The sequence below is a fragment of the Amphibalanus amphitrite genome, unplaced genomic scaffold, assembly GCF_019059575.1.
Source record: "Amphibalanus amphitrite isolate SeventyFive unplaced genomic scaffold, NRLGWU_Aamphi_draft 000382F_arrow, whole genome shotgun sequence".
NCBI lineage: Eukaryota > Metazoa > Arthropoda > Thecostraca > Balanomorpha > Balanidae > Amphibalanus > Amphibalanus amphitrite.
In genome coordinates this window covers 131,114-418,633 of record NW_024881876.1, presented here as the reverse complement: position 1 = coordinate 418,633, position 287,520 = coordinate 131,114, and the positions used below count along the sequence as shown (strand labels likewise).

General features: G+C 50.1%; 9 protein-coding genes and 3 long non-coding RNA genes across 20 annotated transcripts; 5 read left to right on the top strand and 7 right to left on the bottom strand.

The window, feature by feature from the left end:
* Positions 1-36,892: 36,892 nt before the first annotated feature.
* LOC122390106 (putative inorganic phosphate cotransporter) lies at positions 36,893-67,994 on the top strand. The gene is made up of 11 exons (XM_043382766.1): positions 36,893-37,291; positions 40,739-40,872; positions 42,343-42,551; positions 42,805-43,038; positions 43,565-43,652; positions 48,641-48,864; positions 52,571-52,726; positions 53,175-53,307; positions 54,829-54,942; positions 66,531-66,658; positions 67,522-67,994. The coding sequence occupies exons 1-11, from the start codon at positions 37,266-37,268 to the stop codon at positions 67,708-67,710; spliced, it is 1,635 nt and encodes a 544-aa protein (XP_043238701.1). The 5' UTR covers positions 36,893-37,265; the 3' UTR covers positions 67,711-67,994.
* Positions 67,995-68,566: 572 nt separating this feature from the next.
* Positions 68,567-80,753, bottom strand: LOC122390104 (chlorophyllase-2-like). 3 transcript variants are annotated; one of them, XM_043382765.1, is made up of 7 exons: positions 80,408-80,753; positions 78,676-78,881; positions 71,999-72,221; positions 71,078-71,223; positions 70,578-70,674; positions 69,894-70,033; positions 68,567-69,310 (listed from the first exon to the last, which is right to left on the bottom strand). In XM_043382765.1, exons 1-6 carry the CDS (start codon positions 80,622-80,624, stop codon positions 69,894-69,896), a joined length of 1,029 nt encoding a protein of 342 aa, XP_043238700.1. In that variant the 5' UTR covers positions 80,625-80,753; the 3' UTR covers positions 68,567-69,310. The 3 variants fall into 3 exon arrangements, 2 of the variants coding, with proteins under 2 accessions (XP_043238700.1, XP_043238699.1); XR_006258088.1 differs by lacking the exon at positions 68,567-69,310 and adding an exon at positions 69,428-69,719 and having other exon boundaries at positions 69,794-70,033; XM_043382764.1 differs by lacking the exon at positions 68,567-69,310 and adding an exon at positions 69,428-69,824.
* A 20,590-nt stretch (positions 80,754-101,343) lies between these two features.
* On the bottom strand, positions 101,344-122,125 carry LOC122390109 (GTP-binding protein Di-Ras2-like). The gene is made up of 5 exons (XM_043382768.1): positions 121,992-122,125; positions 111,206-111,362; positions 107,781-107,935; positions 105,421-105,547; positions 101,344-105,110 (listed from the first exon to the last, which is right to left on the bottom strand). Exons 2-5 carry the CDS (start codon positions 111,341-111,343, stop codon positions 104,931-104,933), a joined length of 600 nt encoding a protein of 199 aa, XP_043238703.1. The 5' UTR covers positions 111,344-111,362; positions 121,992-122,125; the 3' UTR covers positions 101,344-104,930.
* Positions 122,126-128,707: 6,582 nt separating this feature from the next.
* LOC122390108 lies at positions 128,708-129,745 on the top strand. The gene is made up of 3 exons (XR_006258090.1): positions 128,708-129,158; positions 129,347-129,446; positions 129,696-129,745. It is a non-coding gene; the product is annotated as an uncharacterized LOC122390108 (long non-coding RNA).
* A 17,237-nt stretch (positions 129,746-146,982) lies between these two features.
* Positions 146,983-150,743, bottom strand: LOC122390102. The gene is made up of 3 exons (XM_043382762.1): positions 150,350-150,743; positions 147,907-150,134; positions 146,983-147,288 (listed from the first exon to the last, which is right to left on the bottom strand). Exons 1-3 carry the CDS (start codon positions 150,741-150,743, stop codon positions 146,983-146,985), a joined length of 2,928 nt encoding a protein of 975 aa, XP_043238697.1.
* Positions 150,744-156,912: 6,169 nt separating this feature from the next.
* Positions 156,913-159,670, top strand: LOC122390101. Its single transcript, XM_043382761.1, has 3 exons — positions 156,913-157,307; positions 157,843-158,518; positions 158,822-159,670. Exons 1-3 carry the CDS (start codon positions 156,913-156,915, stop codon positions 158,834-158,836), a joined length of 1,086 nt encoding a protein of 361 aa, XP_043238696.1. The 3' UTR covers positions 158,837-159,670.
* A 3,109-nt stretch (positions 159,671-162,779) lies between these two features.
* LOC122390111 lies at positions 162,780-178,955 on the bottom strand. Its single transcript, XM_043382771.1, has 3 exons — positions 178,798-178,955; positions 172,516-173,979; positions 162,780-164,917 (listed from the first exon to the last, which is right to left on the bottom strand). Exons 2-3 carry the CDS (start codon positions 173,495-173,497, stop codon positions 163,797-163,799), a joined length of 2,103 nt encoding a protein of 700 aa, XP_043238706.1. The 5' UTR covers positions 173,498-173,979; positions 178,798-178,955; the 3' UTR covers positions 162,780-163,796.
* An 8,593-nt stretch (positions 178,956-187,548) lies between these two features.
* LOC122390100 lies at positions 187,549-212,043 on the top strand. 7 transcript variants are annotated; one of them, XR_006258084.1, is made up of 7 exons: positions 187,549-187,795; positions 193,948-193,994; positions 195,669-195,770; positions 202,456-202,527; positions 205,509-205,541; positions 210,315-210,490; positions 210,953-212,043. XR_006258084.1 is itself a non-coding variant. In XM_043382758.1 (7 exons), exons 2-7 carry the CDS (start codon positions 193,979-193,981, stop codon positions 210,977-210,979), a joined length of 405 nt encoding a protein of 134 aa, XP_043238693.1. In that variant the 5' UTR covers positions 187,591-187,795; positions 193,948-193,978; the 3' UTR covers positions 210,980-212,043. The 7 variants fall into 7 exon arrangements, 4 of the variants coding, with proteins under 4 accessions (XP_043238693.1, XP_043238695.1, XP_043238691.1 ...); XM_043382758.1 differs by having other exon boundaries at positions 187,591-187,795; positions 210,974-212,043; XM_043382760.1 differs by lacking the exon at positions 195,669-195,770 and having other exon boundaries at positions 187,631-187,795; positions 210,974-212,043.
* A 10,232-nt stretch (positions 212,044-222,275) lies between these two features.
* Positions 222,276-228,961, bottom strand: LOC122390099. Its single transcript, XR_006258083.1, has 5 exons — positions 228,792-228,961; positions 227,869-228,060; positions 227,075-227,283; positions 225,465-225,589; positions 222,276-223,985 (listed from the first exon to the last, which is right to left on the bottom strand). It is a non-coding gene; the product is annotated as an uncharacterized LOC122390099 (long non-coding RNA).
* Positions 228,962-231,887: 2,926 nt separating this feature from the next.
* Positions 231,888-252,841, top strand: LOC122390097 (histone-lysine N-methyltransferase PRDM9-like). The gene is made up of 11 exons (XM_043382755.1): positions 231,888-232,421; positions 246,337-246,575; positions 246,850-247,013; positions 247,288-247,364; positions 247,854-247,940; positions 248,104-248,180; positions 249,895-249,988; positions 250,319-250,425; positions 250,848-250,990; positions 251,369-251,505; positions 251,799-252,841. The coding sequence occupies exons 1-11, from the start codon at positions 232,289-232,291 to the stop codon at positions 252,494-252,496; spliced, it is 1,956 nt and encodes a 651-aa protein (XP_043238690.1). The 5' UTR covers positions 231,888-232,288; the 3' UTR covers positions 252,497-252,841.
* Positions 252,842-254,927: 2,086 nt separating this feature from the next.
* On the bottom strand, positions 254,928-261,282 carry LOC122390096. Its single transcript, XM_043382754.1, has 2 exons — positions 255,216-261,282; positions 254,928-255,030 (listed from the first exon to the last, which is right to left on the bottom strand). Exon 1 carries the CDS (start codon positions 261,046-261,048, stop codon positions 256,429-256,431), a length of 4,620 nt encoding a protein of 1,539 aa, XP_043238689.1. The 5' UTR covers positions 261,049-261,282; the 3' UTR covers positions 254,928-255,030; positions 255,216-256,428.
* A 1,482-nt stretch (positions 261,283-262,764) lies between these two features.
* LOC122390095 lies at positions 262,765-263,384 on the bottom strand. Its single transcript, XR_006258082.1, has 2 exons — positions 263,336-263,384; positions 262,765-263,164 (listed from the first exon to the last, which is right to left on the bottom strand). It is a non-coding gene; the product is annotated as an uncharacterized LOC122390095 (long non-coding RNA).
* Between the last annotated feature and the right edge of the window lie 24,136 nt (positions 263,385-287,520).

The following is a 287,520-nucleotide window of genomic DNA, read 5'->3' as shown; positions in this document are numbered from 1 at the left end:
CACGTATGGAAATTATCGGGAAGAAATCACATGCTAATTGTTAACCCTCGCCCGTATAGGGAGGTCGAAAGGACCCCCTCGGTTTTTCGCGAATAACTCGCGTAAAAAGCGGCCGATCGCGACGAAACTTTCAGTACCCTCGCGTTAATCAATTTTACACCCACCCTTGAAATTTCATGACCCTGGGCCTGGTCCCTGACCCAAATGACCTGTGACCTATTTCTCGAGACCATGTTTGGCCGGAATCGCGATCGGGGTATGTCGGCTCACATTAGCCGCGCGTTTGCAGTCTTTTTGTGGTTATAAACGTTCAAATACGTGAAATGTTGTTGGTTCCATGCAATATGGTGGATGCCAGGGTCACGTCAAAGTCATGTCAGGTCATTCACCTTTGATGGCCTTGGTTCACTTTTCCGAGTGTTACATGTTTCCAGGGTAGTTTTTGGAGCTGTTTTCGAATTCAGCATCCATTTGAACATTTGCGAAGTAGTTTTAGCTCCTTCGTAACATATTACGCACCGTCATTGGTGGCTTACACCTACTATGAATACCCGGCAGGACGCCTACGTCAACGTTGACCTGACCTGAACTGACCCAACTTGGCCTAAATGCATGAAGACATCATCTGTGATCAAAACTGACATGAAATTGGTGCTCAGCACCCCGAAAAATAAATATAGCAACCTCACATTACGAAGCTCTGACAGGTCCCCATTTTCGCGACTTTTAGGTCATTGACATGACCTGGAAGATCAACCGATGGCCTAGGACATTACCTTTTCCCGGGTGCGGGTGGGGGCTAGGGGGTGGCGTTTTTGGCCACGCTTGCCAGTTTTTTACAAGTGTAAAGAAAACCGCGCCGCGCCGTGCTGCGAAACTTAGTATTTCTTACGATACATCAATTTTCCATCGTGTGTGAAAATTTAAGGTCAGGTCACAAGGTCAAAGTATGTGACTATGCCTGTGAATGTGTTCAGTTCAACCACGCTCAACGATACGAATCAAATAACATTTCTCAATATGGGAACATCTCAAGGTTCATGTGTACCGGATAAATATTCCGAAGTCGAGGTTAAGCCGATTTCGACTCCTGGCTCGTTGTCATGACTCTGAGCGACTTTGACTCCGACTCCGACTCCGATTCCGAAACCCTGTTAGAAAAACATCATACTCTTCGAAAGGCAGACTGGCCGTGTTTCCAAAGCAGTGCATGTGTGAGGGTAAATCTGGGTTTTACAAACTTCAGTGAAATTGTCGAAAAAGGCAGCACGGTCAAAGCGTATATTGTTCATTTTGACCCGGCGCGGACCGTTTTCATTAAAGTGAACGGTCAAAGCGGCTTCTTTTCAATGGCGATGGAGAAACAAAATCTAATTGGAGTCCTTTACCTCTATACAGTGACCTCTGGTGAACAGAGGCCCAGGCTGTGGTAATCCGAGACAGTGCGGCCTCTGTACGGGGACCCGCAGTTGCTACTGTACAGCGACCCTGAGTAAATTATCTCAGCACCCTCACAGTGAACAAAGATAAGCTGTCAGAGGGCACGCACAGAAAACCTCAGCTGCTCTTGTATAGGGACCATCAGTCGATATCAATATTATCGGTTGTTACTGGACAGGACAGACGGCTAGAGTTGGGGTTCGTGTACAGTAGCAACTGCGGGTCCCCGTACCTGTTCAGTGTTCAGTGATCGGTGAGCATAGCTGCCTCCCTGTTGTAACGGTCTGTCGGGAAAGGTGAGTTTCATACACTAACATACCTTCAAAACATTTACGACTCTGTGACCACACTAAACATGCCTGTTTGTTGCTCGGCTGAACTAACAAGCGTCGAATGGGCCCATAAATGCCGCTCATGAGCCATTTACCTTCATCACATTCAGGGCGCCTCAGTGTAAGTTCGTATAGATTTGAATTCCCCGGTGCCTTTAATCAGCCGAAACAAAGCCAATTAGAGATCAGTAATGAGGTAGTTGCCAATTTCAGCCAATTTCAGATAGAGTCTGCAGTGCCATACGCAGCAGCCATCCATGATCCAGCGGAGGCGCGCTCATAATTTGCTCATAATGCTCTCAGACGCCCCATAGCACCAACCCTTTATACCAGGGACGGGCAAACTTTTGGGAGCGCGGGCCGGGTGTTGCATTTGTGAGCAACTGGGGGGCTTGAGTAATAAGCTCGCCAGAGTTTCGTTTGTCAATGACTAAAATGGATGCCATGTTGCTATGACGCGACTGACCAACGACGGGCAATGACTGGCTCATGACAGAGACAAATACCTATAGTTACACTTACAAACGAATGACTTTTGACCCATGACAACCATACTAAAAATCAAGTCTGCTTATGTAAAATGCACACACACACACACACACACTAGGAATCATAGGTCTCGCGGGCCGGATTGCAATGCTGGCTGCCTATCAAGGCCACGGGCCGGACGCCGGAGCTTGGCGGGCCGCATCCGGCCCGCGGGCCGGACTTTGCCCGCTCCTGCTTTATACTGTAAAATCTACAATGTACGATGTAAAGCGTCTCGTGTGCCCTGCTCAGTGGTACACTAGCATCAAGGCTGGACGTTACATTGGCTACGACCGCCTCCCAGACTCCGTGTCGGAGCGAACCGGCCACGGCCCAGGCCCTGTGTCGGAACGCTCAGGTACTGTGTGGGACCGCTCCACCGCCTAGACCCTGTGTCGGACCGCTCCACCGCCCAGACCCTGTGTCGGACCGCCCAGGCCCAGTGTCGGAGCGAACCGCCTCCCAGGCCCTGTGTCGGGCCGCTCCACCGTCCAGACCCTGTGTCGGACCGGACCGCCCAGGTCCTGTGTCGGACTGCTCCACCGCCTAGACCCAGTGTCGGAGCGGACCGCTCCGCCAACGGCAACTCGCTCACTTACCACACACCTTGAAAATAATTGAATTATTAACCATTGTCTCGTATAGCAAATTATGCCGAGCCATAAATTAGCGACCATAAAACCAATCCGCGGCCGCCGTCGAGCCGCACAGCTCGTCGCCTTACGGCCGGCGTAATGAGATGTTATGTTTTAATTTCCTGGCCGGCCGGGGCTCGTTGTAGCGGGAACTGTCCATTTGGAGCGGTGCAGGCGGCGGCGGGCTCGCTGGTCGCGGCCGGTCCGCCGGCGGCGCCGCGGTCCGACCAAGATGGCTACCTGACACGCCCGCTCCGAGTATAGAGCCCCTTTGCTGCTAAGGGACATTTATCGGAGAGGGGGACCCGACAGATAGGGTTCATATAACCACCCTTGCACACCGGCACCGATGTTATCAAAAGTGTCACAATTTGAAAAGTCGCACTTTGGAAAAGTAACACTTGGCTTTTCTATATGAACTGGGCCCAGAGTGACGCTCCTGGTCTCTAACAGTTCTGAATGACGTTCCTGGTCGCCAACAGGTCCGGGTGGCGCTTCTGGTCGCCAACAGGTCCGGGTGACGCTCCTGGTCTCTAACAGTTTTGAATGACGTTCCTGGTCGCCAACAGGTCCGGGTGGCGCTCCTGGTCGCCAACAGGTCCGGGTGACGCTCCTGGTCGCTAACAGGTCCGGGTGACGCTCCTGGTCGCTAACAGGTCCGGGTGACGCTCTTGGTCGCTAACAGGTCCGTGTGACGCTCCTGGTCGCTAACAGGTCCGGGTGGCGCTCCTGGTCTCTAACAGTTCTGAATGACTCTCCTGGTCGCCAACAGGTCTGGGTGACGCTCCTGGTCGCTAACAGGTCCGGGTGGCGCTCCTGGTCGCTAACAGGTCCGGGTGACGCTCCTGATCTCTAACAGTTCTGAGTGACCCTCCTGGTCGCTAACAGATCTGAGTGACGCTCCTGGTCGCCAACAGGTCCGGGTGGCGCAGTATGTCGTCTACCAAATCAATTAGCGTGCCGACCGAGAGTCGTCCGGCCCAATTAGATACACGTCCCGAGCGCAGCCGGACAATCCGATATTAGGCGACCCGCGCCGCCCACCGATTATACGGGCCGCTCAGTTGTTTTTCAATTAAATGCGATCAAGCTGCTCGTCGGAGGAGCTGGCGGCGGGACCGCCGGCGTCGGCGCAAATATTCATAAACATTGGGGCGCTCAAATTACAGGCGATATTCAATTATGCGGCTCACTCGGCGGCGACGGGGCGCATAACAATCGGCGCGGCGGCGGCGGCGGCTCGGCCACCGGCCGGCCCGCGCGGCGCCGATCGCCGCCCCATCATTAGCCCATTGTTTAGGTGATGGCCTGTTTTGTCAGCGCTGCGGGGCGGCTGCCGAGACGCTAATCACCGGCGACAAACGAATGGTGGCGCGGCGCCGCCGGCCGCGCGGCCGCAGACCGGCCGTATAATTTTACCGCCTCGGCTACCTGCGCCGCGTGTGTGGTCCCCGACAAAAAATCACCTCTGCTCGCCTCCAGTGATAACGAGACAAGTGAGAGCCGGCCGGGCCGGGCCGCCGGCCATTGTCCGCCGACAGCGACCGATGGCGACCGTTTGCGGAAACAGCGGAGCGCTGTTAGCAGCGGCACCGGTGCGCGCGCCGCGATCACCGCCATCGGCGCCGCGCCGCGGCTTCCGGCGATCGGCTATCGGCCGGACAAATGCGCGCTGTTGTCGCCGCGCCCCGCTGCCGGCGCGCAGCCGCCACGGTCAGATGTAAAAGCCGAATCGGGCCATTAGGCCTAGTGCGTCGGCCGATTAAGATAATTCGAGACCCATCGGCGGCGATGGTGAGCCGATTCGTTCGGCGTGCCGGCCGGCTCGGCGGCGCCGCTCGCCGGTCCTTTGAAGTGTGGCCGGCTCGGCACGACGCGCCCACGGCCTTTTCACCGCGCGTCAGCCGGGTGACAAAATATTTGGCCGCTCCGGCCGGCTCGTTGTGACCGCTGTGTCGCATCGCGGCGCGGCGTGGGGAGCCATCGGACGCGGCGCTTTGGTCAATTATGGCGCATTCATGGCCGCTTCCGCCGCCCTGTGCGCCACAGCCGCCGCCCTGCGCGCCACAACCGCCGCCAGTCGACGTCGACCCATTATCCGAGCGTGTTATTAATTGTGAAAGTGTTCTGTGCCGCCATTAGGCCGTCAGGGGCGTTATTGGGTGTTATGCTGGCGGCAGATGTTCGCTCCGCCCTCCCATCCCCCTCCTGTCTCTGTCCCTTCCTTCCTCCACCCGGGCGTTAGCTCGTTCCCACAGCCTCAATCTGTGCAGTCACGCTACAAATCCAACAAGTTTATATGATAGGAGAAATGAAGGGCTCCAGCAACACATTTTTTTTTGCATTTAGGATGTTCATTTTTTCCAGCAGGTGAACACTATATCTGTTACTAATATGAATAATATCGTGTCTAGAGAGAACAATTATGAAATAATGCAACAGCATATCACAGAACATTGGCTGCTTAATCGATGCATTTATCAACCTGGCATCGGGAAAACGCAAGCAGCGTCTGGCTCGGTGGCCACAGCACCGGACCGCCAGTACCAGGGCTTCGAAAACTGACAGGGGTCTGCTTTTTTGCTATTACTGGATCGCTAAGGCTCTGCTGATCCTAATGATACGCATAAACACTCTATAATGCCTGATTGTTTCTGTTCCAGCCATTTTAATGGTCACGTGCGTACATGTACAGTAGGTCTACTAAAAAAGTCCCCCGCTCCAGAGGCGGCCGGCCGGCCGAACCCCCGGATTCCAGCCCCGACTCTATTGCGCAGGCCGCGGCAGCGACACGGGTCAGGTCGCGGCACCCGGCGAGTGGGTCAGTTGGCGGCGGCCGGCCGCGGAGTGAGGACGCCGTGTGTGGGGCGCAGAGGTGCCGCAGTGCAGAGGAGGGGAAGATAATGACTCTGCACGATGCCGGAAATGATGTCTTTGCGATCTAAATGAAACGTCTGCAGTGTATATCCTCCCTTGCCCCATTCCTATTTTATCATAATCCTTCAATAATCCGTAATGGCCATTCAACGCAAGCAAGCAAACAAAACAACCCGTTTAGCGGCGACATCATCTCGGATAAAAAGCGACAGTGATGATTAGAATAGACTTAGCGCGAGGGCAAATCGAGGGGTATAACTATATGTATCACATACCGAGTATTTTATTCCCATCTAGCGAATTAAGATTGGGGATCTCGTCGAACAAGCCAGCGGCCGTTCTAGACACAGATAAATGCTTTGTTTTCGGTCGCATCATTATCTGCAATAATTCGAAGCGAGGTTTAACCCTCGCCGGCCGAGAAGAAGGGGTGGATGCCGCCACCATGTATTTTGTTTTTGCGGTAGCTCAAAGCACACTGATGATACACTGAAAACTTTTTTACCATTTCCTGAAGGGTAAACCCGCCATAGCATGGTAGCTTGACACACAGACGTTTTTTACCACCTTCCAGATGGTAAATTTTACTCTTTCATGAAGAGTAAACTCGCCAGGGAGGGGTAACATGACACACAGACGTTTTTTACCATCTTGTGAATGGTAAACTCTTTTGATTTACTCTTGTCTAGAGTGTAACATTTTTTGGGTTACACTCTTTGAAAGGGTAAATCTTAAACGGGACCCTTTTCTAGGGAGTAACGCATCATCTACTCTGTGCTTTACCCTCCTACAGAGAGTATTATCTTCTGGCCTACCCTTTGTCACATGGTAATGTTTACTCTTTCCTTTAGTGTAAACCCCCCAGAGGATGGTAACAGACTCACAGACGCTTGCTTCAGAAGCTTCACGAAGCTTCTGTTAACCGGAGCTCACCAACTAAAAAAACATGCTTCAAGAGCAACAATGTATATTTGGCTTCCGTACAAACAATACGAGGGGCACACCAGCCATGAACATTGTGACACTCTTCACTTATGCATACGAATTTATACGAAGCGTTCAGCAATGCACAAGCGGTAAATAAACACCACGATACAACTTGAATGCACTTTGAATGTGAATATAAGACATTCAGCGCCCTCATATTGGATAAGGCACAGCGCACAATATTTGAAGAGAGCGACGGCGTTGCTGGGTGGTCGCCCGTCTGCGTGAGAAAATGAGACTGGATCACTACAGTGCAAGGCTTTTTCGAAGTCACCAACAAAATGCATAAGCTTGTAGCATCACAACAAAATTAATGTACGTACTCACAACCTAGGCCACGTGGCCGTGCACGGGGTCCTGTTAACCAGGTCAAATTAGCACCACTCAACGGTATGCAATGCTCTAGCACATCGGTACTTACATTAAAATGTCCATGCAGAGGCTCTATAGGCGATGAACAACACGCAAGCCAATCACCAACGGCCACGCCGCGCGGCACCGACACTGCTCACATCCGCTCTCGGAGACCAACGGCCGAAAACTGACAGATGCGCGCGGCCTTCAAACCGCAAACGGCTGATCTCGTTTCTGATTGGCTGAGTGATTCCATTTCAAATATCATCTTCACGAGGGTAAACAAGATCCACGCATGAAACGACTATCTGTACACGAGTCACGATACCCAGAAGGAAAGAGTTTTCGTGATGTTCTGGATCGCGAGAGTAATATTGATATTTACATGGTAATAATACTCTTCGCTGGCGAATAAGTTCATATCAACCACGTACCGTTACTATGCACATAATGGTAGCAAAGAGTTACCCTTTCAATATACTCTTATCTTGCTGGTTTGATGAAAATGAACCCTCCAGGAGGTAGTAAAAAAGTTTTGAGTGTAGAAGGCTGACATTCACATGCCTTACATTTCATTCAAACCGGATCACTTGACATCAACTACGTTTTCAGGTCAGGTCACTCCTAATTATGACGTCTTAATTAGGTAAACCTCTGCACGGTTGTCGGTTATAGAATGATGCAATCCGCAATTCACTTAATGTCATATAAGCATAATGGGGAAATATGGAAACTGTTAATTTGGCGTCGGAAATGATCTGAAACTATACCTCAAGCACATGAAATCGTGACTTCATGCATTCTTGGCAAGGTCTAATGCTTCACTTTAGCATTGGTCACCTTGCGTGACGTCATTTATGACGTCACTAGGGTCATACGAGTGCTTCGTCAATAACTCCCGATCAAAATGAGCTAGCCAGTCGGGACAACCATCAATGGATTTTGCAAGACTTGCCGAATCAAATGTTATGCAACATGTCCTCCTTTCAACAGCTTCGTGACCTGCGTTGCTCTAACATGACATTGACCTGAGGTAAACATCCTAAATTGCTTCACCTAAACAAAAAAGCATATAAATCGACGCGTCTGAGAACAGAAAACACGATTGTATCGAAATGACGATAATGCGTTTAGTTTTTTACCAAAAACCGATCAAATGCCATAGGGGCCCTTGACCTGCCCTAAGAGGTCACTGATATTTTAAAATGGGGTACCAGTCGCTGCGTCACGTAACGACGCAAGCGCTCGTTTTTTTCCGCTAGGCTCTAGCAGCTAGCTCATTTATAGGAGCTAAACATGGGGTCGGGGAATCGCTCCCTTCTCACTCACTATTTGGCCGGGATAGTGTTTGCAATTATTGTTAAAATCTAGCATTTTAAGATTTCAAATGACCCATTTTTCCCGCCCAAGTCTTTCAATTCAAGGTCATAACACCAGGTCACGTCAAGTGACCTTACCTCAAGGAAAGTGCCTGTGCTCATCATATCTAAATACACCGACTAACCGATCGCTTCAGAACTTTCAGCGATTTTAATGGGCAATAGTATATGTATTTGAAACGTTTACTTTGCAAGTTTGACATGTTGACAGAAAGGCCGGGTCAATTTTGAGATCGCTAAAGTCAATGGGAGAAAATTGAATTGAACTGCGCTTTTTTTGGACAGAACGCATAATAAACACTCTGAAAACATGTGGTGCTGAGATACAATACTGAATGAGAAAATTGTTTGTTTTGTTGGGGGCCATCTTTTTCGGTCTGAAAAGGCCCTTGCAGAGCTATGACATAACTATGCTCTGGTGTAGTAATTAGGTTGTGAGAGCCAGCGACAGTGATCTGCGGAAGCGAGACTGTTCCCGTGGGACGATTGCCCTGTCGGGACGGTCCAGCCGTCTCCCAAACGGTCACCCGAAGAGGATTATGTGTCCTGGAATGGATCCGACATCAACTACTAGTTGGCTGGTGGGGTGACCTCCAGTCCAGAGAGGGAAGCATGAAGACTAGGGGCGATGCGGATTGGTTTTTCCTGAGGATAGCGAGGACGGAAGGAATCTAGCACCCTTGAACCTTCCTTATACTGAATGTATCTCAAGCTGTTAAATCTCCTAAGCGTTTTTTTCTCGACATCGTAAAGGTGTCATTAACAAAAATATGAAATCCGGGAGGATAAATTAAATATAGAAATTGTGGGCAGGGGTGGAGAAATATGCCGAATTGGGTTGCACGGGCGCAGCAAATCCGCCGCCGCCTTAGCGGTGACCTTGACCTCCACCGCACGGTGCGGCTCCAAAGCCAAGCCGGCGCAGCCGGCATGGAATTGGAAAGGCTCGTGCTACCCCAACTCGGCACAATTGTCCGCCCCTGCCAACAGAACAGTATCAGTTGCGTTCAACATACTCGTAAGCATGTTCACGCATCCAGCTTACATATGAGCCATGTAATAATTATTTTTGATAGACATGTTTAAGTTATGAAATCATCTGAAGTGTTTGTAAAGTTCCACGATACGGATCTAATATCCTGCTATGCATTTTGACCATTTCTGGTCAGGTCATCTCTTTGAACATAGGCCAAATTTTTCAAATGACCTTTAAAGATCAACTTTTGATTCATTCGAAGCGTTTTCATAAGAGGAACACGAGGCTGGTAAAATTAATTTCATGCAAGTTTTAACCCTCGCCCGTATAGGGGAGGGGGTCGAACGGACCCCCCCTCGGTTTTTCGCGAATAACTCGCGTAAAAAGCGGCCGATCGCGACGAAACTTTCAGTACCCTCGCGTTAATCAATTTTACACCTACCCTGAAATTTTCATGACCATGACCCTAATGACCTTTGACCTGTGACCTACTTTTCGAGACCATGTTTGGCCGGAATCGCGATTCGGCATATGTCGGCTCGCATTAGCCGCGCGTTTGCAGTCTTTTCGTGGTTTTAAGTGTTCAAACATGGGATATGATGTTGCTCCCATGCATTAGGGTGGGTGTCAAGGTCACCGGAAGGTCAGGTCAGGTCCTTGACCTTTGATGACCTCGGTTCACTTTTTCGAGTTTTACATGTTTCTAGGCCAGTTTTTGGAGCTGAATTTGAATTTAGCAACCATATGAACATTTACGAAGTAGTTTTAGCACCTTCGTAGCATGTTACGAAGCTGTCAGAGGCGGTTGCCACCTACTACGGATACCCTTACTGGTTGACCTGACCTGACCTGACCCGACCTGGCCTAAATGCATGAAGGCATCATCTGTGATCAAAACTAACATGATATGTGTGATCAGCACCCCGAAAAACCCCATAGCAGCCACGCTTTACGACTTTCTAACAGGTCCCGATTTTCCCAACTTTTGGGTCATTGACCTGACCTGGAAGGTCAACCGATGACCTAGGACCTTAAAATTGGGTATCATCGGCGTCCTCTCGTCACGGGCAACACGCTCGTTTTTTCCGCGAAGCTCTAGCTTGATCAGGGGCGAAACGGCAAGGGGGGGGGTCCAACGGACCCCCCCTTATACGTTCGCGGCTGGAAAAACACCAATACGGGCGAGGGTTAAGCTAAAAACTTTTTAGTGTTTGTGGAAAAGCAATTGGTTTTCTCATAATACCTACCGATGGTGGCAACTGGCAGTTGTTATTTACATGCTAAGCCGTTGACCTTAAAGGGACCCTCCCACCTTCAAAAAAGTTAATGAATTGGCATGATAGTGATGTCGCTCGGTTCAGAAAGAGAAAAAACGAATATCTACCAAATTTCATCGAAAAATATTCACCGGTTTTCAAGATATTAGACTTTTACTTTTGTTTACTTTTTGGGATCTTCGCTGTTCCTATAGAGACTTTATTCGAAAGTGCGGCATTTGTTGCGCGCAAAGCAGCATATACAACCACGTGCTACAAAACGTTTTAGTCAAACATTTAAAAATCGTTAGATATCTGCGCTGACGTCACACATTCAGAGGGGTATTCCTATGCATTAGCCCCTCTGAATCAAAATGCTGCAATTTTGAAATTCAATATTTCCGATTTAAGGCATTTTTCGATGTTGTGAGTGCCGAAACCGGTAATTGTGAGCCAGGGACCCCATTTTGGCTATCTCAACTCAAATCTAATGTTAAGGTGGGAGGGTCCCTTTAATTAAATCTGACAATATTATTCAGACATAGCGGTAAACGAGCTGATTGTTGAGTTAGGTTAGGCTCTTTCGGTCGATTTCAGAGTGGGAAGGATGATAGGAATTAGGGGGAGACAGGGGGCCTGGGCGGGAGTCCTGGACCTCATGCTCCGCTGGGGCCGAGCCCATCACGTGGGTTGGATTGCCCTGACGCATGGGCCCTGGGCGGTGTTTCACGGCCCCGCGCTGCAGCACGCTGCGCTGCGCTGCTGCATTGTTGCGGCGGTTGATATGAATTCGGCTCCACGCTAGCGTTGCGAGCTTCCGAGTCTGTTGATGTTTCCATGGAAATAGGAAAACCAATGCACCGGTGCGCGCAACGCACCCTGTCTAAGCAAAATTTTACCATCGATGACCTCTAGTGACATGACCTCTGGCTATGACCCGATCCAAAATTGGCTGAAGTATTTTTCTTCTTCTTTTTGCTACTTTTGACGCTACTTCGAATACCACTTAAATGCCCAAAGCTGAGTTAAAAGAATGATGCTCAATCCCCATTTCCCCTCCAACAGGGCGTGAGAGTCTAGGCATTCCTGTGGGGCACGGGCTAACAATGACTATCTCATAATCATTGTGGCCATGAACATCTACTGCCATTCTTTAACACCGGTTTCGCTGCGCTGAGCGGTGGCCGTCCCGTTTGTTGGATTCTACAGCTGGCTGGCGGAAAGCGTTACCGGCCGCCCGTCCACCGCCCGCGGGCCGGACCGAGCGGTCCCGCTGACCCTACCTGACCCTGAGCCCGGCGCGATATGGGACAGGCAGACGGGGGTTCGGCTCAGCGAATGCAGCGCCCACTGGTGCTGGGGACTTTTTTAATAGACCTACTGTACGTCAGTTTGAGTGGTTCAGCACTATTTGTAGATAATCAGGCATAATGCGATAGCTACAATGGCATAGGTCGTGGCGCATTTGAGACAAGATCACTCATTTGAGCCAAGACAAGATTTGAATTTGTGGACATTTACGATATATTTTGAATAATGCAAGCTCTGGAAATAGAGATGAAAAGTCGTCACTAAAATATTCTTAGATTTCGCTACGTAATGTTGAAGGGTCGCTGCACGCTAGCAGCTTGAAGTTCTTGGATGGCAGACAGATCAACTTTGGAGGGCCACCATTAGAAAATTAGGCAACTTTGGGATGAGTGGCCTAGGATTGGGGGCTGGGGCATCAGTCACCTTCTTCTATACGTTACATTGAATAATTCCAAAAATTTGAGAGATCCCCTGATAATGCCTTTACGGGAGTGTCGTATGCTTATGACCTGCTCACACGTACCCGGCCGCTGCAGTGCTGGGGGCCGCTGCAGGTCTGCAGGACGGGCTGTTCAGCAGCAGCAGGTCGGCAGTACACCGTACTCGCCCGGCAGCGGGGGCCGACGCCGCGCTTTGGTCACCGTTATATCATGTTTGTGCAGTCACCGTGGTTCATCAATCTTGTGCCAACCATTTTTGTGCATATTTTTATCACTTTTCGCTAAGTATACTAATATCTCTTTAACCCTACACGTTAAGGATAGTTAGGTAATTAGAGAGGATCGGTCACTCAGACCAGCCAAACCAAACCACTTTTCATGGTAAGAAGTGTCCCACAAAACTGACTACATTGTATGCACGGTGAAAGGTAAACTACATGTGTATACATGTATGGGTAGATTTCACAAGCTAATTCATGTTAATGTATGTATTCTTACCTGAATACAGGCATTTACATTTACAGGCATTAATGCAAAGGCATTACATTCCGGCTGCCGGAATGTGGCTAGAAAGACAAGCCATGGATTTGATCTGAAGAGTGTTCCAGTATCACAATGCCGAAACAAATCGTAAATGTGTCCCATGTTATTAATATCACGTATGAAGATCTTAACTCATGAAATTGATTTCATGATTTTTTAGCCCTTACATCCATTGTTTTTCATACTCCTTCATAATCAAACTCAATGACCTTACAATAAATCCAGCGAGCTGCTGTCGTTTAAGTCCTATTTTTCCTTTGGTTGATCGGATTGACGTTCAACAATATCACTGAGAGTCGAGTTAGCCATTCAAAGGTAGCTAAAACCATCGCTCTAAATGACTCCATTAAAATTACTGCATTTGTAAATATCAACAGTTCAGAAAAATTTGCCGCTTATACTTGCTATTAACTGTTTACATTACAACCGCAAGGAAAGCATTCAGAACCCAATCCTCAGTTTCTCAATGCGAATCTTGGTAAAAAGAGTATAATGCAGCATTAGCAGATCGGCATCGTTCGCTGTTCACAACTCATTAGTTCCCTGGAGTTCAGCTTCAATACTGCATGTATTTTTTGTCTGGTCCGGCGTCCGTTTATTGCCATTGTAATCAGCGTGCGAAACGTGACTGGAAATCGCGGTATCAGCAAGCGTTGGATGTCAACTAATGGAATGGTTTCGCGATACCTCAGCTCTCGTAATGCCTACTTCATCATCCGTAATGGGGCCACTTGCCGGGCCCAGCCCTGTAATCAGTGAATATCAGCGACACCGGGGACACACTATTAGTCATCACCCGTGCCTGGGAGCCACAAGTAGCCACCGTGGACATATTGTAAAAAGGCCCGCCGTTATCAAAGACTTGTGAGCTTTTACGAGCAGTAAAATGATTGTGAAAGTGGTTTACGTTTGTTGTTTTAAGAGCCATACAAGGCTGTAGGTACTTCACATGCAGCCAGGGATGTAAAATTTCGTAATAAGAGTAACCTGCGCGCTGTGCCACCGCCCTGTACCGTGTGCTCCCTCATAGTGTGGTACGGTGTGTGCCACAGGACCTTCCCGTCCCCGTCTGGCCGAGCCCAGGCGCCGCCCGCGCCGCCCCGGCCAGGGCCGGCACATGCTGCACGTGTCGATGATCCTCCGATATGGAGAGCGCCGACAAACCGTCGGCACGCCAACCAACAAAACGAGCCATCGCTCAGTCAGGACGGGGCCGCCGCCAGCGCCGGCACCAATTGTCTTCACTCATGCAAATGGGCTCATTTCGGGGTGTGACTCTCTCAAGAGCCCCCTCCGCCGAAATGAAGAGATATGACCGGGACGACTAGGTGCTCGGGCGGCTGCGCAGCGGCTCGGCTCGGTTTCAGTTTGTGTTTTTGCGGCCGGCCGCCCGCCGCGCCCGCCGGCCGGGCGCTCTGAATGATGTGTGCCCCGCGGCGGGTCACTGCCGCCGCCGACCAATCGGCGCCACCGAGACGGCCGGCCGGCCAATCGGCGCCGCCCGCTCAGCCGCCCGCTATGGCCGATGATGATATCCTGTCGACCATCGGCAGATGGGGCCGATATTCGGCCTCGCCGCAAATGAATGACCGCGGCCGGGCAGATTTAATACCCTTGTATCTCAATAGGTAACGTTAGCAATGCGGGTATGATGATATAACAGCGCCGATGGGCGAGATTGGGCCGCCGGCGCGGCAGCACCTACGCGCACGGTGAACCACTGCGACGATCGTCTCTGCAGGCCGGTCCCGGATGAAAGTCGGCCGCATTTAATCACGTACTGATCACCGCGCCGGTCGACGGCCGCCGTGGCCCTCTGCTGGCAGCTCCACACAACTGCCGATTAAATGAGGAACGGCTGAGACGCAGTAAATGCGCGTCTGTAGGCGTCTCAGTAATCATCCCCATTAATTACGCCGCTTGGCTGGAGCTGTCAGCAACTCTATATAGGAGAGGCTCGGCTCATCAGATCTAAATCAGGGCCCCTCGGTCTAGTAAAAGTTCGATGTGTCCTAGTAAAATAATTCTGTATTTAAAAGCACTCATCCGGAACTGCCCAAATAGGTACTCTGTCCCGAGTTGCCCTGATAATCTGTCTGGAACTGCCCTGATAATCTGTCCCGAACTGCCCTGATGTTGTGTCCCGAACTGCCCTGATATTGCGTCCGGAACTGTCCTGATTCTCTGTCCGGAAGTGCCCTGATAATCTGTCCGGAGCTGTCCTGATAATCTGTCCGGAACTGCCCTGATAATCTGTCCGGAACTGTCCTGATTCTCTGTCCGGAACTGCCCTGATATTGCGTCCGGAACTGTCCTGATTCTCTGTCCGGAACTGCCCTGATATTGCGTCCGGAACTGTCCTGATAATCTGTCTGGAACTGCCCTGATAATCTGTCCCGAACTGCCCTGATGTTGTGTCCCGAACTGCCCTGATATTGCGTCCGGAACTGTCCTGATTCTCTGTCCGGAAGTGCCCTGATAATCTGTCCGGAGCTGTCCTGATAATCTGTCCGGAACTGCCCTGATAATCTGTCCGGAACTGTCCTGATTCTCTGTCCGGAACTGCCCTGATATTGCGTCCGGAACTGTCCTGATTCTCTGTCCGGAACTGCCCTGATATTGCGTCCGGAACTGTCCTGATAATCTGTCCGGAACTGCCCTGATAATCTGTCCGGAACTGTCGCCTCCCGGTCGTCTGAGCCGGCACCATTCAGTTAGCCCTCACGTGTCTGGTGCAAACTGCGCGGTACCAACTCTGCAAGGGAGCACCGTGGTGCCGAGAGCGTTATGCAGCGCGCAGATTGCCGCGTTATTTATTGTGGCGGCCAGTCGCCGCGGCAGGAGTTGTCGGTAATTATCGCTGAGCCCCGGCGCGGGTGTGTAGGCTGCGCCGCAGTAACTGGGTGCCCTGCGGGTCAGCCTACCGGTGATCGATGTGCCTAGCACCAACTGCAGTCACCAAGCGCGCCGTCCGCGGCGGATCACGGAGGCGCGCGCACTCAGCGCAGTGCCTGACCGGGGCCCTGCCTGACACCACGCGAATGGAGCCACTGCAGCAAAATGTCGCCCATCAGAGCGAGAGCGAAGGGCTAGCGATTCTCGCCAGTTTCTTCTGTGCCGGCCAATGTAAGCCGTTTTCACGACGGGCTATCTGGCGAATGCACCTAATTTGACCGAATCTACACCAAATCCTTTTAACAACAAATATTTTCATATCATGAATTTATTTCAGTGTTTTAATCGGGAATAATGTCTGATAATGTGAAAATGAGGTCTAAAGCATATGTGCTACCTAAACTCACAGCTTTCAAGAAACACAATGAACCAAACCCGCACCAAAGCTGCACCAAATCTGCAACAACTGTGTACCAGATAGCCTTAGTGAAAACAGCTGAAGTTTGCTAAGCCAATTCGTCAAGAAGCTTATAATTTGTGAAACTAGCATTTCTTTAGGTAGGTGTGGACATGCCGCTGCAGCAGGTGAGGCAAATAGGTAAATGGACTGAGACTGCACCAGAAGGGTACCAGCGAGCTCCCAGGCTCTGAACCGAGTCCGTAAGTCTCAGACACGGGAGAGGGCGCACTCGACTGTTTTACTGTCGTCCACTGAGCGTCCTGACAGTACACATGCCAGGCGACCAGCTCCCCGACAAATCACCGGCCACCGGTGCAGATGTCTGCGCCCTTTTAGAGCTGATGGGCGGCGCGGCGAAGCTGCCGTTGCGCGACCACCACTCAGTCCGCCGGGTACTCACCCAGCCCCAGATCTAATGCAGCTCCCCGCCGCAGCAGGACAATCATGGAGCCGGGGAGGGGCGGGGGGGGGGTGAGAGGGTCTCCGCCAGTCCCTCGCCCCTCGGCCGGCCAGAGCCGTTTGTCGACGGCGGCGGCGGCGCATTCCGGGCGGTGCTGGGTCCTCTAATGGCGCAGTTTACTCCGTGGGAACCGCACTAAAATGAAGCCGTCGTCCGTCTCCGCGGCCGCAGCACATGCTGATGCCTTTATGGCACCTCTCACTCACACCGCGTGGACGTCCACTTACGGTGGTGGGGACGGTGGTGGTGACGATGGTGACGGTTGTGATGGTGGTTGTGATGGTGGTGACGGTAGTGGTGACGGTGGTGACGGTGGTGACGGTGGTGACGATGGTGACGGTAGAAGACTACTCTTTGACTCTTGTTATCTAAGTTTGCCGTATAATTCTAAGCCAAAATATTTGCCATACAAGTCAAATTTCATAACATATTTGTATTTTGACTTAATGATTAGCAAAAAGCTAGCAGTTCTACTGTATGTAGATTGAGCATACCTAATGCATCTCCTCCCTGTATTCATCTTACGCCTTTTTGTTCGAAGCAACAGTTGTATCTAAGCGCGGCACGGTGGGAACAGTCCCCTCTTCATTTATTTAATATCCGCGAGCGTCGACCAGACTCCCTTTCCTCCCCCTCAATGCGGGACGACACTGCATTTCAGAGCCAATGATGGTGATAACGCGCTAAATTGGCGTTCATTTTTGTCACCCTGAGCGCCGCACACGAGTTATTGCGCTTCGTTTCAGCACGGCGCGTCCTGCGCGCAGCCGAGTGTTTGTCACCGGCTCAGTCGATATCTGTCCGGCCGACTGGCTCTGTTCAGATGCTCCGGCCAATCCATAACGAACGTCCGTCTGTCAGCGGCTGGCGTCATGTCTGGCCGGGTTCCCGCGGTCCGGCGGCGCGCCATTTCTGGCCGAGTTCCCGCGGTCCGGCGCCGGACAGAGCCCGGCCCTCCCAGCTCGTCCCATTGTGTATTTAACACCCCACAGCTCAGCCAAGTGGCAGACGCTGTCCGCCCAATTTGTCCCGCCGCGACCGGACCCGATTTACGAGACTGCGAGACTCGGAACGACAGGGAGGGCGACTAGGGGCGACAGGGAGGGCGACTGGGGGCGACAGGGGCGACAGGGAGGGCGACCGGGGCGGCGCCCCAGCTGCCTCCCCACGCAGTCATCTCCTCCCTCCCTCGCAGTCACCTCCATCCTTTCTGAGTCACCTTCTCCCACTCTGTCATCTCCTTGCTCTCTCTCTCTCTCTCTCTCTCTCTCTCTCTCTCTCTCTCTCTCTCTCTCTCTCTCTCTCTCTCTCTCTCTCTCTCTCTCTCTCTCTCTCTTTCTCTCTCTCTCTCTCTCTCTCTCTCTCTCTCTCTCTCTCTCTCTCTCTCTCTCTCTCTCTCTCTCTCTCTCTCTCTCTCTCTCTCTCTCTCTCTCTCTCTCTCTCATCGCCGTCACGGTCGCAATATCGACACTCATCTGACAGGGAAGATTGGCTTTCAATAGCCCGGCGAGGCGGAGACATCGGTGACAAATAGCACAGAGCTTATCAAAGCTTCTAGTGAGCTAGAAATGACAGCGTTAACAGCGTAAAACGCTTCTGAAATGTTAATAAAATGTGAACTGACGAACTGAGTCTAAGACTGATAATGAATCATTATTAGTTATTACGAGCGAGCGAGGGCAGCGAGCGAAGCGAAATCTTTTCAATATCACGGAAAAATCTCAGTATGAGCGGCCCGACCCGTCCCGGCCCGTCCCGGCCCGGTCCGGCCTGTAACTCTTTTGACAGGCTCATGTCTCAGCAACCGCTGGGCCGATGGGCATGCGGGATTTTTTGTTGAGTAGTCCTATTCCTTCTACCCCGTAATTGACTACTGTTGATACATTTCGGCACGTGAAAAGTCAAGGTGTTCAAGCTGTTTTGCAAAAGTAGGTATTTTGAGATGCTCATATCTCAGCAGCCGCTTGGGCGATTGTCTTCGCGGTGATTCGTGCCACCGCGCCGCTACACACGCCGTGTTGCTCACACAATAGAAACTTGCGATACTCTCTCCGGAAGAATCTGGGACCGAGATTGCGCAGCGGCGGAGGTACACTGAAAAAAATTAAAATACCGTTGTCCGTTAACAGTGTAAGTGGTGATTCTGTATACCCACGGGCGTTTTGAAAGGTGTCGAAATGCACTCATATGGGTGTCAGGCTACACCATTTACGACGCCCTTTTGGAGTTATGATATCCCATAAGTGTGTGACATACCCTATTATGGCCCGATGGGTGCATGTATACTCTGTTAAGACACCCTATTTACACTCTCAACGGTGTAAATTAGATGACACCCGTCACAGTAGCGGCGGAACACCTTCAATTAAGGGGAGGGGGCACTGCCGACTTTTGGTCCCATTCTTTCCATGTAACGCCCATAGAGCTAATGTTAAAATGCCAAAATCACAGGGGGTACGGTGCCCCGGTGCCCTTTCCGTTCCGCCGCCTATGACCCGTCAGGAATAATGCTTGGGTGTGTGCTAAACTGCATCCAAGGGTGTCACTACACCAATGTTGTTCGACACCCATGCTACTCTCTCGGGGTGTCTCTTGACACATGACACCCCTCAGTCCTCACCCAATGGGAGTTTCTTCGGATGTTTATGCATAGAGCCTTGTAGTGATATACGGTACACTGAATATCTCCAAAATTTGGGGAATCCCTCATAACACCCTCAAGCTCTGCGCATGACACATGACACCCCTCAGTCCTCACCCAATGGGAGTTTCTTCGGATGTTTATGCATAGAGCGTTGTAGTGTGATATACGGTACACTGAATATCTCCAAAATTTGGGAAATCCCTCATAACACCCTCAAGCTCTGCGCATGTCATGGGCATTATAGGTCCGTCCAAACGTTTGCACGTTTTAAAGCGGATGTGCGACTCAATAGATAAAATGCTATGAATGTATACTAGCCTGGCAGGCGGTGGGCCTCCCGGCCACCTTCGGCGCGGTGGGGGGGGATTTTGCCCCCCCCGTATCTCCGAAACTATTGTACCGATCCGTATAACTCAAACGGAATTTGATAGTCCTGTCAAATTTGTAGAAAGAAACCAAATTTTATTGACCTCGGGGTCACCGATGACGTCACAGGTCAGGTCAAAGATAAAATGTTTCGCCGTTCACGGGTCTTCTAAGGAATGCGCCATAACACCGAGTAAAGCGCATTTTGTCGAAAATCAGCGATAGGGCGTCAGTTGCTTAGTACATATGTTGCTATTAGAGGTCACTGATACTACCAGGTCAGGTCACAGGTCAGGTCACCAAGGGTCAGCACATGAACCCAACTTTGTTAAGGTTGTGCGATGCATGATTTATGGCCAATTTTTCATTTCCAACTCAATGGTGTTGGTTATAAGACCATCAGGTACGCTTTAGGCCACTTTCTGGTGGAGGTCAGAACAAGGTCAGGTCAAAAAAGGTCAAATTTCAAAGTTGTTAGTTTTGCATAGAATGGGTATTGATTCGATGCAGCTTGTCACGGGGAGTCTAATGGTGGTCTTTGTTTTGCGCTATGAGGTCTAGAATTGCTAAAAAAATGAGTTTGAAAATTTGACGTCATCAATTTTGAAGTTTTTTTTCGCTATACCTTGGCCAAAAAAGAGGTATTGATCTCAAATTTGGTATGTGGATAGAAGGCGATAGGGACTATCACATATATCCCATTTTTTTCGAAATTCCAAAAACTTTTTGAATTATTTGGCTGTTATACACAAAAAATCTATTTTTTGATTTTTCGGGATCAAAATCCAAAAATTTCAAAAAGCCGAGATAGCAGTTTTGTAGCCCTCTTGATTCTACACCTTTTATGTTTGAAACATTTTTTTCTGTATCTCTAAAGCTGTAGGCCTGACAGCTCTTCCCGCGAAATCTTTTGTAGGGTCGAAAATGGCAGAAATGACGTCACTCTGACGTCATTAGCGGCCAACCTATCATAGCCTTTGGAAAAAATTTTAGTCACAATGTGCAATAGTTATTTACGGGAGGGTACTGAAAGTTTGGTGTCGATCGGCGCAGCGGTTCTGGAGATATATCGAAAAACTAAAGGGGGGGCAAAAAAAAATGCCCCCCTCCACCGCCTGGAAGGCTAGGCTGAGTGAGGTAACGTTCGTTGTCTCGGTGTCATCAACTATGTGAGAAGATGGCGAAACAACTCCATCGACCACCCATTAACGCACGTATGCAGCAGCTCAGCGACCAGCCACCCAGTAGACGACTCCAGCACTGCAGGCTGCGGTTAATAGCAAACCCTGAGAGCCTCGGAGACTCGGGTATCGCTTGTCGACCACGGTTAATGCATTTCTCACTCGTCTTCTGACAATTAAATAGCCATTACATAGTAACTGTACCTTTTGATAGGGCTGTCAGATAATAATGCTTCAGACACATTAGCAGTAGACTGCAAGTCACAGAAGCAGCGTCACTACTGATTTGTCCTTAGTCACTATGTAGATGTCACTTAGGTGTCCACTGATATCATCTGAGCTCAACAAAATGAGAGTTGGCTGTTGGTAAGTACTGGAATCAACATTGTGCATTAATGTTCGATGTGAGAATTACATCAGGATCTTTAACCATCAATTTCATTTATTATCAGGTATGACTTGATAGCATGCAATCGTTCTGATTGGATGAAATCTTCTCTATAAGTAAATTGGTGTTCTTCCTAAGTAGTTAGTTTCAAAACGTCTGCCACCAGGTAAGCAATTTTGACCGATATATGCATTGCGATCTGAATTGTCCTTTATTGACAGTGCTGGTATCATTTGCTGATGGACCTTTTCCTGTGGTAGCCGGATAAGCCACACTACATCTGGGGGAGGGGTGTGGGACGGACTGTATCCGGGGAGGGGGTGTGGGACGGACTCGTCTAGGGGAGGGGTGTGGGACGGACTCTGTCTAGGGGAGGGGGTGTGGTACGGACTCTGTCTAGGGGAGGGGTGTAGGACGAACTCTGTCTAGGGGAGGGGGTGTGGTACGGACTCTGTCTAGGGGAGGGGTGTGGGACGGACTCTGTCTAGGGTAGGGGTGTGGGACGGACTCTGTCTAGGGATTTGCTGACCGGACTTTATCCCCAAATGACTACGCTCCGTCAACAATCAGCCAGACCGTCAGGACGGCCGGTGTCGCGACCAGGCGTCCCAGGGCGCCCCCCCCCCCCGCCCCGCCCCGCCCGGTCGGCGGCGGTGACTCCGCCGGGCCGGCCCGCTCCCACGGCCGGCTCCGGCCCGGTAATGGTTTTACCGCCGCACGGTATGCGACCGATGTGAGATGTGTGCCGTGGCCGGCGCCAGCCACACCGCAGCGGCAGACCCGCGGAGACAGAAACGGAGCACACTCGTACACCCGCGGAGACGGAAACGGAGCACACCCGTACACCCGCGGAGACGGCAACGGAGCACACTCGTACACCCGCGGAGACGGCATCGGAGCACACTCGTACACCCGCGGAGACGGCAACGGGAGCGGCACCCACGGAAACAGATGTTGAGACAGGCAACAGACAAGTACGGAGGCAGGCATTGAGGCAGACAACAGACACCCATCATGGCGACAGAAACGGGGACCGACAACAGGCACCCATCGAGACAGAAACGGGACAGGGACAGGCAGCAGACCAGGTTCCTCCCCTGTTACCTCCCCTGCTCTGTAGGTCGTGGTTGACTCTCCTGTTGCCTGCCCTGCTCCTTGAAAGATAGGTATTTATGCACTTACCTATCTGTAAGTGTATTATGTAAGTGTAAGTGTATTTATGCATTTACCACTTGGTGTTGTCGGCCAAGTGGTAAATAGTTTACATGTGAGCTGGTGCCGTTCGGTGATCGGGGCGATTTCAAAGAAATAAAAAAATGCCCGTAAAGTAGTGCAAACTGAACCGATGGTAAATTAAAAAGCTGAATTTTACATTTTCGCTAAATTCTGATGTCAGGCCAGTTTAACCACCAGATAAAAATCGCCTGCTGCGGTCATTTTTAGGGTAAAGAGTACCCACTGTCACCAACTAGGACGCGAAAAATAATCGCTGATATGAAAAAGCATCACCCGGCCTGGTTGATATTTTGTTCATCGCATAGAGTTTATACAATATCATGCTAGTGAACGACATGCGTGATTCTTAGGCAGTGGCGCGGGAACTACTTTGAGGCTGGGGGGGGGGGGGGGGGAGGGCACACTTGATACTTCCTGGAACCTAGGGTACCCCCAAATCTAGTTTTCTCACCGGTTTTAGGCCAATTCTTTTTCACCCCTTGGCCTTTTCAACGAAACCAACAAAGAACATTTGCAAAAAAAGTGAGGTATTCCGTCTCACCTGGGTCAAGGAACTACCCATCATGGTACAAATGTTTAAATTTGTTTGGTACCTGTAAGCTGTCGAACCAGGGAAAGTGGAGGATTTTTTACTTCAATGTTTTCTACCATTCAGTTTTCCTTTGTGACCCAAACCCCTAATTTGGGGAGGGCAAGCTGCCCCGACGGCTCCTGGCCCTACGAAAAGCCATGGGGCAGCGCCCCCACGGCCCCAGAGTTGTGGGGCAGGCTGCCCCTACTGCTACCCAGTACCCACCCCCGTCCCGGTCCCACTCTATGTTCTTAGGCCCATAATTCACTGGATCCGGCTATTTTTGGTTGATAAACTGACCTCTAATCAATAAAATAATGATTTGGAAAGGATTTAAACAAACTCACTTTAGGTAGCATTAGTTTAAAGAGGCGAGGGATCAGTGTGCCGCTGATGCGAATCCTCCATAATCTCCGCTGGGATGTGGCTATTTGGGGCCGTTCCAGAGCCACTCTCTGCGCCATTCACACCGCTGACGACCGGCGCTGGACGACTCCGAGCGGCCGGGAGCCGTCCGCAGCCGGTCCGAACGGGCCGCTCTGGTGGAGCGCCGGCGGTCGGCGGCGGCTGATGTCGCTCGTAGCGGGCCGGCCGGTCACCGAGCCGCGGCATTTCCGTCTCCAAACGGCGCCGTCCCAGTGCGGAAATCAGCGGCGACAGAGGCCGCTCTATGGGCCACTCAGGGGCTAATACGGGCCCCGGAGACGATCCAGTCACCACCACGCCGGAATTATGAGCCCAACCAGAGGCAGCTGGCATTTCGAGCGTGTCTTGCCTGCGCCAGCGTCCGTCAGCGGTATATCCCCCGCTCGGAGAGGACGCTGTCTGAGCGGGGATGGGGATGTGTTGGTCCTGAGGACAGAAAATGACGGATGTCTGTTTTCATATGCATGAAGGACTAGATGCATTATGCCAGAAGTTCAGCGTTGACGAAACACTGTTCCCACAAACTGGCTGCACAATGCATATGGCCGAGGAACCTGCGAAAAGCGGTGGCGTCCATGCATTGTAGCTAAAATATTAGCTCAAAACCTTTTATGTGTAAGAAAAAATGTTTGTGAATGTTCACTTTGAGGATGTGAGGATGTGAGCAGAAATATGCAGTGATTTTTAGATGGCCATTAGCTCTCATTACGGCTGAGTGGCGTAGATCCTCGAGCTAGAGCCTTTTAAACACTGGACGGGATTTGATTTTAGCCGGAGTCGAATTGACAGCATCCACACGGATTTTGCAGCTGCCTTTCAAGGCATTAACCACTCTGCTGCTAGAGATACAGTTCAGCACACTGCTATCTTGTAACTGTCGGCACGGTTTATCATTGGTTTGCCTCATATCTGCAGGGCGGGCGGCAGCGGGTCATGGTGAACGGCAAATCCTCTAACTGGACCGCTGTGACATCCGGGATGCCAGAAGGCCGACTGTTAGCTATCCACTTTTTTTTGTCCGCCGTGTCTCTCAACGACCTCTCAGATCTAATCAAATGAAATCAAACAGTTGTTGCCCCTTAGTGACGTTATCGCGACCGGCTGCATACTTACATTCTGGGGACGGCCGGTACGGGGCGATGGGCGACATGTGGCGACACCTATCTCACTTCGTATGGTCCCATACAAAGTTTCATCATAAGGATGTCGCTGGTGTCTCGGATGCACCGTCGTGAAATCCATATGCCATAAACTTGTCAGCACTGGTGGATGCGGAGGACGGGGCTGTTTGGGATATTTGCCTTAGTTGCTGCGATGGACCCTCTCACACAGTCCGGTGGTCCCTCAGCCAGTCCGGTGGTCCCTCAGACACTCCGACGAGCCGTCCGGCGGGCCCTCAGCCAGTCCGGTGGTCCCCCAGCCAGTCCGGTGAGCTGTCCGGCGGGCCCTCAGCCAGTCCGGTGAGATGTGCCCCGCGGCTCGGACGGTGCACTCAGTCCGTGCATGTCCATTGTCTAATACACACGCTGCCCGGCGGACGGTGCAGTGCGCACGGAACTAAATAGCGCCGCCGTCGGGACGAGAGAACAAGCAAACAGCGGCGCCGCGGCGGACGTCCCGTGTGTGCTGACGTAACGAGGCGGGGGGGATAGCGGTCACTGTATCAGCAGACGCAGTCGGTGGCTCAGACCCCGGCAACTGTGTCCACCGAACGGCACGACGTTGTATAGAGATGTGGCGTGGCTCATCTCTCCTCCGTACCGCGTAACTGATCCAACTCGGGAACATATTACACAACAATGGTTCTCGGCACGTAATGGGAATGAGCGAACGCTTGGGGAGTCATTCAGTATCCTTGTTATCTACTCATCCAATGAGATGTGAGAGTAAAATGCTCCCTCTTGGTTATCTGAAGTGGGGATTGCTCTTCCATGTTTGTATTATTGATAAATTGCTCTAAAAATGATTGTATATATTTCGTTTATACAAAGGTCAAGTATGGCCAGCAGCCACCCTTCTAAGGTGAGCACTGAGCAGCTCAGCCTGCTCCGGAACCTAAACGATTAACCTTCCAGGCGGTGGGGGGGGACATTTTTTGCCCCCCCCCCCCTTTTAGGTTTTTCGATATATATCCAGAACCGCTGCGCCGATCGTCACCAAACTTTTAGTACCCTCCCGTGAATAGCTATTGCACATTGTGATCAAATTTTTTCCAAAGGCTATGACAGGTTGGCCGCTAATGACGTCTGAGTGACGTCATTTCTGCCATTTTCGACCCAAAAAAAGGTTTCGCGGAAGGAGCTGTCAGGCCTACAGCTTTAGAGATACAGAAAAATGTTTAAGACATAAAAGATGTAGAATAAAGAGGGCTACAAAAGTGAAATCTCGGATTTTTGAAATGTTTGGATTTTAATCCTCAAAAATAAAAAATGTATTTTTAATATAACAGCCGAAAAATCCAAATAGTTTTTTGAATTTCGAAAAAAGGAATATATGTGATAGTCCCTATCACCTTCTATCCACATACCAAATTTGAGATCGATACCTCTTTTTTGCCAAGTTATAGCGAAAAAAAAACTGTTCAAAATTGATGACGTCAACTTTTCAAACTCAATTTTTAACAATTTTAGACCTCGTAGCGCAAAAAAGACCCTCATTAGACTCCCCGTGACGAGCTGCATCGAATCAATACCCACTTTATGCAAAACTATCAACTTTGAAATTGGACCTTTTTTACCTGACCATAGTGTAATAAATAACAAGTGAAGACACTTCACCAATTTATAATGCAAACTCATGTAACATCTTTTCTTCAGCCGGGAGTGGGCTATGTAGCTACTCACGCTGCAGTATGACGTAATAAAACGTCATAAAACGTCACTTCCTAAATCATTGAACGCTATCCTCAGCCTACATCATCGTCTTCCATGCCCCGTCATGATGGATTTTTTTAATTGACTTAGACATGAAAGCCCACGTTTTTTATTCCACTAAATGAAGGTAAATATTCCCAGTTTCTTACAGAATGCCTTGGTACACACAAAATCAGAGGACATCGATGTGCCAAGCCCGATGAAAGTCCTACTCGCTCTAAGTGCGCTCCAACATGTTGAACATCGTATCAGCATTCACTCTATTCCGTAACGTTACTCTCGAGAACCCACTGTTTTTATTGCATGTATGGTCGCTTACTGAATGCATTGTGACAGAACCGGTATGAAAATATTCAAAAACAGAGGACATCATAACACCACCGGCTCCTAAAAAGTGTAGGGTGTTTTGACAACGTCTCTAAAACATAACCCATTTTGATCGGCCCTTTGATTGACATAGACTCGAGAACCCATGTTTTTTATTGCATTTAATGGAAGAAAATAATCGCATTTTCTTATAAAATGCGTGCAAATATTCAAAATCAGAGGGCATCGATGTGCCACAGCCCGATGAAGTCCTACTCGATCTAACTGCGCCTCAACATGCTGAACATCGTATCAGCATTCACTCTATTCCGTAACGTTACTCTCGAGAACCCATTGTTTTTATTGCATGTATGGTCGCTTACTGAATGCATTGTGACAGAACCGGTATGAAAATATTCAAAAACAGAGGACATCATAACACCACCGGCTCCTAAAAAGTGTAGGGTATTTTGACAACGTCTCTAAAACATAACCCATTTTGATCGGCCCTTTGATTGACATAGACTCGAGAACCCATGTTTTTTATTGCATTTAATGAAATAAAATAATCGCATTTTCTTATAAAATGCGTGAAAATATTAAAAATCAGAGGACATCGATGTGCCACAGCCCGATGAATGTCCTACTCGATTTAACTGCGCTCCAACATGCTGAACATCGTATCAGCGTTCACTCTATTCCGTAACGTTACTCTCGAGAACCCACTGTTTTTATTGCATGTATGGTCGCTTACTGAATGCAATGTGACAGAACCGGTATGAAAATATTCAAAAACAGAGGACATCGTAACACCACTGGCTCCTAAAAAGTGTAGGGTATTTTGTCAACGTCTCTAAAACATAACCCATTTTGATCGGTCCTTTGATTGACATAGACTCGAGAACCCATGTTTTTTATTGCATTTGATGAAAGAAAATAATCGCATTTTCTTATAAAATGCGTGCAAATATTCCAAATCAGAGGACATCGATGTGCCACAGCCCGATGAAGTCCTACTCGATCTAACTGCGCCTCAACATGCTGAACATCGTATCAGCATTCACTCTATTCCGTAACGTTACTTTCGAGAACCCACTGTTTTTATTGCATGTATGGTCGCTTACTGAATGCGATGTGACAGAACCGATATGAAAATATTCAAAAACAGAGGACATCATAACACCACCGGCTCCTAAAAAGTGTAGGGTATTTTGACAACGTCTTTAAAACATAACCCATTATGATCGGCCCTTTGATTGACATAGACTCGAGAACCCATATTTTTTATTGCATTTAATGAAAGAAAATAATCGCATTTTCTTATAAAATGCGTGAAAATATTCAAAATCAGAGGACATCGATGTGCCACAGCCCGATGAAAGTCCTACTCGACCTATCTGCGCTCCAACATGCTGAACATCGTATCAGCATTCCCTCTATTCCGTAACGTTACTCTCGAGAACCCACTGTTTTTATTGCATGTATGATCGCTAACTGAATGCAATGTGACAGAACCGGTATGAAAATATTCAAAAATAGAGGACGCCATAGCAGTACCGGCCCCTAAATGTGTAGAGTATTTAAACAAAGTCTTTAGAGCCATTATTATAGCTATTATAGCCATATTATTAGAGCCATTTTGATCGGTCTTTTCCTTCACTTTGACTTGAGAACCTATGCTTTTTATTGCGCGAAATGAATGAGAGTCATCACATGTTCATTGCTCCTATTGAATGCATTATAATATGCAAAATCAGGGGATATCGATGCGTTTCAGCCCAGTAAAATGCCCAGTTGATGAATAGCTGTTTGGCCCATTTTAACACTGCGTCGCCATTTACACAGCTTCCAAACGATATGCCTGATAAGAGAGCATGAATTCTTAGGTATTGCGAGCGGTGTAGCCATTGGGGCCTGTCCAGTGTTCATACGCTATACCCATTCTGGCATAAAGAAGACATTCTTAGCTTGTAATGATATGTAGTAAAAATAGACTTTTGGTCTTCTCATTATGTTTAAGTGATATTTCGTTTCAAGTTGCGTGTAGAGGGATTTATTTTCAGTGTTTTGTGGTAAATAAAAGTGAATTAGCTGTTAAAACCAACACTTATATAACTACAAGCTTGGATAGTAGTTTCTTGGGTTAGAAGTTTTCACTACAGGGATGAAACTTTTGCACTACACTGACGAAAACGTCATCAATCGTCATCAGATATCGTTGATTTTCTGAGAGAGCACTTCTGGCAGAAGAAAACGCATTACACAAAATAATCGAAGTGTCTTCACTTGTTATTTATTACACTATGACCTGAGCGCTATTGCATAAAACTTACGACACCGGATATTTTACGAATTGTCTTAGAATCGTACTTATTCTACGCCAATCTGTTTCACAAAGGTCTTGAAAATAGTACGGAGAGCAAGGAATTTACTCCAGCACGTGACGTAACTTTTGGGGGTTTCTGTTGCATATAAGTTAAGATTTAAGAAAAAGTAGTTCACCGAAACGCGCAGAAAATGTCGCAGATGCGCCAAATGTGTAAAAATCGTAAAATATTCTACGGAGGGGGTGGGCTTCTTAGATTTTAGCCGAAAGTCGGCTATTGCAGCTGTTTGACGCCGAATTCCAACTTTTTGAGTCCTTATACAGTTATGAATGCATATGAAGGTAACTCCTTAACACACTGATGCTTTCTTATCCTCGAACAATTTATAGAAAGACTGCAACCGCACCTCTCATTTCTCAACCAATGCGATAGCATGATATAAGCATAGTCGTACCCGACAATTGTACAACAATGGTGGTGACTGACGTTAGACCACGCTCGTAGCTCGTTTGAGGAACTGCAGACGCATTAGTCATCAAACATATCAGCCGTGTCGATGTTTATTTCTGGTTCCCACATTCCGTCGACGATTTTAGTGAACATCCAAACACACTCGCCTCAGATTCTAGCACGTATGTACCATACGTATTCAGAGAACGTCTGTGCACCAATACGGCCGCGATTCAAGTTGAGCTAGAGACCCACGTAAACTTGACATGTCACTGTAATCGTAACACGAAGAGCGCTTTTAAAAAAAAGGGAACAAATGATGCTGAGCTTGCACAGCCTCACTTTTCCCGAGTGCGATAACACCGGGATAAGACGCTGCTGATAGGACGATTTCAACGAAGGTAGTGACTCTTGGCGTAGCAGCCGCCATCTATTGGCGATTTATCAGAGCCCTCTGTCGGCTGAACCCAGCGGGATTCTTCAACCTGCATGTAGAACAGCCGAATGCCGTGGTCAGAAGACTCCTCCACGAAGTCGGATAGAAATTCCTGAAACAGAAATAAAGATGTCGGTAAGTATCAGAAAGACTAGAACGAATGGATTGAGAGGAGATCATTTTCGAAGGCAAAGTGGCTGACAGAGCATGAAATAGGAGAAAGGACTGAGGGAATCAGGAAAGAGGCGATACATATAGACAGGGGCGGAAAAAGTAAATCGAGCGAATAATGAACTTTTTATGACACCATGTATCTCCTCGCTCTCAGCCTTCTTTGAATGCAAGCATAAAGGTCTGTGACTGTGCCCTGCTATACTGGTAAAGTTGACTTTTTAAAGCCAATTTTAGCCAGTGCATTTAATTAAATTTAATTAGCCAATTTTAGCCAGTGCCATTTAATTAAATTTAATTAGCCATGTCATTTAATTAAAGCCTGTGAATTGAAATTAATCAGCAATTCACTGGCAGATTCAGAATAGTCCAGTAGGTATCTAGATGCTATGCTGATATGCCCTTAATGCTTACGTTTGAAACTGAAAAATATCACGCAAGCCCACAGACGAATAGGTAGGCATTCATCTTGTAATACCTAGCTTAAATGCATTCTGTTTTGTGCCTACTAATTCAACGCGCGAAAGCATGTTGCTTGCAAATATATAATTAAACGTAATTTTGTGGATATTTAAATGATTTTAATGATAAAGACACCTGACACCATATCAATATGATATGGCATTTCAACATACCTAATTGTAGATAATGGTGAAGAAAAAAGCGACAGAACATTGGAATGTTGCGAGTAATTGAGGGCTGAGGCTAATAAACACGATGCCAAATTCAAAATACACCAAAAGAAAATATAGATCAGGAATTGTAGTGGCATTAGCTTTAACCATTAACTATTGAAAAAGCTCACGATTGGTCTGAAAGGGCTGAGCAGTGAGCAGTGTGCTGCCAATGAACCGACAATTGTTCACTAACCATTCGCTATAATAGAAAACTTACTTGTTAGTCTGGGCCCTGGTTATCTTAATTCTTCATTTTCAGCCACCAAATGATGATCTTGTTCGATCTTGCAAGCCAAGCTGGACACTTGTCTTGAAATTCTTCTTTGGAATGTTGTTTACTTTCGTGTCCTACCTAGCAACCACCGGACGGCGAGTGTACAAATCTCAGCTTACTTAATTGGCGAAAGGTGGCAGTAGCAGCTACGGCACTGTTCTAGACGGATACAGTGCACTCAGTTCTATGCAAATTTATGTAGAATATCGACTGAAACCCATAGTGAGGGCAAATTATCTATGATCTTAGAATATCCCACACTCCCAAGATGCCACGATCGATGTTGTTTACCAAGCCGACCGCCGCTTGATGTGGGAGGGCGCATGAATATTGAAAAGTACGAAAGGTTTTCTAAAGTCGCTATCAATTCAAGGTGATTTGAACCACTTATCCAGACAACGTGATTCACACATTTCAGTACACTGGAACTTTAATCGCTTTCATTATTGTCACCATTCTTCTGCATTTCGTGCTGAGATCCGGCACTATTTTCATTCATGTATGACGTCATACCTAGATTTTCCAAATATTTACGAAGTAGGTCACGGCCTTTATGCAACAGGTTTTACGGTGTTTCGTAGAGTATGGCCGTTTCGTAAAAAAGTTAAGATCTACTCCGGTGGCGTAAATCTTATGTTTATGCAATAGCGCTCTGACCTTGACCTGACCTCCACCAGAAAGTGACCTAAACCGTGCCTGATGGTCTTATATATAACTAGCACCATTGAGTTGGAAATGAAAAATTGGCCATAAAACATGCATCGCAAAACCTTAGTAAAGTTGGGTTCATATGTTGACCTTTGGTGACCTGACCTGTGACCTGACCTGGTATTATCAGTGACCTCTAATAGCATCATATGTACTAGGCAACTGACGCCCTATCGCTGATTTTCGACAAAATGCGTTTTACTCGGTGTTATAGTGCATTAGAAGGCCTGTGAACGGTGAAACATTTTATCTTTGACCTGACCTGTGACGTCATTGGTGGTCCCGAGGTCAATGAAATTTGGATTCCCTCGCCAAATTGACAGGGCTATCGAACACCGTTTGAATTTCACGGATCCGTCCAGTATTTTCGGAGATACGGAGGGGGGAAGAAAATGCCCCCCCCCCCCGACCGCGCGGAAGGTGGCCGGGAGGCCCACCGCCGGCCTGCCGGGTTAACGATTGTACTTAAACCCTCGACTGGTCTCATGTTAACCGGTGACTCGTGAGCCCAGGTCTAGTGCCCAAGGTATAGTTTCTGTTTTTGGTAAGTAACTTCGCCAAAACAAAAAGAAAGAAAAAATGGTCGCAGAGCCGTGATTTTGGCACCATCGTGTTTGCCATGCCCAGGCGCGTCGAAAACCTTGCTTTTATTTTGGGTGAGGCTAATTAACCGGCGCCCCGTTGGGGTCTGCCGAGCAACTATGGGGTCTGCCGTCTGTTGGGGGGGGGGCAATTTGCCCCCCCCCCTAAGATCTCGAGAGCCACGCAACATAGCGACAAGCAGCAAACGGTGTTGGATAGCCCCAACAGGGATCTACCTTGTGACCAAATTTCATTGACCTAGGTCAAACTGATGACGTCACAGGCCAGGTCAAATGTCGAATTTTCACCGTTTACAGGCATTTCAAGAAATGCGTTGTAAAGTCGAGTAAAATGCATTTCATTGTAAATCATCGTTGGGAAAATATTCCTCAAACACATATTTTGCTATTTGAGGTCACTGATACCAGGTCAGGTCACAGAGGTCAGGTCACTGAGGGTCACAATATGAAAATATCATGTGATGCATGTTTTATGGTCAATTTTATATGCCAAATGCGATTAAGTGGGTCAAACAGCCTTTAATGTAAGTTAAGATAATGTTCTGGTGAAGGTCAGGTCAAGTTCAGGTCTAGGTCAGGTCAAATTAGGTCAAATTTCAAAGTTGATATTTTGCATAAAGCGGGTATCGATTCGATGCAGCTCGTCACGGGGAGTTCAATGGTGGTCTTTGTTTTGCGCTTGTTTTGCTCTAGAATTGCTGTAAATTGAGTTAAAAAATTTGACGTCATCAATGTTGAACAGTTTTCTCGCTATAACTTAGCCAAAAAGGAGGTATCGATCTAAAATTTGGTATGTATATAGAAGAGCGCAGAGGGACTATCACATATATTCCAATTTTTTCGAAATTCGAAAAAATGGGATTTTTTGCGTTTTTCTAAAAAATCAGCTTTATGAATTTTCGGGGGTCAAAATCTCAAAATTAGGACAATCCGAGATGGCAGTTTTGTAGCGCCGTTTTTTGTCTACATGACCATATAAAGAGCTGTGAAATTGCTTGGTAACTGTTGCTTTGTGTGTGTTTCAATATTTCATGTTTTTTGTTCATTTTTGATCGAACATGACCTCAGTTTGACCTCAATAACTCCTGACCTAGGGTGACCTAAGACTATTTGGACCCAAGTTGGAGGTACCCGCTCGCAATTTCGCACGTGCAAGACCAACCCTCTCGCTCGCTCCGTTGGTCGCCCCAAAAGGCGTTTTACTGGTTATAGGATTTTCTGTTGAGCAGCTTTTTTAACCGAAAATGGACGAACACGACTTCAGGTTGACCTCTGTAGCTAACGGCTTGAGAAGAGATAGAACCCAATTTTTTGGTAGCTGTAATGGAAGTGCGGTTTATTTGTCGACGCGTGAAATTGTGCACGAGAAGTGGAAAAGTAAATAATTATTTTCTGGGTCAATGTGGTGAGATGTGAGGGAGAATGACGCGGATCGACTTGGGAAGGATGTATTCTTACCAATATAACGAATACGAACGATCTTTTATTACAGGAGCTGCATGAACTTGATGTCCAGAGAGTTACTGAAAACGGTGAATCAAAGCTCGCGGCCGTTTTTGAGTTAGTTGCGAAAAACACAGGGTGGCTTTTCCCCCTCTCCAACGGGTTGCGGCTTAAATAAGTTTTTTTATTGATAAGCCGACCTTGTGATAAGGTACATTCATGCCGGGTGATTCAGTCATACCACCGATTTTCGCCACACCTAAAAAGTAATGAAAAGTAATTAGCAGGTTCGCGTTAAGCATTTATCACGATGCAACAAATTGCACGATTTTCCCCTTTTTGGCCAGGCTCGCTCGCTGTGTTCGTAATGCTCAGAGAACAGGGATGTGCGTCAGAATTGCAAGAAATACATTTAGAGGAAAACTCATGGTATTTACTACTGAGTCAAAAAGTCGTTTAGAAGTCTTTCCTAGCCAGTTATTTCCCCTCCCACTACGTGCAGCATCACGCATTTATTCCCTTCCAGCACCGATCACGGCCTTCACACAACCACCAAACCTGGTGAAGAAATCTCACACCAAAGTGGCAGTCACAGTCACACCGTAATCGCAGTTACAGTCAGGGTTGTATACGACTCAATCAATAGCAATCAATTCAATCACGACAAATTTGGGAAACCAATCAAATCAATCAAGTCAGAGCAGTTTTCGGGAATTGATTCAATCGACTCAAACGCGACAATGAAAGGAATCAATCAACTCAATCAAACGACTCAAACCAAGATATACATTAGGTTTTTTGCCCCACCAACTTGGAAAAGTGTCCATAGCAGTCTGGTGTACCTACCTACCTACCTACCTACCTACCTACAGAAGAAACAAAAATATTGTCATTTAAAATTATAAATTGCCATGCCATTCAAAGTTTCTATGTAATAAGGAAGGATACCTAGTGATGGACAGGTGGATCATGATATTGAGGTTCAATGGGTAGACTTGGAGCAGAAGTTTCATTTAATGGGTGCAAAATAACCCAGTAGTTGACTTCAACAAACGCCCCTTAACCCAAATCACCACCTTTCACCTAAAAGTTGTCAATTTAATTTTGGCCATATTCCAGCTAAGTCATCAGGCCATCTACCCCATGTAAAGCCCCCGTCTGTCTCTTATGTGAGTTATGCGGAGCTCTTCTGAATTGAACCCTGAACATAATGAACCTAGCTAGGTTACATGCCACACTGACACCATATTGATATGAAAGTGTTGAAAATGTGCTATAAATTTGACAACTTCATTAGGTATGCTTTATGAAGACAGCAGGAAAGCAGGTAGGTACCTACTTACCTGCCTAGATGTGTCACTGGCTACCAACAGTACCAACGAAGGTAGATAGGTTATATGTGAAGAATTCAAAACATTTTATTGCAATACAATTTGAAACTGTTAGGACTGGGGGATAGGGATGAGCATTAAAAATATATTTAAAAGGAAATGGAAAGGACAGGGACTCTGGAACCACAGGATAAGTTAAGGACAAAGGAAGAAGAACAAGGAAAATTAAATGCCGTTGGTGCGACTGCGAAAAAAAAAACAAAGAAAACGTTTTGCCAAGAAGTATGCTAAGCTTTTATAAATCCTTATTCTTCGTCTTTTGATTTTTTTTTGTAAGATGACGTCATTGATTATCATGTAGTATGGTAGATCATCATAAAATAAATCGGTTGTACAACACCAATTTCGTTTTAATTATTATTTCAATTGAAATAAAACCACTTAATAATATTCGGTAAAATATTTTAAGGAAAATGAAATATATTAAATATGTTATGCCTAGGCTCTCAGGAGAAAAGGATCAACAAACGTTCTGCTGCAAATTAAACAATGCAGCAAATTAGCTATTAATGTAAACGTAATTAGCGAGACGAAAACGGCGCTTTTGTTTCAGTTATTTTTGTAGGGGTTTCAGATATTTATAGAGTTCAGTGGGTTGTTTCTGAGGAGATGTGGGGATGTGAATTAGTAATTAATCACACTTTATTAGTATATAGGGCCTTGCACTTTATCATCTGGATTTAAAAAAAAAAAAATTCCTGCTGAGTGCAGAAAGGTAGGTAGGTGCATCGCCAGGTTCTATCACAGGATTGGAGCAGTTATTGCAGTTGAAAGTCAAAGTTAGCTGTTCATGTTTAGGCCCTGTTCTTTATTTGGCCATCTACTCCATATTGCAGTTGTGATGACAAGCAGTTTTCAGTGTAGTTTTGTGATCTTTGATGTCATCAATTGGTGTCATTATTTTTCGTCAACTAAAACTTATTTCATCTTTCCATTCAATCGACTCAATCATACGAGTCACTCTAATTTTCGGGAATCAAATCAGTCAACCAGTCGCTAAAGTCAAACGAGTCAGTCAACCAGTCATCTCGAAAAGTCAATCGACTCAATCCAATCAACTCAAAATACGCGCTGAATCAAATCAATCAATTCAATCGACTTGATTGGTATACAACCCTGGTTACAGTCACATTGCAGTCACAGTTACATCGCAGTTACAGTTACACCGCTGTCGCAGTCACACCGCAGTCTCAGGTACAGTCACACCACAGTTACTTTCTGCACAGTCACATAACTACACTCAGTTACAGTCACAACGCAGTCACAGTTGCAGTCACATCGCAGTCACAGTCCGCTAACAGGACTGGGCGCCTTCCACCGCTCGGATCAGGGCTGGAAGAAAAATAATCAGCGGTCCCCCACCCCACCCCCGTGCAGGTACTACGCGCTATGGACTTCCGGGCACTCACGCCGGCAAGTGTCACCCCGTACAAACAACTAACTGACTGGGTGCATCCCCACCGCGCTATAGGTGCACCTGACGCGCGCCGTTAACCACGGGGCAATGTGGGACAAGCGCCCACGAGGTAATGTGGGCCCACAGGGCAGTGTGTGGCGAGCGCCCACGGGGCGGTATAGGGCGTGGGCCCACGGGGCAGTGTGAGGCGTGAGCCTGCGGGGCAGTGCGCAGCCGGTGCGCCCGGCACGCTGGCCGCTCGCGGCTGATAGCCGCCGCTCGGGGGTCGGGGGTCGGGGGTGGGTGGGTCCCTATCAGCCGGCGGCACCGCGACGCGATCAGAGACCGACGGCGGCGGTCAGAGTGGGCGCTGCCACCGCGACTGGGAGATCCATCCGGTGTCACCGGCCCCCGGCCCGCACCCCGACCGCCGGCCGCACCGCCGGCAACAACTGAGAGCAACAGACAGACGCCCGACCCGGACCGGGTGGCCAGACAAACCCAAACAGGCCTGCAACAGCACAGCATGGTCTGGCTACTGCGCCAGAACAGGTGGGTGCTGCCCGACTGCTGACCCGCACAACTGTGTCTCGTGGCTAGACTTACAAATTCGACCCGTACCCTGGTCTCAGCCAGTCTCGCCATGCTGGTGCCTGGTAGTACACATAGTGGTGGTGGTGGTGGTGTGTCAGTGTGTGTATGTGGGGGTGGGGGATTTGGCCACGCTCGATTATACCGAAAAGTAGATAAGTTAGAAAGACGCGGGAAAAGCAATAGGTAGCTCAACGTAAGATCTTTCACTATGAGATAACTGGAGATCACTGGATCACTGGATAACCCGCGAGCTGCTGGGGGGGGAAGCGTTTAGCCCCCCCCCGCCATTTTTTTGCCGCGCTTTAGTTAAACAACGGCGCACCAATTTTGGTAACCTGTAGAGAATTATTGGATGTGACAAAAAGGTTCTAGTTGGCTTGGCACCACAATACGTAAGCGTCATCGGTACATACTACATACCTATATGATGAGCAGCGCACTTGATATCCAACGGTGACTCAAAACAGCCACATTTTTTTAGTTTGAACTGACCTGAAAGGTCAATGACTGACATGAGAAGGTAAAACAGGGTGTCATTGGATTCGTCTCTTCCCAACGAATCTTCTTGGTCTTTACCGCGAAGCTCTATCTCCAACAGGAACGAAATGGCGCGGGGGGGGGGGGGGGGTGGCAGCCCCCCATGTGCGTTCTAGGATGGGAAAATGCAGGGATGTGCGGGCGAGGGTTAACCCGGCAGGCGGGGGCGGAAGGTGGCGCGGATGGCCACCTTCCGTGCGTTGGGGGGGGGGGGGCATTTTTTGCCGCCCCCCCCCCGTATCTCCGAAACTGCTGGACAGATCCGGAAACTTCAAACGGCGTTCGATAGCCCTGTCAAATTTGTCGAAGGAAACCAAATTTCATTGACCACAGGATCACCGATGACGTCACAGGTCAGGTCAAAGATAAAATGTTTCACCGTTCACGGGTCTTCTGGGGAATGCGCTATAACACCGAGGAAAACGCATTTTGTCGAAAATCAGCTAAAGGGAATCAGTTGCCTAGTACATATGTTGCTATTAGAGGTCACTGGCAATACCAGGTCAGGTCACAGGTTAGGTCACCAAGGGGTCAGCACATGATCCCAACTTTACTAAGGTTGTGCGATGCATGTTTTATGGCCAATTTTTCATTTCCAACTCAATGGTGTTGGTTATAACACCATCAGGTACGGCTTAGGTCACTTTCTGGTAGAGGTCAGGTCAAGGTCAGGTTAAAAAAGGTCAAATTTCAAAGTTGATAGTTTTGCAAAGAATGGGTATTAATTCGATGCAGCTCGTCACGGGGAGTCTGATGATGGTCTTTGTTTTGTGCTACGTGGTCGAGAATTGCTAAAAATTGAGTTTAAAAATTTGACGTCATCAATTTTGGACAGTTTTTTCGCTATAACTTGGCCAAAAGAAGAGGTATCGATCTAAAATTTGGTATGTGGATAGAAGGTGGTAGGGACTATCACATTTATTCCGTTTTATCGAAATTCAAAAAACTTTTTGGATTTTTCGGCTACTTTATTCAAAAAATCTATTTTTTTATTTTTAGAGGTCAAAATCCAAACAGTTCGAAAATTTGAAACAACATTTTTTTTTAGCCCTGTTAATTCTACGAAAGCCCTGCCCTGTTAATCTCTCGAAAATTTGAAACAACATTTTTTTAGCCCTGTTAATTCTACGCTTTTTATGTCGAGATATTTTTTTGTATCTCTAAAGCTGTAGGCCTGACAGCTCTTCCCGTAAAACCTTTTTTGGGTCGAAAATGGCAAAATGACGTCATTCTGACGTCATTAGCGGCCAACCTATCATAGCCTTTGGAAAAATTTTGGTCACAATGTGCAATAGCTTTTCACGCGAGGGTACTGAAAGTTTGGCGACGATCGGCGCAGCGGTTCTGGAGATATATCGAAAAAAAACTAAAGCGGGTGGCAAAAAATGCCCCCCACCGCCTGGAAGGTTAACCCGCGCCCCACTGGGGTCTGCGTATAACACGCCCTACTGGGGGGGCTATTCATAGCCCCCCCTGCTAACTCCGAAACTACTGGGCCGATCGTCAAAATTCAAACGGCGTCTGATAGCCCCGGAAAAACTGTCGAGCGAAACCTAATTTCATTGACTTCGAGGTCACTGATGACGTCACAGGTCAGGTCAAAGTAAAAATTATTAGCATTTTGGCTTCTTCACGTTTTGGGCTCTGGCCGCCGTCTTACAAGTCAGAGCAGGCTCATTTTTGGTTCACACACTCTTGAACAGATGCTCTAGGTACTCTGAGGGTACCAAACTTGTACTTTGATTTCAGGTCAAGGTCAGGTCATCACAGGTCACGAAAATATTATATCATGCATCGGTCACGTGACACATGTTTTATGGTCCATTTAGGCCAAACATTTCGAATTTGATGTCGTCTGTGTTATTCGAGGTCATTTTGAGTCAAATTTCGCTTAGGGCAGGTCACTTTCAGGTCAAAAAAGGTCAAATTTTGAAGTTAAAATTTTTCAACAAAAAAGGTGTCTATTGGATGCAATTTGAGCTCAGGAACACGATGGTGCTATTTATATTGGTGTACGATGTCAAATTCGTGCTGAAAAATTGATTTGAAAAATTAATAATTGTTAATTTTTTGCAATAATGCGTATAACTTGGCCATTTTTGAAGATATTTAGCTAAAACTTGCTAGAGTTAGTCATAATAATGCGTTCTATCATATATATTCCGGTTTTTTCGAAAAGTTAAAATTTTTTTGAAAAAAATGTAAAAATATAAATTTTGAATTTTATTACATAAAATTTTCGACATTTTCAAAATTTCGAAAATCCGAGATAGCAGTTTGATAGCGCAGTCTATTCTGAGTCCTCTCATGCAAAGAAATTGGATCTAGCTTAAAAACTGAGCTCTTGGGAGCGATTGCCGTGGTTCAATGTTTTGCGTCGAAATCGGCCGAACATGACGTCACTCTGACGTCATTTCCGGCCAACCTATGGTAGGTACGAAGTTCAAATTTTGACACAAGGTGTCAAATTGATGCAGCCAAAGGTACTGAAAGTTTGGCGTCGATACGTCAAGTGGTTTGGAAGTTATTGCAGAAAAACGGGAGGGGGGGCTATAAATAGCCCCCCCCCCCCAGTGGGGCGCGGGTTAAAGCGTCTCTCCAAATGAAAACAAAACTGACGGTAATCACGCCATTGCGGTCAGCCAGCACCGACCCCGCCAGCAGCCCGCCGAGCAACCCCCTGGACCGGTAGGGCTCCTGGACGCCGGACGGCCCCAGCCCGGTCAGCCGGTGGTGAGGGTGGATGTGGTGCGTCAGTATGTTGTTCTATAGGTATGTGTTCATATGTGGTGTGTGTCTGTACTTGACGTCGAACCGACGGCTGTGATGAATATCAGTTTTGTCTGAATGTCAGTGCTGTGTTCGCAGCTCTTCTGGTGAGGGCGGGGGCGCCGACGGCGGGCGCCGGGGCGCCGACCGCGAGCCGTGTCTGCTGCACGAGAATCACGCCTACTACGGGGCAGTGACGGACGGCTGTGCCGACGAGCTACTCACCCCGTCCGGTGAGTCGGTCCGGTGAGCTGAGTGGGTCCGGTGAGTCGGTCCGGTGAGCTGAGTCCGGTGAGCTGAGTCCGGTGAGTCGGTCCGGTGAGCTGAGTCCGGTGAGTCGGTCCGGTGAGCTGAGTACGGTGAGGTGAGTACGGTGAGCTGAGTCCGGTGAGCTGAGTACGGTGAGTCGGTCCGGTAAGCTGAGTGGGTCCGGTGAGTCGGCCCGGTGAGCTGAGTCCGGTGAGCTGGTGAGTCCGTCCAGTGAGCTGAGTCCGGTGAGCTGAGTCCGGTGATCTGAGTCCGGAGAGTCGGTCCGGTGAGCTGAGTGGGTCCGGTGAGTCGGTCCGGTGAGCTGAGTCCGGTGAGTTGGTCCTGTGAGCTGAGTCCGGTGAGTTGACCCGGTGAGTGGGTCCGGTGAGTCGGTCCGGTGAGCTGAGTCCGGTGAGCTGAGTGGGTCCGTTGAGTCCGTCCGGTGAGCTGAGTCGGTCCGGTGAGCTGAGTCCGGTGATCTGAGTCCGGTGATCTGAGTCCGGAGAGTCGGTCCGGTGAGTTGACTCGGTGAGCTGAGTCCGGTGAGGTGACGCCCGCCGCTTTCCGTACTGCCACTGCAACGATAACGCGCGTGCAAACCGTCTTCGGTCTTACCTCTGAGCAGTTCCATCCCCAGCGGCCGAGTCGGTACCAATGCAAACACCATTACCAAGTGATGGTCCATGACAAACACCATTACCGATTGATGGTCCCACGTCATCCGACACCATTACCGATTGATGGTCCTATAACAGCAGCAACCATACCGCACCATTACTGAGTGATGATCCTACATCCGACACCATTACCAAGTAATGTTCCTAAATCAGACACATTTAGCGAGTGATGGTCCCACAGCAGCAACCATTATCGATAGCTGGTCCCATGGCGGGCACCATTACCGAGTGGTGAGTGTCCCGCGTCAGGCACCATTACCCAGTGATGGTCCTAAATGAGACACCATTATCGAGTGATGGTTCCACGGCAGGCAACACGGCAGGCACCACCATTTCCTCTGCAGACACCATTACCGAGATCTGGTCCTACATCCGACACTTTTACCGATGATGGTCCAATGAGCGACACCATTACCGAGATGGTCCACGACAGACACTATTACCGATTGATGGTCCTGCATCCGACATCATTACCGATGGTCCGGTATTCACCTATGGCAGCCAGTACTCCTGAGGCTGCCAAATGCTTTTTGAGTGGAGGAAATTGTTAGAGGTTAGTTCGAGCTTATCATGCATCGTACCTATATTAGAGAAACTGGGCGTCACTCAAGTCAAGCACCGTGCTTCAGCAACTCTTTACGTATCGTTTTGGCCGTCCCTCGCGCACACCCACCTCCGCTGACCTGAAGCAGTCCCGGCCTGGCCTGTGGCGGCGCAGGACGTCACTCGATGGCCCGACCTGACCGGCCCCGACCCCTGTCTGCACCGCGCCTGCAGGCTGGGGCGCGCGGCACACACTGGCTGTGCTCGGCTGTCTGGGGTTCTTCGTGGCGTTCGCGCTGCGGGTCAACATGTCGATGGCCATTGTGGCGATGGTGAACGGCACGGCGCTGAGACTGCTGTCCCCCCACAACGACAGCGCCGGCGGCGGCGGCCGGCTCTGCACCGGAAACCGCACCTACCTCATCGGAAACGACCTGCAGCAGGTCAGTCCGCTGCCCACTCTGTGCAGCATGTCCGCGAAAAGTAACGACTCACCTCAGCACCACCAACCTCAAAACTACGGGGCATGCCGAAACTTTGCTGAAATTAGCGGCTCATATTAGACACTAACTCAAAAAGTTTTCTTCTATTTAAAAATGAAAGCTTCATTCCAAGACATTTCTCAGCCGTTGCCAGAGATAAAGCGATGCCCAGTTGACTGATGTGTGGCACCGCCTCTGCTCTCCCCGCTGGCAGGACGGTCCGTTCGTCTGGAGCGAGCTGACTCAGGGCGTCATCCTGAGCTCCTACTTCGGCGGCTACCTGGTGTCGCAGGTGCCGGCCGGCCGGCTGGCCGAGCGGCTGGGCGCCGTGCGCGTGCTGGCCGTCGGCCTGGCCGCCGCCGGCCTGCTCACCCTCCTGACGCCTGTGTGCGCGCTGAGCGGCGTGCCCGCCCTGGTCACCATCCGCTTCCTGCAGGGCGCCGCCAGTGTGAGTGGACGCCGGACGCCGCCGCCCCGGCGGAGGCTCAGCGGCCGCGTCACACGACAGCGCTGGGCGTCGTGTGCGGACGGGCACATCTACCTTAGATCGAACTACACTAATTGTCCCCACATATTTTATAATATCGGCATCTGCCAGCCTAGCTGGCGAGGTGGTGAGCGGCCTACCGTTGGGTGCGGCCGGATGGGTACACCAGTGCGTGTACTTTCACTTTTCCGTCAGCCCCTCTGTTCTGTAACGTCTGGGACAATGGCCGCTGTCCAGCTCGAGCCATTGCTATCGCTGTGTACAGCCGTGCCCGTGTCTGTCTACATACTCTGGTGTCTGACGGAGTGCTGTCTGACCGAATAGTATCTCATCCACTAGTTATAGTATCTGACCGACTGTGGCTGACCGGGCGGTGTCATCAGACCGCCTGCTGTCTGACCGACTGGTGTCTGACCGACTGTGTCTGACCGGCTGGTGTCTGTCTGACCGACTGGTGTCGTCTGACCGGCTGGTGTCCCCTCCGCAGGGGGTCACCACGCCATCCATCCACTGCCTGCTGGCGCGCTGGGTGCCGCCCAACGAGAGGAGTCGTATCAGCACCTTCGTCTATGTGGGTGAGTTCCGGACATTCACTGATACATGGGTAACTCTTTGCAGCTACAAGTGAGCATCACTGCATGCGATATTTATTTTTAATAATATATTATATTGATTTCAAAATTTGTATATTTCATCAAATTTCAGGTCCATTTTCAGGTCTTTTTTTACTTCTACACAATCAACAGCAAAAAAAAGACGCTCTCACGACTCACTCACGCAGGCAGTCCGCAGTGGCCCCAAACAAAGAACTCGATGAACGCAGCCTTTGACGTAAGGTTGATCTCACTGGTTACTTATTGTATCTTACGTGATGAGAATTAAATACCTCAGAATCAGAATCAGACAGGTTATCTGCATGTTTATTCTTACAAATAGACTAGACATCACGAGGAGCCGGGGAGCGGCGGCAGACGGTACATGGAACTGCCCCGCTGCTGTGGAGAGCAGGTAAGTACTGCTGATACGGCCATATCGCTCACTAGCGGCGCGATTTACTCGACACTTGAGACGACTCTATCGGCTCCGCTCCCCGCTCCCGTGTCTGCCCCTCTCCCCTCTCCGGCGCCGTGTCCATACCGTTCGTCTCTCTCAGTCCCGCGTCCGTGCCGTTCGTCTGGCTCGGCGCCGCGTCTGTTCCGCTCGTCTCGCTCGGCGCCGCTCGTCTCGCTCGGCGCCGCGTCTGTCACGCTCGCCTCCACCAGAGGCCGGTGCGCCGCAGCCAGGCCGAGCCCAGCCTCCGGTCGAGTCGGAACATAGGTCACATTCAGCACGATCGGGCCGGCGAAGGGCGCGCTCTGCACCTGCACGTCCAGCTCGTGCGGCAGCGGCCCGGGCAGGGAGAGCGTCTCCCGGCCGCCGGCCGTCTGGTAGGTGAACCGCACGCCGCTGCCCTCGTACCAGCCGGGCCGGCGCACCCCGCCCGGCCCGTTCAGCAGGTACTGGCCCAGCGCCCTGACAAACAGCGCCACGCGGTGCGGCGAGGCGGCCGTCTCGGCGATGGTGACGGCGGTGGCGCCGACGGGCAGTCGCGCCACCAGGCTGTACTGGGTGACCGGGATCAGCGTCAGCACCCGCCGCTCGACGCGACACCTGTGGTAGCTGTCGGAACCACAGCCGCCGCAGCTCTCCGCCGGGCGGCTCTGCGGCGGCAGCAGGCGGGTGCCGGCACAGTCCAGCGCGCGGCACGTCCCCCGGACACAGATGGCGGGGCGGTCGGCGGAGCCGCACGACACCCCTTCAGGCACGGGCTCGCCGTGCTGGGTGCGGCCGTCAGTCGAGCGCACACACCAGAAATGGCAGGGCAGCGCCGCCGAGTGGGTGGCCAGCCAGGTGCCGACCGGCTGCTGGCGCCGGCAGAACGCCGCGCGGGGCTCCTCCCAGCAGCGCGGCAGGCCCGGGCACAGCCGCACCTGCTCGCCGTCTCCGGCGCAGCGGCCGGCGGCGGGCAGACACTGCCGGCGGCGCCGCTGCACGCCGGCGCCGCAGCTGCGGCTGCACGTGCCCCAGCGGCCCCAGGAGGCCCAGTCGGCCGGCGCCGCCGCCGCCGGTGGCCGGTGGACGGGTCGACAGTGGCCGTGCACGCACCAGTGGCCGGCGCCGCACGGCGTGCCGTCCAGCGGCGGCGCGCGCCGGCTCAGACACCGGCTCGAGCCGGGCGGCGCGCACCAGAGCCGGGCGCACTGGCGCTGCACCGAGCGCAGCCGGCAGGGCCCGTACTCGGGCCCGAACTCGAACTGGCACTGCTCGGCCACCGAGAGCGGCCGGTCCAGCGAGCTGCTGACGGGCCGGGCGTCGGCCGCCGCCGGCCGGTTGTACAGGCACGTCCACCAGCTCACCTTGCTGCTGTACTCGTGCCGGCTGCAGTTGGACCAGAAGAAGCGGTTGTAGGTAGCGCTGATGAGCGGCGCCATGACACTGCCCAGCGGCGGCGCCCAGTCGCACTGGTCCGACTCGCCGTCGTGCGTCAGGCCCAGCATGTGGCCCAGCTCGTGCGCCACCACGAAGGCGCTGCTCAGGCCCTGGTCGCGGTTGATGGAGGCGCTGCGGCTCGGGTCGCAGGCGCCGGAGACGGGCGCGTAGCCGGCCGGCCCGCCCAGGTGTTTGCGGGTCAGCCAGATGACGGCGTCGCGCGGGTCGGCCAGCCGCGCGGCCCACTGGTTGACGGCGCGCAGTGAGCTCAGCGGCGAGCGCGGCCGCACCAGCTCGCCGCCGCTCTCGATCAGGTAGATCCTGGTGACGACCACGCGCAGGCGCGCCTGCAGCGAGCTGTCCTCCAGCACGGCCGACATGACGTTCAGCAGCGTCAGCACGTAGTCCAGCACGCGGTGGCGCCCGTGGAAGGCGACCACCGACTGGTCGGCGGCCACCACCAGCTCCAGCCAGCGCGGCCGCGCCAGGTCGGCCGCCGTGGCCGGCAGCCGGTACGCGCCGGCCGGTGTGGCGTTACCGGCCGGGAACCACTGGTCGCCGATCAGCACCCCGTGCTCACCGTCCTCCTCCCGCTGCTCCGCCGTCCGCTCCTGCTCGAACGGCTCGACTGTGGCGCGGCTCAGCAGACCTCGTTTTCGCCGACGCGCTGACACGTGACGCGCCACGAGTCGCGCCACGTTCAGCGAGCGCAGCACGTGCGGGCCGCGTGTGTGGCGCACGTGCTCGGCGGGCTGCACGGTGACAGTGCGGCCGTCGGCGGCGATCACGGCCCAGACCCCGCGGCAGAGCGAGAGGGCCGCTGTGCTGCCGGGCCGGCCGGGCACGGCGCCGCGGTAGAGGCAGCGGCCAGCGGCGCGCCGCCCACCGCCGGCGCCGGCCGACCCCAGCCAGGTGACGGCGGCCGGCAGCGGCGACGGCGCGGCCACCACCGTCCAGCGCTGGTGGCCGCCGTGCAGCCGCACCAGCACCCGGCCAGAGGACAGGTGAGCCACCTGCGGCCGCACCAGCAGGCCGCGCGCCCCGCCGGCACACAGCAGCGCGGCCAGCAGCGCGGCCAGCAGCACGGCCGGCGCCCGGCGCGGCGCGGCCGGCGCCGGTGGAGCGGTGCGGCCGGCCATGGCGTCCGAGCGGGCCGCCACTGGTCGGGGCGCAGCGCCGCAGCCGGTCACCGACCTGGGCCGAGTAACCTCCACTGGAGCAGACCCGGGCCGAGTGATCTCCACTGGAGCAGATCTGGGAGTGACCTCCACTGGAGCAGACCTGGACCGAGTGACCTCCACTGGAGCAGATCTGGGAGTGACCTCCACTGGAGCAGACCTGGACCGAGTGACCTCCACTGGAGCAGATCTGGGAGTGACCTTCACTGGAGCAGACCTGGGCTAAGTCGCCGCCACTGGAGGAGACCTGGGCTGAGTCGCCGCCACTGCAGCCCGCCCTGCCGTCTGGGGCGCCCGAGTGCCGCGCTGCGTCTGTTGGCCGCGCTCGAGTGTCGTCTGTCGGCCGCAGTCCAGCAGGAAACGGGGCGCCGGAGACACACACAAGGGCACCGGGTCACAGGATGTGTCGCACGCAAAAACGCCCGTCCACTGCAGGGCCGCCACCGGCCGGGAGGCGGCATCAGCGCGCGCTGGGCGGCGTCTGGGCGCGCGTCGGAGTTGGGGTGCCGGGCGCCGTGTTTTACCGACTGACACGCCATGGGCGGCGGCGGTGTCTGCAGTGTGTGGTCTGCAGGACGGCGCGTGGTGTCGGCCCGGCCCGCCCGGCCCGCCCACAGCCGCCGACTCTGTTTATGTGAGCGGTGATACAAAAAGGTGAACAGCCTTGACACCGTGTAATGTAACAGTTTCAGCGCTGCGAAACTGGGACAGTTTTGTGCGGACATTGCTGCCTGGCGGTGCAGCCCAGCCGTCTGAACCGTCAGAGCAGTTTACAGGCTACACTAGGCGTGACATGTGCTACTCCTTATACATTTTTGAAATTTCTCTACATTATAAAATACTTCCTTTGATCATATCTCCGTCAGAGCACATTCATTTGATTCTAGTTGAAAGTAGATATGAATCCACACTCTCATTCTCCTTTGCGGCACACCATCGTTTTTGTGTGTGTGTGTGTGCAAACAAGATGCATTTTGGGCTTCTGTTACAATTACGTAGCCTAGTGGCGATAAAACTCCCTAATGTCATCGCTCCCGAGCCAAAGTATGGCAACTAACTGGCACTGCAAGTTACATAACCCCCATTCCACGATACAAATGTAACAGTGTCGCGAATGTCATATCGGAAGTGAATATGAGCATGCTCAGTGATGTGCCACATATGTACAAGGTGTGTTCTTAGGTAGCTGCTAAGTAGCACCAGATGCCGTGTGTCGACAGACGCCGGGTAAGCAGCCGTGTGTTGTCGTGTGTCGCCAGGTAAGCAGCCGTGTGTTGTCGTGTGTCGCCAGGTAGGCAGCTGTGTCGTGTGTCGCCAGGTAAGCAGCTGTGTCGTGTGTCGCCAGGTAAGCAGCTGTGTCGTGTGTCGCCAGGTAAGCAGCTGTATGCCGTGTGTCGCCAGGTAAGCAGGTCGCCAGGTAAGCAGCTGTGTGCCGTGTGTCGCCAGGTAAGCAGCTGTGTCGTGTGTCGCCAGGTAAGCAGCTGTGTCGTGTGTCGCCAGGTAAGCAGCTGTATGCCGTGTGTCGCCAGGTAAGCAGCTGTATGCCGTGTGTCGCCAGGTAAGCAGCTGTGTCGTGTGTCGCCAGGTAAGCAGCTGTATGCCGTGTGTCGCCAGGTAAGCAGCTGTATGCCGTGTGTCGCCAGGTAAGCAGCTGTGTCGTGTGTCGCCAGGTAAGCAGCTGTGTCGTGTGTCGCCAGGTAAGCAGCTGTATGCCGTGTGTCGCCAGGTAAGCAGCTGTATGCCGTGTGTCGCCAGGTAAGCAGGTCGCCAGGTAAGCAGCTGTATGTCGTGTGTCGCCAGGTAAGCAGCTGTGTGCCGTGTGTGTGTCGCCAGGTAAGCAGCTATGTCGTGTGTCGCCAGGTAAGCAGCTGTGTGCCGTGTGTCGCCAGGTAAGCAGCTGTGTCGTGTGTCGCCAGGTAAGCAGCTGGGCACGGCGGTGACGATCCTGAGCGCCGGTCCGCTGGCCGGCTGGCGCTGGGCCGGCGGCTGGCAGGCCATCTTCTACGTGACCGGCTCCGTGACGCTGGTGTGGAGCGTCGCCTGGACGCTGCTCGTGTACGAGACCCCAGCCGACCACCCGCGCATCTCCTTCCGCGAGCGCGTCTACATCTACTCACTCACCTACCAGGGCTCCGGCCAGGTTAGCGCATCTACATCTACTCACTGACCTACCGGGGATCCGGGAAGGTTAGCGCGTCTACATCTACTCACTGACCTACCAGGGCTCCGGCCAGGTTAGCGCGTCATCTAATCATTGACCTACCGGGGCTCCGGGCAGGTTAGCGCGTCATCTACTCATTGACCTACCGGGGCTCCGGGCAGGTTAGCGCGTCATCTACTCATTGACCTACCACTCGAGACAGGTTAGAAAGCCACTACCAGCATGGGCGGCGCCACCGGGGGGGACGGGGGGGACAGGTCCCCCGCTATCGAAAGTTAGGGGGTACAGTACCCCCCTATCGGCGAGGCCCGTTCAATAGTTGATAATAATGCATTATAGAGCTATCCGTCGCATTTAATGCATCGTTGGTTAATCAAGGCAGGTTCTGAATAAAGATTGCTGTTGGGATGCATCGCAGGGGGTCCTGGCCATCTGCAAAAGGTGTGGAGCTGTGATGCCTGTAGTTATAAGGTGATCGGCAGGGCCTCGGGGATCGTGCCCCCTTTTTGGGGCGGCAGGCAGGGTTATTACTTATTACCTCCCCACCCCACTGCCAGACCCCATTGCCGATAAAACCAAGTTCACTGAAACTCCATAGATTTCCGTTACTATATGAAAATTTTCCATTCCTAATTAGTCAAATTCAAGCATGGCAGTTCTACCACAGGGACCATTTGAAATCTATGCCATTTAACCCCAGCACTTGTGGGGAGAAGTGTTCGGATAGATCACAGGCAGGACCAAAAAAGCACACAGTAGCCCAAGACCTTATAATTGGATAATGGATATAGCATCGGCTCCCTCTCGTCAAGGGGTTCGATAGCACTCGTTTTTTTTTTTTTGCAAAACTAAGTTCGGTCGGCGGCCGAACGGCTGGGGGTCTAATCGAGCCCCCCCCCATCCCTCCCCTTCTTACGTCAGCGGCTGTGAAAATGCCATTACCAGCTGTTGAAACATGGCAGTTGCTTTTGCATGAGTGCACGAAAGGGTTTTAGGTCCGTGATACGTGAAAGGTTCTACATGAAAATTGAGATACACCAGCTTATCAAATTGTGCTCACTGTGGTGCGCTCGGTTTTACCTTGACTAGTCTTTGAATTCTGGGGTGAAACAGACCAGTCAAGAAACCTGTTCCATAAGGAGAGCCACTAATGCTAAAGAGATGTGGGATGAGGTTTCCAGAGACCTTCATTACCTCCTAAAGTGCCCCGCCATTTGCCAGTCCCTGCTGTAGTTGTTACGATTGGAGGGTGAATATGAGAACGATGCAGGTCGTGCCAGCTCGATCATGACGAACACAATGGTGCCGACATCACAGCTCTACTGCCATTTTTGACGAAGTTAATCAACAAGCACCGGAATCCTACCCTGGGGCATTTCACCTGCAGAGGTCGCCGAACCTGAGACCCTTTCACTCAATTTTTTTTCAACGGTGCATGCGCTCGTTTTTCCCGCGAAGCTCTTGGTAAGTAAAATCCATCAGAAAGTGTGATCAAATAACGGCTGGTGACCTTCCATGACCTAGCATGGCCTTTTGAGTGACCACCGATGACATGACCACTGACGGCTAGCCATTAGCTGCACCCTGCCCGTTGCATATGGATCAGGTGGTGATGTCATGATTCTGAAATTATATTGCAGTTTTGGCGCACTTGTCAGAGCAGAAGATATTCCCACTTTTCCTCCATGACTATATGATGGTGAAGCCCTGAAGCTGACCAGACGTAAGATCGAAAATTTGAAAGTACGAAACGTAAGAATAGCTGGCACTGCTACTCATACCTAAGCAATTCGCAGCTTGTAGGAAACCAGCTTTGAGTTGGCAAGACTGCAAATTTTTATTTAGAGGCAAGGATGCTTGAAAAGGTGATCGATCTTAGGTGTCCTAGGATAAGTTTGGAAACGGGATGCACCATTCGATGTGTTTTGGGCCTTGCCAAGTTTCGCGGCGTTACGTGCCTCGTTTTTTTTTGCATACACGATCAGTATCTACTTTTGGGATTTTCGGTCCCCGTCCCCCCCTATCGAAAACCCGTGGCGCCGCCCCTGACTACCAGCCCCTGATACAACGGATAGACAGAGACACCTTACATACACCGCCAGATAGAAGGTAAATGCGCATTAGGTATAGGCAGATCTGCAGCTGATGCTCAGAAAAAAAAAACTGTTTGCAAGGCAAGGCGCTTTGTCAGCTTATATGTTTCACTATGTACTCACTCGTAGTTTACGATAAATAAAATGGCAATGCTAGTTCAGTTGAACTTTTATTTCGCTGCTGATCATTTATTTCTGTGAGCAATTGTGAAGTTGTTTTGGCGTGGTTGCTGCACAGTGCGCACACGGTCGGTACCTCTTATCAACTTCCGTGCGCCGTCTGTCGCACCAGCGGAGGTATACATATGTCTGAGTGGCTGACCCTCCGCGTGGACCGTATCATTGAAGGCTTATCTGACCCAGGGCACTCTTAACCCGCGCCCAGATGGGGTCTGCCGAGCAACGTGGTCTGATGGGGGGGGGGCCATTTTGGCCCCCCCTCAGATCTCGAGAACCACGCAACATAGCGACAAGCGGTAAACGGTGTTGGATAGCCCCAACGGGGAACTACCTTGTGACCCAATTTCATTGACCTCGGTCAAACCGATGACGTCACAGGTCAGGTCAAAGGTCGAATTTTCACCGTTTACAGGCATTTCAAGAAATGCGTTGTAAAATCGTGTAAAATGCATTTCATTGAAAATAATCGATGGGGAAATGTTCTTCAAACACATATTTTGCTATTTGAGGTCACTGATACCAGGTCAGGTCACAGAGGTCAGGTCACTGGGGGGGTCACAATATGAAAGTGTCGTGTGATACATGTTTTATGGTCCATTTTACATGACAAATGCGATTATGTGGGTCAGACAGACTTTAGGGCCAGCTTAGGTCACGTTTTGGTCAAGGTCAGGTCAAGGTCAGGTCAAGGTCAGGTCAAATTAGGTCAAATTTCAAAGTTGATATTTTTGCATAAAATGGGTATCGATTCGATGCAGCTCGTCACGGGGAGTTCAATGGTGGCCTCCGTTTTGCGCTACGAGCTCTAGAATTGCTAAAAATTGAGTTCAAAAATTTGACGTCATCAATTTTTAACAGTTTTTTCGCTATAACTTGGCCAAAAAAAGAGGTATCGATCTAAAATTTGGTATGTATATCGAAGAGCGCAGGGACTATCACATATATTCCGGTTTTTTTCGAAATTCGAAAAATTTTTGGAAATTTTTTGAGTTTTTCTAAAAAAATCATTTTTTTTTTTTGATTTTTTGGGGTCAAAATCCCAAAATTTCGAAAATCCGAGATAGCAGTTTTGTAGCGCCGTCTTTTCTCTACACAACCACATAAAGAACTTTAAAATTGCTTGTTAACTGTAGAATTGGTGAGCGTTTCAAGATGTCATGTTTTTTGCTCATTTTTACTCGAACATGACCTCAGTTTGACCTCAATAACTCCTGACCTGAGGTGACCTGTGACTTGAAATTTTGTGTGAAGGTGTCAAATTGATGCCCGGTAAGGTACCCAAAATTTGGCGGCGCTGCGCGCCGCCGTTTTCTCACTATTTAAGAAAAACCACAGGGGGGGGCCAAAATGCCCCCCCCCCATCAGGGCGCGGGTTAAAGAGTCATCTGACCCTCCGCGCTGTGCCGTTCCAGCGGAGTTCGGTGCCGTTTCCGTGGAGACGCGCGCTGAGCTGTCGGCCGTTCCAGGCGCTGATCGTGACTCAGTTCTGTCAGAACTGGGGCGACTACCTGATCATGACCGAGCTGCCCACCTACATCAGCACAGCGCTGCGCTACCCGCTGAACACGGTGAGGGGTCGCCCCGCGCCGCCCCGCCCCGCCGCCCCGCGCTGCCCGCCACCTATGGCGCGGTAGCGGCGACTTCTGCGGGCTGCCCACTTGCCACCACTGTCCGGTCTGTGACACTGGGGCCTGTCCGGTCTGAGACACTGGGGCCTGTCTGATCTGAGACACTGGGGCCTGTCTGATCTGAGACAATGGGGCCTGTCCGGTCTGTGACAATGGGGCCTGTCCGGTCTGTAACAGGGAGGCCTGTGCGGTCAGACACTGGGGCCTGTCCGGTCTGTAACACTAGGACATGTCTGCTGGTCCAGTGTCCATCTTCTCGACATCTTAATAGTGTTTTGCCTTTCATAAGTTCTGTTGTTGATGTTCAGTATCATATTATCAGTTACCTGTTGCGATAACCTTTGGAGCTTAATTTATGTGTGTGACCTCTGGCCTGTGACCTGGCCAGAACGCCATGTTTTCGGCGCTGCCCCAGCTGGCCAAGGTGGTGTTTGCGCTCGGCGTATCATTCGTGGCCGACTGGCTGGCCAGGGGAAGTCGGCTCAGTCTCTCCGCTAACCGCAAGCTCTGGAACTCGATCGGTGAGTGGATGGACCGACTGCACCGAGCTCCTCGGAGAGAGAGGGTGCTCAGACACCAAAACTACAGCTCGAGTCTCACTTACGGCTCAGTCTCAATCTCAGCTTTAGTTACGTACAGCACGAACGTCAGTGCCTGTAAAACATCTAAGCATATGTATGTACTTACATATTAGAGGTGGCAAAATGTGGACCCGAGGACCCGGTCCAAAGAACCAGTCTGGACCCATATGGGTCCAGACCGGTTCCTGGAAATTTTCTGACGGGCCCAACCGGGTCCTACCATAAACTATACATCTTGCACACTACACATTATTGTAGTGTAGTTATTGTAGTATCAGACAAATGTGAAGTGAAGTAAGTGAACGTTTCTTTGCACACAGTAGCTCATGAGTATTCCCAATTGGAAATAGGCTGTTTTACATGATGTAACTGCCAACTAATGATACCTACAAGTAGTTTGCATTAGTTGACTTTTGGGGAACGGGTCCAACTGGTTCCGATTCCAACTAAGACCGGGTCCGACTGGTTCCAGAAATGTCCAACCGGGTCTGGTTCGAGTCTGGTTCCCAAAATGTTCATCTTTTGCCACCTCTATTACATATGTACTCGTACATAAGTACCTTTGGTCGGATTCCGGTGGATGAAATTCTGACTAGATAGACTGCACAGTAACTTCATTTCTTTTTTAACCCTGGGCCCTGTTTCACGGCCGATAGCAGTACACTGCTATCACACGTGTCAAGTTGGGTTTCCATGGAGACATCAACAAACTCCTATCTCCAACATTACCACAATCTGTGACGTCAGCTCGCGAAATGCGATTAGCGATAGCAGCATGGTAGCAGCGTCCAGTGAATCACCGCCCTGATACTATGTCGCCAACACTAAGTTTTTCATTTCCTTTTTCCTGACTTTTCTTTCCATCTTCCTCTTTCTTTCTTTCTTTCTTTTTTTTTCTTTCTTTCTTTATTTATTTTCTTTCTTTCTTTCTTTCTTTCTTTCTTTCTTTCTTTCTTTCTTTCATTCATTCATTCATTCATTCATTCATTCATTCATTCATTCATTCATTATTTCTTTCTTTCTTTCTTTCTTTCTCTCTCTCTCTCTCTCTCTCTCTCTTTCTCTCTCTCTCTCTCTCTCTCTCTCTCTCTCTCTCTCTCTCTCTCTCTCTCTCTCTCTCTCTCTCTCCTCTCTCTCTCTCTCTCTCTCTCTCTCTCTCTCTCTCTCTCTCTCTCTCTCTCTCTCTCTCTCTCTCTCTCTCTCTCTGTCTCTGTCTCTGTCTCTGTCTCTCTGTCTCTCTGTCTCTCTCTCTCTCTCTCTCTCTCTCTCTCTCTCTCTCTCTCTCTCTCTCTCTCTCTCTCTCTCTCTCTCTCTCTCTCTCTCTCTCTCTCTCTCTCTCCTATATTCACTGCTATGCCACTCCATGCTGAATTATCTAACCACGCGTGTGTTCTATCTGTTACTTCCCACCACGCTGTCGGCCTGGTGTTGTCGTCGACTTACAGCCCCGCCCCGCCACAGGAATGTACATACCGGCGCTGACGCTGGTCGGTGTGTCGTTCGCCGGCTGCAGCGACGTGCTCGTTCTCACACTCATGGTGACCACCGTGGGATTCAACGGAGCCGTCCTCTCAGGTCAGTGCACACTGCACGTGTCAGCAGAGGTGCAGAGGTGCATATTAGCTGATTTTAAATGATTTCAGAAGCCCAGCAATTATGTAATAAAACTGATAAAGTTAACCCGCGCCCCACTGGGGGAGGGGAGGGGCTATTCATAGCCCCCTCTAGTTTTTCTGCAATAAATTCTAAACCGCCAGACATATCGACGCAAAACCTTCAGTGCCTTCGGCTGCATCAATTTGACACCTTGAGTCAAAATATTAACTTCGTAGCTACTATAGGTCGTCCGGAAATGACGTCAGAGTAACGTCATGTTCGGCCGATTTCGACGCAAAACATTGAACTACGGCAATTGCTCTCAGGAGCTCAGTTTTTTAGCTAGATCCAATTTCGTTGCATGACAGGACTCAGAATACACTTTGCTATCAAACTGCTATCTTGGGTGCGCAAAATTTTGAAAAACTGGAAATAATTCATATTAAATTTCAAAATTTATATTTTCATCTGTTTTCGAAACTTTTCCACTTTTCGAAAAAAAAACGGAATACATGTGATAGAACACATGCCCATTATATATCCTAGCAAGTTTTAACCGGATATATTAAAAAAAAATGGCCATTCGATATGCATTATAGTAAACATTTCACAATTACTAGTTTTTCAAATCAATTTTTCAGCTTGTATTTGACATCGTCCACCAATATAAATAGCACCATCGTGTTCCTGAGCCCAAATTGCATCAGATAAACACCTTCATATTGAAAAAAATTCTAACTTTGAAATTTGGATTTTTTACCCTAAAGTGGCCTGACCTCAGCTAAATTCTACTCAAACTAACCTCGAATGGCATAAATGACACCGAGTTCGAAATCTATGACCTAAATGGACAACAAAACATGTGTCACTTGACCGATTCATGATATATATTTCCGTGACCTGTGATGACCTGACCCTGACCTGAAAATCAAAGTACAAGTTTGATACCCTCCGGGTGTCTAAAACATCTATTCACAGGCGCGTAAACCAAAAAATGAGCCCTATCTGACATGTAAGCCCAAAATGTGAACAAGCTAGGCATCGATAACTTTTTCTTTGACCTGACTTGTGACGTCATCGGTGACCTATGGTCAATAAAATTAGTTATTTTTTCGACAGTTTTTCCGGGACTATCAGACGCCATTTGAATTTTGACAATCAGCCCAGCAGTTTCGGAGCTAGGAGGGGGGCTATGAATAGCCCCCCCCCCCCCCCCCCAGTAGGGCGTGTTATACGAAGAGCCTAGTGGGGCGCGGGCTAAAATTGAATCTTTGTTATAGCCTTAAATGAAATCTCAAACGTTCTCAAACTCATCCCGCATAAAGGCTGTTTTAATCGCATGTTAAAAACTAGTAAAACGCCTTTTGGGGGAAGAACGAGCGAGCAAGAAAGTTAGCCCTGCACTTGCGGAAGGGCGAGAGGATACTTGCAACTGGCTTTTGTACTGCACTCTACTAGCCGGTCACTAGCGGTGTGCCAAATTTGAAGGCAATCGACTCAGCCGTTCCCGAGATCTGGAAGCGGCACCCTTCACGTGAGCACGTGCAAACTGGGTCCAAAATGCCTTTTGCACGGGGCTCTACCAACCGGTCCCTAACTGCTTACTAAATTCGCGAAATCAGCAGTTCACGAAATCTGGAAACGCCCTCTGCACGTGCCCACGTGCAGTAGAACCCTAACCGTAACGCATGGGAATGGATTGCTTTAAAGGTGCCCACTGCCCATCTGTATTCAAGTTTCAGCGGAGGCGCCCCAGCTATTTCAGAGTAATTGTAACGGGAACAAATTTGACACCTCGTTTTGTTGCCTTTTGCGAGAGAACTGGGGGTGGCCCACATGCATCGAGAGTGTACGATGATTGGAAGAAAGGATGCAACTACCCTACAAAAATTACCGCAAGTCAATCGCCCAAACAGTTACCAAGATATATGTATACCTCCCAAAAGCGCTAAATCTGTAGAGCTGCTTGAACACCCTTGGCTTTTCACGTGGCACGTGCCACGACGGTCACCTAAATGCATCAAGAATAGTCAGCCACGAGTTAAAAGGAATGGGGCTACCCAACAAAAAAGACCGTATGCCAATCGACCCAGTGGTTGCTGAGTTATAAGCCTCTCAAAAGCGCTACAGGCCGGGCTGGGCCGGGCCGGGCCGGGTCGGGCCGCTCATACTGACATTCTTCCGTTATATTGAAAAGACTTCGCTTCGCTCGCTCGCTCGTAATCAAGGAGTTTATGTCTCCATGGAAACTGGTGGAGCAGGCTCCACCAGTTTTATAAGAATACACACACACAGAGAGACACACGTACAGTGTGCACACATACGAAACGGCATCCAATAAGTATCTTTTAATAACCAGTAAAACGCCTTTTAGGGCGACTAACGGAGCGGCCGAGATGGTGGGCCTTGCAGGTGCGAAATTGCGAGGGAGAGCCTCCAACCATCTTGTGCACTGCACCCTACTAACCGGTAGCGATGTGCCAAATTTGAGCGCAATCGGCCGAGCCGAGGCCTCTTGCACCAAAATCCTCTTGCACCAATGCTTGGATTATTTTGCATCGTACACCCAGTCCAAGTCTCAAATGTAACAATTTGCGTGCAAAATTTAGCAAGCACATGTAGGATTATGTATTGGGCTATTGCAAACAAATTTACCACCGTTAGATTAGCTTATTCTGAAACCGGTTTTTTCGATTTTACCTAGCTAGGTAGTTTGGTGCAAGAGGCCTCCGGTCTCGAGATCTGGAAGCGGCATCCTGCACGTTCGCACGTGCAAAATGGGTCCCAACTGACTTTTGCACTAAACCCTGGACCCTACTAACCGGTCCCTAACCATATACCAAATTTTAGCGCAATCGGTTCAGCCGTTCGCGAGATCTAGAATCGACCCCTGCTCCCGCACGTGCGCACGTGCAGGAGCACCCCAACTATGACACATGGATATGCATTGCCTAGTGGGTGCCAACCTACATGCCAACTTCAGCGCAATCGGCTCAGTAGTTACCGAGATACAATAGAAAAACACAATTATAACGAATAGTGTTTGTCTATTTCAAACAACCTGCGGTTATTGCAATTGTTGCAAAACTGACACCTATTTGTTTTGCACCTGGCACGTGCATAAGAGGTCACCTTCATGCATCGGGAATAGTCCAATACTTGGTAGACGGAATGAAGCTACGACGCGGGCGGTTTTATTTTTGCGGTGTTTTTGCGGTTTATTTTGCGATTTGCGGCTGGCGTGCGTTGGTTTATTGTTTTTGTTTGCAACGTTTGCGTTGGCGTTTCGGGCGTGAGTTTTGCGCGTTTTTCGGTGTTTGTATTTTGCGGCGGGGGGGCGTTTTTCACAATTCAAAGTCCAAACCTTCGGGCCTCAACGGTCCTCGAAAAGCGCTGCCCTCGAGTAGACGGAATGAAGCTACCCTACAAAAATAACCGCTTGTAGGTAAATCGGTCAAGTGGTTGCTGAGATATAAGCCTCGCAAAAGCGTCCGCACGGCCGGCCGGCCGCTCATACTCAGACATTTCCGTTAATCTACGAAGACTTCTCTCGCTTCGCTCGCTCCGTAATCACGCGTGCAAAGAATCGATGTTTCATGCATTGCATATTCAACATAGAGGCTGACTCTAATCAATGGCTCGCGCATATGATGAACACCGACAAATTGAAACATGCTGATGCTGATATCAGCTTTTGCGTTGCTCATAAATTGTTAAAGTCAACTTCTGTGTTTTGTTAAAATTCTTGCTGTACAGCTCAATGAAACTAAATTTGAATTGAATTCTACACATTTTGCATAAAATCACATTTAATTTAATGAGATGCCTAGAACAAAAGTTTGCGTGGAAGAATACATAAGAGATAGAAATAACCGATCTTTACGAAACTCAGACTCATTCGACAGCCAAGAGGGGGACGATGACTGCCCTCCGGAAGAATGGTGCAACACATACATCGATCCCAATACCGGCGAGTCAGTCAAGGAGCAGTATACAAAAACGTTTGAGATAAATGGCGGACAGCGCTACGAGGTCGAAAAATGTGTTGTGACCAGATCGCCGCCTCCATCTGCCGCGCCGTTCAAGCCCTGTCCGCCGCGACCGCGTAAAATGTTTTATCGACCGCCGCCAAAGTGCTGCCAGCCTTGCTGCAAGCCACCGCCTCCACGATGCCAGTCACCTGTGAGAAGGGGCTGTAATTCACCACCTTATGCACCCCAAACCAAACAGCTCAGGACTGTGGAGAGCAAACTTGGACAGCTGGACTGCCGATTCCGTAATGTTGAAAAGGCCCTGCAAGATGCTATTGTCGCTTTAGGACGGATTCGATGAAACAGTGTCACAAAGATGTGAAACAAGTCTTTCTGTTTTGGGTGGTTTCTATATAATTACATCACTGACTAAATATAGCCACCACTGGCGCAACGTGCAAGCAAAGAGAGGCTAAGCAAAACACCTTGCTGAAATTACTGAAGGCCGACAGTCGATCCACTACATATCGGCTATCTGATGGAGTTTCGAGTAGTTCGTGACTTGCGTGCCCCGGCCTTGTTTTCCAGGCACTTTTGGATAAATGTCCTTGTTAATTAAGCGTGTGTATAGTGTACACGCATGCGCGCGTCCATGGTAAAAATAATCCATTTTGTGATAATATTTCGGCACAAATATATTTTGTTCAAATGAAACTTGCCAATGATTGCAAACTCTCAGCAGACATGTCCGCTGACATCGGGTATGTCCGCATGAGTGCGGTTACGGCTGCCCTGCAATACGACCTAACTGTACACATGAGAGGGCATGCAAGGCCATAGGGCATGGTGAAAACTGGTAGCGGATAGCAAGGGCATGGTTCAAACTGGTAGCGGATAGGAGGGCATGGTTCAAACAGGTTGCGGATCGGTTTTCTCGCCGGCCTCGGATTAAATTGTTTTCAGTGCAGGAACGCTCACAAAACTTTAAACATTAAAGACGACTTCGTGTCTGATGAGAAGACAAATGTAGGCTTTATTTGCCTGTCTTTCGAAAGCCTGTTAAAAGTGTTTTACGTGTGCAGAGTAAGCTTCACGGGTTCGAACATGTGCCCTGTGCATAGAGAACTTGAGTGGCAGCACAGATATTTGATTGATAAGAAGTCATAATAGAGGAATTTGATTTGCCGACCAAAATGAACGTAGGCACAAAGAAACTTTTGAATCTTCTTTTCACAACTACGACCACACCAGTTCACAAATTCGTGTTATATAAAGCGAAAAGTTTTTTTTTTTCGACAGTTAACTTTTGAAACGATTGGTTAACTGTGGGCGGGTTCCCGAGGCGAGGCTGTAATTGGCGAGGTAATAAGTGGTGATGCCATGAACCAAATCCATGCTGCACCAGTGGCTGTGCAGACGTGACGTTCCATCTTCAAGAGCTCTTGTGCAAGGCCGTATAAGTTAGGTAAGATCGTCCGGGCTCGCTAATGTTACAAATCTGCAACACTACGGTGACGTCACCGGGGCATACGCTCCCTGGCTACATCCGGACCCTGATGCGGCCGCTGGAATCGCTGCTAATCGAAAAATTACTTGTGCAATAGCGCTTTTAAATGACTTTAAAAGGGGGGGGGAAATATGATAGCAAAATAATAATGAGAATCCCTTGTCCTGACTGGGATTGTATGACCCCGCCACCTATCGGACAACGTCGTAATTAGGGTTGAGTTGGCGATCGCCAGGTGGCTTGTCAGTAAGCTGTCAGCCGGACAGGAGAGGGGCCGTCAGGCTGTAAACGCCAGATCATGCTCAGGAAAATACGACACGCTTAAGAACGGTCATTTATCTCGAAAAAGATGCGGTGCCCTGTGGTGATATGGCCCACATGACTCGGGACCCGTAAGCCGTATACGGCCTACGGGTCCCCTCCCGAGTCATCAGGGTCCTTATAAGGCCCCTGTGGTCACCGGCAGCTCCCAAGGCCCCTACGGACGCGATACATGCTTCGAAAATCGCTAGACAAAGGACTCAGGGGCGCAGCCAAGGGGGAGGGGCACACTAGGGCTTTAGCCCCTCCCAAATCTAGCAGGCGCCCTCTGGAAAGACGCCATCCAGGCGCCGAAGGCGCCCTGGATGCAGCGCCTTCCACGATCATTCTGTGCGCCGATGGCGCCTTTTCAGTGTCCAGCACTCTAGTCGCCCTCGACGGTAAGCCATTGCGACGTCATCATGCGGTACTGGCGCCCAGATTTACAATTTTATATCTCTTTGTGGGTGAAGATGCACCCACAATCCTGAAATGCCGGATATCCACTCCCAATCACCTGACCATCTAGCGCCCTCGGCTCACCTTCAGCGCCCTTCTGTCTGCTCGGCGCCCTTCTGATCTGTCGGCACCCTTCTCGTCCTTCAGCGCTCTCCTGGCCTGTCGGCACCCTCTTCACATTCGGCGCCCTCCGGGAAGACCAGTTAGCGCCCTCATGGACATTATCACACAGCATCCTCCTGATCTGTCTCGCCCTCCACACTTGTCAGCGCCCTCCTGACCTGGCAGGGCCTATCGTATTATAGCGCCCTCTTCACCGTACAGTGCCCTCCTGACCTGTCGCCATCCTCCTAACTGTATAGCGGCCTCCTAACCATACAAAGCCCTCCAGACCGGCTCCCGCTACGTTCAGCGCCCTCCCGACAAGTCGGTGTCCTTTTCACCGTAGACGGCCCTCCTGAACTGTCGGCGCCCTCCTGACCGTACATTGCCTTCCTCACCTTGTCCGCGCCCTCCTCTTTATACAGTGTCCTCCTGACCTGTCAGCGCCCTCTTCACTCGTATAGTGCCCTTCTCATCGTACAGCATCCTCCTCACCATGGGCGCCCTCCTGACCTGTCGGCGCTCTCCCCGCCATACAGCGCCCTGCTGCCTTGTCCGCGCCCTCTTCACGGACAGCGTTCTCCAGATCTGTCGCAGCTCTTATCACCGTGCAGTGCCATCCTGACCTGTCAGCGCCCTCGCCTGTCGGCGACATCTTCGCGTTCAGCGCCCTCCTGACCAGCCTGCGCCTTTTGCAACGCATAGCGCCCTCATCACCATGCATCGCCCTCCCGACCAGTCAGCGTCGCCGTTCATCGTACAGCGCCCTCCTGGCCTGTCGGCGCCCTCCTCACAACACACCGCCCTTCTGAGCGGTAAGCGTTCTCCTCACCATGCAGACAATGCAACACTTTACAATTAGGAAAGCGTTAAGTAGCCTTTGCTTAACCCTCGCCGGCACAGGCCATTTTGCGTCATTCGACGGCAGGGGGCTGGTACGACCCCCCTCGCGCCTCTGACAGCTTCGTAACATGTTACGAAGGCACCAAAACTACTTCGTAAATGTTCAAATGGTTACTAAATTCGAAATCAGCTCCAAAAACTAGCCTAGAAACATGTAGAACTCGAAAAAGTGAACCGAGGTCACCAAAGGTCAATGACCTTACCTGACCTTGGTGACCTTGACATCCACCCTAATGCATAAGAGCAACATCAAATCACATGTTTGAACATTTGAAACAACGAAAAGCTTGCAAACGCGCGGCTAATGCGAGCCGACATACGCCGAATCGCGATTCCGGCCAAACATGGTCTCGGAAAGTAGGTCACAGGTCAAAGGTCATTTGGGTCAGGGTCATGACATTTTCAGGGTAGGTGTACAATTGATCAATGCGAAGGTACTGAAAGTTTCGTCACGATCAGCCGCTTTTTACGCGAGTTATTCGCGAAAAACCTTAGGGGGATTGCATCAACTCAACTCCCTGTGCCGGCGAGGGTTAAAGGGACACTCCCACCTTAAAGGTAGTGTGCCACCTTTGAAAGATTTCCCATTTTATTTTTCCTAGGATAAGAAGCTTCTGTTTTTACCTAATATCGCAAAAAAAATCAAAAATGGGCCTGGAATAGTGCCTTTTTCGCCTAAAAGTTTTTCGGTTTTTAGATATGTATAACAACTGTAGTGGGCTGGCCTGCAAACAGGCGTCGGACAACAATCGCGAATGCGGCGCACATGTGACAATAAGCAAAGGTCATTATAGAGTTACGACCATACGACGTACGGGAATGAGTTATCAGCTGTCTAATCGTAGACAACACAATGTCGAGCCTTAAACTGTAAGCCCGTATTGGTATTGTTTCTTTTATTTGGCTGTCGAACATTATCTATGGTTTGAAATATGATTTTATGTAAAATAATTGATATGAAAAAGCCGTCTTATAAGTTATGACCCCATTTCACCACACGCAAGTGGCAGAAATGACAATGATCAGCTGACGCATTTTTCTTGGCCGAAGTCAGAGCGCGCGGCCCGACGCACCACGCGTATTTGGAAATTCCGACCTCGACGAGCATCAGAAGCCACCTAACAGGCGTGTTCGAAACCGCAGGAGATGATGATGAACGGGTTTATCGAAACTTGATTGGATGAGCATATCGGTAATAGCGATTTCAGTGTGTGCATTTATTGTTCATAGTGGTGTGAAATGTGGTTGGTGTACGATCGACAACCCGTCGGGGCGAATTTCGCACTGGGGTACTCAAAATTTGAAGAATTTAAGACGTTTCCATGAGTTTTGAAGGTATGGATAAGTTCTAAAAATCCGGTTCTCCTTATCTGGGCCATTAACTCCATACGGTCCAAGAAAGCTGGCACACTACCTTTAACATTAGTTTTGAGTTGAGATAGCCAAATTGGTGGCCATGGCCTGCAAATACCGGTTTGGGCACTCACAACATCGACAAATGCTTTAATTCGGAGATATGGAATTTCAAACTTGCAGTTTTCGGATTCTAAGGGGCTAGTGCATTGGTATGCCCCCTTAGAATTTGTGACGTCAGCGGGGACTTAACGATTTTTAAATCTTTTACTAAAACGTTTGGTAGCACGCGGTGGTATATGCTGCTTTGCGCGCAACAAATGCCGCACTTTCAAATAAAGTCGCTAGGAACAGCGGAGATCCCAAAAAAGTAAACAAAAGTAAAAGTCTAATATCTTGAAAACCGGTGAATATTTTTCGATGAAATTTGGTAGATATTCGTTTTCGCTCTTTCTGAACCGAGCGACACCACTTTCGTGCCAATTCATTAACTTTTTTGAAGGTGGGAGGGTCCCTTTAAAGTGATTTTAGGCGCAAAGTTGTAATGAAGCAATTTCCGGAAAGTAAAAGGATCACAACGTTTCCAGCGTTTCCGGAACGTTTCCGGAAAGGAACTTGTTTACAACCGTGACCCTCAAAATCGTATTCAGGGCCAAACTTGCGGGGAAGGCCAGCTGACAAGTGTACGCCCCGGTGACGTCACGGATAATGTTAAACAGTCGGGCGCCCGGCACATAGGAAAGCTCGGGATGACAGCCCCCTGCTCTTGTGAGCTACCGACAGAAACACGTCGACACCGACGTGTACATCTACATACATATGTTATACCATGTGGTGGCTGCAGCACGCTGGTGCCGCCCCACGTGCAGAAGCAACGTCAGCCGGTCTCATGTGGGGACAGCTGGGGGAACACCATAGTTGGCGCACCACCTCTCATCCATGGGCTGGCCAATTCCCCAACCTCAGCCGCTTGGGCTTTTTCCTCTGGGGTCGCTTTAAAGTGAATAGTGTCGGCCCTAATGGCAGAGCGATTACTGTCATGTAATTCGAAAATAAAATGATTCAGTTTTTGTGAATATCTCTCTACGAACCGGCACTGCTTTTGAAGCCTTCATATTTTCGCAAATATGAGTGCCGATTTGAATACTCTTGGGCCAGTCGTCCAAGAAAACTTCGAAGCCCATTGCTTCTCTGGGTGCTAATGACTTACATTAACATTTTGCCTGTCACATTACGTGCTATCAAGTGAATGCTGATTAATTCGCCGGACCTACATTTGTCCCGGCCGAGGGGGTTGATTGAACCCACCTCGCTAATGCGCCGCTAATTAAACTAAAATTAAGCGGTTAAGTGGTCGTATGCGGCAAAATATAATGCAGAGTGACTGGTAGGAACCCGCTGTGAGGGTCTCAGGTCAACCGGTGACCTCTGACGTCAGGTCAAGTGATCTAAGGCACGGGTTCGGTTTTTGGTAAACAACTTCGCCAAAAATGGCCGTAGAGCCGCGATTTTGGCATCATCGTGTTCAGTTAGCTCAGGCGCATCGAGTGATATACTTTTGTTCGGGTCAGGTCAACTTAGGGCGTTGACCTCAGGTCAAGGTCAGGTCAACACCCCCAGGTTACGAAGTTGGTCGAAAGAGGTCATGTCGCATATCATTCGATTCGGCAGGTCTTCCTGAGTCCATTGGTGGCTTTCCCGACTCGCTAGCTCAATTTGATCGGGAGTTATTGAAGAAAAATTGTTACCCTTGTGACGTCACAAATGACGTCACGCAAGGGCAACGATGCAAATATGAAGCATAGAACCTTGCAAAGAGTGCATGAAATCATGATTCTATATGCTTGAGATAGTTTCAGATCATTCTTGACGCCAAAATAGCAATTTTCATATTTCCCCATTGACTTATAAGGGTTTAACGTATTAGTTTCTTGTAGCTGAGGATTTTTTAGGATTTCATCTTGTTCTCCACTCAATTCTGCGTAAGATGCCGGGTTCCGTGTCCACATAGCTTGAACGTAACGGATGCAGCGACCGCAAACGTAAATCGAGGTCCCGAATTCCATATTCCCCAACACAGGCGGCGGCCGCTTCCTGGTCTGCGCAACATGGCGGCACCGTTGGACACCATCTGGCGGCCGATGCGCCTTCCACATTATAGAGTTCAGTGGCTACAACTTTCTAGAGTAGTTCATCAGAGGGTGTACCTACTGTAACATAACTATATCCCGATTTTTGAAAAGTCAGAAAAATTGAGAAAAAAAAAATCAAAAAATATTTTTTGGTACTGTATGTGTAAATTTTCCAAAATGTTCAGAATTTGGAAAATCCGAGCTGGCAGTTTGAAAGTCACGTGTATTATCAGTCCAGTCATGCCAAGAACTCGGATCTACCTTAACAACTGAGCCTTTGAGGTCGCTGTTTTGCATCAAAATCAGCCGACATGAAGTCACTCTGACGTCATTTTCGGCCGACTATTAGTAGCTAGAAATTTGTTAGTTGAACTCAAAGTTTCAAATTGATGCTGCTGAAGGTACTGCAAGTTTCGTGTTGATGCGACAAGCGGTTTAGAAGATAATAGATATTGCAGAAAAACGGAAGGGGGCTCTGTAAGTGTAGTCCCCCCTCTCCCAGTCATGCGCGGGCTAAGCTGCGCACCTGCTGGGGCACTGGTCAGCTTCGCATAAAATGGCAGTCGATGGTCATGCAACAGGGCATTAAAAGGTCAAAATTAACTGCGCTCCTAGTTAGAGCTCTAGCGGGCGCAGTGTTTACAATAACGAACACTGTTTTCTCTGCTTACCATTGTACACCGGTATGCCTTTTTGTTATATCCACTATGTACAGTTACACAATACAAATATAATTGCACACAAACCCTAAGATAAGAATCAATGTTTCGCACGAAGTTATCTTACCTTTTTTGTTACAGATAAAGTAATGTGACAGCCACTCGATCGATATCTTTACAGGGTACAACATCAACCACATGGACCTGGCGCCGAATTTCGCCGGCACTCTGATGGGCATCACCAACTGCGTGGCGACGCTGGCCGGAGTGCTGGCGCCCTTCCAGGCCGGCTACGTCCTCAACCAACAGGTGGGCAAGGGGCAGTCGTATACCACGCGCGTTGCTTCTGATCTAGCGAATCTGCACATCGGGCTCTGTAGGTCCAAACACTCTCGGATCGGCAGCAAAGGTGGGTCAGACCAGCGATGTCACTCTTTTGAAGTTAAGTGATATTTGATCGAAGTATGTTTTTGTACGCGCGATGCACCATTGATGTATTATAAGCTATACCAAGTTTCGGGGCGCTGTGCGCCGCGTTTCTTTTTTACACACGCAAAAAAAACTGGTGAGTATGACCAAAAGGATCCTCATACCTATATCTTTCTGAAAATTTCCTTTAACCCTGTGTTATTGTCTCTGTCCTCTTTAAATAGAAGTGTTTGGTGGTAACTCTACGTTGTTAGACGATTTGGCTTTATATTAGACGATTTGGCTTTTTTTATTTTTGGCTAAGTACTATTGTGCTGCATTTGAGCCTCACACTTGACTTCTTAACAACGGTGTGCCTGCAGTGGCGGCGGAACACCTTCAATTAAGGGGGGGGGGCGGGCACTGCCGACTTTTGGTCCCATTCTTTCCATGCAACGCCCATAGGGCTAATGTTAAAATGCCCAAATCAAAGGGGGGCACGGTGCCCCGCTGCCACCCCCGTTCCGCCGCCTATGTGTGCCTGAATGTTTCGACTGTCCTCGTAATGCACAATAGATGTGGCTTTCACTCATAGATGGCGGCACGAGGTGCGCCTGGTGGTATGCTGTGCCGCAATACGTCACGGTAACTAGCGCCGCTAGATGGCTCTGGTGCTGGGCACGGGAAGGTTCGCGCACAGCACACGTGATCCTCTGCAGCGGAGCCGTTTCCGCTGCGCTGGTGACCGTGTTTGTTTCCGTCAGCCGTCGCTGGCCAACTGGCGAACGGTGTTCCTGACGGCGGCCGGCCTGTTGGCGCTGGGGAACACGGTGTTCTGCGCGCTGGGCTCCACCAGCCGGCAGCCGTGGAACGAGCCGACACCAGAACGCTGTCTGGTGCTCGACGCTGACGCCGAGGTGAAGAGGCGGGCCCGGCAGCAGGCGGTTCTCTGACGGCGCCACTCCACTGCCTGGAGCGACGTGGCGGGACACATTTCACTAGTCAGAAGGAGGCGTTCCCGAGGTGCAATGTCACCCATAAACGCTCGGTCATTAAATCAAACTGGTATAGTATGTAGGGCGCTATTTGTTGAACTTTGTTGAAGTGTCACCGTTGTACACATATCGAGCCAGTCGTTGTTTAGCTTGCCAAAGATCATATTACTCAGACAAAAACTGGTACATACCTATATAGTTTAAAGCGACTGGTTTGTGTAGAAAATACATATGCACAAAAAGTATGTCTCTAAAACTGGATATTTTTATCTGAAGCCGCGACTGTAAGCATCTGAACAGGAAACACCTGATCAATACAGCACCGAGCAACTGAGTAGTAGGCATGATGCTGCACTGTCCTAAATGTTCGAGCCCGCTTGGACATGTGAATGTCGAACTAGGATTGAGAGAGTGTGCCAGGCTGAGCGAGGACTGGTAGGACTGAGCGGAGGAGCCACAGGGAGTGAGCGACCGCCGCACGCCGCGCCGGCCGCGGCCGGGCCGGGGAGCGCGGGCCCTCTGAGCGGCGCCCGGTGGGGTCAGCAGCCCGGCATTGCCGCCGGCTGGCGCGCCGCTGTGCAGTGTGCACCCGCCGCTGCTGCAGGGGGAGTCTGTAATGTTCGCACTCGCTCCGTCCTAGTTCAGGACTGGCCTGTCCCGTACAGACCTGCACCAGCCGGCTCCAGTGCTGTACCAGTGGCAGTGGCAGTCCCCACCTACTATCCGTCCCCATACACATCCACCCATCATATCGATCTACAATCGTTTTAATTGGTTGTGCAATGTGTGCATTCATGTTGCACAAACAACACCGCGCATCGTCATTTTTTATTAAGTTTATCCTTAAATGCCATATCACAAACTGTGACATGTGTCACAGCTCACCGCGTGACACATGTCCACACTCTCAGCACTCAGCAGCAGTGCAGTGCCGGTTTTCTCAGCCACACCCTGGCTGTCCACGCTGCCCCTCCCCTCCCCAGGGGTGGGGGCACGCGCCAGTCGGCCCAGAGCAGCTACCGGCCCTGGGATCCGGCCAGCTGGGGTCGGGCCGACACCGTGCGGGAGGCGCCACACACCCCACCCACACCGCGGCGCCAGCCACCTGACATACGGCCGCCACGTGACTGCACAGGTGACGGAAGTGACGCGCTACCGTCACTATCCGGCCGAGTTCCACCACCACCGGCGAACCAGCCGAACTGCACGGGCCAACCACCCCAACCGTGAAGACATGGTCACCAAGAGACGCCCTATGATGCAATGGGGAAACGCACTGACGACCGCTCGTTATCTTCCAGTTCCTCACACATGGTAACGCTGAAAACGAAACTGCACTCGGGCAATATGCTAGACACACTTGGCAACAAGTCATATATAACGGCGACCTTTCGGCTCGCACGGAGCCCTTCTGTTTTCATTCAGTGATAACGCGTTAAACATCGCTAGGGGCCGACACGGTCTGGCCGCCCTGTAGCCGCTGCACGGGCCGCCTAGGGCCTGGACAGCGTGGCACGGTTACACAGGCCGCCCTCGGCCTCTGCACTGGACAGTCCGCCTAGGGCCGGGCGCAGAACTGGACAGTCCGCCTAGGGCCGGGCGCGGCCGCTGGTCAGTCCGCCTAGGGCCGCCCTCGGCCTCTGCACTGGACAGTCCGCCTAGGGCCGCCCTCGGCCTCTGCACTGGACAGTCCGCCTAGGGCCGGGCGCAGAACTGGACAGTCCGCCTAGGGCCGCCCTCGGCCTCTGCACTGGTCAGTCCGCCTAGGGCCGCCCTCGGCCTCTGCACTGGACAGTCCGCCTAGGGCCGGGCGCAGAACTGGACAGTCCGCCTAGGGCCGCCCTCGGCCTCTGCACTGGACAGTCCGCCTAGGGCCGCCCTCGGCCTCTGCACTGGACAGTCCGCCTAGGGCCGGGCGCAGAACTGGACAGTCCGCCTAGGGCCGGGCGCAGAACTGGACAGTCCGCCTAGGGCCGCCCTCGGCCTCTGCACTGGACAGTCCGCCTAGGGCCGCCCTCGGCCTCTGCACTGGACAGTCCGCCTAGGGCCGGGCGCAGAACTGGACAGTCCGCCTAGGGCCGCCCTCGGCCTCTGCACTGGTCAGTCCGCCTAGGGCCGGGCGCGGCCGCTGGTCAGTCCGCCTAGGGCCGGGCGCAGCCGGCCATGAACCGGCTGCACACGTCGGCGGGCCGGTTGTTTCTGATAACGGTGGCCACGGGCATCAGCGCCGGGTCTTCGATGTACTGCAGCTGGTCGCAGTGGCCGGCCGGGTCCGTCGAGGCTGGCAATCACAGCAGACACCGCGGCAGTGCACAGGGTACACAGCCACAGAGGAGAGACACACTCAACTGGGAGGGCAGCCACGTCCACCGACTTTAGAGGAGAAATGTCACAGTCTATGTATGTATCTATTTCGAATCAACTAGTCCTCGCTCCGTCAAGGTAGGTACCAATAGATCTTTCTAGCAGCCTGTTTCTAGCAGTATCAATTGAGTCAAATGATTGCATTTGCTGCCATTGTAGCGGATTGCAGTTGTTTGCATTTATCAAACTACTCAATACATCTCTGATGTCTAGATTGTAAGCTATTGAACTTAAGATTGCTAGATGGGCTTAGTTCAATATTTTTTCCTGGCATTCTAATAAACCACCGGTGAAACCCGGTTGAAAGAGATTCTTTTAGAAAGCTACCATCCCCACTGATAATCAAGAATAGCATATCGATGAGTTTACACTGAGGCTGACCCACCAGGCTGACACAGCTCAGGCTGACTCATGCAAAACAGCAATTCCAAAAACAAGCAGACGGACAGACATAAACTCACCCATCGCGAAGGAGACGATCTGGCCGGCCTGGTAGTCGCGGTAGCCGGCGCGGTTAGCGCAGTCCTCCTCCGAACAGAAGGCGCAGAATTTGGTGTCCTGAGCCACGTCATCGGTCCGTCACCAGTCACATAGACATAAGAATGGCATCCCAGCGCTTTTACGGCATCAAAAGGAACATTGATTCGGTTCTTTATCTCATGGGATGCAGCAACAGTACTAGATTCAAGTATCTTTGTGGACCTTTAGCTGGTAGTGCATATGAAGAAGGCAGCACTGTTTAACGTCCTCTGTGCTGCTCCCCACTTAACTTTGTGTGCGGCTCCCTGCACCTAACTATCTGTGCGACTCCCCACCTAACGCTGTATGCAGCTCCCCGCCTAACTCTGTGTGGGGCTCCCCAGCTAACTCTGTGTGCGGCTCCCCACCTAACTCTGTGTGCGGCTCCCCGCCTAACTCTGTGTGCGGCTCCCCACCTAACTCTCTGTGTGCGGCTCCCCACCTTGATGAGCGCCCAGAACTCGTCGTCCAGAAAGTCGCCGTGCCCGTACTGGGTGGCGTTGATCTGCCAGCGCGGGGCGTAGAAGGCGTTGTAGAAGCGGTCGTTACTCAGGTCGGCAGGAGCGCAGGCCGGGTACAGCAGCGAGCCTGAGGATCAGAGCCCCAGGGTTCAGCCGGGCCGGGTACAGCAGCGAGCCTGAGGATCAGAGCCCCAGGGCTCAGCAGAGAGCCTGAGCATCAGAGCCCCAGGATTCAGCAGAGAGCCTGAGGATCAGAGCACTCTAAGTACTTACAACTACACAGCGAGCCGTGCCCTTTCGAATGCCGCTTCCCGTGTGCCACCGACATTGTCAGAGAACTCAAGTTTGTTTTTCACTAGAAAAATACAATTCTAACAAAAGTGTTTTACTTTCTGACCACAAACCTTCGGTAAGGAGGCACAGGAGCCGAGTTAGGAGTGGGGGGAGGTGTTTAAAACCCCGCGGCCAGGTCGCGTCCAGCACCGGCCCGGAACGGGTAGCGTATTCCGATCAGTGTATAACACGAGTATCCCGATCAAAAGCGTGGCCTCTCGGGTGACGTCATAGCAGGGGCGGATCCTGGGCGGGGATTTTGGGGGCTAAAGCCCTTCTGCTTGTATCATACAGTTCAGCATGTGACATCATTGTGACGTCACCCGAGAGATGGCGCTAGTTGGTCGGGATACTCGTGTAACACACTTGGAGAATACGCGAGCGGTAAAACCATCTTTCCCTCCGTAAAAGTCCAGCAGTGCTAAAAACAGTCTTGTCGTCCATTCATCTCTATTGCGTCCATTGCATCAGTAAACTCGACACGACCCTCCCCCCTCTCTCTCTCTCTCTCTCGCTCTCCCCCCCCCCCCCCCCCCCACCTGCAGCCGGCTCTGGGTTCGTTCGCTGACCTTTTTCGGCGTCCAGTCCGGCGGTGAGCACTAGCGCCGGCAGTGTGAAGTTGACTCGCTGACCAGGCACGATGCAGAACTCGTCCACGATGCCGAACGGATCGAAGCCGTCCACGGGGCTCATCAGGATGAGGCTTTTGACGCTGGTCTCCTGCTCGCAGAAGCCCTCCAGGTAGCTGACGGCTACGTGCGAGCCAGCCGAGTGGGCCAGCAGCGTGGTGCGCTGGGAACACACGCCGGGGCGGCAACGTCAGCAGAGCGGGCCGAGCATCGGCGGCGTCAGCCGTCAGCGGGCCCACTATCAGCAGCGTCAGCAGAGCGGGCCCACTATCGGCAGCACGGAGCTTTCCATACATATACGTGGTGCACTCCAGAAGTTTTCAGACTTTTTCAGTAGAGACAGTTGTCTGTTTCAGAGAAGCATGAAACTTGTATGACTCTCGAAATGGAACTTCCCGAGTCCAATGCACCTGCTTTAGCGCTCCTGTCACTGCCTGAAGGCCTGCTGATAGGCCTTCAAAGTGAAGGTGCCCAGGGCCTCTGTCACAGCCTCACTCATCTCCTCCACATCCTCCGAAAGACGGCCCCTGAGCTTCCCTGTCAGTCTGGGGAACATCCAGAAGCCAGGGGGCCAGATCAGGACTGTGGGAAGGGATACGGACGGTTTTGACGCACATCTGTGTCAGATAGTTCGTCTCCATGGTGGACTTGTGGGTGTGTGCGCTGCCCTGGTGCAGGAGCCCCTGGCCAGAGTTGAAGAGTTCCGACCTTTTGCGGCGAAATCTCTTTCTCAACTCCCTCACAACCTTCACGAATCATTCCTTGTTGACAATCTGGCCGTGTAGGGGACCCAGGTTATGAAGTTTTTGCCTTTTTGTTCTAAGTAAGGGATTAATTTGAGCTTCCCAGGGGACCTGCGCTGTCTGTCTTTATTGGGTCTAAAGGAGACAGTGTGCTTTCATTGGACCTTTTGTCTCTTGGTCTCATGATGGTAAAAATACATCCAGCTTTCGTCTCAAGTCACTTGAGAGCCAATTTGCTATGTTTCTCGGGCATTTTTGCCAAGCTAATCCCAAAATTTTATTGCACAGCGACCCTCCAAGTTGTCTTCACATGAACAACCTGACTGTGCTCTACACTGGTCACTGTGACAAGCCGCGTGCGAGTTGCCATGTTCAGGGTGACGCCGTTGCCGTCTTTTGCAACGTAGAAAAACAAAATTACGCAAGTACGTTTATAACAACTGTGGTAAGGACTTGTGAGAACAACAAGTATCTAGCACTGTTCATATGGATTTTACGAGGCCAGTCTCAAAACTTCTGGAGTGGACGACGTACCTACCTTCCTTCAGAAATGTCTTGGTATATCATTTGTTGATTCAAAAAGTTCCTGCCCGAGAGAGCGTTGCATGGTTGGGGTGTGAGCTCTCAAAATGACGCCCCCCTCTCCCCCCGTAAAAGAACACAAGATTCCGCTTGAAATTTACTTTTCCGAAATAGATGACGACACCTACATACATGCACAAAAAAGCAGCGAGATATGCGTAAAGTGATTCGTATTGGACAGCGATAAGTACGTCTAATTGTAAATGAAAGCAGGTGTTTGTAGCAAATCTATTTATTCGCATCTATATTACCATATTTGTCTGCTCGTACGTTGTGAAGGAAGTAACTTGCATAGCTCAATGCCATTTGCCATTGTTATTCATTTCCAACTTCATAATAGCCGCTTTCACGGCCATTTGGTGCAGATTAGGTGCAGATTTGGTGTAGATTTGGTGAAATGAGGTTCCATGTGTTTCTTAACAGTCATCAGTTTTGGTGCAGAGATACTATATAATTTATTTTTCATTATTTTTATTAAAACACTGAAATAAATTAGCCCGCGCCCCACGGGGGGGCTATTCATAGCCCCCTCCCGTTTTTCTGCAATAACTTCCAAACCGCTTGACGTATCAACGCCAAACTTTTAGTTCCTTCGGCTGCATCAATTTGAAACTTTGTGTCAAAATATGAACTTCGTAGCTGCCATAGGTCAGCTGGAAAGAACGTCAGAGTGAAGTCATGTTCGGCCGATTTCGACGCAAAACATTGAACCACGGCAATTGCTCCCAAGAGCTCAGGTTTTAGGCTAAGATCCAATTTCTTTGCATGAGAGGACTCAAAATAGACTGCACTATCAAACTGCTATCTCGAATTCTCAAAATTTGGAAATTTTCGAAAATCATATATAATATAATTCAAAATGTATATTTATATATTTTTTTCAAAAACTTTTTGACTTTCGAAAAACGGAATATGTGTGATAGAACACATACTTTTGACTTACTCTAGCAAGTTTTAGCTGAATAGCTTCAAAAATGGCCAAGTTATACGCATGATTGCAAAAAAAAATCACAGATATAAATTTTTCAAATTAATTTTTCAGTACGTATTTGACATCGTACACCAAAACAAATACCACCATCGTGCTCCTGGGCTCAAACTGCATCCAATAGACACCGTTTTTGTTGAAAAGTTTTAACTTCAAAATCTGACCTTTTTTGACCTGAAAGTGACGTCCTGACCTAAGCTAAATTCAACTAAAAATTACCCCGAATGACACAAACGACATCAAATTCGAAATCTATGGCCTAAATGGACCATAAAACATGTCTCACGTGACCGACGCATGACACAATATTTCCGGGACCTGTGATGACCTGACTCTGACCTGAAAATCGAAGTACAAGTTTGGTACCCTCAGGGTATCTAAAGCATCTGTTCACGAGTGTGTAAACCAAAAATGAGCCTCATCTGACTTGTAGGACGGCGGCCAGAGCCCAAAATGTGAACAAGCCAAAATGCTAATAATTTTTACTTTGACCTGACCTGTGACGTCATCGGTGACCTCGAAGTCAATGAAATTAGGTTTCGTTCGACAGTTTTTCCGGGGCTATCATACACCGTTTGAATTTTGATCAGCCTAGTAGTTTCGGAGTTAGGAGGGGGGGCTATGAAAAGCCCCCCCCCCCCAGTAGGGCGCGTTATACGCAGACCCCAGTGGGGCGCGGGTTAATGATATGAGGCTATTTGTTGTAAAAGAGATTAGGTGCAGATTTTGTCAAAATAGGTGCATTCGCCAGATTATCCGTCTTGAAAACGGCTAATATGTTTTATTGGCAAAAGATACAAGTATACCCTATATACAACCCTATATACCCTATATACAAGCCCCTTTTCTTTCTAGCGATAAAGTGTAGTATTGACCATATTTGTTTTAGTTATGCGGTTGAACGAGATTAATGCTCGGATTTCCTAGCCACCGGCTCCGCACCGCTATAAGGAGTCGAGGTGACTCGTCATTTCACACACTCTTATCAGTGCGTATTCACGTGACCGAAGCCTGTTCGCATTGATAGCTATCGGGAATTCCGCGTGTGTTTGGGTGGGAGGGTGCGATTAGGTGGTTTGGGTAAATGGTGGCAAGTCACCTCAGCAAACAGACTGTTTTTAGTAAGTCACACCCCGAGCTGCTAGAGCAGCTTCGTCGCCTTTACAGTGATCCGTCTTTTCAAAAATGATTCATCAAACTAAGCCCCTCACCTAAGTGGATACTTTAACCCTCGCCGGCACAGGGGGGTTGATGCAACCCCCCCTAAGGTTTTTCACGAATAACTCATGCAAAAAGCGGCCGATCGCGACGAAACTTTCAGTACCCTCGCATTAATCCATTTCACACCTACCCTGAAAATTTCATGACCCTGACCCAAATGATCTTTGACCTGTGACCTCTTTTCCGAGACCATGTTTGGCCGGAATCGCGATTCGGCGTATGTCGGCTCGCATTAGCCGCGCGTTTGCAAGCTTTTCGTGGTTTCAAACGTTCAAACATGTGATTTGATGTTGCTCCCATACATTAGGGTGGGTGTCAAGGTCACCTGAAGGTCAGGTCAGGTCATTGACCTTTGGTGTCCTCGGGTGACCTCGGTTCACTTTTTCGAGTTTTACATGTTTCTAGGCTACTTTTTGCAGCTGAATTCGAATTTAGCAACCATCTGAACATTTACGAAGTAGTTTTGGTGCCTTCGTAACATGTTACAAACCTGTACCCGTCACAACCCCTACCGGTTGACCTGACCTGACCTGGCCCGACCTGGTCTAAATGCTTAAAGACATCATCTGTGATCAAAACTAGCACAATATTCGTGATCAGCACCCCGGAAAACCACATAGCAGCCCCACTTTACGACTTTCTAACAGGTCCCGATTTTCCCGGTTTTCGGGTCATTGACCTGACCTGGAAGGTCACCCGATGACCTAGGACCTTAAAATTGGGTATCATCGGCTTCCTCTCGTGACGGGCAACACGCTCGTTTTTTCTGCGAAGCTCTAGCTTGATAAGGGGCCAAACGCAAGGGGGGTCGTACCAACCCCCCTCCCCCCTTGTGCCGTCGAAGGACGCAAAATGGCCTGTGCCGGCGAGGGTTAAACTTATCTCTCACCCCGTTGGCTATTCCGAGACCCTACCACCCGTTCGGCGGGGAGGGGGGGGGGGAGTCGGTCAAGGGCAAGGTCAGGTCAAGACCGGGTCAAAAAAGATCCAATCTAAAAATTGATATTTTGCATAAAACGGTATCTATTTCGATGCAACTCGTCACGGGGAATCCAATAGTGCTCATTGTTCTATATACTACATGATCTACATAGAACGCCTTAAAATTGAGCTTCAAAAATAATAATGCGGCCCTGGTGGCGCAGTCGGTTAACCCGGCAGTTGCTGGGGTATTTCGCCACCCACCGTTTGCTGGGGGGGGGGGGGGCGTTAAACGCCCCCAGCCGATAACTCGAGAACCAATAGGCGCAGCGAAACGCACGAGGCGGCAAACGAAAGAACGCGACGAGACGCTTCAGATGAGTACTTAAAAGTTGAATTTTGAGGTCACAGGTCAGGTCAAGGTCAGGTCAAACACCTGAAATCGGGCTTTCAGTAGCATGGACTTCAGGACTTCGCAAAGGGCGCCTCTCGTCATAAACTCTGTCAAAACGGTGCACAATCCATCATATAAGGCCTACAAGAGTGTCAGCTCCATGTAGGGGTCAGTCAGGCATAGGTCAGGGTCAAGGTCAGGTCAACCGGGCAGGCACATATTCCCGAAAATCAAAACTGATATTCGCAGCCTGTGACACATGTTTTATGGGTAATTTGGGGCGTAGAACACGATGGTGACATTCATTTTACCATATGTGTACGTGTTTGGCTAAAAAAGTTCAATTTAAGAAATGCATGTATCATGGTCGTGAAGTAGTCACGAGAAATTGCCAAGATTCACTTCAAGATTTTGGAAAATGCGGAACGATAATCAACAATCGAAGATAGCCATTTGATTGTTCATGGTATTGGCAGTCTAATGGCGTTTACGGCATGTCTGTATGTCTATTCTGTGATTTTATATGAATTTTTGAACATATGCCGTTTTTGGTCGAAAACTCAGAAATCATGACGTCACTAAAACCTCGATATCTCAAAAATTTTTCCGACCGATTTTTTTGAAACTTTGTCACAATAAGCTTCAATCAATTCCCTACAGGTACCCAAAATTTGGCGCGCCTGCGGCGCGCCGTTTTTATGCTATGGCCCGGCGAAAAAAGTGGGGGCGTTTAACGCCCCCCCCCCCCCAGCAACTCGCGGGTTAAGGCGTCGACCCGCGGTGCGGGCGGTGCCGGGTTCGGGTTCGATTCCCGGTTCCGCCCGTTCCGCGGGCGTCGTCCCCGGCTGTGTCACCAGGTGTGGGGTAGGCTCCCACTTCAGCCGTAGCCTGGGGGGTGGGGGAACAAGGGCCAGGAGGAGGAGGAGCCCTCCTGTAAATGGGACACAAGTGCCCGTTGGAGGGAGGCCTGAATAAAAAAATTACGTCATCATATTTGATTTCTTTCGCTATTACCTTGCCAAAAATGGAGCTGTCGATCTCAAATTTGGTGTGTCGTTGGTGGAACTTGAGTTCCAAAATATTCATTCAGTTTATCAAAATTTGGAGAAAAAAATGAGCATTCACAGGGTTTATATCTCAAATTGATTTCTCGACATTTCGGATTAAAATTACTTTTTTCTTATCCCAGAAAGCAGTTTGGAAGCCCTGCAAATTCTACACGTTTCGGTAAAAAAAGTGTCTCCTCAAATCTGCAGGTGTGCAAGCTCTTCCCGCAACACTTTTTTGGGGTCGAAAATGGCAGAACATGACGTCACTCTTACGTCATTTGTGGCCAAAGTATCGCCTCTGAAAAAAATGGCCACAAGGTGTAAAATTGGTGCTAAAAAGTGACCTAAAAGTGTGGTGACGATATCTGCAAACCATTTGCGAGATATAGACGTAAACAAAAAAGAATGCCGTTTCGCCCCCCCCCCCTCCCCAAAGGGGCGCGGGTGCATTGACCAGTTTCTCACCAATACTATGGAGATTGGAGAGACACCCACATTAGTCCATATTCTTAAGCTGTAAGGTAAGGAGATAGACTATACCACCAATACCAAAAATCCTAATCTACGTAGTGGACACTGCACTGTCCAAAAGTTTCCCACCGTGCCATTTTAGTGGCCGATCACCCATTGACCCGTCACCCACTGACCCCCACCCGTAACCCGTTACCCATTGACCCGTCACCCACTGACCCGTCACCCGTTACCCGTTACCCACTGACCTCGAAGTCGGGCACCGCGCCCGGGAAGCCGTTCTGGGTGATGTAGTCGGGCAGCGTGCTGTGGATCCAGGCCATGACATCTACTAGCTTGATGGCTCGCTCGGTGGGCCCGCCGGACTCGGTCAGCGACCAGGGCGTGATCACCAGGAACCCGTGAGAGGCCACCCGCTGCAGCATCACCTCCTGGATCTCGGCCGGCACCGTGTCTGCGCCGGGGGGCAGGGGCAGGACAATCAGAAGATCGAGGTTTCCATTTTTATTCCAAAGCAAGTTCAGTAAGATGTTTCCTATATACGTCGTTTCGCTATCCATTCACAAACTCGCAATGTTCTTATTTACATCACCTTTTTTAAAGTATTTTATTATAAGATCACTAGAACTGTAGGTCATCAACCCGTGCCGGAAAACAGTGCAGGAAAGATCACGTGCAATGTTTCCTGCACGGCTAGGATAATGCTAAAGGGATATCTCGGCGTATAGGAAGCTCAGTTTACTGTGTCTGCGCCGAGCAGGACAGTCAGTTACTTTGTCTTTATAGAAAGGGAGGTGAGTTATTGCAGTGATTTAGTCTTAGATGGAAAGGTAAGCTGGATATACTATACATGAACATTACACAAACGACAAATGTTTTTCAAGTCGCTCTGGTCATTTAGATTCTGATTGCTTAAAGTCGATATTATGCCATTTTCACGACGGCCATCTGGTACACATTTGGTGCACATCTGGTACAGATTAGGTGCAGATTTGGTCAAATCAGGTTCAGTGTGTCCCTTAGCAGCTATCAGCTAGGGTTGCACTAATTGCTTATGTGCCTGCTTGGTCATATTATCAGAGAGCATCATCGATTAAAACACTGAACTAACTAGATTCATAAAATGAAAATAATTGCTGTAAAAGAAATTAGGTGCAGATTTGGTCAAATCAGGTGCATTCGCCGGATAGCCCGTCGTGAAAAGAAATTAGATGCAGATTTGGTCAAATCAGGTGCATTCGCCGGATAGCCCGATTTGACCAAATTTGCACCTGATTTTTACACTGATTTACACCTGATTTGACCAAATCTGCACCTAATTTCTTTTACAGCAAATTCTTTATTTTATGAATTTATTTCAGTGTTTAATCGATGATACTGTCTGATAATATGACAAAGCAGGCATATAAGAAATTAGTGCAACCCTAGCTGATAGCTTCTAACAGACACACTGAACCTGATTTGACCAACTCTGCACCTGATCTGCACCAGATGTGCACCAAATGTGTACCAGATGGCCGTCGTGAAAACGGCTATTATGCACTTTAAGATATATTCTAAATTTCTTTTGGTAGCGCATAAAACAAGCCTGGGGCCAGCTCAGCACAGCAGACGCTACTGAGTTCAGCACAGCACACGCTGCTGAGTTCAGCACAGCATACGCTGCTGAGGTCAGACTTCAGACAGTCTGCTGTGCTGAACTCAAACAATGACCGTGACCAGACGGTGACAAACCAGCTGCTACCGTGACCAGACGGTGACAAACCAGCTGATATACCGTGACCAGACGGTGACAAACCAGCTGATGCCGTGACCAGACGGTGACAAACCAGCTGATGCCGTGACCAGACGGTGACAAACCAGCTGCTACCGTGACCAGACGGTGACAAACCAGCTGATATACCGTGACTGCAGACGGCCGCAGGTGAGCTCACCGGCCGCGCGTCGGGTGGCGCCTGGCGGTGGCCGTCATCTCCTTACCCTGGAACTCTGTGAGGAATATGATGACGGGGAAGTTGCCGGCCGCGCCGTCCGGCACGTAGACACTGACGTCGGTCGGCAGCCCGGTCTGCGAGGCGGCGCCGATGAGCAGGTGGCCGGCCGTGTACGGGCCCGCCACGTACGGGTCGAAGGCGGCCAGCGCGCCGCTGACGGCCAGTGCCGCCAGCAGCGCACACGGACGGAGGGCAGCCACCATGGTGCCGCCGAGCTGGAGAGAGGGGGCGGGGAGCTGGAGAGAGGGGGCGGGGAGCTGGAGAGAGGGAGCGGGGAGCGGGGGACGAGCGGGCGCTGCGGGCCGGACCTGTCTCCCCGTCTGAGTCGAGGTCCCGAATGGCCGAGCCGCTTCCACGGGCCGGGGGTGCCGTTCAAACTGTTTAAATGGAGGAAATCCCGAGATAGCGTCGTGCCCGTCCCACTTCGATTCCGAGCAGCTGCGCCGGGGGGAGGGGGGGGGGGGGTAGGTGACTCGCTGTAGGCGTGCCAGCACGGGGGGAGGGCAGTACCGCAGGTGACTCGCTGTAGGCGTCCCAGCAGAGGGGGGAGGGCAGTACCGCAGGTGACTCGCTGTAGGCGTCCCAGCAGAGGGGGGCAGTACCGCAGGTGATTGGCTGTGCCTGTAGACGTACTTGCATGACTGTGCCCGCTGACACTGAGTGGTTCCTACTCCTAGACCCGGTCAGGGCCGGGTCATTTACATTACAATTCCTACCGTCACAATCCGGGAAGGGGGCTTTTGAGTTTACCAAGATCAGTTGGACCTTATTTGGTCAAGTTCAGCGCAAGGTCAGGTCAAGTGAGGTCAAATATTTGGATTAGGGTTTTAGACAAGTATGTATGATGCAGTTTTTATGACAAAACGATTTGTGCTATCTTCATTCATATTCGAGGTCTAAAACTTCTAAAAAAAAAATAGCTATTTTACCCTCACTAGAATTTGAATATTTACTTCGTTTTGATTCTATTCTTAACAAAACAAATGTAGGTTCCCAAACCGTGATTCCTCTGACATATACTCCAATTTTTTTCGAAATGCTCAAACTTTGGATTTTTAACGATTTCTCCGCCCCCTCCGAAAAAGTTTTTTCAACTCTTGGTCGAAATCCAAAACATTAAAAGAAATCGAGAAGAAAATTTAAATGACGAACAAAATCACGTAAAAGCTTTTTTACGGATTGTTTCCTTAAAAACTTAAGATGCTACAGGGGTTTAAAGTTATGCCGCTTTTGAAGCGGGAAGTGCATGACGTGATTTATACGTCCGTGATGACTTGGCGTCATTAAAGCGTTATTTTATCTTTTTTTTTTAATCATTTCTTTACTGAACCAGAAATAATATTATTGGTTTAACACCTCCTCTGGTTCCTGTCCGTCTCTCACCTACAGCAGCCTATCACTCAATTTCCAAATCCCTCCTCTAGCACAACTCCTTTCCTCTATCACGTACCATAGCGCGATCGCGCGATCTCCTTTTCCTGAAGAACATATTTCGTGGGCAAAATCGGCTACACCACCCTTGAAACTCGTGTCACCGCATGCGTTTAACCCTCGCCGGACCTATTGGTTTTCTACATACACGCCGGCCGAGGGGGGGGGGGGGTTGGTACGACCCCCTCCCCCTCGCCGTTTCGCCCCTGTTGGTGCTAGAGCACCGCGGAAAAAACGGGCGTGTGCGCCGTTACGAGACGCAGCGATTGGTACCTGATTTTAAGATCTCAGGTCAACCGGTGACCTGTGAGGTCAGGTCAAGTGACCCAAGAACAAGATGCGGCTTGAAGGAAAGACCATTGCCGGCGTATTCGTGGCTCTCACAAAAACCCATGGGGGTGGGGATGGGGGGGGGGCGGTACTCACCCTCGACCGGCCAGGGTTAGACCAGGTAACTAGTTTTTGAGTTTTTGCTCACCGAGATCACACTTTTGGTTTATTTTGAATTTTTTATATGTATGTTTATTTATACCTACTTCTTAGCTTTATATTGATGTCCATATTTACCCCATCGTGCTTCATTTGCTCTTTTACTCGCATCTTTTCATAATTCATTTTATGCATAATGTATTTTATCATCCATCTCATCTTTTTTCTATTTCATGAAATAGCTGGGAACTGCGGTCTGTGATACGATATGATGTTTGCAACTTGTGTCCTATAATGTTTCGTTATTTTTATCTTTGACTTCGCCGATCAGTGGGGCATGTCGCTGTTGGTGATATTCGTTAATAATTAAGTAAACAAATAATAAAATAAACAAATAAGCATATAAACAAATACATGAATAAATAAATAAATAAATAAATAAATAAGTAAATAAATAAATAAATAAATAAATAAATAAAAGCCCCCTATCGCAATAATTAAAAGGTTATTTCTTGAAAACAAATTAGATGAGAGTCAGATGAATATCACAGTGAGTATTTCTATCCATTTTCACCCTAACTTGACTATATCTATTAGATTCAGCCGAATACCCTTTCCCCAGTATTTCTCCAGTCCCTTTCCCCAGTCTCTCTCACTCTCTCTCTCTCTCTCTCTCTCTCTCTCTCTCTCTCTCTCTCTCTCTCTCTCTCTCTCTCTCTCTCTCTCTCTCTCTCTCTCTCTCTCTCTCTCTCTCTCTCTCTCTCTCTTCCATATTTTTACCGGCACATTGAATCTGATTAGTAATCTATTTTCGTGAAAATAATTTTCATACCGTTTCACATAAATGACTTTAACCCTCGCCCGTATTGGTGTATTGCCAGCCGCGAACGTACAGGGGGGGGGGGGGGAGGTCGTTGGATCCCCTTGCCGTTTGGCCCCTGATCAAGCTAGAGCTTCGTGGATACCGAGCCGAAGCCGATGATACCCAATTTTAAGGTCCTACGTCATTGGTTGACCCTCTAGGTCAAGTCAATGACCCAAAAGTCGGGAAAATCGGGACCTGTTAGAACGTCGCAAAGTGTGCAGGCTGCTATGGGTCTTTTCGGGGTGCTGATCACGGATATCATGTTCGTTTTAGTCACAGGTGATGTCTTCATGCATTTAGGCCAGGTCGGATCAGGTCAGGTCAGGTCAACCAGTAGGTGTCCTGCCGGGTATTCGAAGTAGGTGTCAACCACCTCTGACAGCTTCCTAACATGTTCCGAAGGCACCAAAACTACTTCGTTAACGTTCAAATGGTTGCTAAATTCGAATTCAGCCCCAAAAATAGCCTAGAAACATTAGAACTCGAAGAAGTGAACCGAAATCATCGAAGGTCAGACCTTCAGGTGACCTTGACACCCACCCTTATGTATGGGAGCAGCATCATATCACATGTTGGAACGTTTGAAACCACGAAAAGACTGCAAACGCGCGGCTAATGCGAGCCGACATACGACGAATCGCGATTGCGGCCAAACATGGTCTCGAAAAGTAGGTCACAGGCCAAAGATTATTTGGGCCAGGGTCATGAAATGTTCAGGGTAGGTGAAAATGGATTATTGCGAGGGTACTGAAAGTTTCGTCGCTATCGACCGCTTTTTCACGCGAGCTATCCACAAAAAAACAAGGGTCCCGTTCGACCCCCCCCCCCCTCCATACGGATGAGGGTTAATGCATCGATATGCCCTCGTACTATTTGACTGCCGAGGTATTTAATTGCTAAGCAGCATGAATCTGTGGCGAAAGTGCTGAAAATGTTAAGCTTTCTGTGGCTCGAAGATTCCGTTGTCGGATTAAATATTTTCAAGCCCATAGGCTTGAAAATATACGGTTTTCCTCTAAAGACAAATCTATACTTGACTTAAATTATTTCCTCCACGAGCCTAAAAGTTGTCATTTTTTATGCTTGTCGTATTTGTTTAGGTGTCGCACCATTCCAGTTCACACCTCAATTCGTTTGAAATAATTTATCTATTCGAACAAGCCCCCGCACTTATGTAAACGATATCTTGTCGAAGTTACACAACTGATTGGGATTACAGACTCTGGCAGCGTTATATAACACACGAGAGAAGTGCAAACGCGGCAGCTCCGCCACCGCACGGGCCGCCTAACTCCGAACTCGAACAGTATTGGTTACGCTGCAGTGGTTTAGATAATCGTACTTCGAGGCGAAAAGGATAAATTCGCGAAACAATTAATATCAATCCAGGCCTGACATAATAAGAATGTCATCATCGTCATCATCATTATGAGGATAAACTTAGGTATCTTAGTTCGTTTTTTTTTTCAAAAGTGGTTCCGCTCCATGTATACACTAGGCATTCGTCTTACCGAGTATCGCCCAGTTTAGGCAGCGAAAAGGGCCAGCGCTTATGATAATAGCCGTTTTCACGACGGGCTATCCGGCGAATGCACCTGATTTGACCAAATCTGCACCTAATCTCTTTTACAGCCAATATCTTCATTTTATGAATTTATTTCAGTGTTTTAATCGATGATGCTCTCTGATAATATGACAAAGCAGGTATATAAGCAATTAGTGCAGCCCTAGCTGATAGCTGCTAAGAGACACACTGAACCTGATTTGACCAAATCTGCACCTAATCTGTACTACAGATTAGGTGCAGATGAATGTGCACCAAATGTGCACTGTAGATGTGCACCAAATGTGTACAGGGACCCGCAGTTGCTTCTGTACACACTAGTATTTCAGCGTATTCTTTGCCTGTGACACCGTTGGAGGCGAATTGGGAAATGATTGAATGCTTATTAAAACCACCATCTGAAGGGCTTTAAACTGATGTGCTGCTCTCCTAATTCAGTGAACTTTTTATGGCTATATCAGCAAAACATTGTTTTCAGCGCTTTTTCCTGCCCCATTCCTTCTGAAACCTGGAACCGCTTATTCCGTTTACTCCTGCCATCTGACGATGGTCGTGCTGACTACTAGTTCCGGCGCTAGTTACTGCTCCAGTTTTGCACCCGGCACAAACTCAGGCGGCACCGGGCCGTGGCTCGACCAGGGGAGGGTCGGACCGAGCCGACTGCCTGGGGCGCGGTTAGATCGGACGCCCTGCTGGGGAAGGGGACGGGAGTGAGGGGGAGGGGAGGAGGTGGTCACGTGGTCCGTCCAAGCTCGCAGACGGCCTGTCCTGCGCCCAGCCATGTTCCGTGATCCAAAATGGCACGAGAGCTGTGGAATTCCTGGAGGAGACGCTTCGAAAGCGAACTTCAGCAGCACTAATTTACCATATTCTGTGGAGATAAATGAATATTATCTTAATGCAGAAAAAATTATAATCCTGAGCTGTATAAGCTGTATCTTTTTAAAATTTGTAAATAGGATTATTTTTAGGGACTTATAGGTTTCGTATACACATGTGAATTGTGTTACATTAAGCCGTTTCGCTGTTATGGTTACTAACTGATGAGTTATCCTTTTTTCTCACAGGGAATGACAATACAATAATAATACGAATAAAACAGACGTTTCGCACAAAAAAGTGCCTCCGTCAGTGGCAAGAAATAAGTAATTAGGCATATATGTTTTCTTTCGATAAAATCGATGAAGTAGTTATTTTTGTTTTGTTTTTAGAGATATATTTTCAGCAGTTTTTTAAGCACATCATGGAAGCTTATAAACATTTGTGTATTTTATCGACAACCCGGCTGGCCAGACCGAGACGGTGCCGCATATAGTTCTCATCGATGTTAAACCTATACACTTATTTTTCTCCACTGACGAAGGCACGTTGTTGTCCGAAACGTTTGGTTTTATTCGCATTGTTTTTATATTGTCATTGTCCGTGAGAAAAACATACCCATATGGACTGGTCTCAGTTCATGTAGTAATTGTTGCATATTAATAACACAGATAAAATGAATATTAGCCCTCACCACACATATAAGTAGAGGTAGGTAGACCGCACCCCCTGTTTTTCACCAATAAATCGCGGCAAAGCGAAGGATTGCGATTTGCGACGATTCTTTGGTGCCCTGGAGTTAATCAATTTTACAACTTCCCGGAAAATTAAATAGCCCTGATCATTTTTGCATCTTGTCTGAGAATTTTATATCCCTGAACCAAATTACCTTTCACCTGTGATTATTTTTCTCAAGATCATGTCAGGCCAGAATAGCAATTGAAAGTCAGCGCACATCTGTGTGTTTCTATAGTCGTTTCGTGATTAGCAACGTGACAACATGTGAAATATACTATCTAATGTTTGTCTCGTTGATTGTTGTGGGTGCCAAGGTCACGTGAAACTCAGGTTAAGGTCATTTACTTGAAATGATCTCCTTAAATTTACACCTTTTTACTGTGGTTTTTAGGAAGTGTTGGTTTGAAATTTAGCACTCATTTTAGCATTTGAAAACTAGGCATACTTAGGTATCAGTTATAGTGCCTATGCAATATGTTGCAAGGCTGTAAGTGCTGGTTAACATTCTATGGATAGCCGGCAGAACGCCTAATGGGTGATCGTGCGTGACCCGTCCTACCCCAAATGCTTTGATACATCATCTTTGATCAAAGCAAGTGCAAATTCGGAGTCAGAAGTACTGGTGTCAATCGGAACTTGAATTTTCGGAATTCCGATTTTGTCCAATGTCCAACTCGGAATTCGGTTGGACAATGACGGCAGGCGTTGGACATCTTTGGACAATCACTTGCTACACCTCAGCATTTTTATAAAGCAATCGTGTTTAACACTGATTGGCGAATAGAAAGCTCAGCTTTTGAGATGATTAACACATTAAAGCTGGTAATAGTACTTGTTTAATTGTCGGAACGCCTCTTGGATGTAGGGCATTGTTTCTACTTGAATATTTGTATGTTGGTGACCTTAAGCCCTAGTGTAAAGACGAAGAAACCAGACTGACCTCCAGATGATGTTGAAGACGATGCTGTAGTCGACGATGATGAGAAGAAGATGACGAAGAGAAGTTGTGGTGCACAACTTCTATGTGTATGTTGGTGACCTTAAGCCCTAGTGTAAAGACGAAGAAACCAGACTGACCTCCAGATGATGTTGAAGACGATGCTGTAGTCGACGATGATGAGAAGAAGATGACGAAGAGAAGTTGTGGTGCACAACTTCTCTTCGTCATCTTCTTCTCATCATCGTCGACTACAGCATCGTCTTCAACATCATCTGGAGGTCAGTCTGGTTTCTTCGTCTTTACACTAGGGCTTAAGGTCACCAACATACAAATATTCTGGTAATAGTACATTTAAAACAAATTAAATAACAGTGTTGAGTGTAAACTATTGCGTAGGTTTCGGACATCTTTGGACAAATGGCTGGCTTGGACATTTTTGGACGGAAAATCGACGTAAGCATTGGAAATTGGACGGACATTGGACAAACATTTTCTGAAACTGACACCACTAGTCAGAAGCAAGCCAAGTCCCAGCAAACTTCACTTGTAGAAATTCTAGCAGGACCCAATTTTCCGTGCTTTTGGGTTATTAACCTGATCTGGGAGGTCAACCAGTGACCTAGGATCTCAGCATTGACCAGGACATAAAAATAATTGGCTTTCTCTCGTCAGCGATGACCAGGGCCCTCAAATCATCGGATTTCTCTCGTCACGAGCAGCTCGCTCTTTTTTATTTTTCAGCGAAGCTCTGGCTATTCATGAATGGCTGAGGGTTTCTACGCCCCTCCGCTACATATAAGACGCTGAAAAGAAATGCCTAAGTGGGTGAGGGTTAAATATCGATTGGTTTTTAAGTGCCGAAGCCCGAAACACTTAAATTTACTTCGATAGCAGTTTTTAAGACCAACGAGCTCGAATACTACTTCTTGAACAATGTAAGTACCACATAAAATGAATCGTAAGAGAAGCGGCTCAAGATTAAGGAGCTATGAGACACTTAATAAAAAACGGCATAGATTAGAAACTGCACCTAACTTGCACTGGTTTTTCAACCTTTTCGTTGCAGACTGGTAGATTAAATTTTAGGATTGATTTAAGCTGATGCTCAAATGGAGCTATTCATTCGTCATTCATGCGTCCATCCAATTCCATTCATAAAAGAAGCCAGTGACAAAATTGTTCATTTTAGATAAGTGTGAAATACAAACTCAATAAAAGTTTAATGATACGGCAAATTTGACAGCTTTTATAACGAACAGACAAACAATTTTAACAAATCAAAGTTGAGAGCCCCAAATAGGGGAGAGTGAGGTAAGATGAGCCAAGGGGCAAGTTTAGCCACCATTTGTTTCTCAGCTCCTATGGCGCTAATTGACTTGAGCTTCCATGTGCCGTTCGCTTACGATGCTGCAGTCTTTCACGTGAGACGGCAACGTTCTCACGCTCAGCACCCGGTAACATGTGGTATCGCCCCTGATAACTAAGACATGTTTTGCCTTTAAAATGAGATGGTTGTTATCTGCGGTGCATGGTTATTTTCCTTAGCGGGTGTCATTAATCGAAAATGGCCACGGGTGGGGCAAGATGAGCCATTTTCACCTGGGGGAAGATGAGCCGGATAAGCCATTGTTGTCTCCGCTGTCGAAAACCAAACTGAGCTGCGCTTGTTTCTGCTGAATAAAAATGGTAGCAAATTGTTTTTCTTTGTTGATTACACAAGTTGTAAGTGATTTGCAGATTATCTGAAGGATAAAATGATTTCTTCCGTGATAGAAAATTGACGAGCTATTGGAAGGCTTAAAACAGTCACTTTTTGATGGAGGAAAAAAACTTTGCCATAAGTATCTATGCCATGGAGTAAATAAAAGAGCCCACTCTTCGCCGCGCCCGGGAAAAGAAAAGGTTCGCTTTTTCTATCCATGCTTAACTTTCCCCACGACGTGTCTCAGCTTACCCCGCCCATGGGGTAAGATGAGCAACGTGCAAGATGATTTTTGACGTAGCCTTTTCAGTACAAAAATAAGCGGTATGAAACATTTCTGGCCACCATTACATGCGCAAATCACCAATCTGTCCGTCCAACCCGTAAACGCAGAAAAATGATCAGGTTAGCCTGTAGCTTACGAAAACAAAAAGCGGCTCAACTTACCTCATTTTCCCCTACGTAACACAATTGAGGGCATTTTTTTAGGCCATCACAGTATTTGTCAACAATTGTTGTTTGGGGGGCTGGGGAGGGTGGTTACTGGCTCATAATCTGTCCCCCCCCCAAAAAAAAAAGAAAGAAAACGAAACCGATCATCCGAGAAAAGAACTATTGAGCTCAAACCAAGATGACGAATCGATTTATAGGTATGCAGGATGACTAACGATGCCACTTTTTGACTTCTTGTGTCAAATAAATTCCATCATCTGGATAGCACGTCAACATTCTATTTGACATTTTGCAACAAACGTATACTATTTGGCGCGACTAGCCTCATAAATGTTCTGAAACTAAAACCGTTTCTTCGCAATTAACTTGAACCACGTCATCCCAGCTTATGCACGACAAAAATAAAATAATGCTTCAGGATCACTGGCCTGAATTCCAATGCTTAAAGTTTACTCAAAACCGGTGTGGCTGAGGCACTCTTCGCAACATCTCGTGACGGCCACCATTGTGTTGCATTTTTCGGTAAGCTATAAGTTAATAAGGAAAGGATTGGTGAATGGGTTGAAAACAGCCCTCATCCTCCACCCCCCCCCCCTCCTTCTTCTGGAAACATAGTAACCGAAAGATCTGGCGATGGTTTATCCACCTCCTCTGCCGCCGCGCTGCGAGGCCTCGATTCGTTCGGTATGTGGCTTCCTGAGCGGTCCTCCCCGGAGGCAAGGTGAAAGGTCATGTCCTGTATCAGAAATTTATACGTTGCTGAATATGTTTTATAGTTCTTCCAAGGCCTTGGACACCGTTTTATTATATCGGATAAGCATTGCAATTTCTTGTCAATCAATACATCTAAAGAAAACTTGATCATAATCTTATACTGCGGCAATTGTAGTTCTGCTTACGGTTGCCTCTTTATGATACGGGCCACCACCACCTCCACTGGGGCATTCCACGTCAAATCGAACAAAAATCGGCTGTTTTACACCTTACCATCAGCGATTTCATTATAAATTTGTGAGTGAGTTCCTGTGTCGCCCCGGACATTACACTGATGTTTTTTTGCACATTCTGACCACAGGTCTTCTAAATATATGGCATCAAATTTTTACAAAAATGTTGCATCTTTATATTTTTGAACGACCATAACTTTGGTTGTACTTAATTGATTTGAATGTAATAAACCTTACTGTTTAGGTGATCTATTAAGCATTTGTTAAGAATTGCACGTACTTAATATATGACCTTGAAATTTGCTTAACTCTGTTCTCAAGCACAAAAATTGAAATAGCAAAAAACACGCCACCTTCGATTTGGCTCATTTTCATATATTTTACTGCCTACCATATTCTTAACAACCTATGAAAAAATTAGAGTGGGCCATTCATAAGTTTTGAAGAAGATGGCACATATGCAAACGTATGTTAGCACGCGCAGTGGAGGGGGAAGAGCGAATTTCGCCCCACCCCTCCTGTTATTCGCCATTAATACATACTTTACGGTGCGTTCACTGGGGATTAACCGTGCGTTAATTCGAAGGTAGCCGTGCACCAATTTAAATTGGTGCACGCGCGTGCAGTGATGACTTTCTCGACTGAAGTTTTTCGGAAGGGTCATTGACTTTATTCTAAGAATTCCATAAAAGGCCCTTTTAGTGTCATGGACTAAGTTTAATTTTAATTCAAATTCGCACCGTTAAGCATGTATTAATTAGTTTAACACATGGTTTCCGTGCATAAATGGTTTTAACGCACTCGTGGATGGAATGGAGCACTTGTGCGTTAATGCACTCGTTTCACTCGTGCATTAACACACTCGTGCTCCAACCCATCCACGTCGTGCGTTAAAACCATTTACACACGGGAAACCATGTGTTAATATATAATAGCTCATAATGTTAATGCAAAATAAATTATGGCTACCTGTCCAGAATTGAATTGCGCATCTCATCGTGCAAGCAATAAGAAAATCGGTTCACAACTGTTCTAGTAATAGCGGTGTAAAGTGAACATCCTGTCGCCGCGGCGACGCGGCGACTCGGCAGCCGGCGCCGACCGCTACGTGCCGCCTGAATTGTAGACTGTGCCGGGACGGAACGGAACGGTTCCATCTTTACATCACGCTCCTTACCGCTGATTACGTTCGATTCACGTCAAATTTTGCGAGAAGACTACGAAATGTACAGGCAATCTTATGGTGAAAGAATTTTGAAAATCGGTTGGTAAACAATTGAAATATGAACGTGTAAACACAAAATTGTGATTGCTGCGTTTCCCGCGTCGGCCGATCCTGCCTCAGCCGGCGACATGTTAGGTACTCTTAGCAGACCTCTAACTGCCATATGTATTATTGGATTAACTAGCAATTCCCCATACATACTCAAAAATGTATGTTCTTTCGTATAGTGAAGATAAAAAGACGTGAAGATATCGTTGCGTGATAATGTTTTCGTTGAATTTACTTCATGATGCATTTCCACACGGCTCAAAATTCACCGAAAAATACTGTTTGCCTGAGACACTTTTACTATGGAACTTGAATGCTTGACTACGATGAATACGAGTATGCATTTCCATTCTCGCAGAGTTTGGGATACCACTAATCAGCAATCATTCATTTCAGAAAGTATACACAAGCAAGCATGTCTTGACTCTGTCTTTCAAGGTCACGCGCGGTTGCGTGATGTTGATGCATGTAAACGGCGTTTGCCGCGAAAGTTATGGATGGCCCACTCCAATTTTTTCACAGATGGTTAGGAACATTGTGACGGACATAATATGTAAAAATTACCCAAATCGAAGGTGGCGTGTTTTTTTGCTATTTAAATTTTTCTGTTTTAATTCAAGGTCAAATGCATTTCAAGGTCACTTCAATTTAATTTTATAATTAAGAATCAAAGCCTTATCAATTGCCTACAAGACCCTGTTAATATCATTTTGATACCAGAAAAGGAACCAGAGTTATAGACATTTAAAAAATTGATGTGTGGCATTTTTGACTATATTCGATGGCCTATATCTCAGCGATACGTTAACAAATTTCAAAAATATTATACGCAACTCAGTTTTGAATGATGCCCAGTCTGCCTACAAATTTTCAGAAAAATCGAAGGGGATGACGGATTTCGGTGTTTGATTTGACGTGGAATGCCCCCACTGCGCTGGAGCTCTGGCGTTCTACCCCTCCCCGCTACGGACCGGCCCTCGGGCTAGGTGTGTTAGTACTGAGCGCAAACCTGTAGTAGTCACGTGACTTTCATTCACGTAGCGGGAACGGAAACTATAGGCGATACCAAGGACGGGCTCTGGGGAGGCAACCGGCGCGGAAAAATAGCACGATTGTAGTTTTGGAAGAATATCTGTTGCGGTAAGAGGAATTATACAAAACATACGTCCTAGGAGCAAACATGTGTTATTCCTCCATACTTTGCACTACATTTCCTTTCTCCAATGGCCAGCACTTAGCAAATAATAGCGCAATTCTAAATTGGTAATATATGTGTACAGTATAGCAACTGCGGGTCCCTGTACCAGATGGACAGGTGCATTAAAATTGACTATGACGTTGTACCGGTTTTTCTGACCTGGTGACCTGACCCAAGGTCAACTGGACCTGAAATTTTCAGGTCATGTGTAAAAAGGTTGCCCGATAGGCTGTGCCCAAATTTAGCAGCGCTGCGCGCTGCCGTTTTTACGCCATTTTTTTTAAAAACCTTTAACCCGCGACCTGGTGGGGGGCTATTTTTAGCCCCCCCCTCCAGACTTTTCGATATATCTCCAGAACCGCTGCGCCGATCGTCATCAAACTTTCAGTACCCTCCCGGACATCAATTTTACACATTGTGACCAAAAAATTTTCCAAAGGCTATGATAGGTTGGCCGGAAATGACGTCAGAGTGACGTCATGTTCTGCCGTTTTCGACCCAAAAAGGGGTTTCGCGGGAAGAGCTGTCAGACCTCTAGCTTTGCAAATACAGAAAAATGATACAGACATAAAAGCTGTAGATTGGACAGGGCTACAAAACTGTTATCTCGGATTTTTGAAATTTTTGGATTTTGACCCCCAAAAATAAAAAAATAGATATTTTGGATATAATTCAGGGGTGGAGAAATATGCCGAGTTGGGGTTGCACGGGCGCAGCAAATCCGCCGCCGCCCTGGCGGTGACCTTGACCTCCGCCGTCTGGTGCGGCTCCAAAGCCAAGCCGGCGCAGCCGGCGTGGAATTGGGAAGGCTCGTGCTACCCCAACTCGGCACAATTATCCACCCCTGATATAATTATCGAAAAATCCAAAAAGATTTTTTACTTTCGCAAAAACCGGAATATATGTGATAGTCCTTACCACCTTCCATCCACACACCAAATTTGAGATTGATACCTCTTTTTTTGGCGAAGTTATAGCGAAAAAACTGTTCAAAACTGATGACGTCAAATTTTCAAACTAAATTTTTAGCAATTCTAGACCCCGTAGCGCAAAACAAAGACCACCATTAGACTCCCCGTGACGAGCTGCATCGAATCATTACCCATTTTATGCAAAACTATCAACTTTAAAATTTGACCTTTTTTGGCCTGACCTTGACCTGACCTTGACCTGAACTTCACCAGAAAGTGACCTAAGCCGTACCTGATAGTCTTATAACCCACACCATTGAGTTGGAAATGAAAAATTGGCCATAAAACATGTATCACACAACCTTAGTAAAGTTGGGCTCATGTGACCTGACCTGTGACCCTTGGTGACCTGACCTGTGACCTGACCTGGTATTGCCAGTGACCTCTAATAGCAACATATCTACCAGGCAACTGACGGCCTACCGCTGATTCTCGACAAAATGCGTTTTCCTCGGTGTTATAGCGCATTCCCTAGAAGGCCCGTGAACGGTGAAACATTTCATCTTTGACCTGACCTGTGACGTCATCGGTGACCCTGAGGTCAATGAAATTTGGTTTCCTTCGACAAATTTGACAGGCCTTTCGAACGCCGTTTGAATTTTGCGGATCCGTCCAGTAGTTTCGGAGATACGAGGGGGGCAAAAAATAGCCCCCCCCCCACCGGGTCGCGTTATAAACAGACCCCACCAGGGCGCGGGTTAAGGGACTATCCCACCTTCAAAAAGTCCCGTTTAGGATTCGGAAATGTTACTCATGATATTGTGACGAATTCTGCAAGTTTTTACGCGTTTTCATCGTATACTTTTTGAGATATTGCGACTTTTATATTTCATCGTGACGTCATTTAGAGCGGATCTGTGACGTAATGAAGGAACTTCATGTCAGTGTGGGGGAAATTTGGCAGCAAATATAGGTATTTGCTCTCAAATATGACTCGGCTCATACAATAACAAAAGTGTCTCTGATTGGCTTATTCGTAAATCAAGTGATACTTCACTTGAACAGGCGTTCAAAAGGCAAATGACGTCATCAGATTACCGTTAATGGTTAAGAGATTGGGCCTTGCGCAGGGCTCATTTTCAAATGAAGGGAACGAATTTCTTCAACACCACGAGGCCGCGGAGGTTGCAACCAAGATAGATAGTGGTTTCTGGACCTAGCCGCAAACTTGGCTATCTCCAAACCCAATGTAAAGGTGGGATAGTCCCTATGGGGTAGGGTAGGGGGTCGCATCAACGCCCCTGCCAGGGCGAGGGCTAAGATGCACGAACGTGCTCTTATTTTAATTAGATCACGCTCGGGATCTCATAATTTCTTTCAAAGCCATGTTTACTTACCTTTCACTTTTAGCCATTTTCATGATATTCGAATGTGATGCGAATTCAATGCACAGTGTGACACTGACCAATGTTCATACATACAATAGTGCAAAATATGGCATATAGCAGGCGTGCCTAGCCTTCTGTTCTCCCAAATACTATGCCCTTTTATGTTTTCATGTGCCCAAATCTTTTCCGTTTAACCTGCGCCCTGGTGGGGTCTATTTATAACACGACCTGGTGCAGGGGGGCTATTTTTTGCCCCCCTCGTATCTCAGAAACTAGTGGACAGATCTGCAAACTTCAAACGGCGTTCGAAAGCCCTGTCAAATATGTTGGGGGAAGTTCAGTGTCATTATTGACCTCGAGGTCACCGATGACGTCACAGGTCAGGTCAAAGATAAAATGTTTGCCGTTCACGGGTCTTCCAGGAATGCGCTATAACATCGAGTAAAACGCATTTTATCGAAAATCAGCGATAGGGCGTCAGCTGCCTAGTACATAATGCGGCTATTAGAGGCCACCGATAATACCAGGTCAAGTCACAGGTCAGGTCACCAAGGATCAGCACATGAACCCCATTGTACTAGGGCTGTGCGATGCATGTTTTAGGCCAATTTTCTATTTCCAACTCAATGGTGCTGGTTATAATAACATCAGGAACGGTTTAGGTCACTTCATGGTGGAGGTTTGGTCAAGGTCATGTCAAAAAGGTCAAATTTCAAAGTTGATATTTTTGCCTAAAGTGAGTATTGATTCGATGCAGCTTATCAAGGTGAGCCTAGTTGTGGTCTTTTTTGCGCTACGTGATCTAAAATTGCTAAGAATTGAGGTTGAAAAATGTGACGTCATCAATTTCGAACAGTTTTTTTTTTTTGCTATCTAGTTACTTGTCGAAAAAGAGGTATCGATCTAAAATGTGGCATGTGAGTAGAAGTCGGTATCATACATATTCCATTTTTTTTTTGAAAATGGAAAGACGTTTTTTTTTTGCTATTATAAGAAAAATGTTTTGGGGTCAAATATTGAAAATTTGAAATTTTTGAGATAGCAGTTTAAAGGTCCTGTTAATTCTATACTTCTTATGCTCTAACATTTTTCTGTATCTTCGAAGCCATAGGCCTGGCAGCTCTTGCCGCGAAACCTTTTTTTTTTGGGTCGAAAACGTCAACACATGACATCACTCTGACGTCATCTGACAACTTGTCATATCATTTGGAAAAAAAATGAAATCACAATGTGTAAAATTGATGCCCGGGACGGTACGGAAAGTTTGGTGACGATCGGCGCAGCGGTTCTGGAGATATCTATATCGAAAAGGCTGGAGGGGAAGACAAAAATAGCCCCCCCCTCCCACCAGGGCGCGTGTTAACCCTCGCCGGACCTATTGGTTTCAACATACGCGCCGGTCGAAGAGTTGGCTGGCACGACTGCCCTTCGCTGTTTCGCCCCTGATTGAGCTAGAGCGTCGCGAAAAAAACGAGCGTGTGCACCGTTACGAGACGCAGCGACTGGCGTCCGATTTTGAGGTCTCTGGTCAGCCAGCGACCTCTGAGGTCAGGTCAAGCGACCCAAGGCGCAGGCTCAGTTTTTATAATTAACTTCGCAAAAAAAAAAAACGGTCGCAAAACCGCGATTTTGTTATCATCGTGTTCGCCTTGTTCAGGCGCGTCGAATGGCAATACTTTTTGTTCGGTTGAGTCAACTTCAGGTGTTGAATACGGGTCAAGGTCATGTCAGCGCTCCCCAAGTCACGAAGCTAGTCAAAAGAGGTCATGTTGCATGTCATTCGTTTCGCCAGTAAGTAATGATATAAAGAGCAGTTTTCATTTTCCCCATTCACTTATAATGGTGAGGTCACGCGACCGACCTGACCTCACGTAGGGGAAGTTGGGGGAACGCCGAATACTTTTTTTCTGACGCCCGTAGCACGCAAGGTAGACAACATAAGCTATTCTTGTTGGCGTCATTCGAGAGGCCAGTCTTTTGACTTTCAAACATACCAGGCGCATTTGATGAATTCGCATACCGTTAAGCGCACAAACTAAAAATATCAAAGAAGTGACTTTTTCGGCGTTGCCCCGGACTGCGGGGAAAGCCGAAAATGGTAGAAATGATCTACGGGGAATGCCGACATTGATGTTTTGCCACTTTATCTCAAACTTTATCCAGAATTTATCAAAGCTGACACGCGTTTTAAGAGCTTGAGGACGCTTGGTGCACACTGGAAGTTATAATTGTGTGATATGATAAGAAAATGCCAGGTAAATAATTCCTTATAGGTAACAGGCCGTTGTGTCGGTTGAAAGTGTAATTTGTGTGACTAAAAATTCGCGTTGCTATTCTACAGCAGTAAAGTCCACGTAGCGTGCTTTAACGTGCGTAATTGCACGTTTTCGGCATTACCCCAGCCAGCCATACTTTCATTTGCAGGCCCATCACTTTTCAACGTGCCGTATAAATTTCAAATAGGCAGCACACTTATGCAAAGACATGCTGAAGATTACTTGACCGAATTGGCCAGACAAACGGTAGCATAATGAGTAAGAAATGCAGCTTCAAAGGCGCATGTAGTACAAGAACGCGTACCTTGAAAACGCTCCTGGCGCCCTAACAGCCGAAGTATTCCGAATGACGACTCGTAACAAACATGCGATAATTGTAGTCACCTAAGCTTCAGAGCATCACTGACAGGTGGCATCCATGTCTTACGGTTTTCGAAATATCTCGAATTTCGGCTTTGCCCCAACTCCGGCATTGCCCCAACTTCCCCTAACATTTAGGAAAAATCTGACATATTCAAGTTGTGAGACCTCTGGAGGATACTACATCCTTAACCCGCGCCCCAGTGGCGGTCTCAGCCAACTTCGCCCTAGTGGGGGGGGGGGGGCATATGTTACCACCCACCTCGAACTCAAAAACTAAGAGCGCTAAAAAGACGCGGTAAAAAGCGGCCGATAGCTCTTAACGCGTACGTTTGAAAATATTTCGATCATTTTTCATCTTAGAGCAATATTAGGGTCACCAGAGGTCATCAAAGGTCAAAATTTGCGAATTGTCATTATATTTTTCAGAAAACATGCCATTATCTCAGGAACTATGATAGCTAGAAAAACGCTGGGAAAAGCAATCGATAGCTTTTGAACTCTTCTTTTGATTAGGTCATCATCAAAAATAACCTCAGGTCAATGGTTTAGCCTCCAGAGGGCAGAAACTCCAAAAATAGCTGTTTTTAAGTGGTGTTTTTCGACAATAACTTTTGACTAAAAAAAGCTAGGTCATTTCTAATGCCAGAATCGTGTTCCTCTCGCCAAGACGCGTCGTATGAACTATAATTTGACCTTGAAAGGTCAACTTCAAAATTTGACCTCAGGTAAAGGTCATGACCTGACCGGAAAAGGTCATGTTGCATATCAGTCGATGCGTCTCGGCAAGACAAACACAATGAGGCCAACCGCAGCGTTCTATCTCTTTCCAATCGAGAGTTATTGGCAAAAAACTGTTTGTAGCCTCAAATGACCTCGGATGACCTTCCAAGAGGCTATCAGCAAAAAAGACCCCTTGGTCGTCACGGGTGGTCTAGATCATTGTGATTCTGAAATATTTGGACTGTTCCTATGCGTGCACACGGATCTAGAGGCATTTTCGTTTTTCTCCATTGACTTATAATGGAAAGGTCACGCCACTGACCTGACCTTAGGTCACGCACATAAAAAAATCCAGGATATACAAATTGTAGGCACCCATAACATCATGTAATCCACCAAGTTTAAAACCTCTGACAAACACTGCAGGCTGGACATGATTACAAACTGTTTTAGGCTTGGTCAGTTAACTTGACCTGGTGACCTGACCTGACATGACCTGGGGTCAAAAATTTCACACATTGTCCAAAATTGATGTACCAAAAGCTACCCCAAGCGGCGCGGCGCTACGCGCCGCGGTGTTTTATTTATACGAAAAAAAACGCGACAGGGTGGTAACATATGCCCCCCCCCCCCCACTGGGGCGAAGGTTAACGTTTTATCTCCCTGTGAAGGTTCTTCTCATGGCACTGAGGGCGTTGCGAAGTTGCAACATGCATATGAGGACCGTGCAGAAGTTCACTTATGACGTCATAGGTCAGTGACCGACCTGACCTGAAAATGTGGTTGGTGTCAAAAGATCCGGCTTGAATCATACGGCAGGTATGCGGGCATGCCAACTTTCATTTCAGCTCTCTATCGTCAGCGTGTTCGGAGCTATCGTGAAAAAAACCTATGGGGGTGACCCCCCACAGGGCTATTATTAACCCTCCTCGGCCGGTGAGGGTTAAAGGTAGTGTGCCACCTTTGAAAGATTTCCCATTTTATTTTTCCTAGGATAAGAAGCTTCTGTTTGTACCTAATATCGCAAAAAAATCAAAAATGGGCCTGGAATAGTGCCTTTTTCGCCTAAAAGTTTATCGGTTTTTAGATATGTATAACAACTGTAGTGGGCTCACCTGCAAACAGGCGTCGGCAACAATCGCGAATGCAGCGCACTTGTGACAATAAGCAAAGGTCATTATAGTGTTACGACCATACGACGTACGGGAATGAGTTATCAGCTGTCTAATCGTAGACAACACAATGTCGAGCCTTAAACGGTAAGCCCGTATTGGTATTGTTTCTTTTATTTGGCTGTCGAACATTATTTATGGTTTGAAATATGATTTTATGTAAAATAATTGATATGAAAAAGCCGTCTCATAAGTTATGACCCCATTTCACCACACGCAAGTGGCAGAAATGACAATGATCAGCTGACGCATTTTTCTTGGCCGAAGTCAGAGCGCGCAGCCCGACGCACCACCACCGCACCACAAAGTATGAGCAGAAGCCGCGCCCAAAGCCAGGGCCCCGGTAACGTGAGGAAGCCGAGTCGGGGCAGCGTGCGCTGACCCAAGCCGGGGCCGCAGCTTTGGGCGCGGTCTACCGCATCCCCGCGGGCAGCCCCGGGCTATCACATGACACCGGGAGGACGCGCGGCTCCGGCTTGGGTCAGCGCACGCTGCCCTGACTCGGCTACCTCACGTTACCGGGGCCCTGGCTTTGGGCGTGGTCTACCGCACCACCTAACAGGCGTGTTCGAAACCGCAGGAGCTGATGATGAACGGGTTTATCGAAACTTGATTGGATGAGCATATCGGTAATAGCGATTTCAGTGTGTGCATTTATTGTTCATAGTGGTGTGAAATGTGGTTGGGGTACGACCGACAACCCGACGGGGCGAATTTCGCACTGGGGTACTCAAAATTTGAAGAATTTAAGACGTTTCCATGAGTTTTGAAGGTATGGATAAGTTCTAAAAATCCGGTTCTCCTTATCTGGGCCATTAACTCCATACGGTCCAGGAAAGCTGGCACACTACCTTTAATAGCGGCTAATGCATGTTAATGATTCGTGCAAAAAGAAAAGGTGTCAGTTTTGTATCAACTTCAATAACTCGGCATAACTACTAGAGCAATTGCGCTGAATCTTGGCACGTTGGTAGTGAGCGAGTAGTGACCCACCTGACAATGCATATTCATATGTCACAGTTGGGAGGCCACTGCACGTGCTCACGTGCAGAGGCTGCTTCCTGATTCGAGAACGGCCACTGCACGCGCCGATTTCGTTAAAATTTTGCGCACTGCTAAGAACCGGCGAGTATAGTGGCTTGCAAAAGTCAGCTGGAACACGACGTGCAGGGTGGCGCTTTCATATTTCAAGAACAGCTCGGCCGATTACGCTCAAATTTGGCACACTGCTAGAAACCAGTTAGCATGGTGCCGTGCAGAAGACAGTTGAAAGTGCTCCCTCGCACTTCCGCATGTGCAGGGCTCACTCTCGCGCTCGCTCATCTATCGCTCCAAAAGGCGTCTTACTGGTTTTTCCATCTTGTTGATAAGGTAGAAAGCTGTCGATGGGCGTTTGAATATTGAAAGTCGGTTCGGTTGACCTTGAGATCTTCGTAGGATGCTGATTACCCCCCCCCCCCCGCCAGTAATCCAGGAGCATGGTACTGACAAGGAGATGACCATCGAGAACACAAGCACTGAAACTCAACATTAAGTACATCCACTAAATAGCGCCGAATGCAGGGCACAGACAAATGGAATATTTAGTAAAATGCAAATAATGAAATTTCTTAGATTATATATTTTGAATAAAAGGCATGCTTCTAACAAATACACAGTAAAAAGCAAATGATAATGACCCAAAAAATTAGTCATGCAGCGCACGCGTCAAGTCACCAATAAAACACTCAAAGTCTTGTTATTGGTTTATTGCAGAGTGATTCACCAATGCGACCCCAGATCCGTAGCGTAGGTAGTTGAACCTACGAGTACACAGCAGCTCTCTGGCTAACAGGCTACCAGCTGTGCGGCTGCCCAGGGTAACGGCGCGGCTCTCTGGGGTAACGGCGCGGCCTCCGGGGTAACGGCGCGGCCCTCCGGGGTAACGGCGCGGCTCTCCGGGGTAACGGCGCGGCTCTCCGGGGTAACGGCGCGGCTCTCCGGGGTAACAGCGCGGCTCTCCGGGGTAACGGCCTACCAAGCACGCGGCTCACGGGCAGCGGCGGTGCTGCGGTGCCACGCCACGACAAGGGGCCAGCTACTCTCAGTGATATGTGACTACGTATGGACTGCCAGCGGCCACCACCGCGCCGGCAGACGAAATGGGGCGACCGCCGCCGGTATAGCGGACGCGCATCACAGCTCAGAACCAGGAGAAGAGGAGCGGCCAGTGAGGGGAGGGGGCATCACAGGGGCGCCGGGGGCGGGGCGGGGGGGGGGGGCGGGGGCGGCCGAGACCGGCGGGCCCGGGGGCACAGCGGGCCGCAGCCCACGCACGGTGCGCGGCACGCCAGTATACAACAAACTCGTATGCACGTGTGCAAAAGTGACGACTGTCATACATAACTATATCGACGGTATGCATCAAACATCGACAGAGCATTCAACAGGAAACAGCCAGCTATTGGTTTGACACGGAATAAAGTGAATAGCACACTGTGATGGATTCGAAGCATGAACCATCGGACATGGTGGACGAACTAATTTTGAAATAGTGGCACACAACTCAACCCTCGCAGTGCCAGGGGGCTTACGCCCCCCCCCCCTTCGTTTTTTTTTACAAATAACTCAGAAGCTATCATAGACAGACGGCTGAAATCGGGTCATGTTCCTATTGATACATCATTTTTTCAGCTTGTACTTAAAGTTCAAGCTGAGGTCATCTCAGGTCAGGTCACTATGGAGTGCCCCAGCCTCAGAAAAAGCTTGAAATCTCACCGCAACCACACTTGCCAACAAATCAAATTGAAACGCTCAAAAATCATAAGCTTACTATTACATAAACTAACTCACGACGGCCATCTGGTACGCATTTGGTGCAGATAAGGTGCAGATTCCGTCAAATAAGGTTCGGTTCAGTGTGTTTCTTAAAAGCTATCAGTTTCGGCTAATCAGATGCCTATACACCTCATTTTTTCAAATCATCAGACATTTTTTCGATTTAAACACTGAAATAAATTCATGACATGAAGATAATTTTAAGACATTTGCTGCAGAGTTGGTCAAATTAGCTGCATTCGCCAGACAGCTAGCCGCTGATCACGAATCTGGCATCCATTTTTCTCTCAGCGTTCATTTAGAGTCTCCGGATGGCAAAATTATTTTACTTATTATTACTAACTTGAATCAGTGAAATAGCCTCTAGCAAGGACGCTCTCCCATGACCTAGACATTGGAACAGCCTTGTACCGAAAGATGAACTACACATTGGGACCTAATAAGCCTCAAAACATTTCAAAACATCTTGGAATTTAGTACGCAAGATGTTCGAAAAAGTGAAAAGTTTGAGGTCAATTTTGAGCATGACCTTGACCTTTCATTTAGAGCACATTTTCGGAATCAACAGATTTCCATCTTTCGTTTCACTCCCATTTTAGCTGGTGGTGTGCATCCTGCCCTTCTCTTGAACACTTACTCTGAGATTACTACACTTGTAACGGGTTTTGCCTTTGATCGTGACCTGTGACTTTGAAAATTGACCTGAGATAAAAAAAGTTAGATGATTTAGAATCGTCTTGTAGAGACCTTTCGTTTGGTACCACTTTTGTTTCCGTAGCTCCCTTAGGTACGGCGTAAGACAGGGGATGGGGCGAAAAACGCACCCCATGCCCCCCCCCCCACTTTTCAGCCATTTTTCAAAGTAAAATATTTATTTTTGATTTAAATGCAACATTAAGAGCAGGAAATGGCTCAGCAAGGTGAGATGAGCACAAAACTGCAAAACAAATTTTCATAGGGGTATTGAGGCTCCCAAAAAGTGACAATGAAGTTTCGCTGCCCCCCCCCACTTTTCGTGAGGTTCCTACGCCCACGACCCCCCCCCCCCCGTCTGCGGTGGTTGGGATTACCCCGCGCCCCTCCCGGGCCCGGCCAGGTTAAGCAGAAATCGCTGTGAATGATAAGGGAGGCATGGCGAGGCTTGAACAACAGTCATGTGCAGCTGAACTTGAGTAATTTGTGCGGCTCATGATAACTTGCGACATAATTTGAAGGAGCTGCAAAAAAACATAAGTGTTTATGCTTCTTTCATTTTACTAGGCCTTCCATTACTTGAGAGGATATGCTACTTTGAATCGTTGTTTGTAAGTGCACGATTGAGTTAGCAAAATTTTCATATAAATAAAAATATCATATCAGGCACATGGAGTCAATGACACTGTTCCTGCCAGTGCCGCACATTGCGGTACCTGATAACAATGGAATTCTACGCGACCACTGATAGAAACTCGGACAAATACGACCTAAGTAAAAGGCTTGCGAAACTACGGAGCATCTCGCAGTTTCACGGAAACAACCTCTCGGTGAGAAGTAAACTCGCTTGCGATTGTGAGAACATCTCACAGTCTCACATAAGCACTGATTCGCTGTGAGTAGGTACCAAACTCAGGTGACAGAAAGGGTCACCGCTTACTCACCTCGGTACAATTCGAGTGAACAGTGGCACACACTCCCACCTCTGCGCGGCCCTCGGCCTGCCGCACCTCCCTCCCTCGCAGTCCGCCCGGCGCAGCGATACACGCACCGGAGCGCGCTCGCTGCGCCCCGGCTGTATCGTTGATGATCGTTGCCTTCGTGTGTGTGCAATGGCAGGGTGGTGGGCCTGCCACCTGAGCCGTGCACTCGGCTTCGAGAGGCACTAGCCGGGCGCACAGGTCAGGCCGGCTCGGCTACCCTCAACTTTAGGCATACGCAGGTCAGACACCGGTCATAGCCGCCAGAACTCGCGTGCCGAGAGCGCCGGCCGCCGGGACTGGGCGAGGGCCGCCGGGACTGGGCGCCGGCCGCCGGACTGGGCGCCGGCCGCCGGACTGGGCGCCGGCCGCCGGACTGGGCGAGGGACGCCGGGACTGGGCGAGCGCCGCCGGGACTGGGCGCCGGCCGCCGGGACTGGACGCCGGCCGCCGGGACTGGGCGAGCGCCGCCGGGACTGGGCGAGGGCCGCCGGGACTGGGCGAGCGCCGCCGGTCGGGTCCGTGCGGCTGGTGGCAGGCGGGCCACGCAGATGTGCGGCCCAGAGACAGCCGTACGCCAGGCCCGGCCGCGCAGCTGTCCTCTGCTCCTCTGCTCGCCGCGCGATCCTCGCACCGCCGCTGCCGCCCTCGGAATTTGTACCGGCGACACGAGCGGCCCACCGGTCCTCCAACCGGTCCGCTCCAGCTCGCGGCACACTGCGGGGCCTCTCGGGGCACACTGCGGGGCCTCCCACGGCGCGCCCCGGCCGTCCCTCGGCCTCAGACCGCCGGTATAAAGACCACGCGCCCTCTACGACACCTGTGTTTTCCTACATCAGTTCACACTTTTCCTTGATTTTGCGTGTGCCCTTCTGCGACTTCTTCTTGCCGTCCATTTGCAGAGTCATGGTACGGGTTTTGTCCATGTTCAGCAGCTCCTGAAACAGCTCCTTGACGTTCGTGTTATTTTTGGCTGAAGTCTCCAGAAAGTTACACCGCCATTTCTTCGCCTGTAACGACAAAAAATGAAAGAATTTCATGATGTGTCGTTAAAAAGGCAAAAGCGAACGGGAAGAGTGTGAGCTCGTTTCGTATGACCTGGGAAGATACCCCCCCCCCCAACCCGAGATTCGGAACAGTGGACAACGGTACGAGTATGAGTACGACAATTAAATTTCGCAAAAAGGTTTAAATAGTTACCTGGATTTTTCATTGCGAATGCAAGGGTAGCGTCAACGGAGCTAACCAATGAACAGGACCAGAGACTGGAGACTGGACTGGATAAAGGGGCGCCCGTCCAGCGAACAGGTGCTCACGTACCTGCTCCTCGCCCTCCGTGTGGGACACCTCGCGGTTTTCGTTTTCATCGCACTTGTTTCCAACAAGCATGACCGGAATGTCCTCCTCTGAGCCGCTTTTGACCTCCCGGATGACCTCGAATATTGGCCTGCATTGTCAGACAATAGCACGTACTGTGTGAGGCACTGCACTGCCAAAACTAGGCAGCAGGCGACAGTCAAAACGCATAGAAAACACCAGACTGATTGGTAAAATTAATGAACATTAGATATAATGCTATCCATGCTTTGTTTCAACTCTGGATATGACCATCAGCAATTTAAATAAAAATAGCGTGCATAACAAACTGTCAGAATAGTGAGCCGATCGAACGAGGTATTCTTTTTTAACGGATCAATCTGCCAACAATTTAGTGTTCGTTATTTGACTCAGCCTACTGGGAAGGAGGATCATAGAGGTCATAAAAATCTCCACTTGATCATAAGGTGATATTGCACATGTCCATTGCCCAATCACCACTGTCCACTCGAACTCGATGGTGACCCCTGATGCTACCATGTCCGGTCTCGCACCTCCAAAGTCCTAACCTTCTACCACCACTGATTGCATCCTGTCCCCAACCAACCTTCCTGTAGCGAGCCCTGAGGCGAGTCAGTCTCAGCACCGCGCCCCAGTGTCCCCCAGTATCACGCCCCGCGCCCCTCAGCACCGCGCCCCAGTGTCCCCCAGTACCACGCCCCGTGTCCCTCAGCACCGTGCCCCGTGTCTCTCAGTACCGCGCCCAGTGTCCCCTCAGCACCGCGCCCCAGTGTCCCCCAGTACCACGCCCCGTGTCCCTCAGCACCGTGCCCCGTGTCTCTCAGCACCGCGCCCAGTGTCCCTCAGCGCCGCGCCTCGTGTCCCCCGGTATCACGCCCCGCGCCCCTCAGCACCGTGCCCCGTGTCTCTCAGCACCGAGCCCCAGTGTCCCTCAGTACCGAGCCCCGCGCCCCTCAGCACCGCGCCCTGTGTCCCCTCAGCACCGCGCCTCGTGTCCCTCAGTACCGAGCCCCGCGCCCCTCAGCACCGTGCCCTGTGTCCCCTCAGCACCGCGCCCCTTGTCCCTCAGCACCGCGCCTCAGTGTCCCCCAGTATCACGCCCCGCGCCCCTCAGCACCGCGCCCCAGTGTCCCCCAGTACCACGCCCCGCGCCCCTCAGCACCGTGCCCCGTGTCTCTCAGCACCGCGCCCAGTGTCCCTCAGTACCGCGCCTCGTGTCCCTCAGTACCGAGCCCCGCGCCCCTCAGTTCCGTGCCCCGTGTCTCTCAGCACCGCGCCCAGTGTCCCTCAGTACCGCGCCTCGTGTCCCTCAGTACCGAGCCCCGCGCCCCTCAGCACCGTGCCCTGTGTCCCCTCAGCACCGCGCCCCTTGTCCCTCAGCACCGCGCCTCAGTGTCCCCCAGTATCACGCCCCGCGCCCCTCAGCACCGCGCCCCAGTGTCCCCCAGTACCACGCCCCGCGCCCCTCAGCACCGTGCCCCGTGTCTCTCAGCACCGCGCCCCGTGTCTCTCAGCACCGCGCCCCGTGTCCCCCAGTATCACGCCCCAGTGTCCCCCAGTATCACGCCCCGCGCCCCTCAGCACCGCGCCCCGTGTCCCCCAGTACCGCGCCCCGTGTCTCTCAGCACCGCGCCCCGTGTCCCCCAGTACCGCGCCCCGTGTCCCCTCAGCACCGCGCCCCGTGTCCCTCAGCACCGCTCCCCGTGTCCCCTCAGCACCGCACCACTCAGCACCGTGCCCCGTGTCTCTCAGCACCGCGCCCCGCGCCCCTCAGCACCGCGCCCCGTGTCTCTCAGCACCGCGCCTCGTGTCCCTCAGTACCGAGCCCCGCGCCCCTCAGCACCGTGCCCTGTGTCCCCTCAGCACCACGCCCCTTGTCCCTCAGCACCGCGCCTCAGTGTCCCCCAGTATCACGCCCCGCGCCCCTCAGCACCGCGCCCCAGTGTCCCCCAGTACCACGCCCCGCGCCCCTCAGCACCGTGCCCCGTGTCTCTCAGCACCGCGCCCAGTGTCCCTCAGTACCGCGCCCCGTGTCTCTCAGCACCGCGCCCGTGTCCCTCAGCACCGTGCCCCGTGTCCCTCAGCACCGTTCCCCGTGTCCCTCAGCACCGCGCCCAGTGTCCCTCAGCACCGCGACCCTCAGCACCGTGCCCCGTGTCCCCTCAGCGCCGCGCCTCGTGTCCCCCGGTACCGCGCCCCGCGCCCCTCAGCACCGTGCCCTGTGTCCCTCAGCACCGCGCCCGTGTCCCTCAGCACCGTGCCCTGTGTCCCTCAGCACCGCGCCCCGTGTCCCTCAGCACCGCGCCCCGCGCCCCTCGGCACCGCGCCCGTGTCGAGCGTACCTCAGCTCCTCCAGGCTCTGCCGCGATGTGACGGAGAAGACCAGCACGAAGGCGTGTCCCTTGGAGATGGAGAGCCGCTGCATGGCCGGGAACTGGTGGCTGCCGGTCGTGTCAGTGATCTGCAGCGTGCAGATGTTCTTGTTGCAGCTGATCACCTGTGAGCACAGCACCCGGACCGTGACCGGCCGGCGTTGTACATACGGGCACCACCGCCAACGCGGCAGCAGACACCGGCACCAACACACATACACGGTCACACACCGACCGACTGACCGACCTACAGACAGACAGACAGACAGACAGACAGACAGACAGACAGACAGACAGACAGACAGACAGACAAACAGGCAGACAGACGGACAGACAGACAGACAGACAGACAGACAGACAGACAGACAGACAGACAGACAGACAGACAGACAGACAGACAGACAAACAGACAGACAGACAGACAGACAGGCAGACAGACAGACAGACAGACAGACAAACAGGCAGCTATCGCTGGGTAAGTCGCGTCCGCCGGGACTATGGGACGGCCGGCCTGGGTAAGTCGCGTCCGCCGGGACATGGGACGGCCGGTCGTCGCGGAGCGTCGGAAGTCGGTCGCAGCTCACCCCAGCCCGGCCCAGCGACCGGCGCGCGCGCACGATCCGTCCCGGTGCGGCGTCGGCCGGGCGGCCGTCCATTAGCCGGTGCTCTATTTGTGGTGCGGCTGGTTGGCCGAATCAATTACCTACACGTCGGCTCGGTGACCGCGCACGGACAAACGTCACGGCCGCAGCTGAACAGCCAACCGGACGCGCTGTGTCCGCCTACATATCTAACATGGAATGCTCAGCAATATAATATAGGCTCTGAGGTAGATGTAGGCCGTGCAGTGCCAGTTACGAATCCCTTACACCTGAGTTACATAGACTTATCCGTGTTTCGGAGTCGAAGTCTCAGACGGAAGAGTCTGGGGTCATAGCAGCCAGTCAGGGGTCGTATCGGGAGTCGAAGTCGATCAAACCACCGTCAATCCGACAACGAAAGGTTCAGTAGGTACCGAGCGAGCGAGCGGGCGAGTTTACCTGTGGTAGCGGAACAATATCACCATGCGCGACCGGGCCCGGCCCGGCCCCGTGACGCTTTTCAGATCTCAGCTACCGCCCGACCGACCAACAAGCAGTCTTCTGCATCAGATCGACCCATCCCTTAAATAATGAACTTGTCTTCTTTTCATCCATATGGATGACCAGGACGGCACGTACCAAGTGCCAAGTTAGCGTTACCCGATGCGTGTATGTTCTGTTCACAATGAAGCCACAGTGATTAGGCGGATTGCGCTGAAACCTGCCCAATAGGTGGACTACATATCATGGGCCGAGTGATGCATTCCCATGTACCACAGTTGGGGTGCCAAGTGTGCACGTGCAGAGGTCGCTTCAACATCTTAAATGTAGGCTGATTGCGTTAAAATGTGGTACACCGTTAAAAGCAGGTTAGTAACTGATGTGCCCGCACAAGTCCGTTTGAGTCTCACTTTGCACGTGCGCACGTGCAGGGTAGGTACCGCTTCCATATCTCAAGAACGACTGGGCTAATTGCGTTCAAAGTTGATGCATGTACGGCCTTCCAGGTATTAAGTGGTTGGTTGCCAATATCACAACAATCGATCTGCATTGACGAATACGTCTAATGGCTGTTGAAAACCACTGCCAAAAGGTGTGCACGAGTCCTCTTCTCATTTCTGTTGAGTCATTTTACAGGAGTGTCTCAGTTATTTAAAGTTATTACACCAAAAGCACATACAATAGGCTAACCAACCACTCTTTTGCTGGAGAGCCGTACATTTTACGCGTATGTACATAGTATTTTACTTTTATTTCACAATTTTCGCTGTCATAAAAATGCGCGGAGGAGGAGCAGGGACACAGCGGCTCCCGGGGAGACGGAGCCGGGAGCCGGGACACAGCGGCTCCCGGTGAGACGGAGCCGGGACACAGCGGCTCCCGGTCCGCGGGGGATGACAATTCAGTCTCTCCTGGTCGCGCCACCAGGCCGCGGCTGCACTACCGCTGACATTTACGAATAAAGGTCAAAGTGGTCGACCCGGAGTGGGCGTCAGCCACAGCACTGGCAGCCGGAGCAAGGCGCGAAGACGATGGAACAAGGCAACAAAAACGGCGACGTAGACGGGACGAAATATACCGGACCGGACCAAACCGCACGCCACGGGACAACCGGATCGCAGCAGGCGGGGACAGACGGGACACGTACGTACGTCTTTTGTGTGCGAATGTGTTTGTTTTTTGTTGGGCCCCTTCAGTCTACGAAGACCATTTAAGAGTCATGAAATGGAATGATAGGTGCGAAGCATTTTGGACTGATTCCACCGCAACTTGGTGCGTCGCTGTGACTGAGCCCATCTGTAGATAGGGCGGAAGTGGAGATGTCAATCGAATGCTTACTGTTAGGCATATCAATACCAAACCGACACCGAAAATGCTGGTATTTGGCATTCTAAAGCTGACGTTTTTGGCCATTTCTAGGTCGCTGGTGTATGTGATGCCTGTGTCTAGCATAAAGTTGGCATTTTTTCTCAATGTCTCAGGTTGGTTTTGTTGCACCTGACAAGTATCTTTCATGGTTTGGTCTGTATTTAGCTTGACATCTGTTTCTAAATGATCTGCAACAACATCAATAAACGGAAATGTTTCATCCTTGTGGGACAGGACGCATATGAGTATAGGGAGTCCAATGATCACCGCCTCGTGGGGGCTTTACCGTCTATCAGTCATGTCTGGTGCAGGTGGCTGTCGGTCCGGACGGTGTGGGGAGGTGACCGTCGGTCCAGACAGGGTGGTGAGAAAGACGATCCTGTCGTCAGTCCTCGCCTATCTACATATAGACAGGTATGTCCTCGCCTGTCCATAGGTGTCCTTATCTGCACATAGATGTGCCCTTACCCCTCTATAGGTATGTCCTCACCTGTCTATGGTGTCATCACCTGTCTATAGATGTGCCCTCACCTGTATATAGGTGAGTCCTCACCTGTCTATAGATGTGCCCTCACCTGTCTGTAGATGTGCCCTCACCTGTCTGTAGATGTGCCCTCACCTGTCTGTAGATGTGTCCTCACCTGTCTATATGTGTGTCCTCACCTGTCTATAGATGTGCCCTCACCTGTCTGTAGATGTGTCCTCACCTGTCTATAGATGTGCCCTCACCTGTCTGTAGATGTGTCCTCACCTGTCTATAGGTGTCCTCACCTGTCTGTAGATGTGTCCTCACCTGTCTATAGATGCGCCCTCACCTGTCTGTAGATGTGTCCTCACCTGTCTATAGATGTGCCCTCACCTGTCTGTAGATGTGTCCTCACCTGTCTATAGGTGTCCTCACCTGTCTGTAGATGTGTCCTCACCTGTCTATAGGTGTGCCCTCACCTGTCTATAGGTGTCCTCAATGGTCGGTATGTAGCTGTCGCGGAAGGTGCCTTTCACAAAGCGTAGCACCAGCGAAGACTTTCCGACGCCTCCCGCGCCGAACACCACCACCCGGTAATCGTTACTCTGTTCCGGCATCCTGCCGAGGCTCGCCACTCTGTGAACGGGGTGGTATATGTCACTCTGTGGACAGGGTGGTATATGTCACTCTGTGGACAGGGTGGTATATGTCACTCTGTGGACAGGGTGGTATATGTCACTCTGTGGACGAGGTGGTATATGTCACTCTGTGGACGCCGGACGGAGTGGAGTGTCACTCTGTGGTACAAGCGAATTTCGTAGCAGTCACAGGTCGGCTGGAAATGTCAGAGTGACGTTATGTTTGGCCGATTTTGCTACAAAACATGGGCTTAGGGCAATTGCTCGGCATTGGTCACAGGCTTCGGTGAAACATCGTTCGGAATTTAAAATTCAAATGTCGTTGTTACCTCGCGTGTCCTCGTTTCGTGCTAGTGTTAATAGTAACGGATGTCTCAAACCGTGAATTACCAACTAACTTCTCCACTTCATCCACGCTAAAACCAATCCAGAGTATGGGGATCTGGGAAAGTGGGGTAAGACGGACCAGCTGAGGTTTAACCCTCGCCCGCACATGGGGGGGGGGTTGCCACCCCCCCCCCAGGTAGTCTTTCTGCTCTGCATTAAACATTTTTAGAGCTAGAAAGCTGATTTTTCGTATAACTGCTCCTCTATTTTTTCTTGATGTCCACTGAAAATTTCAAGTTTCTGTGATGTTTGGTTTCGGAGATATGACCTTGTTTTTTAGGTCATGTCATGACCCAAATGGCCAATTCTCAACATCTTGCGTTTGCCATGGGCCTTGTGAGCTTTTGACACCTTGATTTCGGCCTTTTATGCCAGTCTTACCTCCCACCTATCATGAAACATGTTGTTCGACGATGTACAGGTGTCAAGGTCAGGGTCAAGGTCAACCTAGGTCGTCGAAGATAATTGCGTTTTAGGCAAGCTGAATTTACTCTTTGTGAAGTTTTTTGACTGCATTTTTAGTAAAAGCTTCTCGGATCATGATTTCATGTAATATGGACACAAAAACAATCGTTGCACACATCAGTATACACACAGACACACACAGACATACAAACACATATAATTGACCTTGACCTAACTTGACCTGAAATGACCTCAGCAGCAAAAATCTGGTCGGGTAGTGTGACATAGAGGTTCTAGCTGGCTTGGCACCAGAAAACAGCATCGTCATCGGTATATGATAAGCAGCGCACTTGATATCCAACGGTGACCCAAAACAGCAACATTTTTTAGTTTGACCTGACCTGGAAGGTCAATGACTGATCTGAGAAGGTAAAACTGGGTATCATTGGATTCGTCTCTTCCCAAAGAATCTTTTTGGTCTTTACCGCTAAGCTCTATCTCCAACAGGAACGAAACGGCGCGGGGGGGGTGGCAACCACCCCCCCCCCCCATGTGCGTTCTAGGATGGGAAAATGGCATGTGCGGGCGAGGGTTAAGGCCGCATATCTTGCTACACTGCTTCGTAACTAACATTGTTTATAACTGTATAGCCTTCTGAATGCTAAATCCTTTCTCTTTTAATATGTGCAAAGACTGAAGTTCGCATTAAAGAAATATATGTGGTGGCTGCTGTTAAAGGGAGTGTGCCACCTTCCAATGATTTCCCATTTTATTTTTCCTAGGATAAGAAGCTCCTGTTTTACCTAATATCGCAAAAAGAAATAAAAATGGGCCTGAAATAGTGCTATTTCGCCTAAAAGTTTATCGGTTTTTCGATATGTATAACAACTGTAGTGGGCTGACCTGCAAACAGGCGTCGGCAACAATCGCGAATGCGGCGCACATGTGACAATAAGCAAAGGTCATTATAGAGTTACGACGTACGGGAATGAGTTATCAGCTGTCTAATCGTAGACAACACAATGTCGAACTTAAACTGTAAGCCTGTATTGGTATTGTTTCTTTAATTTGGCTGTCGAGCATACATTTATGATTTGAAATATGATTTTATGTAAAATAATTGATATGAAACAGCCTTTTCTTAAGTTATGACCCCATCTCACAACACGAAAGTGTCAGAAATGACAATGATCAGCTGACGCATTTTTCTTGGCCGAAATCAGAGCGCGCGGCCCGACGCACCACCACCGCACCACAAAGTATGAGCAGAAGACACCTAACAGGCGTGTTCGAAACCGCAGGAGATGATGATGAACGGGTTTATCGAAACTTGATTGGATGAGCCTTTCGGTAATAGCGATTTTAGTGTGTGCATTTATTGTTCATAGTGGTGTGAAATGTGGTTGGGGTACGACCGACAACCCGTCGGGGCGAATTTCGCACTGGAGTACTCAAAATTTGAAGAATTTTAGACGTTTCCAGGAGTTTTGAAGGTATGGATAAGTTCTAAACATCCGGTTCTCCTTATCCGGGTCATTAACTCCATATGGTCCAGGAAAGCTGGCACACTACCTTTAAAGGAGGACATGTCAAAAGCTCCGACAAGAAAAAACGCGGGGTGAGACGAACCACCCAGCAGCGCCTGCTATTCATCCATGTTTGGTACGCTTCTAATCTCTACTCTTGTAAGTTGAAGTAACCAGAGTGGTAAAATAACCATTTGAGCCTTTTTCTACTCCGCCACCCATTAACCCGCGCTCCACTGGGGGGGGGGGGGGCTATTCATAGCCCCCTTCCGTTTTCTGCAATAACTTCCAAACCACTTGACGTATCGACGCCAAACTTTCAGTACCTTCGGCTGCATCAATTTGAAACGTTGTGTCAAAATTGGAACTTCTTAGCTACCATAGGTTGGCCGGAAATGACGTCAGAATGACGTCATATTCGGCCGATTTCGACGCAAAACATTGAACAACAGCAATCGCTCCCAAGAGCTCAGTTTTTAAGCTAGATCCAATTTCTTTGCATGAAAGGACTCAGAATTGACTGCGCTATCAAATTGCGATCTTGGATTTTCAAAATTTTGAAAATTTCGAAAATTTTATATAATAATATTCAAAATTTATATTTTTATATTTTTTTTCAAAAAGTTCCTGACTTTTCGAAAAAACGGCATATATGTGACAGAACGCATGCTTATGACTAACTCTAGCAAGTTTTAGCTAAATATCTTCAAAAATGGCCAAGTTATACGCATTATTGCAATAAAATCACAATTATTAATTTTTCAAATCAATTTTTCAGTACGTAGGGGAAGCGGGGGGAATACCGCCACTGTGGGAAACACCGCCACCCCATCTGGCGGCGAAAGTATGCAATGTGAAGTGTAAAAATCCGTTATTTCCTATTAACCGCACGAAGGTAAGCGTCTTCTGATTTGTGTTCCGGTGATTCAGTGTAATCGAAGCTTAATGTGGGCATTTAAAGAAAAATGTACATTCTCTTATAAAAATTCGATGAGCTGGGAGCACTTTTGAATGTCTTTAAGAAGAGATTCATTTTGATTTGTTTGATTACATCGAAAAATAATTGATCGGCTTTGTCCAGTAAGATAAGTTTGCTTGAACCGTGTAGTACATTCTTGCCGCTGGCGATTTTTGCTTATGATCACTTATTGGGGAACGCCGCCACCCCGTGGCGGTGTTACCCCGATTGAGGTTGCGGTGTTTCCTGTTCGTAGCGTGATAAGTGATGAAACTCCCAAAGAGACGCTTTTTTATGTTCGTAGATGTTCCTAAGTCGGGAATAAGCAGCTTCTTTGATTTTTTACTTTATACAGGGTGATCCAAAAAAATTGGAACCCCTAACTTAAAATGTCTATAAGTCCGAAAGTATTCATTTTATTGACAAATTACGAACACCATTAGAAAGAGCATTAAATCCACCATAAAATCACGTCAAATTGGTGCATGTATGTTGTACAGCATTGGCACACTATTAGCTTTTGGAATGAGCGTCAGAAAACTGAGTGAAACGAAATTGCCAAATGTTTACAATGCGCTGAAATCCGTTAGCATTCTATCTGTTGTCTTTTTGCGAATAATACCACATTCAAATTCAATTTTATTTCATTAAATTCTACACAGAAGCACATAGTAGAACAGATACACGCGTCCTAGGTTCCGCTGTTCATCACAGCATGTGCTCAACGCGAGCTCCGGGGGCCGTCGCGCAGGCCTGCAGTTGCTCGGGGACAGCTCCAACTGCGCGGGCCAGCAGTCTCTGGGACAACTGGTCCCAGCAGGCTGTCAGCCTTTCCTTTCCTTACAATAGCACGTGAATGAGCTATTTTTATTCATGAACCTCCAACAAGCGACATGGTCAGAACAGCAAACCGTTTATCACTGATTTGCGCATAATGTTCAAAACCGTTTCACTGAGTTTCGTGACACAGATTTTATAGGAATATGTCTAGGGCACTATTTATAATAATAAGTAAGTACAATCAACTTGGTTTTATAGAGAATTGAACGCTCTTTCTAATGGTGTTTGTAATTTATCAATAAATTGAAAATTTTCTGACTTACAGACATTTTAATTTAGGGGTTCCAATTTTTTTGGATCACCCTGTATTTTTCATGCATCCCGACCAAGCACTTGCCAGCTGTATAAAACTGGCAAAAAGCTGATGTACCTATACCTATTTAGGTGTCCATTACCGATTATTTGCGAAAATTACCACTTACCGACAGGAAACTCATCGCACGCGATCTCTGAACAATTAAAAGCTTTCTTAGGAATGGGTTGGGTTATCATCAACACCGGTGGCGGGGTTACCCACACAATTTGTAGGCGGCAAACATGCAAGGTATTTTTAAAAGTCGTGATACATGAAAACCTTTTAGGAGCATGCAAAATAAGTGCCTAAAACACGTGAGAAAATGTTTAAATATTGTAATCAAGACAATAACTACTAAGAGACTTCACACATATTCTCTCATTTTGGCGAAAAGCTTAGGGGGGCGGTGTTACCCCCGCTTCCCCTATTTGACGTTGTACACTAATATAAATAGCACCATCGTGTTCCTGAGCTCAAACTGCATCCAATAGACACCTTTTTTGTTGAAAAATTTAAACTTCAAAATTTGACCTTTTTTGACCTGAAAGTGACCTGACTTAAGCTAGATTCGACTTAAAATGACCTCGAATAACACAGATGACATCAAATTCGAAATCAATAGCCTAAATGGACCATAAAATATGTGTCACGTGACCGAGGCATGATATAATATTTCCGTGTCCTGTGATGACCTGACCCTGACCTGAAAATTAAAGTACAAGTTTGGTACCCTCAAGTTACCTAGAGCATCTGTTCACGAGTGTGGAAACAAAAAATGAGCCTGATCTGACCGGTGGGACTAAATGCTTACTTCGAAATCTAAGCTGCGTTGCGGCATTGGCGGTTATGTGCGGCGTGTATGCCGCATGATTAGTAAGCGGCGACCACTAAATTAAAGACTCAAACGCTCCGACCGGTTCTCAATGAATAACACTGCATACCAAAAATGCCAACCGCTCTCGTCATAAGATATTTAGCTTTAAATAACTAGGTTATCTACATCATCATTTTGAACCAAATTAATACTTTCAACTTAACTCACTCATTCCTTCCTTTGTTGGCTCCAAACAGTCTTTCGATTGTCTGGAAATCGTATGCTAAATCCCGTACCTGTATGCGACTGGTGCATATAAAGGCCGATAAAAGAATTTGAATAGGCTCTGGCATGCGATTTCCTGGCTACCCAAAAAAGTCTGTTTCAGTCTTGCTATCAAAACATGACCTCGCCCGCACAGGGGGGGGGGGGTTGATGCAACCCCCCTAAGGTTTTTCGCGAATAACTCGCTTAAAAAGCGGCTGATCGCGACGAAACTTTCAGTACCCTCGCATTGATCAATTTAACAACCACCCTGAAAATTTCATGACCCTGACCCAAATGACCTTTGACCTGTGACCTACTTTTCGAGACCATGTTTGGCCGGAACCGCGATTCAGCGTATGTCGGCTCGCATTAGCAGCGCGTTTGCAGTCTTTTCGTGGTTTCAAGCGTTCAAACATGTGATATGATGTTGCCCCCATGCATTAGGGTGGGTGTCAAGGTCACCTGAAGCCTTGAAGGTCAGGTCAGGTCATTGACCTTTGGTGACCTCGGTTCACTTTTTCGAGTTTGACATGTTTCTAGGCCAGTTTTTTCGAGCTGAATTCGAATTAAGCAACCACATGAACGTTTACAAAGTAGTTTTGGTGCCTTCGTAACATGTTACGAGGCTGTCAGAGGCGGTTGACACCTACTACAAATACCTGGCAGGACCTCTACTGGTTGACCTGACCTGACCTAACCCGACCTGGCCTAAGTGAATGAAGACATCATCTGTGATCAAAACTAGCATGATATTCGTGATCAGCACCCCGAAAAACCCCATAGCAGCCACACTACGACGTTCTAACAGGTCCCAATGTTCCCGCCTTTTGGGTCATTGACTGACCTGGAAGGTCAACCGATGACCTAGGACCTTAAAATTGGGTATCATCGGCTTTCTCTCGTCACGGGCAACACGCTCGTTTTTTCCGCGAAGCTCTAGCTTGATCAGGAGCGAAACGGCAAGGGGTTATACCTTATACGTTCGCGGCTGAGTATTAATTTGGTTCAAAACAATGATGTAGATAAGTTAGTTATTTAAATCTAAATATCCTATGACGAGAGCGATGGACATTTTTGGTATGCAGTGTTATCCATTGAAAACAGGTCAAAGCTATTGAGTTTTTAATTTAGTGGTCGCCGCTTACTAATCATGCGGCATACACGCCGCACATAACCGCCAATGCCGCAACGCAGCTTAGATTTCGAAGTAAGCATTTAGTCTCACCCGATCTGACTTGTAAGACGGCGGCCAGAGCCCAAAATGTGAACAAGCAAAAATACTAATAATTTTTACTTTGACCTGCCCTGTGACGTCATCGGTGACTTCGATGTCAATGAAATTAGGTTTCGCTCGACAGTTTTTCCGGGGATATCAGACGCCGTTTGAATTTTGACGATCGGCCCAGTAGTTTCGGAGTTAGGAGGGGGGCTATGGAGAGAGCCCCCCCCCCCCAGTAGGGCGTGTTATACGCAGACCCCAGTGGGGCGCGGGTTAAGAGGTGACCAGGAGTGCCCCCATCGTAAGCCCAGCGACTCACAGCACCTTACCTTAACACCAGACAAGAATAAAAAAGGATAAGTCGCGGCACTCCAAGCTAGGAAAAGAAGGACACATAAATCAAGCAAAAGAAGTGCAGGCAACAGGTTAATACCATCGCCGGGCAAGGGGGAGGGGCAGGTGCCACCCCCCCCCCCCCCCATAGTTTTTTTTTCGCGATAGCTCCGAACACGTTGGCGATAGAGAGCTGAAACTTGACATACCTGATCTTTGATTCAAGATGAATCTTTTGACATCAACCGCATTTTCGGGTCAGGTCAAGTCACTAACCTATGACGTCATAAGTGAACCTCTGCACGGTCTTCAGATATCGCAACTTCGCAACGCCCTCACTGCCAGAGGAGCTTTCACAGGGAAATGAAACTTGCAGAATCCAGTATTCATTACAGTCTCACAGCTTGTGTATCTTGGAATTTTGCTTAAGGTCATATGAGGTCAGGTCATTTTCGTGACCTCACCATTATAAGTCAATGGGGAAAAATGAAAACTGCTATTCTGGCGCCGGGAACGATCTCCAACTATCCCAAGTTGGCATGAATGCATGCTAGTTAAGCACTTGCATGCATGACTCACATGCAACAAGGACTCATTCCTGAAAAATAGCTTACTGAAACTTATGTCAATGTTTTAGAAAATAGCTTTTCATGTACAAGGCACAGTGGACCACCACAGGGTAAGATGGATCACAGTGGTCCGTCCTGTCCCAAATCTAAGTTCTCTCATTTTCATCAAGTATATGTTAAATAGCCCAACATTGCGAAACCTTGCCTGTCCTAAAGTGTGACTATAACATTGTTCTTCACAAATCACAGTTAAGTGCAAATAATAATTAATCGTACAAAAAGGCGCCTTAGACCTCTTATATTCGATCGGTTTGACCACAAACTCAATAGCTCAAAAGCCATGATTCCTGGCCACATGAGCCAGTAGCGGCGGAACACCCTCAATTAAGGAGGGGGGGGGGGGCACTGCCGACTTTTGGTCCCATTCTTTCCATGCATCGCCCATACGGCTAATGTTAAAATGCCAAAATCAAAGGGGGGCACGGTGCCCCGGTGCCCTTCTCGTTCCGCCGCCTATGACATGAGCTCAAGGTGGCCATTGGTACGAAGGAAAACAAAGGTAGTGCTTTCCTTCGCAGCAAATGGATAAAGCAGCATAAAGCAGATTAAGCTTCAAGCAGCAGATACCAGCAGCGGTTCAGCCGGGAAGGCAGGTGGTCCATTTTGCCCCGCTGGGCTGTCTTGCCCCACCTTCCCCTACTGCGGTGCTGGGTGCACCACCACTAACATGAAAGCGCTGATCAGTGCTGCCATCTAGCGAGGATGCGTCAAATCAATCCAGAGTACTGCGGTGCAGCCTACATGCAGGCGCCGATTAGTGCTGTCATCTAGCGAGGATGCGTCAAATCAATCCAGAGTACTGCGGTGCAGCCTACATGCAGGCGCCGATTAGTGCTGTCATCTAGCGAGGATGCGCCAAACCAATCCAGAGTACTGCGGTGCAGCCTACATGCAGGCGCGGATTAGTGCTGCCATCTAGCGAGAATGCGCCAAACCAATCCAGAGTACTGCGGTGCAGCCTACATGCAGGCGCGGATTAGTGCTGCCATCTAGCGAGAATGCGCCAAACCAATCCAGAGTACTGCGGTGCAGCCTACATGCAGGCGCCGACTTGCGCTGCCATCTAGCGAAGATGCGCTTAACGAATTCTACTGTGGTGGAACCTACCTGCAGGCCTGATAATTAATCAGCGCCTGCAAGTAGGGTTCTGGCAGCACTGGACATTGCGTTCATGCTGATTGTGGACTCAACCGCAATACCCTGCATTGGTTTAGTGTGGATGAAGTGGAGATGTTAGCTGGTATTCCACGGTTTGAGACATCCGGTAGGTACTACACCTTTTACACCACAAATCGGCGTCTGGTCATTCAATTTCGACACTTTGCATTGGATATCGACAGAGCTACCTACCTCCGATTACTCGAGAACAAATAGGCGCAACGAAATGCGCGATGCGGTAAACGAAAGAACGTGACGAGATGCTCCGAATGAGCACTTGAAAGTTGAATTTTGAGGTCACAGGTCGGGTCAAGGTCAGGTCAAACACCTGAAATTGGGCTATTAATAACATGGACTTTAAAAGGTCTTACTGGGCGTGTCTCGTCAGAAACTCTGTCAAGACTGTGCACTATCCCTTATAAGTGCTACACGAGTGTCAGATCCATAAAGGGGTCAGTCAAGCATAGGTCAGTGTCATGGTCAGGTCAATCCGGTAAGAACATATTTCCTAAAATCAAAATTGGTGTCCGCAGCATATGACACATGCTTTATAGGTACTTTTAGGCGTAGAAAACGATGGTGACATTCATTTAGTCATAGGAGTACAGGTTTGCTCCAAAAATATCGATTTAACCCGCACCGGGCCGGTGCTCGGCGCCAACCGTGCGGGCCGGGTGGTATCTAATCCCCCCTCCCCCTCCAACTCGGTTCCTGGGCCACGTACACGCAGTAGGCGGCGTTCGAAAGAACGTCAAAAATAATGACAAAAAATATTTCGGTCATTTTTTGGGTCAGGTCCAAGGTCAGCGGGAACTGATAGAGCTACAGCACCGCGGAAAAGCGCATTCGATAGCTCTTTTAATGGTCTGTCGCCAGCATATCCTCAGATTTGATCTCAGGCTAACGGTTTAACCTCCAGAGCACAAAAACTCCAAAAATGGGCGTTTTTATGACAAAGAGTTTTCTGCAATAACTTTTGGCTGAATGACGTGACGATGTTTATTTTACCAGCATCGTGTTCTTCTCGACGAGCCGAGTCGAATGAACTATATTTTGACCTTGAAAGGTCATTTTGAAAACTTGACCTCAGGTCAAGATCCCGAACTGACCGCAAAGGTCATGCTGCACATCAGCCGATCCGTATCGTCGAGCTGAACACTCTGAGGTGTTTTCATCGCTCTAGCATGTCTCTATCAAAAGTTATTGTCGAAAAACTCCTGGGGACCTCTCATGAACTGATATGACCTCAGGGGCAGAAGGAGAGGTCATGGGTTCATTTTTGGGTTCAGCTTTTCGAGTTTACCCGTAATTCGATGTTTGAGAGTGTTTGGAATGACGTTCGTCCAAAAATGGCGCGCCGGTTAGAACGACCCCTCCCCCCTCCCCTGCCAGGTCGCGTTATGAAAAATGTCCTGCCAGGAATAGGATTAAGACGAATAAAGATCGCCCTCCAGTGTCCCACTCACCACCGTGGATCCACCTCTCCAAAATGGCCAGAGATCGCCCTCCGGTGTCCCACTCACCACCATGGATCCACCTCTCCAAAATGGCCAGAGATCGCCCTCCAGAGTCCCACTCACCACCGTGGATCCACCTCTCCAAAATGGCCAGAGATCGCCCTCCGGTGTCCCACTCACCACCGTGGATCCACCTCTCCAAAATGGCCAGAGATCACAGTCGCCGGCGCACAATCATTCACTTGGCACTGGGACTGGGGGCGGCGGCGAGCACGGCGGCGCCATCCCGCCGGCGTTGCCGACCCACCTGGGCGAGCTGGGCCCCGGGCGGAGTCTCACCTCTGGGCCCGCGGTCAGCGGTCAGCGGTCAGCGATCAGCGGCCCGCGGTCAGCGGTCAGCGGTCGGGCCGCATTTCCGGTGGATGGCAGCAGCCGACACGGCTCCGTACTGCCTCACTGGCCGGCCGCTGGAGGCACGCCTTCTGGCCGCTCGTGCCGTATTCGATAGCGCGTATTGACTGGACCTCCGTGACGTCACGTTGCCAAGGTTACGCCGCGAAAATCGTTGGCTGACGCTGCGGCGCCTGCGCCGACGGAGAAGTGGCACTGGGGCAGCGGTGACCTGTGCACGGGATCCACGCTGCGGGACGGACAGACGGATGGGCATAACGTCAGGTGACGTCGTCCCAGCCAGGCAGCGTTTGTGGTGCCCGTCTGAACCGCCGAGCACATCCAGCCTGAAGTGAATGTCAATGCAATGAAGATAAAATTACCCCTCTGCCGGATGCAAAGCATTTACCAAATAGGTCAGAGCTTCGTGGCATTCATGGATTATTAGAGAGCTGTGTGAAGGCTGAGTGGCAGCACCGGGCCGGAGCACGTCCTCACACCTGCCGTGGTGAGGTGCCTCTGAGCTCAGCCGACGACCGGTCCCGCGTGACGGACACGCCACCAGTGCCGCCCCGCACCACCCGCACACCGGCAGCCGGTCCCCTGTGGGTACTGGGTGCGTTTAACCCTCGCCGGACCTATTGGTTCAACAGACGCGCCGGCCAAGGGGGCCAAGTTGGTACGACCGGCCAAGTTGGTATGACCCCCTCGCCATTTCGCACCTCATGGAGCTAGAGCGTCGCGGAAAAAATGAGCGCGTGCGCCGTTACGAGACGCAGCGACTGATACCTACCCGATTTCAAGGTCTCAGGTCAACCGGTTACCTCTGAGGTCAGGTCAAGTGGCCCAAGACACGGGTTTGGTTTTATAAACAACTTCGCCAATTACACTGAGAAAACAGTATCCCCATTTTCGGTCTCAGAGACCAGTTTTCGGGCTAATGTACCATATTCAAAACAGACAGCACATTTCGAGAATACTTTCTGAGCAACGCCACATGGGCTCATACGATCCCTTAAATCGGTATCATTGATCGCAGAAACAGAGCTCAGTCAGTACCCATTATCGGTGTCAAGCTTCAAAACTAGTCTCACTATGAAACCAGTTTTCAGCCCGATCCCCATTTTCGAGCTCACCTGAATCCAGTTTGAGGGCTCAAATTGTGTGGTGAAGCCAATATTAGGGCTCACGTCATCGCTTTTCGGGGCTTTGGTAAAAACTGGATTGCGTCAGCTGGCTGGCCAGCTGGCGACGCACGAAAGGTATTTAATTTTAGATATAAGCGCGGTAGTAGGATGGACATAAATATTTCAAATGGCTTTAAATGAAAAATTGATTGGTAAATATTTATTCTTTTATATCTAGCATTGATATGTAAGAAGCTCTGCTAGCGCCACCATACGGCGCCAGCTGGCAAAAAATCCAGTTAATACCAGAGCCCGCTTTTCGTCCGATGCAGCCCCTCCTCCCCCCTCCCCCGTGTCCAGCAGCTGCGAATAAGACGAAGCCGCGGACAAACTTTTTTTTTTTTGCTCGGCCAGCCTAGCGCCAGTCTCGAGCGGTGGGACAGCTAACCCGGCAATTTTGGCCGGGATGCAAAAGTTACGTTAAACCGGTTTATGTTAACCCGGGAGCAAATAACAACGTGGGAGCCTATCTTAGGTGTGGCAAAGCTAACGGATTAGTGATTACTTACTTGTTGCCGAGGTGCCCAAAGAAGGTACTGGAACCGAAAACACAACATTGGTTCATGTATTTATTAACATTCATACACACAGTCATACTTGTGCAAGGTGTCAGTGTTCGGTTGTGGGGTGTAATAGCCAGGGAAAAAGTTCTATGAACTGAAAAACCCGGCGCCTATTACTTCGCAACATGGTTGTGTATTCAACATGAACTGCAAGGAGTGCAGACGACATTGCCTGTGCTAACTTAACGTCTCACGGGCAGCGCCGCGCTCTGACACCTTGGTCCCAGGGTGCAGGGTCCCAGAAGCGGCGGCGTTTCTGACCGCAAATCGCCGGAGAGCCGGTCGACGCCGTTGAGGGGACTGAGCAGGCCGCTGCCAGCTCCACCTTCACGTCCGCGCGGCGCAGCTCGGTGTGCGGCGGCGGCTCATCGCGCGGGCCGCACCCGTCCGTGAAGACCGGTGCTGGAGACCGGCGATGGTGCCCGGTGATGGTGCCCGGGTGGTGAGCGGCGAGTGCTCCGGTTTGTTGACCGATTAAGGTGCACGGTGTGGTGACCGACGATGGCCGCGGTTTTATGACCGAAGATAACGTTTTTGATATTTTGTGTGTGTGCGTTTTAGTGATCTTGAAGATCAGAGGGGCGTGTGTCAGAAGTGGTATGATTATTGAAGTGCGTGAAATTATTCCACGCGGAAATAATTGTACGAGCAAATTTGTTTGGAGAATTTTGTGAATAAACGAGAGACTTTTGGGCGCTACTGGTGTTCGGTTGTTTAAATTCTATTACAAGCTATTTCGGCCTTATCTCGGTCTAGTTACGGTATTGTATAAATAAGGGAAAATTCGACAGGGAAGATAAAGAAAGCTAAAAATGGCGAAGAGGCGAGGCACGACAACGAACCAACGATCGATTCGATTTTGTCCAGTTTGGATACCGGTGCTGGAGTCCGGTGATGGTAACCGGCGATGGAGCCCGGTGATGGAGCCCGGTGGTGGAGCCCGGTGATGGAGCCCGGTGATGGAGCCCGGTGCTGGAGACCGCGGTTATGGAGCCCGGTGATGGTGACTGGTCGTGGAGCCCGGTGCTGGAGACCGGTGCTGGAGGAGCCCGGTGATGGAGCCCGGTGCTGGAGACCGGTAATGAAGACCGGTGCTGGAGACCGGCGATGGTGCCCGGTGATGGTGCCCGGGTGGTGAGCGGCGAGTGCTCCGGTTTGTTGACCGATTAAGGTGCACGGTGTGGTGACCGACGATGGCCGCGGTTTTATGACCGAAGATAACGTTTTTGATATTTTGTGTGTGTGCGTTTTAGTGATCTTGAAGATCAGAGGGGCGTGTGTCAGAAGTGGTATGATTATTGAAGTGCGTGAAATTATTCCACGCGGAAATAATTGTACGAGCAAATTTGTTTGGAGAATTTTGTGAATAAACGAGAGACTTTTGGGCGCTACTGGTGTTCGGTTGTTTAAATTCTATTACAGTCCGTCCGCTGCACGAGCCGCTTTTCGATCCGACAGCGCAACACCGGCACGCCATTGTGCTGGCTGAGCGGCGGCAGCGGCACGTAGGCAACAAAACAGTAGAAATCGATGGGCCTGGATCGGCGTTGCCAGCAACGCCGGCAGCGGCGCGGCGGGAGGCGCCAGTGCCGCCGTCGGGGACGTGTGCCCTTCGCTGCGCTCATTCGAGTTGGCCGGCCGGCCGCGCGGCGTAGTCCTTTTGACACGGTGCGAGAAGAGCCGGATGAAGGTGGACTTTTTATTGGCGTTGCTGGTGCTCACGCCGCCGGCGTCCAGTTTGGGCGGCAAGTCCGAGTACCAGGAGTCGGACAAGTCCCGCGCGAACGCCGCCAGCCGGTCGTCGTCACTGCTGGCGGCGGCCCGCCGACGGCGCTGCCTCAGAATCGGACGAGTCGGTGGTACTGAGCACCTCGCGGGACGGGTAGCTGGGAGTGGGCCGGCCGCGGCCCCTGCCAGGCCGCGCCACCTTCACCGGCGCAGCCGCCTTCAAACTGCCCTTGCTGGGCGGCGGGTTGGTCGGCGGAGGCGGCAGCGGTGCCTCGAGTCGCTGTCACTGGGCGGCCGCCGCGGAGACGGCTTCTGTTTGACCCGCAGCCGGCCTGGGCCGGCTCGGCGCCCTCGGCCGGCGGCGCGCGCCGTTTCGAGCGTTTCACCTTTTCACTGTTACTCTCGCCTGGTCCTCAGCGTCGAGCGGCTCGGCGCTGTTCGGTTTCATGTGGCCCATGCTGCTGGGAAACTCGGGTGGGGACAGCTTTCTGACTGGAGTGCCGTCGAAGATGGAGGAGACGGGGGTGCTCGCAGAGTCCTTGCCCAATGCCCATGATAGAGCCGAGGCTCCACTGGACGCCCAGCTTAATCGGGCTATCGCCGCCCTCCTTCTATTGTGGATTCTTCGGCCCCCTACAGCCACTAGGGCCATCATATACTCCCAGATGGCGGCACCTAGGCCCTAGGGGATGAGGGGGGGGGGTGTCTGGGCCACTTGTCCACCTCGTGGCGTCGCCAGCGACGCCTGCGAGTCGGAGCAAATGATTATGGGGTCTTCCTCGAAGGACGGGTGCTCCAGGAGATGTTGCTTTGCCGTCTTGAGCGCCACCATCTCAGATCGGTAAATGGAGCAAATCCTCCCCGCCGCCTCCCGCAGTACCAATGTTGTACTGTCTGGGTGCTCGGTGAGGACCCCAGCGCCGCCTTCCTATTACTCCCCCGGTCGCAGACCCGTCGACCCAGGCCCACGTCGCACGCTGGGGGAGCGCTCCCAGGCACGCCTCCGCAGCACTCCTCCTCGCTGTCGCGGACGCCCCGATCGGCAGCCGGTCCAGGTGGACCGTGACGCCGTCTGTTGGCGTCTACGGGGGCAGTCTCGTGGATAAGCGCGCCTCGGCGGGCAGCGCCACTCCAGTGGTCTCACACCGCTCCCCCGCGCTCTCTCCAGCCGGTCACTGACTTCAGTCACGGTTGGGGGGGGGGGCTTCCGCCACGACGCGGCGGGTCCTCCGACGGGAGGGAGAGCGCCTTCGCCAGTAGGCGCGATGCCAGCGCATCCCTCCTCATCTCTCCATCGGCACGACGCCCGTCTCGGCCCTCACGGCGAGTCTTGGAGCATGGAAATCGGGCAGCCAGTGATGACTCATGCCACCATCAGCATCTCCGCCTCCAGGATGCCAAGATGTGTGGCCGCAGCCGCAGGCAGCCACGCCGACCCCGCTGCCCGCATGCCTAAGTAGTCTCGAATCGCTGACACCTCTCCTGAAACAATAGTGGTGTCGTAAACTTAAACCCCTTGCTGGCGCCCGCCAGCCGCGACAACACCGCCACACCAATTTTTGTGACCCCGGAACTTCCGTCCCGAGCCTTATTTCACGGCACGATGCTACAGTGCGCTACACGTATTGTGGTATTCAGCTTCCATGGAAACATCAACTAATTTGGACGCTCAAACATGGGAGTCAGGAGTGGTTAAGGCCCAGAGCGTTCTGTCTGGTTTATAAAACCTTGGCCAGCAGATGTAAACGTGCTTTTTGTATAAGTGGCTTAATTTTGACGCAAAAGGGCACTAACCTTCGGCGCAAATAATGCAGAAATTTCAGCGCAAATTGCAAAATAGCTTGCGCCGAACTTCGGCGCATGACGGCTTCACGGGCGTCCGGCGTACCATATGGATGTTTTCCAGTTTGGGCTGCAGGTTTTAGCTCTAGGTTTTAGACTGTAGGTTTTGGGTTGGGTTGGGCTGGGCTGGGCTGGGCTGGGTTGGGCTGGGTTGGGCTGGGCTGGGCTGGTTGGGGTGGTTGGGTTGGGTTTGATTAGGTTAGGTTAGTTTAGTTTAGGATAGATATGAATACCTATTTTTTGTAAGTTGAATTACTTTTTTTTTCATTTTGTAGCATCATATGCCTTCCATCTTTGAACTGCCATATTCAAGCACCAGAATAAGTATGGACTTGAACCTTTTCCAGTCTGGATGCCTGTATGGAAGTTGTGCAAAATCATGCAGTTGAAGGTATTGTAACCACAAATAAGAGCTCATGACTCAAGTCTCAACTTGTCCATAATTGGTTATCTTGATGTATACTTGTAGACCCTTCCTCTTACTTGGCACACAGGCATGGTGTCACAGTGTTCTAAAATTGGATTTCAATTGGGTGTCCCAATAAAAAAAAAATCTGAAGACAAAATGAGATAGATTTAGTCTTTCCGCAAAACTGCATAATGCCATTTTTTACCTCAGATTTTGTCAGAACCTTCACAGGATCTGAAATGAAATGATGTAGAGTAGATGCATCAACTGTCAAGTCATGCGCATCCTGGCAGCTGGCTGTTGAATCAAACTTTTGACATATTTTTTTAGCAAAGATGAAATAAAGCCACTTGTCATATTTTTAGGATGAAAATATTTTCCCCATCATGTGTGGTTATTCACCTAAAATTCTGAAACATGGAACACTGTCATACCAGCATTCCATCATGTCAACCAGCATTCCGCAGCATGTTAGCAGAAGCAGCAGCATGTTATAAGTACATATATGAAAGATCCAAATAGGTTGTAGGTTGGTAGGTATTGGTACTAAGTTAACTTAATAGGTTAGTAGGCAAGGTTAGGATTAATTTTAGTTGAGCATCAAGATAACCATTACGAACAAGTAACAAAATCCTTACCTACCCTTGAAAGCATTGCTTTAATCACATCATCACGAAGAACCAGACAAAAATTTTGCACATTCTTACACTATTTGACATCCTGAATCCAGATATGATGCTTTCATGTGGCGCAAATACAAGAAAAACGAATAATCAAACCCGTGCGTATTCGTATCAACGGCGCCACAATTGTAGATCAGACCTTTTCTGAACAAATGCCACCACAATTTTAATTGATAAGGGATTAAAATGGCATGAGCATCAACATCTTGATTTTTTCTAAAAGATAGCGATAACTGATAACTGTAGGCGCGCCATTTCCATTTTGTCATTTTATGTTCCTTAGTCCACGTTTACCATTCTGCTGATTTCCTATTTTTCTTCCTTGGTTTCGCAGCCTTGGCACATTGCTCGCTCGGTCCCTCTGACCTGTCGAGGTCACCGGCCGACCGTAGCCTGGGGCAGGGCCCAGGAATGTAGCTGCGCCGTCGCGACCGCAGGGTCAGAAAAGTAGTAACTGGAAACTGTGATATTTGACTCGTTAATGTGTATGTTATGCCCAATAATGTGCTCAGGATTGTAAAATGTATTGTTTGATGCGAGTAGGGATCTCCTGGACATTTAAGTTGCGAATATGATAGCTGACGCGGATGAACATTTCTGAATATGGGCGGTGCCCGGCGCCCCGGCGCTGGTCGGGGGCGCGACGCGGGTCAGTTGAGCCCCGTTGAGGCTGGTGGTATGTGGTGGTGTCTGCGCCAGAGCCGGTGAGTCGCACAGGAAAAATGACTGTTAACTCGTAATATTTATGGAATATGTAACCGTAATTAGGGCGAATATTTACTGTGTATGAAACCAATATTGAATGTTATATGAATTGCCTGCAGATATTTATTACCGGTCATTTATATGTGGATAAATAAGGTGAAGGCTGACACTCGTCTCGGATTTATAGCCATTTACCAAGACCGTGAGGCTGGTCGTCTAATGTGCCTCTGGAGACGTGTGCCTCTGGTTTCGTTAGCCGATAAGCGACTCAGGGAGCACATTTGTCGGTACGTAACTAAATGTCGCGGTAGCACAATCATGTAATCAAGTGCTTTCGATATAATTATACTGTTTCGTATATGCATATTCAAGTGCATGAATGGACGCGTAGCAATGTACCTGGTTGCCTTTATCAAGTTATTTATTTATGCGTGTGTTATGTTCCCCCTCGCCTGTCCCTTTTATTTCCGTCACGTTTGTTTGCGCTCGTTTATGTTTATTTGTGCAATGCTTAACTTAGGGCCGTTGTTTTACAGCAACGATTGCGTGCGGAGGGCCACACGGTCCAATACACCGATCCGTGACGACATCCGAGTTTCGAACTGAGTCTGGTCGGCGGCTACATCTTGATTTTTTCTAAAAGATAGCGATAACTGATAACTAATAACTTACCATTCATTTTGAAATCACGGCGGTAGGTACACCAACACATGGCACTGAAAACAGCAAAAGACGGAATGGCGGAATGTCGTATGGAGCCCTAAAACGCAGCTCGAATTGAGCCCGAAAAGGAAGACGAACTGATGCCGCTTTCGGGGCTAATGTACTTTGAGCCCGAAAAGGGCGCCTAACTGATCCCGATTTTAACCCGCGCCGGGCCGGGGGGGTGTTTGAACACCCCCCCTTGCGGTTTTTCGCAGATATCTCAAAAACGGCGGCGCGGAGCGCCGCCGTTTTTGGCACACCTGTTTGTACATCTTTTCCGCACATGTTGTGAAAATTTCAGACCCAGGTCACCTTAGGTCAGGCCACCAGGTCACGCCAAGTGACCTCACCTCAGAAAAAATAAGAATGCTTGTCATAGCTACACCGACTGAACGATTGCCTTGAAACTTTCAGCGATTGATTAGAGCAACACTATCTATAAAATGTATATCTCGAAATTTTGATATCGGTGACCTAAGGTCAGGTCAATTTTGCGGCCTCTCCATTATAAGTCAATGGGAGAAAATTGAAAAGCGTCTGTTTTGCACGAACGCTATTCTAGACACTCTCAAACATCGAGATGTAGGTAAAATAGACACACTGAACCAGAAAATGGCAACTGTGACCCCTCGTTATGTCCCCGAGGTCATCTCAGGTCACGAACAGAATCTAACAGTTTTTCGATGATAACTTCTGATAGAGGAGCGCTAGAGCGCTGAAAACGCCTTAGATGTGTTCGGCTCGACGTTGCGGATCGACTGATATGCAACATGACCTTTTTCGGTCAGGTCATGACCTTGACCTGAGGTCAAATTTTCAAGTTGACCTTTCAAGGTCAAATTATAGTTCATTCGACGCGTCTCGACGAGAGGAACACGATGCTTGCAAAAGTAATGTCATAGCTCTTTTGAGTCAAAAGTTATTGCGGAAAAACCGACTTTCGTAAAAACGGCTATTTTTGGAGTTTTTGCCCTCTGGAGGCTAAACTGTTGACCTGAGGTCAAATCTGAGAACATTACTCAGAAAGGTCCGTAAAAGAGCTATCGAATGCGTTTTTTTTGCGGCGCTGTAGCTCTATCGGTTCCCGAGATAGCCGTTGGCAGTTTCCAAAATGTTGAAATAGTCAACATTTTACCTTTGGTGACCTCTGGTGACCTGACCTTTGACCTGACCCGAAAAATGAACGAAGTGTTTTCGTCCTTATTTTTGACGTTCTTTCGATTGCCGCTTACCGCGTGTCGCTACGTGGCCCAGGAGCCGAGTTAGAAGGGGGGGGGGTGTTCAAACACCCCCCGCGGCCCGGCGCGGAATCTCAGAGCACCGGCCCGGCGCGGGAATCATACAGATTTGAGCCCTGTTTTGGCACTCATATGAGCCCTTATTCAAAAATGTTCTCAAAGTGTTTTCTGAGTGTACAGTTGCAGCGCCGCGATTATAGCACCATCGTGTTCGCCTCGCTCAGGCGCGTCGAATGGTATTATGGTATACTTTTGTTCGGGTGAGGTCAACTTGAGATGTAGACCTCGGGTCATGGTCAGGTCAGAGCTCGCAGGTCACGAAGCTGGTCGAAGGAGGTCATACCGCATATCATACCATTCGGCAGGTCTTCCGGAGTCCATTGGTGGCTCTCCCGACTCGCTAGCTCACTTTAATTAATTGAGAGTTATTGACGAAAAACACTTATGAACCTAGTGACGTCATAAATGACGTCATGCAAGGTCAACAATGCTGATTGAAGCATCGAACCTTGCAAAAAGTGCACGAAATCACGATTCCGTGCGCTTGAGATAGTTTGAGAGTTTTCCTTTTTCCCCTTTGATATAATAGTGACTGGCGAGGTCATGTGACCGAGCTAGCCTCATGTGACCTTTATGTAAAATTCTAGATATCCCGCGCCCCAGTGGCGGTCTCACCCAACTTCCCCTAGCCCTCGCGGGCCCGGGGGGCGTTTTTCGCCCCCCCCCCCCTGGCGAATATTTGCGATAGCTCCCGAACGCCTAGGGATAGGAAAGCGAAACTTTCAGTACCTTTTCTCCCATCAATTTGACATCTTCTGAACTAAAAAATTTGGACCTAGCCCCCTTGATGACGTCACAAGGTCGATTTTTCTAGACCCCTGCACCGCAAACTTCGGCGTCACAGACGCGAACTTCAAATAGCTGCTAAAAATAGAGTTTTAGAGATAAAGACAAATTACGAGCAAGGTTGTGTAGCGTTTGACCTAGAGAAAAATAGAAAAATAGTTTGGGTGACCTGAGGTCAGAGGTCAGGTCAACGACCCCGAAATGTGGTTTTAGTTTTTCGCAAATAACTTCGACAAAAATGGTTCTTGAGCTACGGCAGTGGTACCATCGCATTCGCCTTGTCAAACCGCGTCGAATGATATATTTTTTGTTTGGAAAAGGTCAAATCTTATGTTGACCTCATGTGACCTCGAATGACCTTTGGTTGACCTTGACACATGAAAGGTCGTTTTTGATGAATATGTACCCGCTGATCACGAATCTGGCATCTATTTTCCTCTAAGCCTCCATTTAGAGCTTCCAGATGGCAAAATTGTCTTATTTATTATTACTAACTTGGATCTATGAAATAGCCTCTAGCAAGGATACTCTTCTGTGACCTTGACCTTTGAGCAGCCTTGTATCGTAAGATGAACCACAAAGAGGGAACTGATAAGCCTCAAAACATTTCAAAACATTTTGGAAATTAGCACGCAAGATGTACGAAAAAGAGCAAAGTTTTAGGTCAATTTTGGGCGTGACCTTGACCTTGACCTTTGAGTTTGAGCACATTTTCGGAATCCTCAGATTCTCGTCTTTCGTTTGACACCCAATTTTGCCGGTTTGATGCATCCCGCCGTCCTCTAGAAGGCTTACTTTGAGATCACTACACATGTGCCGGTTTTTGCCTTTGACCTTGACCTCTGACCTTGAAAATTGACCTGAGGTCAAAAATTTTAGGTGCGTTAGAATCGTCTCGTAAGGACCTTTCGTTTGGTATCGCTTTTGTTTCCGTATCTCCCTTATTTACGGAGTTAGACAGGGGGGGGCGAAAAACGCCCCCCCCGGGCTGCGGTGGTTGGGATTACCCCCGGGCCCGGCCGCAAATTCCCAATAATGCTACACGCTACGCACCTCCAGCGCTGAGTGGCTGGTTGTCGCGGGAGATGACGTCATAGCCTGACGCCACGCTCATTGGCGTGCGGGTTATGTGACGTCACATCTATCAGCCAAGCAATAGTTAGACGAGGTGGGGTCTATTCGCTAGTCCAGATACACAGATACAAACTTACGAGGACAATATACGAGTCTATGCACGAACCACACGCGGACCATGGATAATTACCTTGTTAGTTATCCAAGCGCGGACCTAAGGCGCGAATTCAAGGGGGCTATTGCTGGCGTTTGTTGGGTGCGCTGACTCAATCCATCGTCTGTATGAAGATAGGCCCCTCTTGCACGGAGACTCATCCCGAATTCGCAGTCTCCTTGGACGAATATGTCTATAATCTTGGTAACGTATTTAGATTGAGATTCATATTCGATATTGATGGTCTGCGGAGTGCGGAGTGCGGACCATTTAGAATCAATTGAAAACGATTTTGACTTGTGTTTCCGTGCAAGAGGGGCCTATCTTCCTCCAGACGATAGAGCGAGTCGGTGCGCTGGGTGTTGAATTTGACCGTGATGGTGTTAGACCTGTTAGACTGTAATTCGTGTTGGATTTGTGGGTAGTGTTGTTTCTGCACCTGTGGTGTTCGATGGAAAAGGATGTTTTTTTTTCAGAAAAAAATGAATCTTCAGGCATTTTGAACATCCACGTGAACTGCAAAGATTTGGCTTTGAGATGTAACGTCATAACCCGAGAAGAGTTCAGAAAATGGCTGGAAATTTGCTGTTCTTCTACCTCAACTTACCTAAACCCAGGGACACCGCCGAACACTATGTATAAACGTTCTATAGCCTTGGTATAAACGGATCAGCTACAGCTGCCGTCAAACTCGTAATTGATGCGACTGCATCTCGTGATCACCTACGTTGCAATAACGTAGCATCTCGCTATTCGGTGTCACTTGCTTTGTCAAACATCTGGTGCGTAAATCATTCACGACGGATACGCTTACTTGAGCCGTGGTGGAATGTTGGTCCTCAAAACCTGCCACCAGCCGTGCACAGCTCGCCCTACCACCGAGCCAACACTCCAACTCGCACCGCACGAGTACATTTTGTGCGAGCCAACATTTGTAGAGTACATTTCGATTACCATACCTAATGCTGCATGACGCAACAACCTCAGGTTCTTTCGCCGCAACTTCCCTTGCGTCGGATAAACCCGATAAATCGTTCGCAGTGTAGTTGACTAAAGCATCAGAGCAGTGGTCTTCGAGCCCTCCCATCGGCCGTGCACATCTCGGATCCCCTCCCATCGGCCGTGCAGATCTCTCTGAGACGCCTGCCGCCGCACACAGCCGCTATCCGAGTTCAGAAGTGGCCAATACCCTAATTTTCGACAAATTTTAAAGCGGGCCTTTCTCACATTTTCTGGTCATAAATTGATCAGACTGTATAAAATATCATCCAGAAAAAATATTAGGGGAGAGTGGGGCAAAGCGGCCACCCTAACGCTTCTCACGGTGCCAATGCTTGATTTTTAAACTTGGAAAGATTCTTTCTATACCAATGTGATCCCTATTAAGTTGCCTTTCATTTCAACTGCGTTTTATTTCCAAAGGCGTTCACATATGGAAGATATTGACAAAACTTTAAACCTATGCATATTGGCCACTTTGCCCCATACCCTGGGGCAAAGCGGCCACCGGCGTCTTCTCAAGTCCCAATATGAGAAACAAAATATTTGCCTCATGTACGACTAGGGTATTTGATGGTGACAAGGTTTAAGCGAGGATGGATGTTTGCTTTGTTAGCATCCCACCTGTAAGTAAACAAAGAAAGGATTTTCATGAAAAAACATTTAATGGCATTATTTGGTAACTCATGCAACTGAAAAGTGGCCAAGATGAATGCATGACGACACATTTGAATATAAATAATGTTTTTTATCCAGATGGAAACAACTTATGGCCAATTGGGGGGTGGCCACTTTGCCCCGGCCACTTTGCCCCGCGTATACCGTCCGAGACAAAAATATTCCAGCTTAGCTATTAGTGGGGTAAAAAACATTAAAATTGGTAGAATACATGTACGATAACAATGCAATGCATGGACAAGAACGCTTATAAAAATTCCAAACGGTTATGAAATAACATAACATTTAAAAATTGTAAACATAGTTGGTAACCTGGCAAGAAATGCTTTTCTGTGTTTCACAGAACAATGGTGATGGGCCTGAAACCCCGGTCTGGCTCATTCGAACGACCGTGAAGAGAAGTATAATTGGAAACCATAAATTGGAACTGACGCCAGCTATGAAGGGCTAAAACGATGGGTGGCCGCTTTGCCCCGGGTGGCCGCTTTGCCCCACTCTCCCCTACTCATTCTGGCACAGATTGGTGGGCTCCCAAAGTACACCGTTTTGTTTTGCTCTGTGAGACCGAACTTGTGCTGCGATTTTCATGCAAATGTTGACGAGTCTCCTGTCATATTCTTTGCTTGAAAATGCGTAAGTAAGATATCAGCCGAAAGGGGAAAATGTGCGGAATCCATTGGCAACAAAAGTGCATCTAAAAAACTTCCCACTCAGTAATTGCAAGCTAATTGTTGCACACTTGCACAAAGCAGAAGGGCTTGAGGATTTCAATATTTACATAGGCCTACCAAAAAACGCACAGCGTGCTTCACATCGAGACAACGTCCATAACATATACCGTACAATTGTGATTCATTTGCTGAAAAAATTAGGTCGGCATCACACTGCCGGCAAAAGTTATTGCAGTTTTAATGACGCTAGGTCGCCGCCCGGCCGACCCCGGTCAGGTCGGCCGGGCGGCGGCCGTGCAGCTGACGTCCGTGCGGTTCGGCAGCTGACCAATCAGCTGCGAGAGAGGAGCGCGGTCCGTCTAATCGCTCCTGGCAGTTGCTTGTGTGGAAGGGTGCTCGACGCTCGTGTCGATTGCATTTGTTGGTTGTCGATTGTCGATTGACTTGTGGGTATACTTTCTGGTGACCAATAAATGTACGGTTCTCCAGTAAAAGTCTTGTTGGTTTTGCTTTTTCGGACATATCTGGTCCTATATAATGTTCAAATGCATAACTATCAACCCAAATTATGTGTATGCACATTTACCACGAGACTGTGAAATTGCATCGTTGTATGCCAAATACTTTCCGAGATATTCACCAAAAACCTCATTTTCTGCCGTTTGGGGTATTCTGGCCGCAATCTTCCTGGGATCGCCTATGACATCAGTAGAGCCATCTAACGAGAGGAACGTTGAAACACAGAATCATGAATGAATCGAGTGCGTAGTAAACGGTGTATGAAAGGGAGACTCGGCAGAGGCTATCCGGGTGGCCGGCGCGCGGCGCGCCCTTAGGCATCGGCCGACTCTTCGGACCGCGTGGGGTCAGAGGTCGCGCTGGGGAAGTCTCGGCTCTGGGTTTTAGCGCTGTGCAGTCAGGAAGGGAGCATAGGATAGCGCTAGCCCGACTGACTAGTATCTCGGCTGATTCATGTGGGGTGGAAGGGATCACAGAACGGGATGGTGGCTAGTGGTGGATGATGGGATGGTGGTTAGGTTAGTGCGTACTGCGTAGAACGTAGCTGAACATGCATTGTTTTTTTCATGGCAAACAACATGCAGCATAATGTGCGGGATTATGCCAGAACTCATACAAAAAGGAAATAATATTTCGGCCGAGGGAGTGGATGAGTGCCGTGACAAAGCATGACGATGCTGCCAAAATCGGGATGCTTTTTTGCCTCCATTTTTTTTACCCCTAACATGCAGCGCTTGATCCGAACTTAGAGGTCCCCGACTGACTTTAGACCTTAAAATCGCACCCGTCTGATGCGCCACCTTTTCTTCAGGGGCGCTCTTCTTGGTTGTATCTGTTCTTACCAATAACTAAAGCAAATCGAATGTATAATAAAAAAGGCATACCTCAAACACAGTTTTATTCACATCCCCTCGTGTGCATACTTGTTTGATCTATACCTTCTCGCATCATAATATCACTTCAGTGCTTAACCCTCAACGGAATTGTGGGTTTTCTGCATATACCCCGGCCGAGAGGGGGGGGGGCGATTACGACCCCTCTCCGTCTTTTTGCCCCTAATTGAGCTATCGCCTTGCAGATAAAACTAAGCGCGTGCGTCGTATGAGATGCAGCAACTGGTACCCGAGTTGAATGTCTCAGGTCAACCGATAAACTCTGAGGTCAGTATAAGTGCTGGCCAAGTCGCGGGATCGGTTTTTGGTAAACAACTTTACCATAAGTGGTTACAGAGCCAAGACAATGGCACCATCGAGTTTTGCATGCTCAAGCGCGTCGAATAGTATACGCTTTGTTTTTGTTTAGGTCAATTTAAGGTGTTCACCTCAGGTCATGTCAGGGCAGAGCCACTCAGGCCACGAGGCTGGCTCAAGGAGGTCATAACGCTTCTTCGATTCGATAGGTCCTCACAAGTCCACTGGTGGCTTCACGACTCGCTAGCTCAATTTGATCGGGACTTTTTGGTGAAAACTCCTGTGACCTTAGTGACGTCATAAATGAAGTCGCCTAACTTTGAGAATGGAAAAGTGAATGCTGGGGCTTGCAAAGATTGTATAAAATCGCGAATTAATGCGCTTGAGACAGCTTTAGATGGCTCGCGGCGCCAAAATAACAGCTTTCATATTTCCCAATTGATTAATAAACGTGAGGTTGCGTGACCGACCTGACTTCAGGTGACTCTTAAGAAAAATACGAGATAGCTACATACAAGTTCTGAGACCTCTGGGAGATATTACCGTAAACCGGGGTGAGTTGATATGGATTTTGAGGTTATTCTAGATTTCGTTAAAAGCCACATTCATTTACGGAATTCTTTTTGTGCCAGTTTCATGGCACATGCCTTGGGGAGGCAATCAGCAAAAATGAATAAAAAATGTATATATTAAGCCCCTTTTTTAAAACGCCAAAGTTCATATCAACTCACCACCCCACAGGGGGTGAGTTGATATGATTTTGGATTTTTCAAAATTTCTCGGCTAAAGAAGCTCAGAGGTGAGTTGATAAAATGCCAGTGTTTAAAAAAGGGATGAGAGAACAGATCCTGAAAGAAACCATTAGAAAAATGCTAGTAGTTTGGCAGCAGACCTCACATTCATGAAAACGCAATCATGTCCAACACAGCGCGATCAAAATGGCTTGATTTTAGCAGCATCATTTTTTCGCTTTATGATACTTAGTTTTACTTAGAACATTCTGAACTTGGCTAGTCACGTGTCCTCAAGCCAACGGTATCAAAACTGGCAATATATTTTGGAATTACAAGTGTATTTTCTTGTAATTAAAACACATTGTCAGTTGCGGGTCAAGGTTGATATGCCTCTGACAGAAATAATGGATTGAAATGAAAGAATACATATACTTCTGAGCTTTTGTTGACTGGTAGTCAACAAAATATTAATGAAGTGAAGTGAAGCGAATCTAATTCGGACTGTATTCTAAGCGACATAAAACAGAATTCGGCATCAAAAGCCAAAATTAACCCTCGCACTTATAGGCGGGCGAACGGACCACCTCGGCTTTTCGCACATAACTCGCGCAAAAAGCGGCCGATCACGACGAAACTTTCAGTACCTCTCGAGTTTATCAATTTTACACATGTTCTAAAGATTTCATGACTCTGACTCAAATGGTTTTTGACTTGTGACCTGATTCTCGAGACCATGCTTGGCCGGAATCGCGATTTGGCGTAGTCGGCTCACATTATCCGCGCATTTCCAGTCTTTTTGTGATTGTAACGTCCAAACATGTAAATGATGTTGGTCCCACGCAGTATTTTGGGTGTCAACTGTCAAGGTCACCTGAAGGTCAGGTCAGGTCATTGACCTTTGGTGACCTCGGTTCACTTTTTGGAGTTTTACATGTTTCTAGGGTAGTTTTTTTCGGGCCGATTTCGAATTTAACATGCATTTGATCATTTATGAAGTAGTTTTAGTGCCTTCGTAACATGTTACGACACCGTCAGTGGTAGCTGACACTTGACACTCCCTATGGATAGCCGGCAGGACACCTACTGGTTGACCTGACCTGACCTGACCTGGCCTAAATGTACGAAGACATCTGTGAGCAAAACTAACATGACATTCGCGATCAGCAACAGCCAAAAAATAATAAACTCGCTTTACGAACTTCAAATAACCCCCTATTTTCCCGACTTCTGGGTAATTGACCTGGCCTGGAAGGTTAACCAATGACCAAGTTGGTTATCATCGGCTTCCTCGCGTCTCGGGCAACACGCTCATTTTTTCCGCGAAGCTCTAGCTCCACCAGGGGCCAAACGACGATGGGATTCCAACGGACCCCCCCCCCATACGTTAAACGCTGGCAAAACACGAATACGGGCGAGGGCTAAACACCAGTCAATTTCTTTATATTGTTTGTTCCATTTCATTTTGCCTCTCATTCTCGGTTGGCAACTGCCAAGCAGGAAAACTAATCAGTTTCACGAGATCAGAATTCCCGCGCTGTTAGCCATACAGAAATGACAGTTCTGTCATTTTCGAAACTACGAATAAATATAACAGTTTTTTTAATCTGTATGTAATATAGGTGTTCTATAGTGTTCCTTTGTAGCTTGTAGGGAGCCATCTTGAGACTTGACAGGGAGCTGTGCTGTGCCTTTTGCATGTTAGGTATGTCCACAGAAAAAAAAAACTTTGGGGTTACTGATGTTAGTTGTCGGACCTTCGTCCCCGTCTTGAGTTGAGATTCAGTTTCATAACGTTTCGGCCAGTTACTCTCCGGCCGTCGTCACTCGTCAGGTGTTCTTTGACCCTCAAGGACCTGGATGTTGGTGGCGATGCGCCGTACGCGTCAAACAGTTCGAAAGCTCCTGTAGTCAGCGGGAATCGAACTCGGGTTTCCCCGGTGATGGTCCACGGTTGTAACCACTCCACTATCGAGGCAGGCTTGACTACGGCCGGAGAAGCTACTGGCTGAAACGTTGTGAAACTAACATCTCAACTCAAGACGGGGACGAAAGCCCGACAACTAACATCAGTGATACTAACAGGCCTCGTCTCAAGCATTCAGAAAAAAACTAAAGCTTTTGGGGTTGATGGAATGATGTGGGGAAAGAAAAGGAGAAGAGTTGGTCTAATTGACTTTGTCTTACCTGCAGACCCATATTTCATGCTAATTTGCATGCCTACCAGCCTGGTATCAGCTTTTATCATGCATATCAACTCACCACCTGATGGCATATCAACTCACCACCTGTCACTTTTCTTAAAATTATAAAAAGCGTTGTTATAGCTGAAACCCAAAACTACCTGGGATCAACAGTAAATTGATGGTAGTTTCTTTCCCAGTGCATGTTGTTTCATGAATATCCACCGTCTTTGCTGTAGGGTGGGGACTTTTCCTTAGTTTCAAAATCAGAAGAAAAAAAGGACTTTGAAAAAAGTAATGTGTTAAGAAGGCACTGCACCACATGCATGCCTTTCTCAGCTATATGCATCACTTATTGGTTGCTTCACTTCACAGAAAAATAAAACTAGAAATTGGTTTACAAATGGATGAGCAGCACACATTTTAACATTTTTCGAGCAATTTATATCAACTCACCACCCCATATCAACTCACCCCGGTTTACGGTACTAGATCATACATATAAGCTTCATTCCCCGTTGAAAAGTCCCCTGGCACGAAGGGTGCTGCGACGTCGCAACATTTTGGGACCTTACAGAGGTTCACTTTTGACGTCATTGGTCAACGGCCTGACCTTAACCTTCGCACTTGTAGGAGGGTGTCGAACAGACCTCGTACCCTCAGTTTTTCGCAAATAACTCGCGGAAAAAGCGGCTGATTGCGACGAAACTTTCAGTACCCTCGAGTCAATCAATATTACGCCTACCCTATAATTTGTATGACCCTGGCTCAAAAGACCTTTGACTTGTGACCTGTTTTCCGAGACCATGTTTGGCCGGAATCGCGTTTTGGCGTATTTCGAGTAGAGCGCGTTTTATTGTCTTTTTGTGGCTTTAAGCGATCAAACATGTGAAAGGATGTTGATCCCATGGATGCTAGTGGGTATCAAGGTCACGTGAAGGTCAGTCAGGTCACTGACCTTTGATGACTTTTGTTCACTCTTTCGAGTTTTACATGTTTCTAGGGTAGATTTTGGAGTTGATTTCGCATTTAGAAACCGTTTGTAACAGGTCCCGATTCCCCGACTTTTGAGTTTGACCTGTCAACTTTGACAACTTTGTCAACTTAGACTTTTGACCTGTCAACCAATGACCTAGGATCGGACCTTAAAATTGGGTATCATCGGCCTCCTCTCGTCACGGGCAACACGCTCTTTTTCCGCGAAGCTCTAGCTCGATCAGGGGTTGAACGGCAAAGCCAAAGGGGTCCAACGGACCCTCCTCCCCCTTTACGATAGACGCTGGGAAAACACCAATATGGGCGAGGATGAAAATACAGCTGCTGTCATAAAAATGCAGCTTAAATCAAAGGTCAGGCTTGCCAAATTTCAGCTCTCGCAGCTATCAATAAAAATAAACATGTGGAGGCGGCACCCGCCACCCCACATCCGCCTCCCCCCCTCTCGGCCACTCCCAGCGAGGTTTTAAGCGTATCGTATCATACACGTTACAAAGCATCATATCAAGATGACACACCCCAGCAGCCATATGCACTGAACAAAAACTTATTACGCACGCTAGTCTATCGGCACCATAGCACATGGTCGAGACTGTCGTCAGCCACGGACGCGCACTCGGCCAACCCTCTGAGCCCGTTGACTGCGGGTGACCTTGACATGTCAAGCCTGATCGGCCGCCGGCCGCTGTCGTGCGATCGTTACACGCGGAGGGGAGGGAGACACAAAGCTCTACGTTATAGCTGACCTCTGACCTTTCCCTGCGCCCTGGTCACCGACCCCGCTACATGTCGCTGGGCGGTGGCATGGCGGTGGAAACCGGTTCTAGCCTCTACACATGCCGCCATTCTAACCCTCCCCTCCCCACGCTACTACGCGGCGTGGAGTACGCTCGTGCGTAACTGGGCGGAGCAAGGGGTCACGCGATACAGGGGCGGAACTGGTTGCCCTCCCGCCCGCCGAGCGACCAACGACTAATACCCTGGAGAACCGTACGTTGTCTTAACTGAATGTAGTCTGATCAAATTCAATAAAGCAAAAAGACATCCAGCCAACAGAACATCGTAAGAATGTCCGATTTGGTTGATAACATTCAGAGTTTTTGGGAGCAGCCATTGACCAGAATGAACCTTATTGGCTTTTGTACGTAACACTTGCATTGCTTTTGGAAAGTTTCAGTCAGATATCTTCAGAAATGGCAATGTTATCGGCTTTTGCATTTTACCGTAGTCGGTTAATCACAATTTTCGATATTACAAAGGCAATTTCAGTACGTTCTTGACATCGAAAACCAAAACGAAGAGCATCATCGTGTTCCAGAGCTCAAATTGCATCCGACGCACATCTTTTTTGTTGAAAATGTTCAACTTCAAAATTTGACCTTTTTGACCTCGCCGTGACCTGACCTTCATTTGCCGAATGGAAAAAGTTTCGAATCGGACGACCCAGATGACATCATGTTTAGATGCTTTTGCCGAAATGGACCATTAAAGATGTGTCGCATGACCTTAAAAATGTATACATTTCCTTTCATGACCTTTTCCATGACCTTTTGTGACCCATGACCTTTCCATGACCTTTTGTGACAAAGTTAGGTTTCGTTTGTCAGCTATTCCTATCAGAAGCCGTTTGAATTTTTGAACGAGTAGTTTCGAAGACAGCAGGGAAGCTATGCAGAATCCCCTCCCGAGTCACTATAACGTTATGGGATATACCCGTCATCCGCGGATTACAAGCAAAAATATTTTTACGGCAATGCTGGATCAGCAGGATGCTCATACGTTTCCATACGTGACCTTAAGGTTTATTTCACATATAATAAAAATTCCTTGGCAAAATGTCAACTGGTTAACGAGTTATCGCATTTTGGCCACTTCCGAACTCAAATAGCGGCTGTGTGCGCCGGCGCCTCCAGAGCCGAGCGGGCCCTCATGCGCATGCCCCGGACGCGAGTGACGACACCGTGACGTCACCCGCCCGGGCTGTGCGTAGCGTGTAGCACTATTGGGAATTTGCGGCCCGGCCGGGCTAGTGGGGGGGGGGGGGCATATGTTACCACCCACCTCTAACTCAAAAACTAAGAGGGCTAGAAAGACGCGGTAAAAAGCAGTCGATAGCTCTCGATGCGTACGTTTGAAAGTATTTCGGTCATTTTTCATCTAAGAGCAAAATTGGGGCAGAGGTCATCAAAGGTCAAAATTTGCCAATTGTCATTATAATTTTCAGAAAACATGCCGTTATCTCAGGAACTATGGTAGCTAGAAAAACGCATGGAAAAGCAATCGATTGCTCTTGAACTATTCTTTTGATAAGGTTATATCAAAACTGACCTCAAGTCAACGGTTTAGCCTCCAGAGGGCAAAACTCCAAAAATAGCTGTTTTTACGAAAAAGTGTTTTTCGGCAATAACTTTCAACTACAAAAAGCCACGACATTTCTATTGCCAGAATCATGTTCTTCTCGCCGAGACGCGTCGAATGAACTATAATTTGACCTTGAAAAGTCAACTTAAAAAATTAACCTCAGGTCAAGGTCTTGACCTGACCGGAAAAGGTCATGTTGCATATCAGTTGATGCGTCTCAACAAGACAAACACAATGAGACCATCCCCAGCGTTCTATCTCTTTCCAATCGCGAGTTATTGGCAAAAAATCTGTTTGCAGCCTCAAATGACCTTGGATGACCTTTCTAGAGGCTATCAGCAAAAATGACACCTTGGTCATCACAGGTGGTCCAAATCATTGTGATTATGAAATAGTTGGACTGTTCCTATGCGTACTACACACGGATCTAGAGGCATTTTCATTTTTTTCCATTGACTTGTAGGTAATGGAAAGGTCACGCCACTGACCTGACCTTAGGTCACGGATATAAAAAATCCGAGATATACAAATTGTAGGCGCCTATAACATCATGCAATCCACCAAGTTTAAAACCTTTCTGACAAACACTGCAGGCTGGACATGATTGCAAACTTTTTTAGGCTTGGTCAGCTAACTTGACCTGGTGACCTGACCTGATATGACCTGGTTTAATTGTCGGAACGCCTCTTGGATGTAGGGCATTGTTTCTACATGAATATTTTTTTGTGAATTGAATATTTGTGCACAACTTCTCTTCGTCGTCTTCTTCTCATCATCGTCGACTACAGCATCGTCTTCAACATCATCTGGAGGTCAGTCTGGTTTCTTCGTCTTTACACTAGGGCTTAAGGTCACTTACATACAAATATTCATGATATGACCTGGGGTCAAAAATTTCACACATTGTCCAAAATTGATGTACCAAAAGCTACCCCAAGCGGCGCGGCGCTACGCGCCGCGGTTTTTTATACACACGCAAAAAAACGCGACAGGGTGGTAACATATGCCCCCCCCCCCCCACTGGGGCGAAGGATATACAAGTTGTGAGACCTCTAGAGGATAAACGTACAGAGAGAGAGAGAGAGAGAGAGAGAGAGAGAGAGAGAGAGAGAGAGAGAGAGAGAGAGAGAGAGAGAGAGAGAGAGAGAGAGAGAGAGAGGGAGAGGGAGAGAGAGGGAAAGAGAGGGAGGGAGGGGAGGGAGGGAGGGAGGGAGGGAGGGAGGGAGGGAGGAAGGTCCAATACTGATGTCACAAAAGACATGCCTATTGCCTATAGGTACTATATAGGGGAAGCCGGGGGAAGCCCGGCATAGTAAGCTCTTTTTCATTTTTATTACATACCATACGTGCTGTATAAAATGTTGATATCCTGCTAGCTAGCTAAGTTCATTGGCCGTGTTTTCCCAAAAATTCGGTTTCGTGGAATAAGTATAAGGTTGAGAAAATCGAGTTTTAAAAAAGTGTTGATTTTTCTGGGGTAAGTCCGGCATAGGGGTAACGCCGGCCACTTCCCAAGCGCTTTACAACGAGTTGATGAAACCATTATGTGTTTTCCAAATATTAACGGAAAGTGAAATATTAAGGTACTGATTAGCTCTGGACATCTTAAAGTTTATGTCACTACTGGTGTTTTAGCTAACGTCTACTACATATACAGTACAAGTCGATGAAAATCGTGATGCAAAATTGACAAAAATGTGTATTTCAAAATTCCTTAAAATTTATTTTTTTATTTTTACCTTAATGCACCATATTGCATATCATTCGACTCGGCTGATGAAGAAGAACACAACGACACCATTTTTGAAGCTCTAGATTCATTGTCTGTCGCGTTATCTGCAAAAACGTAGTTTGACCCTAGTTGACCTTAAGTGACATGACTGGCTTTGTCTATGATAACATGTTTATTTTCGAAATTTATATTTGATCTAGGTGTAAAGCAAACCTGCTCAGTACCTATTATCTCATGGAAAACAGTGGTTTAGTGGAATTGCTCTCGGTTGGGGGTAAGCTTGGCCACTCGCCCGGGGTTACCCCAATGTGCTAATTTTTATTTTAGAACAGCGATATTCGAAAAAATGTCATACTTAAGCCAGCCTGCCTCGTCACCCCTCACTACAAGCACTTAAACGGTCCTTACATAACATTCGTATAAATATTAGTACTGTATGGTATAACATTAGCAGTGCAAGATATCTCACTTTTTAGCTAAAAGCCCTTAAAATATCATTTTTGCGCTATAACTTTAACAATATGCAATTTTTGTCAGCCTTAACTTTTTTGCTGGCGTTACCTTAGCTGCCACGCTGAAAGGACAAACAGTTGAGCATTTTATTGTGAATAATTTAGCCGGAAACGGGGTGGCCGGGCTTCCCCCGGCTTCCCCTACGTATGTATTGGTATCAGCACTCAGCAGTGTGCCTCCTGAGATGTTAGTGATTTTTATCGATTCATCAAGTTGACGATTTGTTTTCGCGGATATCTTAACCCGCGCCCTGCTGGGGGGGGTGTTTGAACACCCCCTTGTGGTTTTTCGCAAATATCTCAAAAACGGCGGCGCGGAGCGCCGCCGTTTTTGGTACACCTTATTATACATCAATTCTACACATGTTGTGAAAATTTCAGACCAAGGTCATTCAAGGTCAGGTCACCAGGTTACTTGAAGTGACCTCACCTCATAAAAAGTTTCAATGTCTGCCATAGCTACACCGAGTGACCGATTGCTTTGAAACTTTCAACGATTGCTAAGAGCAATAGCATGTACAGTGGATCTTATTAGGATCTCCAGACGTAACTAGATGGCGTTGAGCCTTAGTCGAGTCCACGTCAAATTCAAGGAGAGGTCACTACCGGGCTGGGCCCGATGGGGAGGTGGGCGGGGAGGGGGGGGGTGGCGAGGTCACGGTGCGGGCTACCTGTCAAACAGCCCCGGCGCGGTGGGGCACTGCCGTAGGCAAATGGCGCACTCCAGTGTTGTTCCATATCGCGGTGGTGGGCCGGGCGGCCGGTTAGCTTGGCAGCTTGGAAGGAAAGGATAATGAGGCATGGTTTTGCTGTGGCCGGTTCACCTACTGTTACTTATGATGCACCCAGAGTAATGCAAATGTGGCGTTGATAATGCAGCTGGCAATGGAATGCTAGCGAATGCTGTAGAAAGTAAAACGGGAACAACCACGTGTAGACTGTATATATGGACCGCGCGGCCGGCCAGCCAGAGCAGGACTGGCTGGCCGGCACACTCACCACACCAGCCCGTCGCGGCGGCGGCCATCACTCAGCGGCGGGTGTCAAGTGAAGAAGACGACCCGGCCCCATTGTTCGCCGACGCCGCGGCGGGCTCACAGGGCACGCTGCAATGCCTGACTCACATACTACAGTCACATTCGATACCACAGCAACCGCCGACACACTCCCACCTGATACTCAAGAATCATACTAGTACATTTTCAGTGGACCACACTGCAGTACGCACGCACCACTAACGGACCATCCGACTCTGCAGGCGGGCGCTCCGCCGCAGCAGCACCGGCTCGACCTGAGCCGGCTCGGCTGCAGGAGGCTCAGCCACAGCCGGCTCGGCTGCAGGGGGCTCAGTCCCCGTCTGCTCCGTGGTGTGCTGCAATGTCTCAGGCACAGCACGCACGGTGGTTCCATTGTCTACAGCCGCGTCAGCGCCGTCCTCGGTTGCCTCCCAGTGACAGTCCACGTACAATGGCGGCTCGTCATCGACACTGTCACTGTCCCCGTCGCCGTCATCGACACTGTCACTGTCCCCGTCGCTGTCCTGCCGGTCACATCGGTGACGAACGTTTCTGACGTGCCATGGGACCCCATCGACCTCGACTACCTGTCGCGACACCAAGCCCGTCACCGTCCCGCGCCGTGACATATCTGTGCAGCGTGTCCCACGTCGGCGCACCCACACCCTGTCCCCCACTCTGAGACGCGCCCCGTCAGATACAAGTGGGGGTGACCCCAGAGCCTCCGTGGCGTCAGATAGCGGCGGCCTAACACGACACCGGTCGTCAGACACGAGTGAGTGCCGCTCGCTAGCTTCAGCGGCGTCAGACGGCGCGGACCGAATACAATCCCGCACGGTGTACTGATACACCCCGGATGCCGGGGCGGACTCTGCCGTCACTCCATCGCGCGGGGTCACGTTGTAAATGTGAACCGCTTCGGCCACGGTACACTGGCGCCTCGCGGCGATGACTTTGATTGTCCGATGGCACCGCTCCACCACACCATTCCCGCCTGGCTCGTGGACAGCTCGGAATCTGAGAGCCACTCTCCACCGCGCCGCGAGCACAGCCATATGACGGCCACGGAACACCGTGTCATTGTCTGTCAGGATCTCCTCAGGGGCTCCGCGCTCGAGAAATAGCTGCTCTAGGTGGCCAACAATCTCGATGGCGTTGGCGCGACGCAGCGAGCGCCATACGCAGAAGCGCGATGGCCCACAGTCAATGACGGTGAGGTAGTTCTGTCCGCGGTGATGGGTGACGTCGATGGATATGCGCTGCCACGGGACAGACACGCCGAGCGAGCCATGTCTCCACCGCACCGGTGCCGGGTCAATCGAGCGGCACGCGTCACAGTTCTCCACCACCGCACGAGCCATAGCCCGGGTGACGTCACGCGACACATCACGGCGGGCAAAGTACAATGTCCGACGGACACCGGGGTGGCCGGCCCGATCGTGTGACTGGCACACGGCTGCACGGAGCTCGTCCGCCGTACCGCCGTCGGCACGCCCAGCGGCGGCACCGGCCAGAGGCGGCGGCTCGGAGACGACCGCCGCACTGACTCCGGGCGATGGAGACTCGCACTCTCGAGTCACACTCACGTTACGAAGCCAGTCTTTGGGGACTCGCGTCAGTGCGTCAGCTCGGTTCTCAGCCGACCGCACGAGCGTCACCGACAGTCGTAGCTGCAGCTCACCGACCAGCTGACAGATGATCCCCACACGTCGCCGAATCAACAGCTCACCGTGCGCCTTTGTTCTGAGGCGCGCGCGGCCGCTGATGGCGTCATCAAGCCAGCGATGAACAGTGGCCGAGTCGGTGCGGAGATCGATTGTCCGCGCTCCCCAGGCGACAGCCAGGTTGACGCCTCGGATGGCGGCGTCCAGCTCGGCCATGTTGATGTGCGTGGCCTCATTATGTCTTAGCCAGCACGCGTCCTCGATGACGTCACCGTCCGCTGACTCCAGCACGACTCCGGTGGCCAGGGAGCTGGCGTCCGTCCAAACAGCCATGGCGTCACCCTCAACGCACCACGTGCCGCGGGCTGGGTCGTCACCATTCAAGCGGCCTGCAACATAGTCCAGCTGAGCACGCAGCGCTGCGTCATCGGTGACGTCATCCCACGCCCGAGTCATCTGGTTCACACGCCGTTTGAGCCAGGCCACCGCAGGCCTGAGCCATCCACACACGGGCAGGTGTGCCACCAGCCGCCCACACCACGAGAACACGGCACGGCGCGTGACAGGTGCCGGCGGCGCTCCCACCGCGTTGTCCCGAGTCCACTGCAGTTTGCCGCCCTCTGCCTGGACGCGCAGGCCCAGCAGCCGAGCTCCGCTGGCTGCCCGCTCTGGGGGCTTACAGTTCAGCCCGAACTTCTCGAAGTGCGCCACCACACTGTCTGCGCTCAGCACGTCTTCGTTTACCAGAAGATCGTCCACATACGGAAGGACGGCACGCTGTACGTCCGGGTCCTGCTCCAGCACGGACCTCACAACGGCCTTCATTATCTGAGGGGCTGTATTAAGGCCAAAACCTAAGCGTGTCAGGCAAAACCTCTGGCCTCGAACCATCACAGTCTGGTACGGCCAGAGCCGCTCCTCTACATGCACTTGCAGGTAGGCGCGCTTTAGGTCTATCACCGCCACGTTTGCGCCATGACGGCGCCACTTCCGGAGCTGATCCGCACACACATCAGCATCGGCTGTGTGAGCCGATACAAAACCGTTCAGCTCGCGGTAATCCATTACCGGGCGCACTTTGGCCTTGTTGCTCTGCTGCACAGCCATCAGCGGCACCAGTCCCTTCGCCGCCCCATGGCGGTCCTCATCGTACGGCACTAGCCAGCCCTGTGCGATCCATGCGTCCAATTCCGCGTCATATTCACGGCGTGCGGCTGACGGCACTGTATACTGGGCGACAGTGTTCGTCAGGCACTCGGGACCTTCGCCGTCACGCCATTTCCAGGCCACGGTCCATCTCCGCTCCGCCGAGTCAAAGCACACACGGAAGTCCGGCGCATCCACGCCCAGTGGCTCACTGCACACCGCTCCACAAAAGCGGACCTCAGATGGAGAGAGCACGGTCACGCCACCCAGTGCAGAGACGCCTGCGATCCCGAGGACCATATCCACTCCCAGAGGCCGCTTCTCCACCACCACCGTCTCGAGTGTGCCGCGGTGGCCCGTCGGCGCTTCCACGACCACGGCGCCAACACCGCAGCACTCCAGCTGACCCCCACTGATGGTGGTCACGCGCACCTGCCGCGGTCTCCACTGCGTACAGAGGGGAGCGTAAATGATGTTCTCCGTGCTGCCGGTGTCAATCAGGACGCTGCACTCGCGGCCTTCCACCCTCAGCCGCGTGATGGGCAGCGCACCGCTCAGTGCTGCGCAGGAGAGGACGGCGGTGCTGACCTGTCCTCCCCGGTTCCGTTTCCCGATCGCTGCTGGCACCTCGCCGCGATGTGACCGAGCTCCCCGCAAGCCCAGCAGCGCATGCGGCGCGGAGGGCGCCGAGGCCGACTACGCGGCGAGGCAGGACGCTGGTCGGGGGACGGTGCCACGGCCCGTTGCTGCACTGCCGCCGCTGAGACTCGCTCACTGCTGAGAATGGCTCGTGCGCGAACCACGATGGTAGTCAGGTCCAGTCCCTCAGCCTTTGAGCCGGCGCGAATGGTCTGGCGGACGTCGTCCGGCAGCCCCGCGACGAACGCGCAGGTCAGCGCGCGCTCTGGCAGTCCGCCGAACAGGGCCGCCAACCGCCGCAGGTCGGCCAGAAACACGTCAGCTGACTCCCCCGGCCTCAGCCGCCGTGCTGAGAAGGCTTCGTACGCTGCGTGCTGGTCAAGGGCGAAGGCTGCATACAGTGCGCCGCGGACGGCCACCAGCGAGGACTGGCTGTGGGCGGGCAGCTGTGACCAAACAGCGAACGCACCGCCCGAGAGCCGCAGCGGCAGCACTGACTCCACCGGCACACCACGCAGCCGACACAGCATCTCAGTCCGGCCAAACCACTCCACGACGTCGGTGCTGCCGTCATACTCGGGGATTAGGCGGACGTCGAAGGGTAATGGCGGCAAAACGACTGGGGCCGCCGGCCGCTGACGGCCAGGCGACTGGCTGGGGGCGCCGCTACTGCTGAGGTGACTGGCAGCCGCCGCTGCTGCCGGCCAGGTGACTGACATCACCGGCCCTGTCACTGACGTCAGCACCGTCTCTGACGCGGAAGCTGTCGTCGTCATGACGTCTTCACTCTGGTGTAAGGCCGAAATAGCTTGTAGAAAGTAAAACGGGAACAACCACGTGTAGACTGTATATATGGACCGCGCGGCCGGCCAGCCAGAGCAGGACTGGCTGGCCGGCACACTCACCACACCAGCCCGTCGCGGCGGCGGCCATCACTCAGCGGCGGGTGTCAAGTGAAGAAGACGACCCGGCCCCATTGTTCGCCGACGCCGCGGCGGGCTCACAGGGCACGCTGCAATGCCTGACTCACATACTACAGTCACATTCGATACCACAGCAACCGCCGACACAAATGCTCCGAGCGCCTAGCTATAAGGATTAAGATCATTTATGTCTCTTGAAATTTTCATTGAATATAATTCAAGCACTAGAGAGATCGTATTCGTTCGCCAGTTTTTTTGACCGGCTGGCGTTTCTTGCTTAGAGCGCCCTTGGGCAAATATTTAGGTATAACGCAGGTGATTTTTTTTTTTTTTGCTGGTAAGACGCCTTTAGGGTCAAATCAAGCAGTGGCGGCGGAACACCTTTAATGAAGTGGGGGCAAGGCCGACTTTTGGTCCCATTCTTTCCATGCAACGCCCATAGGGCTAATGTTAAAATGCCAAAATCAAACGGGGGCACGGTGCCCCGATGCCCCCCCCCCCTCCCCACCCCCCCACCCCCGTTCCGCCACCACATGAAATCAAGTCGCTAAGAGACGATGAGGAAAAGTGGACAAACGCCACATTTCTGTGCATGAAGTCTCGAGTTATAAAAATCTAAAAGTTATTTTACGTGTAAGCTAAAAAAACGATAAGATCAGTTAATAAAAATATTTGACCCGAAATTAACTTCTGTTTTGTCTGACCATGATTGCATGTATGACCCCGGTCCAGCCTGGTTCAACTCGGCCCAACCTGGTTCGGCTCCCCCTTTTTTAATATAAATTTGGCCCGAACCTTTTGAATGGAAGGAATCACAAGGACAGAGTCCCCGCTAAGCTGAGCTTGTTAAGCGTTGAAACCTGCCATCTATCCTCCGATCAAGCAATTCCTGGTCTATTGCAGACTATGGTTTTGAGGTTTAGTCTATGGCAAAATGGTCTGTGGTTTAGAGTCCAAATTTTAACGTGCGCACATAGCCTCGCACGGCCGGTCCCCTCGCTGACTTCGCCTGGCAGCGGCCTGCCACTAACCACAACCATACCCGTCAGGAGGCTAAAAAACGTCAAGCACACGTCGTGTTTCGAACCCGGACTTTTGCAACCGGGACGCGCGCCTTCACCACATGGCACATGGAGTCCAACGCTCTACCGACCGAGCTACCGGGACGGACATCTACCTTGGGGTTTCGCCTCGTGACATTGACAGACGTCAGACACTTTGGCCGAACTTTAGCCGAAACACTGAGCAAGCTGCGCAAGGCGATAGGTGCTCGTAGCGTTAAGGTTGGATAACCTGTGAGCTGAACGCGATGTCGTGAGTTCGAGCCCCGCTCCCGGGTCTGGTTTTATCTAGACACAACCAAACCTTTCCTTCTACTGCAACACAGCTAAGCACGATGACATCTTTCCCCAATATCTTTCCCCAATATCCTCCCCAAAAGTCAAAATTATCGCTTATAAACGTTTAGCTAAGTTTCATTTTTAGGAAAATATTTTTGGTCATTTGTCTGGAGCCATTTCAACTCTTTTTTCTTTTCTGATTCTTTTCGACCCGATAAAACCCACCAAAACTGAACGTGCCAAATGAAAAATATCTAACTCAAATAACAGTTTAGAAAAGCCTCATCATGCATCACGAAAAGCATCATGCAACTATCGACTGAGAAGTTGAATGCTATGAATACGTCCTAGATTGTTTCAATTATCATTGTTCAACATTTTGGCTGGAACTGACGCTGCCTCTGGCTTGCCCGTTTGTTTGAGATAATCATTCCCTTCAGTCGCGTTCTTGCCGGTTCCACATGAACAGGATACCACCATACCGGAGTGAACGCACCCGCAACCATCATCCCCTCCCCTCAGCCTCGGCGCAGTGGCGGGCGGCCCTGGGCGGCCCACTCCCGGCGCTACGCACGCCCCATGCGCCGTGATACCGCGTCACTCCCCCTCCCTCCTTCCCCACAATGACCGGTGACCTCACTTCCCTCGGGATTTGGACTCGCCCTACCCCGACCGTAGCGCCACGTGGTGGCTCTGGAGATCTTAAATAGACCCACTGTACAAAATGTGTATCTCAGAATTTTAAAATCGATGACCTGAGGTCAGGTCAATTTTGCGACCTCCCCATTATAAGTCAAGTTGGGAGAAAATTGAAATGCGCCTCTTTTGGACGAAAGACATTATAAACACTCCCAAGCACCGAATTACAAGTGGTTTAGACACACTGAATATGAAAATGGTATCCGTGACCCTTGTTTGTGCCCTGAGGTCATCTTAGGTCACGAATGGTATCTAACAATTTTTCGCAAATAACTTTTGATAGAGGCATGCTAGAGCGATGAAAACGCCTTATATGTGTTCAGTTCGACGATACGGATCGACTGATATGCAACATGACCCTTTCCGGTCAGGTCATGACCTTGACCTAAGGCCAAATTTTCAAGTTCATCTTTAAAGGTCAAGTTATAGTTCATTCGATGCGTCTTGACGAGAGGAACACGATGCCGGTGAAAGGAAGCTCGTACAAGGCTTGGGTCAAAAGTTATTGCAGAAAAACTGTTTCCGAAAAAGATCGGCTATTTTTGCAGTTTTTGCCCCCTGCAGGCAAAACCGTTGACGTTAGGTCAAATCTGAGGGATTTACTCAGAAAGGGCGTTAATAAGGCTATCGAATGCACTTTTCCGTGGCGCTGTAGCTCTATTGGTTCCCGAGTTATGCGTTGGCTTCTTGGAAATTTTCGACATTCGACCTGGAAATCGGCGAAATTTTGCCTTCAATGACCTCTGGTGACCTCACCTTTGACCTGACCAAAAAATTGACCGAAGTGATTTCGTCATTATTTTTTACGCTCTTTGGAACGCCGCCTTCCGCGTATCGCTACGTGGCCCAGGAGCCGAGTTACAAGGGGGGGGTGTTCAACCCCCCCCCAGCAGGGCGTGGAAATCCAGGACCCCCAGCGGGGCGCGGGTTAAAAGCGGCAGCGCTCCGTGTCGGTGTTTTTTTAAACTTATTAATAACTTTTAGCTTTAACTTTACCAATACCAATACTTACCAATACATACGTATACACCTATAGGCAATAGACGTACGGCATCATTTTGAAGGAGTGTGCAGCAGAGTTCACTGTGCCGATCACAAAACTCATTCGACTTTCGCTGAGCCAGGGCACTTTTCCTAGAGTCTGGAAACGCGCGTACGTTACCCCGGCTCACAAGAAGGGTGACCGCAAAAATCCCAGCAACTATCGCCCGGTTTCCCTCTTGCCGATTTGTTCCAAAATATGTGAGCGCATCACATGTGGCCAAGTGATTCAACACGTGTCGCCCGTTTTATCCTCAGCACAGCACGGTTTTTTAGCAGGACGTTCATGCGAGACCAATCTTACCTGTCTTGTCGATCAGCTGTGGCGTTCGATAGCCGAGGGGGCTCAGACTGACGTAGTTTATACGGACTATTCGTCGGCTTTTACTAGTGTTGACCACTCTCTGCTTTTACATAAGCTACAGAAGTCAGGAGTGCCGGAGCTGGCAGCATATGTGGGCCAATCCTGTTCGTCTTATTTTGCAACGACGCCCCTCTCGACATATCTTCTGGGTGCCTGATGTATGCAGATGATCTGAAATTGTACCGTCGCATTCGAACTGCTAGTGACTCTTTGGCTCTTCAAGCAGACGTAGATAAATTGTGTCTTTGGTCAGGTACGTGGAAGTTAGCTCTGAACCCGTCTAAATGCAAAAGTATCACGTTCACACTTCGTGGAAAGCCTGTACATAGATACAACCTACCACATTGGCGGTACCGCACTGGAACGTGTGAGCCAGATGCGTGACCTTGGTGTTCTGCTTGACTCAAAGTTGACATTCGGCCCCCACATTGATGAACTTGTAAGAAAGGTAAACCGCGCCTTGGGCATGTACAATTTAGGGTGTGTCGACAGAGGGGTTTTTCTCACAGATTCACGTTAGACAAAGATATTTTTTGGCACGAGACTCAACAGATGCCAAAAATCCAAAAGAAAGCACTTAAATTACAAAATTAACGAGGCTCCAGAGGTTTGTTTCCAATATCTGTAAAATAGCTGATTCGATGGCAGCGCCACCTACATTAAGAGCATGCGACTGTGGTGACACCTGTGCAACTGGTGTGTTGTCGCTGGTTGTCAGCAGTGCCTCTGGCGGCTGGTATTTAATTCTGGTATTTTTGTTTGATATTAATTGTAATTATGAACAGATTTGTAATAAAACATCTACAGAAATTTAAGATTTGATTGAAATATAATTTAAATAAAATCACTGAATTAACAGATGAATGTGTGAACAAAATATAAAGATCTTGATACGACAAAATGCATTACCTAAAGTTAACCTAGCAGACAACAGTTGTCAATTGTCATTGAATCTTTGTTTACGGGATAGGTCCCAAACTTATATTAGGTAAAAACTAGGTAATTAACAGTGTGATTTAATTATTATCCAAGCTAATTGTTTACCCTACGTCCTACCACATCGTGCGATGTTCTGTAGCCATGTCAAAGGCCACACGCTCACAAACTAGACGTTTTCTTCTCGGCCATCCCGCCCCTCTGCCAGCCAACCAGTTGCCGACGAAAGGTGATGTCGTCAGCTACATCAGGTGGCTGAACCGCACTTCTAAACAGCCTCCCTCGGATCACATTTTCAGACAAGTAGCGAATGATGTCAGCGATGTGTGGATAAATGAAGGAATTCCAATTCATGATATCTACTACGTTACGAAGGTGGTGAAACGAGACTGCTACGTTGCATACAGGAACGTGTGCAAGAAGAACAAGAAAGCGAGGAAAAGCCACATCGACAGCTACTTCGTCAAGCTTTTCGACCTTGCGAAATGCAAGTGCAGGTCCTGGCTCAGCTGCCTGTGTCCTAAGGCGAACAAAGTTCCCCAAGAGGAGTTTTCATTCCTCCAAGATCAGCGGCGCCAGAGAAAACTGTCATTGGGGAGTTTTGACCGGCTCACGAGTTTAGCACGAACAGCTCGTGAGGAGAGGAGAAGCGCACTTCGTCGTTATGAGTTCGGTGGTCCATCCGGCGGTGCGGAGGCATGCACTGTCGAGCCCGTGTCGCCACCGGCTGATCCCGAGTCGTCTCTCACCCAGCCTGAGTCGCCTTCCACCGAGCCCGGGTCGCCTCCCACACCAACTGCTGGCCCCTCGACTGCTGCCGATCCAGCCACTGCTCCAGAGTCTGTGCCGGGCCCCAGCCGCCACGACACCGGCAGTGGTGGCGGCGAGCTCACCGCCTCGTCGACCTCGAATCAGGGTGTTGATAGTGACAGTGATTCGTATGTGCTAGACAAAACCGTCGATACTGCAACCGTCGATCGTAACACCCAGCAGCTGAAGAACGCGGCGTTGGCGGCCGAGCGCTTCGACGTGTCCAATCGAGCAGCAGCTGCCATTATCAACGGCTATCTGGAAAACATCGGTGAGCTGAATCAGGCAACTGCCGTGGCCCCTTCGAAGCTCTGGCGAGCCAGAAATAAAGAAAGACTGGAAACGGCTCGCCAAAGCGCCAATGACATATATCAGTCCGGGCTCACAAGTCTGTACTTTGACGGTCGGAAGGACACTGACGTGCACCACAAGCACCACAGCTCACGCCTCTGAGGAGCACGTGGTCGTGATAGCTGAGCCGGGGAGTCGGTATGTAACTCTCTTCAGTCCAGAGTCGGGCCGAGCGTACGATTTGCTCAGCGAGCTGCATTCACTGGCCTTGCACTTCGACGGAGATATCCGGGTAATGGGCTGCGATGGCACCGCCGTCAACACGGGCACCACGGGCGGCGTGTGCCGCCTGTTCGAACTAGTGACAGGCTCTCCCGTTCACTGGTTTATTTGCCAATTGCATGGCAACGAGCTCAATCTGCGTAGCCTCGTGACGACCCTGGGCGGCACCGCCTCCGGTCCCCGGTCGTTTACCGGGCCGATCGGCCGGTTCTGCGCCGGCGACGTGTGGGAGGCCGATGTGGTGGCGTACGAGCCGGTGCCGGGCAATACGCCCGACCTGCCAGCCGCAGTGATTCAGGAGCTGAGCACCGATCAGCAGCTTCTGTACCTGCTGGCTGCAGCGGTGCAGAGCGGCTCCGTGGACAACAAGACGGCTGGCCGGCGAATCGGACCCCTGAACCATGCAAGGTAAGAGAGCTGAAAAAGCTACCTTGTGAATGGATGTGGGTTTATATACCTACCATGCAGCCACATTCCATGCAGCTTGCGAATTGCAAATGCATATACCCTGATTCACGAGTATAAAATATATCAACCAGCATCCTCGTGTCGATTATCGTAGCTCTTCAATGCAAGGGACCGCTGATGAATTATGTCACGCTTATCATGGGTGTCGTGGGAGGGAGGGGAAGTCTGGCATATTGATAGTGTGACAGTAGGAGGGGAGGTCAGCGCGATGTTACCCATGTTTCTAATGCTGCTGAAATGGCGTTCAAATGTTTGTTATCCGCCGCACAACGGTATACAGAGATAACGGTGTATTACATTTTATGTTTTTTTTTATTTAGTCGGACCTCTCTCCAACGGGTTCAAGTCCCAATTACAGGAGAGAGCACCTGCTTCTCCTCGTCCTCGACCCCCCCCCCCCCCACCCCACCCCCATGTTCTATAATTCCCACTTCCCAAAAATGGTTTCCTAAAAAAAAACTTTTTTCGTCTTCAGGTGGCTGACGCTGGCCGCTCGTCTGCTCCGTTTGTACGTCTCCACGGTGGCACCCAGCGGCGCTCTGCAGGACCTGGTGCAATACGTGGTTCGACACTACGTACCGATGTGGTTCACCATCCACCAGAACAGCAGCTGCGACCAGGGCTCACGGAACTTGTTTCGCAGCGTCGTTCTGCTCCGCGATCTGCCGCAGCGCTCGCAGGCAGTCATCCGGCCGGTGATCCAGCGCAACGGCTACTGGGCGCACAGCGAGCAGCTTCTCCTGGCGATGGTTACCGACAGCGAGCGCGCCGTCCGGGAAAAGGCCGTCCAACACATCGGCGCCGCCCGCCAGCTGCATGCCGAGGAGGTCAGGCCCTTCGTGATTCCCGTCGTCAACTTCGACGCCACAACGTACACCGACCTCATCAGCTGGGACGGCCGGATCACGCAGCCTCCTCTTCTGCGAGACCTCAGTCATTCCGAGCTGGTGCACGTCATGGACGCTCCGTTGACTGTGCCCCCGTACCCGGTCCACACACAAGCCGTGGAACGGGCCGTGCGGATGGTCACGGAGGCATGCACGGCGGTGATCGGAGATGAAGCTAGAGACGGTCACATCACTCATCACTGCAAAGCTGAAACATCGACGCCAGCTTCCTGTGCTCAATTCCAAGCAGGATATGCTGCGACGGTAAGCCGCCAACAGCTCCTCTGATGTACCTATGCTTTAAAATGTTAGCCAACATTTAAGATCGATGTTGTCTAGTGCTAATATTTTGATTTTCGGTTTTTGTAATCCCCTCTAATTTACTTATCACTTGTAAAAAAAACTGGAGCGTTTCTTCTCACTGATGTCAAGTGATTTTAGTTCAAAACATTTGTGGTGCTGCTACTGGCAACATTATTTGTGCAATATAACCGTTCTTTAGTCACTGTGTCAATAATATTGACACAGTCAATGACTAACGATTCTCTTTGAATGTGTCTTCCGCAGGAAGCTGAGCTGTGACTGACTGACTGGCCATTGAGCGTCATCAGTTCGGCTTGACAAGGGAACTGCGAGGTGGCGGAGAGCGATATTACGTAGCTGAACGAGGGTCTACGCACGACGAGCTCAGATGGCCTTCGGTAACGTTTGTCGTTGCGTCTGTGATGATCTCCGAGTCATGTTGCATCGTCCGTTTTGCTATGCCCGGGAGTTCAGCGGTGAGTCGCTGGCAATCTGGCTCGCTGATTCAACACGTGACCCCTCAGACGCCGGCGGGCTGTGTGGCGAATTACCTTTTGCAAATGTCGGTTATTGATAGCGCCATTCACCATATGTCGGTAGGCGCTAATACAGAGGGTTTTGGTGATAACCTGTTTGTTTTCAGGGCGCTGCAATCAGACGATATAGCTCGTATGGGGGAGGTAGTGAGGTTTTTGGACGTGGTGGTATCTGAAGCGTGTTGTTTCCCAGCTCAAAATAATTGTAATGTGCCTCCGATCGTACCTTTTACCGCAACTATTGTACCTTTTACCGCAACCCTGTCGATACCTATATTAGAAGGCTTGCCTGAGTCAAAAGTTTTTTTCATTTAGAGAAATATGTTCTTCACTAATCAAGATCTTTATGCTGGTTCTGTTGATCACCCTTACCTAAAGCATCGGCGCGGCACACGTCTAGGTACAATTCCTGCTCTGTTCCTCCTGTTTCGTTTTTTAGCCGTCAATCTGGAAATTTACCACTTTCCTAACAACTCAACAGGAAAAAATGGAACGTGATATTTGGGTAAAATGTATGCTTCCGAATTGTTTTATATCTTCTCAAGTAGTTTGAACAAAAATAGAAGTCATTTCTCATTTGAAACTACCCCAATTATCACGATATGATAGTGCCCGTTATTGGCAATGTAGGTGGCAGCACCGTCGACTGCGACTTTTTCGCTGAAACTTCGACCTGCCCGAGCCTCGTTAAATCGCATTTTTACGCAAAACCAACTGCAGGGCTAGTGTTTTGGCATGCTCGCGCCAATTTATATCTTTGTCTAACGCGAATCTGCGACTATCGACACACCCTAAGCACATACTTGAGGTCGCTTCAGAGTTATCGAGCTCCCGCCGGCCGTAGGCTACCGCCAGGACCTACAATGACAGGTTTCAATGCCCACATTCGTGCAATCATGGAATTCGGTTGCGTGATATGGGGCGGAGCAGCAAAAACTCATATTGCGAGATTGGAGCATATCCAACACAAGTTCCTGATGTGGTTGGGCAGGCATTCAAACAGTCCATGTGCTTCTCTTGACTATACTGATTTGCTTCGTCATTTTGGTGTCTTGCGAATTGACCAGCGGCTTGTTCTGAATGACTTGAACTTCGTGCAGAACGTGTTCACCGGCAGGATCGACTCCGGTGACATTCTTGCGATGTTTTCACTCGCTGTACCATCGCGAACTCGTTCCAAGCCTGTGCTGTATGTGCCTGCAGCAAGGGTTGACACAATCAGAAACGGTTTGTTCTGTCGCTTGCCACGAGCTGTGAACAGTGTATGTGAGAAACGGCCCACTGCTGACCTGTTCGGATCCCGGGCGGCGTTTAGAAGTCAGGTGAAGGCATTCGTATCGAGCCTGTAACCTTATTTATACATGTGTTAGTTAGACATAAGTAGGTGTGTGAAAATGTGACGTATATTTATGCTTGTGACTCCGTCTGTAAATGGGGTGCACCTGTGGACGGTAATATTTCAATACACAATACACAATCATATTGGACCTTTCTCTCCCCCCCCCCCCTCGCTCAGCAACCGGACTGCACGGGATCGGGCCGGTCATGAGTTCCCCCACTGCGGAGCCGTGGAAATTTCAGACGGCTCCGAATCCATCCAGCTCCGGCTCCGGGTGAAATGCCATGGCCGCTCCGGCTCCGGCTCCAGCTCCGAGTAAAATGGTACGGCTCCGGCTCCAATACTCAGTATATATTAAATACGGGTGGCAGAAAAAGAAGACGGGATTGGTGCACGTTACTTCTGCATTTGCATAACAAGGCTATTTTTATATTTTGAAAACCGCATGTTTTACTGCCTGGAACTGCAAGTTCAAGGCAGTTCGGTTTGACAAACCGAATTAGATCAATAATTTTTCCTCATCAAAAAAAGGAGCCGGAGTCGCCCTCTTTTTTGACAGCTCCGACTCCGGCTCCGGCTCCGGGTTATATTATTTCACGGCTTCGGCTCCAGCTCCGGACAAAATATGCCGGCTCCGGCTCCAGCTCCGGCTCAGGCTCCGGCTCCGCATCCCGACCCTGCCTCAAACTGAAAGTCTGGTTCCACCCTGGTGCCCTAGCTAATCGCTAACTAGAATCAGCGCACACAGATGCCGCGGTTTATATGCATATGTATAGATGTCGCAGCTATAGCGACACATGCAGTGCAAATGGTAGCAGACAACAGTAGTTTCCCCTACCAAAGTGGTTGTTTTCTACCACAGATGCTCGTCGAGGTCGGAATTTCCAAATACGCGTTGCAAATATGTGTGATGATTGAGGTTAGGTCAGGTAGGTATGCTTTTCTCACAGACAATGACAATACAAAAACAGTGTAAATAAGACCACACGTTTCGACAACAAAGTGCCTTCGTCAGTGGAAAACAAGATATAGGCTTAACATCGATAAAATATAGAAGACAACCAGGTTGCACAAAATACAGTTTTACCCAGGGTATATTGAATCGACAAATTTGACAGGGCTATCGAACGCCGTTTAAATTTTACGGATCCGTCCAGTACTTTTGGAGATACGGGGGGGGGGGCAAAAATGCCCCCTCCCCCCCCCCATTGCGCGGAAGGTGGCCGGGAGGCCCACCGCCTGCCGGGTTAAAGCACGGATCTCCAGCATGGGACCATTCCATCGGCCATGTTTGGTAGCGACCTACGACAACAATTACATACTGTATAGCGGCCAGTGTTTGAAGTGGCCAGTGGTGTAACCTTATTTATCATAATCTAACCTTACCTTAAGTGGCCACTTTAGACACTAGCTACAGCGATCATTCTAGCACATGGTTCAATGTGTCAAAAAGCCCCATAGTACAGTTGTGGCCGGACATTTGGCACATCATCCTATGGACAGTTTGAGCCTAGGACAAAGTTATTTCTGGAGTCAGCGGCTGTCGGCCGAGGAGTACGCTGGACAATTCAGCCCCTGGTCTATATGGCGGCTGATCTGGCCGGGACACTGCTAGGACTGGCCACTTACTTCAATCACTGACCAAAACGATCATCTCCGTACCCATGGTCTACGCATTTCCCAAACACTTCAAACACTAGGCTGTGCATCCATTTGACCACATCTGGACCATATGAGCACTGGCCTATGTGTTCATATGGTCATCGGCCACAATAGGACAATGTAATCTTGGGGCATTATGAACGACGTACCCATTCAAGGCACTGGCCATTTCGACCACTGGGCACATAATGCCCTGGGCATTCAGAACCACGGTCCAAACAATACGCACGCACCCCTTGCCCGGCTACAATGCGGGCCTAACCCTGATCGAGGGATATTTGGGCTGCCGTCCAGCAGGACCTGGACTATGGACATATAGCAGCTGGCGGCCGGCCTTTGGATGCTCTAGTCACAACTCAAATGGGAATGGTCCGCCCAAAATAAAGCTGTCTGTGCTGCACAACCTGGTCGCCAACATGGCAAACCACATTCGTGCGTGTTCCTGTGTTTGTGGGGAATATGCTGAGCCACAGATAACAGTAGTACTACTGTTATCTGTGGCTGAGCAGTAGAGAATCGCTGTTTTTTTTTGTAGCAGCACTGAGACCACGCTTTCGGATAGGACAAAACTCATGCCGAACGCTGTACATATTCATATGAGCATTTTATAAAATGCCCGATTACACATATTGTCTGTAACATATACACAGTACTGGTGTCGAGCGGCTCTTTCTAATCAAACATATCCCGGTACAGCAATTCTTTATTCAAAATACGAAAAGCTTCGCTTCGCTCTCTCGCTCGCAAAAAGAAAAATCTAAAGAGACAATTGAGACGAATGACAAACATGTTTATAAAAATATACGCATCTAAGATGTCAACAGTAACACAGCACAGCCACACAACAAATAGCTTCACAAATCACAACCCCTGATCTGGAAAACCTGAGTGAGTGATACCACATCTATTCGCCAAGTATGCTATGCACAACAAACTAACATCGAAATGCAAATTGAAGGGAATGCTTTTTATCAGAGCTAGAGTTAGCAGTCCAGCGCGATTTAACTTTGCTGGAACGTTGACTAGGCTCTCTCCCATAAATGTGAGGCCAACCAACGCTATTATAGTTCGTTTTTTCAAAAGGACTCTGGCTCCAAGTATGTTTTCCGAATAAGCACGTGTTTTAGCGAGCAAAAGGAGCAAAAACTGAATTTGAAAAAAAAAATCGAACATCGACTAATTTTCACATGTGAATTATTCCCGATAATTTCCATACGTGCGTTTTGGAACCAGATATGAGAACAGTGGTGACGTCATGCTGTCGAATTTTGTATTGCATTGTAGCGTATAGCTATCATGGACGGAACCGCTTACTCGGTTATAACCTCGGCAACAGTGAAAAACAAAGTATCCCCCAAATTCGTCGACGCTTTGTCCCATTATGCGGACATTGGATGCCTGCTGCCACCAGTGACGTCGTCATGGTGTGCTATTTTTTCAGACTCAATTTCCGGGTAATTACCGTGCACAATTTGAAATCGAATGTTTTTTCGGTAAGAACTTCTTGGCCAGACGCTGAAGCTGCCAAAACTCACGTGAGAGCGTCGATAATGAACTTGGAGCCAGAGTCCCTTTGAACAAAAAAAAAAACGAACTATAGCTTCCAAACAGGTCGTGTCACATCAGCAACGAACTTCATTGTTTGTTGTTCAAGCTTCCTTACACTGGCTACTTGGCCTGAAAGTTAGCCGAAAGGCATTCGTTAGAGATAGTTGCCGGGCGTCCTAACGGGCGGGTAGCTGGCTCCGTAGTACGGGGCGCGGGTCGTGTCAAACGGCGACCCAGCCGGCGGTGGCCAGTTGGCTGCGGGGTGCCGGCGCTCAAACCTGGGTGGAAGAAAGGCGTCTTGCGAAGGAAAGCGGGGAGGATGGTTGTTCATGGGATGGAAAAAATGCGTGGGACCATCGCTTCTAGGAGTTAGCTGTCTGGCAGGATTGCTACTGGGGATGACAGGCCGGGGAGGGTGATTCGGCCGCAGCCCGAACCCGTGCGCACCACGATTGTGACCAAAATTTCCAGGAAACCGCGGCTGCATATTCTCTGGAGACTGATGAGCGGGGTGGCCGCAGTTCAAGCGAGCGATGCCGTCACCATCATTGTGGCCCGGGGGCTCGCAGGGAGGGGGAAAGCCAAAGTCGCAGTAAATACACCGAAGTGTGCGATTATTCATTATTTGAGGAGCGGCCATCCTCACAGGAGGCCGGAACTCTGGAGGACAGCCAAAGTTGTCAGGTCCTCGCTCCATTGTAGAAACAAAGTCTGTAGCATAATGGGGGCCGTTGGGACCCACATATCCACCGTTCATTTCTACATTCGGGACCCAGTCCATTGGGCCCTGCTCCATTTCACCATGTGGAAGATCCAGGTCTACAGGTGGGTTAAGGTTAGGTTGGGGTAGAAGGGGGTGTGATTTCACGGTAGCTACCTGCGTTTCCCTCTTGCGATTACGCTTCTTCTGCTTTTTGCTCTTTACATTTCGCTCGGAAGCGACGCTTGCGGGAGGAGATTCGCTGAGAGGATCATTTTTGCGACTGTGATTAATTTCGATTTGGAAAGGATTCAACGGTAGAAATTCTGGCTGCGCATGACCAATGGGTCCGAGGTGCTCTCCAAAGCCGGTAAGCAGCTCCGCGCGCAGCCCGTCCGAGGAGATTTCGTACCACTGCTGTGCCTCGGCCAGGTGCTTGTTTATACTGTCGTTCAGACTCTTCTTGTGTCCGAAGACGACAGTGAACATAGCAGCCAGCCGTTGTCCGCCCGTGCGCATCAACTCGTCGACGGACCTGGAGGAAAGCCGCTCCAAAAACGGCCTTCCGTAAGCAGCTGAAAAGAAATATACGAAAAATAATAAGCAAACTGATAAAACAGGCCCAAAAATCATCATATCAAAAAGTATCTTTCTACTTAGATACTTTAAATGTGTCGGAAACTATTTTAAATCAATGCTAATCAATTGAAAATGATGTGTCTGCGAGAATAAAACAAGACATGATTATGAGCCTGAATGAGTAGGCCCAAAGGAAGGTCGGGACAATGAAAGGGCACGTGGATGAAAATTTGGGGTTTGATTTGATACAACGTTTCCTTGACGTTTCCATAGGTACCTGAGCAATTAGCATGATAGCACCAAGGCCAGGCTGAGTTACAAGCGGCGGAAGTTTCAAATGCGGTAAAGGAGCAGAAGAAAACAACAGGATATGAGCGCAACCTCCTATACGGACACTGGACAGTGCGGAAGGTCCGTACTAGTTTATTACAGGTCCGTCCTTTTTAACGCATCTGTTTGCCGCAAACAGCGGAACAACCCTGTGAAACGTTACACAGACGACTATCTCGCCTCCCATGCACCCATTTTTTCGCATCGATGGAGGCGCCCAAGGCTATAGAACTCCAGGTAAGGACACCAGCCGTTTGACCTTGAACGCCGCCGGCCGGCCGATGACGTCATTGGAGGCAAGCCGGCTCGGCGGACACACAGGGCGAATGCATAACGGAGGGGCGTTGGAACGTTGCGGGAGACAGGGAGATATTTTCAAGTGGTTGCATACCACCATTGTTTGTTGATTGATCTAAAGACTGCATCCTTTTAAACCTCGATGCATCCTAGGCCTGGATGGTGCGTACATTCGTGGAACGATCACCCCGTCCGACGTCCGTGGTCGAAGCTGTCATAGTATTCAAGACACTAAGACGGGTGCAATAACGGCGATCCGATCCCGTCTCTGGCGAATTTAGAGGGGTCGTAAGGACCCAGGCCGAATCTGACCGTCTATTTTTAGGGAAACGGGGTGGGTGAATTGACAACCGATGGCTTAACCCGCGCCCCGTAGGGCTACCGGCGGACCCTACCACCCGTAGGGGGGGGGGGCGTTTCGGCCCCCCCCCCCTAAGATCTCGGAAAGTTACCGGCCGATTTTCAAAATTCAAACGGCGTTTGATAGCCCTACCCGGGAACTACCTTGTGACTAAATTTCATTGACCTAGGTCAAACCGATGACGTCACAGGTCAGGTCAAAGGTCAGATTTTCACCGTTCACAGGCAATTCAAGAAATGTGCTGTGAAATCGAGTAAATTGGTAATTTATTGAAAACCATCGATGGTATATTGTTCGTCAAACACATACTTTGCTATCTGAGGTTACTGATACCAGGTCAGGTCACAGCGAGGTCAGGTCACCGGGGGTCACAATATGAATGTGTCGTGTGATACATGTTTTATGGTCCATTTTACATGACAAATGCGATTATGTGGGTTAGGCAGCCTTTGGGGCCAGCCTAGGTCACGTTTTGGTGAAGGTCAGGTCAAGGTCAGGTCAAATTAGGTCGAATTTCAAAGTTGATATTTTTGGATAAAATGGGTATCCATTCGATGCAGCTCGTCACGGGGAGTCTAATGGTGGTCTTTGTTTTGCTCTACGAGTTCTAGAATTGCCAAAAATTGAGTTTGAAAGTTTGACGTCATCATCTTTGAACAGTTTTTTCGCTATAACTTGGCCAAAAAACGAGGTATCGATCTGAAATTTGGTATGTAGATAGAAGACGGTAGGTACTATCACATATATTCCGGTTTTTTTCGAAACTCAAAAAACTTTTTGGATTTTTTGGCTAATATATAAAAAAATGCTTTTTTGATTTTTGGGGATCAAAACTCAAAAATTTCAAAAATCCGAGATTGCAGTTTTGTAGTCAATTCTACACCTTTTTATGTCTTGATCATTTTTCTGTATCTTCAAAGCTGTAGGCCTGACAGGTCTTCTCGCGAAGGTCTTTTTTCGGTCGAAAATGACAGAACATGACGTCACTCTGACGTCATTTGTGGCCAACCTATCACAGCCTCTGGAAAAAGTTTTTGTCACAATGTGTAAAATTGATGCCCGGAGGGGTCCTGAAAGTCTGGTGGCGATATCTCCAGCCGTTTAGGAGATATCGACCGAAAAGGACAGGGGGGGCCGTTTCGCCCCCCCCCCTACGGGGCGCGGGTTAAGAGATGATGAGAAGGGATCCCGTCGTCGATTGTTGTTTGACAGACAACACATGTTGTACTGGGCGTATGACCATCAGAGGTAATGCCTGAACGTAGGCAAGCATAATTGATCTGTCATATTGTTTAGGAATACCAATACAAAATGGTAATGGAGATCATTGAGGATATGATCTCAACATTACGGGAATTCACTAATTACTACGGCCCATAGGGGCACCGCCGGAGCTGTTGTTTTGCCATCGGTCCCAGGCAACTCCAGGGAGCTGCAGTACCCGGCGGCCAAAGCGGCCACCTCGTCGACTCGCAGGTCCTCTGGGATTCCGTGATGCTTTAGTGCTTCACCCACAGAAACACGGGCATAGCAGTAGGATGTGGGGCTAGGTGTCTGTCCACCTCTTCATTCAAAGAACAACGTGTACAGCGCCTGGTCCCGCCGAAGCTCGGTATCGACCGTGACTTATTCACAACTGGCGGATCCAGGAAGCGGTATTGGACACTGCGGGGGCTTACCCCAAAAAGGTTTCTCGGAATTAATTTAAAAAACTCGGATTTCGATTCCTTGCGCACTGCTGTGCGGTGTGCTTAACCAACATTTCCTCAGAAAAGTTGTGAAGTTTTCATTTATTCTCGAAAATCGATTTCGGGCGCTGCCCTGGTTGTTGGAGAAGACATTTGCCCCAAATGCCTTCCCCTGGATCCGCCAGTGGCCGTTGCCCCACTCCGAGCTTGACTAAAGACGTCTTCAAACCTCACCAGAAACCGATGGTAAGGTGAATTTAAATCCAATAACTCATCTCTGTCTGCCCGCCTAAATATACTACACATGGTACAGCACCCGGCCCTGTCGGAGCTATGAGCCGATCGTGATATTTTCGGCTTTCCCCATCCCAAGCTCGATTAGAAACGTTCTCCTTCCCCACCCGATTGCTGATGTCAATTCAAATGCAATGCCTCATCTCTGTCTGCCCGACCATAACCCATTCATTGCACACCGTTCAGCGCCCGGCCCCGCCAGAAGTATCCTAGCGCGCTGAGCAGCAGGGTTGTGCTTGACTCATGAGTCGAGTCAGAAATTTGACTCAACTCTGACTCAAATGAGTCAGGTTTGAGTCGAGTCAGGTAAAATGTTAAGCTGTTGAGTTGAGTCAGAGTTGAGTCAGACAAAAATATTAAGGTGTTGGGTTGAGTCAGAGTTGAGTCAGTAAAATAACTTTTAACATTGAGTTGAGTCAAAAACATTTAGGAACATGAGTCAGCTGACTCATCTTTTTAGAAACAATATATATAAGCGTTTCATTCTCCCCCGCTTAACAACTTAGGCCTGGCCCTGCTGCCGGATTTTTTTTTTTCAACCCCCCCCCCCCCCCCGGTCAACAGCTTTTTTATCTGAGTCAATTTTGAGTCAACACGCTTGACTCAACAAAAAAAATGAGTCAAGTTTGAGTCAACTCATATTTTCATTGAGCCGTTTGAGTCATGAGTCGAGTCAAGGGAAAAAATCAGCTCCTTGTTTGAGTCAGAGTTGAGTCAGGGCTTTCTGAAGTTGAATGATGAGTCGAGTCGGCAAATTTTTTTGAGTCGAGCACAACCCTGCTGAGCAGTTGCCTCCAGCCGCGTCATCGCGAGGCCCCGCGCGGCCCATAAACGAATACATTGCGCGAATAGCCGTGTCGCCCCCCTGGAGGCGCCCCTAAGCTTCATAGACGCCCTATCAGCCTCTCAGGTGCTCCTGTTCCGCATGCAACGCGCCCCTCTCGCACAGAGGCGTACCTAGCCATGGCCATGGATGATATAACACTGGATTGGTGTCTCGTGGAAATTAACATTGGGATCCGCGACATTGGGATCAGGCCTGCCATCTAGCGAGATAATTATCGTAAGTTAGGAGCAAGCCAGGTGAACGCCATCTCTCAACATTATGACACACGTGGGTGTGGTGTGTTAGCTGGCTTAAAGTGCATATTCCCAAGAGTTGGAGGTAATCTTACTGGACCTGAGACGACAAAAAATGTATTTAATGCTTGAAAGCCAAAAACGTCAAGCAGCTTTAGGTAATAACGAAAATAAAATGCGTAAGACGGTGTGTATTGAAACGCCCAGTCCCATCGGCTTGTACGACCTTTTATATGGCCATTTACTCACAATGGTACAGCAGTTTGACAAATATGTCATACATATTTGGTAGGCTTATTCCTTCTCCTCCGAATTTCCGGCCAGATTTTCTTCATCTTAGTTGATGTCACGGCACGTGCAACGTGCCAACTTAGGGGTGTCGAAATTGTTCCATATAAAGTAACTCCGCAATGGCTGGGCCCATTACAGTATAACTTCGTCAATAGTTAGGCACCCAGTGGCCAATGCATTTCCATGTGTCACTATGGGGGTGCTACTGCACGTGCGCACGTGCGGGGTGCCGCTTCCATAGCACAAGAACGGCTGGGCGGATAACACTCAAAGTTGGTACACAAATGTCACATCGATGCTCGCACTGCATTGATCAGTGCTTACATTGGTGCAGAATCATTAGGAAAACGATGGAATGAGATGCGTGGTGTTTATGCCTTTCTGTTCCAGCAGCTGATTGATCCGCAACAGGAGATCCTGGTTTGTGAAGGCTTCGTCTCCCTTTTCCACTCCTTGTTTAAAATCACATTAACAGTGTACGAAGATCACACACCAAAGCTGTTTTAGGCGGCTATCTTGGGCCAGGGCTGCGGAGTTGTAGTCAGAGCCAGCGGTTCTGTTCGGACTCGGAGTCGGTTGATTTTTAAAAGCTGTAGTCGCCGTATGAGTCGAACGTCACCGAAAAGTCATCGACTCCACAGACTTACCAGGACTGCAGAGTCGGAGTCAGAGTCGGAGTCTGTGTGAATCGACAGTTCTGCCCGGAGGAGTCGGGGTCGATATTTGGACACCGGAATCGGAGTTGGAGCCAAAGTCACTGAAGTTTCATCGACTACGCAGCACTGGTTGGGTCCTTTTCGTAGAGCGTCTTGAATGACATATTGAGCGGCAATGACGTTAGCAATTCTGTTTAACTTTTTCATTAGACTTAAAGATAGTACTTACGTTCGTTTTGTTCTTTGATCGGACAATTTGTTTGATTTAGGGCGCCAAGTAAAGACTCATGTGAAAAATAGCGAAAACGACACGTGGTGGCGAAGTCTCCAGTAACTCCCTGTTTCACGATGTAATGAAAAAATAACATGGAACTGCTTATCTTATTACTGACCCTGCACATCTATTAATATCTTCGCTTTTACTGACATATAAAGACATAACCTTTTGAAAAATTGCACAACAAGCCTGCTACTACACCATACTCCCGTGTGTCACAATGCTAATCAGCGGCGTTCACTCGGCCTGCTCCTAACTTACGATAATTCTCCTGCTAGATGGCAGGCCTGAGCTCAATGTCGCCAAAAACTGCGAAGACACCAATCCATTATTATCTCATCCATGCCATGGCTTTAGAGATGTCATGGCCTCCGAGACCATGACGTCTCTAAAGCCATGGCGCCCCTTTCCCCTAGGCAATTGCGCCCTCTTGCCTTCTGTGACGGTTTATCCGCACCTATCTGTTGAGCGTGGTTATGCCCAATGCCCATGACTTATGGTTGGGCTAGCTTTGCCGCCTCTCGATTCGTCAGCTTTGTAAACAGTTGTATACCTCTGTCATCTTGCCTCTGTCTACCTCTCTAACGTCTGGTTCGATCGCTTTTGTTCTTTTGTCCCCTGGAGACCAATGGTTGACCTGAGGTCCAATATATGAACAGTGGACACTGGACACTATGAAAACCCTTAAAAAAAAAATACTTCCACGATGTTGTAACACCATTAACTCGCCACCCATTGAGGGAGGGGGATGGGGCCAATGGCCCACCCTCTATGGGTTTTCGCAGATAACTCAGAAACGGCTGTCAATTTCGACTTGTCGTTTTCTGTACCTCTCCAGACATCAATTTTACGTAACTCTTGACAAATCGGGCCCTAGGTCAACTCAGGTCATGAGTAATATAGGGTAAAGTGAGGTCACCTTCAGACATTTTGGTCGAAAAAGTTGTTCACGGAAAAAGTCGCGGAAAATCAGACTGTCAACCCAAAGACTGAAAGATTTGATCGTAGGTACAAAAAAAAAAGCAAAAAAAAAACAGCATCAAATGTTTCCAAAATACACCAATCTCAAGATCAAGAGATTCTCCGACTCAAAATTTAGATTTCTTGAGATAAATTTGAAATATGGGGAAATTTTCCACACCGCGGCATATATGTCAGAAAAACCTTACCGCCTTTACACACATAACAAAAATCATGATACTCATCTACCTCTGTCTGACTCGAATATGAACGTTGTCGTCTCTTTTACGTCATAAACGTCACTTTTACGGAATAAAATGTTTGTCATTTAAAACGGTATCAATTTACCTTTTTTCCTTCCTGTGACGTCATAGGTCCAAAACAATGGTAAAGGAGGTTTCTGTGGCTGTAATGTATGACATGCCTTCATTAAGACTCGAATATTTACAATTCAGCATGCCGTTCCCGACAATTCACGCAAGCGTTTTGATTGGTCGAGTCTGACCTGCTTGTGATGTCACAAGTCATCATCCATTCAGATGACTATCCACATTTCAGATTTATGATATTCATCATATCCAGACTCATTTTAGAGGCCTAGACTTCTTTCTTTATGACCGACTTCTCGTCATCGTCAATTGGACTGATTAGACCTGTTTGACCTCCCTGTGGCATCACAGGTCAAATGTCGAGGTCAGATACGCATCCTGTACATTTCGACGAGCACTTTTGAATGCCGTTTGATTTGTTCCGATCTGGCTATTGGTTACGGAGATACAACGGAGAGGCCTTGCCCCCCCCCCCCCAACAGGACAAGGAACCTGCAAGACCTTAAACGGGACGCGGGTTAAATGAATCTGTCATTCGTCTTTAACCAATTTGTCACAAAAAAAACGTTCAAACTAGTCACAAGTACAAAAATGGCCGCTGCTGGTCGCACCTAGAACCTGACCTAAAAACTGGCCACTTCACTTGGTGCGATTTTTATCACACCTCGAGCGTCTCTCTTACTATTCGCCGCTATACGCGACACAAGACATTAGAATGGGTGCAAAACTTGGTGTGTTTCTATCGAACCATCGCTGTGGCGCGACTAAAAGCCAGTGCTGTAATGCAAGATACGAGTTGCTCTATGCATTTATGACTGCGCGTTAAGCATGCTTCGCTAGTAATCTCAATCAAATGGCGCGCGGACTCTCAGATTGCATGCTCGTATTTGCGGACATCAGTTTTCATAAGCTGAGCACATAATTTAGTTGAAATGAATGCTGAGTGTTATTTGGGATCGCCACGTTGCGCAGTACCAGATGCGGTTATTAACACGTTTCCTGGTGTCACCTTCACATGCGTTAGTTCTCACCTTCAAATAGGGTTTTCAGCGTGCGGTAGCCGGTCGTTTGGTCCCAGGGCGTTCGGAGGTCAGCCTGCCGAGGAGCGGCCGCTGCGGAGGCGTGCCCACGCGCCGGCTGAGCGGCAGGAGGGGCCGCCGGAACGGGCGAGCTCCCCTCCAGCTGCGCCAGGGCGCACTGCACCCCTCTATCACAGTGCACTAGCTGAGCGCGCTGGAAGACCGCCTGCCACGCCAGCAGCGTGTGCTGGATCGCCTTGTGACACGTCTTCAGCTGATCACGCAGCGACAGGCCAAAACGCATGCTGAGTCGGCCCACCCAGTGCTTGGCCTCGGTCATTGCCGAGCGTGTCTCGCCTTCGAGGCAGCGGCAGCCGCGCGCACTCTGTTCGTCAGTCGTCTTTTGCAGTCGGCCTTGGATGAAGTTTTCCAGCACCCAGAACATGCGCTCACAGCATGCGTCCACAGCGGAGACGGCAGGGTCCTCTTCGCGCGCACGCTTTCCGAAAACCTTGGCCACCAAGGGAGGCGGTCGGTCGGTGGGCGGTCGACTGGTTTCAGCCGGCGGCGGCACCGCGGGCCCACCAACAATGTCCGTCTGTGCAGGACTGTCCTTCACTTGCGGTCTCAGCGTGCTGTGGCCGTAATGCACAGTCCCGCGGTGCCAAGGCGTCGTCTGAGTCCCCGTTTCATCCTTCAAATGATGCACGTTCGTTGGCCTGCCAGGGTTGTCGGAAGGTTCGATCAAAAGTCCTTGTTCCGTTTCGGATGATGGAACCGAGTGACCGGGCTCCGTTACATCGTTGTCATTAAATGTACCCAATTCCTTCTCGGATCGTTCCATTTCCTTGATTTCAGAATTGAGTTCATCAAGAAACTCGTGAAATTTGCCGATTTCCACATCTTCAGACGACCAGCTTTCGCCTGACTCTGAGCCTGTGTCACTTTCCTCGACTAAAGCCCTAGCAGCATTGTCACTTTTTATTGAGGACATTGTCTCGCATTCCTTTGCTGCAACCTTTTAAAGCTTAAGTGGAGAGACCGCTACACTTCCTTTTTCACACACATTGTGTTTGTTCTCAAGTTCATTAGACGTTGCTGCTGTTAGCATTATCAAAGCCGATCTCTGAGTATGAACAAGCGCGACGCTTGAAAGTGTCGCGGCTACGCGCCTCCTCACACCCCCGGATAGCGGGCTAGTTTCACGACTTCTCTGCGGCAGGACCGCCGCCGTCACACGCGTCGAACTTCACGCCACCCTGAGTGTGGTGCCGGTGCGCCGCAGAGAATGTCGTGCCGGTCACCCACAGAATGACCGTGCAACTGCAGAGGCTGATCGGACCCGAGCAGCCAGCATACGGGCAGGTTCTCGCAGCCGGCTCGGGCTCACCTCTGGCGCACGGCTCCCCATCAGCGGCGCGAGGCGGAACGTTGGCACGACCGCTCGCGGCGCAATGTCAGACACCAGCAGTTCACCTGTGAGAAAAACGACACCGCACCGTCACACATGTAATTGTACTGTCTTGCAGTACCTATATTTAACATGAACGAATGATTAACAATGCAAAGCAAGATACGTAATCGCAGCTCCGCGCGGCTCAAGCGTCAGCTGCGACTCCCAGTCCCGCTCCGCGAGCCGGCCGTACCGGTGTCGTGTCACCGCCAGGCGGCAGCACTGGTCCGGTGACCCGACATCACGTGACATTGAGACACCACAGTAATGGCAGCACTGGTCCGGTGACCCGACATCACGTGACATTGAGACACCACAGTAATTTTCTAGCAATATTTTCGGTGCAACTGTGTCATAACGCTGCCAGACCTTGTGGTTTTCTGCATATGTCTCGAACGAGCATAGCGTCATGCATAACCGCCTCGCTGTTCCGCCCATACTTCCTCAAAGAAATTTTGTCCAAATGTTTAAATGGGTGGCTGCGAGCCCGGGTGCCTCGTTAAACAGCGCTCACTGCGAATGGTTACCCAGACCCAGCACCCGACCTTGCCCGCGCCCGGTGGCGAGTTACCTAAGTGTGGAACTACCCAGCGCCGAGCCGGCCGGATGACGTCACACCACGGCCAGTGCCGGCGCGGCGGCAGACTGGCCGAGATTGGCATGGTCTTAACTTGGCGAAGAGGCATCGGACGCCAAACTTCTGCTGCAGCTATTAATCACATTTCATGCGTTTCTTCCATGTGTATGAGCTATCAAGTCCTTCGAATACCTAATGTGTAGGTGAGCGTACCTGCATTTAGCAGTGTGTGCTATGCTATGTGGATGGGCACATCCGACAGTCGACACACTGCGCAATGGATTCCGATATTGCTTGGCTGATTCTGGCTTTGTGTCTTCGAACGAACCATTGAAAGGGAGGACGTCATTTTTAAAGGTTGTTAGGTGCACTCAAACGTTTTAAGATAAGCAACTGCTGATTGAATTTCTGGCGAGGGTTGGTGGAACGCTCTGTTTACAAATGAGTCCTACCTGCAGTGGCAAATAACTGGGTCGCGGTCAGTTAGGCATGATTCACGAAGTCCCTTATCTTTTATTAGACTTATTAAGCCCAATGTGCAACATTTGCGTCTTTTCGCGTTGTATCGGGTAGCAAATGAGAAAATCTGCTTCTTCTCCACAGCCCTCAATTCAAGAAACCGTCCTTTTCCTTATCGCATCATTCCAGAACATAATTTTCAAACATGGGTATCTTCCCCACAAAAAAAAAACTGAAGCAGTTTCCTTCGGCTCCAATGCGCCGCTCGCCCAGGGAGACGGAAGTGTTATATTCTCGGCGGTCCAGTCTGCATTCTGCAGCACACTCAAACTTGGCGGACCCCCAGCGCACGACTGAACGATTCGTATTGTTGTGAGTGACTGTGACAATCTACTGGTGGTTTCGGAATAATTAACAGGCGGCGCAGCCCAGTGCCTCTTACAATGAATTACAGTGGCGAATGCACTATTGCAGAGAAGAAATGGATTGAGCAGCTGCCCAACCTCGCTGTATTATCAACTAAACATTAGGTACGCTTTACATTTTAATCAGGCAATCATGTAAATAAACGACTTGCGAGTTGCGACCCTTCCGCCTTACATAACTCGGCAGAATGCCCCTGAGTCGGCTAAACTACACTGCATCTCTTCAAACCTTAAGTATTTTACAATTTACCACTCAGCTATGCAACAGGCTTATAATTCACTGCTCAAGTCTCAACCCCTTTTTCCCTATCATCTTTTTGGCACCGTCAATCGCCATCTGCGCTGCCCACTGTCCAGCAAATAATCCGGCCGTCTCCAGTTTTCTGGCAGGGGCTTCCAAACTCAAGCGAACTCGCCGAAGTTTCGCCATTCAATGCGCAGGATCTGTACAATTGAGTTTGAGAGCCTCTGGGTTGGCTCGGCGCGCCTGCGCCGCGCCGTTGGTCCGGCCAAGTACGCGAGTGACGTCATGCTATAAGCGTCATCCCCCGACCAAAGTCACCAATCAGAGCCCTAGAATCGACTTGTAGTTCCACACTTAGGTAACTCGCCGCCCGGTGATAGTTTATTCACAAGTTTCGTGCTTCACAGGTCGATGGCGGCACGGTCCTCTTGGGTCTAGATTGGCCCTCTCGCCAGTTGCCAGGTGCAACTCGCCAGGCGCGTGTGAAACGACCTGGAGCTCTCTGGCCGTAAACAATCGAACATATGCTCCATTAACAGACACAGTCACAGATGTACACATAACCCGCGTCCTGCTGATATCAGTCAAGACAGCCCACATTCAGCCCAGATTCAGCCCGAATTCAGCCCAGATTCGGGACACCTCAGATCGAGCTGAAATTCGCACACAATGTAGGCCGTGACATGCCCAATCAACTGTCCGAGGCATTTGGTGGCACTCCCAGCCGTTTGACCTACAGAAGTCAGCAAAGGTCACATGGCCCTAATTTGCACAGCAGTTAATGGCTCTTCCAGGTGGAGCTAGAGCGCTAAAAACGGCACCAAACGACTCGCAGGCATCTGAGCTTACTTTCTCGCTATAGCAATCCTCAAAACCGAAGTTTTTAGAAAAGTTACTACGCCTCATGGGCTGGATGGTATGCTTTGATTTGGAATTCGGTCGATCCTTGTACTCGAGAACCGCTGCGCAGATGTATTTTCGACATAGCCCGTACATGACCTTAGGTCAACGCATGACCGCGGGAGGTCAAATTGCTAGTGGGAAAGTAAGATCAGATGCTTGCGAGTCGTTTGGTGCCGTTTTTAGCGCTCTAGCTCCACTTGGAAGAGCCATTAACTACTGTGCAAATTTGGGCCACGTGACCTTAGCTGACCTCTGTAGGTCAAACGGCTGGGAGTGCCACTGAATAACTCGGACTGTGGATTGGGCATGTCACGGCCTACATTGTGTGCGAATTTCAGCTCGATCTGAGGTGTCCCGAATCTGGACTGAATCCGGGCTGAATCTGGGCTGAATGTGGGATGTCTTGAAAAACTTCGCATTTTACTTTCTTTTTTGCCGAAAAAAAAAGAAAGCCACGCAGAAGGACTGCGAAGATGGATTTTTGGTGACTCCGATTACGAATCGGGCACTGCAAAATTTACAATTCTAACTCCAACTCAGACTCCCGACATGCCGCATCACTTCAAAGTGATTCGTGACTCTAATGCTGTTTTGTTTGCCTGGATTTTTTTTTCTGGGTACAATTTAACACCCCATTCCACTGAGATTCAGCTCTGTGCTCCGTCCTCCGAGTCTTCGAGGGGCCGAGTCCGTGATATGAGCAACGATCGATACGAAAACTGTGGGGTCCCGTCTCGGCGCACTGAGATTCCACATTTCAGGGGGCTCACAATGCTCTTCAAGGCACTCAAACCCATGAACTGGAACAGTCTACGACTATCGGGGAGAGTCTGGAACGAAAGCTTGTCCGCGCTGCTGGCGGGTGTCGCTGCCGATTGTCAGCGCTGCTGGCGGGTGTCGCTGCCGATTGTCAGCGCTGCTGGCGGGTGTCGCTGCCGATTGTCAGCGCTGCTGGCGGGTGTCGCTGCCGATTGTCAGCGCTGCTGCTGGGTGTCGCTGCCGATTGTCAGCGCTGCTGCTGGGTGTCGCTGCCGATTGTCAGCGCTGCTGCTGGGTGTCGCTGCCGATTGTCAGCGCTGCTGCTGGGTGTCGCTGCCGATTGTCAGCGCTGCTGCCGGGTGTCGCTGCCGATTGTCAGCGCTGCTGCTGGGTGTCGCTGCCGATTGTCAGCGCTGCTGGCGGGTGTCGCTGCCGATGGTCAGCGCTGCTGCCGGGTGTCGCTGCCGATTGTCAGCGCTGCTGGCGGGTGTCGCTGCCGAGCACTGGGCTGTCGGTGGCCCCGTAAACCCCAGCAGACGCCACAGTTGCTCTAGCCACCCGCCGAGCCAACACAGCGGCCACAGATGGCCGAGGCAGCCGCACAGATCCGCACGGCGTGAATCGGCACCGCACAGTTCACCGCTGACATGCCCTACAGCCGAGAACGGAGACTCTGAATCCGGGACCGGACACTCATCAGCCGAGAATGGACACTCATCAGCCGAGAAGGGACGCTCTACCTACAGCCGAGAAGGGACACTTTACAGCCGAGAATGGACACTTTACAGCCGGGAATGGACATTCCATATCCGGGACCGGATACTCTACAGCCGAGAATAGGCACTGCGGCCGAAAATGGACACTCTACATGCCGCCGAGAATGGATAATACATATTACATTCTTCAGCCGAGAATGGACACTCTACAGTCGAGAATGGACACTCTAAAGCCGAAAATGGAAACTCGACAGTCAAATGGACACTCTACAACCGAGAATGGACGCTCGACAGCCGAGCATGGAGACTCGACAGTGGAGCCGGCGGCTACGTAACAATCTATGGCACGTTGAGCACATCAAAGTTTTCATGTGCAGAGAGAGAGAGAGAGAGAGAGAGAGAGAGAGAGAGAGAGAGAGAGAGAGAGAGAGAGAGAGAGAGAGAGAGAGAGAGAGAGAGAGAGAGAGAGAGATAGAGAGATATAGAGAGAGAGAGAGAGAGAGAGAGAGAGAGAGAGAGAGAGAGAGAGAGAGAGAGAGAGAGAGAGAGAGAGAGAGAGAGAGAGAGAGAGAGAGAGAGAGAGCAAGTAAGCAAATGAAGCCCAAGCCATCCCTACGAGCAATCAAAGAAAACGTATATTAAAACTTGAATGGTATATATGCACACAACCATGCTGATGTCGAGGCGATGCAATAATCAGCAAGACGGCCAAGCTGCACAGCCGAGGGGCCTGGCTGTTGCAAGTTGTCTTAGCTCACCTTAGGCTGGTGCGTGCCGGGAGAGACTGGCTGGTGAAGGGGGACGGAGTACCCGCGGTGGCCGCCGTCGCCGCTCCGCCCACAGAGCCACGCACGCGGCGCCCAGCCGTCCCCTCAGAGCACGGGGCGGGTTGGGCCCGCCACCGAGCCCGTCCTGCCGCCGCCACCACCGGGGAGGAGCTGGCCGGCCGGCCGCGGCATTCGCAGCTGCCACTGCCCTGAATACCGGCACGGTGAAAGGAAAGCGAGGCGGACCGGACCGGCGCGGCGGTGAACGGTGGCTCTACATACCGACCACACTTTCTTCGCCCCTGGTCGGAATCGGCTGCTGTGCTGCCGTCAGCCGAGATTCAAGACCCTGATTGGTTGAGATATTGATGACGTATCACAACCAGACATGTGCATGGATCTGAGAGGCGGATCTATGATCTCAGAGGATCTCTCGAAAAAATAAGAGGGGTCGGATTAGTTAGAGGGGTCGGATCAATGATCTCAATGGATCTCTGACAAAATGGAGGAGTGTGATCTATGATCTGGGCGGATCGTAGATCCAGATCCATGGGGTCAGATCTCGGATCCATATTTCGTGCACATGTCAGGGCCTCGGCTAAGGAATTTTGACTGGTGGGCCACTTGGGCAGCGACATGGACTGACCTTCGTAGCCATAGCCCCCCCCCCCAATTTTCGGTTTCTCCCCAGATTTCGGCCACTTTATTCTGCAAAAAACGTCAGGATGGCATTAAAAAAATGTATAAAAAAACGGGGCTCGACCCCCCCACCCCCCCCCCCCCCCCCACCCGACTCTTCAGAGAGAGAGAGAGAGAGAGAGAGAGAGAGAGAGAGAGAGAGAGAGAGAGAGAGAGAGAGAGAGAGAGGAGAGAGTAGGGACCCACAACCCTCTCAGTAGTGATACTCCCGCGGTGCACATAAAATCGCACAAGCACGGAATATATAGTCTACGACATATCGTAGTACATATCGACATATCAACATGTCGTAGACTATATATTCCGTGGCACAAGTATGCACACAATATTGACGCAGATTATAAAACGTTGGACGATAACTTACGGCCGTGAGTGGATCGCTCGCCGACTAGTCGGAGATTCAGAAGCGGTCGGACGGGATCGGGCGTTGTTGGGTGGATCGGGAGGAATTGTGAACAGCACGAGTGCAACTTTATATATAAAGTGGGTTGTAGCAGGAACCCCAAAAGGGGGTTGTAGCAGCAACCCCAACATCTCTGAAAATGATCATTAAGCCTATTGGTGTCGCATGGAAAATAATTGACTCAAAAGCCCAAGCGCACTGCGCAACCCTGATATTTTCTTTTTTTAAAAAAAACTAAGTTATGTACACGTTCACTTCTGGTGAACAGTGTCCCAAACTTCAGATTTCTCTTGGGTGTCTGAGTGGAAAATTCGAGCCGCCAAAATGTGAGAGTGGAAAATTATCCATTCTTATTCTTGAGTGTCATCTTCAGCCCAAATGAGAAATTTTTGGAACGCTGACTGTGAACGGTTCGAAATTCGTCCAACTGGTCAGATGTGTGACTGCAAGCATCATACCGGTCGTAAAGACGCATAATATCGCTTGCAGACTTCAATCGGCTGGAAGTCGCCGACACTACCTCTAGTTTGACTCTGGCCATAGTACTCTGGCTTATATCGTGTCTATCGGCGAGCCGTCTGAGATCGCTCGCAGGCTTATCCCCGACCGTCTGAACTGGTCTGTTCTTTATTCGTAGTTTTTCTTGTAACCGACTGGCCTCGGTCACACTTCACCGGATTGGACCAACGGACGAGAAACGGACGAGAACTGTCAGCGTCCGGTGATGTCCGTTTGTTTCCGTTGGACGTCCGTTTGTCATCCGTTAATATCCGTTCCATGTCCGGTGGTGTCCGGTTGAGCACACCGGACACCACCGGACATGGAACGGATATGAACGGATGAGAAACGGACGTCCAACGGAAACGAACGGACATCCCCCGGACATCACCGGACGCCGTCCGTTTCTCGTCCATTGGTCCAATCCGGTGAAGTGTGACCGAGGCTTAGTCCACTTAGTCCACTATAGTTCACTTTTTACCCCAAGAGGATATTGCAAACAATAGGTTGAATTTTTTCACAAGAATATGTTTCACCGATGGGTACTTTACAGCCTGAAAATGTACGATAAGATCTGCTAATTCAATTTGAAATGTGAAAAATGTGGAAACTTTGATTTTTCGGAAAATTACTGGTGGGCCAAATCTTTGAGGCTGGTGGGCCATTTCGGGTCACTGGTGGGCCACTTGGCCCACCAGTTAACATGTTAGCCGAGGCCCTGGCACATGTCTGATCACAACTTCCCGCGCTGTGACGTCATACCTCTGACAGCCAGCTTTTCGGCTGCTGAGTGAGGGCATGCAGCACTTCAGCTGAAATTCAAAGTGGCTCGAAAATGGCGCATGTAAGTCAAACCGCAACGTAAGAGTGCAGCTGTTTTTTTTATTCAATGTTTTTGACGTATTGTATTTAAAATTTCTCGTGAAAGATCGCAAAATTTTTCATGGTGAAATGTGCCTGAAAACAGCCTGAAAACAGTACAAATCGAAAAATTGACTCAGCGCCTCAGTTGCCTATCTATTCTGTGATTTTTTGCTATTGCCTCAGCAAATAAACATCAGAAATATAATATAAAGGAAGATAGTCGTTGAAAAAACGCAAAAATGCTACCTCTCATCAACCCTCTCTGGAGCTCCATCTTTGCATGGCTGACATTTGTTGTCAGCCGGTAGTGAATAAGCTTATAAGCAGCGCGGTATGCGCAGAGCTTACATAGTTATTCTCGACTGGCAAAATTCTGTCAGTCGATTCTGACTGGGGCCGCTTTCATTGCCGGGCAAGGCCCTATAGTATACACTGCCAATTATAGGGGAGAGTGGGGTAAGATGCCCAGGGTGGGAAAGACGCCCCACCCCCTCTAGCGCCAAAACAAAGAATCGAACCTGGAAACCCGCGTACTGACGGGGGGCGGATATCCGCCTCTCCCCTGAATGAAATTCATGAAATTCATGAATTCATGAAAAACATGAATTTGAGCACAAGCTTGCATCAGAGCTCAAATCAGATCCAAAGGCATTCTATGCTTATGCCAGGAGCAAGATGACAATAAAGGAAGAAGTGCTGACTGTAAAGAAGGAAAATGGGGAGATGACAACTAGCATGAATGAAACCTGTGAAGTGATGAATCGACGATTTCAGCAGGTTTTCAAGAAACCAGAGGGGACAGAACCACCAACATTGGAGACAGTTCTGGATGACAAGCTGGAGCAGTGTATCATTGACCCAGTGGAGGTAAGGGCTTTACTGCTTAAACAAAAGACACCATCAGCACCTGGCCCAGATGGAGTACACCCCATTGTGCTCAAGGAATGTGCCACTAGCCTTGCAGTGCCACTGTCCATCATCTTCTCTCGCTCAATTGAGTCGGGTCGCTTGCCTAAGGACTGGAAGAGGGCAAATGTAACACCCATCTTCAAAAAGGGGAACCGATCAGATCCACTGAACTACCGACCTGTTAGTTTGACCTCAGTGCCCTGTAAGATCATGGAGAAGCTGATTAGGCAGAAGATTGTTAACCATCTTGAGACAAACGACCTGCTTAGCCAACAGCAGCATGGTTTTCGGTCAAACAAATCATGCCTGACTCAAATGTTGGAGTACCTTTATGATGTTGAGAATGCTATCGATGAGGGGGAATGCGTGGATACCCTGTACCTTGACTGCCGCAAGGCATTTGACACTGTCCCACACCAGCACCTCATTGCTAAGGTACGAAGAATGGGCTTGGACGGACAAATTCTGCACTGGATAACAGACTTCTTGATTGGACGTGAGCAGAGGGTGGCAGTGCAAGGTTGCCATTCAGGATGGAGAGAGGTTTGGAGTGGAGTGCCACAGGGTAGTGTCCTGGGCCCAACCCTATTTCTGATCTACATTGACGATCTCCTGGAGGGCCTCCAGTCACGTGGGAAACTTTTTGCAGACGATGCCAAAGTTTACCGAAGGATAAGAAGCCCTGATGACCAGATTGTCCTCCAGGAAGATATTGACAGGCTGCAACAGTGGACCAAGAAATGGCTGCTTACCTTCAATGAAGACAAATGCAAGGTGATGCATTTCGGGACAAAAAATCCACTGTACACCTACTCAATGGGGGACACCACTCTTACCTCAACCATTAAAGAAAAGGACCTGGGAATCACAATAACGCCAGACCTCAAAGTATCAGAGCAGGTTACGAGAGCGGCAGCTGCAGCGAACTCCATGCTGGGAAGAGTGAAGAGGACATTCACCTTCATGGACAAGGAAATGTTCCTGCCAATTTACAGAACACTGATACGCCCTCACATGGAATATGCCATCCAAGCTTGGTCCCCGTTTCTCCAAAAGGATGTCAACAGGTTGGAGAGGATCCAAAGGAGAGCGACAAAACTCGTACCTGAACTCGCCAATCTCCCTTACCAAGATCGTTTAGACCAACTGAAACTGACATCACTGGCAGATCGAAGGGTTAGAGGGGACATGATTGAAGTCTACAAGCTGGTCCATGGACATGACAAGGTGAATGCTGGAGAAGAGTTTTTGAAACTAGAGACCAGTACAAACAGGGAAAGGACACGCGGACATGCTCTCAGACTGCAAAAGCCAAGGCATCGGCTGCACAGACGCAATCAATTTTTCTCCTCAAGAGTTGTGGACCAGTGGAACCAACTGCCTGAACATGTGGTACTGAGTCCAAGCATCAACGCATTCAAGAACAGATATGACCGTCATATGACACTGAGAAGAGGCAGCATCCTATGAGCATCCGCTCCCTATGCCTCTTTCCTATCTACTATGGTGAGCATCTACTATCTACTATGGTGAGCATCCCCCTTGAGATTTTTCGCGGATAGTGGGAAAACCGCGGCGCGTAGCGCCGCGAAATTTTATACGACTATTCTCTCATCAATTTTACACATGGTGTGCAAGTTTGATCCTCATAACTTTAAAGGTCAGGTCACCAGGTCACTTTGAATGACCCAACCTCAAGTCACTTTTTTGCAACTTTGTCACCGTGCCAGAGCTACAGTAGATGTCGGAGGCCTTTGAAAGTCGCAGGACGTTGTAAGGTCATTAGTAGCTACAATTTGTTTGTCTCGGAATTTTGATATCGATGACCTAAGGTCAGGTCAATTTCTCGACCTCCCCATTATAAGTCAATGGGGGAAAATCAACTCCCTGTTTTACCACTAAAACGGGTCGGAATAGCCCCATATACCATACATGACTTCATATACGATCAACCCTCACTACCTTGAGGTCTGTTTTGCTGTTGGGCAGCTGTAAGGTCATGTGACGTCATCAAAGGTCACCAAAGGTTTTTTTTTGCCAATAACTCCGCACATGAACAAGATAAGCCGCGCGGATGGTCTCATTGTGTTCAGCTCGTCAAGACGCATCGAATGATATACATGATAACCTCGAGGTCACGTAACCTGAGATTAGCCTTTGACCTTGACCTTTCGAGGTAAACATATATATCATTCGATGCGGATTGACAAGAGGATCTCGATGATGCTCTTAGTTTGTTCCTATCTTGACTAATTCGAAAGTTATTCGAGAAAAGCTTTTCGTATCTACCGCCGCCATTTTGAATTTTTTTACCCATGTGACGTCATCTTTGACCTGACCTGAAAATGACCTTTGTAAAAAATTGTAGACCTTGTCCGTGCGTATCCGATGCCGTTTACCGCTTGCCGCTATCTTGCTTCGTTCTTTCTCGAGATCTCAGGGGGGGGGGGGCGGTTCTCCCCCCGTCGGTTCTAAGCTGGCGCAGACCCCCGTTGGTGCGCGGCAGGGCTGCGGAGTCGATGGATTTTAGGGTGACTCCGACTCTGACTCCGACTCCGGCTTCAAAAATCGACTCCGACTCCGACTCCAACTCCGACTCCGACTCCGGACGGTTCCTTTAAAATCCGTATCATTATATTGAAGTTGATAACGGATGTTTTTTATCTTGCCTGAAACGATCCTTTGTGCGCTCCAAGGCTTTGAGATGTTAAAATGCAAAAAAAAAATAACACGCATAATTAAAAAGCAGGTTCTGGGGAATTCGCAGTCCTGCTTCTTTTGCTGAAAACGTTCGTCCAACACAGCAACATGGCCTTTTTTCGACAAAATCTAAATTCAAGCGCAGCATCGTCAATCAAACAGGTGCAGTGCATGACGTTGAGCCATGCAGCGTTAACTCCGACTCCGGAGTCGGAGTCGGTGAGATTTTGGAGACTCCGACTCCGACTCCGACTCCGGAAAGACCTGTCGAGTGTCGACTCCGACCGACTCCAGCTCCGACTCTGACTCCGACTCCGCAGCCCTGTTGCGCGGGTTAACGTTCTTGGCGTAAAGCGGAAGCCTGCCTTGTTAACTGCACCAAAAGTTGCCAATGTCAGTCAAACAACGGTTGGCTGGTGATTGCATGCTTTTATTTGCTGCTTTCAAAAATCATTTTTCTGTCAAAACATTGTAAATATCAAAGAAGGTAAATAATTTTTATGTCCCTTGCTATTGTCGTGATAAGCCCAGATTGGACTGCTGACGTTGCTGGTGCGTCCAGTGATGCGATGACTGGTCCTGGTTCTGACGTCTGGACTTGGAGGTCTCCTGTAAGCGTCATTGGCCGTTTTCACGACGGTCTATCCGGCGAGTGCACCTAATTTGACCAAATCTGCACCTAATCTCTTCTACAGCAAATATCTGTATTTTATGAATTCATTTCAGTGTTTTCATCGATGATAGTTACTCTCTGATAATATGATAAAGCAGGCATATAAGCAATCAGTGCAACCCTAGCTGATAGCTAGTAGGAGACACACTGAACCTAATTTGACCAAATCTGCACCAAATGTGTAACAGATGGCCGTCGTGAAAACGGCTATTATATCGCTCTCATTTGCACAGAAGAGCCGCCGACACGTGTGGTCCGCAATGTTCTGCAGCGAAACTAACTACAGCCGTGGTATCTGTGCAGGACAATCCCGACGGGTAGCAGCGCTTATGTGCCTCCAACACTCTCTCATATGACGGATATACTTCAGTTTTTGTCCGGTCATTGGTCATTCGGCAGAGTAGCAGTGGTATGTCCTTTTTGATGTATTTCCAGCCACCGTCATCGCTAACGCTTCGTCTGGGCTGAAGCTACGGACACTTACCATTTTCCCTGGTAGGCGGCCCGTATCTTTTTCGGGCGGCCGGGGGATGCACCTGCTTCTGTTGCCAGGTAAGGAAGGTCATGCTTCTTTTCTCTACGTGCACGTTGACTTACCTGGTTGACTTTCCTGGTTGGGTTCCTTTTGCGTCCGGGGAGGAAAATGGTGGAGAAAGTGAGAGAGGAAGGTACAAGGAACCCTGCATTTAAGAGACGCGTCAGTCAGTAGGAAATTTGTGCTGTAGATTATACATGTACAAACTGACTGGAGAAGTGAGTCTCATTCACAGATTTACAGGAAGTAATTACTTAATGCACAAAAGTTCAGCATGGAGAAATGTTTGGAACTGTCCTAGTTCTTAGTGTAGGTAGAGCTTTCACATTGGGTAAGAGTACAACGCAACATTGATATCGCGATCTAACATAGATTTATTAAACGTGTTGACATCGTGAGCACACACAGTTTGAGCGGGGAGGGCATTCCATACAGAAATACATCTTTGAGAGAACGAGCGCTTCCTAATGTCAGTGTCTATGGCAGAGGGAAATATTTTGTGGCAATGGCCTCGTGTACGATTCTGAGGCGGCTGTGGAAATAAATCAGCCGGAGATATACAAGATTTTCCGTTAAAGATTTTCCAGTACTGTAGAAGATCTGCACGCAGTAGCCTTCCTTGGACGGAATAGAGACGTAGGGATCGTAGACGTTCACCATAGCTCATGGTCTCCAAGCCACAAATACGCTTAGTCCATCGGCGCTGCACTCTTTCTAATAGCCTCAAATCCTGAATAAAACCAGAGTTCCAGACAGGAGAGACATATTCAAGCACTGGTCGTATGTGAGTGGTGAGCAGGAACACCATGAACTTTGGAGATCGACACACAGTGGATTTAAGGAAGCTATAGGCCAAAGCGCCAGCTTTATGAGTAGCCATACGGATATGGTCGTGGAATTTCAAGCTAGAATCAACCAGTACACCAAGGTCGGAGGCAGAGTGGACATGAGGAATATGTTTGCCATCTAGGGTATATGTGGGGCGAACTACATTAGTAAAGGACCTCGAGAAACGGAGGATTGAGCACTTCTTTACATTCATAAACAAGCCCCAAGAAGCAGCAGTAGAGTGAAGTCGATCAATATCTCGCTGGATTACTTCGGAAGTGGCCAGGGATGGGAGGGACCTATCGGGATAATCTACACATGCGTATAACTTCAGGTCGTCGGCAAAGATTTTATAGTTACAAGACAAGTTATATCCAATACTGTTGCATTGTAAAACCCGATTTATTGTATCATTTTGTTGCGATAAACCGGAATTTCAAAACATTTCAGGTTATTACATCATCTTATGATGCAATAAATTGAAATGTCAGGATTTAACGTGAAAGGTCGGGAAAAAAATTTACAGCGACATCTGAGAACGTTGTAATAAATCGGGTTTATTACCTCACGCGACTTGCACAGATTTTGAACAAAGTGGAAAGACGTCGCTGTTCTGATATGAAGAGCTACCATATTTGAAAATCACGATTTGAATATCCTGTTTATTTGAACATTTGCGCAGGGCATTTCCCTATATGGCCTCTTTCAGCTTAGGCCAAAGTGGCGCACAACCTGTTATGCAATGCAGCATGCATCTGCCATTTTGTATTTATATACACTGTGCCATTTTGCACCCATTTTGAAGTGAAGTTACTTCGATTACTTCGGAGGGTGTGGACGTGGAGTTGGTGTCAGTGTGGAGGTTATGTTGATGTTGCAGGTAAGTTTTAGGGTTTTCATTGTTGAATGTTGATTCAATCGCAATTCAACTTCGGAAAATATTAATAAATTTATGCAATATCCCCATGCAGACAGCCATCCTTTGCAAATTTACCCACCAAACTAAGCAACCAGATGCAATCAAATACCTACTGATTAAATGCTCCATAGAAACCAACTGAATTTAATATTTTAATTCAATCTAAGTAGGTATGCTAGTTAACAATTGAATGACTTTACCTTTGATGGTATTGGGCTGGGTCCAATGTTTTACATGATAATAATATCTGCATGATATGGGTACCTATTGGGTATTGATGTTTCGGGGCTTCGTAGGGGTAGTAGTAGAGCAGGCGTCACACTTCTTTTCGCAACCAAGGAGAGGCGCTGTAGGTACTAGGTTAGGTTGTAGATTTTAGGTGGTTTAGGTGGTAGATTCTAGGTTGTAGGTTGTAGGTAAGGTTAGGTTCAGTTTGGTTTGGTTTGGTTCGATAAGAAAGCAACTTTGGGTAGAGCGCCTTTCCTTGGTTGCAAAAAGAAGTGTGACGCCTGCTTTACGACTACCTTCGTAGATAACCTGCATGGTTAAAAAACTTAAACAATTTTGTTTTTACTGCCTGTAATCATTTTATTATTTACATTAAGTTGTATGGATAGGTTCTGAAATCATGCTTACAAAATGTCATTTGTATTTTCTTACCCCATCAAAGAAGATAAATGAAAATCTAGCAATGGCTCGGAATGCTCGGAATTGCCTTTAAGAAATCCACTTAGCTCTTGGGACACTGCTGTTATTGCTATTTTGACATGTTTGGCCAATTTCTTAGTTGTGACTTATGCTACTGCACAAATTAATTGCTTACATTTTCTCCTTTACTAAATTAGCACATGGTCACTCCCTATATGCTTATAAATTTGGCATTGGTAGGGCAGACATAGCACGAGCTACCATATGTGATGCTGTAGATTGTAGGTTTTAGGTTGTAGGTTGTGGTTGTAGATTGGGTAATTTCTTCCAGTGATTGAAAGACTTTACTTTCGGCGAATTAAACTTTGTGATTGTTGTGGGCTGTGGCTGGGTAATGCTTGTTTTTGTTACATTACATTTATTTCTAACTCAGTGGACACTTAACTTTTGACTGGCATGCTATCGTTATGGGGTTTACCCATTGATTTCAGTTTCCCTGAAAAGTGAGTACAAAATTATATTTTTTTCTATGATGAGTACTGAGTACAAAAATCTTTGGTGTCTGGAGACACCAATCAGCGGCAACTTTTGCAACACTGGAACATAGGGTACACCAATGGTGGGCAGGTGGGTAAGTGCCCACCCACTTTTCGAGTGGGGGCCAACCATGTGTTTTGGCCCACCCACTTTTTACTCTAGGCCCTCGTCTCGATTTGAGAGGACGTCGTCACCTCCCATAATAAACAAACTTGGTAAAAATAAGTTCCACGAATCCCCACGCACGGACTCCAAGGGGCCGTGATGGATCCAAGGAGGCCCTCTATTCATACTTGACAGTCGAAGCGCCTGAGACTGATGGCCTGAGAGGCCCTAGTGGATCTGAGGAGGCCCCAATATCCACACTGGTCTGGGGAGGCCACTGACACCGGCGGTCTGGGAGGCCCCTTTATCCACACTAGTCGGAGGTCTGAGACTGGTGGTCTGGGAGGCCCCTCCCCTCCATCCACACTAGTCAGAATAGGCCCCTGACACTGGCGGTCTAGCCGAGGCCCCCTACCCTCACTAGTCAGAGGAGGCCCCTCTATCCTCAATAGTCAGAAGAGGCCCCTGAGACTGATGGTCTGGGAGGCCTATCCATCTACACTGTAGTCAGAGGAGGCCTCTGAGACTGATGACCTGAGAGGCCCTTATAATCACACCAGGCAGAAGAGGCCCATGAGACTGATGGACTGAGAGGCCCTTCTATTCATACTGGCCACAGGAGACCCCCCAAAACTTTCTGTCTGGGACTGGGAGGTCCCTCAATCCGGCACCAGTCTGAAGAGTCCCCTGAGACTGATGGCCTGGGAAGCCCTTATATTCACACTAGGCAGAGGAGGCCCCTGAGACTGATGGTATGAGAGGCCCTCATATCCACACCAGTCAGAAGAGGCCCCCGAGGCTGATGGCTGTGAGGCCCTTCTGTTCATATAACTGGCCACTGGAGGCCCCTGAAACCGGTGGTCTGGGAGGGCCCTCTATCCAAACTAGTCAGAAGAGGCCCCTGGGACCGATGGTCTGAGAGGCTCTTATATTCATACTGGCCACAAGAGGCCCCTAAGACTGATAGTCAGAGAGGTTCACTCCTAATGAATCTGAGGGGGCCTTCTATCCACATTTACACTTTTCTAGGGAGGCCCCCGAGACTGATGGTCTGAGAGGCCCTTTTATTTATACTGTCCACAGGAGCCCCCTGAGATTAATGGTCTGAGAGGCTCTTCTATTTATACTAACCAGAAGAGGCCCTAGGATTGATGGTCTAACAGGCCCTTCTATTTATACTAGCCAGAGGAGGCCCATGAGACTGATTTTCTGAGAGGCCCTTCTATTCAAACTAGGCAGATGAGGCCCCTGAGAATGATAGTCCGAAGAGCCAGGTGGCGGCAACTTGCCGTGGCCATATTTCGGCTCGGTAGAGCCCCACAGAGCACATGAGAGCACCTCAAGGGGTCCTAAGTAGACACGCTTATTCCCATAAGGGTGCCACGCCGGCTTCTGAAGGCTCCTTGTAGGCATCTAAGGGCCCTTTCCGGCCTCTAACGGCTCCACCCGCCTGTGATGGCTCCACACCAGTGTTTATGAGCGCCACACAGCGGCGCCTTTGAGGGTCATACTAGTGTCTCTTAGGGCCCTATATCGGTGGCTCTGGGGGCCCCACACCGGCGCCTCTGTGGGCCACCACACCTGTGCATCTCAAGGCTCTATAAGTACATATGAAGGACCCACACCGACACCTCTGAGGGCCCCACACCAGTATCTCGGAGCTCTGAAGGCCCTACACCGGTGACTCTGAGGACTCACCGGCTCCTGAGAGCACCATGTTGAATGTTGATGTCTAACGGCTCCACAAGGCCACTGAAGGCACCACACAAGCCAAGCTCTCACTGAGCTCTAATGTCCATGTACCGGCCTCTGAGGGATTTAAGCCAGCGCATTCATAGCTCCACACCAGCAATTGTAAGGGCTTCACACTGAAGTATCTGAGGGTTCCACACCGGTGTCTCTAAGGGCCACATACCGGCATCTCAGAGGGCCCCATACCGGCGTCTCCGAGGGTCCACATCTGGCGGGCACCCATCATCGACTGAAGGTCCCGACTCCGAGAGCCCCATCTGCGTCTGGGAGTAACATGCCGTCTTAAGAACCACAGCGGCTCCTCTGTCGAAAGATGGGCGTCTGCATGCCAAAGGGGAGCGGTTCTGAGACAGTAGGGCACCTACGTGCAATAGAAGGGCGCCTATGAAGCCCTTAGGTGTGCCTTAATGCGAAAGAGGGGTGCCTCTGAGGCCTACATATATGGGCGTCCACATGCAATAGAGGTCTGCACTGCAATGGATCGATGCCATGAGGGTGCATTCATAAGAAACAGGGGCGCCGGCATGGCAAAGAGAGGCGCCTTCAAGTGTCCATAAAAGAGAGACGCCTATGATAAGCGCACATTGTATGCGACAACGGGGCGACTGTGGGACATATAGGGATGTCTCTGATGACTATACATAGGGCGCTTATATGCCAAAGAGGGCGCCTATAAAGCTAATGGGGGCACCTGGGAAACGAGGAAGACATTTGTGTAAGGGTTTTCAGGGGTCATGCACCGTTTGCGGCATATAGATTCTAAAAAAAAATCGGAGGGAGAATAAGTTTTAAAAATGGTGCGGACTTCCCGCACTGTTCGCTGAAGCGGTTACGCCCCTGGGTACATCTGCTCGATCTCAGAAGCTAGATTTGGAGGTCATACTTGAAAGCAGCCGGCAGGACGAGGCAAAAGTTGGAGGCCCCTGAAAATAGGAGGCCCCCTGGAAAAGGAGGCCCCTTGACAGGGTGGCCCACCCACTTTTCATGACGTTCCTACGCCCGTGTTCCCATCAAAAGGTTCGGACTAAATTTATTTTTAAAAAATCAAATCAACATGACAAATAGTTGTTGGATTAACTATGCACGATGTACGTCAGACACGTACCCAGGATTTCGCCCACGAGGGGATCACCTGCTCTTGAAGGGGCCCGCGAGTCACCCGGGGGCCCGGGGTCAGCCCAGGCAGGGACGTATCCAGGACCTTTCGATGGGAGGGGGGCACGGTGGGTCCGGTCCCACTGGCAGACAGGCCTCTTTAAAACGGTCTGCCCTGAGAAAATGTTAAAAATTGGCACGTAAAAATACCATTTATGCCCAAGGAGTGTGCCTAATGTGCATGGTATTTTACGAGCAAACGAAGCAAGCGAGCTCCTCAGTCACCGGTGTGAAAGGCCGTCAGATGCGCTGGTGTTGAGTCCTCACAGCCGCCGTTGCGGGCCGCGGGGCCTTAGGGCTTAGAGACACTGGTGGGGCCATCATTGGCATGTGCGTGGCCCTGCACAGTGGCCTGAAAGTGGAAAGTGGCCTTTCATAGTTCATAGACTAAGACTGGCAAGGACACTCAGAGGCTGGTAAGAGGCCATCACTGGTACTGGCCCAGTCACTGGTACGTGGCCCTCAGAGACGCTGGTTTGGGGACTCTCAGAGCCGCCGATGTAGGCCCTTAACCCACGTTCGTGTAGGGGAGGGGTCGAACGGCCCCCTCGGTTTTTCGCGAATAACTCGCGTAAAAAGCGGCCGATCGCGACGAAACTTTCAGTACCCTCGGGTTATTCAATTTTACACCTACCCTAAAAATTTCATGACCCTGACCTAAATGACCTTTGACCTGTGACCTACTTTTCGAGCCCATGTTTGGCCGGAATCGCGGTTCGGCGTATGTCGGCTCGCATTAGCCGCGCGTTTCCAGTCTTTTCGTGGTTTCAGGCGTTCAAACATGTGATATGATGTTGCCCCCATGCATTAGGGTGGGTGTCAAGGTCACCTGAAGGTCTGGTCAGGTCATTGACCTTTGATGACCTCGGTTCACTTTTTCGAGTTTTACATGTTTCTAGGCTAGTTTTTGGAGCTGAATTCGAATTTAGCAACCATATGAACATTAACGAAGTAGTTTTGGTGCCTTCGTAACATGTTACGAAGCTGTCAGAGGCGGTTGACACCTACTGCGAAGACCCGGCAGGACCCCTACTGGTTGACCTGACCTGACCTGACCCGGCCCAGTTAAAATGCATGAGGACATCATCTGTGATCAAAATTAACATGATATTCGTGATCAACACCCCGAAAGCCCCCATATCAGCCACACTGCCACACTACGACGTTCTAACAGGTCCCGATTTTCCCGACTTCTGGGTCTTTGACCTGACCTGGAAGGTCAACCAATGAACTAGGACCTTAATATTGGGTGTCATCGGTTTCCTCTCGTCACGGGCAACACGCTCGTTTTTTTTTCTGCGAAACTCTAGCTCAATCATAGGCGAAACGGCAAGGGGGGGGCAACGGGCCCCCGCCCCCTTACCTATACGTTCGCGGCTGGAAAAACACCAATACGGGCGAGGGTTAATGTTACTACAATACGGCGAGGGTTACGGGCGATGCGCTGATGTGGGTCCCTTGGAGATGGCGTGAGGGGCCTCGCAGGTGCCGATGTGGTGGCTTTTAGAAACACTGGTGTGGGCCGTGGGGCTATCACAGACGGGTGTGGAGCCATTGCAGCTGATCCCTCATTGGCCGTTACTAGGGCCCTCAGAAGCCGGCAAGGTCTCTCAGAAACCGGCGCATTGGTCCTTTATGGAGATAAGTGTGGCTACATAGGAGCCCATCTGACTCATTGAGTGGTCTCCAGGCCTTGACACAATTCTATTCGACCGACCTCCTCGTACAGGAGATTCTTCTCCGTCTGACAGCCCTCGACCGAGAGGGAACATCAATCACTTTTTGCTGGATCCCTAGTCATGTTGGTGTTGCTGGCAATGAGCGGGCGGACGGATGTAAAAGTTTCAATGATACAAGCGGCAATATTTAGTGTATGCACCTCTCACACCTTGACTGCCAATAACACTTGTTTTCAGGTTGGCGTCAGTCTCCACTATCCAATCACAGATGGATACCAAACGAGGTGAGTTACAGTCACTGTCGAAGTATTCCTTGGTTTGCAGAATATTGGAATCCATAATCTAGGGGAAAGTGGTAGAATCTTTGGATGAAAACAGTGTGATAGGCAATATCCAGCATGAGTTAAATAAAGGCTGTTTATGTTTAACCTAGACTTTTTTGAAGCTGCGACAGATACAAACACTTTTGGCAAAGAAAGCAGTTTGATGTAGGTAGCATACCTTGACCTCAATAATGCGTTTGATAAAGTACCACACATAAGGATAGTATTGCAATTGAAGCTGCAAGGCATGAAGGGGAATATACTAGACCCGGTTGACAGGACGCCAGCAGCGTATAGTGCTAAATGGGTGAAGGGCAAGGTGGGAAAAATGTTCTGATTGGGGTTCCTCAGAGCTGTATTAGGTCTCATGTTCAAAATTTATGTAAATACAATCGACGAAGGCATAGCTTAGTAGAGTGCTCAAATTTGCAGATGCTATTAACCTGCGCCGTGCTGGTGGTCTGAGTTTTTAATGTCATGCTGGGGGCTCAGCGGTCAAGGTGGGCGCATGACCGCCACTGAGGGACCCTCAGAGGTCATTGTAGGACCCTCAAAGACCGGTATGGGAGCTGTGCGAATAGCTGGCGTGTGTTTCTTGAGCCTCGTGATAATCGAATAAGGGCCAGGGCCCCATACCCCCATGGGGGCTCATCGGTTAGTTTGGGGGGGGGGCAATAAATGCTATGATGCCCATGATTTGCCTTGGGGGGGGGGGGGCAGTGGCGCGGGAGCCGGGGGGGGGGGCTAGGGGGTGCTGAGCCCCTCCAACTTTTCGGCTGGGAAGGGGGGCTCGTAAGGTATTTGAGCCCCTCCAACTGGAGGGATCGAAATCGGAAATATACCAACATAATTTCATAGATTCATACATAGGCGCGGGAACCGGGGGCAGTGGGGCAGCTAGCCCCCACAACTCTGGGGCCGTGGGGGCGGTGCCCCACAACTTTTCATAAGGTCAGGAACCGTTGGGGCAGCTTGTCCTCCCCAAATTAGGGGTTGTGGGTCACAAAGGAAGAAAGCATTTAAGTGAAAAATCCAATCACATTAAACGCATGACATTATCTTATAGTTAACTCCGTAACGTTGTCAGCATCGTGTGCTTCATTCAACTCAGTGTTGGCTGCCTAATTATTGGCCGGCCGCCTCTCTCTCTCTCTCTCTCTCTCTCTCTCTCTCTCTCTCTCTCTCTCTCTCTCTCTCTCTCTCTCTCTCTCTCTCTCTCTCTCTCTCTCTCTCTCCCCTCCCTCCCCTCCCCTCCCCTCCCTCCCCTATGTCCTATTCACCGATCCTCACTGCTCGCTCGGGCCGCGTAGAGTGAGGCTCTGCCGACTCGCTCTGACCGCCCGCCGGTGACGTCACGGCCCCTCCGGCAAGGTCAGGTCAGGCCACCGCTCGCTAGTGCCGGCCGGACTTGTCGGTCCGAAGCCATACTAGCTCCGGAACGCTACGGCAAAGACTGGTTAACCGGAATAGAGCCATATCGACCCAAACTCTTATTCCGACGGCGTTCCGTTTACACCGGCCCAAATCTGGCGTGCCGGAGTCGCTAGGGCAAAACGGACTTGAGCCAAACCAATTGCTGGCTGGGAAACTTCCTTTAGTATTTTATGTTAGCTAATAGCTATCAATATTTGACAGGGCGCATAGCTGGATCATATGGGAAGAGGATGCTGCTTGCTGCTCTCCACTCCCGTGGCAGACATAAAGGCGCGCAGCGTCACTCACGTAAAAATGGACGAGGTAAGACGTGACTATGGTGCCTACATTTGTGTTGTTACCAGTTACTCAGTCCACCCAAATCTACTTGTATCTATGCTAATCAACACATCATAATTCAATCGTTTTTCTGGTTTTTCTTTAGACATTGTTCTTTTTTTGGCTCACTACCTGATCCTACATTTTAAAATCACTCGCCGAATCACTGGTGATGGTTAAAAAATCAAGACAGCATTCATCCTCCTACCGCCATGCTTCCTTATGCGTTGCCATATCTTTTCTTTCCAGAAGTCCTCCCTTCATCTCCTGGGTCAGCCGGCCGCGTGGATGAAACCCCTCCTCACACCACTGAGTATCATGTATACCACAAATATCCTGGACTTGACTTGACTATGACGACTCATGGGCTGCGACCGGCTACCCATGCGATGGACGGAGCTCCGCCGCCCGTCCTGACCCCGGACGCTAGAAGGTGGGATGCTCATCATCTGCGTGAGACTTCTGAGACTGCGACCGGAGCCCCGCCGCCCGTCCCGACCTCTGACGCTAGAAGGTTGGATGCTCATCATCTGCGTGAGACTTCTGAGACTGCGGCCAGAGCCCCGCCGCCCGTCCCGACCTATGACGCTAGAACGTGGGATGCTCATCTGCGTGAGACTTCTGAGACTGTGGCCAGAGCCCCACCGCCCGTCCCGACCTCTGACGCTGGAAGGTGGGATGCTCTTCATCTGCGTGAGACTTCTGAGACTGCGACCGGAGCCCCGCCGCCCGTCCCGACCCCGGACGCTAGAAGGTGGGATGCTCTTCATCTGCGTGAGACTTCTGAGACTGCGACCGGAGGCCCGCCGCCCGTCCCGACCCCGGACGCTGGAAGGTGGGATGCTCTTCATCTGCGTGAGACTTCTGAGACTGCGGCCAGAGCCCCGCCGCCCGTCCCGACCTCTGACGCTAGAACGTGGGATGCTCATCTGCGTGAGGCTTCTGAGACTGCGGCCAGAGCCCCGCCGCCCGTCCCGACCTCTGACGCTGGAAGATGGGATGCTCTTCATCTGCGTGAGACTTCTGAGACTGCGACCGGAGCCCCGCCGCCCGTCCCGACCCCGGACGCTGGAAGGTGGGATGCTCTTCATCTGCGTGAGACTTCTGAGACTGCGACCGGAGGCCCGCCGCCCGTCCCGACCCCGGACGCTAGAAGGTGGGATGCTCATCATCTGCGTGAGACTTCTGAGACTGCGGCCAGAGCCCCGCCGCCCGTCCCGACCTCTGACGCTGGAAGGTGGGATGCTCTTCATCTGCGTGAGACTTCTGAGACTGCGACCGGAGCCCCGCCGCCCGTCCCGACCCCGGACGCTGGAAGGTGGGATGCTCTTCATCTGTGTGAGACTTCTGAGACTGCGGCCAGAGCCCCGCCGCCCGTCCCGACCCCGGACGCTAGAAGATGGGATGCTCATCATCTGCGTGAGACTTCTGAGACTGCGACCGGAGGCCCGCCGCCCGTCCCGACCCCGGACGCTAGAAGATGGGATGCTCATCATCTGCGTGAGACTTCTGAGACTGCGACCGGAGGCCCGCCGCCCGTCCCGACCCCGGACGCTGGAAGGTGGGATGCTCTTCATCTGCGTGAGACTTCTGAGACTGCGACCGGAGGCCCGCCGCCCGTCCCGACCCCGGACGCTAGAAGATGGGATGCTCATCATCTGCGTGAGACTTCTGAGACTGCGACCGGAGGCCCGCCGCCCGTCCCGACCTCTGACGCTGGAAGGTGGGATGCTCTTCATCTGCGTGAGACTTCTGAGACTGCGACCGGAGGCCCGCCGCCCGTCCCGACCCCGGACGCTAGAAGGTGGGATGCTCTTCATCTGCGTGAGACTTCTGAGACTGCGACCGGAGGCCCGCCGCCCGTCCCGACCCCGGACGCTGGAAGGTGGGATGCTCTTCATCTGCGTGAGACTTCTGAGACTGCGACCGGAGGCCCGCCGCCCGTCCCGACCCCGGACGCTAGAAGGTTGGATGCTCATCATCTGCGTGAGACTTCTGAGACTGCGGCCAGAGCCCCGCCGCCCGTCCCGACCTCTGACGCTAGAACGTGGGATGCTCATCTGCGTGAGACTTCTGAGACTGCGGCCAGAGCCCCACCGCCCGTCCCGACCTCTGACGCTGGAAGGTGGGATGCTCTTCTGCGTGAGACTTCTGAGACTGCGACCGGAGCCCCGCCGCCCGTCCCGACCTCTGACGCTGGAAGGTGGGATGCTCTTCATCTGCGTGAGACTTCTGAGACTGCGACCGGAGGCCCGCCGCCCGTCCCGACCCCGGACGCTAGAAGGTGGGATGCTCTTCATCTGCGTGAGACTTCTGAGACTGCGACCGGAGGCCCGCCGCCCGTCCCGACCCCGGACGCTGGAAGGTGGGATGCTCTTCATCTGCGTGAGACTTCTGAGACTGCGACCGGAGGCCCGCCGCCCGTCCCGACCCCGGACGCTGGAAGGTGGGATGCTCTTCATCTGCGTGAGACTTCTGAGACTGCGACCGGAGGCCCGCCGCCCGTCCCGACCCCGGACGCTAGAAGGTTGGATGCTCATCATCTGCGTGAGACTTCTGAGACTGCGGCCAGAGCCCCGCCGCCCGTCCCGACCTCTGACGCTAGAACGTGGGATGCTCATCTGCGTGAGACTTCTGAGACTGCGGCCAGAGCCCCGCCGCCCGTCCCGACCCCGGTCGCTGGAAGGTGGGATGCTCTTCATCTGCGTGAGACTTCTGAGACTGCGACCGGAGGCCCGCCGCCCGTCCCGACCCCGGACGCTAGAAGGTTGGATGCTCATCATCTGCGTGAGACTTCTGAGACTGCGGCCAGAGCCCCGCCGCCCGTCCCGACCTCTGACGCTAGAACGTGGGATGCTCATCTGCGTGAGACTTCTGAGACTGCGGCCAGAGCCCCGCCGCCCGTCCCGACCCCGGTCGCTGGAAGGTGGGATGCTCATCATCTGCGTGAGACTTCTGAGACTGCGGCCAGAGCCCCGCCGCCCGTCCCGACCTCTGACGCTAGAACGTGGGATGCTCATCTGCGTGAGACTTCTGAGACTGCGGCCAGAGCCCCGCCGCCCGTCCCGACCCCGGACGCTAGAAGGTGGGATGCTCATCATCTGCGTGAGGCTTCTGAGACTGCGGCCAGAGCCCCGCCGCCCGTCCCGACCTCTGACGCTGGAAGATGGGATGCTCTTCATCTGCGTGAGACTTCTGAGACTGCGACCGAAGCCCCGCCGCCCGTCCCGACCCCGGACGCTGGAAGGTGGGATGCTCTTCATCTGCGTGAGACTTCTGAGACTGCGACCGGAGCCCCGCCGCCCGTCCCGACCTCTGACGCTAGAACGTGGGATGCTCATCTGCGTGAGACTTCTGAGACTGCGGCCAGAGCCCCGCCGCCCGTCCCGACCTCTGACGCTGGAAGGTGGGATGCTCTTCATCTGCGTAAGACTTCTGAGACTGCGACCGGAGGCCCGCCGCCCGTCCCGACCCCGGACGCTGGAAGATGGGATGCTCATCATCTGCGTGAGACTTCTGAGACTGCGACCGGAGGCCCGCCGCCCGTCCCGACCCCGGACGCTGGAAGGTGGGATGCTCATCATCTGCGTGAGACTTCTGAGACTGCGGCCAGAGCCCCGCCGCCCGTCCCGACCTCTGACGCTGGAAGGTGGGATGCTCTTCATCTGCGTGAGACTTCTGAGACTGCGACCGGAGCCCCGCCGCCCGTCCCGACCCCGGACGCTGGAAGGTGGGATGTTCTTCATCTGCGTGAGACTTCTGAGACTGCGACCGGAGGCCCGCCGCCCGTCCCGACCCCGGACGCTAGAAGGTGGGATGCTCTTCATCTGCGTGAGACTTCTGAGACTGCGACCGGAGCCCCGCCGCCCGTCCCGACCCCGGACGCTAGGAAGGTGGGATGCTCTTCATCTGCGTGAGACTTCTGAGACTGCGACCGGAGCCCCGCCGCCCGTCCCGACCCCGGACGCTGGAAGGTGGGATGCTCTTTATCTGCGTGAGACTTCTGAGACTGCGACCGGAGGCCCGCCGCCCGTCCCGACCGCGGACGCTAGAAGGTGGGGTGCTCATCATCTGCGTGAGACTTCTGAGACTGCGGCCAGAGCCCCGCCGCCCGTCCCGACCTCTGAAGCGGGAAGGCGGGCTGATGCCCGTCATCTGCGTGCGACTTCCGAGACTGCGGCTGGAGGCCTGCCGCCCGTCCCGACCCCGGACGCTAGAAGATGGGATGCTCTTCATCTGTGTACAACTACTGGGGCGACGGTTGGAGCCCCGTCTCGTGTTTCCCCACCTACCTCTGAGACGGGAGTTTGTGGGTCAGTAAAAACCTCTTATTCAACAGCACTGCCAACTGAACTGATCGACATGACGCCGTTCTCTGCAAGCGAGTACGACCTTATGTCACCCACCTGCTCTACTTCGAGGGCTTCAGTCCAGGATGCAGGGGACCATGGCACATGGACTTTTCCTGAGCACTTGATGTGCAATCAAACAGAGATCACGGCTCCCGAGAACCACCATTTGGAGGAGAACGAATACGGAGAACAGGGAGCTGAGTCTGATGTCAGCGACGGTGTTGAGGTGGCTCCGCCCCAGCACAGTTCTCAGTCGCGTACATCTCAGTCGGCGAGGAACGGCGCATCGTGCGGCGAAGTGCGGAAAAAAAATGTTTGCATATATTGCAAGCAAAAGAGAAATCTGATATGGCGCCATATCAAGACGGTCCACCGTGACGAGAAGGAAGTCAAGGATATACAGGAGTGTGATTCTGAGCAGGAACGAAAAATGAAAATCACCGTGATGATCAACAAAGGCAACATGGAGCACAACAAACTCGTCCTACAAAGGGGTGAAGGTGACATGATCTTGGGAAGGAAGTCGGACCAGGCGTCCGTGGACGACTACGTGCCATGTCCTTACTGCTATCTTTTTGTGGTTAAAACCAACATGATGCAGCACATAAAACATCACTGTGTGGCTCGCAAAACAGAATGCCCAGACATTCCCACGGTGCTGGCAGAGAGCCGGACGCTCCTGAGTGACGGCCAAGAAGAAAATACTGGGTATCACAAGGACATATTGTCTCGTATGCACGACGATGCAGTTACGAAGACCATAAAGAACGATGAACTCCTGAAGAAGTGGGGTGCCAACTTGCACGCGAAACTTGGAAGGTCGGGTTTTGCGCAGATAAGCCAGCGCCTAAGGATGATGGGCGAAGTTGTCCAAGCAGCCGGAAAGAGCATGCAAGAGCTGATCAATGGCGAAGGATTTGATACGGTTGTAAGTGCCACCAAATCCGTCTGTGGGTTTGAGCAGGACAAGCTAAACGCCCACACGGGGCTGCCCACATACAAAACTCCTTCAAAGGCCATGCGGATTGGAGGCGAACTACGACAGCTGGCTGCTCTCAAGAAGGGCATTGCGCTGATCAAGAAAGAAGAAAGCGAAGTGAAAGATGCTGAGGCGTTCTTGTATCACGTGGACCAATTCTGGAATGTGAAGATCAGCAGCGTAGCGCTGAAGAACCGCGAGTCGAACAAGTATGACAAGAAAGACATGCTGCCCTTTACCAGCGATTTGAAGCTTTTCACCGAAAAAATGAAGGAACGAGTGAAAGAAATGACAGAAAAGGGAATACATGGCATGACAGACTATGCAAGGCTGAGCAAAGCGGTTCTCGCCCGTTTGCTAGTATTCAACAAACGCCGTCCTAAGGAGCTTAGCAGCATCCTGCTGCAATCATGGATCAACCGAGAGATGTACAAACAAGAGACGGTAGAAGAAGTGAACAAGTCAATGGGTGAAACAGAAAAGAAGTTGTTCAACGAGCTCGACGTCGTCATGTCCCGCGGCAAGTGCGGGAACAAGGTCCCCACCCTGATACCGAGCGACTGCGCGGCTCCGCTGCAGCTACTGGTAGACAACCGGGAGACGTACATTGACAAGGATAACAAGTATCTGTTCGCAAACCCTCTGGCGAGGACTACAGGACACTACAACGCAGGCGTGGTGCTTAAAGAGCAGTTGTCGGACATGGCACTAAACAGGGCAGATCTCTTCCATGCAACAAAACTACGGAAATATTGTGCTACAACGTCCCAGATTCTAGAGATGGGTGAATTCGATATGGAGGTGCTCACCCGGCACATGGGACATGACAAAGACGTGCATCGTGGGTACTACAGACTGTCAGACGCTACTCACGAACTGACGCGTGCCTCCATCCTGATGATGAAGCTGGACGAAGGATGCCTCTCAAAATATAGCGGACGGAGCCTGGAGGAGATGCTCACTGAAGGTAACTAATCGTTTGTACATGTGCTAATCGTAACATCACCATTCGTCTGTCATTTTAGCAGACATTTCATGCAGTTAAAGCATTAATTTGCAATGTAGTGTTAAAGAGGCAATGCAATAACACCATGAAGAGAATCGTACAGAGCGAAGGCAATGTAAGACCGTTAAAGTTCACTGGTACTACTAGGTTATATGCAGACCCATGGTGCTGTACTTCAGATTAAGGACGAGCGCGGATAGCCAAAGCAGTCCGGGTACCACCGTAGCACATATGTTCCGTTCAGCGTTTTTTTTTCAGAAATGCTTGCCCATTATGGCAGGCACTTATTTTGCATCACACATATTCTTAAATCTGACAGAGACGGTTTTTCAGAGGACTTCGACGAGCCAGGCTCTGAAAATGAGGGCGGTCCGGCTGATGATCGCCAAGAGGACGATGAAGGAGGTGAGGCGCATTCACTACATCTATAGCGTGTTCCATGTCAAGCTTGCGGCTGAAGTGCTCTGTTGAAGGCAGTGCGTGATTTCTGTGCATACATCTTACATTCTAAGACTCAAATTATTGAATGGAGTAGCGCGCTCAGCGAATTGCCTGGAACTGCCAAGGGGACTCCGACCGCAAGCTTGATATGGAACAGACTATAGTCCGGCCTGAAGTTTTATAGTGGGAGGGCAATTGCATAGGTGAGTTCATATGCATTTATTGAAGCACTGCGATCGATGCAGGATAATAAGCGTATCGCTCAATAACTGCATTGTCCATGCGAGAATGCCTTTACTCACGTCCGTCTGAGGAGGGAGGGAATCCGACCCATGGGCGATTTTTTTTTTTTTGCAATAGCAGCTCGATGGCGGCGTGAAGCGCCGCCCGCCACCCAACCTCGTCTACCCTCGGCCTCGTTTGCAATTTTGCTAAATCTGTTACATATGAAATGTCATATGCAAAAAAGTATTTAAGCAACACTCACTGCGTCTCCTTTGGTGAAATCTTGAGCTTAACGTATTGAGACAAAATATTTTGATAAAGCTCGATAGGGCTTGTTCTAAGTTATCGAATGCTATCTTAATTGTTCTAGCTTTTATGTTTTTTTTCGAGACACGTAGCGTTTCGTGCTGAAAAGCGCCATTTTTATTTTTAATGCTGGCTTTTATCATGCAAACCCTCTAAATATTGATGTAGTTAGGGAGCGAGGACTCATGAGCCCCTTTCCCATGAAAATTTGCTGTTTTTAGTTCCATGGGAGCGAAACGTAAGTGGGGTCGTATCAAGCCCCCCCCCCCTCCTCAGTCGTTCTTGTTCGGGGTGGCAAAAAAAAAGCAGTAGACAGGTGCAGGTTTAGGGGACGTCGTGCTAACGAAACGACAAACTCAAAATCTTTAACAAGACATGAAGCGAAAAGATCTTTTTGGCCGGAGGAATCCAGAGCGTCGTAAGCCTCGTCGTAACTGCGACGTGTCGCAAGTTGTGTAGTAAGTCGTTTTTGGAGGGATCAATCGATGAGTAGCGTTACTTAAGTAGTAAAGCCTGTCGCAAGTTGCCTGATTTGCGACACAACTTACGAATTTGAAATAGCAGTCGTAAGTTGTGTCGTAAGCTAACCTTGCTTTGAGGAAGAGGTCACAGGTCACAGGTCATTCGGGCCATGGTCACGAAATTTACATGGTTAGTGTAAAATTGTTTGAACTTGAGTTAAAATTTGGTTACAATCCGTTGACGCTAACGCGAGTTATAGAGCTTGAACCGACGGATCATCTGTGAGGCCTCAATCCGTGCCAGCGAGTGTTAAAAATGGTGCATAATATGTTATATTCAAATTCATTGGGGTATTCAGGGATACAAAGCAGCCTTATATCATTCCAGCAACTACTGGCGAGTCCAGAAAGGCGATCTTGGACGTTGCGAGGGGCATCCCCCAAAAGATTCTCCCAATTCCAAAAACGACGTGTCTCAGATGGCCCCCATGGCTCCAATTTAGCTCTGTGATGACCCCAGTTGACCTCTGTGATCTGCCGTGTCTCAGATGACCTCCGTGACCTCCCATTGAGCTCTCTCATTACTCCGAGCTGACCTCTGTGACCTGACGTGTCTCAGATGACTTCCGAGTTTTGTGATGACCCCAAGTTGACCTCTGTGACCTGACGAGTCCTATATGACCTCCAATTGAGCTCTCTCATGACTCCGAGCTGACCTCTGTGACCTGACGTGTCCCAATTGAGCTCTGTGATGAGCCCAAGCTGACCTCTGTGACCAGACGTGTCCCAGATGATCTCAAATGAGCTCTGTGATGACCCCAAGTTGACCTCTCTGACCTGACGTGTCCCAGATGACCTCTATGACCTCTAAGTGACCTCTGATAACCCCAAGCTGACCTCTGTGACCTGACGTGTCCCAGCTGATCTCAAATTGAGGTCTCTGATGACCCCAAGTTGACCTCTGTGACCTGAAGTGTCCCCAGATGGCCTACAATTGAGCCCTGTGGTGACCTCAAGTTGACCTCTGTGACCTGACGTGTCTCATATGACCCCCATGACCTCCAATAGAGCTCTGTGATAACCCCCAAGTTGACCTCTGTGACCTGACGTATCTCAGATGACCCATATGACCTCCAATTGAGCTCTGTGATGACCCCAAGTTGACCTCTGTGACTTGACGTGTCCCAGATGACCTCCGTGACCTCCAATTGAGCTCTTTGATGACCCCAAGCTGACTCTTGTGACCTGACGTGTCCCAGTTGACCTCCAATTGAGCTCTGTGATGACCCAAAGTTAACCTCTGTGACCTGACGTGTCCCCAAGTTGACTTCTGTGACCTGACGTGTCCCAGATGACCTCTGTAACCTCCAATTGTGACCTCCAACTTCAACTCTCTTACCTCTCTGTGACTTCAAACTCTCTGAACTCATTTCTTCTAAAGCATAGCTTCTAGATGCTCTTTAGCCACGAATCTCCTGTGATCGACCCCAAATTTTATGGCAAATTATGTGAGCGTTAGCGATCACAAGTCACCCAGTTGAGACAAAGCTTCAGAATCAGAGAACATGCTTGACCTGGCTGTCTCATAAGCTCTCAAACCAGAAAGGCGAATGTTCCGTTATGCGTGATAGAGTTTTCGACCTTACTGACGTTTACTACGGGATCAGCTGATCGTGTAGCCTTTTAAATTCTCGAGTAAAGCGGGTATTTAAGCCTCGTCGTAGCTACGTTCTGTCGTATCCTCCGACAAACCCCTCTTTCCTCAACATCCCTCCTTTTTCGCTACGACACAACTTGCGACGGGACATGTGTCGTAACTTGCGACGTGTCGTAGATGGACTTGCGACGCCCCGGCCAAATTTATGTTCTCATGCATAACCATGTAATGTTAACAGAATTACATGGTTAAGTGGTTCTATTCCTAATGTTAACTATATTTTTTAATGTCCACAGGCCATGAACAGCGGAAGAAGGACCGCAAAAAAAGTAAGTGAAAGGTTTGGCGCCTTACATCGCCTGCATCAGCTTTACGTGTTGCATTATTTTCATAAACGTATTGAAATTTCCTGCATTAAATACCCTCTTTGTTAAATTTGTATACCTTTTTATATGCAAAGAAACATTAAATGTTGATGGTTTGCCCCTCCCGATTTTTTAGACTCGCTAGTAGAGGCACCTATGTATCTTGCGGCAATGGCTAACAAACAAAGAAAACGGCAGACAAGGAAGCATGAAGCACCAAGTCCAACACATTCTGCCGTCCAAAGTCAAAACCCCACATGTCAATTTTGGGTCATTTTTCGTTTTTTACACCATTGTGACCAGCTTGCAAAGCTCTATTTCATGCCATGAGGATTTTTTTCAAAAACCAAAAAAAGCTTTTTGGGAGAGGAAAAACAAATTTTGGAATTCACACGTCTTTGAAAAGCACGGAAGTGACACAGTCAAAACCCACTACGTCGGCGAAAACCCACACGTCATGGCTAACCTATGTGCCAGTGACAAAATCCACGTCGGTAAACCCATAGACGTTCTTGCAGATTATGAAATGCTTGCAACGTCAAAACCCAATACGTCGCTACACTACACAAGGACGACGTGAGGGCTTTTGACATGTGGTTATATGCTGTCTGCATTGAGTTTATCCTGTTCGGTCGCGAGGACGTATGGGTTTTTGCCGTCTTTGAAGCATCTTTAAAGCCGTATCAATGGACATCAGTATCAAATGGACGATTTGAGATACGGAGAGTGGCACGACATGCCTATAGCAAGTCTCACGGTGTTGCCGAATTCCGAAATGACAGCAGGGGACGAGTTTTGCTGAAGTGGAAAGGATGACGTCACTCAGTTGCTGGAGAGCTGAGGGCTGTTCACGGGCCCTGTGTGCGGTCGGACCGCACACAGCCTCCAAGCTCCGCCCACTGCGTCCCTACGTCAGCCTTCCGTCACCGCACACAGCGACCGCTGTGGCCGGTCGGGACTGGCCACAGCGGATCGTTCACCGCACGCAGCCGTGACGTCAGAGCCGCCTACCCATCCCCTACCCCCACGCCTGCTGGACGCACCGCACACACCGCACGCAGCAGTGTGCGGTGCCCGTGAACACCCCTCAGGGTCCTTTACAGCTGCCTCTCGAACCTTCTTCTCCGTTAGCGGTGATAGGTGTTCGCCCCTGACGCAGATGACGACCTTTTCCTCATCGGCTTCTTCTACGGGCCCTGTAGTGGACAGCCGCTGGCGTGACAGTGCGTCAGCGACAGTGATCCTGCTGGCAGGGGCGCTCGTCACTTCGTAGACGTACGGTAGCATTCGAGCCTACCACCTAGCAACAGGTGCTCCCGCCCAGTCTGAGAACTTAGGCGAGGAGCGTGTTCATCACGGACTGGCCAGTCCGGAGTGTTAAACGTCGCCCTCAGAGGTAGACGTTCCACCGCTCCATTGCTTGCACGGCACTGAGGGCCTCACGGTCGGACAAAGAGCACCGCTCGTCAGGACAAAGCACTGAGCCGTCAGGACAGCTGTGACATGATGGCACCAGCACCCAGCAGTGCTATCAAATGAATGATTCGGATGCGCGTGGCCGTGACGTCACCACTGTCGGTAGGTCTCGGTTTAAGGGCGTCAGAACCGGGCTGCTCGGTACCATTTTTGATGGTCTGGAACCTTGACTCTTCCCCCATCCACTCGAACAGCACTCCTTCCGTAGAATCACAGCAAGTTGTCGGATGTAAGCGCAGACTGGGATGGAGCGATTCGACCAGCAAGTCAGCGAGAGGAAACTTCTGAGCTCCCTAACAAGTTGTGAAGGAGATTCTGGCAAGCAGAGTCTGTCGAGACCAGGCCGGAGGTGATTTGCAGAAATCGTATCAACTCACCGTGCGAGATGAACGCTGATGTTCCTGCTCTCCGGATGGGGTTCCAGTTGCTCACATGCCGACCGGAGATCGATGTTGCTGTAGACTCTGCCATGAAGTCGAGCCTGGTACTCTTCGATTGTCGAAAGAGGATATATCTCAGCCACAATATGTGAGTTGGGCCACCTGATGTCAACGCTGCCCGTTGAATTTGCGAGAGAAGACCTGCGGGTTCACCCATGAGGACGCTTCAATCTTCTCCACGATGTCTTCCGCTCCTCCTGCACCTCATCTCGAACAGAGAGCAAAAGACGGCGCAGCTTGTAGTCCGTGGGCTTAGGGACGAGGATGGGACATTTGGGACGAGGATGCTGTAATGCTGGTAGCCATTGATGGTCGGGAGAATCGCATCCCCCTCCTCTTGTATGGTGAAGACCTCACCTGATGTTGGGAAATGGTGACACCCAGCTTTGCATCAGACCCAGGCCTGTGATGGCTTCCGCAGCGGCCATGTATCCACCAGGAAGAGGCTGGCATCCACCGACTGGTACCGGGCTGTGGCACGCAGACGTCGCAGAGTATTTACCTGTCACGCTGAAATGCATTCTCCCGAACCTGAGGAGGTTGGATGTGGATGGCTCGTAAGTGCATCCCTAGAGACGGCAGACGTACTCTGCACTAAAGTCTCAAGGTCGAGCAGGTTTCACCAGCATCCACCGTAAGTGTCATCGCTTGCCTACGCCTCTCTGCCTCCAGGATGACAGGGCCGGTCACCTTACTTACTGCAGGTGTTTACCTTGCACTGCAACACATGAAACGCCATGGTGGCCTTCTTCACTCGTGTTAACTTCCTCTTTCCGACTGCAGCATAGTGACTTCCTTCCACAGACGCGTCAGGTCACTCGTCTGGCAGGACACTGAGGGGCCCTGGCTGTTGGCATGGTCAGCGAGCCCCTAGCTCCCGCATGGCCTTCTACAGATGCTGGGTGTTCTGTCAACCGCGGCTGTCGGCTGATATTAGCCACTGCGTTGTGTTCATGACGAGCCATCAGACGACTGGAGGATTGAACGCTCGTAGGCTTCACACAAATCGAGCACCTTCTCCAGGGTGAGGGCACCGTCTTGCAGGAACTTCGCTAGATGATGATGCAGGATCTGTTCCACCACGAGGTATCTGATCGTCTTATCTTCAATCGTCCTGAAGTTGTTGCTCTTGTTCTCCGCGGGTCGGCTCATGGCCGGCCGTAGCCCAACGGCTCTCGGTGACTGAGGTAGCCGCGGCTGAAGGCCGCCACGACACCGCCGTCCCAAAGCTGCGTAGGGTCCGATCATATGTTTCCGAGTAGTTGGAGCCTCGCTCCGGCCAAGCATGGGCACCCGAGCAACACGCGCTCCGGTGTGTCCGGACCCTCGCGGCACACCAGGCAGCGCGCCACTGCACTGGGCAGGCCAGGTCGCTGCACTGTGGACACTCGCGCTCGGGGTGGCGTCCGATCCTGCGCAGATAACTCTACGAGTGGCTCCAGTGTCCCGCCCGCAGCTGGTGGACGTTAACCGCCTCGTCCCGAGACACCAGAAGCACCGGCATCGGCATCCGGTCTCCCATAATGTTTTTTGAAGATGCTGTCTGTCCAGCTGCGATGCCATGCCTTGGTGGCGGAGCGGCCAAGGCTGACAGCCTTCACGAAATTAATTCGTATATGATTGTCCAATTCAATTGTCCAATTCAAACAATCAGCCTTTACGAAGCAGCGGACGTCCATCGGGACGGCGGCTTGCGACATGCTGGAGGCCACTTTAGCCAGCACGTCCACCCTTTCGTTGCCGGGTATTCCGCAGTGTGCCGGGATCCACTGTATGAGGACTCGGAGTCAGGAGCAGTCGCCATACGGCGGCACCGAGTGCCGTCGGTCGTCTGACTCCCAGCACCACTCGCCAGCGTGGCGAGCGCCGCCTGCGAGTCTGAGCAGACGATGACTGGGCTCTCCGCCGGGCCGCCTTCCAGCTGTAGCAGCATCTCCAGAGCCCCGCGGATCGTCACCAGCTTAGCGCGGGTACTGCTGCATATCTTGACTGCGGGGGCTCGGAGCTCGTGTTCCTCGCCCGAGGGGAGGATTATCAACGCTTCACTCCCTCTGGCTGAGACACCTCCCTCCGCCGAGCCGTCGCTCCATACCTACACGGCGTCGTCTGGAAGGGTGGCCAGATGTTCCTCCGTTTCCGAGCGCCGGACGTCGGCTGGTGCTGTGCGGCTGATGTGGCTGCCGATGTCTAATTTATCGTCCTGAAGTAACATATATTGGCTAGTGCTCGCAAAGCGGACACATATTCTGTAGTAGTCTCACCAGGCTGTTGGCCTCTCCGACGGAAGATGAGATGCTCTACCGCAACACTGTTTGGACGCTCTAGGTAGGCCCGTTTACCCGGTTGATGCCCGCTAAGCAGTGCTGAACTAAACAACCATGTCTGCTATTTATCACTAAATCACCCGGAGCAGACGAAAGTATATCATGCGGGTATAACAGATGTAAAGTCGGTATCACACCGGGCGTCAGTGTTTCCGAATAAGTATGTAATTAGAAAGTTAACTCTTTGAAACAAAGGTGATGGCCTGAGGTTAAATATTTTGTGCTGTGAGAAAATCATTTAAAGCAACCAGTAATTGGTTGTGTTTTACCTTTTTGTCTATCAGGAAGTTCGTCAACGGTGTCACAATAGAATAATTTTCACCTTTGACAACGTGTATAACTGTAGGGCGGCCCATTACCTGACTAGAAAGGTTGTGAATGCACCCTTGTCCTTCCATCGATGTATTGTGATTGGAAGAGCGTCACGGCGCTGGTAAAAAACTTGCCTCAGGCTAGTCAAGGCGTATAACAGGGTTAACATTTCTTTATTTTTTCAGAGCGATATGTAAAGTGGTCTGTGCCCGAAGTGCAGAGACTGCGGGCGATACTGAAAGCCCGCGGTGGGCGGGTACCCAGTATGGATGACCTCAGAGACCTGTACAAGAGGGAGCCGTTCAACGGCCATAATCTGAATGACATAAGATGCAAGATGTACAAACTTAAACAGAAGGCAGTAAGTATTGACAATGTATTGATGCACTTCTTTGTACTTGGCGCGTATGTTTGTTGCGATGCGCTATATTCGGTTGCTTATTTTAGGCGTGCAAGGGATGATTCCTCCTTGATACTAACTGAGTCAATCGTCAGTTAGTTCTTCAATGTTCATTGTCATAACTATGTAAGTGTGGATAAGGTGACCTATTTTTGAGTTCATAGAACTGGAGCCAGCAGAGCTCCAACCGCATTTTTTTACTTCAATAAGCCAAATTCCAGCGGTATTAACCCTCGCCGGACCTATTGGTTTTCTACATACGCGCCGGCCGAGGGGGGTACTACGACCCCCTCGCCGTTTCGCCCCTGGTGGAGCTAGCGCGTCGCTGAAAAAACGCTTTTGAAAACCGTAATAGGCTCAATATTGTATTTCCTTCACATAGCTCCATGACTCCGTCCGATTTCACGGCGTAACTAACATCAGTTCGGTGGTCCCTGCCCTCAGGAGTGAGCTGCTGGAGCGGCCGGGCCGGGCTGTTCTGGGTTGGGTCCGGACGGGACTTGGGGACCGGCGCCGCCCGCGGCGTCAAATACATGTGTCTGCCCGCGCCCCAATGCCGCCCGCGGCGACAATACATGTGTCTGCCCGCGCCCCGATGCCGCCCGCGGCGACAATACATGTGCCTGCCCGCGCCCCGATGCCGCCCGCGACGTCAGCAGTGCTCTCTGTGGCAGCCAGTGAACAGCCGCCACATGGCCTATGTCAGGATCGCTCGAGGCGCTGCAGTAGGTCCTGCTGGCCGTGTCCGGTGTTTGGTTGTCAAGCTCTGAAGCACCGTTTTTGTTGAGTTTGGTTATCAAGCTCAGAAGTCAGAGGCACCGTTTTTGCTGCGTGATACCGATGGCACGGACGCATGTACCATGTTCGGTTGTGTCTCGTGTGCCTGGTGTAAGTCTAGTGATTGTGTTGATCCGATCGAGTCTGTGCTAGGGTCCAGTGGCAGCGCCCGATGCCGTCGGTCCATGTGTGGTCGGCAAAGGGTGGCCAGCGGCCTAGCGTACGTCGGAGTCGTGAGCGTCAAGATGGCGTGTGAAGTGTGTATGGGTTGTTGTGTATCTCGATAACGTGTTTCCTCATAATGGTTTCGATGCTGTAAGTTCTCGTAAGTCCGTTGTCATCAGTTGTTCTCTGGTGTCCGTCCTTCCCTGTTCGGCACTGGCAGCGGTGCCCGGTGATAGGGCTGAATCGGGCCGGGGGCTGGGCTGTGCTGGGTTGGGTCCGGATGGGACTCGCGGCCCGGAGCCGCCCGCGGCGTCAGTAAGTACATACATTGAGTTTTACATTGAGACAGAAGCACCGTTTTTGTTGAGTGACACCGATGGCACGGACTTGAGTACCATGATCCGTTGTGTGTTGTGTGCCTGGTGTAAGATTGTGTTGATCCGATCGAGTCTGTGCTAGGGTCCAGTGGCAGCGCCCGATGCCGTCGGTCCATGTGTGGTCGGCAAAGGGTGGCCAGTCCGGCAGCTGCATTTTTGTGTCCTTATTGAAATACACTGTCAGTCGTCAGAAAATGAACCTTTTTGCACCGTAGCGGCATGCTGCCGTTGGCGTGACGCTGCACATGTCCACACGGAGCCCGTCGGTGGGCGAGCTGCAGGCGGGGCTGGCGCTGACGGGCGGCGCCAGCCCGCGGCTCGACGGCGCGCTGGCCGACCGGCTCGGCTCCTGCCGGACGCCGCTGGTGGCCTCTCAACTGCTCTGCGCCGTTGCATACCCGTTATTGTCCATTATGTTTTACCGTTCGTGTCTGATTCTGGTCTCCATGGTTGATCCTATGTCGTTCGTGCCAGGTTATGGTAACGTTCTTTCCTGATGTACATACCATCGCGCCATATTCTGGAACCGTTCGTGCCTGGTGACGGTACGCTCTCCAGTCCAAAATGGTGCCGTTTGTACCAGGTTCTGGTGCCGGGTCTCATAACTGTTCGTGTTAGATTACGGTAGTTACTAGTTATGCTTGACTGTTCTGTAGTTCGAGCCTGAATTGCCTCACCATTTGTACCAGCTTATGGTGCTGAGCCTGACGCTGATGCCGTTCGTTCCAGCATTGGATCCCGTTCGTGATATACAGTTGCGCCAAATTCTGGTCCTGCTCGTGCCCGATTTTGGCCACATCCGTGCCAACGATTATCTCAGTTGGACTTTATCGTCATATTGCCTTCATTATTGACCGCAGAAATGGTCCATTGAACTTCGGCACCTTACAAACATTTTATTTGTATGTGCTTGGATTGAATTTATGTGATTTGATTGATTTTATTTATCTTGGATTGAAGCACGCTTTACTCCACTTCGAATGGCGTATCGCCTCTCTCGTTACACATGGGCTCGCGTCGTTTTTTTTCAGCGTGACATTGACCTTGACCTTTGATTTTGAGCACATTTTCGAAATCCTCAGGTTCTCTTCTTTCGTTTGACACCCAATTTTTCCGGTTTGATGCTGCCTGCGGCCTGCCGTCCTCTAGAAGGCTTACTTTGAGATCACTACACATGTGCCGGTTTTTGCCTTTGACCTTGACCTCTGACCTTGAAAATTGACCTGAGGTCAAAATTTTAGGTGCTTTAGAATCGTCTCGTAAGGACCTTTCGTTTGGTATCGCTTCTGTTACCGTAGCTCCCTTATTTACGGAGTTAGACAGGGGGGGGGGCGAAAAACGCCCCCCGGGCTGCGGTGGTTGGGATTACCCCCCGGGCCCGGCCGGGTTAAGGTGTAGACCTCGAGTCAAGGTCAGGTCATGGAGCCCCTCAGGCCTCAAGTCACGAAGTTGATCAAAGGATATCATATTGCATAGCATTCGATTCTGCAGGTCTTCCCGAGTCCAATGGTGTCTTTCCCGACTCTCTACTTAAATTTGATCGGGAGTTATTGACGAAAAACTCTTATGACCCTAGTGACGTCGTAAATGACGTCACGCAAGGTCAACAATGCAATAGTGAAGCATCGGACCTTGCAAGGAGTGCATGAAATCACGATTCCATGCAGGGACGTACCCAACGGGGGGCGTCCGCCCCCCCCCCTTGGGTTTTTTAGGAGGCCCCAGATGGAATCAGGGCCCCGTGGGCCGAAGGTCCACGTTGGTTAAAATCACGTCGGAGGCGAACGAAATTCACGGGAATCCCCCCCCCCCCCAAAAAAAACACGTCAGGACAATCAGGGCCCTCTGACCAGCCTGACAAGTGACAGCTAGGGTCCTTCTTACTTCCTGGGGCCTCCTGTGAATAACCGTTAGTGTCTGTGTCTGACCGCTAGGGCCCCTCTGACTCCTCAGTAGAGAGGAGGCCTCTGAAGGTAGGAGGCCCTCTGTAAAGAGGAGACCCTCTGTAGAAAGGAGGCCCCCTGTAGAGAGGAGGCCCCTTTAGAGAGGAGACCCTCTGTAGAAAGGAGCCCACCCGGGATTCCTCCGCCCCCATCCCTTGGCAAAATTCTAGGTATGCGCCTGATTCCATGTGCTTGGGATAGTTTTAGATCATTCCCGGCGCCAAAATAGCAGTTTTCATATTTACCCATTGACTTAATAATGGTGAGGTCACGTAACCGACCTAACCACGTGTGACCTTTAGGAAAAGATCAGAGATATATACAAGTTGTGAGACCTCTGAAGGTCTCACAGATAAAACTTACATCTTCGTAAGTTTCATCTCCCTGTGAAAGTTCCTCTAGCACTGAGGGCGTTGCGAAGTTGCGACATCTGAGGACCGTGCATAGGTTCACTTATGTTATAGGTCACGTCACTGACCTGACCTGAGCTGAAAATACGGCTGATCTCACAAGATCCGGCTTGAGTCAAAGGTCAGGTATGCCAAGTTTCAGCTCTCCATCGCGGGCGTGTTCCGAGCTATTGCCAAAAAAAAAGTATGGGGGCGGCACCCGCCCCCCCCCCCCCTTGGCCGGCGAGTGCTCGACTTCGACTATTAATTGATGGGAACATATGCCACAATATGCGAATAAACGTAAGATAAGCACCGAATCTGTCCATCGTGCACCTGATAGGTACACCTCAAGAATTATTGCATGTCCGTCCCTCCAGCATCTCAACCTCCGTGCCTCACCGGCGAGCGACGCAGCGATTCAATCCATGAAGGAACATATCCGAATTTTTTCTTCCTAGATAGGCAAAACCTTTCATTAAAAGATGCACAAGTTTATTGCAACATCCTAGATGATGCAATAAATCGAGGCAAAAATGTTGCGATAAACATGTTGCGATAAATTGAAATTTGTTCATCTTGTGTTACGATAAACGCGAGAAACTAGTATGTATGTCTGACCATCGACGAGACACTCGTGTCATATCGGGGCAGATGCCCGTTCAAGGTCTATATGCCGACGAAGCCTGGAAAGTACGGCATGTTTGTGCGATCGGTGGCCGACGCCAGAAATAGATATATCTGGAAGCTGTGGCCCTACTCGGGGAAACCTCAGCCACCCGAGACGTCTCCTGTATGTATGTATGTATGTATGTATGTATTGACGATCAAGAGCAATCCACAATCGGCGTGGCGATTACACTCCGAGTCCGAGCTGGTTGAAGATAACACAAGAAATAGGTACCTACACAAGAAAACGCACACACTTACGGATACGAAATACACAACGCGAACGCCGAACACGCACATACTTGGTGTAACCCGCACGAAGCCGCGTTCATAACTATGTACACACAGACTCGTTTGCCTTTCATAGTCCAAGAGTCATGAGGCTAGCTACTATGGCTACTCTGGCTAGGCTTAAGCCCCTTTTTTACAGCACGGGCAAATCTGGCTGGAGGCAACTGCGTTAGCTCGAGGGGGAGAGTATTTCGGAGCGCCGCGGCACGGTAGGCGAATCTACGTTTTCCGGTCTCTAGTCGGGGGCGCGGTAAGTGGAAAAGGTGGTCTTGGCGAGTAGACCTTGCTCGTGTTTGGGAATTTTTGGAAAATAGGGTCGCGATCTCCTCGGGTTCACCTCTCTGGATGGCCTTGTGCGCCGTGATAAGGGTATGGTATTCAGCCATTGTTTTAGGTGCCATCCAGCCGAGTTGGTCCCGGAGATGGGAGACATGATCAAATTTACGGCGACCGAAAATGACTCTAGCGGCAAAGTTAAGAATTTTCTGAATGCGATCGAAGTTCTTTTGGCTACCATTACCAAATACGGAGAGACAGTACTGGATCCGTGACATGACGAGAGCCACCACTAGTGTCTTGGTGACACCGTCGGGGAGATAGTGGCGGACATGGGAGAGGCCAATTAGGAGACCCGTGCATCGGCGACTGAGCTCGGACACATGCGCGTCCCAGGACAGGGTGCCGTCGAAGATAACGCCCAGGTTGCCCACCTGCTTGCATGGCACTAGTTTGGTGTCGCGAAAAGAAACGGTGAAAGCAGGTATGCTTCTCAAATTTTGCCGACTGCCGAAAACCATGAGCTGAGTTTTAGTGTAGCGGGGCTCGGCTGCAAGATATTTTATTTGTGTGTTAGATTTGCGAGGCTGGTCAGTCACTGGCGGACACATAGACTGCTACACTGATAGAGTGGGCAATGGGGTTAAGTTGGAATGCAAAAAAAGGATTTCTGACAAGGTTACCCTGATAAATCTCTCTTCCCGATCAAAGTATTAAAATAAACAAAAAATTCATTACATTGCAAACTTCCATTAACTGCACAGAGGGGCGCCTCCCACTGGATATAACCATTCATGCTCACATTCACACCATCATGCACACTTCCCTTTCATACAAATTAAAACACCAGGTCGCTAAACTGGCCCCTCCCTGTTTACCTAACCTCCCCCAGTGGTGTACAGTAGCCGTTCGTAAGCATGCGTCAAAACCTTTGTCCTTTACCATTATACATGATCTCTGGAAATTTCCTTCTTAAGATTTACGTCCGTTGCTTGATAAAATGTATTATTCCCCATTCGACTGCTATAGTTCTCTCTTAACTTACAGCTCGCCCCTAAAAGAAATACGACCCTTCCCAAAATACTCATTAACTCCAACCGGCTTTACTCACCTTGCGATTTCCGTTTACAATTAACCAATATGGCTCAATCATCATAGATAATACCGATCGGGTGACAATAACATACACGTCATACCTTGTCGGATCTTGGCCCTCCCCTCTTTCTGATATCTACGGCAGCGGAGGCCTAAAACCCTAACATTAAACGCCCCAGTCACATGATCGACGCAAGACGGGCTAAGGGTGCGTGGCGGCACGATGTAAACGAGTGCTACCGCCGTCTTAGTGCCGGCATGTGATGGGCCTAACCCGCACGTCGCCGGTGGCGCGGCCGTGCCCTACCTATCCCCCGGGTCATAAAACTGTCAGTTAGGTTCCGCAGGTAACACTACACCGTGGGTTCTATGAGGGACATAACCTATCCTTTTTGCCGGAGTGAGATTTTAATGCAGGCCGGATTTCCCTGCTTTGTAGAGGGTCCAACCCTCCTTCCGAATCACTCCGGGTGGCCGAAATTTAACGACGACTCAGCTACTTCGCCCCGTGGTGCCCTTACCGCGCCAAACCACGCCCGTGGGGTATTCCATCTTCCCACATACCCCGGGTCCCTTCCCGCCCAGGGGCCTTGGAGCAGCCGGACCTATCTGCCACTACCCCGCATCTGGCCGGAGGGAGTACTTAGTGCACCTTTCTGGAGCCCTCCCTCTTCCAGGATCTTGAGACCAATAATAATGCATCTTTCTGATGCGCTAGTCTCCCCCCCCCCTTCGGGACGCCACCCGAGTCTCTACACGGCCTTCGAGTTACCGCCCTTCTCTGGACCCCGATATCCCGGCCGTCCCCTCCCTAAACTGCCGTCGCAGACCCTATTCGAAATGACCAACGCGCGCCCATGGCTACGTGGCTGCCCGCGACATGGCCAGTGTCTTTAACTACGGGAGCGCCGTCACCAGCTGCTCCCGGGACGACCAACTACATGATCTCAGTGAACCGTCGTTCGGCCGGTTCGGCCGCTCCGCTAGCATGGACGCCGATTTGAAACGAATCATTTTCGCAACCGGATTCCTCGTGATTATTGGACCCAAGTGTGACCCGATAATACCCATACGGTGTCCCTTCAGTATTGTTGTTGGCAAAACTCACGGAAACACCCTCACCCGACCATGGACATGTTTTAGTCTCCCAATCGATCCCCAACCGTTATCATATTTCCCCAATGACCTCTGAAAGGATCGTTTCACTATCCCCGTTTTTATTCACAAAGGCAAAGAGATGAAAACAGTCAGAAAATTTTTAAGCAGAACAATGCTAATGAAGTTTATATCAAATGTTGAACAGCGCCAATAATCAAGTTCACCTTGGACTTAAGAGGTGGTGACACGAATGATGAACCAAAAGCAACCAAACCCTAAAAGCAATGATAAAACAAAAGCAATGACGAGCTGCAATCAAACCCGGTGGCCGCACGAAATGCCGGTCAGATGAATGCGCGCAGGCAGTTAACATTCAATCCCCCCCCCCTTCAGAGATTAACGGCCGGTGGGCGCCTCTGACCTGACGAGCGGAGCAGAGCCCGGTCCTGACGCCACGTCACAGCGCCAGGTGCCAGGGCGCACCGCCGCTGTGACCCCGCTAATGGCCCCATCAATCATCCCACACACCACACTCACATACCCTCACACATACGCTACTGTCCCCTCTAATCAGGCCCATCATTAAACTAATTATGCCAAAAAAAAAACCTCAGGGAGAGAGAGAACCAGGGTGGCAGACAGGGGCACAGGGTAAGGATGAGACGGGCTAGCAGACTTAAGTGTCACCGGTGCTGAGTGCTGACCTTACTTGGTGGTGGCTGCCGAATCTCGTACAGTTGCTCGCTGGGGCACTGGGCTGACGGTTGGCTGACGAGGGCGGCATCGAGACGAGTAGACGGGCGGGGCCCCGGCGCAGACGGGCAGCTCCAGAGGTTCTACCCGCAGCTCGGTCCTCCTCCTCCGGTCAACTCTCAGCAGCACGGGTCACGGAGCCATCCTCCACCGCGCCGATCCCGCTACCCAGGCAATCTCGTCTCCTGCTCCTCCAGCGCGGCCGCCTTCCTCCTCCCGGTCGATCTGACTGCCCCTCTCCTCCGTCCCAACTGCTTCTCTCCTCCGGTCCTGACTGACTGCTCCTCTCCTCCCGTCCTCACTGACTCCCCTTTCTCATGCCCTCTCCGTTCTGCCTGCACTTGCCCTGGGGCTCTTCTCTGGTGCTCGTCCCTAGCTCCGCCCCTTTTTTGCTGTCCGCCGGTTCTCTCGAAGGGTTAGGTTCCAATAGGTTCTGCACGTTCTGTCGACCTTGACGTCAGTCCGCTGGCTGGTCTCGCTGGCCGGTTCAGTTTGGTTGAATCTCATGTAGATTTATACAGGCTGGTCGACCTTACTCCGCCGTTTTCTGACGCGCAGCCTCCGGAGGGGCCGTTGTCATGACAACGCCGGTGCCGGCTGCCCGGCCGCGCAGGTGCTGTACCGTTATGCGCGACCGTGTGACCGGGCCGTCCCCCCTCTTCGCGCCCTGTCGGCGGTCGGCTGTTATGACCGCTTTTGGCCGCTGACGCCGCGCAGCTGTCGTGGCGGGTGTCTGTTTGAAGCAGTTTGCTTTTGTGCCGAAACGTTTGAAATGTTAGAACCGAGAAATACGCTGCTTGTAAGAGTTGTTGTTCAGCAGACGGGCGGCGATCCCGGATCTCGAATAACGGTACTAAGCCCGTTATGCCGCTCCGACACCCTTTTGACGATGTGGCCGGGCTAAAAATGGATGTTTTCGGTATCTCGGCGCGGTGGGGGACCTGGTGGCCAGATGGGACGCTGATCAGCCGTAGCGTCGTAGCCCGTGTTTGCAGCCAGGAACAGAACGGAATTGAAGTTAGAAAAAGGTCTCCGTTGCAGCCAATGATGCTATTTGCAAAAAAATGATAGAAAATGTAACCGCATTAACGTTACATTTTCTATCCTCTTCTTTGAGTCGCGCCGCGGGGTTGAGTTGCAGTCTTATGTTGAGGTCCGTAAAATTGGCAAAATGTAACCGCCAGCGTTACATTAGCAGTGTTTACTTTAAGATCATTTGCACTGAACCAATGGTCGAGAGACGCCAGTGACGCTTCCAAGCGCGAGATGAGTCCCCTAAGGTCGTTTAAAGGGCCACTCACCAACAATTGAGTATCATCAGCGTACTGGAAGACTGCTGCATCCTCAGAATAAAGTGATAGATCATTGGAAAATACCGTGAAGAGTAAGGGACCGAGTGCCGAGCCTTGAAAGACGCCCATAGAGTTGGGGAGAGGTTGTGATAATACCCGGCGACCGGACTCGTCCTTCAATGACACACTCTGTGTGTGACCCTGGAGATAAGCGGCGAACCAGGATGTCTCTATGCCGTGCATTGCCAATTTAGCGAGTAATAACTCATGGTTGATGACATCAAAACATTTGCTTAAATCAATAAGGCATAGCATAGAGACATCCCCCCTATCGGTGGCGGCCAGGATTTGGTCACTGACGGACAGAAGTGCTGTCTCAGTTGAGTGCCGGGGTCGGAAACCGTGCTGGGTATTGGCCAGGAGATGGTTTTGGGAGAGATAGCGATAGAGCTGTTTGTGAATGACTCGCTCGACCACCTTCATAATGACAGGTACTAAGGAGATAGGTCGAAAATTAGTGGGATCAGATGGGTTTCCAGACTTGAAGATGGGGTGAACTATAGAGTGTTTCCAATGAAAGGGGATATCGGACCTTGAGATGCAAGTGTTAATGATGTGAAGGATAACGTCACCGATAGATGGGAAAGCGGTTTTCAGCATGCGAATGCAGACGCCATCAGACGCACAGGCGGCAGAATTGCGCATATTGAAAACGGTGTGACCGAGTTCACCGAGAGAGATAGGTCTGGGCTTAAATCTACCGGTTACGACACGCGGCAAACGGCCAATTTGCTCAACAACTGGATTTTGGTCACGGATCTCTGTAGCGACGCGGGGACCCACAGAAACGAAAAAAGAATTTAAAACGTCTCTGGTCGAATAAGTGAAGAACACGGGGAAAAACATCACCATGGACAGGTAAGATGGCAAATTCAATAGTTACTAAATTATTCGACTTTTCGTAAAAATGCTTCATCAACAATTATGATTGTCACAAAATGTAATATTTAGATAAATTTTGACACAAAACGTGCAATGAATATAACGGTATAAATGTGTCCGATCGTAAGCAAAACGCCCATAAAGTGTTGATATAGTTATGAAGGGAAATGACCAAAACAGTGTTATTGCATGAAGGATGTGCTTTATTCAAGATTTCTGACAGTTTTTGTTACTTTTGCTTACAGGTATTTCACGTCCATCCCCTGGTCGAGGAGCTAAGAGACCAGAAACGGCTGTCTTCTGTCGGCACACTGAACCGGAGCAAGCGGCTCCTTCCCAAGGAGATGACGGACCCAACAGGTCGGGAGGTTGGAAGCAACAAGATCTGCTTCCGGAACGGGGAGCAGCTGGCCTCCCACTGCCCCAAGCCGGGGAAGGTAATGCTGGTCGCCTCCACCCAGCACAAGATGCCAAAGGTCGACCATATCAGCGGAAAGCCGGAAATTTTGCTATTCTATAATAGCACAAAGGGGGAGTGGACGTATGTGACAATATCATCGCTCACTATACGTGTGCCGCGACCAGTAGTGAGATTTCGTTAGTGATCTTTGTGTCACAACAGGTGTCGGCATTGTTCTGTGTTTGTTAGCCTGTAAATTCCCACATGTTGGTGGGGAGAATGTGACGATTTGATGTCTTGTATCGGTTCCACCGGGCCGTCCGGCTGGCCGCCGCTGCTGCAGTCTACCCGGCGGGCACTCGGCCACATCAGACTTTCATTCACATGAGCTAGACTATGGCCAGCGCTGTAACAAACGGTGTCCTCTTCAGCCAGAGAATGCATTCTTCCCGGCCCTCATAAAGCAAAGGAGGAATATGGCTGACTTTGACCTGTCTGACAGGTATCTAAGAAAGATGGGTGGCCCTGATGCCCCCCCCCCCCCCCCCCGCGGCCGCCAATGAGTGGAAGACGAAGCAAAACAGGTCAGGTGAGACTCCCAAAAGAGGAGTTCCCTAAACAGGAGCTAGCGGACAAGATGCAGCAAGAAGAGGAGGAAGCGCTGAAGCACACACCACCCGGCTCAAAGGCAGGTGCCCCTGCTGCAACTGCCTGTGAGCTGGAGGCTCTGCCCGCAGATCAGAGTTGAGTTGAGTCAGAGTTAAGTCGGACAAAGATATTAAGGTGTTGCGTTGAGTCAGAGCTGAGTCAGTAAAATAACTTTTGACATTGAGTTGAGTCAAACATTTAACAAGACTGGCCTGATGGTGGCGGAGCTGCATGCTGAACAGCAGGGCCAGATGCTCGGACAAAAGCAGCTCCCAGCCTCCTTCCGCCCAGGCAAGGCTCCACAGGCCATGAAGAAGGACTCGTCTGAGTACCTGCACATCACCAGGAGCCTGCCGTCAAGATGATAGCTGAGAACTATCAGTCACTCTCTCTCGTGGAAAGCGAATCCTTCAGGCAGTTCGTCCACGAGCTGAACCCCAGGTCAGTACCTGCCTTCCTAATTCCTATACTTTAGTTAGGCTCAATTGATGGTTGAGTATGGATAATCATGTGAAATTTGTTCAGTGTGAATTGTGTAATTCAGTGAAAGGAAATTCCCCACCTTTCATCCTGTGTTTACCATTTTGAATGCTAATCAGAAAAGCATGCTATGAAGTTCACAGAAGAGGTAGAACAGACTCAAGATATTGCCTATTTTAGTCACAAATCAACATTTTTCATTAATTTTCATCATTACATCACAGCTCCTTTCCTTCAGCTAATCAGATTCCTTGTGCAACCAGAGATTCACACTCTAAAATCTATATAATGACTTTTCACTAATACTTCTCTATTTTGTACAGGCTGTACAAAAGGTTGCCTACAAATTGTGATCCATGGTTATAGCTGTAGAGAAAGTGTAACTATATAGTTACAAAGTTTATGATGACTCCTTGCTGTTAGGTATGTCATATGCTCATAGGTACCCAGTCCCTGGGAGACGCTTCGTGCGCTGCCGTCCCTAGCAGAGGGCAAGAAAGCTGCGCTCAAGAAAAGTCTTCTGCTCCTGCCAAAAGACAGCACTGTGTGCCTCACCATGGACCTCTGGAGCAGCCGGACACTTGTCGCCTTCTTGGGCATGACGGCCAACTTTGTGGCCCCAGAGCCGGAGACCAAACTGGGGGCGCGCCTGCTGGCCTTCAAGTAAGCAATGTGTAATATTTCTTATTTCACATTTCAAGTATGTAATTTAAAATGGTAATTTTGTAAAAATGATGGGTGTTTCAATTAAAAGGCTGAAATTTGAGGATTTGTGATCAACATTTAATCTGCCTTTTACTGTTTTCATATTTTGAAATTATGAGTATATCATAAAGCCTTAGCTAACATTTTCAGGAAAGGTCAGTCATACAAAACCTCTTTTAGCAGGTTAAGCTGGAGCTCGGCGACGCACCGACACAACAATATCTGACCTTCTAACAGTCCCCAAGATGCTCCCAGATGTCGGCCTCATTTTAAATCCTGCCAAATGTGAGGTGACAGTTTTAGACGACGCGGACGAAGATTAGCAAAACATGTTGATCCAGCAAGTAAAGCGGGCTCTCCCCTTCTGGTGTTGTTCCCAGCTCCGAATTAGCTCACCACTGGCTCATAACTAAATAAATCTAACCACTGGCTCATAGCTCCACAAAGCTTTCAGCCGTAAATTAGCTCACCATTGGCTCATAGCTCCAAAATAGTTCACATGATGGCTTTCAAACCGAATCAGTCTGATTCATGATTTCCACTTCCTAGCCCCAAACTCAGTCTAACCGCATCAATCACCCAGGCACAACATTAGTTATTGTGTGCAGACACTGTATGAAAATAGATCTTTATGGTCACCAATCTGTGTTGGTGTGCGCATGAAAACTCTCACTGAACTGACCCCGACTTCGGTGTGTGTTTTACCCGATCCCCGGACCTAAGTGGTAGATTAGCTGATCTCGTCAGCCGCGCCGGTGGCATTTTCCGGCGCACTTCCCGCGCCGCCACTGCCTCCGGCGTTGGCGGCGCGGTGATGGGAGAAGCATCAGGCTCGCCACCACCGCCGAGCGCCAGACGTCTCTTCACATCCCCCTCGTCCTTTCCTAGTGTGTCACTGGTCTGCCTTTTCAGGGCTCAGCCCCCAACAACCCACCGTGGCGGGCTCCGACTCGGCATCCTCCGACAAAGGGTTCACCGCCGGTCTGGCTGAAGTCTCCACTGCAGCAGCCGATGTTGAAGACGCCGCTCCTGATGATGCCGCAGAGGGAGTAACCCGTCCGGGAGGAGTTGGAGGACATGAGTCGGCGTGTGGAGGCGTGACGTCCGTCTCTGGAGTATCCCAGGAGTGGTTTAGATGGTCTCCAGCGGTCCCAGACTGCAAACAGAGAGAAGTGGCGGGGTGGTATTGTCCCGACGTGCCCTGATGTGTCCAGAGATGATGCGCTTCCGAGAGATTATGAGCTCTGATGATGAAGCTACATGCTATAGTTCGTTTTTTCTAAGTTTGACCCCCACTGTAAGCATCTTTTTGAACACGGCACGAGAATTGCTAGCTGAATTACTAAGAAAACTGATTGGCGCACATTGATTTCACAGACGATCAGCCTGATCAAAATTAGTTCTACCTGGCTCCCATTTCTCAGACTCATAGCTCGTATTTGGCCTTATTTATGACCCCACAGGGGTAGACGACTTGTCAGGAATTATCACTGAACTAATTAAGAAATCGCACGGCGTATAACATAACGATCCATCATCGGGGTTCAAACCTTATTTTGAATACATCATTCATATCCTCCATACAATGTGCGCTGACCAGTTGTCTCAGTAAGTCAGCTAGCAATTCGCGTGCTGTGTTCAAAAAGATGTTTACAGTGAGGGTCAAACTAAGAAAAAAAATCGAACTATAACCAGTATAACGCCTTTTGGGGCGACTAACGGAGCGAGCGAGAGGGTGGGCCTTGCACGTGCGAAATTTCGAGGGGGTACCTCCAACTGACTTGTGCACGGCACCCTACTAACTGGTTTCTAGCGATGTGCCAAATTTGGGCACAATCGGCCCAGCCGTTCTCGAGATCTGGAAGCGGCACCCTGCACGTGCGCACGTGCAAAATGGGTCCCAACTGACTTGTGCACGGCACCCTACTAACCGGTCCCTAACCGTGTACCAAATTTGAGCGCAATCGGTCCAGCCGTTCCCGAGATCTGGAAACGACCCCTGCACGTGCGCACGTGCAGCAGCACCCCAACTCTGGCACATGTATATGCAGTGCCTAGTGGGTGCCTACCTACATGCCAACTTTCAGCACAATCGGCCAAGTAGTTACCGAGATATTGCAACAATTACAAAACTGACACCTCTTCGTTTTGCACGTGGCACGTGCATAAGGGGTCACCCACATGCATCGGGAATAGTCCAATACTTGGTAGAAGGAATGAAGCTACCCTACAAAAAATACCGCGTGTAAATCGGTCAAGTGGTTGCTGAGATATAAGCCTCGCAAAAGCGTGACCACGGCCGGCCGGCCGGCCGGCCGCTCATACTCAGAAATTTCCGTTAATCTAAGGAAAGACTACGCTCGCTTCGCTCGCTCCGTAATAACACGAAAATATTGATAGGAATCATATAAACAGATGGAATGCGAAAAGATTATTTCCGTTTTCCAACATAAAAAGTCCCGAACACGAACACATTTAACGCAACTCAGGAGTTGAAAGTCAGCATTCGATATGAATGACAGCATTTAACAACGCTGATTCTTTAAACTTGAATAAAAACTGTCGCAATACGAAAAAATCGTACAATACAACATCCTGTGGTTAGAATCGAACCCACTCACTCGCAGTAACTCACCTCATCGTCGCTGCCGTGCTCCGAGCCCAGCGAATCTCTGTCACTGTCCGAGTCGTCAGGATCGACCAGCACCTCCACTCCGGGGAAAATGTACCGGGACGGCGGCTGGTGCAGATAGGCGCCCTCTGTTGAAGAGAAAAGGCGTCCTCATTGTCAATTATACAATGAGCCAAAGGCTATTACTTCCTTATTTTTTAATCATAATGGGGCTCCACACAATTTTCAAAGAAACCCTCAATATCATTCAAAATAAAAGGCGTCCATCAGGAAAACACGTAGCGAGGAAATCACGTACCACCATGTTACACGCCCACAGACATACAAATTAAAAGATGTTGATAGTGGGAGCCAATGACACTTGCAATCAATGCGGTGAATTTATTTCTGACTGGACGAACCAACAGCACGGGGGAGCGAGCCGTTAATCAAAGCCATCCACACGCCCGTGCCTCGACCGCCGGCTGCTGACCCCGCCCCGGGCCACGCGGCAGGGGCGGTACCAGGCACGCCCAGTCGGGAGGTGCCAGACTAATTAGGGCGGTCGCAGACACCCGAATAAAATATCCTTCGATGAGTAACTCTCACCAATCACGCGTAGATTGAAACGATTCAGCTAAACTTACACACCAATAACACCAGTATAACGCCTTTAGGGGCGACTAACGGAGCGAGCGAGAGGGTGGGCCTTGCACGTGCGAAATTTCGAGGGGGTACCTCCAACTGACTTGTGCACGGCACCTTACTAACCGGTCTCTAGCGATGTGCCAAATTTGAGCACAATCGGCCCAGCCGTTCTCGAGATCTGGAAGCGGCACCCTGCACGTGCGCACGTGCAAAATGGGTCCCAACTGACTTGTGCACGGCACCCTACTAACTGGTCCCTAACCGTGTACCAAATTTGAGCGCCATCGGTCCAGCCGTTCTCGAGATCTGGAAACGACCCCTGCACGTGCGCACGTGCAGCAGCACCCCAACTCTGGCACATGGATATGCAGTGCCTAGTGGGTGCCTACCTACATGCCAACTTTCAGCGCAATCGGCCAAGTAGTTACCGAGATATTGCAACAATTGCAAAACTGACACCTTTTCGTTTTGCACGTGGCACGTGCATAAGGGGTCACCCACATGCATCGGGAATAGTCCAATACTTGGTAGAAGGAATGAAGCTACCCTACAAAATTTACCGCATGTAAATCGGTCAAGTGGTTGCTGAGATATAAGCCTCGCAAAAGCGTCCGCACGGCCGGCCGGCCGGCCGGCCGCTCATACTCAGAAATTTCCGTTAATCTAAGGAAAGACTACGCTCGCTTCGCTCGCTCCGTAATAATGAACAAAAGCTAACAAATAGCCACATTGCTGGGAATTCAAACAGTCGAGAGTCTCGATTTCAATCGCGATGGTAAAATCTTAACAAAGCGACACAGAACAAATATACTCAAATCCAGGACCATGGTGTGGCCAACAGCCTTTCAGTTGATTGCAAATACACTGCTTTTTCTACCAACACAACAAGCCGGCTACCTATCTATCTAGACCGGTGGCGAGCTACGCCCTACTCCAAAATCACTCTTAAAAATTCCGCTCCTCTCGGGATTCGATCCCGCACTCACCGGGTAGTCTGGCAGCGACGCTCTCCTTCAGTTTCCTCTGCCAGCAGTGCCGGAGGGCGTCAGTGTCATTCTCGTTGGTCGGATCGGCCGGCGGTGAGGACGGCGCAGATGGCGCGGGGCGAGAGGGTAGTTCAGTGAGCTCCCTCAGAGGCGGAGAGAAGGACCCTCCTCCGTCATCGGTAAGGAGCCCGGAGCATTAGCCGCCGAGCCTGAGAGGGAAGGGGAATGAGCGTCAGTGTTTTTACGGCTATAGGTACTACTTGATAGAGTATCATTATGGGTGAGCACTGAGCTGCAGGTGCAAGACCACTACCTGCAAGAACATAGGCAGCCACCCAGAGAAGAGTGAAATGACCCTGATTGGCTTGCAGACCCGGCACTCTCGGCCCGCCTGACCGCCCACGGAAGGAACGTTCGGCTCTCGTTCTACTAAACAAGTGTAATATTTGCTATTTTGACGTCCCAAATCGCTATTTAAGTTATTCAGTGTGCCTGTGCAGAAAATGCATTCCTCTGCTAGATTTAAAGCATGTCTTTTACTCTTTAAAGCAAAACTACAATTACATTTGTTTGTTTGCTGGGGGTTAGGGGCGCGCCGACTGCAAGGTAAACTACAATTACACTTCAAAGTTCAAAGCCTTTTAGGTATTTTGTCAGTATTATAACTAAATGCCACTGCTATCATATTCAAATGACAATAAACATTACATTCAAAGTTTTCAAGTCAATTGTCAGTGTCATCAGCCCCATATGACTCTCCAGGACTCTAGTAGGTGCATTGCCCCATCACCCACCTTGAGCAGTTCCCTGAAGTACAGACTGCAGGCAGACAGCATCATCCTGTGGGCCCGGACATGCTGTCCCTCACAGCAGAGCGTGACGCCCAGCAGCTCCCCTCCAGAGCAGAGCTGGTCAAACACAGACGTGACGCTGTCCTGGAACCAGTCCCATTTGAGGCAGAACTTCTGAGAGTCCATCCTGGAGGGCTGAAGATCAGGGGCAAGGCAGCAATTGGTTAGTTCATGAGAGGTGATTTGTTCCATTCTGGTTTGTTCAGTTTGGTTCTGATTTGGTTCCTTGTGTGATCCTGGTATCCACTCTCAACCAATTCAAGACCAGACCGGACAATTACTGAAACCGAATCAGATACTCTATCCTAATTCCTAGATTAGCTTCCACGAGAGTCCTCAGTTCAGGAGCTTGATGCCATACTCCATAGGGACCCTACAGGCCTGAGGCCAATGGCCATGGTGGCCATCAAAATTCCTGTACTGGTAAGGTACCTGAAGTAAGAAGTAAAGCAAAAAAAAAAAACGGTTTTTATATACTAATACCGTGATCTGGGTGTGCTTCTATTTTTATGTAAAAACTAAAAAGCAAAACAACAGAGCTAGCATAGGTACCAGAGGGGTGTTCACGGGCACCGCAAACTGCTGAGTGTGGTGTGTGCATTGTGGGCCGCAGGCGTGGGGGTAGGGGATGGCTTGGGGGATGGGTAGGCGGTTCTGACGTCACGGCTGCGTGCGGTGGACAGTCCGCTGTGGCAGGTCCCGACCGGCCAGGAGCGGTGTCGGAAGGCTGACATAGGGACACAGTGGGCGGAGCTTGGAGGCTGTGTACGGTCCGACCGCGCACAGGAGCCCGTGAACAGCCCTCAGATATATATGACGCAACCGCGACATTTGCAGCGCAATTTGACGGATGCTCCATGGGTTACCTTTGAATTTTAGCTGGTAAAAATTAACATACGGCTCGGAAATACGAACTGAGAAATAAAAAGACTCTTGCCATTCACAACAATCATCGAGAAACACCCACTACACCCACATACAACAACAACCACCAACATGCGCGTCGAAAACCACTCAAAACACGCGTTGATATCATGCATATTTACGTCTGGACAACGAGTTGCGGGGAAAAGTGCTGATTTTGCCGCAGTTTTAGGAGCCGGTTATTAGGCTGGATTTTTGGGTTACTTTTTCGTTCCGATTCCTGTATTTCATAGTGTTTGGCTCTTGAATATTTTAGTTCTTCCAGAAAAATATTAATTACCATACAAATTTTGTAAAAATGTTTCATTTTTTTATAAGCCGACCGCTAGAGTCCTAAAACAATACATCAGCACTACAATTATTGTAAACAAACAAATGGAGCACCACTTGGCTCCGTTCTGCTCCGTTCCAAGGCATTTTATCTGGTGGTTTTCGAACTCTAGTATGTCGTTTTGTTGGAAGTTTTCAATCCCTTGTGACTGAATTATATCATATTAAAGAAGCATGTTGACTGAAAACGATCCCAAGTTGAAGTTGAAGTATACAGGAGACTGAAGAGTCCTGAGTCCTGAGTAATATCAGGTTGAAGCTGGGAAATGTTGGTTGATAAACGCAAGTTGATCTGGCTCACTTATCAGCAAGAAAAAAAGTAAAATTAAAAGAGCTTATTGGCCGAAAACAAGCTATAATAGTTATTGCAGGAGATCAATACTGAAGAGCACGCGCACGCGCAGTATCAAGCTAGTAAATGTTGGCTGATGAACGCGTATTAGATGTATTGGTATGAATATTGAAATATAACTTACAGCAGCAAGATCAATGAGTGCTAACTATCAAGTGAAAAATTCTAGAATGAACGAACCCAGGCAGCTTTACTTTGCTATGCAGATGGTAATGTGCATTAGGTACTCAGTGTCTGGCAAATGAAACATGCGATCATTCTATTGCTACTGGAGAAGAAAGCTTGGATCACTAAATCAGCTTAATGTTTAATTTGATGTTCATCATTACTTTGCATTTCTTGAAAAAAGGATTTAAGTAAAATTGTCAATGTGAAAATCCATGCAACGATGTGATCATGTCATGTGTTCATAGTCATTCGTGATGGTGATTATTGGTCTAATATACACAAGCAAAGCTGTCAGCATTTCTTTCTGTGGATGGCCAGAAGGGACTCAGAACTTAGAAGTATTAGGTTTTCACAGGGCTGGGATAAAAAGTACTGAGGGACTGAGGGTAATCTTCCAGAAAGGAACTTTATTTTGACTTGGTATGAGATGTAGGCACAATTTAGGTAGGTGCTCAGTAGTTTAGTAGTTATGTAGGTATAGTTGGGTTAGCTAAGATTAGGTCATGCTAGTTTTTTTTTTAATTTGCCAAGTGTCCATAAAAAATGTGACCTGATCAATTCATACCGGACTAACCTGACCTAACCTCAATCATCACACTTATTTGCAACTTACCCAAGACCTGCATAGCATTAGCACCCAGTTACAGGTACTAGGTACTCAGTACTCACCCTAACTCAATCTTACCTGCTAACCTTCAACTTGACAACAGTTAGCTCACCTTGCCAAACCACATCCAGGGTAACAGCAGCCAAATGAGGAACTGGCTCATTGGGTGGCTGGTGCGAGTCTGTGCATTTTAAGTGTTTCTTCTCTGAAGCTGCTCTGCACTGCTGTATGCCATGTTTGACGCTCAGAAAAATGTGGGAAATGTAACTAAGCTAGTTTAGTGCTTTGTTCCTGCTCGAGACATCATTAAGTACAAATCCTGCGGGGTACAGCTATGAGATGAGCTAGGTGAGTAAATTATTTGAATATGCTGTTTGACTGTAGTAAATATACAAACAATCACAGGGTCACAGTTAGGTATATTCAATTTCCGCATAAACATTCAACAAAACGCCCATGCCTCACTCCGAGCACACAACAAATAACTTTAGCCTTTGCAGGCACAAAAATACTTTGATTTACGGGATGGGTATACAATATATCCTCTGTCCTTGGGGATCTTGCTGCAAAGTTTGAGTTGAAGTAAGATGACTGAACTTCAGGACAAGGTATGATTAACTTTTTCTTCTTAGCCACTGCTTATGTACGAGAAAGACTAAATGCTTGGTTAATCAACGCCTTGAAAATATAATGATCCATCTTCAATTCGACATGAAGCCACAAAGAAATTAGTCCCACTTCTCTCTCCTCTTGGAATACACAAACCAAAATATTTAATAACTTCTTCTTAGTGTGAGTGGAGGGACATGGACAAGAGCAATTATCATAGCTTCCCTTCAAGTTAACCTCTGGCAGTTGGCACTGATCACACGGACACCTCTGATTGATCCAAGATAAAATTGAAATGTGTAAAACTGTCTAGTCAATCATGGAAGGAACGGATGAACTTGAGGTGAATATGATATTTTGCGATATACATCAACGTTGCCTTGGAACTTTTTTGCAGGTTCGCTTCATATTTTGTAACAAACGCGCAAAAACTGCAATAAAACAGCACTATATGCTTCTGGACAAAATACAATGACAGTAAAAAATAAGCCCTGATGGTATTCATTCTCGGCCAAAATCCAATCACAAAATATTTTGTAGTAAGAACTAAATTTCGGCTAAAAACCGTGCACGTTTAAAAAAAGAATCATTCCAATGACGGTCCATTATTGCGGTCCTGAAATCGCCACTATTTCCGGCCTCTCCAACGCAACTCGTTGTCCAGAGGTAAATATGCTGATATCATCAACTTGGCATCAACCTAGCGTGAAATTTGCTTAAAATGCACATTGAATTTGTCAAACATAAATGACGTCATTAAAGACTTTGCAAGGTTTCTTTTATGATTTGATGCCATTTGATGCATACTTCAAGTCAATAAGCAGCCATTCAATAAGGGAAAACTATAATAAAGTACATATGCCCTTTTAGAAATTGCAAAAGTTGTAATAGCATGTGCAATTTTGTCGTAAAACTTTTTGATAACTTTATTCATGGTAAATTTACAATCTTTCTTGTGATATTCCTGGTGAATTTTTTCATCCTTATTTTAAATTTTACTACATCATCTTGACAAAATTACAGGATAATAAAGAAAATAGTAACTTAATGGAAGAGAAAGGGAATCTTGCCTCAATAAATATTTGATTTATTTCTATGAAACCTTGAATGTATTTTCCGGTCCCAAGCAGAAGATGAATTGGAATGTAAACAGCAACAAACAAGAAGCAGGAAGTGGCAGGAAATGGAAATATATGGCTTTGGGCAGGAAGCCAAGTTTCAAAAGCCAAGGCTTTTGAAACATAGGGTATAATTAAATTAGATCGCTTGGATCTATATTGGAAAGCAACAGATTGATATTTAAGCTCCTATAATATCGCGATTGTGTTGTTTTTGCCCTTGCTTGCTGCTGCGACCGTTGATTATATCGTAAGATGGAAGTCGAAGATGGGAAGTTTAGACACATACGACAGTTTTTTGCCGAGGACGCCTGGGAAGCCCTAAGTGATCTCGAGAAGCAAGTTTATTGTAACATGAAGTCCAACTATGACAAGTTATCTGAACTCGGTGAGTCAGAGCTACCCATTTTTTACGTTTTTATATGTTTAACCCTCGCCCGTATTGGTGTTTTTCCAGCCGCGAACGTATAATGGCCCTTTCACACGTAGCAACTTTTCCGGTCGCCGGCGACGGCAACTGTCGCCGGCGATCGCCAGCGACCGGGGTCAGTCGCCGGCGATCGCCAGCGACCGGGGTCAGTCGCCGGCAACTCCGCAGTTGTCGATATCAGCTGACCAGTCGCCGGGGTGTGACGTAGCAGTCGTGTCAGCCAATCATTGAAGAGTTGTCGGCGTTGCCGAGAAAGTTCAATTTTTCCAACATTTTGAAGTCGCCGGCGACTGTACTAGCCAGCCGCCGCTCAGCTGTCACGTGACCCGCTTGACCTTGAGTTGGCACCAGATATTGCGCTGCTGATACATGCAGCGGCGCAGCTTATTTTACTGCATTATTCAAGGTACTAAATATTTGGACATGTTTTGCAGGATGATAACTACCGTCTAGGTAATATTGGAATAATATTTATTAGATCTACGAGTATTATTGAAACAATACATAATATCAATGAAAATACAATCAAACTGCGATTCTTCTACATTGGAATTCAATGCACTCAAGCATAAAACTGAAAAGTGATGTGTACTTGCAGTTCCTCCATTTTTCCTAACGCATCAGCCAAGACTACGAGTGCTGCAGATTTTGCTCACCTGTCTTGTTTATTCAACTACAACCCTGTTCTCAATAAATGAATAACTTCGCTGTAACGACATTAGCATTGAAGGAATGGTTGGTGGTAAGCATGGGACAATCACAGTGATTTGTGGTCACACATTTGAACCGTGCTTTGTATATGAAAAACAGAAAAAAAGGCATTCTAGAAATGTAGCAGAAATTCAAATGCCAGAAACGGACCTGAGGAACGGCGAAGCCCACCACCCACATAAAACACAGGCTTTCATTATGTCAAAAACAGATGCTGTATTATCTAAAGCGCTGGATTGGGGAACACAAGTGTACCCCCCCCCCCCTTATAACAAAATGCATTTTTCCACACAGTGGATATCACTAAACATGGCGAGGTGACAGTATATGACACCATACATAAAAATGCAGCACGCGCGGACACGGGGCAAAGACGGTGGCACAATATGCCGATACCCAAGAAGACACAAGCCTAGGTCAAAGGTGACAATACTGTGACAGAAATCTTAAAATCAGCCTGGACACAGCTCACTCTTCATGACCGTTTTTTTTCGAAAATAGACCAACAAAACACCAAGGCTCCTTCGTCCAAAACTCGACATGCCGCTCCAAAGGCCTTGCAAAACAGCGCACACCAACAACGCATAATAGCCAGCAACGCACACGACAGGATTTTCGAGGCCCGAGTCGTCAGCCGCCGCCGCCGCCGCCACCTCCCGGCAGCTGATTGCTGAGTGCCTTGCTCCGGCTTGCCGCACCGCCCACCGCCGCCGATCGTGGCGACCTCTTTACTCTGGCAGAATCGACCCTACCGAGCGGCGACACCATTCAGAAGCAAAATGACAAATGAATTCACTGCACTTATGTCAGAAAATCGAATGCACATGCCATGGTCACATGCGGTGCCGTCCACGGGGCCGGCAGAAGCTGCACACTGTCACCGAACACCACCTGCACCTTGGACGCAGTATGTGAGGGCTTGGCGGACGCGCGCCGCCTCGCGTGCGGTATTGGCATCAAGGCCCGGACACGAGGGAGCACACTCGGCGCAATCAGAGCACACCGTCCGGGGCCGTCAGTGTCGATCTCCTGACCTCACAGAAAGTTGTGCAGCACACAGGTGAACGCCGTCAGTGTGGTGACTGGTGCGCAGCACACCGTCCCACGGAAGATCGTCTGTGGGCCGTGGTGCAGATGCTGTCTCTAGGCAGAGTCAACAGTGCAGTGGCAGAAGTTGAACATTCAGCTGCTAGACTCCTTTTCGGGTCAGCAATGCCGTCGAGTTGGCCATCAGGTGGTGTTGCAGAATCATCAGGTACTCTTGATCAGGTACATCAGGTACAGAACCTCTTGACTCATCAGGTAACGCTGTGACTTGTCTGCCAGGCACAGAGGGCGGACATGTCAGAACATACTTCAAATACATTTTTAAAAATCATTTTTTAACCAAAAGCTCTGCAAATTAGGAAGCCTGGAATAGGCTATTGCTTAGCATCATAAAAACTACCCAAATACCCAAATCAGGTTAGGCTTGGTTTACCCAAATACCCAAATCAGGTTAGGTTTGGTTTTTACACTTCAGGCTAAAATGAGAACTATCTTAGCATCATTATCCTTGATGTAGCATTGTTGATGCTTTTTGTCTTGTACAATTGGCAATCAGTATTCAGTGACACAGAATTGGAATTTGTGGTTCAGAAACCTAGCATTATTTGAAATAATAGCATTTTAGCAGTGCTCATTCTTTTTGAAAGCAAGTGTATTTTTTAATATAATTTTCTAGGTAATTCATTTCCTACTGAATATGGTTATGAGACCATTGTTACTAATTTTGGTATTATTAAGGCAGCTGTAGCATGAGTGGGCATATGCTGTAGAGACTGGAGTGATTAAAGTCACTAGAGGCTTGAGGGTTTTTTTTTTTAGACATTATGCAGCAGCCTGGGGAGATATGCAGAGGCAAGTCTAGGCACCACCAGAAGGGGGACAAGCAGTCAGCACAACACACAGCGGGCACAAGGGGAGAAGATTGTAAAAACTATTGCCTGGATCCACCTCTGTGGACATCCTCAGGCATGCCTCTGTGGACATCTCCAGGCTGCTGCATGTAAAAAAGTATCAAGCCTCTAGTGACTTTTTCCACACTGCAGCAAATGCCCGCTTATTCTTGGTCTGCTCTACCTTCCTCCAATTATGAGTTTTGTGTGAAAACGACATTTTTACATTGGTGGAGCTTGTGTGCGCATGGTACACATAAGCCATGACGGCAGCATTGCTGCAATGAATAGGAAACAGCTCCAGGCCCAAAATACATACCACCTAATACCTTGCCAAAATACATGACATACCTACCACCTACTGTTGCATAATGCAATTATTTATGTACTAATAAGCCATGGATTATCATTTGCCATGTGAGCACGCACACACATGTGAACCCAATGCGGATTAAGTTTGGCCTGGGTTGTTTATCCATGGTACCAAGGAAAACCCCAGCAGAAACAATAACAAAATTGCAAAGCTACCTGTTTGATTTTGATCATGCTAATTAATGAGCAGCAATATAATATTTTGTTGCTATCAAATATTTCCTTGTGGCGCACGAATACGTAGGCAAATAGCTGACTGATGGGTAGGCACTTTGTCCTCAAGCCGGGCACTGATACTGAATGTAAACCATGTTCTTGTGACACAACAAGCAAGTTTTCATTACCTTATGAAACTAGTGTCAATTTCAATGTCATTAAAATATTCAATTTTGATGAAAAAAATACATATTTATCACAAATAAAAATCATGGGTGATCATGGGCAAGTGCGCCACAAATGACATAAACCCTCCAATATTGTCGAATCAAGCTTAAATTCAAGTCACAACAGCTTCACGACAGGCAAACTACAAGATAATAATCCCTATGCTACTGTGCAACAAATTTAAGGTAGCCACACCAACCAAAAATGCATCACAAATCACCTAAACCACTCACCAAGGACAAAACTGTCATGGCGGCGTCCGCTGCTCGAGAAGAGTCGCCGGCGACTGGCCTGTGACGCGGATCTGACGTCACCAGTTGCTGGCGATTGCCCGGCCGTGGCCCGGCGATCGCCACCGACTTGCTTACGTCATACCTACGTCACACACGATCGTTGGCTGGCGGTCGCTGGCGGTCGCCGGCGACTGCTGCTGTCGCCGGCGACTGAAAAGTTGCTACGTGTGAAAGGGCCATAAGGGGGGGAACGGACCCCCCCCCCTTACCGTTTCGCCCCTGATTGAGCTAGAGCTTCGCGGAAAAAACGAGCGTGCTGCCCGTGACGAGAGGAAGCCGATGATACCTAATTTTAAGGTCTTAGGTCATTGGTTGACCTTGCAGGTCAGGTCAATGACCCAAAAGTCGGGAAAATCGGGACCTGTTAGAATGTCGTAAAGTGTGGCTGCTATGGGGTTCTTCGGGGTGCTGATCACGAATATCATGTTAGTTTTGATCACAGATGATGTCTTCATGCATTTAGTCCAGGTCGGGTCAGGTCAGGTCAGGTCAACCAGTAGGGGTCCTGCCGGGTATTCCTAGTAGGTGTCAACCGCCTCTGACAGCCTCGTAACATGTTACGAAGGCACCAAAACTACTTCGTAAATGTTCATATGGCTGCTAAATTCGAATTCAGCTCCAAAAACTGGCCTAGAAACATGTAAAACTCGAATAAGTGAACCGAGGTCATCGAAGGTCAATGACCTGACCTAACCTTCAGGTGACCTTGACACCCACCCTTATGCATGGGGGCAACATCATATCACATGTTTGAACGCTTGAAACCACGAAAAGACTGCAAGCGCGCGGCTAATGCGAGCCGACATACGCCGAATCGGGATCCGGCCAAACATGGTCTTGAAAAGTAGGTCACAGGTCAAAGGTCATTGGGGTCAGGGTCATGAAATTTTCAGGGTAGGTGTAAAATTGATTAACGCGAGGGTACTGAAAGTTTCGTCGCGATCGGCCGCTTTTTACGCGAGTTATTAGTTAATAGTTATTATGCTATGGCCCGGCGAAAAAAGTGGGGGCGTTTAACGCCCCCCCCCCCCCCAGCAACTCGCGGGTTAATAGGGCTATCGAATGCGCTTTTCTGCGGCGCTTTAGCTCTATTGGTTCCCGAGTTATGCGTTGGCTTCCTGGAAATTGTCGACATTCGACCTGAAAATCGGCGAAATTTTGCCTTCAATGACCTCTGGTGACCTGACATTTGACCTGACCAAAAAAGTGACCGAGGTGATCTCGTCATTATCTTTGGCGCTCTTTCGAACGCCGCTTTTCGCGTATCGCTACGTGGCCCAGGAGCAGAGTTAGAGGGGGGTGTTCAACCCCCCCCCCCCCCAGCAGGGCCTCGTTTCATAAAGCGAGTCCGTAACTTACGCCGGTTTTTGGTCTTGTATTGTGTGACACGCCGTACTTTCTTTTGAACCGAAATCGATGTTATCACATTTTTTACGAAATTCCGAGGACGGAATTTTTCCAAGGTTGTTTCTGATGTGACACTCCGTACTTTCTTTCGATATCGATGTTATCACCTTTTTTTCGAAATTCCGAGGATGTGACACTCCGTACTTTCTTTCGATATCGATGTTATCACCTTTTTTTCGAAATTCCGAGGACGGAATTTTTCCAAGGTTGTTTCTGATGTGACACGCCGAACTTTCTTTTGAACCGAAATCGATGTTATCACATTTTTTTCGAAATTCCGAGGACGGAATTTTTCCAAGGTTGTTTCTGATGTGACACGCCGTACTTTCTTTCGAACCGAGTTTCATGTAACACACTGTCCTATCTCCGAGCCATGTGGACCGATCGATTCTCGATGCGCTTCGCTGCTCCATATAAAAGCAGCGGCGACACGAGCGCGCACACACTCTGTCTCTCAGTCGGACACTCGTCACTGGACTCTACTGGTGGCGGTACACCGCGTGGGTCGCCGGACCATTCGGTCCGGGACATTCGTCCCGGACGTCAAGACACTTACACACACTCTCTGGTTGGGCACTCGAACCTCGTCACCGGACTCTACTGTTGGTGCCGTGTGGGTCGCAGGACCATCCGGTCCGGGACATTTGTCCCGGACGTTGAGACACTCGCTCTGTGTGACTCTGCCTGTGAACACCCGCTTCGGCCGATGCGGTGCGACGCGGTTACCGATTTGTCAGCGTGGGTGCCAGTCCAGTGCTGAAACCGACGAACTGCTATCATGTAAGTCCAGCAGCGCGTCGCCGGTCATTCGGCGGCCTTAGATTTCTCCGGCCTATTGAATGCTTTATTTTTGGCGCACTAACATAAAATCTGAATATGTCAATTGATCCAAATATCTCGGTAAATGTTCACCTGCTTGCGAATTTCCGCCTTCAGCATTATTTTGCGCGCTATTCTTGCCGTTGCAAGCATTCATTTCGAAGCCGCTAGCGTTTTGTTCCCTTTGCGAAGTCGATTTTCGTGTGTTTGTGAGTGTGTGTGTGTTTGCGTATACCCAAGGGTTTGATGGTCGTACCAGCCAAATATGTCGCGCTCCCACTGCCACCCCTACTCCCTCCTCTTGAAATTAGCACGCAACATACAATATAACCCACTGACGAAACTAGACTATGATGGTGAATGAGGGGTTATAACGGAAGGGGAATGATCGAAGCGATGGGTTGACGAGGTCGGGTAGATGAGTAGAGTAGAACGGGGTTCGGAAATTGTGGTCTATAATTGGGTAGCAAGGCCAACAAATGATATATCTTGGTCAAATATCAAGGGGAGTGGGTCGATTTGAGCGTTGAGGATCTGGGGGTTGTCCTCTTATTACTTTGCTATTAACCTGCGGTCATTAGCTCATACTAACGCTTGGATGACGTCAACTGACAATACCAGATAATTTCCGTAATCAACATCTTGTTAAAAAAAAAAATCTTCAGAGCTCAGCATGCCATTTGACGGTAGCTTTCCTGTATGCATTCGCAATTATCCGGATAGTTGTTACTTGCTAGTAGGTCTCAGTTCGCTTATTCATCAATTACAGCTCAAGGAGGTCCAAAATGAAACACCTTTCAGTTTTCACGCATTCAATGTTTTGCGGCTGAACGTTTTGCATTCTATTTCATATAATGCGGCATGGTTAAGTGCGGAGTACGTTGGGTTCCAACCTTACTATAATTCTCGGTAAAGGCACGTTTTCTAGATGAAACCCAGGCATGGAAAACGCATGATCAGGAACAGATATAGTGTCTAGTTTTATTACTAGTTAACTTCCCCTTAAAACGTAAAGCGACGCCCGCTTTAATTTTGTGATGAATGCTACATTTCGGTACAGTGGCTCTCAGCAGTGAAATTGATGCCAAAGGGGCATTACGTAGAAGTCAATTTATTCTATTGTCAACCTGTTCAGTTGTTCTTGTTGAAGAACCCTCTTATTGTCATTCAGTGTGACTGGTAAATTTGGTTAACTACGTCAATATAACTTTGCCTAATTCAGTAATCTCCAGATTCGTTCCAGTTCCAGTTCACCCGATTAGTCGCAGCCGCTTAGTTTCGGGGACGCCGTATCATTATCATTTAGTAATGTCCTATACTTGCTTAAGGACTATTCACCTAATTGACATTCAGTGCGTCTGGCACATTTGGTAAACTATACGTCAATATCACTCCGCCAAACTCAACAGAATTCCAGGCGCGCCGGTTCGCCTATTTAGCGTCAGCCATTTGGTAGGGGACGCCGCATCGTTATAATTTATGTAAATTGTTAGTGCAGCAGATAACCGAACGATTTTGGGACCAAGTCAATAAGATAAACAATCATTGTCAGTTGGCTCCATTCCTCTATTCAGCGACTAATTTACGGGACAACAATTGTAGTGGTTAAGAGAGACATACGGTCTGGCGTTACACCAGCCGCCCTTACCAGGAAAATATTCCAGTCGTTACCATTATATCAAATGGGGTAGATCATTACTACTGATTGTCATTGTCGACATCATGCCCTGCACCAGTGAGAGCTGCGACGAGTCCACTTCTAAGACACATGTAATGGTGTGTGACGCCTATTTCCTGTAAAGTTTCTACAGCACCAGCCCAGATCTCCCGACTGCAGTGTGAGCGCTGGGTTTACTACCCCCATAAATGAGACAGCGACGGCTGGCCATGCGTGGCCGTAATTACCTCTCTATGGAAGCGAGCTGAAGCGTATTGGTACGGTATACACAATCGACTGGATTACACTTTTCCAATTGTCGGGGAATGAGAAATAAGTGCTGTCCCCCCTGTTCTGATCAAGGTAGTGCAATTGTACTTAAGGCAGTGTTGGTCGTTGCATGGAGATACCACTTGCACGCCTCCACACATTTTCGAATGGTTGGAGACGTGCCATTGGCTGGCTGAAGGTCAGATCCAGTTTGGGGGCCCGTACTGTCGTGAGCCGGCAGTGAAACGGGCAGGCGTCGTTGTTCGATTGCCTGTGCTGCCGCTGGTGAGAAGCGGCGGTGCAGGGTGCGTGCCTGATTAGCTAACCAGGATGTAGGGTGATGCATCACGCTGACGCCGTTGATGGATATCCGGGTGAAGTCCGCTGTGGTATTCCGGACGGTCCCGATGTGGTTTTCCGGGTGAAGTCTGCTGTGGTATTCCAGACGTATGCCCTTATGTTGCCGGGTTAAGTCCGCTGTGGTATTCCGGACAGTCCCGATGTGGTTTTCCGGGTGAAGTCTGCTGTGGTATTCCAGACGTATGCCCTTATGTTGCCGGGTTAAGTCCGCTGTGGTATTCCGGACAGTCCCGATGTGGTTTTCCGGGTGTAGTCTGCTGTGGTATTCCAGACGTACCCCGTTATGTTGCCGGGTTAAGTCCGCTGTGGTATTCCGGACAGTCCCGATGTGGTTTTCCGGGTGTAGTCTGCTGTGGTATTCCAGACGTACCCCGTTACGGTTTCCGGGAGTAGTCCGCTGTGGTTTTCCGGACGTACCCCGAGGTGGTTAGAGTTCCGTGAGTCTAAGGAATCACGACAAAAGGGTATCTCATGTAACGGGGCTACATGGTGGTGCCATGATTAGCCGCATGGAGGGGGCTACTAATTTCTGGAATTCACTTCCGAAGTACGGTTGTCGTGCGAATGTGATTATTACTAGCTCGTTCCGGAAGCTCCTAATTGCCTTCAGAGTGGGCTGACTCTGTGGTCAATTTCAGCTGCAGGCTGCTTCCAGGATGACCTGAATAATGATTGAGAGGTGCATGCATGCAATAATGCCAGTTGCGGAAGCCCAGAGATAATGATGCTAGCTGCCCATCCCGACCGTTAAACACTTGCCAAAAAGGTTGATTGGACTACTCCATATAATCGGATCGATATTGTTCGGACCGCTCTGAGTGGGCCTGTATTGCCTGGGCGTGTCCACCAGTCGCACAGCATCACCAGCTGCTCGTTTATGACGATGAACAGTGAAATCGATACTCAATCTCAGAGGGAATAGCACAGCTCTCAGTACAGCCGACCGACAGTGTGCAGGTGCCACTGCACTCATCGCTTGGTAACAATCCAAATCGGTAATCGTTTTACAGCCGCGCCGAGCCGCGCGCGCCGCAGGACCGGTGAGGCGTCATTTTATTGTGATTGTTGTCTCGTTCCACCCAGTACAGAATTAACAAGTGTCACCACCACGTACTTGACTGATACAACTTTGGCTCGGAACGAAACGAATTGGTAACTTGCTTTTAGCCTGTTCTCCCCGCGCGTCTAACAAAGTCTCGTCAGGTCACCCGGGCCGACAAGTTTTACAAGTAAGACAGTAGTACTGAGCAGGTGCGGCCGGGACCACTCGGCGTGTCCGCTAGCCATTTTATGGCATAAACGCCGAATCGATAGTTGTCGAAACTAAACAGCCTCCTCTCTCTCTCTCTCTCTCTCTCTCTCTCTCTCTCTCTCTCTCTCTCTCTCTCTCTCTCTCTCTCTCTCTCTCTCTCTCTCTCTCTCTCTCTCTCCTCTCTCTCTCTCTCTCTCTCTCTCTCTCTCTCTCTCTCTCTCTCTCTCTCTCTCTCTCTCTCTCTCTCTCTCTCTCTCTCTCTCTCTCTCTCACTCCCTCACTCACTCACTCTCATTCTCTTCTTTCACTCTCCCTCTCCCTCCCTCTGTCTTCACAGTTCCGTAACGCGCTTGTAGCGGAACAGTAAATGGGGCTTTTGAGTTTTCCTGGCATTATTGGTGCGCTTTGTTTGGTTTAATTTACCTATGATGCGTAGGCACTGAACGTTTACCGAGATATGAGAGTGCAAATTGACACAATTCAGACTTTAACAAAATTAGTCAGTCACGACAGCTTGTTGCTTTTATGCATTTTGGGCTTTGGGAATCTAAACTGCTTAATGATCTGCCGACAAACTGACGGGCGAGCGTGAGAGGCGTTACGCGGCGGCGATGATGTTGAACAAAGAAAAAAAGAAGACTAGTTGAGAGCATCACGACCAGAACCAACGGAAACAGGAAGAAAATCACGGTACCACGACAAAAATCAGCATCGACACCTCATCACATCGAAATATCAATACATCAATCGGAAACGCCGCGTAACAATTGCAAGTGCATGTGAAGCGATGACGATAATTTGAATCTTGAGTTTATTTATCTTGCAAGCAAGAACAGAAGGGAAAAGGGGAAATAAATTTATCACTTCACATGCACTTGCAATACAAGCCCAAAAACCGGCGTAAGTTACGGACTCACTTTATGAAACGAGGCCCAGGGCGTGGAAATCCAGGACCCCCAGCCGGGCCCGGGTTAATGAAGGCTGCGTATGCTGTATACGCGCAGCCTTAACCCTATTAGTGGCAGGCTCCTGGCTACCCCTATTAGTGGCAGGGGGGGCTGTTTACGACCCCCCTTGATATCACGAGATCTAACGGGCCGATTTTCAAAATTCAAACGGCATTCGATTTCGCTCAACGTGATCTACATTTCTAAAAAAATGAAAATTAAGAAAATGTCAATAGGGGGGTAGAGGGGGGTAAAAACGGGCAAATTGCAGATACATTTTAGACTGTTTATCACGGCCAGTTTTCTGAACCAGTCTTAACGCAACGTTTGCCGATCGATAGAGAATGAACCAGGAATTCACATGGATCCTAAAAATATGCATTTTCAAAAATCATAGGCGGATACAGATCATTGAGATTGGGGGTACACAAAAAGTATAGTAAATAAGGTTTTTGTTGGTACTGTTTCTGGAAAGGGTGGTAATGGTCTTGTTATGTTACAATTTTCTTATGAGAGAACGACTACAATTGTATTGGTCATGCATAGGCGGTGTCAGGGCACCTATGTTGGGAGGTAAAACATAACCCCCCTTTTTGGACGCCTGGATCCGCCTATTATAGCAAAAACGTGTCAAAAGAGGATGCACAATAACTTTGTGTATGTTATCACATGATACCTTTCATTCACTGTTCGTAAAACTGGTGCATACAGTGATAATACATCAGCATCGTGATCTTCGCCCAAATGACTCGCTTCACGAATAGGACTCCCCAATTCCCAGTGCTCTGGAGCCGCCCCTGGTAAAGTTATGAACTTGAAATTTTCAAGGAATGTGCCCAATTTAGTTTTAAGAAAAGTCAGAAAATTTCAGCATCGTAGCTTCAGCGGTTTCGGAGTTATTCCCGAAAAACCTGAGGGGTGGATAAAAACAACCCCCCCCCCCCCTGCCACTAATAGGGTTAATGAATGTCTCGTCGAACCTTAACCCTACAAAACAAAACCAATGGCAAACAGCCCGTCAGTTTCTGGCCGAGTAATGTGTACTGTGTAGCTCCATCAACGAGGAATCTTTAAAGGTATCAGTATAGAGGTGTCGTTAACCCTCGCCCGTATCAGTACTTAGGGAGGGGTCGAACAAGGGTCGAACGGACCCCCTCTCGATTTTTCGCGAATAACTCGCGTAAAAAGCGGCTGACCGCGACGAAACTTTCAGTACCCTCGCGTTAATCAATTTTACACCTACCCTTAAAGTTTCATGACCCTGACCCAAATGACCTTTGACCTGTGACCTACTTTTCGAGACCATGTTTGGCCGGAATCGTGATTTGGCGTATGTCGGGCCGACATACGCCGCATTAGCCGCGCGTTTGCAGTCTTTTCGTGGTTTCAAGCGTTCAAACATGAACATGGGATATGATGTTGCCCCGGCCCCATGCGTTAGGATGGGTGTCAACTACATGCTCGTTTTTACCGCGAAGCTCTAGCTCGATCAGGGGCGAAACGGCAAGGAGGGTCCAACGGCCCCCCCCCCCCCGTTATACGTTCACGGCTGGAAAAACACCAATACGGGCGAGGGTTAATCCACGGAAAAGGTGTGCTAGGATTACGGAAAAGCAAGCTGTAAACATGTTGCCGGTATTCAGCATGAATTAAATTATGGTATGAATTAAACGTGCATTATTCGGTAGTTTGTATCTCTAGCGGGAGGATGGAGCTGCTTTAAAGTGTAATCCATACGGAACGGCTATTTGGAGAACCTAAGTTTATCCTCGCCCATATATAGGGGGGGGGGGGAGGTCGAACGAACCCTCTCCCCCCCCCCTGGTTTGCGCGGATAACTCATGTAAAAAGCGGCCGATTGCCATGAAACTTTCAATACCCTCGCGTTAATCAATTTTGCGCTTACCCTTTAAATGTTATGACCCGGCTGACCACCCTAATGACCTTTGACCGATGACCTATTTTTCGAGACCATGTTTGGCTGCAATCGCGATTCGGTGGATGTCGATTCGCATTAGCCGCGCGTTTGCAGTCTTTTCGTGGTTTCAAGCGTTCAGACATGTGATATGATGCTCTGACATGCATTAATGTGGGTGTCAAGGTCACCTGAAGGTCAGGTCAGGTCACTGATCTTTGATTACCTCGGTTCTTTTTTCCAGTTTGACATGTTTCTAAGCTAGTTTTAGGAGCTGAATTTGAATTAAGCAACCATTTGAATTGAACATTAACGAAGTTGCATGGAAAATCGGGACCTGTTAAAGCGTCGTAAAGTGTGGCTGCTAAGGGTTTTTCGGGGTGCTAATCACGAATGTCATGTTTGTTTTGATCACAGATGATGTCTTCATGCATTTAGGCCAAGTCGGGTCAGGTCAGTTCAACTAGGAGGGGTCCTGCCGGGTATTCGTAGTAGGTGTCAGCCGCCTCAGACAGCTTCATAATATATTATGAAGGCACCAAAGTACTTCATATAGTTCAAATGGGTGAATTCGAATTCAGCTCCCAAATCTAGCCTAAAAACATGTAAAACTCGAAAAAGTGGACCTTGGTCATCAAAGGTCAATGACCTGACCTGACCTTCAGGTGACCTTGACACCCACCCTAATGCATGGGAGCAGCATCATATCACATGTTTGAATGCTTAAAACCACGAAAAGACTGCAAACGCTCGGCTAATGCCAGCCCACGTACACCGAATCGCGATTCCGGCCAAACATGGTCTCGAAAGTAGGTCAAAGGTCATTTGGGTCAGGGTCATGAAATTGTCAGGGTAGGTGTGAAATTGTTTAACGCGAGGGTACTAGAAGTTGTGTCGTGATCGGTCGTTTTTACGCGAGTTGTTCGCGAAAACCGAGAGGGGGTCCGTTTGACCCCCCCCCCCCCATCGGGCAAGGGTTAAATTGCTTTAAGTGAGCTTGGGTGCCGGCGGCCAATCGATCCTATGCGTCAGCGGCTGTGAAAACATCTAAAGCGAGGGTAAGATTATAATCGTCTAATTTATGCAGATCTCAGGTATGAGAGTTTGCTGTTGTGTCGGCCCGGGACTGGCTGTGTAACAGGATTTGGTTTGATTTCCCGGCTCTATTTAGTATTTGACCACCGTGGTGATCTGATTCGGCGTTTGGCTACGCATAGTTACACCACCAAGATAGGCGTGCCTAGGAGCTGATGCCCATTAAGCCCCGTTTTGTGTACGATTAGCCAAACTGTTCATCGGCGTTGCCGCTGGAACGGTACGGCAGTCGTAGCTATGAGGGAGGAAAGCAGGCACTATGTCCGCCACGCCGTAAAGGTGTTAGCGAGCCCTGCAATTCCCCCCACGCCTATACACACGAATACTGCTGTCGTTTTGTTAGAGCACGGCCCCAGCCCTCCATTTAAGGGTGGTTGACGGCTCCGCCAGAAATACAGGAGAAGCAGTTAAGTGTTCCATTGTCGGCTGAGTGCTTGTGTCGGTCCCCACACAGGCATCGCGGGCCAGCCGCCATCGTTCATGCGCGCCCCGCCGCCGCTGCCGCCGCCCCGGCCGGCCCGACCGAAGCGTCCTCGACCAGCGAGGTCGGCCGATGACGGCGACGATGACTGGAGCCCGTCGCGATGCGTCCGGCCTGCCCAGCGGCGGTCGCGTTCCACCGTGCGACGTGGCGCCGCCAAGAGCAAGTTCCAGCCGCCGGTGAAGAGGACGGCGACGGTGACATCGGCTGAGGTTGGTAGGGAACTGTTGGGGTGGTGTTGGCCGTCTTCTCTGCAAAACACGGGACGTTTAACATTGCTCTCCAGAGAGGTACAGTAGCATTTTACACGCTTGTGATAATTGTGGGACATGGTAGTAATTATTAGGTAGTATTTAATTGGGTAGTAATTTACGCTCCTACTTGCTAGTTATCGAGTCATTTCCCGTTCAATAATATACCCGAGGCTGGAGGGTCATCGCTTGGCTTTCTTGGAGTATCTTATCATCACCTGTCACTATATTTCAGACGGCGCCCGCTGCTTCCTCGGCCGTGTGCGGTGAGCACGTCCAGTCAGAGGAGCGGCGGCGGGTCACCACAGAAGAGGCGGCAAAGGAGGCGGACCGGTCTCCGCACCGGCCACCGTCGCCGCCGTACGATTTCATCGGCTTTACTCTCGAGGATCAGTTCAAGTAAGTGACGACAGCGAGTGTTATTGTGAAAATTTCAAGATACCTATCTATATCTAGCGATACCTATAAAACTAGCGATATTTTGCTGTAATTACAACGACTGGCACTTAAGGTTTGCATTTTAGCGTATTGTTTGTGGTCGGATTTCTACTGTTTGTTTGGGGGCCAATTTACTTTCCGCACACCTTCTGCAAGGCATGATTCAAAAGCCTTTTTATCGCCAAATAAATGAACCTCCAAGACCATTCTATGTATGGTTTGACGCGACTTTCAGGGCCCGGCACGCTGTGGACACGAAAGCTGAACTGCTGTGGAACCACATCATCACCGAGTTCAAGGACTTGGGAGAAGGTAAGGATTGTCATCATCATTGTCATTGGTATGAATAGCATGTCCTAGACACCATTTTACAGTCACGACCGGTTTTGGCGTTTATCGTGAGACCAAACGTTTTGCCCGGTACTTTACGCGAAGGCAGCTGGATAATAGCCGTTTTCACGACGGGCTATCCGGCGAATGCACCTGCCAAATCTGCACCTAATTTCTTTTACAGCAAATATCTTCATTTTGTGAATTTATTTCAGTGTTTTAATCGATGATGCTCTCTGATAATATGACAAAGCAGGCATATAAGCAATTAGTGCAGCCCTAGCTGATAGCTGCTAAGAGACACACTGAACCTGATTTGACCAAATCTGCACCTAATCTGCACCAGATGTGCACCAAATGTGTACCAGATGGCCGTCGTGAAAACGGCCAATAGTTCAGCTGGTGCTCTGGTGGCTATGTATGTTACATTGAGTGTTCGGGCATGACGTGATGTAATGTCAAATTCCACAGAGCCTCCCGAGCGGGAGGTGTTCAAACGACGCCGGAACACGGTCAACTACCGGGAGGAGGAGGACCTGGACGACGACGACTACATCTGTGAGTAACCAGCTACCGTCTCATCAACAAATTACACTCAACCTGTCAGCCTCCATATTCTGCTGTGTATTATACGGTCGTATCGGCCGCAATGCGTGTTCTTGTTTTCCGAGTCTTCAGTCTTTTGACAGATAGAGATGACCTCTTTTTCGTGTTGTTCCAGTCTGTGACGAGTGTGACCGCGAGTGGGAGGGCGACTGTCCTGTGCACGGGCCGCTGGAGGTCGTAACCGACACCAAGGTACGGAACTCGGGAGGGGACCGCTAATTGCCCTCGCTCCGTTTGTACGTCTGTTGGCATTAATTGTGTAGCTTTGAGCTCCGGTCGATCACATAAATCATGCGATGTGTTTGTAAGTAAGCTATAGCTCGAGCTACAGTTGCTCATTATTTTATATCATATCGCCGTAAAAAGTGGTTCGAGTGGTAGTTACTACCTTTGTCATGCTACAATGCCCGCTAAACTATTTAAATTGAAAAGTATTCCGTGTTATTCTTTTCGCAATCATTGAACAATTATCAGCGTTTAACCCTATTAGTGGCAGGGGGGGGGGGGTTGTTTTCATCCACCCCTCAGGTTTTTCGGGAATATCTCCGAAACCGCTGAGGCTACGATGCTGAAATTTTCTGACTTTTCCTAAAACTAAATTGGGCACATTCCCTGAAAATTTCAAGTTCATAACTTTACCAGGGGCGGCTCCAGAGCACTGGGAATTGGGGGGTCCTATTCGTGAAGCGAGTCATTTGGGCGAAGATCACGATGCTGATGTATTATAACTGTATGCACCAGTTTTACGAACAGTGAATGAAAGGTATCATGTAATAACATATACAAAGTTATTGTGCACCCTCTTTTGACACTTTTTTGCTATAATAGGCGGATCCAGGCGTCCAAAAAGGGGGGTTATGTTTTACCTCCCAACATAGGTGCCCTGACACCGCCTATGCATGACCAATACAATTGTAGTCGTTCTCTCATTAGAAAATTGTAACATAACAAGACCATTACCACCCTTTTTAGAAACAGTACCAACAAAAACCTTATTTACTATACTTTTTGTGTACCCCCAATCTCAATGATGTGTATCCGCCTATTATTTTTGAAAATGCATATTTTTAGGATCCATGTGAATTCCTGGTTCATTCTCTATCAATCGGCAAAAGTTGCGTTAAAGGGACCCTCCCACCTTAACATTAGATTTGAGTTGAGATAGCCAAAATGGGGTCCCTGGCTCACAATTACCGTTTTCGGCACTCACAACATCGAGAAATGCCTTAAATCGGAAATATTGAATTTCAAAATTGCAGCATTTTGATTCAGAGGGGCTAATGCTAGGAATACCCCTCTGAATGTGTGACGTCAGCGCAGATATCTAACGATTTTTAAATGTTTGACTAAAACGTTTTGTAGCACGCGGTGGTATATGCTGCTTTGCGCGCAACAAATGCCGCACTTTCAAATAAAGTCGCTATAGGAACAGCGGAGATCCCAAAAAGTAAACAAAAGTAAAAGTCTAATATCTTGAAAACCGGTGAATATTTTTCGATGAAATTTGGTAGATATTCGTTTTTACTCTTTCTGAACCGAGCGACATCACTTTCATGCCAATTCATTTACTTTTTTGAAGGTGGGAGGGTCCCTTTAAGATTGGTTCAGAAACCTGGCCGTGATAAACAGTCTAAAATGTATCTGCAATTTGCCCGTTTTTACCCCCCTCTACCCCCCTATTGACATTTTTTAATTTTTATTTTTTTAGAAATGTAGATCACGTTGAGCGAAATCGAATGCCGTTTGAATTTTGAAAATCGGCCCGTTAGATCTCGACTCTCGAGATATCAGGGGAGGGGGTCGTAAACAGCCCCCCCCCTGCCACTAATAGGGGTAGCCAGGAGCCTGCCACTAATAGGGTTAACTACTAATTGTGATCACCGCAATATGCTTGCACACTGCACAGGTCCCGTTCGACGTTGGCGATCCAGAGAGAGACATCAAGACCCGTCCCGAGTTCCTCAACCCGGGCCGGTCCAAAATCCCCGGAGCCAACACCGGTAAAATCCTCATTATTTATCCTGATCACTGGATTATGGATCCCCTCTTTATTGTTTCACGATCTTCTAGGACTGTATTGATAGGAATCGTTCTTTTGTAGCGTCAATAAAGTGTTGTCATGCCGTTTCCTACAGTTCCTCCATCTCTTGTTGTCCACATTAAATATCCTGCGGCTGTGATGTATTCCTTATCGCGTTCTGAAGTATATTATACATTGCCAGTGCCTCCTGATTCTGTTCTCGGCAGGCTGTGTTTAGCCTATGGGCAGTAATTACTACCGGCGTCACTGACCTGTATCCCCCCCCCCCCCCCCGTTCACCGGCACACAGGCATTTGGACGGAGAAGGACCTGCCGGCGCGGCTGAGGTTCGGACCCTACGAGGGTATCGTCACCGCCGACCGACGCCAGGCCACCGACTCGGGCTACAGCTGGGAGGTGAGAGAGCGGCGGGTCTGGGGCGGGTTTGCGTGGGATGTATTTTCGAAACTAAATATCCATCGCGCTTATCGGGAAACACCAAAACGGAACCAGCCAGGGAAATTGAGAGGAAATCAATTTTTAGCCAGTTTAGATCTTTGTGTGTGCTTGTGATTTGTGTGTGCACTGCTTAGGTGTAGTTCATGAACAGAACGAAGTGAAACACCAGATCCCCAAGTCGTATTATGTACTGGTTTGGTGTTAGAAAAGCTGGTGTCTGATTGACATTTCTGTCGTAGATGAAGCAGTACAGTCTTCAACATCTCTGTGATGCTGACACCCTCGATGACTAGTGACTCTTAACTTCTTGTGTTGTAAGTACGTAATTAAACGCTAAACGGCCGTTGAGTTTTGACTGATGCACACTAACGGTTTTGCAGATCAAAAAGTGTCGGCGCGTGCACCACTACGTGAACGCCGGCGACTCGAGCTCCAGCAACTGGCTGCGGCTGGTCAACTGTGCCCGCTTCGAGCAGGAGCAGAACCTGATCGCCTTCCAGTACAAGGGCCAGATATACTACAGGTAACGGTGAACGTGTCTAGCGCAGACCTTGCCCTATAGAAACTTGTTCAGTGTTCACTGCTTCTCACGGTAGCTGTCTTTCAGCTATACAGTTATCGGCCTCATTGTTCATTGGATGTTGGGTCATTGCAGTCAGAAACAACTGATGAATTATTGGAACATTACACGGTAATAATAACAGCTGAGCTGTATAACTGCTCTTTCCATTGTGGTTATTCGTGATGTGCCAATTTGTATTGCACTGTGACCCTTTTTGGCAGCAGTGATTTTATTCGGTACGTGATTTGTTAGCGTGACCAATGCGCACAATATTCGGAATTCAGGGCTCGCTCATTATTTTTCTGACTCATAGTTGCACCTTTTTCGTCATGGCCACAGGACGTACAAGCCGATTGTGAAGGGCTCCGAGCTGCTGGTCTACTACGGAGACGCCTACGCCCGGGAGCTCAACATCAACGTGCAGACGTTCAGGAAGGCTCCGGCCGCCGCCCCGCCGCCAGCAGCCTTCGTGTCAGGTGAACGACCGAATATAGCATTTTCGATAGAATAGATATATTACAAAATGCTCAGTATTAATTGGCCAATCAGTAAAACACTTGAAACATGTCATTTTTCCGCGAGGCATGACTGGTTGACTGCCATCCCCAAAGGTAGACTGACTAGAGCGACATCTGTATTACTGGTCGCCTCATCTAATAGATAAGTAGACAAGCGCAACTATGAGCTTAAAAAAAAGCACATGAAGTCACATGTTGATAGTACACACATCCATGTATGTTGGTATATGGTAATCAGCGTCATTCGCCAGGTGGCTCCACGGTCCGCTGCGTGCACTGCGACTACGCCTGTCTGGGACAGGAGCGGCTGGACAGGCATGTGAAGAAATGGCACGGGCACATCGGCAGGGACGGACGGTTCAAGTGTGAGTGGTGTGAGTACTCGACGAACGATGTGTGTGATTTGAGTCGTCATCGCCTCACCCACACGGGAGAGCGGCCACACCGCTGTGACGAGTGCGGCAGGACGTTTACTCAGCTCGGTAATCTGACCCGTCACCGCCTTACACACACCGGCCAGAGACCGTACGTGTGTGACGTCTGTGGGAAGGCGTTCACACAGAACAGTCACCTAACGAGCCACAGACGGATCCACACCGGGGAGAAGGTGCGTCAGTGTGAGCAGTGTGGCGCCGTGTTTAACCATCTGTCTAATTACACCAGACATATGCAGTCACACAACGGTGTGAAGCCGCACCGGTGCCAGGTGTGCTCGGCCCGGTTCGCTACACGACGGCGCCTCACCGAACACATGCGGACTCACACGGGGGAGCGGCCGTACGGGTGCTCCTTCTGCCCGGCACGGTTCACGCAGCAGTCGGACATGAGAAGACACGTCACCAACCGGCACACACACGACTACCGACACAGGTGTGAGCGGTGTGGTAAAGGATTTGTGGCGCCCCGTGAACTGAGGAAACACAGTGAGAGGTGTTCGGTGACCAGCTGATGTGTGTGTAACTGTAAAGGCGGGGTGGTTGTTACGAGCCTATTGTGATTTTATATTGGCATGCTATTGCCGGTGGATCAACTTATTATGACAATGTCACTGTTGGCTGTGATCGTTGATTAGGGGCGTTGGTGCATGCCGCTTGATCAATTTTGGATTTAATCGCACACGCGCGACTCGATGACATTGCGCTACGTTATTGAAGAACCTTGTGATTAGATGTATTCATTGTATTACTGGGCCCTATCGATAAATGGGATGCTCTTTTTGCAATGGTATGTCTCATGGAGCGTTATGTTGATGTTTCATAATTTCATCTGTTCAATACAGTTTTGTGTTGGCCTATCTCGGCTGTTTCAAACTCCGTTCACATACACCGAGCGGTGTATGTGAACGGAGAACGGAGATCACAGCCAGCGCTGGCTGTGATAAAACAGGCTATCCTACACAGTCTCTCTATACGGCTGGACAGCGGCCGTGGTGCACAGTGCCGGTGCATTACCGTCCGGCCGTTCGTGGCAGGTTCGTGGTGACCTGTCTCGGTGCACCATGCCGGCGCCACACCGCCCGCGGCACTGCAGTTTGTGTGTGGTCATACCGCCAACACAGACGGGTTATATCACGGGAGACCCGGGTCCTGACGATGGGCTGTGGTTTATACTGACGAGGAAATGGAACAGTTCAGTAAGACTATGTGGTGGTCGTGATTATACCGAGCTCACAATATTGGAGTGAACAGAAAAATGAACAATTAACCCGGCAGTTGCTGAGGTACTTCGCCACCCACCGTTTGCTGGGGGGGGGGGGGGGCGTTAAACGCCCCCAGCCGATAACTCGAGAACCAATAGGCGCAGCGAAACGCACGAGGCGGCAGACGAAAGAACGCGACGAAACGCTTCAGATGAGTACTTTAAAGTTGAATTTTGAGGTCACAGGTCGGGTCAAGGTCAGGTCAAACACCTAAAATCGGGCTTTCAGTAGCATGGACTTCAGGACTTCGCAATGGGCGTCTCTCGTCATAAACTCTGTCAAAACGGAGCACAATCCATCATATAAGTTCTACAAGAGTGTCAGCTTCATGTAGGGGTCAATCAAGCATAGGTCAGGGTCAAGGTCAGGTCAACCGGGTAGGCACATATCCCCGAAAATCAAAACTGATATTCGCAGCCTGTGACACATGTTTAATGGGTAATTTGGGGCGTAGAACACGATGGTGACATTCATTTTGTCATATGTGTACATGTTTGGCTCAAAAAGTTCAATTTAAGAAATGCATGTATCATGGTCGTGAAGTAGTCACGAGAAATTGCCAAGGTTCAGTTCAAGATTTTGGAAAATGCGGAACAATAATCAATAATCGAAGATAGCCATTTGATCGTTTAAGGTATTGGCAGTCTAATGGAGTTAACGGAATGTCTGTATGTCTATTTGTGATTTTATATGATTTTTTGAACATATGCCGTTTTTGGTCGAAAACTCAGAAATCATGACGTCACTAAAACCTCGATATCTCAAAAATTTTCCGACCGATTTTTTTGAAACTTTGTCACAATAAACTTCAATCAATTCCCTACAGGTACCCAAAATTTGGCGCGCCTGCGGCGCGCCGTTTTTATGCTATGGCCCAGCGAAAAAAGTGGGGGCGTTTAACGCCCCCCCCCCAGCAACTCGCTGGTTAACTTCAGACAATTGTTTTGGTTACATCGCCGCACAACATGCAAGCATTGAGTGTTCTAAAGATTGATAATTATTTGATGGAAGTCAACCGGTTGAACTTGGTTAGTCATAGGTAGTGGTCAGGTCTGGTTAGGGATGATTAGCTTTATCACCAAAATACTGCGTAGATGGGGGGTGGAGGCATGATAAAGATAGTATATGAATCCGCACGATATCTGTATCCATCTGTATCCTTGTTCAATGTTCACTGAGTGTTGATAGGGCCTAACGTCCTAAAATGTTAACAAGCGCCAGGCCTTGACCATCCCCCAGATGTCTCCTGCCCACTTTGCGATAGGGGCGTTTTTGGAATTTGAAGGGGGGATATGCCCCTGCAGCGTCCAATAACACCTTTTCTGGATCCGCCAGTGTGTGCTACTGCACGATTTATTCCTTTTGTTTGTTTTTTGTTTTGTTGGGTTAGGCCCTTTCGGTCCAGTAAGACCATTTCAGAGCCGGGAGGATGATAGGATATAGGGGGAGACATTGGTCTGGGCAGGCACCCTAGTGAGTCGCCGGGGCTGAGCCCGTCCGAAGACAGGCCACCCAGCCCCAAGGCACTCACTGCACCCGGCTACGGGGTGCGCTCCCTCGGGAGCAGCGGTGCCGCTCCAAGGGAGCAGCCCGCATGAGATAAAGTTGCCTGTCCAGCCCGGAGGGGGTTGCGGTGTGGAGGAGGATTTCAGTATCCTGAGGATAGAAGCATGGAACGGTGATTGTAGATGGCACAGCCGCCACTGTAGCAGCCACCACGTGGCTGAATAGCGCGGAGCGCCGAAAGACGAGCCGTTGACGAAGGACCTTTATTGCCCTTGTTACTGTGGGAGGCGCACGCACACACAGGGGTACACAGGTCAGTACCACATCTCCCATCAGTAACCACAGTCCACACTGAATTCCGTCCGAAACAGTCGACCTTTTGATAAACTGTACATATTACGTTACAGCGTTCTTAAACTCAACATATCGACAATGGCAGAACATAATAAACACTAGCTCCTACCGGCTGTTCCTCGTCTCCGCTGTGCGTGCCACTCGTCAACAGCGGCACCGCCGCACTCTGGGCCGTCAGGGGCCGGCCACTCAAACGCCCCGGCCACGAGACCGCTCTCGGCTCCAGCCACGGGGGAAAGCGCACAGCTATCGACTGGCCTACACGTCCCCGGGCCAACCGGAGCGAGCCGAGCAACTACGAAGATTGAAACATTTTTAAATGGCGCACTTGAGGTACAAGAATATACGATATCAAAGAAATAAGCATAGAAAGCTAATTAAAGCATATACGAATTTACTGGTTTACACTGAAATAAAATTACATTCAACATTGAAGTGCTCCCAAATCCTATATAGTCAAACTTACTCATCAGCGTCGCGCTGGGACACACGCATCCACCCCTCATGAAGGTCGGGCGGGAAAAGAGCGCACACGCCGCTCGGAAACTGCGCCACAGCTCGGCTAGGTCACGTGACCTGCCAGCGTGTCACTCAAAAGCTCGCGTCGCATCTCTTACATCGACGTGTCAACTAAACTTTAACCATAATCAAGCCATATTTTTATATAAGAAATATAATCACACATGAAATACCGCCTCCGAACCAAATATTATCGAAACTCGCTCCTTGACGATAAGAGATGCAAGTTTTACAGTAACAAACCACTCTGATCGGACAATCGAATCTCCGTCACTCAATACCGCGAGTATAATAGTACACCTAACTTATCACTGGTGGCAAGGTTTGAAAAAGGATAGGAAAAAAGGTTAACAAGTCAAACGGATAACTGGGTTGCGGGACCCCCGCCACCCGCACCTCACTCAGGACCCGATAGCAGCGACACCTACGCCGCTATAACCCGACACGGGCGCCGTCTACACTCCCCCATTCGAATGGCCATATCTTGTCATTCGAATCAACACAAAGGCGCCCGGGTGAACCCACTCACCGTCTACCTGCTGGTGAGAACCAACCCTCGACTGCCAGGGCAGCTAGCCGAGTTTACATGGACACTTAAATCTAATCACACGTAACAGTCTGGCACCTCAAAACCTACCCGCTGGCAAAAAACAAAAAACAAACAAACCTGCTGGCAAAAACAAACAGACTAGTCTGTCGCAAACAGGTTCTAGCTCGTAAAGAATCTATTTACGTTGACACCTTACACTAAGTCTTAAACTAGAGGCTCTCAGACTCTCGCACACATCTGACCCCGCACGGTACTAATCCAGGTCAGATTCAGAACTGACCAATACCATCTTGTGGATCGGTCTCAGGTACGTGGACTCACCTGTCCGAACTAGAGCCTTTCTCACGAGTCCGTCCTGACTGGGGAAAGCCTTAACTACCCTTCCTAGCCGCCACAGTCCCCGCGGCACGTTCTGGTCAGCTAGGAGAACCACATCTCCCGGCTGCACATTTCTCGACTCTCGCGTCCATTTCTGGCGCGCCTGGAGAGAAAGCAGGTATTCACGTCTCCAGCGATACCAAAACTGCTGGGCTAAATACTGCACGTGTCGCCATCGACGTCTCGATAGCGAATCGGACTCTGAAAACTCTCCGGGTATCGGTCCGGCACTGCTCCTCAGAAATAGGAGATGCCCCGGGGTCAGAGGCTCCAGCTGACCGGAGCTAGTCGATACGTAAGTCAGTGGCCGGCTGTTCATAACAGACTCGATCTCGCAAAACAGCGTGCGAATCGATTCGTCATCCAGACGCTGCTGAGTAGGCATGGACCGCCATACCTTCCTGAATGTTCTGATCTGCCTCTCAACGCCACCTGCGAAGTGAGAAGCTGTGGGGGGATTGAATTGCCAGTCAATGCCCTGTTTCAGCGCGGCACGCTGCAAATCACCGTGACTGAGTTCGCTCAGCGCCTCGCGGAGCTCTCTGTCGGCCCCGGTCAGATTCGTCCCCATATCACTCCTGATCTGAACGATCTGACCCCGGCGAGCGCTGATCCTACGAATGGCGTTTATCAGCGAGTCTGTGCGCAACGAATCCAGAATCTCAACATGGACGCCTCGTGTCACGACACAGACACACATCAGACCGTAGCGTTTCCGCTCGGTCCGCCCGGTCTTAACCAAGATCGGCCCAAACACATCAAGCAGCACTGACGAGAATGCCGGTGTATCGGCTGACACGCGCTCCTTTGGCAAGTCTGCCATGAGCTGCTTCTGAGGCCGCGCGTTCACCTTCCTGCACGTTACACATCTGCGAATGAGTCCCCGAATCTCAGGACCAGCGCCTATCACCCAGAAACGTTTCCGGACCTCCCAAAAAGTATGATCGCGGCCCTCATGGCCCACCCTCTCATGAGCCTCTCGGATCAACAGCTGGGTCACGTGATTCTTACGGGGCAGAATCACTGGGTGCTTCGCGCTCTCGGAAACACTCTCCGACCGACCGAGTCGGCCTCCCACGACCAGCAGGCCGTTCAGCATCTGCGGACGCAGCTTCGTCAGAGGACTGCTCATAGGCACTCCGACTGGGCCATCGTCACACCCCTCTCTCGGAAAATCAGCCAGGTCCCTCTGGGCGTGCCGCAAAACAACACGCTCTGCCCGGCACAGATCTGACACGGTCAGGTCAGTCCTTTCACCGTGTCCGCGCCGCCTCAGGCCTCTCCTTCTCGCCAGACACCATCTGCGGAAAGAGCCGTCACGCAGGACACAGAGGAAGCGACGATACCACGCCACCGCTCGCTTGAGTCGAAAAAAGGACGAGAAACTTCTGATCAGTAGATCGAAAGGGCTCTCGGGACCGGCGGCAAGCGACACCAGGGCTACAGGCGAAGACTTTACCTCAGAGTCGGGAATAGCTGCTGACACAGCTGGCTCTTCAGGCCTATCATCAAGGCCCCCGAGAAGAAAATCCGGTCCACTCAGCCACGGCTTCAGTCCCGCCGGCTGACAGCCACGAGATCCAACATCAGCTGGGTTCGCTGTCGAAGGCACATACGCCCAGTCACTCACTTTAGAGCCGTCATGGATGTACGCCAACCGGTTTGCCACAAAAGTCTTAAATCTCGTCGTCCGGTTCCTGACGTAGGCCAGTACTACCATACTGTCAGTCCACATGTGGAAAGAGTCGAATTGGGTGTCTAGCTCTCTCTCAAGCACCCGTCTCACCCTCACGGCCAGCACTGCGGCGGCTAGCTCGAGCCGCGGCACAGACACGAACCGCACGGGATTCACAAGTGACTTACCCAAGAGAAACGTCACAAAACACCGGACCTCCCCGTCCGGGGTACGAACTTCCCTTCTCAGGTATGCCACTGCAGAGTACGCAGTCTCGCTAGCATCAGCGAAGACATGTAGCTGAGTGCTTAACACCTTTCCAGGCGGGCCCACGATACACCTCTCCAGCTGAACACTGTCCAGCTCCCTGGCACCGGCCAGCCACTCCTCCCACTCCCCCGTCAAGGCATCAGACAGAGGCTCGTCCCACCCACAGGAAACCGCACACAGCCTCTGCAGCAGCACTCGACCGAGCAGGGTCACTGGCGACACGATACCGAGAGGGTCAAACACCGAACTTACGGTGGACAGTATGCCGCGCCTCGTCACCGGCTTGTGCCGGTCGTTGAACTGGAAAACAAAAGAGTCCTTCTCGACAGACCACTTCAGTCCAAGCGCACGCTCAGAGCCCAGAGCGTCCTTATCTAAATCCACTGCCTTAACCTGCTTACCTCTGTCTTCAAACGGAATCTGTTTCAGAAACTCTGAACGGTTGCTGGTGAACTTAGTCATGTTGAATGCACCGGTCCTGCAGAGATCTTTCAGGTCACGTGCCAGCTTCACAGCCTCCTCCACGGAGTCAGCAGCACATAGAGCGTCATCTACGTACGTCTTACGAAGTAGAGCATCAGCGGCCTCAGGAAACTGCTCGCGACCCTCCTCTGCGCAGCGGCTCAGCGCGAAGCTGGCCACACTGCCACTTGACACCGCTCCGAAGACGTGCGACCTCATCCTCAGCACCTGCACGTCACCCTCTGGGTCGTCATCATGGAACCACAGGAATCTCAGCAGATCAGCATCTGCTTCCGGCACACGCACTCGATGATACATAGACTGGACGTCACATGTGAACGCGACACGCCCCTCCCGGAAGCGACAGAGCACCCCGAGAAGCGGATTTGTCAGGTTCGGACCCCCTCTCAGTAAGTCATTTAAACACACGCCATGGCTCCGGGCCGCGCAGTCAAAAACCACGCGCAGTTTTCCCTTCGCGGGCTCCTGCACGCCGTGGTGAGGAAGATACCAGACCGGCCCTCCTCCAACCTCACCGTCTGGCACTGGAGCTGCGTAGCCGTCATCAACCAGTGACGAAATGACTCGTCGGTACGCGTCAAAATAGTCCGGATCAGACCTGAAGCGCCTCCGAAGAGAATCCAATCTCCTGGACGCCATCGGAAAGCTGTCCGGCAACTGGTCGAAATCCTTCTTAGGAAGTGGAATCACGAAGTGCCCCTCCTCGTCTCTCTTGACCTGTGGGAGCAAGTCAGACAGCCACTCCCTGTCCTCCACGGAAAGGCACTCCTTGTCGTCGGAAAGATCCTTAAACTCATGTTCATACATGACCTTAAAGACGCACTCTGAGTCACGGTCAGGGACACAGCTGTCGTGAACCCGCAGCAGGTTGACAGACATCCTACCTCTTGTCGCCGGGGAACCACCACAACCAATTACATACCAGCCAAGACACGTCCTCACACCACAGAGGCCCTCCTCACCGGAAGGCGGAGACCTCACCTCTCTGGGAACAATCAGAGTAGCGCAGTTGGAGCCGAGCAGCAACTCCACTGGGGCATCCACCTCATGGAGCTCCACACCCTGCAGGTGGGCAGCGGCTCTGAGCTCACTCACCCGGCACCGATCGGACTGTGTCACAGGGATCCTGTCGATAGTCAGGAGCGGCGGCAGGGGAAGGAACTCTGCTCCGTCCAGACCGCAGACCTCCAACCCAGAGGCCAGCGAGGTCTGCATCACCCTCCGCTCGTTCCCAACCGTCTCGATGGAGATGGAAGTGTCATCCCTTCTCACCTTCAAACGCCGCGCCAGCGACTCAGTCAAGAAACTACCTGACGAGCCAGAGTCCAAGAACCCATTCACCACCACCTCCAGCCCCGTGGGACCCCGGAGGCGCACAGCAACCACTGGCAGCGCCGTCCGGCCCGCGCCGCGGATACCCAAGCTCGCACTTAAAACACCACCACTCATCTGCGCCCCAGGTGGGTCACCAGCTGCTCCCATCCCGCCGGTCATGGGTCCCGCGCGCAAAGAATCAGACCCCCTGCCGGGCGGCTGAGCCGCACGCTGCTGCTCGATGGGGGCAGAGACTGAGCTCGGCTCCCTGTGCATCGCCAAGGGATGGGGCCCATTGCAGACACCACACCGGAGCGGCTTTCTACAAGACCGAGCCCTGTGTCCCCTCCTCAGGCAGCCAAAACACAGCTGATTTCTCATCAACACCCGTCGTCTCTCCTCCCAAGGTCTACGAAGCAGATCCTTACAGCCCTCCAGACGGTGCGCCGCCCCGCAGAAAACACACTTCTGCACCCCGGGCTCGCTCACCTTCGCTGTGCTCACCTTATGCCGCGCTCCAGCCTCACCACCGCGTCCGGCAATGACAGGCCTTGGACCGAAAAGAGGACTCCTCCTCACTCGCACCTCTGCTGCGACGAAGCTAACCATGTCTGAGAAAGTAATCCTCTTACCACTCTCAGACAATCTGTCGGCCTCTCGGAGCCACCGGTCCTGCAGATACACTGGAAGCTTAGACGCGATCAAGCGGAGGGTAGACGGGTGCTCGAACTCGCCCATGGTGGCGCCAGACATCGCATTTTTTACCTCAGTTAGGAACAGAGCATATCTGTCAAGCCCCTCAACATCCCCAGACTGCAGGCGCGACCACTGTTCGATCCGCTCCACGTACGAATCGATCAGTCTGAGGGAATTTCCATATCGAGACTCGAGAAGTTTCACAGCCTGGCTGTAGCCCTCATCACCCAAGTGGAGGCAACTCCTGACCAGCTGATTAGCTTTCCCGCGGGTATACTGCTCGAGGTAATACAGCAGTTCCCCCTGGTCGTCCGTTCGACTAGCAATCCTGGACTGGAACGCTCTGATGAAGAGCCTAAACTCCTCAACCGCTCCCGAGAACGGACGGAGCTCGGCAGGAGGGAGCAGTGAACGCCTCACCTGCGCTGAAAGGGCATCAGCCCCAACTGGAGTCACCGAAGTCTCACTCACTGTCACCCGAAGAGGCTCCAGTGCTGACTCATCCACCTGGCCCAGCTCGGCCAGCTGAATCTCAACATCCAACTGCTCTGCCCTAGTCCGCAGCCTCAGCTCATCCTGCTCTGCCTGAGCCTTAACCTTCAGCCTACTCTCCTCTACAGCCTGTCGTTCCCTTATCAGTTTAAGTTTCACCATCAGCATCTCTGCACTCGGTTTAGAGATAGGCTGAGTCTCACCTGGGGGTTCCCTAACGTCCACCTTGTTCTCAACACGTGGAGACTCCGTCGGGTCCTGCATAGCTGCCCACAGCCTATCTACCATCTCAGACTTCTTACCTGTGGGTTCTAAGCCTTTAGCCTCGAGCTCGCGCTGGAGCTCAGTCAACTTAAGTCTACCAAGATCCTCCTTACTGGGCGGCGCCATCATGTGCAGGATCACAGGATACAGAAGCCGACGAGAGGGGATCAAGGACCACCAGATCCAACTTACAAACTAAACACCTTAACTAATATTAAAAACACAGTACGACACAGCCTAAAAACACTTCAGCACTGAAACTCACTACTAACTATCAAGTCACAGGGACTAGGGCCGGCTGGGCACCACTACACAACCTATCCCCAACCTCAAGGTCAACAAGTTCAGCTCCCCTGGACCACAGCTCACCGAAACCGCTCCACGTTGTCGCTCCTCAGCAGCCCACCAGTCGGCCGCCAGACGCAGCAGCTCCAGGACTGCAGGGCGCAGTCGCCAGAGACGACTTGGACGCCGGGCGGGCAGGTCGGGCAGCCACACAGGCCGCAGCAGTCGACCAGCCAGTCGTCGGACACAGCACTCGAGAGCAGCACAGCGCGGCCCCCGGCTCCGCCAGCCCACGCAGAGCCTCACCAGTCACCACACCAACCGTGACTCACGCGCCAAACCTCACTGGCCACCACTGACGCACATCACCTCACTGTGGCCACAAGCTGCAGACGCAGCACCACCACGGCCCACCAACCGCAACCTGCACTCCGCAGCGCCCACTGGCTACCGCTCAGGCACAGCACCTCACCCACTGCAGCTCGGACCACCCCGCTTCACTCCACCAGGAGGAGCCCGATCTTGGATCCAGCAGCTCCACGACGGTGAAGCGCATCATCCGCTGGCGGCAGTCCAGGAGGCAGCAGTGGTCGACCGCAGCACGCAGTTGCAGTCCAGACCTCAGCCGCAGCAGACGGCCCAGCAGACTCCAGCCGTAACTGTAGATGGCACAGCCGCCACTGTAGCAGCCACCACGTGGCTGAATAGCGCGGAGCGCCGAAAGACGAGCCGTTGACGAAGGACCTTTATTGCCCTTGTTACTGTGGGAGGCGCACGCACACACAGGGGTACACAGGTCAGTACCAAATCTCCCATCAGTAACCACAGTCCACACTGAATTCCGTCCGAAACAGTCGACCTTTTGATAAACTGTACATATTACGTTACAGCGTTCTTAAACTCAACATATCGACAATGGCAGAACATAATAAACACTAGCTCCTACCGGCTGTTCCTCGTCTCCGCTGTGCGTGCCACTCGTCAACAGCGGCACCGCCGCACTCTGGGCCGTCAGGGGCCGGCCACTCAAACGCCCCGGCCACGAGACCGCTCTCGGCTCCAGCCACGGGGGAAAGCGCACAGCTATAGACTGGCCTACACGTCCCCGGGCCAACCGGAGCGAGCCGAGCACCTACGAAGATTGAAACATTTTTAAATGGCGCACTTGAGGTACAAGAATATACGATATCAAAGAAATAAGCATAGAAAGCTAATTAAAGCATATACGAATTTACTGGTTTACACTGAAATAAAATTACATTCAACATTGAAGTGCTCCCAAATCCTATATAGTCAAACTTACTCATCAGCGTCGCGCTGGGACACACGCATCCACCCCTCATGAAGGTCGGGCGGGAAGCGAGTTACCTAAGTGTGGAACTACAAGTCGATTCTAGGGCTCTGATTGGTGACTTTGGTCGGGGGATGACGCTTATAGCATGACGTCACTCGCGTACTTGGCCGGACCAACGGCGCAGCGCAGGCGCGCCGAGCCAACCCAGAGGCTCTCAAACTCAATTGTACAGATCCTGCGCATTGAATGGCGAAACTTCGGCGAGTTCGCTTGAGTTTGGAAGCCCCTGCCAGAGGATTGGAGACGGCCGGATTATTTGCTGGACAGTGGGCAGCGCAGATGGCGATTGACGGTGCCAAAAAGATGATAGGGGAAAAGGAGTTGAGACTTTAGCAGTGAATTATAAGCCTGTTGCATAGCTGAGTGGTAAATTGTAAAATACTTAGGGTTTGAAGAGATGCAGTGTAGATTAGCCGACTCAGGGACATTCTGCCGAGTAATGTAAGGTGGAAGGGTCGCGACTCGCAAGTCGTTTGTTTCCATGATTGCCTGATTAAAATGTAAAGCGTATCTAATGTTTAGTTGATAATACAGCGAGGTTGGGCATCTGCTCAATCCATTTCTTCTCTGCAATAGTGCATTCGCCACTGTAATTCATTGTAAGAGGCACTGGGCTGCGCCGCCTGTTAATTATTCCGAAACCACCAGTGAATTCATTTGCTGTCGTCACAGTCACTCACAACAATACGAATCGTTCAGTCGTGCGCTGGGGGTCCGCCAAATTTAATTGTGCTGCAGAATGCAGACTGGACCGCCGAGAATATAACACTTCCGTCTCCCTGGGCGAGCGGCGCATTGGAGCCGAAGGAAACTGCTTCAGTTTTTTTTTTTGTGGGGAGGATACCCATGTTTGAAAATTATGTTATGGAATGGTGTGATAAGGAAAAGGACGGTTTCTTGAATTGAGGGCTGTGGAGAAGAGGCAGATTTTCTCATTTGCTACCCAATGCAACGCGAAAAGACGCAAATGTTGCACATTGGGCTTAATAAGTCTAATAAAAGATAAAGGACTTCGTGAATCATGCCTAATTGACCGCGACCAAGTTATTTGCCAATGTCGGTAGGCACTAGGTAGGTAGATACTCAATTGTGAACAGAACGTTCCACCACCCCTCGCCAGAAATTCAATCAGCAGTTGCTTATTAAAACGTTTGAGTGCACCTGACAACCTTTAAAAATGACGTCCTCCCTTTCAATGGTTCGTGCGAAGACACAAAGCCAGAATCAGCCAAGCAATATCGGAATCCATTGCGCAGTGTGTCGGATGTGCCCCCAGTTTTCAATCCACATAGCATAGTACACACTGCTAAATGCAGGTACGCTCACCTACACATTAGGTATTCGAAGGACTTAATAGCTCATACACATGGAAGAAACACATGAAATGTGATTTATAGCTGCAGCAGAAGTTTGGCGTCCGATGCCTCTTCGCCAAGTTAAGACCATGTCAATCTCGGCCAGTCTGCCGCTGCGCCGGCACTGGCCGTGGTGTGACGTCATCCGGCCGGCTCGGCGCTGGGTAGTTCCACACTTAGGTAACTCGCGGGCGGGAAAAGAGCGCACACGCCGCTCGGAAACTGCGCCACAGCTCGGCTAGGTCACGTGACCTGCCAGCGTGTCACTCAAAAGCTCGCGTCGCATCTCTTACATCGACGTGTCAACTAAACTTTAACCATAATCAAGCCATATTTTTATATACGAAATATAATCACACATGAAATACCGCCTCCGAACCAAATATTATCGAAACTCGCTCCTTGACGATAAGAGATGCAAGTTTTACAGTAACAAACCACTCTGATCGGACAATCGAATCTCCGTCACTCAATACCGCGAGTATAATAGTACACCTAACTTATCACTTGTGGCAAGGTTTGAAAAAGGATAGGAAAAAAGGTTAACAAGTCAAACGGATAACTGGGTTGCGGGACCCCCGCCACCCGCACCTCACTCAGGACCCGATAGCAGCGACACCTACGCCGCTATAACCCGACACGGGCGCCGTCTACAGTGATTTATCAACTTATTTTGTTTTGGTTTTTCCCCTGGGCCCCGGTCAACGTCGGGACATAGCTCGGTCCCTGCAGTAAAGCTCTGAGGTAGTAAAGTAATCTTGGCTCGGCCCCGCCCAGCTTTGAGCGATAGCTGACGTCCATATGAGCGGTAGCTGACGTCCAAGCGTCTTGTCGCTGGTCCTTTGGGGCTCCGTGGACGTCGGCCGGCGAGACGAGGCGGGTACACAAAAATAACGGGAAGGGTAGTAGGACGTGCTATGTGTTGTTCGAGTAGTGAATTGAAACAATTTGTTGTTCAAGGGCGCTGTGTTTTCTTTCCTAGTTCAGAAAGCCAAAACAATCAATAGGTAACGTACCGCAGCGCTACCAAGAGTATTTTCACCTCAACCCGCTAGATGGCAGTAGACGCGTTGCCTGAATGGTATACTGTACCGCAGCGCTCGCCAAGAGCATTTTCACCTCCACCCGCTAGATGGCAGTAGACGCGCCGCCTGAATGATATACTGTACCGCAGCGATCATCAAGAGTATTTACACCTCCGCCCGCTAGATGTCAGTAGACGTCGTCGCCTGAATGGTAAGATTACTTTCAAGATTACTTTCCTGAATATGGTATACAGGGTGTCCGGAAAGTCCTGGCGCTTTTCAAGATTTTTTTTTTATTATTGCCTTTGGTCCATAGATACTCAACAATAGAACAAAACAGTCCACGAACACCAAGCCATATGCTTCTGCTAAGTACCCATTCATTGTAACCACCGTCTGTGCCGGCGACGGCCTCGACGCAAGGGCGGAAACGCCAGCGGGTTTTGACGACGCAGGACATTTTCTGTCCTCCCATGCTGTCATGATGCGAGTCTTTAGCGACTCCAGGCTGAGATGAAATGTGGCCTAGAGCTTATTCTGCAAAACGCGTAGCATGCCTTAGTCGAGCGGGTTAAGGCTAGGAGAATAAGGTGGCCTAATCTCATTTCACTATGGTGATCTGGTCCGCCGAGCTGTCTGTCACTTTAGTTTAGACGGCAGCGGCGTTGTTGGAGGGCACTCCGTGCTGTTGAAGTGCGAAATGACCCTTAGGGCAAGTCGCCTGATTCTCGTGTCCAGGAACCCCTCGTGGACCAGCTTGTCATTCATTTATTTGACCTTGACGAGGATGATTGAACATTTGTGTCCATCAGACCCCAGATTTTCTTCGACTGCCGCTGAAATGCTGCTTCAGTTTCAGCAGCTTTGGCATACCGTGGTCGTACGGAGGGGGAATATTTTCTAAGAAATTTCCGATGCGGAATGCACCTTTGCCTGCTCAACCGTTCGCCGGAAAACGCCGCATCGCGCTGCAACTCGCGCCTCGTTCAAGCCGCAGCGGGCCCCCGCGCGCGGGCTCTCAGCGACAAGGCGCATCTTCGCCCATATGCCTATCACTGAAAACGGTTTCAAAGTCATATTTACGCGACCCCTTGCTGAGTGGTGAACGAGGGGTCAAATCTGGTGATTGGTTGAAAGTCCAATAATCACAGCGCGCGTTAGACTACGTCCAGAGGCGCCAGGACACCCTGTATGTACAGTCTGTCTTAAAAGTACCGCGCAAAGTGATGGTGGATCCATCAAGCCTGACCGATGAAGGACTGCCAAATTTGAGTCACCGAAGCAATGGACATCCTCGTCCATTCCCCAGCTCCATTGGTTCGGTGACTTTCAAATTATAGCAGGCCCTTCCTCGGTCAGGCTTGATGGATCCACCGTCACTTTGCGCGGTACTTTTAAGACAGACTGTACGCAGCGCTCACCAAGAGTATTTTCACCTCCACCCGCTAGATGGCAGTAGACGCGTCGCCTGAATGGTATACTGTACCGCAGCGCTCACCAAGAGTATTTTCACCTCCGCCCGCTAGATGGCAGGAGACGTCGTCGCCTGAATGGTATACTGTACCGCAGCGCTCACCACGAGTATTTTCACCTCCGCCCGCTAGATGGCAGGAGACGTCGCCTGAATGGTATACTGTACCGCAGCGCGCCAGGCCTTTGGGAACCGCAGCTGGTGAAGTTCGGAGCTATCTATCAGCAAAGCCTATTATAGTAACAACAATGACTATGACGGCACGGCACAACCGACAACTTCTACGGAAGCGGAGTCGACCACTACGACACCCTCGTCTTGTCCAGGTAAAGAACTTACGCCCTGGTTACGCCATGCGCATCCCTGGGATACTTTGGGCTGACGAGAGTGCCAGTCTTCTCTCGCATGCTGTATATCATATATTCAATATTTCAGGGTTCCTTTTCGTCCCGTGTTGGTGTCTCTTCGCCAAAAAGCTCCCATAGTCCCATGTCGTTCCAGACTCCGTTTTCGACCCGATGTTTTACCATTACCTCATCTGCATCCAGGTTCAGGCCTCAGGGTCCCTTTTCGACCCGTCTTCATGTCTGTTCTCAATTGTGCTCCTACATCGTCACAGGCTCCCACTCTGACCTCTGCTCACGTCCCGCTCCCGTTTTCAGGCACACTCACCGACCCCTGCGCCTGTCCGGACGGCTGGCTCCTCTGTGCCGGCCGCTGTATCTCCTGGCGAACAACGTCCGCTAGTTTCTCCTCCGCGCGGTCCGGGTGCTAGCAGATGGGCGCTCACCTGGCGACCGCTCGGTCCGAGGACGAACACCAGTGTAGCCTGGGCTCGAAGTACGGCTGGGTCGGTGTCACTGATGAGGCTACAGAATCTGTAGCCTCTGCTACAGAGGCTACAGAATCTGTAGCCTCTGTAGCATCTGTACTACACCATCTGTAGTACAGATGGTGTTTACGTTGGTGAAGATGGTCTAGGGGTGATGACTATCCCCACCACCTGGTGGCAGCCGGGTGAGCCAGGTGACGTCACTGGTGGAGAGAATTGCGTCATGACGAGAGGGAGTAGGCCGTGGGCGGATGCGGCGTGCACAAGAACGTATTACTATCTGTGTCAGCTGTCAGCTCTGTCAGCAGAGGGTGACTTACCATGGACAGTCAGCTGCTACGGTACCTCGGTGCCTCGTTGGTCGGATCATGAACTAAACCACCTGCTGCACAGTCGGTCCAAACAGCCTCACGGGTAGGCATGAATACGCCCAGAAAATTCAGCATGACACAATCACCCATTTCAACTAGCTCTGCTCGACACACCGTATGCTGCGTACATGTATATTCACGGGGACATGAGTTCGGTGCTCTGTTGCTGCATTGTGCAGGAGCCTGGTGTGTTTATTATCAGCGGTGTAATTTTACATCTCTTTGTGGGAGCAGATGCACCCACAATCCTGAATTATGCCTCCACAGTCCACAATGATGAAAATGCGCCCACAAGTCTTTTACAGGCGTCCTTTCGAGAGCACGGCGCCCTTCACATGCTCTAACGGCGTCCTCATGACCGTCTCGCGTTCCTGGATAATATAGCGTTTTTAATCACTCGGAGCCCATGGTGTGTGACTTTATTATAAAACTATCTATTGCCAATTTCGGTGCATGTATCGCGTGCCCAAAGGCTGAAACAGACTCCTTCGGCAGTCAGCAAATGTGATTTCCCGGCTGCTGAATGACTGCTTCAGTCCTAAGTTGAATAGACGGCTTGGCGAACTGGTAATGTGTGATATGAGCGAGTAGCATTACATAATATGTACAGTTTAAGCTAGGTCAATTATCAACACGTTAAATGAGACATCGCTTTATTGCTATCCACGAAAACAGCTACACTTAAGCAAGCAAAGTTCTTGATAACCTTTATTTCAAGTATACCCATGTCGACATCTGAAAATTTGGCTCGTAAGTCGTACAGGACAGCACACCTGACTAAATAAGGCTGTACATTCCACAAGTAAAGAGACGCCGTTGTTCAATGTTCTGAATCATTGTATTAACATCATCAACATGCAAATATAGGTACACAGCATGAGCAATCAACGTCATTAGTACAATACACAGGTCATACCTTGTATTCAACCCACAGTTCAACTATGTAGCATTGTGCAACTTCTATTTCCATCTTGGCGACCGCAAACCAAGCTAACATGGAGCTATGAGCCATCGGTAAACATTGGCGGAGCTATGAACCAATAGTGAGCTAATGAAGAGCTGCGAGCCAGTGGTGAGCTATTACTTATTTCCCGAACAGCTATAACGGCTATAAATCTGTCGTTTGTCTTGGCTTTGTTGTATAGGTGCCGCTACTCAAGTGCTAACAAGTGCTGTTAATTTACTAAAACAAGTGTACGGATGAGCACATTTTACTCAGTATTGTCTCCAAACTGTTTTGGACAAGGTGTCATACTATATCCTGGGCTGCATGCTGACCAAATTCAGATTCATATACAATCATAAACATCATTTGAGTATGATGCAGTGATATAGGTACCTAGGTGGTATAATTTTGCAAGAAAGCTAAACAAGACGAGCATAGTTCATGTTTCTAGCTCTACATATTTCTACTGATGTAATATTCATGCTTCTTGCCCTCACGTGCTGCTCGACAACCACACCTATATTGAAAAGGCCCAGCTCAAGGCCATCAATGTTAACCGACCTATGGAGGAGCAGCACCTGGCGGTGTGTACTCTGATCACAAGACTTGTGGGCAGGAGGTGCTGGCGACCCGCACCGTCACCGGCCTTTGTACTAGCGTGGAGGGTGTGGGAGTGGCTTCGTTGGAGCCCAGTGCTGTGTGGCAACAAGACATTGTGCTGCGGTGGGGGGTCGCCTTTAATGTGTTGAACATATGCAGCGGAGAGGCTGCCAACAACCTCGACTGGTTCTTGAGAGAAAAGGTGTCTCACTTTCAGCGGGACACTACCGTAAATGAAAAGGTCGTCAAAACGATTGCTGACCTGGAGGTGCAGATCTAGGCCTGGGTAAAGGTGGGCAACGGCAAGGACCAAAGAGCCGATGCAACGATACCCTTTTGTCGATTCGTGAAGCGGTTACTGTTTTTTTTTTTTTTCAATAGGTAAACAGTTGCTAACGACTCTGTTTTTACGGACTTTGAGACAAATGAAGATAGAGTTGTTTGTGAAGAGGAAAAGAGTAGTTGGCTGTTCATTGTCTAAGCAGCAACCTAGGCTGTCCAAACAACAACCTAGGTTGCCCAACCAGCAGCCTAAGCTGAGGCAACAACCTAGGCTGTCCAACCAACGACGTAGGCTGCCCAACCAACAGTCTAGGCTGTCCATAACATGACTCACAACAAAACAATATGCATTAGTGACGACATATCTGTCTGTGGCATCGCATTGGTACGGGGTTTTCCGTCGACGACATGCCCTCGGTCCCCCTCGGTGTAGTGCGGCAGGGGCAGTGGAGCTGTGGCTTGGGGCTCCAAGTGGAGCAGTCCGGATCCCTCCCTACAGGTAAGGGAGCCAGGTCACGCCATCAGCCATCGACGCCCGCCTCGGCACAGCCATCATTTGGGAAAACGGGAGCGAGCTGCAGAGCCGCTACACCCTGACGGCCTCGTTCTCCAAAGCTGACCTGGAAGCAGTGGAACGCTCTACCAAACGTGTGCTCATCGAGCTCCTGGAACAAGCGGAAGATGTCACTATCTTATGCCCTCTCCCCAGGCCCCAGGGTTAGCTGCTGGGAACGAAATGGTCCCATACGTGGGCCAACAGGCTGGAGAGGACTCTGCTCACTCTCGCCGACGAAGACCGGGTGGGTGGCCGGTTGGAACGGCGGCCAACTCGCCGCATGGGTCGGCCGAGCCCAAGGGATCTTAAGGTAGGGGGAAGGGGGAGATAGAGCGGTGATTTACCGTTGTGATCCATCTTTCCAAGTGTGATTACGCGAATGCTCTCATATTGTCGCCAGCTCCGCACTGACGCATACAGCGCCCTAGTACCGTAGGAGACGCCAGATCGCAAACCTGGATGGGCCGCAATCCACCACCGTTGGGTACAGGCGCCCACGATGATGAGTCACGTCGACGGCGACTCAGTCCCACGTGACCGCGACCTCCAGACGGCCTTCGCGCCACTTTTCAGAAGCGGGATCCACCGGCAGAAATGATGCTGGACAATGCCACCGCCTTCCACAGCAGGGCGTTTAGAGCTTTCGCCAACGACTGGAACGTCGCAGTGCGATACAGGGCGGCGCATGTGCCGCGTCAGGGAACGGAGTCGTCGAAAGGAACCATCGCTCCATAAAGGTGATTGCGACGAGAGCAAAATGCGGGGTGGCAGAGGCAGTATACAGGTACAATACAACCCCGAAGCACGATGTCACTGAAGTTACGACACCTCTCGTTATGGTGTATCGGTACGACGTGCGAGTGAAAGACGTCGAACCCGGTCCGACAGTAAGGGACGATGGACAGCAGGACAGCCGCCACCACGTCGGAGATGCTGTCTGGGTGAAATCACCGAGAGCCCGCTGTGACGAGCAGTATGGCAGGGCAGTGGTGACTGGTGTGGTGTCACCGCACACTGTCGAGGATGACGGTGTACCGAGACATGCTGTCTGGGTGAGATCACCGAGAGCCCGCTGGGACGAGCAGTATGGCAGGGGAGATGTGACTGGTGTGGTGTTACCGCACAATGTCGAAGTTGACGGTGTACCGAGACATGTCCGCCATCTGCGTCCGCGTACAGACGAGGCAGAGCAACCAGTCCCCGTAGTTTCTGGAGATGAGGAGACATGCTTTGTACGGAGACTCCGTACCGAGCGATCTCTGAGATACCTATGTATGAGCGACTGAGCGTTGTTAGCGTGTGCTGTGAGCGCCAGCGTCTGTTGGTTGCGATCAGGTGTGATGTGAGCGCCAGCGTCTGTTGGTTGCGATCAGGATCGGGTGGGGGGGGGGAGTGTAGTGAAATATAGTGGTGCTACGGGAAGAGCGCTGGCTGGCCGGACCTGGGACCTGGACGCCGCCCCAGGCTGAGCTGCGGGGTGAGCGCCGGCTGGCCGGACCTGGGCCCTAGACGCCGCCCCCAGCTGAGCTGCGGGGTGAGCACCGGCTGGCCGGACCCGGGACCTGGACGCCGCCCCAGGCCGAGTCAGTCGGCAGTCAGGGCTGAGACGGGAAGGTGTTGTTGAGTGTGCTGTGGTCTGGACGAGGTGGTGCAGACGACCGTGCTTTGTTTGACTTTGCAACTTTTGAATACTCATTTTATCTTGAGGCATTCGACTTTTGCCTTGTGGAGGAATTAGGTGGTCAGAGAAACTTCATACAAGTCTCAATAGCAGCTCTCTCTCAAAGGAATAATACTCAAGCTACCGCAGGTTGCGGCGCAGGCTATATCGAGGCTGATGCAAGTCCGCGAAAAGTGCATTCCAGCTGGAAACAAGTATCTACTGGCTTCGCCAAGCAACAAGAGTGGCCACTACGACGGAGGCGTGGTCCTCAAGGCTGTCGTATACTGGCTTCGCCAAGCAACAAGAGTGGCCACTACGACAGAGGCGTGGTCCTCAAGGCTGTCGTATACTGGCTTCGCCAAGCAACAAGAGTGGCCACTACGACGGAGGCGTGGTCCTCAAGGCTGTCGTTGAGAAGCTGAAGCTCGATCAGCCCAAGCTCTTCACAGCCACGCGCCTCCGAAAATACTGCGGCACGACCTTTCTAATGCTGGCCCTGTCGGACTCGTACTTCGAGAATTGATCAAAAACATGGGCCACGATAAAAATGTTCATAGAGAATGCTCAAACAACCTTGGCTGTCCAAACAATAACCTTGGCTGTCCAACCAACAACCTATCCAACCAACAACCTAGGCTGTCTAAGCAAAAACCTTGGCTGTCCAACCAACAACCTAGACTTTTCGCGCGGGGACAAAAAAGTTCGCGTTTTAAGTATGAGGTTGGCGTTCTCAAAGCACAGTCAACCATGCCTACCACCTGAGGCGTGAAAACGAGTCAAGAGCTCCTGAAACATATTCTGCTGCGCCAAGCTGCTGTCACAAAGCCGTACCTGGACCTGGTCATCCGTATCTGGCTCATCAGTCCGCCCGAAAGTGGAAGCATGGTCAGCGCAGTCAAAGAAGTGTTCGGAATAGGCCGGCAGTTAGAACCCACGCCAATGCAGCCATGGAGCCGGCCATTCGTTGGAACGGACCTGATCTGTGCAGTGCTGACCAACGTATCGGAGCAGTCGTGGCCAGACTGCAGCTGGTCCGCGCCACGAACAGTGGCAGCCCGGCCCCGCTCGCCGGGAAAGTGCTACGGCGTCATTTGGGGAAAGTGTGCGCGCGGGCGATCGCGGGCGTTTTTCAGAGGAGCGTCCCAAAAAGCCCCCACGCACGGGGACTTAGTTCTGGACCTCATCCTGACCGATCTGGGTGATTATTATCACTAGCCTGTAATGCTGTCGCCCCTCGGGCGCTTCAAGCACGTCATCGTGCACGCTCGACCGCGCACCATCCAGCCGACACCGAGGGAACGAACGACCGTGCCAATGCTGCCGGACTCGGGAGTTAGAGCATTCGGCAGGTGGATCACAGCACATGACTGGACCCCCGTATATGAGGCGTCTTCTCTCGATGAACGGGTGGCGGTGCTGCAGTCAACGCTCTCCACTGCTCTGGACCGGTTTCTGCCTACCAAAACTTTGCCAGTGCGACATCGAGGGAAGCCTCACATCACCGCCACCGTCCGACACGCCATTGCCCAGAAGCACAGAGTTTTCCGACTCGAGGGCATGTCCGACCGGTGGCGACATCTACGAAATAAGGCCACTCATCTGTGCCGCAAAGCCAAGGCGGAATTCTACGACAGGAAAATACGAGGAATGAGGACAGCAAAGCCGGCTACTTGGTACCGTCAAATCAAGAGTCTGACCGGCCGAGTAAAGAACGAACAGCTAAACTTCGCTGAGTAGGAGACTGGTGGGGCGCTGGTGACGTCCCACCAGTGGAAGCATGGTCAGCGCAGTCAAAGAAGTGTTCCGCATGCGCCGGCAGTTAAAACCCACGCCAATGCAGCCATGGAGCAGGCCATTCGTTGGAACGGCCCTGATCTGTGCAGTGCTGACCATCTTATCGGAGCAGTCGTGGCCAGACTGCAGCTGGACCGCGCCACGAACAGTGGCAGCCCAGCCCCGCTCGCCGGGAAAGTGCTACGGCGACACTTGGGGAAAGTGTGCGCGCGATCGCAGGCGTTTTTCAGAGGAGCGTCCCAAAAAGCAGTGAGATACGCTCAAAAGAAGATATATCCTTGGAGCACAAGCCCCCGCGGACGTCTAGTCCGCATCCCGCAAGTTGGAGAATCGTCCTAGTGCACGGGGAAGGGAGCAGAGGTCGTTGGCCACTGGCTCGTGTACTAGCTCTCATTCGTGGACGGGATGGAATCCCGAGAGCTGCTATCATATCATTGCGGGGTCGTCAAACAAGGTGACCCGTGACAAACCTATACTACCTGGAGGCATCCCCGACTTCACCACATAGGGCTCACTGACTTCCCGTCCAACATTGAACGACCCAAACAATTGGTGACGCATACTGGAGTACGGATTAGTGTCCGCAGTCCGACTCATACAGGGCGGGAAGTACCAGTGCGGAGAGGGCTCCGACGCGTGCAATTCATACTCATTTGCAATATCACTCTACACATTCCATAATTATCCCGTTTCTTTTACGCTGCCTGTGTTTAACTTGTCATGATGCCCTCGGAAAAACCACACATTTTTGTTGTGTTTGCTGATGCCTTCTCATTTCAGAGAACGAGATGGACGTCATATGCCTTCAGAACGACGAGGCGGACCAGTGGTTGGCGGAGCAGGCGGTGCCGCTGGAGCCAGTTCCAGACACCAGGATGCATCTGGTCTTGGGTGGCTCAGTCGTGGAAAGATCCAGACTGGGGCTCCGTCACGGATTTGACCTGCAGCCGTGCGTGCGAGGGCGCGGCGTGGCTGACGGTCCTCAACAACATCGAGACCGACATCAGCGCCTGGCAGGTGACGGCCGCCGCAAGCGGTGAGCGCCTCGGCAGCGTGCTCCTCTGGCTGAACGGAGCTGAGCTGTACACCCGGTACACGCAAATGTCCTCCTTCAGCGCAGCGGATTTAAGCAGCATCGGGGAGCGCGCTACCCGTGTCATTGGTCGCCTCCTGAACACGGCCGAGAACGTGTGCGTCCTCGGTCCCCTGCCGAGGCCGGCCGGAGAGCTGCCGGGAACTCCCTGGCACATCACCGCACCCTACCACCATGAGCGCAAGCTGATGCGTATCGACCTTGCGACCGTCTCAAGTGCCTGCCCATAGGGAGGTCGCTTGTGCGTAAGATGGGTCGCCACGAGCGGGGGATCTGAGGTGTTGAGCGTTTCTTTGTTGACGGCGTGCACCCCTCCCTCAGCGGGTACGCCAAGCTGACGGCGTCCGCCCACTTCCCAAGTGGCTGAAAATGGGTGAGGGTAATGTGTGTGCCACGGACGTCAACCTCCCGTACCATCTGGTGACGACGAGGCGCTCCCACTGCAGCGCCAACTGATGCGGCCTTACCCGAGAGCGTCGCGCTAGCAGGCGAGCAAGCCGACGCTAGACACATTATCAACTACCGTCTCAGGCGAGCCCGCCGATGTGTGGAGAACGCATTTGGCATTATGGTCCAACGCTGGCGGATTATCCACGGTAATGGCCGGCCTGTGCATTAATACAGCGATATAATTCGGTGAGATGTTTATCTTAGGTTTGTCTAGTTCAGTTTAATTTGCTATATTGTTTCTCGGTATATTTATTGTGTTTTGTTGCTTTCGTTTGGTTGAATGATCGAGAACCGTTTGGCACGGACAGACTGCGCCAGGCGAGGAAGCAGACAGTTGTGTCCTCAAGAGCTGTATGTGATCTGATTGTTTCATTTTTCGTTTTTAGTAACCGTGTGTTATGACCACTGCCGGCATAATACATGAGTGCCGAAATATCAAGTTTGAGAGATGCACAGCGAGCAAGAAATCGGCTACGAGACAACTTTGAGGCAACCAACTGTTGCAGAAAAGCACAGGCGGTCACAGCTGCAATTCATGAAGAAGCCGACCGGTTCTGGCTACATGGTGCCCACTGGACGACCCGACCACGCAGCTTCCAACCGACCTACCCGAACGCACTCCTCAGTCTTGTCGAATCAGCCGCCTCTCGGAGTGATGCCCTTCAGTGACGGACAACGTCCCAAGGTATGCCGTGCACATATTTACTTCGGACTTGCCGCCAGACCGTACCACCCGTGGCCAAACAAGCCAGCAGTCCTCCGCATGGAGTCCAGCTCTCTGTAACGTACATGCGCGGTCAATGATTTTTGAAACGGCCATCCGAGAGCGGTTGGTTCGTTGCATGTTGGACAGCGAGCCGGCGGCGGTTCTCAGGTCCCAGCTGCACTGACACACAGGCGTGCTAGCTGACATCGCAGATAGGTAACCGCAGGTTGTTTCTTCATTAGATTGGTTCGCTGCATGTTGGCGAGCGAGTCGGCGGCGGTTCACAGGTCCCCGCTGCACTGACACACAGGCGTGCTAGCCGACATCGCGGGTAGGTATACCAGGCTGATGCTGCAATTGATGTGTCGTGAGATGACAAGTGACAAAAGCAGGCCTGAAAAAGCAGGGCCGAAAGCTAGTCCAGGTCCGAGAAAGCAGGTCCGAAGCTACAGCGTCGGTAGTGTGACCTCACACGGTGAATGTTGGCCGATCAGATGGAAGTCTGGGTACCGGGAAAGGCAGAACACACGCGTGTTGTTCGGGTTATATGCTATGTACGTAGGTATGTAGTTAGAGTCAGACACATATATGTGTGTTTTTCATAGTTTTGCTCCTTGACCTAGGGTACTGCAAGCGATCGACGGTGCTCCGTTGGGCACCTACACAGCGGAGGCGAAGTGTGCTATACGTTTTCGATACAGTCATGCGAAGTGTGCTATACGAACTCTCTGCCGGCTGATGGACCTCCGGCACAAGGTGGTGTGGATGTGGGCGAAGAGTGCATTAACCCTGGTGGGTAAATAAACATTAACTTCGAGTTCTTACTGACAGAACGATGAGGGTAGTATTATTGGCTGCTAAGTGACCTTGCCATTAAGGCACCCTCAAGACAAAGTAAACGAGCAAAAAGTACTGTTTTCTCAATATTTTCCCCTCCGCTTTTCGTGTAACTGCATACTTGGGCCTCCTATGCCATATTATGCCTAGATTGTTTCATTTCTAGTACCGTTTCGCCCTTCATCTTGCCGGTGGCGGTCCGGCCGTCGGTATTACCAGCACTGGCCTCGGTCATCGACGTGGTGGCTTCTCGGACAGGCGTCTCAACCGTCTTCCGGGTGAACAGCTTGGTAGAAGAACGAAACTGGGGCGATCGAACGGCAAATGGGCTCGAACATCTGGACAATGAAATGTGCGGTCAGCGCAGTCCCAGTCGGTGCAGCGCTCATGCAGCTACTCTTCGGCGACAGCTTCGCCTTCTGGGCGGCGCAGCGCTGCGCTCTCGGACCAGCGGCGGACCATCACCGGCTCTCTCCGACTGGTGAGGGAGCACCTAACATCCCTCCTGATAGCCTCCTGTGAGGAGCTTTGGGATCTGGACATCCTGCTGGAAGGCGAGACGGAGCCGCTCTCAGGAGGCCCAGCTGCGGCTCCGTCTGGGACGGCTGCTCCTCCGGCTGGCTGTGTTTGAAGGCATCCGTTTCCGCCCCGAGGCTCCCTGCTGGGAGAGCTGGTGGAGTTACGCCATCCCCCGCCTGGCCCGCGCGTCCCCCGCCTGCTCCAGTGGTACCACCACATGTACTCGGGGACACACCGACAGCAGTGTTACCTGTACATGGCCTGGAGCGTGGTGAACCCGGCGGATCTGGCGGGCGGCGAGCCGAAGATGTCACCGGTCGTTGACGCCGTCACGCTCGACGTGACGCTGCTCATTGGGCTCCTCATAGAATCTGACCTGGAGTCCCTGCTGGGTGACCGGCTGTGGTGGCCGCCTGGTGGTGCCGGCAGCTGCTGCCGCCGCCGGCGGAGCCGCGGGCCGGGCCGAGCTACTGCTGCGGGCCCTCTGTGAGGCCATGCCGCGGAAGATGTACTGGTGGCGAGAGAGGGACCGGAAGGAGAAGCAGAACTGGTAGGGGAGCTTCGGACCACTGAACACCTATCAGCAGTGCCGGGAGAGGTTAACAAAACTGTCGAGGGGTTGTACCGCGGAGGTTGTACTGCATTAAGAGCTGACCATGGGCATGCTGGCAGCCGAAGCTGGCCGAGTGGTCAGGATGCCGCTTCCGCCGCGTTCTCGCCTCCGGGCCCGTGATGTGTCGGTTGCGGTGTACCGGCGCAGGCGGCGACTGTCGAACCAGGTTCTGCGACGACAGTTCTCCCGCCCCAGCGCCAACCCTGAAGTCACGTTCGGACAGTTCACGTTTGCAGATGACTTCCTCTCGGGTGAAAAACGACGTGGTAATGAGCCGATGACGGGGTGGCGCCACCGTCCAGAGCACCTTCTCCGGACTGGAGCCGGATCTCCACCACTGGGAGATGACGGCCACCTCGCATCAGCTCCCGCGAGGATAGCTGCATAGTGTATACTGGGTTAGCGCCAACAACGTTCACAGTCGCTTCACCGGTGACAGCAATCTCCATCCGGGCTTAATGTCCACCTGCAGCATAAACATTCAACGAACCGAGGAGATGCTGCTGACCGAACGCGTCGGATCCCGGTCCTGGGACCGCTACTGCTCCTGGATGGCGACTTGGCCGGGCTGGCCTGGGAAAAAAACAGCCGCTTATCATCTGGAGCGCGCCGCTAAGAAGTCGGTGATCGGTGGCGGCGATCCACACTGAGGCCAGTATGCAGTTCGTTCCCTGGGGCGCTGCCTCACCGGCGACCCACACTGAGGCCAGTATGCAGTTCGTTCCCTGGGGCGCTGCCACACCAAGAAGCAGCGGGACGTCACTGGATCCGTGCCGAGTGCGAGGACTGGTTCCCAGGGGATCTTGTCCACCCCAGTTCCAGTGTGTGGTGTCTGAGTGGTATCAAGTCCCGTGCCGGCCTGTCCGCACTGTAGCGAGTGGCACCCCGCCCTCCTCTGTGATCACGCGATCTTGTGACCGCCGACCATTTCCTGGCCGGCTGGGTCAGTCGGTGCCGGGCAGCCAGCCAATACAGGTCTCTGGAGGACGCGGACTTAGAGGGAAGCTGGCGGACCCACAGCACCTGCCCATCTGACTGAGGTTCAGCGGTTCGGTGTAGGTGACTGAAATACCTACCAGGTCCATGTCTCCTGACACGTGTTTGATTACGAACAATGGTTAACAGTGCACGTGTTATACGGTGAATATTTTGTTTCGTGTTTATCGAGTAAGCTTTATGTTGTGGGATTTTTTTTAAAAAAATTGCGTTTTTCGGGTGCGGAGAAGGTTGCGATAATGTAACGCTGTTCATTCGGCGGTTGCGGCTTCGTTCGGCACTGCGGCTAGGTGCACCGGTATTTTTAGCGCGGCTCGCGCGGCCGCTCGGCTCGGCCGCCAGTGCCGGTGTCCTTATATGTCAAACAGGTGTTCTGTCGCGTGATGGCCCGAGCCGAGGTCATCCCGCCGGACGGTGCGTCAGTTCGTATTCAGTACTGACTCGAAGACCACCTAAAGCCGACCTCCGACCGCCGCCCACCCGATAACAAATTCGCCGTCGCTGCTATGAACCTCTTTCCCTATACGGTGATCACTGGCGTGGTGGCAGCGTCTCTATCTGTGTCTCCCCTTTATGTTCATTTACGTCAGAAATGGCACAGCGACCCTGGTCGTATTGCGCATTGGAGCGGTTTATTCGGACTCTTTAAATATGGCCGTCGGCTTTACCAGCACTGGCCTCAGTCATCGGCGTGGTGGCTTCTCGGACAGGCGTCACAACCGTCTTCTGGGTGAACAGCTTGGTCGAAGAACGAATCTGAGGCGATCGAACGGCAAATGGGCTCGAGCATCTGGACAATGAAATGTGCAGTCAGCGCAGTCCCAGTCAGTGCAGCGCTCATGCAGCTACTAATCGGCGGCAGCTTCGCCTTCTGGGCGGCGCAGCGCTGCGCTCTCGGACCAACGGCGGGCCATCACCGGCTCCCTCCGACTGGTGAGGGAGCACCTAACATCCCTCCTGATAGCCTCCTGTGAGGAGCTTTGGGATCTGGACATCCTGCTGGAAGGCGAGACGGAGCCGCTCTCAGGAGGCCCAGCTGCGGCTCCGTCTGGGACGGCCGCTCCTCCGGCTGGCTGTGTTTGAAGGTATCCGTTTCCGCCCCGAGGCTCCCTGCTGGGAGAGCTGGTGGAGTTGCGCCATCCCCCGCCTGGCCCGCGCGTCCCCCACCTGCTGGCTGCTCCAGTGGTACCACCACATGTACTCGGGGACACACCAACAGCAGTGTTACCTGTACATGACCTGGAGCGTGGTGAAACCGGCGGATCTGGCGGGCGGCGAGCCGATGATGTCATCGGTCGGTGACGCCGTCACGCTCGACGTGACGCCGCTCACCCGGCTCCTCACCGAATCTGACATGGAGTCCCTGCTGGGTGACCCGGCTGCGGTGGCCGCCTGGTGGTGCCGGCAGCTGCTGCGGCCGCCGGCGGAGTGGCCGGCCGAGCTACTGCTGCGGCCCGAGCTGCTGCTGCGGGCCCTCTGTGAGGCCATGCCGCGGAAGATAAACTGGTGGCGAGAGAGGGACCGGAAGGAGAAGCAGAACTGGGAGGGGAACTTCGGACCACTGCACACCTACCAGCAGTGCCGGGAGGGGTTAACAAAACTGATTAGGGTTGTATCGCGGAGGTTGTACTGCATTAAGGGCTGACCATGGGCATGCTGGCAGCCGGTGCTGGCCGAGTGGTCGTGATGCCGCTCCCGCCGCGTTCTCGCCTTCGGGACCGTGATGTATCGGTTGCAGTGTACCGGCGCAGGCGGCGACTGTCGAACCAGGTGCTGCGACGGCAGTTCTGCCACCCCAGCGCCGACCCCGAAGTCACGTTCGGACAGTTCACGTTTGCAGATGACTTCCTCTCGGATGAAAAGCGACGTGGTAATGAACCGATGACGGGGTGGCGCCACCGTCCAGAGCACCTTCTCCGGACTGGAGCTGGATCTCCACCACCGGGAGATGACGGCGACCTCGCATCAGCTCCTTGTTTGTTTGTTTATTGGGGCTTAAGGGCGCGCCGACTACAAGGTCATTTTGCGCCCATAACTATATACAAGTAAAGCAAGTGTGTCACAAGAAAACCGACGTAATAAAAGGCTTAAAAAAGCCTAAAAGCTGGTTAAAAAGAGCTAAGAAGGGTAAAATACTCCAAGCGTATCGTAAAAGACAGCTGACTAGGCGTAAGGACTAGATTAGAATAGACGTATGGACTAGTTGGTTTGGTATCAGATCGAGTAGATTACTTGGAATTTGATTGAACGGATAAAGGAAAAGATGCTGCCAGATAAAACCCAGGGTGACTCGTCACCCAGCAAGTGGCGGACGGTGATATCCGGAGCGATGCGGCCCAGGTAGCGAGTCCGGTCCGGTTCCAAGCGTCGACAAGATAAAAGCACGTGGGCGACGGTGAGAGGCACGGCGCACCCGCCGCAAACGGGCTGCTCATCTCCGCGGAGAAGGTGGCCATGCGTCGCATACGTATGACCGATGCGGAGCCTGCATAAAATCACTTCGTTTGACCTGTTGTCTTGCGAGCAAGACCTCCAATGCTCCAGAGTCGGCTTCACCTCTCGGAGCTTCCTGCCTCCACGCAGGCGCCACTCTGCCTGCCACTCCGTTAGAATAAAAGATCGTACAGCAGGGTAAAAATCACGCGCCGGCAATGGCAACCGACGAGTGCAGGGTGCTGCAGCAGCACGCCTTGCAGCCGCGTCTGCCAGCTCATTGCCATGAACGCCAACGTGACTGGGAATCCAGCAGAACTGAACAGATTTACCCGATTGTTCTACTGACTGAAGCCGAGCTAAAATGTCTTGAACGATCGGGTCGGCTGGATTAAAACTCCGTAGGGCCAACAGGCTGCTTAGGGAGTCCGATAAAATCAAGTAAAAAGGTCCGTCCGATACCTCAATAAAACACAAAGCCTTCTCGATGGCAACAAGTTCCGATGAAAACACCGAGGCGAAAGATGGCAACGAAAATGAACAGGTATCGTCGCCAGCGACGAAAGAACAGCCCGCTCCCTCAGGTGTTTTAGAGCCGTCTGTGAATACAGGAATAAAACCATCGTAAGAGGCAAGGTGTTCCAAGGCTCGGACTCGTGCCTCTGCAGGCAGCAACTTGCCCTTTGGAACTGCAGAAAGCGAAAGATCCACCTGTGGACTGACACTTTTCCACGGTGGAGGGGGCGCAGCCCAGGTACGACGAACGTTACGCAATGCTATGTCAGCTATTGAAAACAGGTCTTTCATGCGCACTCCGAACGAGGGTCGTAACCTTCCGTTACATCGGGTGGCATGCCGTGAAAAAACGTATGGGTACGTCGGGTGCATAGGAAATTGGCGCAGTTTTAGCGCGTACCGCATACCCAACATCTGACGGCGGAGTGAAAGTGGCGGTTCATGCGCCTCAGCAAGAATGCTGCTCCTGGGCGAGGTGCGGAATGCTCCGGTGGCTACTCGGAGTGCTGCATGATGGACTGTATCCAGGACCCTCTTGCTAGATTCACTCGCTGAATCGTAGACAAAAGAAGCGTAATCTAGCTTCGATCGTACAATAGATCGATATAGAAGAAGAAGGGTCCTGCGGTCCGCACCATAAGATGTGCGGGCGACACATTTTAAAACGTTCAGGGATTTAAAACATCGTTCCCGAAGCGTTCTAAAATGTTCTTTATACGTTAAACGACTGTCAAAAAAGATCCCAAGAAACTTCGCCACCGGACGAGTAGGAATCACCTGTCCATAGAGCTGGATTCCCAAGGGAAGGTCGCCGCAGCGGCGGCGGCAAAAGTGCATAGCGACGGTCTTCGTTGTTGAAAAACGAAGACCGTTGTCACGACTCCATCTCTCCAACCGCGTCACTGCAAGCTGCAGCTGTCTGGCCATATGCCGACCGCTTGAAGCGGCAAACCAAATGGCAAAATCATCCACGAAGAGCGATCTACCGATCGAGACCGGCAGATCATCAGCGATGTCATTAATCGCCACTGCAAAGAGAGCCACACTAAGCACACCGCCCTGGGGAACTCCGTTCTCTTGAGTAAAACTGCTCGAAAGACTACTGCCAACTCGGACTTTGAACCGACGACCCGATAAAAAGTTCTTAACCCGCGCCCCGTAGGGCTACCGGCGGACCCTACCACCCGTAGTGGGGGGGCCGTTTCGGCCCCCCCCCTAAGATCTCGGAAAGTTACCGGCCGATTTTCAAAATTCAAACGGCGTTCGATAGCCCCACCCGGGAACTACCTTGTGACCAAATTTCATTGACCTAGGTCAAACCGATGACGTCACAGGTCAGGTCAAAGGTCAGATTTTCACCGTTCACAGGCATTTCAAGAAATGTGTTGTGAAATCGAGTAAATTGGTAATTTATTGAAAACCATCGATGGTACATTGTTCGTCAAACACATACTTTGCTATCTGAGGTCACTGATACCAGGTCAGGTCACAGCGAGGTCAGGTCACCGGGGGTCACATTATGAAAGTGTCGTGTGATACATGTTTTATGGTCTATTTTACATGACAAATGCGATTATGTGGGTTAGGTAGCCTTTGGGGCCAGTCTAGGTCACGTTTTGGTGAAGGTCAGGTCAAGGTCAGGTCAAATTAGGTCAAATTTCAAAGTTGATATTTTTGCATAAAATGGGTATCGATTCGATGCAGCTTGTCACGGGGAGTCCAATGGTGGTCTTTGTTTTGCTCTACGAGGTCTAGAATTGCCAAAAATTGAGTTTGAAAATTTGACGTCATCATTTTTGAACAGTTTTTTCGCTATAACTTGACCAAAAAACGAGGTATCGATCTGAAATTTGGTATGTAGATAGAAGATGGTAGTTACTATCACATATGTTCCGGTTTTTTCGAAAATCAAAAAACTTTTTGGATTTTTCGGCTTATATATCCAAAAAAATGCATTTTTGATTTTTGGGGGTCAAAACTCAAAAATTTCAAAAATCCGAGATAGCAGTTTTGTAGCCCTGTCAATTCTACACCTTTTGTGTCTTGATCATTTTTCTGTATCTTCAAAGCTGTAGGCCTGACAGGTCTTCTCGCGAAGGTCTTTTTTCGGTCGAAAATGACAGAACATGACGTCATTCTGACGTCATTTGTGGCCAACCTATCATAGCCTCTGGAAAAATTTTTGGTCACAATGTGTAAAATCGATGCCCGGAGGGGTCCTGAAAGTTTGGTGGCGATATCTCCAGCCGTTTAGGAGATATCGACCGAAAAGGACGGGGGGGGGCCGTTTCGGCCCCCCCCTACGGGGCGCGGGTTAATAAAGAGGCCCATCCGGCCGCGTATGCCGTACTTGTGTACTTTGGAAAGTATTCTGTGTCGTAACACTGTATCATAGGCCGCCTCAATATCAAAGAACAGTGCTCCAAGGTGCTTCTTTTCAGTAAAACAGGTGCGTATCTCAGTGTCGAGGGCTAAAATGTGGTCAACAGGACTGCGGTGCTTTCTAAAACCGCACTGGGCGTTTGTAAAAACCCCGTGATGTTCCAAAAACCAGCTAAGACGCACATTGACCATCTTCTCCATCAGCTTTGAAAGCGATGATGTGAGAGAGATGGGCCGATAGTGGAGAGGGTCATGTCCCGACTTGCCAGCCTTCAAGATAGGAATGATAGTGGCTTCCCGCCAGGTCTCAGGGAAAGTGCCAGTCTCCCAAAGCGAATTGAAGGTTGCTAGCAGCGCCTCGAGGGCAACTGCGGGGAGATGACGGAGCATGTCGTTGTGGACAGCATCCGGACCTTCTGAGACGCTGCGCAACGAGCTGATGGCAGACGTGAGCTCAGCCATAGAGAAAGGCTCATTGTACATCAAATTTTCAGCTGTGCTGAAGTCCACGGCGGCTGGTGCAGGTCGTGAGGACGGCTCTCCTCGGCAGCGCTGATAGAGTGCACGGCCTATCGTCTCTGCGACGTCTAAAGGGTGGGATATGTCCGTGTTGTTCACTCTTAAAACCGGAAGCGGAACAGAGCTGAACCGGCCTTCAATGCGCTTCATGCGTGCCCATATCTGGGTCGTAGGTGTAAAACGGTTTAAGGAACTCACGTACGTGCGCCATGAAACAGCCTTTGCCTCTTTTAAAACGCGACGGGCAAAAGCCCGCGCTTTCTTAAAAGCGATGAGGTTCTCAGTAGTACTACTCCGGTCAAACTTTCTAAAAGCGCGCTTCCTGGCACGAATCGCATCTCCGCATTCCTTGGTCCACCACGGGACCGGAGGACGACGAGGCTGACTCGACGTCTTGGGTATGCACCCGTTTGCGGAGTCAATGAGTAAACATGTAAAATCATCTGTAGACATCACAGAGGCGTCGGCTCTGGATAAAACCGTGGCCTCTACGGCGGCCTGGAATTCGCCCCAGTCGGCCTTCCGAACATTCCACCTAGGTGGACGGTTGCCTGACACTGGGGACTCCTGGTGCTCCAGCCACACTGGGAAGTGGTCGCTCCCGAGTGGGTCGTCATGGACGGACCAGGTAAAAAGCTGAGCTAGCCGCGGACTGACTAAGCTCAGGTCCAGAGCCGATGTTTGACCGGAGGGTGTTGTAAAATGGGTGCGCTGTCCTGTATTTAAAATACACAGCGCCTCATCGCGGATAAAAGATTCTAAAAGTCGACCACGAGTGCCAGTCGTGTCGCATCCCCACGCCAGGCTATGGGCATTAAAATCGCCGACTACCAGGACCGGAGGTGGAAGCTCATCGACAAGTCGATGCAGCTCAACCACCGGGAGCGCTATACCTGGTGGTAGGTATAAAGAGCACACTGTCAGTTCCCGGTGGTTGAAATCAACTCTGGCGGCCACCGCCTGCAGGGGAGTCTGCAGCGGCACCTGGCGAGCAGGTACGCTGTGGTGAACCGCCAGAAGCACACCTCCATGGGCAATGGTAGGGGTGTCCAGGTCTCTTCTAAAAACAGAGTAGCCCTTGATGGCAAAGGTAACGTTTGGCGCTAGCTTGGTCTCCTGGAGACCTAAAACAAGGGGTGTGCGCCAACGGATAAGAGACTGTAGGTCCTGGTAGTTGGCCCGGAGGCCTCTACAGTTCCACTGTAGAATAAAAGGCGTGGTTAAAAAGGCGCAAAAAGGGCGCGTATAACATGAGGCAAAGGCGCACACAGATACCTGACTGACCACAAAAAAAGGTAAAAAGCACCGAGAGAAATGCACCTGGTAAAAAAGCGCAATAGCGCGAAAAAGATAAAAGGATAAAAGAGGAAATGACTAGACTGAAAGACTAGACTAGGTCCTCTAACTCCGAAGAGGCGCTCCCCCCGTAACGGATACGGGGATGCCCCGAGCCCTCTCGGTGTAGCCTCCCTTCAGCAGAGGCAGATCGGGCGTGGCTCGAGCCCTGCTGGGGCTTTTTCGCCCGGGGGGCGTCACCCTCCGAGGGTGACCAGCTCGGGGGCGTCTGCCGCTTGGCGAGGCGCCCTGGAGCCGCGGAGGCCTGTTGCCGCCCCGACGGGGATGTCGAGGCGGCGGCCTGTGTCCTCGACACAGGCGTCTCTGGCAGCGGCGGTGGTGGCCGCCGCTGCGGAGGTGGAGGAGGCGGCGGGGGACCCATGATGGGCCGAGTCCCCGCCTGAGGGGTCTCCGGGGTGTCAGCGGCGACAGCCGCATTGGCACTCCCGGAGGCGGAGGCGGCAACAGAGGCCTCCTTAGCCTCGATGGCCTTTTGAACGAGGCGAGCCCTCCTCGCCTCTCGTGCCCTCCTCTCCTCCTCTCCCCGCCGCAGAGCCTCCTGCACCGCCGTGGGCGGTCGGGGGCGGGGCGGGGTGGATGGCGCCTTACCCTGCGCCGGGGGGCGCCGACCACCCTGTCGGCGCTGGACGACGGTCCAATCGTCTCCTTCACCGCTCGCAGCTGGAGCGTTTGTTTGTTTGTTAATTGGGGCTTTAGGGCGCGCCGACTACTTAGGTCATTTTGCGCCCATAACGTCGTTTTAATAAAACAAGTGTGTCAAAAGAGAGAACCTTCTAGATACGAAGACTAAAAAGTAAAAGACTCGATATAAAACAGCAA

Coding starts and splice junctions, on each gene's coding strand:
- LOC122390106 (XM_043382766.1), top strand. CDS start 37,266: ATGGTCTGGCTACTGCGCCAGAACAG. Junction 40,873..42,342: donor CGAGCTACTCACCCCGTCCG/GTGAGTCGGTCC, acceptor CCGCGCCTGCAG/GCTGGGGCGCGCGGCACACA. Junction 43,039..43,564: donor TCCTGCAGGGCGCCGCCAGT/GTGAGTGGACGC, acceptor TCCCCTCCGCAG/GGGGTCACCACGCCATCCAT.
- LOC122390104 (XM_043382765.1), bottom strand. CDS start 80,624: ATGGTGGCTGCCCTCCGTCCGTGTGCGCTGCTGGCGGCACTGGCCGTC. Junction 70,675..71,077: donor AGTTCTGGGCGCTCATCAAG/GTGGGGAGCCGC, acceptor GACGTGGCTCAG/GACACCAAATTCTGCGCCTT. Junction 70,034..70,577: donor GATCGTCTCCTTCGCGATGG/GTGAGTTTATGT, acceptor TGTGATTGCCAG/CCTCGACGGACCCGGCCGGC.
- LOC122390109 (XM_043382768.1), bottom strand. CDS start 111,343: ATGCCGGAACAGAGTAACGATTACCGGGTGGTGGTGTTCGGCGCGGGA. Junction 107,936..111,205: donor TTGAGGACACCTATAGACAG/GTGAGGGCACAC, acceptor CTGTGCTCACAG/GTGATCAGCTGCAACAAGAA. Junction 105,111..105,420: donor ACACGGAGGGCGAGGAGCAG/GTACGTGAGCAC, acceptor TTGTCGTTACAG/GCGAAGAAATGGCGGTGTAA.
- LOC122390102 (XM_043382762.1), bottom strand. CDS start 150,743: ATGCTGTGTCGGCTGCGTGGTGTGCCGGTGGAGTCAGTGCTGCCGCTG. Junction 150,135..150,349: donor CGCACGAGCCATTCTCAGCA/GTGAGCGAGTCT, acceptor TCTCCTGCGCAG/CACTGAGCGGTGCGCTGCCC. Junction 147,289..147,906: donor GCGCCAACGCCATCGAGATT/GTTGGCCACCTA, acceptor TGTGACCGGCAG/GACAGCGACGGGGACAGTGA.
- LOC122390101 (XM_043382761.1), top strand. CDS start 156,913: ATGGGCTGCGATGGCACCGCCGTCAACACGGGCACCACGGGCGGCGTG. Junction 157,308..157,842: donor GGACCCCTGAACCATGCAAG/GTAAGAGAGCTG, acceptor TTTCGTCTTCAG/GTGGCTGACGCTGGCCGCTC.
- LOC122390111 (XM_043382771.1), bottom strand. CDS start 173,497: ATGTCCTCAATAAAAAGTGACAATGCTGCTAGGGCTTTAGTCGAGGAA. Junction 164,918..172,515: donor GCTGAAAACCCTATTTGAAG/GTGAGAACTAAC, acceptor ATTTCTTTTCAG/CTGCTTACGGAAGGCCGTTT.
- LOC122390100 (XM_043382756.1), top strand. CDS start 200,148: ATGACGCCGTTCTCTGCAAGCGAGTACGACCTTATGTCACCCACCTGC. Junction 202,084..202,455: donor GGAGGAGATGCTCACTGAAG/GTAACTAATCGT, acceptor ACGGTTTTTCAG/AGGACTTCGACGAGCCAGGC. Junction 210,491..210,952: donor ACAAACTTAAACAGAAGGCA/GTAAGTATTGAC, acceptor AACTAACATCAG/TTCGGTGGTCCCTGCCCTCA.
- LOC122390097 (XM_043382755.1), top strand. CDS start 232,289: ATGGAAGTCGAAGATGGGAAGTTTAGACACATACGACAGTTTTTTGCC. Junction 246,576..246,849: donor CGACGGTGACATCGGCTGAG/GTTGGTAGGGAA, acceptor ACTATATTTCAG/ACGGCGCCCGCTGCTTCCTC. Junction 247,941..248,103: donor GGACGACGACGACTACATCT/GTGAGTAACCAG, acceptor GTGTTGTTCCAG/TCTGTGACGAGTGTGACCGC.
- LOC122390096 (XM_043382754.1), bottom strand. CDS start 261,048: ATGTCTGGCGCCACCATGGGCGAGTTCGAGCACCCGTCTACCCTCCGC.